Source organism: Castor canadensis, chromosome 4 (genome assembly GCF_047511655.1).
Source record: "Castor canadensis chromosome 4, mCasCan1.hap1v2, whole genome shotgun sequence".
Classification (NCBI taxonomy): domain Eukaryota; kingdom Metazoa; phylum Chordata; class Mammalia; order Rodentia; family Castoridae; genus Castor; species Castor canadensis.
In genome coordinates, this window is record NC_133389.1 from 171,115,945 (window position 1) to 171,404,302 (window position 288,358).

At 40.6% G+C, this 288,358-nt stretch overlaps 3 protein-coding genes across 3 annotated transcripts; 1 reads left to right on the plus strand and 2 right to left on the minus strand.

The window, feature by feature from the left end:
- Nucleotides 1-6,097: 6,097 nt before the first annotated feature.
- On the minus strand, nt 6,098-55,193 carry Wdfy1 (WD repeat and FYVE domain containing 1). Its single transcript, XM_020179393.2, has 12 exons — nt 54,992-55,193; nt 39,209-39,276; nt 34,485-34,558; nt 30,329-30,383; nt 27,324-27,474; nt 24,841-24,953; nt 22,846-22,972; nt 21,293-21,398; nt 14,309-14,410; nt 11,765-11,895; nt 10,753-10,861; nt 6,098-9,704 (listed from the first exon to the last, which is right to left on the minus strand). Exons 1-12 carry the CDS (start codon nt 55,126-55,128, stop codon nt 9,645-9,647), a joined length of 1,233 nt encoding a protein of 410 aa, XP_020034982.1. The 5' UTR covers nt 55,129-55,193; the 3' UTR covers nt 6,098-9,644.
- Nucleotides 55,194-69,386: 14,193 nt separating this feature from the next.
- On the plus strand, nt 69,387-76,566 carry Mrpl44 (mitochondrial ribosomal protein L44). Its single transcript, XM_020179394.2, has 4 exons — nt 69,387-69,565; nt 71,076-71,544; nt 73,846-74,024; nt 75,782-76,566. The coding sequence occupies exons 1-4, from the start codon at nt 69,387-69,389 to the stop codon at nt 76,023-76,025; spliced, it is 1,071 nt and encodes a 356-aa protein (XP_020034983.2). The 3' UTR covers nt 76,026-76,566.
- A 10,242-nt stretch (nt 76,567-86,808) lies between these two features.
- Nucleotides 86,809-142,036, minus strand: Serpine2 (serpin family E member 2). The gene is made up of 9 exons (XM_020179392.2): nt 141,838-142,036; nt 106,932-107,212; nt 104,070-104,297; nt 99,449-99,646; nt 95,157-95,355; nt 93,306-93,406; nt 90,833-90,919; nt 88,514-88,597; nt 86,809-87,562 (listed from the first exon to the last, which is right to left on the minus strand). The coding sequence occupies exons 2-9, from the start codon at nt 107,188-107,190 to the stop codon at nt 87,525-87,527; spliced, it is 1,194 nt and encodes a 397-aa protein (XP_020034981.1). The 5' UTR covers nt 107,191-107,212; nt 141,838-142,036; the 3' UTR covers nt 86,809-87,524.
- Between the last annotated feature and the right edge of the window lie 146,322 nt (nt 142,037-288,358).

Genomic DNA, 288,358 nt, shown 5'->3' on the forward strand with positions numbered 1-288,358 from the left:
CTGCTAGCCCTGTTTTGTATTTTTGACATAGGGTCTCATGAAATATTTGCCCAGCATGGCTTTGAACTGCCATCCTCCTGATCTCTGCCTCCGAGTTGCTAGGATTACAGGAGTGAGCCATCACACCCAGTTAAAAATGGTGTATTTAGAATGGCTCTTCCACACTGGGATTAAAGGATGTCTGCAGCCCCCTCTTCATTCAAGCCAGCAACAAAGTAATCCAGAGCAACTTCTCTCCCCACCTCCTGACCACCACCATATGCCCAGGGATGAAGATACCTGCTGGCACAGGCATTTCTGTGACAGTTACTAAGCACCTAGCATTTGCACATTTCATCAATGTCTTTCTATTAAGTATCTCCACATAACAGAAATCTAGCAAGACATAAAAATGTAATTTATCAGGCATTTCTAATTAATAGATCATCTGGCATCACAGTAAATCCAGATGTCAAAAACAAATAAAATGGTTCATCACAGCAAAAAGAAATTACAGGTCATTCACACACAATACTCAACACCAGCAGATAGTTAACTGTCTACAGTTCAAAATTCTGTACATACATAAAAGGTAAGACTATAGAAATCACCAACGTGACCTGGCTTCAACAGTCTTTAGCCACCATGTGTTTAAGCTATACCTGATAATAAATGGTAGAACAAAGATTGCTCACAATGAATAAATGGGCAAGTAAAATAGAGTGGATTGATGGGTGTACAGATACTAAATATCTGTTGAGATGGGAGAGGGGAAACTGAGAAGGCAATGACATCCATTTATCTATAATTAATTTTGTCTTAGAGTAATTAACACATTATAAGAAGCAAATAATGCCAGCTTACAAGCTTCTACTTGAGAAAGAACATCTCTAGAGTGTTGAAGAAGAAAGGATAAACAGATGTTGGAGGCAGCCAGGGCTATAATCAAAAACTTGAGCAAGTTTTTGTTGACTTTAAAAAAGGAATAAAGAGAAACACATGCAAATGGTGGATAAGCTCAGTATTTGTTAGTTCTGACTATGTTGAGTTCTTTTTCTAGCATGAATTTAGATCAGAGTTCCACATCTACTCTTCAATTCAGCAGTGATCATCACAGTTCTGAGCTACGTGACAGCTCTGATCTTTCAGTTGCTCAAGCCAAACCTTGGAGTCTTCTTTGATTCATTGATTTCTCCCACACTTCACATCCAGGACATCAGGAAATCATGCTGAATCAAAATATATCCAGCACATGCCTCCCTCTCATCCTTTCTGCCATTACTACCCTTGACTCACCCAGGTCATATCCCAGCATCTTCAGTGTCCTCCCTGCTTGAACCCTGACAGCCTATGTGCAGCAGATCTGCCAAAGTGACCAACAAATGTAAGTCAGATCTTGTCACTCCAATACTCAGGCCTTCAGATGGCTCCTGCTCTCTTAGAGAAGCCAACAAACGCAATGCTTTACCAGGCCCTACCTAATCCCTCTCCACTGAGCCTTCTCTGCTAAAACAGTCCCCTTCCTCAGACACTGCAGCCCCTCTGGTGTCTTGCTCTTCTGCATACACATCAAGCTCACAGAGGGCTGGGAGCTCTTGTTTCAGTTGTTTCTTCTGCCTGGAACCTCCTTTTTAATTTCTCTTTAGCTGTTTCCCTTACTCTCTCTAAATCCTTCGTCCTTGTGTCACTCAGATCATGCAGTTTAATTTGGCAAGTTGCCCTCCCACCACCCCCATCACCTGCACTGTCTCAGAAAACCTACTGTTTCTCTTTTCTCCATTGCATGTGGTACATTCTAGCAAGCTCAATAATTTACCTATTTTTTAGGTTCATTGTTTATTGTCTGTTTCCCTCTACTAGAATGCAAACTCCACAAAGGCATGGATCTTTGCTTTGTTTGTGGATGTTTTTTCAATAAATGAATTGTGTGGCTTCGACAAAAGCACAATACATAAGATACAATACACGTCATGCATAGTTGATAGTTATTTTGGAGCATGTACCTGGAAAACTGAAAATTTGTTAACTCAGAACTTTTCTGAATGCTTTAATCATGGTACAAAATTTGCACTGGATAATGGGAAAAACATTTAAAAAAATTCAGTACCCTTAAATTTGGCTAATGTAAAAAATCTGAATGTGATTATTTCACACTGGGTTAGTTCAAGACTAGATTCAATGTGGTCAAAAGAAAAACTTCAAAATCTTGGCATTGTAGAAGGATGGGCTTGATGGTCAGGAATGCTGAAGTCTAAAGGAAAAAATAATGAGACCCTTAACCTCTTCAGCTACAGGCTCCCATGTGCCCTTACAGAAAACAAATTTGTTTCTCAGGAAGCCCCTCATCTTCACTGTATCACGGTGTCCATGTCACTTCCTTTGCCTGGGAGACTGCTCTGTTTTCTGGTCCCCAGATAAGGTGTTCAGAGACCAGTGGCCCAGTGTTCAGATTACTATTGCAGTACAACAAAGCGCTCCAAAATGTGATTTAAAACATTTCGTGGGTCAGGAATTTGAGATTTTCTCACCCAGGCAGCACATGTTTGAGGCATTGCAACCACCTAAAAGCTCAACTTGGCTGGATGTCCACTGTGGTTCACTCACAAGGCTGGGAGGTGTCCACAATGGTACACCCACCAAGCTGGGAGGTGTCTATGGAAGTATACCCAAAAAGCTAGAAAGTGGTGCTGGAAGTCAGCTGGGTACACAACTCAGCTGTTGACAGGATGACTGGCTTCCTAGAGAACCAGGTGTAAACCACATGACATTTTCTGATTTAGTCTCAGACACTGCAATCACTTATAACCATATCCTATTTGTGAGTCACTAGGTACTTGGCCTAGATTCAAGGGAGGGGACATAGATCCCACACACAGTGTGAGGAAGGTCTGCAGATGTACAGAAGTATTTTTAAACCACCATAGTGCACACACACACACACACACAAATGTGAAATTGCACAGAATTCTTAAGTCTCATGACGATCAGAACCTAGGGAATGGAGTATGCTGTTTTAGAAGCACCTAGCCATGCTCCTCATGTACTTATCCTTTGTACTCTCCCCTACACTCACCTCTAACTGCTGGTGTCAACCTTTGGACAGTGTGTCCAAAGTTTGACAGGTGATACGGGGTGGATAGGAATGATGGTTGTGGGGCAAACAGCCACTCAAACTGTCTCACTACAGGCTCCAAGAAAATTCACATAATTTATTTTTTATTCAGGTATCACCTGAAATTTACACACATACATGTATGCATCATTATTTGTTGTCTCTGCCTGACACTGTGCTTAAGCTGTTATATGTGTAACCTAGATTAGAGGGAGGATAACAAGAATGGTGTGGCTGGAAAACAGTAAGCAAGAACTAGTAAGCAGATGTTAGGGTGGAGAGGATGAAAGACCATTTTAGAGCTTGAACTTCTCTGAAAATGGGATGAAAGTTGTGAGGGTTCTGTGAAAAGAACAGCTTGATTTGAGTCCTGGTCTAACAGCTGTGTCGAGAACAGGCTGACAGGTTCAGGGGCAGGAAGAGAGGGGAGGCTGATGGAATGATCCAGATGGTGGACTGGATACGTAGCAGCAGCTGAATGGTAACAAGTGGCTGTCGCTGGGATGTATTTCGAAGGCACAGCCAATAGGCTTGTGTGCAGGTTCTTTAAATCTGCAAGCTTGCCTATGTTTTCAGCACACATTTGCAACTTAAGATTCACTTGGTAGTTGAGCAGGACATGTGCATCAAAAGATACCAGAAGACAGAAGATGCCTTATCTGACATTAACATGCCAGAAACATCATGAAATGCTAATTAAAAGTACCCAGATCACCTGCCTAAGACATTGTTTTTTGAACAAGTCAATCCAGAAATGAACTCATTTCTGTTTGACCATGTGCCGTCTTTTCCCTTTCTTCTTTTTTCATGTCATGTGGGTTAATTCAACCAGTTTTCCTGACTTACAGAAATTGCTCTTTAATTCCTCTGACTCCAAAAGCTCCAGGGAAAGGGCACAACAGAGCTTTCTGCATACTCAGCCTAACGTGGCATCTTCAAAGAATGGGAAGAGCCGGTTGCTGGTGGCTCATGCCTGTAATCCTAGCTACTTGAGAGGCTGAAATTGAGAGGGTCACAGTTCGAGGCTGGACCTGGCAAATAGTTCACAGGACCCCATCTCCAAAATAACCAGAGCAAAATGGGCTGGAGGTATGGCACAAGTGGTGGAGCATCTGCTTTGTAAGTGTGAAGCCCAGAGTTCAAATCACAGTACTGCTAAATCAATAAATCAACGTGCAATTGCTCAGAATAATATTCCTTTTAATTCAGGGTATTTTTTGTGTGTGTGCATCTGGCACTGCAGTTTGAACTCAGGTCTTCAGGCTTGCTAGGCAGGCAGTCTACCACTTGAGCCACTATACCAGCCCTTTTTTGTGTTGGGCATTTTTGAGATAGGGTCTTATGAGCTATTTGCCCAGGATGGCCTGGAACCATGATCCTCCTGATCTCTGCCTCCCAAGTAGCTAGGACTGTAGGCATGAATCACTGGTGTCCAGCTATTTAAAGTTTTAATTAAAATAATAAATAATCTAAATTTACATAGGTTGAGCATCTCTAATCCAAAAATCCCAAATCTGAAATGATCTGAAAGCATCCTGCCAGCACTCAAAGTTTCAGATTTTGGAGCATTTCAAAGTTCAGGATTAGGGATACTCAACTGGAAAAGTCTATGCAAATATTGCAGAATTAAAAAAAAAAAAAACTCCAACATCTGGATTACTTCCAAGCATTTTGGATAAGAGTTACTCAACTTGCATAATCTAACTTCAACATGGGACTGGTGAAATAAAAGATGGTTTCTTTTATAATGCAAGAATGGAATACTGCAGGCCAAAGGTATGGCTCAAGTGGTAAAGTGACTGCCTGGCAGCACAAGGCCCTGAGTTCAAACACCAGTACCACAAAATCAAAATGAATACAGCTGTACACGTTAGATCATGCTGCAGTTAAAACACTTGCGACCACACCCACACCCACCTCAGTGGACTAAAACAGTGAAGATCTTCTTGCTCATGCTTAAGCCCACCTCAGGTCTGTGGTACTTGTGGGCCATGGCATGACTTGGTGTCACACTCCCCTTTCCACATGTTCCCATGATCACTGTGGAAGAGACGGTCATGGTAGAGAGCCTCTCAAGCCCACAGTGAAAAGCTTCTGCCCCTGTTGTGTTCACTAAGCAGATCAAAAGGCCTAGCCCAGCCTCAATAGGGTTGGGGACACCGGACTCGCCAATGTGTACAGCAGCCAAGTAGGCAGTTAAAACTACTGACATGCGTATGTAGTCACCTGCTTTTTATGGACAAATCATCCATAGTGTGTCAAACGGAAAAACAAGTATGCTCCGTCAAAGAGATTTGTAAGTGTGTGTTACACATGTATTTTAAAAACCTTGGAAAGATACACGGCATAAGTTTATGACGCTTCTCTGGGTGGTAGGATTAAAGTGTTTTGTTTTTTAAACTTTATTTAACATATTTCAGTAGTATCTTTGTTTTTCCTTTTTCTTTTTGTTAGAAAAAGTATTCTGATGCTGAAAGGAAAGAAGGCTGTATCTGATTCTGAGAGACATACAGTAACAGTAACCTGAGGGTTAGGTCAATTTCAGGGCTTCAGTTGACCTACTGGTTCCACCCATTCCTCACGGCTGAGCTGCTGAGGTGGAGCAGAGGGGCGTGGAGCGCAGGTCTCTCCACAGCTCAATGTGGTCAGAGAGCCTGGACATCCTGAGCTCCCCTGACTGGTCACTCAGGCACGCCTTGCAAAAGTACAGCACAGAGCACACCACCTGCCTCCGGCACACATCAGGACCTGCTGGCACAGTAGGCGCAGGGTGTGTTGGACAAGGCATGTGCTTTCAAGTCAGACAGACAGATGGACAGACAGACAGAATCTTCTGGGTTTTCTCATCTGTAAAATGTAAATGGGAGAAATACTTGCAGAAGTGTGGCCAGAACTGAGTAAGATAATGTAGCCGAAGCACCAGCAGAGGGTGCCAAATAAGTGACAGCCACTATTATTGTCCTATGTCTGGATCAAGCATAACAAAAACTAAATTAAGCAGCACAGTAACAAGCAAGGAATTTTTTATTGTACACATATTCTCCAAAAAACACAAAAACAGAACCCACAAATAGGAGCAATGAACAAAGTTTTCTAGCCTGTCTGGGATTCACGGGGCACCACATCTTTTAGAAACATAGCTAGTAGAAGAACAAAGTTTGTAATTAATTCACATGACCTTTTGTGTCCCCAGTCAAAAAAGACTATAGAGAAAAACACTTTGAAGTGTACTCTAATATAAATCCGCTACACAATTAAACTTCAACTTATTCAAAGAGATCTTGTATAGTAAACTGCAGAAAACAGATGAGGCATTCAATGGTCTGCTCACAATGAACAATTAAGCAATAGACACTTGAATAAATACAGCATGTATTACTTATTTGTTAAACCTCACATTTACAATGAGCAGATGGCTTATCATTAATCGTGACTGGCTTCTTACTTTTTAGGAGATATCAGATTCAGTAATGGAAATAGACAGTACTGAAAATTGATTTAAAAAAATGTTTCCTTAGATCTGAGTTGGTGGCATTATTACATAAATGGGTCAGTTTGAGCAGTTTATTTACTTAATTTTTGATGGTACGGAGCTTTGGAGTTCAACAGTTAAAAAATACAAATGCTAACAAACTGAATTGTTGAGGGGGAGAATAAAGTGGTATGCTTAGAGCAGTATGTTTTGTGTATATCATGTAGGTAGCAAGGCAGAATAGAAACAGACTTACAGTGCAATGCATATGATTTGTTTCTACCTGATGCTATGGGGGATTGCTAGCACTTGGACTCACAAGGGATAATTGAAAACACGACAATGGAGAATTGGCATTTCCTTATTACAGACATCCTAGGTCTAAAGAAAAGGATCTTCTCCACCATTCTGCACTTCTCAATCCCTATTTGTACAAATGAGCTGGAAGATTCAGGAACAGGAAGAACAGAAAACTATGACTGGAGAATGATCTCAAGTGACCGCTTAGAGAAACAGTCAAAATAAGGCAATAATCATAAGCCTATCTGTACCTTCCTTGTGTAGCTAGTCAGTAAAACTGAGAAAATAATTTTTGCCCACCTCTATAAAAAATATTTACCTCATTTTGCTACCTAATGTGGACAGGGCAAGATAAGCCTGACATGTACATTTTTACAAAGGAAAGTGCTCAGAGGCTCAGCTGAGGAGCAGCCCACATCAAAACAGTCTCCTTTCCTTTTCTAAGGCTCCCCACCCCAAAAATCTCCCTCATATATACATTTCCTCCTTGATTCATACTAATCCCCTACAAGGCCTAAACAACTTCAAATTTTCTCTGCAACACAGGGTTTCTCACCAAGAGTTTTTAAGATAGGAAAGTGTGAGGGATATGGAGTCTTCTCAGCAGCTGGGATTTCTGTACCATCTGCCACAGACATGGAGAAGTCACATTTTACAGAAGTTAAAGGAAACAAAACCTCAGCTCAGCATTCTTCCACAGAGCAAGGTGGAGCACATTCTATTTTCCTTTTAGAACTTAATAAATGCTCCAGGATAGCACCTCTGTATGGACTGAATCATTATGGAACTGAACTGACCAGAACAGGAGAAGCTCAACATTCAACACTGGTTCTAAAGTTAACATTACTCGGTTTTTCTTCCAAACTATGCTAACAATGTACATTTTGTGAACATCTTTTCAGGTGATGTAATGTAAAAATTATACAGAGCAACAAAACCATTCAGTCTTATTTCTGAACTGAAGTCAGCTTTTAAAGCAGATCATTTAAGAGCATGGTATGCTTGACCACCTTTCCTTTCCTTATTATCTGTTTCACATGGGCATTAAGACAAGTTTAATTTCCCGCCTTGAGCTTTTTCATCCCTGACAACCATGCTAATAAAAGCAGATTTAGTGTCTTAGTTTCACTGTATAGAATGACCATGTGTCTTACTGCAGTCATGCAGTGTTTTACATTAATATCTATTAGTAAGACTGACAAACACACTGTTGCTGTTTTTATATTTGTCCTTTAAAAAACTAGATCCTTCTCCACTCACTTCTACAGTTCTAAAGAAATGGATACACATTCCTCTGTCAAAACAAACACCAATATTTGACTTTTGAAGATAGGCTCCCCACTCCTATCTCTTCGTCACCTTCATATTCTGTGGTCAAAAGCTTTAAACATGCATTTTTAGGAGGGGCAATACTGGGCTTTGAACTCAGGGTCTTGCGCTTGCCAGGCAGGTGCTACCACTTGAGCGACAACCCCAGCCCTTTTTGCTTTAGGTATTTTTCAACAGGGTCTCAAATTTATGCCTAGGTCAGCCTGGACTGTGATCCTCCTATTTATGCTTCTGTCATAACTGAGGTGACAGATTCAAGCCACCACACTCAGCTTTTAGTGGTTGAGGTGGGGGTCTCATAAACTTTTTGCCCACACAGGCCTCAAACTGTAACCCTCCAGCTCTCTGCCTCCCAAGTAGTTAGGATTATAGGAACGTACCACCACACTTGTCTAAAAATGCATTTTAAACAACTTTTGCTAGTTGTTTTGAAAGGGACCTATAACCTAGGAATTACTGCAGAAGACTTGATTGGTAATCTCAGATCTGGGCCACCAGTTTCTTCCTATAAAATAATCAAAAACACTAGTCTAAAAGCCAACATCATTTAAAAGCTTTGGAATACTTTTCTGAGAGGCATATTAAACAGTATCTCAGGGCTCTCTTGGAACTACAAATAGAATGTCTGCTAGCAGGGCCAGACCATTCCACAAACAGATCATTTCCCCTCCCTTACACAGGTAGCTGGGTTTCCCACTAATCGTTACTGGCTATAATGAGAAGAGGTCGGGTAGCTTGTGCAACTCTCACGTTAACAGCACCATAGAAAAGCTTTGTCCCCAGCGCACATGTGGAGGAGAGAGAAGAATGTGGACTGTCTTGGTCAGATGAAATGGCACACTGGCTGGAAGAGAAACAACTGAAGCGAGCCTAGTGCTAACAGATTATGGCACTACCCAAAAAGAACAGTATCTTTAAGAAGTTTGTCAGTAAGAGTACAGAATATTCACACACCGCCAGTATGTAGGGAGATGCCTTGAACTCTGTTAGTTCTTACACCTCCCCTGAAGAAAGAGAGGACACCCCTTCTCCCATGACTCCTGCTCCCACAACAGAGACTCTTAGTGCCCCCAGAAGGCCCGCTAGTCTGAGAGGCCATGTGTTTGTAAAAAGTTCTAAGGATTAACTTATCTGTTCAATTTCTTGCCCTGGAAAATTCGCACCTGCTAGATTACTCTTTCCTCACCCATTAGCTACTGTCCACGAGGAAGTTTCGCTGAAGAAGTCCATCCCTCAGGGGACCACTACAGATGGACCTTTTCTACACTAGTCCCCACAGGTAAGGGCCACAGATGCCCTAAAACACACCTTTACTTTTTTCTTTTTAAAAATGTTGATTTGTTTTTAGGTGGCTACTGTCCATTCACACGACAGTGGCTGTCGAGATACACGGGAAGGATTTCATTTGGTGGAGGCTGTTGTTCACAAGGTGTAGACATCACAGCTCCTGGATCAGTGGGGAGAAAACCCAGTTGCCAGACTGCAGCCCACCACGGGCGTCATGTCCCATATCTACAAGGAAATAAGACACGGAAAAGACAGCACTGATCATGGGGTTGAACATCAGGAGTCAACACTGACAAACTTATTTCTGTTCACCTTGAGAAGGTGTCAATAATGAATTTTCTCATTCTCTTCTTTCATACAAAACCTCCTAAAGATTTACATAGAGATAAAAAATACAGTTTATTATGATATGAAAAAAGTCTAGTGCCATCACAACACCTGAAAATAACATCATAACAGTGTTCTACTACAAACTTAATTTTTAGCAATCTGAAGTATTTCGGCTTCACCACTCAAGAGGGGTATGAAATATAAAACATTTACAGTGGTTCAAGCCTATAATCCTAGCTACTCGGGAGATGGAAATGGGAGAATGGAGGTTCCGGGCCAGTCCTGGCAAAAAGACCACCAGATTCTATTGCAACCAATGACTGAGCACAGGGGGCCATGCCTGTTATCCCAGCTACTCAGGGAAGCTTAAGTAGGAGGATCTCAGTCCAGGCTGGTCCAAGCATAAACTGAGACCCTATCTCAAAATAACCAAACCAAAAAGGGCTGGCAGAGTGGCTCAAGTGGTAGAGCACCTGCCTAGCAAATGTGAAGCCCTGAGTTCAAACCCCAGTGCTACCAAAAAAAAAAACCACAAAAAAAACCCACATTTACTTTCAACTTGTGTTAGTGATGAGAGATTCAATGAGAAACTGTGTGTGTATTCCTTTCAATTCTTCTTTCTAGGATGTAAAGCAACGTTAAATAGGGAAGGAAGGCCTACAGACTGTGGTCAGCAAAGGCCTGAGCCAGCTGGAGGAAGAAGCCCTGGGCCCCTCTGCAGTGATGGCAGGCCTTCACCAGCTCACTCTGCCAGAACACGGTTACACTGCTGGGATTAACTCCCCTCAGGGTGTGGAAACTTGCAAGCACACAAAGGCAACAGGTTGCTTATAAAAGGGGAGGGCAAGCTTGCCAGTCAGAAAGTACTAAAAATGCCAAAACGCCATGCACAGCCTGACAGTGGCGCACTTTAAACTGAGATCTAACGATCAGAACAGCTCACCTTCACGACCCGGTCAGTCCCACAGGTCACCATCAGTCCCCGAGCAGTGTCCATGGACATGTGGGAAATGTTATGTTTTCCTTCATGAAAGGTTGCTAGAGAAGTCCGACTGACAAAGAGAAAGCAGATCATTGAGACTCACTTGTCTGTACCTGGAGCTAAGGAATAAAAAATATTTTAGCAACAGAGGTAGCATAAAAACAATAGTGTTAAAATTAGCTTCTTAAAATGTAGCTATGGTTTTGAAAAACAACTTTATAATTAAAGAATGACAGGAAGCAAGATCAAGTATAAGACTGTTTGTAATAGGTTTGATAACAGTTAAGAATGTAGCTCAGTGGTAGAGTGGTTTCCTGGTATGCAAGAGGCTCTGGGTGCAATGCCAGTACTTCCAAAAAAAGGGGAAAAAAAGGTCTTATAAGACACTCAAAATAACTGATTTTTACCTTTTTGCTGGAAAGGCTGATGCATAAAAACATGCCTAGAGCACAGAGGAGGAACTGCACTGAACAAGATCGTGTGACTGGACACAACGGAAAGCCACACCTCCTGAGTCTCTGCCTTCCACAGGGCGCTTTCTGTGGCACAGCACTAACTCTGCTTTCTGGACAGCAGCCTCACTCCATCACTAGCCCGATGGGTTCCAATGCAGTCCTCTGCCAAGGCTTGCCTCGTTTTCTAAAGGTAACTGTCCCTGTGGACTGCCCGAGTCAGGGCAGAAGGGGACACCATCCACATGTGGACTTGTCCCTGCACGGGGCCCTGTGGGCTGTGGGGCTCAGCAATGTCCAGTGAGCAGCTATCCTAGCCAGTGGGGCAGCTTGAGTTAAATAGTAGTGACCAAAAGTCATAAAGCTAGGACAGAGTCTTCTCTTTAGAAATGGCTTATGAAATTCTGAGGAGACAAACAACGGTGCAGAATTACATTTGAATCATTTTCCATTTCTGTATTTAAATACCCATCAGACAGAGGAAGCAGGAGGCAGTCAGACAAAGACAGGCAAGCACTCACTCTTCCTCTTTGATGGAGTCGTAACAGGAATCACAAACTCGAACCTGGAACTCGAAGCCCATGACAGGGTAACTGGAGCGTTTGCTGCTGCACTTCCCACAGACGGCCTGCCCGCATTTCCTACAGTGATGCTTCCGGGGAAACAGGAGAGGAAAACAGGAGTTAGCCTCTTTGTTAATACACAAGGCTTCCCTTTAAAAGTCAGGAAATGGGAGCAGGGAAGATATACCTTGAAAAATAATCACCTTAGCAATGTATCAATCAACACTTGAAAGACAGACAATTTCAGTAACTCAAGTTCTCCAAATAACCTTGTTTTAATGGTCAAATACTGCTTGTCATTCCTCCATTATCTGTCTTCATGTAAACAATTAGCACTGGTAAAAACAAGTTTGGCTGGGTGCAGTGGCTCACACCTAATCCTAGGTACTCAGCAGGCAGAGACTGGGAGGATTATAGATTGAGGCCAGCCTGGGCAAACAGTGAGAGCTCATCTTAACCAGTAAAAAGCAAGGTGTGGTGGCACTTGTCTGTCATCCCAGCTATGTGGGAAGCACAAGTAGGAGGATCACAGTCTAGACAGGCCTGGGCACTAAAGTGAACCTATTCAAAAAAAAACAAAGCAAGTGGTAAAGCCTGCCTGGGAGCACAAAGCCCTGACTTCAAACCCTAGTACCTCCAAAAAATGTTTTTTCTAAATCAAATTCATTTAACAGCCCAGTCACTGTAGATTTTTGGGAAGGAAAATCTTTCCCTTTCTTCATCAAAGAAAAGTTTTAAACGTGACATGGCTTCATTAGGAAACAAGTGTCCACAGTCATATGTTTTGCTATTTCTCTTAATCTCTCAGACTATGGTTCAGGACCATTCAAGAACATTCTAAAACCACTCAATTAGTATCACTGATCTGACATGTTCTTTTACTACTAAAAGTTTAGTGACCAGCACCTTTTCTCTCTCTAGTAGCTGCTATTGCAGAAGAATGAAGTGTTCATTCCTTCGTTTCCTTTAGAAGGAAACCCGTCATTTGCACTGCATTATTTACCACCAGACTTGCGTTGTGAGAACTGGGCTAAGGATAGAACTCAGCTGCCATTTCAGGACATTAGGATGTCTTGAGCACTGAAATAATTCCTGCCTTGGCTGCCAGTCTCATACTAGACCTTACCAAAAAGCAGCTTTGTGAGTGAAGTCAGAGAAGCTGATTAACACATACACACTGCAGACGAATCCTTCATAGGGGTGCAACCGTACAAATTCACATTCACCTCAGTGAGTGGCTACCTTTAAGGCTGCCATATAAATGTATTTTGTTGTAGAAATTTAGTATTACACGAGTACCTAATACAACAAATACTTTGAGATCTATAGACTACTTGGGGCATGTTTCTTTAATTTAAAATAAAAAATGGGACTTGAAACATTCACAATAAAAATGTTCTAGGGAAAGAAGGAGGGAGGGAAAGAAAGCTTTAATTGAAGTCCATCGGCTACAAGAAATATCCCAGATACATTTATACTAGAACAACTGATTGATTGATTGCAGTACAGGATTTGAACTCAGGGCCTTCATCTTGAGCCACTCCACCAGCACTTTTTTGTGATGGGTTTTTTGAGATAGAATCTCATGAACTATTTGCCAGGGCTGGCTTTGAACCATGATCTTCCTGATCTCTGCCTCCTAAGTAGCTAGGATTACAGGTGTGAGCCACCGGTGCCTGGCGTACAATTTATTAATTTTTTTTGGTGGTACTGCAGTTTGAACTCAGGGCCTCATGCTTGCTAGGCAGGTGTTCTACCACTTGAGCCACTCCACCAGCCCTAGAACAATTTTTTTATCCATTTATTCACATGTACATACATTGTTTGGGCCATTTCTCCCCCTACCTCCCACCCCCTTCCTCTCCTTGCTACCCCAGAACATATTCTGCCCTTACTAAGCAATAATAAGAAAGACAAAGCATTTTTGCTAGTTGAGATAAGTATAGCTATACAGAGAGATTCCTAGCATTACTTCCATGTGCAAATGTGTTACATCCCAAGTTGATTCATCTCTAACTGATCTTTACACTGCTTCCTGATCCCCTCCTGATCCCCTTTCTCATATTGACCTCTGTTGCTTCCTAGAACAATTTAGAAGAATCTAAAATTCATAGTCCCAGTGAGGGTTAAATTTGCTATCTGTTTTTAGATCTATAATTGTGTGCCCTAATTTATTCTAATTTTACACTTGGCTGGTATAACATATTGCTTTTGACAAATAATAATCCTAAACTGGAAGATCTTTCATCATTTTAACAACAGGTTTTCAGGGTTTTCCATGCATCTGTGTGTTTCAATGCAGGACAAGGAATGGAGCTGTTAGGCAATACATCTTACTGGCCCAGAAGAAGTTGTGCTCACTATTAATAACATCATCGTGAGATAAAAAGTATAGGAATAAACAGCATTTGTAAGGACAACATGTGATTTAAAAAGTGACAGTTTAATTGTACAAATAATGAGCCATGCAATCAGCGCAGCGACACCTCACTGGCTGCTCACCTGCCTCAGCCCCAGGGTCTTTGTGTCCCACATCTGCTTTATGTTCCAGAAGAAGGGCTGCTCGCACTTCTGACAGGAGTCACTTTCTAGCCACTGAGGAGCCTGGGAGAAGCAGAGTCAAAGCCAGAGTCAGCATGCCTCTATGTTTAAACTGGTTTAAACTGGTTTCAGAAATTAATACAGTACTAACTTCTTCTTAATTGCACGATGTCTTTAGCTGGCCAGCATAATCAGTACCATGTTTGTGTTTTCAGTAAGCATTCCAATTTTAGCAATGTTTACAGCGTTGCTCAATATGTAATCTATAGATAAGAGGGAGTAATTAAATTTTTATTATGAATTCTTATGGAGTGTCTTTACATATTTCTTTTTTAAGCTAAAGGTTCTGAAATCTATACTCAGTTGAGTGAAAACTATTTCTTACAGAATCTGGTGAACTACCACCTGGAAAGGCTTTTGGGGTCTCGGGTGACTCACAGGAGAGATAAGACAAGACAAGAGAGATTCTGGGTGGGCCCCATGCCAGACAGGTTCACTCTCCCTCCCTACCACCCTAACCTCAGGAGCAGTCCCTCCCTCCTGTGAGTATGCACAGCGCAGCCGTCCTGCAGCCTCTGCTGAGCAGCGAGTGCTAGTACTCCATTCCCTGCGCTAACCACTGAGTGCTTGCTATTAACTTCATAGAGCCACAGAAGCCACTGCTGTCACACACAAGTTCTCAAAGCGTTTTTGTTGAAACAGGACTCAAAGTCTCAAAATTACTTTATTAGGAACTTAGAAAGATATTTCTCTAAACCAAAAAATTATGAACTGTACTTGTTCTGAATAAGCCTTTTTCAAGCTGTCTAATTACTAAATGTTATTTGAGTGTTGTGCTGGTGGAGTGGCTCAAGTGGAAAAGCACCTGCCTAGCAAATGTGAGGCCCTGAGTTCAAACCCCAGTACTACAAAAGAAGAAAGAAAACCAAATGTAATATGAGTGTAAAAATAGTAGGTAATACTATTTTCTATAAATTAATCCGCAGGTCATGGAGTAAGAATTTTCTCTTGATCTTGAAAGTTAAATCTCAAAAAAAAAAAGAAAATACATTTGAGAACAAGGAAATGGTGGCAGAATCACAGTTTTTCTGAGTGACCCTTAGAAGACACGCAGTGACCATGGGCAGCTTTTCAGAGATTCTACAAGAGTGTGGGTGGCTCAAAGGAGGGGTGCCCCTAGTGCTTTGATCTTGTTTCCTACTGCACCAAAACTTTGGGCCACCCTAGTTTTTATTTTGGATGTGTTGCTAATAACATTTGGCACATGACAGCTATTACAAGTGTCTTCTGGGTGGTGGGAGAGGTAACACACTCACAAATAGACTGAAGCAGGCTGAAACAGAAGACAAGACTCGGTACTGGGGAACTGCTGGATATGAGATGAGAGGAAAGAAGGTGACAGAGAGATGTGTGCCTGAGTGAGGAAGACCCCCATCCTGACACAGAACCACCTCTGTTCGTGATCACTGGGGTTTGGGAATGCTGCCTGGAAACCATGTCTCTTCAGGGAGACATAATGTGCTGTGTTGCCAACAGCATGGGGACATTTGATTGCAGAGGAGGAACACAGGTCTGACTTCCCGGTCTTCTGCCCGGGCCAGGCCCAAGTGTAAGTCCTGTAAACCACAGTCAGGTCCAGTGACAATCAGCAGCAAAGGTCCTCCCTACAACCGTCTTCAAACAAATGCTAGTGGGGACCAGAACGTAGATGGGACGCCAGGATGGCTCTAATGAAAACATAATAAATGAAAGTTTGCTTCATTGTACACTTTCCACGTTTGACCACAGAGAACTAGTGTTCAATTTACTGCACAAATTTTAAGGATAAAGGGCTGGTGGAGTGGCTCAAGCACCTGCCTAGTAAGCTCGAGGCCCTAAATTCAAGCCCCCGTGCTGCAATACAAACAAAAACAAACAAAAAAACCCAAAATATTAAGGATAAAAACTTTCATTTGCAAACTTCCAATTATTTTTTGGTGCTCCAGAAATTGGCTTTCTTCCATATACAGTTAATATGCTGAATTTTCTATTTTCCTTGGCCACACGCTATCAATCAGGTATTACTTTACACTAAAAATCTTAAAAAAACAAACTTCAGTCACCTGGAATTCAGAAGTCTGGCCCTCAACTGAAACAGAAGAGGGATTAAACATTTCCAAATTTGGTTTAAAAGAAAGATACGGAAATATTTGAATGAAAGCCTACATTTTCTCTCCTTAGGCTCTTTATGATATGGTGAGTCAGTTTTGATCTACAGATTTTAAAAATCTGCTTCTTAGGTCACAGTGGATTGAAGTCTGTCCTAGAAGGGACTAAGGCAGGTAGAACTGGAGGCAAGAACATAGTTCCAGAAAAAACTGTCAGTTCTATGTGAAGGGATAACAGAATTAAAATCCACACTTGAAATTGTATCACTATGCAGCATAATGATTCGTGGTCAGGAAGGTGAAACTGCATCATTAAGAAACGTAAAACGTTATCAAATTAGAACTGAAGGATCACATTTCAATTACCTACAACATCACTTTCACATAAAAGGTTTCTGTCCCCAGCATTGTGAGTTAAGCAACAGATAGACGGATTTCCAAACATTTGAGTTTATTTTCAAGTGACCCAATTTCAAGCAAGGATACTTTTTAATATACAGATAAGTCATGTTTAGATTCTCAATTCCTTTCTGTTAGTCACTGTGGTTATAATAGCTGACTCATGACCAAATCTCTTGCATTCACATCCCAGCTCTGGGTCCTCAGGCACATCACTTAATTTTCCTGTGCCTCAGGTTCTTCATCAGTGAAATAGAACAGTAGCAATCTATACCTTGTAAGGCTGTGAGGATTACATGAGCTACTATTTTTGAAGTGTTTTGAAGAGTGTCTGGTATACAGTAAGTGCCACATAAGTCCAGGAAGTAGGCAAGAGTTTTGTTTTATTTTTGGTGGTACTGGGGTTTCAACTCAGGCCCTCAAGTTTTTTAGGCAGGTGCCCCACCACTTGAGCCACACCCCAATCCCTTTTGCTTTCGTTACTTTTCAGATGGCGTCTCCCCCTTTTGCCAGGGCCAGCTGTGGACTGTGATTCGCCTACCCACGATCTTCCAAGTAGCCGTCATGTGTGCCATCATGCCCAGCTCAATGACTGAGGTACAGTCTCACTAATTTTTTGCCTGGGCTGGCACTGAACCACAATACTCCCAATCTCCACCTCCCTAGTAGCTCCTGGTATTACAGGCATGCACCACCACACCTGGCCAAGAGTTTTATATGCTTTATCTTACTGGATTTTCATCACAACCTTGGGAAATACAGAGCAAGATTAACCTCACTTTATAAGCAAAGACACTGGCTCAGAGGCTGAAGTGACTGTCCATGCCAGTTAGGTGGAGAACCGGGGAATTCTGGAGTCTGACCTATGCACCTCTGCTTGTCCATCACATTCTATGCCGCCTCTGCAAATGGGCCTGGTTTGCTTTACCACATTGGGTTTCCAGGCATGGTTATGGGGAATGACAACCGATAGAACAGAACTCAGCTTTTGCCTCAGAGAGCAGAGTTCTGTCTGAGAGTATAAGAGAATATTTTGCTCAGTTGAAGAGTAGAGGGGCACAAGAGAAGAAAAAAATATGCTTAAAATATTTGAGATAAGAAGACAAATCAGTATCAGAAGTAGCAGGCTTTTAGAACAGATTTAATAATAAACACCATAATCTTATTTCTGATACTCAGAACTGGGTGGTGAGCAAGCTCTCAGGGACGGTCTGCTCTGTGATTACTGTCTAAGGGGCACGAGGGTTTTACTGTGCTGAGACGAGCAAAAGAGAGTATTAATGAAGCATTATGACAGCTTCACTGTCTTTTCCACATCTTGTTCCACCTCCCTAATCTGAGCAAAAATGACAGGACAAGAATAATTCCATTTTACTACTACTACCACTAATCACTTCATTCCTCTGCAGTGCACTAATGTTTAAAGATACGTTCTGTAATCTCCTCGTTAAAAACAGCTCTCTTTCCAACATGATTCATTCTACACAGTTATCATCACTCGTTCATTTATATTTTGTACCTTCTTCCATAAAGGAACCCCTCTAATTACAATCTGGCAGGGAAGCAAATTTGCTTCCAACCTGACAGTGAGATGGCTGACAGCCACAGTGGATTGGAAATGCTCCAGTCAGTACTCACTGGTGACTTAGAAGGAAATTCCAGGCAAGTATTGTGGAGCTGGAGAAATTGGAATGTATCTTTAATGCCCTTGGCTAAGGAGGTCCTAGGAACAATACAAACCCTATCTCAGGGTCAGAGCTTACAGATCATAGGCTGTTTACCTCTGTACCACATTTACTCAGCTAAGAAAAAAAAAAAAAAACAACTAAAAATAATGCCTCTTTTTCACACAATTTGCTTTCCCACCTCTTCCACAGATGACTAATAGGAAATGAACAGATGACTAAAAGGAAATGAGACTACGTTTTCTGACCCTAGATGTATAAATACAGTCCACAATTCTGTAACCTTGAAGGAAGGGTCCTGCTCCTACATTCTGAGTACTTTTTCAAAAGAATTTACTAAGAATTATAACAGTGGATTGACATCCAAGAGGTAAAAGAGCGCCAACAGACTCCTTCCCTTATTATCCAGGGAACATACCCTCTCCCAGAATAAGATAAAAACAACAGTTCAATAGCTCAGGAAACAAAACAGTGTATTGGCTCTTTGGTGCGTATAATTAGAAATGTAAAACACAGTTTGACTAGGTCTTTGCAAGGTATTAGGTATCATAATTCCATAATACTGAGCCAGTATTGAATATATTTGTTAACGAGTTCATCTATGCCTTACCAAGTCTTTTAGAATAAAAGAAAAGTTAATCAGCATACATGTAACCAGCATTTCCTGTTTGTTTTGCCTCACAAGGTTATTAGAAAACCTAGCGATCAGTTTATCTGTATTATGACTGGATTTCATTACGTATTGAGTAGTCTATATTCTTCACTAGATTATAAACTGCTGGTGGCAAGTATCTTTGTGAGTGGCCATGTTTGCCACTATTGCCTAATAGACTGAATCCCCTGATTACTTCTTATGGAATATGCTAAATCATGAAGGCCTATTCAGTGAGAATGACCCATAAACAATCGGTGGCAGCAGAGGATGGTGGGATAACACACCATATCCACTCAATGTGCACAGCATATTAAACTACACACTGACCACCTCATGTGACATCATGCAACATAACATGTATTGCAAATGCATTACCACTGACCTATTTATTGTGTACTTTCACCTAGGTTTCCAGACTGTATGGCCACCCTGTAGGTGCTTGACAACTATTCCTGAAGTTAAATTATGAATCACTAACATTCTTCATGCTCTAAAATCAAACTCTTATCACAGGCTGTAGAAGCTGGCAAAGATGAGAATGGAAACCCTTTCTGGAAACCATCTGATGACATCTACAAAAAGCCTTAAGAATGTACAGATCCTGGCACCAGAAGGTCTACTTTCAGATGTCTGCCTGATGTAAATAATTGAACAATCATACAATGGCAAGGCCAGGCATATTCACTACAGCGTCACTCAAAATAGAGAAATAAGACAGAGAAAATGCCCTTCTGAAGTAATGGAGGTGGCCTTAACAGTCATCTCACTGAGTAATTTCACTTTACGGAAGAGAGAACAGACATTCAGAGAAATTAAAGCACTTATCTAAGCAAGTCTCAGAACTAGTTAATGGCCAAGTTAAAAATCAGACTACCTAACTATTACCAAGAAGACAAACAACAACAAATGTTGGCAAGGATGTTGGAAAAGGGAACCCTCATAAACTACTGGTGGAAATGCAAATTAGCAACCCCCTATGGAAAGCAGTAGGGAGGCTCCTCAAAAAACTAAAATTAGAACTGCCACATGATCCAGCAATACTACTCCTAGGCATCTATCCAAAGGAATATAAGTCAGGTTACAATAAAGACACCTGCACACCCATATTTATTGCAGCATTATTCACAATAGCCAAGCTATGGAAACTGCCAGATGCCCAACAACTGATGAATGGATTAAGAAAATGTGATACACACACACACACACATACACATACACACATGATAGAATATTATTTAGCCATAAAGAAGAATGAAATTTCATCAATTTGCCACAGGTAAATGGATGGAACTACAGATTGCCATGTTAAGTGAAGTAAGCCAGATTCAGAAAGACATGTTTTCTCTGGTATGTGGAAGACAGATACAAATACAACCATTAACACACACACACACACACACACAATTTCCAAAAGTGAGATGGCTAGAGGACACTAAGAGAGGAGGAAAAGAATAAGAGAATGTTAGAGAGTGAATAATATTGAAATACATCACATTTATGTAGGAACAAGACATAATGAAATGCACTGAAAACAGCTGAATAAAACGAGGTAGGGGAAAGGGTAAGGAAGAGTAACAGAGGGGGTTAGGCTGATTAAAGGACAATATATTTATAGATAAAATACCAAGGCAAAGCCCCACTGAATGAGGAACAGACACTAATGAAGGACAGGTGTGTAAAACAAGTCACATTAAGGGGAGGGCACTAATGAAGGACAGGTGTGTAAAACAAGTCACATTAAGGGGAGGGCACTAGTGGGAAGGGGAGGTGAAAAGAAGGTGATTACAGTTGATGTACTTTCTATACATGTATGAATATGGAACACTGAAACCTGCTGAAGTCATTTTAAGGGGGAGTGTGGGAAGAGGGAAAATAATGGAGGGATGGAACAAACCAGGGTTCAATACATGTATATACGGAAATGTCACAGAGAAACCCCCTGTGTAACTATCACATACGAATAAAAAATGCTTAAAAATCAGAACACTATGTCAACATGGACTCAGAGGAACAGCAGGAGCAAGGCACCTGGCAGCCTGGCCTCACTCTTGCCTCTTACCTCCTCTCTGCTAACATCCATGTTCCACACTGCAATTCCACCATCCGATGAACAGGAGACAAGCTGCCTCGTGAGTTGAAGATAACACAGCGACTGCACCCTGTCACTGCAAATGGCACACAAGAGTCACATGTCTCAATGAGGAAACCACAGCAACTGTCTTCATTTAAGCTCAACTCTCCCCTCATTGGAATCACCAAGTAGCACATTATCACTGACTACTGGGTGTGGTAAAGTGAACTGTATCATAAACTTCACTGGGCATTCTAGAGGTCATTTTACAGAATCAGTTTCTATAAAATAAACACTACTTCTTTCAGATCTGTCCTTTAGAATTGCAAGTTGGGGGTGGATAAGGATCATCACCGCACCACTACCATGATTTCTCTTTCAGATACACAAAATTGACTTGTTCGGAAATAAAGAAAAACAGAACAAGTCCATATGAGCAAGCAGTCTGACACCAGACATCACTAGAAGCATGAGCACACACACACACACACATGTGCACATGCATGCATGGCACAGGGTACACACATGGGTAGAAGTCTGTCTCTTCCTGCAGTTTGTTGGTCCCCTCTACTGCATGCCAGGGAAACAATCTCCTGGCCTGTTAACTTTTGCACCTGATTCTTCCTTGGCTAAACTTCAACTTGACTGTGATTGCAATAAACTTGCAATAAACTTGGTCAGCTCCAGTCTGACCAAGCACAGGAAGCAAAGAGAAGGTGGTGAAGGGAGCACTCCTTTTGAAGACCTAAGTATTTCAGTGTCAGAGTACAGATGAGGACCACTGCCAGACCAACGCACCAAAGCATTACTTCTTAATGAGATACAATTCAGAATTGAAAAACTGTGATTAGGCAGCCAGTTCAGGAGTGGCTTAGTACTGTAAAGCATGCCATTAGGCATGGTCAAAGTCCTCACCGGCAGTCTCTAACCCATGCCTACCCTAAGTAGCTATTTCAACAGGGAGACTTCTTGAGAGGCAGAAGTGGCAAGTGCTCTTTGAACTAAGAAGGAAGAAAACACTGTAGTGTGTGTGTGTGTGTGTGGTAGTGGGGCTTGAACTCAGGACCTTCACCTTAAGCCACTCCACCAGTTCTTTTTTGTGATGGATATTTTTGAGATAGGGTCTTGCGAGCTATTTGCCAGGGCTGGCTTCGAACCACAGTCCTGATCTCTGCCTCCTGAGTAGCTAGGATTACAGACATGAGTCACCAGCACCTGGCATTTTTTTTTTATCAGACACTCAGACCTAACAGAGCAGGTAAAAGTGGACTCAGCCCTATTAAACTGCTGTCTTAAGAGACAGGGTTTGCTGGTGTGGCAGTGCATACCGTTAATCCCAGCACTCAAGAGGCTGAGGCAGGTGGATTAATTCAAGGCCAGCCTAGGCTATACTGTGAGATGCTGGCAAAAGAAAAAAGGAACAGGGTTTAGAGACGGTTGTGACAGAACACTAATGCTGGCTCCAGCTCCCAAGGCTCCCTGCACACTCAAGTTCTTTCCCTAACCCACAAACAGTCACGGTCACAGTCACGGTCACGCACTGATGGCCTTGCAGCAAGAGTGTGCGGCCTTTCCTGCCCCCGATATCCCACATGATGATGCTGTTGTCAGAAGCTCCTGAGAAGAGTAACCGCTGAATCGGGTCCCACCAGAGGCAGGCGATGCTCCCTGTAGATATGAGAGAGGGAGGTTATGCACAATCTGACAAACGAAGCTGAGCTGGGATCAGCTGAGCCTTTGAGCAAAAATCCATCCTTGTCACACAAAGGGTCATTCAACCACGTCCTCATGAGTCCGAAAGAGGACACAGCACATCCATTATCTAAAGTTGTACCATTAGGATTTTCGATTGTGCACCAAACAGAATTGAATACAAAGGTTTTTAAAGAAGTCATTACATATGCTTAACTCAGAAAACGCTTTTGCAGAAAAAAATCCCTGCCAGTATTTCATGAAAAAAATGAGTACAGTTTACTGTAGTCATTTTACAGAAAAGACAAATCTAGGTTACTCCACAGCTCTGGGACCTTGTACACATCTTATGGTAAGACCCATAAAATCTCTATGTTTATGAATATTAAGTGAAATGCCTCAGAAAAAGTCTGTGGGTATACCAAATAGTTATGCCAAAGAATTTAAGTTAAAAAAATCTAAGTTTTGTATTTCACTCTACATCAGCTTATCAAATCTGATACCCTTAGGGAGAGCTTGGTAGAACTGTATAGATTTCTCTCTCAACAAATCTCTTCACTGTTCATTGGTTGCTGCTTGTCTAGGAAACAAGCATTAATAAACTTAGTAAAACTGAACAAGTTATACGAACTGATAATAATTTCATGATACAGAATACTAATGAAGGTGTATTTACACACAGACAACAGAAACTAATTTATCACATCAACTTTCCCAAAAGAAAATACAAGTGAGGTGAGGCCCTGAGTTGAGACCTCAGTACCACCAAAAAGACAAAAAAGCAAGAACAAGGAAGTGCTCTGTGAGACTAGCTTAAGGGCCAGATGTGCGTGAATTCCCACACTGTGATCCCTCACACCAGCTAGAGGCTAGTGGATGGACGTCGTCTTCCCATAGGAAAAGGACTAGTCAGTCTCAGAACCCACTCTGTCCTCAGCCACCAAAGAATACTTCAGGGACCGCAGGTCACGAGAGAAGTGGTCATAAATGGAAAGTGGTTTCGTTAAGGGCCTCTGTTCTCCTGTAAAATCTATTCTAATTTGGTGTTATCTTTATTTTCCCTTACAAAGTCCCTGATCTGATACAGTCTATTTTACCTTCATGGACCAGATAGAAAGCACAGGATTCATTTACTTTGTTACACTTCAAACAGCAGCTGTTGTCAACAATAAATCCATTATTAATTCTTTCAACAAATCTCCAGTTCTTCCGTCTAAGCCAGATGGCCTAAAACTTCTCTTATTGGTGAATCATGCCAGAATCTGACTCTATGATCTATGTTAAAACTGTGCTGTATTATACGTTAGAGTTCAATTAAACCAACTTATTACACACACATCCATGGCAAGCCACCTGACACAGACACCAGAATGTGAAAGCTCCTCCACACAACACTGCTACCACACTGCTCTGTAGAAATGAGGACATTTTATACAGCAATTCATTTCCCCCAATCCTCCTAACACAGGGTATAAGGCTGAACGCCCCCAACAAATTTCTTCTAATTGTACTGACTTAACAGGTCTTGTCCTAGAAACTGACAAATTAAAATAGTAATAGTACAAGGAACAATTCTCCTACAGCTTTACTATTTACAAGAATTTTTTAAGTTCTTATGAAAACAAAAAGATAATGCAGAAAGTACTTTCCGTCTGAGCAATATAAAAGGAATTTCTGACAATATGAAACTAAACCCAACACCCTACTTTCACTTAGTTTTCTCTCTGAATCCCATCAAACTGAAATCTGAGATCATGAGTTGGCCATTCGTGAAACCATGGAGCTGAGAACTGAATCTCTGTGCCCAAATCAGGTGGCAAACACTGGGCGATCACAGTACCCACCTTCATGGCCTTTGAGGGTCGTGATAACCGAGCACGTGTTCTGCTCAAGCTTCAGCAGGGTTATCTGTCCAGAAAAATCTCCAACGAAAGCATACTGAGTATCAAAATCATATCTAAGAAGAAGCAGTTAAGGATATGTACAGAATCCATCTCAAAATCCTCCCATAAACACAAGTTATCAGCTTTAGTCAAAGTTATAATACAGAAGTTCTGCATTTTAAAGAGAATAAGCATGACTCTAAAACCATAACATGAAAAATACTCGAATGAAAATCATACAAAATGGAAACATAGAACAAAATTAATACAGGCATGGTGGCTTATACTTATAATCCCAGCTACTTAGGAGGTGGAGATAGGAAGGATTACAGTTTGAGGTCAGCCCAGGCAAAAAGTTAGTGAAACCTCATCTCAATGAATAAGCCAGGCTTGGTAATGCCTGCCTATAAACTCAGCTAAGGGAGATGGAGGAAGAGAATCACAGTCCAGGTCAGTCCAAGGCAAAAACAAAACACCCTGTATGAAAAATAACTAAAGCAAAAAGGGCTGGCCCATGGCTCAAGTGATGGAGCTCCTGCCTGGCAAGCACAAGGCCCTGAATTCAAACCTCAGTACTGTCCCCCACCCCAAATTAAGACAGCTCGAATTACAGGGAAAGCTCACATTCATTCATCTAGCAGGAATTCATTACGTTCCTGTTCCTAGGTCAAGTAATATCCCAGGAACTGGCAATAAAGAAGAGAAATGTATCTGGTACACCTGGTATAAAGGCCAGGCATTTGTAATCAGTTACAGTAACGCAACAATGAAAACACGGAACAAAGCGAAAGCCATTACGAGGAAGCTCTGGCCGTAACTGGCAGCACCCACAGGACACGAGCCCATCTTTTGGCCGAAATGATTCAGCTTCCAGTGAAGGGAATGATTTATTTTAACTCAGTGTGGAAACTCTAATGACCCAAAGGCAGTTTTTTTGTGGTAGTAAATGTCAAGTTAAAATATACTAACTGTTGGTAACAACCCATATCCTATTTGTGGCCACAGACATTTGCCTATACATAGTAGGGCAGCTTCTAATCAACACAGGTTGAAAGCTGCACCACAAGCCGGCCCATGGCTGTGATTCTTGCCACGTCCTGTAAATCTATCACAAGGCCTCGCACATGACAGAAATACTAACTTAGAACACAACAGGTGAGCATTTTCCCCTTGTTTGATCTCAAAAGCACACAGTAGTTTGCTTTTTCTTTTTTGAGGCAGGGTTTCACTATGTAGCCCAGACTGACCTCTAATTCATGATCCTCCCTCTCTGCCTGAGTACTGGGATTACAGGCAGGTGCCATCATGCCTGGCTGTACTTTAAATGCCTGTTTTACATATCTCATGCAATGCATTCATTTGTAGTAAACATTTTTAATTAAAATTTTCAATGGACAGAAAGAATTTTACTACGCAGACATTCAGTGTCTGAGGGTATCTGTATGTTGCTGACAGTCTTGATCTTGTCATGATTTTGATACATAGCAACCAGCAACCAGCAACCATAGTAGCCTTAAGCAAAGGTGAGCTTCATACGTAACAAATTCCATATGGTAGTGGGGAATATCTAAGGCAGTAATTATTAACATTTGGGGGAACCTGAGGCACCCTGAGAGTATAAAGATTATGGGCCTCCCCTTCCCTCCCCCCGCCAGAATTAAAAAGCACTAAGCAAACCTTTTGTATAAAACTTCATATAGCCTACTTATGAACCCCAAGGTTCCTATGGTCTACATCCTTAACACATGGCACAGTGTCTTGTAGGGCCTGCAAAGAACCAAGTACCAAGAGATGGTTTCCTCTTCTCTTTCTTCATACAGTAAAGTCTTAAATTTGTAATGTAGAGGAAAGAAGAGATGGGCCTGCATAAATGAAGGCTAGGGGTTTTTTTTTTTTCACAATTTTATGTTAAAAACATTACAGCAAAGAACAACAAATTTATTTCATCTTTTTTTGAGACAGGGATTCACCATGCAACACAGGCTCACCTCAAACTCACAATCCTCCCATCTCCAGAGTACTGGGATGGACATGGACCACCACACCTGGCTTTTAAGTATTATTGCTTGTTTGTTTATTTATTCTGGTGCTGGGGACTGAACAAGGGCCTTGAGTGCATTGAGCCAAACCCTAGTCCATTTGATTTTCTTTTTAGTTTTGTTTTTCTAATAGGGTCTTACGTTAACTTTTCCAAGACTAACCTCAGATAGTGATCCCAACCTCCACCTCCCAAGTGGCTGGGAATCCACAGGTGTGCGCCACTGCAATGGCAGCCTCAATTATTACTTTAATATGCTCATTTTATACCAAAGAAGAGTAGATACAGAAATTCTTGGATTTTAGGTGAAAAATGTAGGAACCATTCAGTTTTTTGATGATCCAATTCAAAGCTAAATACTGAGAAATCCAGGTCCTGGGAAGGAGAGGCAGAGTCAGAAGGATACTGTAAACACGAAGCCCAGGAAGTGAAGAAGTGCCGCCCCAGCATGCTCCCACTCCGTGTGCACATCCAGCTCACACACTTGTCATGACCGGTGCTGATCACCCACTCGGCAGCCAAGCTGAAGATGATGGCAGACACCCGGTTCTGATGAGCTGTGGGAAGAGAAAGGGGGAGCTGTGCTTTTCGGGGAGAACAGTCATCTTCAGAAACACCTCCTGGTGGGGGTGGAGTAAGAACTGAGGCCTGCCTTCTCCACCTGGACAAAGAGTCACCTCATGGATGTCACACCATCTGCCCCACTCCGATGCACCATCAGGCTCTTTCCCAGGCCCTGCCCTCTTTGGCCCCATGGGGAAGGCCATCAGAAGCCACAAGTCATTAAAGAACAATTTCAAGAGAGAGGAATTCAAATAACAGAGAACAGATTCTTTGTTTTTTCTTTTGCTATGCTCAAGAGAACATTTTTACTTTGTTCTAAAAACCTTAATTACTGATGAGTTCCATATGGAACAGCAAATTTTTATTTTTACTTCAGTGTTTTGACCCTTTGCAAAACACTGACATTGTAAATGTCAGAGCAACTGCAATTTTCTGAAATTAAGCCTAACTTCTGAAATATTTCCAAGTTCATTGTAACTCACACCAGTACAATGACCTGACTTCTATTCCATCTAGTAGAAGACTTTGCATACAGTAGGTGTCTAATAAATGCTCAGTCTGAAGAGTGAAGTGAGATGCTAGACAGAGAAAATGCTAGCTTTGCTCTTAGCTATACAAACTGCTATGGAAGAACTAAGGGACTCCCCCCAAATCCATGAGAAGGTCAAGTCCACCCACTGCTAGCAGCTTAGGCAAAAGTATTAAATGCTCTTCATGAAGGACCTTGAAACTTTAAAGGTGCTCTGATAGCTATTAATCTCAAGTTCAAGTAAACCAAGTCCCAGTTAATGACTCAATGACTTAATGTGGGGTACAGTGGGATTTTTCCCCTATTTTAATGAATATTTCTAATTTCCACAAAGGGTATGTGTTATGCCCATTTTCAGAGAAGAAAACAGAGAAGCAAACATGCCCAAAGCCTTACAGGTAATCGACTCAACTTGGCTTGTCTGAGTCCAAACACTTTTTCACTAGATTCACAGCGCCAAACTCAGGACAAACTACCAAGGTTTCCACTGTTTCTGGTGAAGACACTGGAGTGAACTGTCACTTATTTTTGCTCAAGAAAAGCTGTCTATTTTCTATAATTATATGCTTTCTGCTGTTGCAGTTTTTCAAAGTTCTTTCTTTTGTGAAATTATAGTGAAATAAGGTAATGCTTATTTCGCTTCCTTTTTCTGTTTCAAACTCTCTTGTTTGACAAAAATAAAAAGTCTAGCAATCTCTGCTTTGGTTTGCACACAGATTTAAAACGCCATTATTCAATGACATACAGCAGTCCAGAGCCACTAGAAAAACTATGCTGCTTTACAGCCCATAAGGAACTATAACAACCAAAATCTGATAAAATAGCATGAGACACGCAAGCATTTTGATAAAGAACTTACTAACAGATGAATACTGCTTTTTGGCAGAAGCATTGATGAGGTGCATAACAAGGGGTCTCCAAATTCCTAGGTGTGTATTTCATTAAAAGACTTACACATTCTTGTTTTTTGTTGTTGTTGTTGTTTTTTAGGTAAGCCTGCCATGACAGCTAAGAATTCAATGCTGTTTCTGTTGCTGAAGTAGCGCTATAGTGCTTTAGATTCTTCAGCAATACAAGCTTGCCACTTGTCACAAAAAATTTTCCACAACTACAAGGCCAAGCACAAGTGTATGGTCATTATTGGATCCTTTCCTCCTATTTTAAATTTGGAACAGGTGAAACAGTATCTAAGGAAAAGCAATTTGGTCTTATTAAAGTTCAAAAATCTCTTTCCTGTATCCTATTATTAGAGCAAAATTCAGCAAGATAAACATACACCTAAACCATCTAGATTCCAATTTCACCTTGATCCACAAGCATGAATACAAAATTTGAGGCTTTTATTCCTTCAGGGTAAGTTTCTAATCTTGGCTTCACAATTTCAACCTAAAGTTAACACTGGAAGCTTGCTTTTGTTAACTTTAGAAATTTCTAAATATGCAAGACAAAGAAAAATGGGGACTTTATGTAGAAGTCCCAAAGCGAAGGAGCCTGTGAATCAATTAGAAAACCACAACTCTCCAGAAATAAGAGCACAATCAAGAGCCCTCATGGAAGATGATCAATGGCTGACACTCAATGAAGAGTAAGTAGTTTTCAAATTGAGAACTTTTTTGACTACCAAACTGGCAAAGAAATTGTAAGGCAGCAACATTACAAAGACCTAATGAGCAGGCACTCTCACCCATATTCTTGGGATTGCAAAAATTTACACTAGTGCTGGGAAGCAGTTTGCAAAACAGATCTAGAGCTGTTTAAGGTTTGACTCAGTTATTCCACTCTCAGGAATTTGTCTTAAATAGAAGTAATCAGAATAATAGAACTAGAGTCAGCTAAACAGTCACAAATATACAAACATACACACACAACACATGCACTTAAAACACAGCTACAAATTGTACACACACTCAGACCTCTCTACGTATACATATCTACATACACACATACATGCAAACACATATACTGTATATAATAGTGTAATCAAAAATGGAAGCAGTACATGTGTCCAGTAATAGAAGGATGGTTAAGGTAAATCTCACACAGATACCTATTAAATGTTAACGAGCAGCAAAGGATGGTAAATACCTCTAATTGCCTCTCACATAACTGGAGTTAAAAAAAAAAACCTAAAAAGTAGCAAACATGCAGCTCAGAGTACAAACCCCAGTACTGCAAAATAATAAATAAATAAGTAAGATAATAAGCTAAGAAAAAGTTCACATGAAAACCTAGCTGGTCATAAGAGATGTTGCAGTCTTGTGTGTGCACAATGTCTACATGTACACGTGTGCAAGAGTGTAGGTATGTATCATAATTACCTGGGTAGGTCTTGATAAAGTTCATTTTATTAAAATCTTCAGAAACGTGAAATTCCTAAAAGTAAACATATACAATAAAAAAAAATTGTGGTTTTAAAAACAACTTTCAAAATGAAAAAAAATTCAACAACGGTTGTCACAAGACCTGGGACTTAAGACAAGCCATTTGGGGATATGAATCTTTCCTTTCATCAAACCTGCCTTTGGGCCATCATTTCTTGGAGGGGGAGGCAGATGGAGTTGAATAAAGAAATTGCTGCTATCAGCACAATTTTTTCCAGTTCTTCCTCCCTCTACTACAAATTTTTACTAATTTTACTCTTCCCACTGTACAAAAATCCCCTGAAAACAATACATCAGGAATGCCACGATCCATTACCAGCAGAGCTCATATCTATAGGAAAAATAAGGCACTAGGTATCTCAGCAACTTACTGGGGAAAATTAAACATATTTAACTATAAACATATCATCCAAAAAGTAAAATGTAGAAACTGTGTGTGGTCCTTTTATATTTGTATGTTTTCCGAGTTTTCTGCAGACCACGTATTTATAAGGAGGAAAAAAAAACCCCACATTTTTAAATGAAAAAATAAGCTTCAGCATAAAACTGAGATGAGAACACTCTAAAGAAAATGTATTGATTAAGAAATTGTAGGGTGGAGGTGTGGCTCCAGTGCTCCAGTAGTGCCAGGAGTTGAAGCTGAACATGGTGGCACGTGCTGGAGTCAAAGAGGTGAAGAGGAGGAGACAGGAGGATCAGGAGATCAAGACCAGTCTAGCCAAGGAGGTGAACAACCTCTGCAATGAAAACTACATTCTTGAAGAAAGAAACTGAAGGAAACACCAGAAGATGGAAAGACCCCTCATGTTCACTGATTGGCAGAACTAATATTGTGCAAATATCTATAATACCAACAGCAATCTACAGATTCAATTAAATGCCCATCAAAATCCTAATGTCATTCTTCACAGAAATAGAAAAATCAACCCTACAATTCATATGGAACAAAAAACCCTGAATAGCAAAAGCAATCTTGAGCAAAAGGAGCAACACTGAAGTCATCAAAATACCAGACTCCAGATTATACTACAGTCATAGTTACAAAAACAGAACGAAGACCAGTGAAATAAAATAGAAGACCAAGAAATAAAACCACATAGCTACAGCTGTCTGATCTTTAGCATAGGAGTCAAAGACATACACTGGAGAAAAGACGCCTCTTCCACAAATGGCATTGAAAAATCTGGCTATCTACATGCAGAAGACTGAAACTGGACCCTTCTCTCTCACCCTGTACAAAAAACAACTCTAAAAGGATCAAAGATCTTAATGTAAGACCCAAAACACTGACACTACGACAGGAAAAATAGGGAAACTGTGGAAGATATAGACCTAGGTAATTATTTTCTGAATAGGACTCCAACTGCACAGGGAACAGAGCAAGAATTGACAATCAGGACTGCATCAAATTAAAAAACTTCTGCACATCAAAAGAAATAGTTACCAAAATCAAGAGACAACCTACAAACTAGGAGAAAAATCTTTGCCAGCTATTCTACAGACAAGGGATCAATATGCAGAATATATAAAGAGCTCAAAAACTAAACAACAGAAGAACAAATAATCCAATTAAATAGTTCTTAGAAGAAGAAATACAAATGGCTAATAAATACATAAGCAATGTTCAACCTCCTTACCCATAAAAAAATGCAAATCAAAATTACACTAAGATTCAATCTCACCCCGGTTAGATTGGCCATGATCAAGAAAACAAACGAATGTTAGTGAGGATTCAGGGAAAAAGGAACCCTCATATACTGTTGGCGGGAATGTAAGTTAGTACAACCACTATGGAAATCAGTATGGAAGTTCCTCAAAAACTAAAAACAGATTTACCTTATGACCCCACCATAGCACTCTTGGGCATGTATCTGAAGGAGTATAAATCGATATACAAGAAAGACACCAGCATACCCATGTTTACTGCAGCTCTCTCTACAATATAATAGCCAAACTGTGGAGTCAGCCAAGGTGTCCAACAACCAATGAATGCACACACACATGCACACACACACACACACACACACCATGGAATATTACTTGGCCATAAAGAAAAATGACATTATATCATTTGCAGGAAAATGGATGGAACTGGAGCTCACCATGCTGAGCAAGATAAGCCCCAAGCTTAAAATGCCAAATATTGCATGTTCTCACTCATTTGTGGAGTGGAGCCCAGACCTAAAATGATGATGACAGTAATAATGAGACACGAATGTATACTGACGGACTGTTTGGGGGTGAGCAGTTGGGGGAGGGGAAAGGATTCTGAAAGGTGAAGAGGGTCAAAGTACACTGCGTATACTCAGATGAAGACAGCACAATGAAACCACCAAACTGATTGAATGGGGGGCGGGGAAGAGAAAGAAGGGGAAAGAGAATATAATGGAGGGGTGAACTTGCCCAAGTTACACTGTATGCATGTGTGGAATTATCACAATGAAATTCCCCTGTATTATTAATGTATGACAAATGAAAAATAAAAATTTAAGAAGTTTAAATCGACAATAAAAAGAAAAAAGAATTGTGTTCATCAAGGCAAACTGTTCAGTTCTTAAGGTCTAGGTAATATGAACACTATGAAGTGTTGACTAACCACAGTGACAAAAAAATGCACAAGGGAATACAGACTTCATGTTCTCCACTTTGCAAAGTACAAAAATATATCAGCACTGCATGCACTAATCTGTACTGAGTGGAAATGCAGAGGTCAACGCTAATAAATGCTAAAATGGATTTACATTGCTCCCTTCCACTAAAGAGCCATAAGAGTTTTTAGTGCTGTCCTGTAATGGTAAGATCTGTCCTTCAACCAAAAGGAACTGGAAGGGTCCCGGGAGAGACAAATGCATGACCATGACCACCACTGGAGAAAGTATGTGACACTTGTCCTTCAGGGCTTGTTTTGTATGTGTGCACACAACATCATCATATTCCCATAAAATCTTCAGAAGGAGAAAAAGGAGAGCTTTTGCCTTCACTGTTACACTGCTGCCCTTGCCACCTGCCACGGCTACGAGAACTGCTTGGGCAGGGAGCCTGCCTTTCCTGGCTCTTTCTTTTTGGCCCTCAAATACAATCAAGGCTTCTTTTTTTTTACTTAAAAAAAATACATAAACAACAATGGAACTCTTTTTAACTGTACTACAATGTTCCTGGTCCTCCTCGCAGCCAAAATGCCTCACACTGGTTACCCTCAGGCTTCCCCTCCCCATCACTCATCACTCCACTCCACTCCAGGCCTCTGCCACCTCTGCATAGAATGGGTTCTCCCTGAGGTCACTGGCTGCTTTCCAATAGCTGTCCTCACCTCAGCCTCTGTCTGCTCCCCATGTTACTCACTGCCCCTCCAGCTTCTATGACCGCTACTCTGGCTGGCCCTCCTCCCACTTTGCCATTCTGCCTTGGTCTCTTCTGTGGGTTTTCAGTCTTCTGACTTTCCCTTAAATATTGGTATTCCACGAGGAATGTGACCTTGACCCTCTGCTCCCCTCACTCTACCACTATCTATAGTTCAGGTCAGCTACAGTTATAGTTTCTATGGTGTTCACTTTATTAAGGAAATAAATAAATATGTGCATATGATTAATCCTACAAAAAACACCAAGCCATAATAGATTGAAAATTTCAATACCTGGTCCTCCACCAAAGGCGTTAAGTAATGCCTTACAGAGTTATATGAGTTATTGGCTGAATAGCTAGGCCCTAAACTTGTTCTCCCTCCCCTCCTGTCTTTTACACAGATGCAGACACACACCCAACAGAAACATAGTGACAGAGGCTCTCCACTATCATGGTTGGGAAATGGGGACTACTACAGGTCTCATGCTCACTGTATGAAGGCTGTGCCTTGTGGGAAGCCCAAACACCAAGGCACTAATCAGGATAACATTCTGAGATCTCTGGAATAGTTTGACATTAAGTACTAATTAAAAGCCATCTGCTTTTAAGCCTAACACCTATGCTGAGTTAAACACTTTCATGCCAATCAGACATCTAGTGTGTTAACTTTATTATAAACTGCCCAACATAAGTGAACATGGGGCATTAATATCAACGTAAAGATAATGAATACATTCTGGAAGGTTCTTACCATTACAGCTCCGTTGTCCTGGCCCACAAAGATCCGTCTGCTATCATGATGGTAAGCCATGGTAGAGCAAGGAGCTGCCAGAAGGGCAAAGACCACATTACAAACAAAACTAAGGATTTTAAGTCATTGTTCAAAGTACATTATTATTAAGAAGAGTTATACAATTTAGGTTTTTAAAAAAGGGAAAAATGATGAAAAATAATTAAGTAAATTGAAAATGTAATTAAAGTTTTGTTGCTTTAACTTAAAATCTTATTCTATAAATCTTCTCAACTATGTTTATAATTTGGAGTGAAGCAAGCCAGTATGAAGTCTCATGTAGCTGAAATTCCTACTGATGACCTGGAAAGGTTTGGGGACCAGTAATTACAGTGGGTGATCTGACACCCAACTGCTCAGTGGATCACCTGTCCTCTAATGCCCTTGCCTAGCAAAGTTCTAAGAGTAGCTGGAATCCATAGAAAAAGAGGTTCCCAGCACTCGAGTTTCTATCTCATGGCATATGTGAACGAGCAGGAAAGCTACTCTGGATTTACATTTTTCCCCAATGGTCAAAAAATGCTCCCTTTTGCAATGACACAAACCCAATTGCAGTAACTAGAGTTGTGCGGTGTAGACACTTTCTCTGTGCACAGCAGTTGTACACCTGGGATATCATCTGCCTCTTCCCATGCACACACCCCTCCTAGGACCAACCAATACCTCTTCTAGAAAGCATGGGCCACAGAGTGAGCTTTTCTCAGAAAGGAGACTCTCCAAATTGTCTCCTGCCAAAAATCAGAATGAAAGTGATTTACAAAACAGAACAGAAAGAAATATTTGGGTTCATTCTGGCCTAATGAATTCAACCAACAATGGAAGAACCACAGCAAGACAATGCATGCCAGGGTGAAAAAATAAAACAAATGAGCTTGACTTTCACTTTGAAATAAAACTTCTCATAGAAAAGTAAAAGAAAAAAAACTTCTAAATGAAGTCATGAAAAGTGTTTAACGTTTTCTCACTACAATGGACTGATATTCTCCACCAAAGAAAGTAAGTAAACTTTAGATGGTACCCAAAGGCAAACACAGATAAGTGCATGATTGGACCATAGAAACAGACTGTTTCAGATGCATTCACGAACTATGTAGGTGAAGGTAATACTGGAACTTCACATAAAACAGGATTAGCTTCAAGTTTGTGCACCCTTATCTACCAGATTGATGTGTGAGATTATAGAGAACAATCAGAACCATAACTACATCTATGTATATGCCTATGTATCTATATCTTTGTGATATATAGATACATACATACATATACAATCAAAATGTCTTTCAATTACCATGGATAAAATTCTCATTAACAAATTAAATGATTTCAAAGATTAATTGTCATCATTTTTGCTTGCAGTTCAGTTGATACTACATCTTTTTCACGGGGAGTGCACTGGGGTTTGAACTCAAAGCCTCACGGGAGCTAGGCAGGCGCCCTTACCCCTTGAGCCACTCCACTAGCCCTGGTACTAAATCTTGATGCATTAGTTTGAAGCCTCTTTTCAATTCTTTTGATGCCTGACCATATGAGAAGCTACATAAACATGTAAAATCCCTCTTTTGGTAAAAATTTTAACATGCTGAGTAATTTTAAGAGGCTAGATTTTTTTTTATGTTAAAAAAAATAAAAGCACTTCCTTAGTTTGTTTTATATATAATAATGTCCTGTTTTTGCTTTTTTTTTTTCATAGAAGGGAGTTTCTACTGAGATAAGCAATACGAATTTTAAAAAGAAGGGGAAGGGTTGAATACTCACATAGTTTTATGAGTATGAAAAATGCAGCATCTTTCAAATCAGTGGACTTTTAAAAAGGCATCATTATAGTTCAAAGTCATATGCTTAAAACTAAGACCAGAGAGCCAGATCTGGCTGAATGCATGTTTTGTTAATAAAGTCCTTGGGTTTTTTGGACCCAGGCCAGGCCATTTTATTCACGCACTGTGTATGATTGTTTCATGCTGCAGTGGCAGTGTTGGGTAGTTATCACAAACTGTTTGGCCCACAGAACCTAAATATTGACCGCCTGGCCCCTTGCATACAAAAATTGTGGACCACCTCATAACTTTGGTGGGCAGCATAGTTTTGGAGCTTTAAATGGGCATGGATTGGAATTCCAACAAAAAGCAATTGACTTTATCTTTCTGGACTCAGTGTCCTTGTCCACAAAATGGTAAAAATATCATCTGCCTTGCACAGCTGTAGTGATGACTTCACAAAATCATTTTACAAAAAAGGGCACAAGGCAGGTAATAATATAGAAACTAAGAATTAACATATTTCTTCAGATACAACAGACTCTGCACGTGATTTTTGTTATATGAGGCAACATTACAGAACACGATTGGACCACCTACAGCAGTACAGACAGGTTTAGCTTTCTGATCACTCAGGTCACAGGAAGTTTAAATTGATGGAGGGTCACTAAACATCCTAAATCAGGTAATTTTCAGATAATTTGTCGAACCAACAGGGTACTTTTCTTGTATTTTGAATTTAACTTTGAAGTTAAAATCACTGTAAAATACATGAGCTGTTATTTCTCATAATTCATTCACTGAATGATTTTCTGGTCACGTTCTTGTAGTCATGTCTGTAGATGTCAGTCCAGATGGAGGCAATAAAGAAGCATCCGGAAGCAACGAGCTGAACTGCAGACTGTCCTCCCCACCCCACTTGAGCTGTAACTGCCTTAGGAGGGACAGACAGCCAGGATGGGAACAGAGAGGGTCATGGCCACTGCCCAAGATCTAACGTCCAAGAGAGAGTGTGCTTCTCCTGCTGGGGTTGTGGTGTCCTGGGAGAAAATTCACCACAAAGTTGCATGAAATATTTGGAGGAGAGCTAGGGTTGCAGCTCAGTGCTCATTTGCCTAGCATGCAGAGGCCCTAGGTTCAAGTCCCAGCACTGAAAAGAAAAAAGGAAAGAAAGCTGGGGGGGAAATAAAATCCAGGCCAAAGAGTAATAACTAAATTTAAGTCTCTACCCTAGTCAGCAATAACTCAAAGGCTGAGGACTCAAGGACATTAAGTTTACAAAAACATGAGCTAGGGGGGAGGGGTCGGGGGAGGGGGAGGGGACAGCAGTAACATTAAGGCGACTTCCCACAATGATGACAAAACATTCTAGCCCTGGAATGAGTGCCTCTGGCAGTTGCTACTTCTATCTATCAGATCTCTCATGGGGTCACAGAGAAGGAAGGAGACATCAGGGCAACAGAAGCCCATTTTGTTGTTGTGGGTAGGGTGGCTTAGAGGCCCAGGGTATCCCACTCATCTATGCCCTATTTACCTTATCAAACAGGCTCCTAAACACCTTACTAAGCCATCAGTCACTTCATATTTCAAAGTCAAAATTCAGAGTGAAAAACCAAGGTTATGCATTGGCAGATGCATAAGATGTGGGTAATGAGAAGACCCTACTCCTTGACATAATAAGTTGTGATTGGGCTTTCAAGTAGTCTTCCAATGTGCTATGTCTTATATGGTTTTATCATTCATTTGATAATCACTATCTTTATACAGTATCCCAAAAAATCCTTTTCACTTTCACTATATGATTATAAAAGCAAAGAAGTTTTTCACCTTCCCAAGCTATTGGTAGAAAGAACACTGATGAACTACTAGCTTTTTGTGAAAGTTATTAGGGATCCAATTACTACATGCACAACAGAACATATGGACAAATGAGAATGTACTGAGAAGGGAGCTACTTGGAAGGATGACTCTAATTATACCTAATGTGCTGAATAATTGGCTGTTCCACGTTCATAACTGACTCCATAGCTTTGTAATCCCTCTTCAGAAAGCTGCAAACAGTGTCAACAGTATCTGGACAACTGTCAAGAACTCTTCTTTAGGAACTTCAAAAGGATCTTCAGTAACAAACCACCAAGCACATACCAAATCCTTTTTTCTCCTCTTAGAGGTCACTTGAATATAAAAACCCTCAACTGAGGAAAATCCCTCACTGAGGACAGTAGCCTCAAGGAAACCCACAGCTATGGCTGCCTTTCTGTAGCTGTTTGGGATAACAGGATTCAACACCCCATTTGGCCTTGGGTGACATTCAGGCATTCTCTGCTGAGCTTTGTTTTTAAGAAAGACTGAAGAAAGGGGAGAGAAGGATGGCATGGGTAAAATTGCTTAGATTTGCAGGAAGAGCTAGAATTTACATGTTCTTTTATGCCAGGACAGCCTAGGTTAAAGTCTCTATGTAGAAGCTTTATGTTCTAGATTTGCTTTTAAAACCTATCTGACAAGTAAGAAAGTTCTCCATTTACAAAATGTTGCACCTTGGACTCAATCTCTCTGTAATACTCAGAAAGTGGTGAAAAGGTCAGGAGAGAGGCTGGACATGGCCAAGGGAGGGTACAGAGGGCATTTACAATGGCAGGATGTCACCAACTACTGAGTGCAGTTACTTCTAACGTGTATTTGTCAAATTCAGACAAAAGAAAACCAGGGGGAACATGCCCTTTTCCTCTTTTTTTTTTTTCAATTTTGCTCAAGTCTGCTTCAGTTCAGCAGCTAGAGCCAACATCCTTTATTACAGCCTGTCAGAGACAACAGACAACAAGGAAACTCAATCTGAAATCCAGTAGCAATTTTTTTGTCAGACATTTTGAAATTTAAATCATCAAAGGTATCCAAAGCACTGTCCTTAAGCAGAACAGCTCCACAACTTACAAGCCATTGTGTGGTATATGCTGGGCCAGTACTGGCCACTGTCTCTTTTCAGCCATACTCGGATGGTTCTGTGGAGAAAAGAAAAAAATACTTAGTAATTTTTATCTTCTTTTGTGTTCCAGAAAAATATCATTTTTAATTTAAAAAAATTTCAGGACCTTTTCCTAACTGATCTTATAAAGCCAATCAACTGGACAAGCTGGACAAATGTATACATATACTCACATATATACATATGTACTATATTCACAGATTATATATAGTTAAAAATAATGTCACCACATATGGTTAGTTATGTACTAGCTAGAAGTGAAAAGTTTAAATAATTTTAGTGACTTGGAAATCTTCATACTGTAACACACAAATCAGATATATAATGATCTACTTTTCTTGGTAAAACAAGCAGTGTAAACTTCGTCACTTGATGAGCAGTAGACAGGAGGAAAGCAGCTCGTCTAAGTGGAAAGAGAATGCTTATGGAGAAGTGGGAGGCAACAAGGAAGAGAGGCATGTCCTGCAGTGTGGCTCATGCACCAACAGTTCTCAACTGGGAGGAAATCATCCCACACCATGTCTCTAAGCCCCTCTTTCATCAGAACACCCACAGGGCGATGAGGAAATCCTGTGAGTGTGCAGGAAAATACCAAATGAGCATAACAGCCAACATTTAATGTGTGGGATAATTGCAGAGGAAGAAAACTACAGGGACAGCACAGGCCAGCTCTTCCTCAGCTAGTTCCCCAGGAGACTGCTCCCCAGTACTTGCCCGCTAGGCCTCTGCAACCTTCTCACCTCCCAGGGTCAACTCTGTCAGGTTCCTATTTCTAGTAACACAGATGAAAAAAATGTTTACACCCATAAACTAAAATACATCAAAACAAAATGTTGATATATGTTTTGTTGTTTTGTGTTTTGAGTTCAAGGCAAGTAAAACTGGTCTGTAGGGATGAAAATTAGGAATTCGCTTCTGGGAAGAAGAGTACACATCGTAGAGATGTGAGGGAACTTTGGAAGGAAATGGCTAGGCCCATGGGTGTGTACATTTGTTCAAACTTGTCCAGCTATACCCAAGATCTTTACAGACTACTGTATGTTTAAAAGAAAACTGAAAGTAGAAGGTGACCGCCATTTATCCAAATAAATCAGATAACAGCGCCACAGTACGCATGGTGCTATTTTGTGTATGAACTGGATAAAAGCATTAGGGTCAATGCGATGTGACCAAGCCTCTAGATTCAACCAGAGGACCCCATTAACACCATGACTGGGGTGCATTCAGCAACAGCAAACTCTAGGAAGGTCTACAGTCAAATGACCCACTTCCTTTACAAATAACTTGGAAAAGTAACTTGGAAGGGATAAATAATAGAGATGGAGCACAAGCTTGTGATTCAAGAGACTTCAGAGACATCAAGCAATGACAATGCATAGACTGACTTGGATCCTGATTCAAACAAACCACAATGTGTGTGCTTGTCTTACTATGACACACTCAGAAACAGCAACACTGGACTAGATGTTTGACATATTGAACACTATTGTCCCTGTCTCTGCATATAGTGATGATGCTGTTTTGTTCTTCTAATACACGCTGACCCTACTGTGTCACCCTAGGCATGACCACCACAGTACAGGCCCTCATCATTCACACTCTGGTCGGCCTGCTCTCACATCATTTTCTGGACTCTTTCCCCACTCTGGTCCACTTGGGTTATGCCCTAAGCCCACCTCTCTCACTACTCCACCAAGAGCTCTTCTCTCCAGCTGGTTTTGTAGGCAGTGGCAGGATGGATGTCATTTCAGCATAACTCCATCTAAAAGCTTTCATGAAGTTTCTAATGATGATCCTTAGAGCTGCCCACTAATATGATCTTACCTTATGTTGACTACATATTTCTAGGTCACTTAAATCAGAATGCCGATGGATAAACTTCAGGATGGGATGAAGCCAAAAGCGGCATAATAAGTCAATGGCCCACTCTCAGGTGACCATTAAATTGCTCAAGGATTCCCCTGCACTTCCAAATCCACAGTAATGGTTGCCAAGACACTTGAAGATCAAGACTCACTTCACACAGTACCACTTCAAGCCACTCTGGCTTCATTTGTACCAGAATCACCAAAGGGTTAAACCTGAAAGCCGTCCATACGTTATGCTTTTTAAGTGTAAGGAAGAAGACAGTACTGACACATTCTAAAACTCTTCAATCCCAAAAGTCTTGGGTCATGAATGTATAGGTACCTCAAAGGACATAGTGGTAAATGTTCTTCCTTCTGCCTTTGGAAAGGACAATATTTAGCATCAGAAAAGGTCATCTCTTCCAACAAATCATTGAACCTTGAAAAATCACATTTCATACACCTAGCCCAAGGTCAAAAGAGAACCTATATAGATCCCAACATTTTGAAACACAGAATTACTCTCTTTGAAGGACAAACATCAACACACAATTCTGTCTGTACAATTTGGACCCAGGTTAGAACCCAACTAGTCAACCAATTGTCAAGATCTACAAGATTTCTTGAAGTATTTCGTTTGAAAACTATCATATTCAGACTGAAAGAAGGCCATCCTTATTTTGGGATCAGGCTCCACGTGAGGCACTCTACTTTGACAGTCTACACCTTTCCCTGTAGCTCTCTTCCATCCTTCCAAACCAGATCCTTCTCCTTCTTTAGACTCTGTTAAAATCTTCCACTTTCAAGATTAAATCAAAGCAATGTAATGTTTAACTCCTGATACTCTAGCACTCCCAAGAACCTATATATTAGACAGAGTTGCCTAATTCCTACAAGTTATATGGGTATTTATCCTATACTACGATTTGGGAATTTCTCAATGGCTTAACAAAGGGTTGTAAAAAACAATAGGCTGAATTTGGGCTACCAATAAAAAAATCAAGAAATTCCACACTACAAAATTTACTGTTCAGTAAACTGGAAGCAAAATTTATTGTCCAATAAGTTGAAAGCAACAAAATAATACAGTTTAGTAACACTCTACTAAATGTAAACCATTAAAAACTATGACATTAATAAACCATCTAATCATTACAGCATCCAGATCAGATGGTTTTATTTTTACATAAGCCACAATATTTTCTGCCACACAGATGTCTAAGTCATTTTATCTACTAAGATAAAATAAAACAGCTGAATATTTCCTTTAATATTTTGACTTTACTCCCACATACCTAAACTCATTCATGTTTTTCCTGCCACTTATTCTACCCATTTTTCCTTTTTTTTGTTTTTCTTTTGCAGTGGTGGGAATTAACCTAGGGCCTTGAGCAAGCTAGGCAAGTGTTTTACCACTGAGCTATAGCTCAAACCTTATTTTACTCACTTTTCTAGCACCTGAATCTTCTTTGACATTTCAAGACCTTGTCAATCTGAAAAGAAAACTTTCCATAAAACTGAACCCTTAGAAACACATGTCTTCCTTTTCCGTGTTCTATTTTCAAGTTGTTTTAAAACAATAGTCTGATGTTTTTCCAAAAGGTACTTGAAAAGGAAATGTGTTAATTCTGTAGTAAATGGTTACTACTCCGCAGAGGGCGCCATCATCAATCTCCTCTGTCCTTCTAGAAAGGGAAACAGGAGCATCGTAAAGCTGTGCTCCCTTTTCTTTCCATGTAAGACGCCAGCGTCATGAACAGTATGTACAGTGTACCAACACTTCCATCACCTCACTTCTCTGTCATTCAGCATTGCAGATGACTCGGGTACTCTCCGGATAAATGGAAGTCAAGGTTGGATCATATTTATTTTAAATATTTTGGACTTAAATGTTTTTACAATGTATTACTGTGCAGGGATAAGAAAAGGAACAACTCAAAACAGTAATGAAATGTCCTTTCTAGAGCTCTCATAACTTTTTATCAGTATTCTGAATTAGAAGTAACTCTTTGCCAAGCATTTTGCTCCAGGAGTCTTGTTCACTTCCATCTCCTGTGTGAAACAGATGTTTCTCCTCCCCTTACTATTTCTCCCTACTTCATCCTGTTATTCCCTAAAATAAATTCTTGCTAAACTTTAAAAAAAAAGAATTTTGCTCCATATAGTAAGAAGTATGCACTTGCCTGATAACAAGGACGATAAACTTTGATTCAGGAATTCCAAACTTGGCAATTGGTTCTGAAGAAATTTGATAGGAAAAAAAAGAACTACATATTTTAAGAGTTAATAGGTACACTAATCAAGTTAGTGTAAAACTGAGGAAAAAAAGTTTACATAATGAAATGGTTTAATGACATTAAGTCAACAGCTTATGTAGTCATTAAAACAGTTATAAAGACCTAGGGCCATGTGAAAATGTTTATGAAATGTTCAAGAGTTTTTAAGAACATAAAATTACATAACTAAATTGTGTAACCATGCTGTGTCTGGCTCTGCAGGCAGTGAGGAAGCTGATGAGAGAATGGGACCGGGATGTTGTTGGCTCCTTGCGAGGAGGCTGAGGTTGGAGAGGTGCAGGGTCCACCTGACCTTTCTAGCAAGCTAATAGTCACACGCCTTGTTAATGCGTCCCAGGGCCCTCCAGTGCCACTTACTTTGCCTGGTGTTCGAGTGTGGCTATCTAAAATTCTAAGTGTAGAAATGTTCTCCCTTCCTAAGAATGTATCTGTCAACGTCACTACTGAAAGCAAACAGGGCTGAGAAGTGTGCTCAGAGCCAAGGCTCAAGCTCTGCACTCAGAGGCGATTCCCAATGCAGTGGAACCACTTTTTTTATTTTTAACAAGGCCAACTCTGGAGGCTCCGATTGTACCTCGTTAAGGACTCTTGCTGTGTGGTCTGTGCTGGCCTTCCACGTGAACTCATGCCTGGGGCAGGCTGGGAGTCTGGAGCGTGATAAGCCCCCAGTGAGTCTGTCAGGGATCCAACACTTTGGGAGAGGTCGGTGCAGAGGGGCGGGAGCCTGGACACATTGGAGGTGCCCAGGCAGACTGGGCCTTGACAGGATCATTCCCACAGAAGCAGTGAGCAGAGGGACAAAGTGAGCAAAGTGGGGTAAAGAGCTCAGATATGGAACGGCTGGCAAAGAGAAGATCCTTCCTCCCAGAAGGCACAGGGGTACCCGGCCAGGAAAGCACAAGACAATAAGCTATGCTTCTCCATAGACACGGGGTCCTGCTAACTTCCATCGGCTCAAGGCAGCGAACGGCAGCACAATAGGGCTACTTTCTGCATTCTGGACCCACAGGAGGAGTTGTGAAAAGCTTGTGGTCAGTGAAGAACAAGATGCTCCTAGAAAGCATGACAGACCCTCGCCTCCATTTTATACTTAAGGGGGCAGACACAAGGAGAGAGACGACCCTAAACATTCAGACCAATACAAGCCCAGCACCACAGTGTCTGACTGACTCCATTTAGTACTTTTGTCCCTCTTATCAGAAGGTGGTAAAAATTCACATTGCAAAGCCTTACCAAAGTAAATAATTCAAAGCAAAAAATTCCACATTTTAGCCTCCAAAGCAACGGAAACGGGAAGCATTAAATTGTGGGTTTTTTTCCCCAAAATAAATCCAGAATGTGAAAAGATTATGTCTAACTTTAAAGCTGAAAGAAAACCTACCTTTTGTGCTAAATAGGAATGGTGACTCTAACACACTCACTCACTACTACAAGGTTTAGATTTAGTTGTGAGCTATACAGCACACAATACAATCTGTAATTGCTTGTGGCAGATAAGCTGTAACACATGTTCTCATTTCTTTGTCCCTTTCTGTGTCCATTCCCTCTGTGACGTGACTCTGCAGCTCTTCCATCCAGAGAGAGAGTCTATTTCTCTGACCCTTGACTGTGGGCTAGTTGAATGTAGCTGAAGTGATGGAGGGCCAGTTCTGAACAAAGAGAACATGCCTGTTCTCACTCCTTCTGGATCCTACCATGTCATATGGACACAAGGGGCAAGCCTGCTGGAGGAGGAGCGGTGGCATGGAAGACAGCCCCACATCCCAGCTGAACCATCCTCCACCAGCCTGTTGTGAGCTAACTACCCAAACGAGGAAAGACACAGAGCAGGTCACAAGCATGAGTAAGCCTGATTGAACCCAAAGGACTGCCCCAGTGACCCATAGGCTCGTGACAATGACAAATCCACGCTGCTTTGAGACACTCAGTTTTGCTGTGGCTTGTTAGATAGCAAGAGCTAACTCATATGGTGCTATACTTTCCAAATATATAATCTAGCTTTCAGAATAGTTAGGAATCTCATCTCGAAAGTAAAAAGATCTAGCTACTCAGGAGGCAGAGATCAGAAAGATTGCAGTTTGAAGCCAGCTGGGGTAAATATTTCCCTGAGACTCTATCTTGAAAATACCCAACACAAAAAAAGGCTGGCAGAGTGGCTCAAGTGGTATCGTGCATGCCTAGCAAGTGTGAGGCCCTAAGTTCAAAGAACTTAGTAAATGAATTGCTCCAATTTAATTTAACTTTTTTTTTTTTGGTGGAACTGGGGTTTGAACTCAGGGCTTCATGTTTACAAAGCAGGCACTCTACCACTTTCACCACGCCTCCAGTCCATTTTTCTCTGGTTATTTTGGAGATGGGGGTCTCCTGAACTATTTGCCTGGTCTGGCCTTGAACTGTCCTCCTGATCTGAGCCTCCCAAATAGCTAGGATTACAGAATTGAGCCCCTGGCACCCAGCTCAATTTAACTCTTCATTCAAATACAGGATCCCCATTTAGCACAGATCCTAATTTGAATCCCTAGAAACTGGAGAAGCACGAAAAGTATAAATGAAAGTTATTACTCTTAAATACCATATAACAATATGTCATCTTGTCTACTAAGGCTAATAATTCTATATATTCTTTTACCTTCCTATATTAGATGTATAAAAAGTAGACTTAATACCATAGTTCTGATTAAGAATGAAGTATTTGGACTAGAGATATGGCTTTAGTGATAGAACTGCTTTGCAAGCTTAAAGCCTTGAGTTCAAACTCCAGGCCCAACAGAAAAAAAAAAAAAAAAAAAAAACAACCAAGAACAAAGAATCTACTCCAGAGAAAATAGTCAAAATTAGTGGAGGAACTGCTCTTCATTTCTTCTAAATCTCATCAGAGGCTTCCTAAGAGGTTATTAAAAGCAAGGTTGAAAGATACTTTAGAGAATTGCCAAACCTATAAAGCCTCATCTGTATAAGATAAAGTAAGAACAGAGATAGACTTACTCAAAAGTATGGTTTTCTTCTGAAAAGCACTAATCTGTAATTCCATGAGGACATACATTTGGGTTCAAAACATATTACTCGGTATATATCACCTGGATAACCTTGAAAGTCACACCCCCACTTATAAGTAAATAGTCTCAAATAGCACAGTAGTTGTTCTGTAAAACCACAAGGCCAAGTTCTATCTCACCTGAACCATCAGCATTTCTAAAACTTACTCTTTTAAAATTTTTCTCAAATACTACCCTAATCACCTCAAAGCAACAGTATTAAGGCAATATACCCATCTTTAAGTTTTATAGTGATTTACAGATATTATTCAACTAGTGTATACCTTATACTACAAATTAAATCCAAAGTCCTGATTTCCTTTACGCTCTGGGGAAATAGTAATTCTTGGAAAAGATTACTTTCTGGCCACTGGTAGGTATGCTGATGATATTTCTTGTCCAAGTTAATCTCTAAATGTTGCTGTCACCTATAGCAAATGTTTTTTTCCTAGTCTAATAGTACCTCCAGGGGATACAGGGAAAAAATGTGTAGTTCTGTTACTCTAAATGGTTTTAGAGCATGAAGATGTTAGCCTGAAAGGAAGAGGGAATGATGTGGTCATTGGTGCCAATCTGTTTTTACCAAGCAAGTAGCAATTTCCTTCCAGGCAATACTCCATAACTCTGATCTCTTCATTCCTGCTGCAGAATGAAGTATGGCTCTTTTGGTAAGAGAGGGAAAACACTAGATTGTTCTGGAGTTGATTCTCTAAAACTAAAAGGCAGAGAAACCAGTCTCTTTTAGTAGAAGAGAATTAACTAGACTGAAATAAAAGTGCCCTCCCATCCAACAGACCAGGGAAGGAGTACCAGATAGCTCCACTGACCGTGAGGATGATGCCCCAGCTGTGGACTGTGCCACATGTAGATTTTTATCTAGGGAAGAAGGCCCCGGGGACCCCAGCATCTGTTCCACCCCCAGGTGAGTGCCATCTCCCCCAAAGCCAGTGACTGGCTTTCTCCCTGCAGTTGTGTTCTTTCTGACTCCAGAAACTGCTTCTGCTGTCATCTTCTACTGTTAACATCAAAATGATTTTTTGGCACCACCAAGAAGGCTAATGACTATCCTAAGCACTGATGAGCTGGAATAATCTAGTCAGACAGGAGTCAGCATAGGGCCCATCCCGCATTACCTGTCCTAAGGCAAAAAAAAAGAGTCTTTACCTCTACCCACAGCCCCACAGTCTCGAAATGTGAGGTTACACTAACCCCAAGGAAGCAATTTCAGGTTCTCAGGAACAGCATCCTGTTTTAAATTCAGTTCCATAATTATTTATCCCTAACAGGTTTCTTTACTTAATACTGGAGGCACTACCACAAGCTTACACTGTTGTAGGTGTGGGAAAACTTTAAAAGGTCATCATTTAGTTAGTAAAGACAAACATGTTAGCTGGGTACTGATAACAACATACTATGGTAAGAGCTATGGGAACAGTGAACAGGTGGGTTAATGTTAGGAAGCCGAGACGGTGATATGGTAGGGTGGAGATTTGGCAAAGATTGCCCCAAACTGGAGAAATTATTCCAACTGAGTCCCATCAGTAAGAAGAGGCTAGTCAAGCACACGAAATAGAGACTGTTCCAGGGGGAAGGTGAAGTGCAATAGTGAGGAGTCTTCTGGAACACCCAGATATGGCAGGAAATCTATACTGAGTAGTATTTTCTACAAACCACAACCTAGAACCCAAAAATGGTCTCATCAAGAATGACTTCACTCACAGAAACCCTGATTCCCCATGAGCCTTTTCAGTTGGATGCTATGGACGAAAAGCAGGCAAATCAAATATACAGAAGATGAGAAGAGAAAAAAAAGGCCCAGATGGATGACCTTTCTCCCAAAATTTCCCTGAGAACATCTACTATAGGCTCACCGTAATCTTACGACAACTGCTTTGAGTACAGTAGGTATATGGTCAAAGAACAAAAACAAATAGTTAAAAAGATGATTTCAAGAAAACTACCCCGCTAAATAAGTAGGTATGTGTTCACAGTATCTTAACAGCTCTTAGAAAGATTTAGTATCTTAACAGCTCTTAGAAAGATTTAGTATCTTAACAGCTCTTAGAAAGAAAGATTTGCTAAGGGTATGCTGTAGAGAAAGAGGACGGCTATCCAAACTCTGGAAACAACCTGCTTCCTACCAAAGAACTGGCAGGAAATAAAGCTAACCACAGAGGGGAAAAGGCCAACTGCACAGCAACAGCAGAGTCTCTATCAAATAACCAGTGACTAGTTATGGAAGATCTGCCTGCTGTGTGAGGATACAGGCCATGTGGACAGGTAAGAGGAGTAAATCCAAAGTAGCAGTAACTGGATCTCACTGAAAGCTGAAGGAAGCTCAGAAGGGCAAGGATGCAGGACTAGGAAGTGGAACCTGAAGTGGACCTAGAGGGCAACACAAGGCTTGAATGTGGGAGAGAGGAAGCGGGGCACAGGCACTAAGGAACCCAGGTGGCGAAATGTAGAAGACGTTAATGGACAGAGCACATGCTGGCTTTCCTGGATCTGAAAGAACCACAGAAAAACGAGAAGCACAGAAATAACGTTGGGTAGGGATGAGTGGTAAGACTCCCAAAGTCCCTTTACAGACACGATGAACTATGGAGTTAATAAAAAATAATGGTCATGAGCAGGTTTGAAAAGACATAAAAGTCATGTTGAAGGTATGAGCTCGGCAGCACAGACTCAAATAGGGCACACCTGGACTCAGGGAAGCCGCATAAAGGCTGCTGTAGTGATAAAGGTATAAAAAGACATTAAAAGATGATGAGGACAAGCCCTAGGGTTAAAATGGGCAGGCCCGAGACTGCTGTGCTTAGAAAGGCTTACTTGCAAAGTTGGGCCCTGGCTAATGTCTAGGACCCTGGATTTCTAGAGGGTCCCCTAACTCGGAAGAGTGGCTCACTGTGCTTAATGTTCATACAAAATATATGGTTTATGCTGAATGCCTGCCTTCCTTCAAGGAGTTGGAATTTTGGCACAATGCTAGGAAGAAGGTGTCCCATAATCAGCCCCAATAAAAACATGGCATACCGAGTGTCTGGTGAGCTTTCCTGATAAACTGCACTTCATGCACACCATCATAATTCAGTGCTGGAGGAATTCAGCACGTCCTGTGTGACTCCACAGGAAAAGGACTCTTGGAAGTTCTGCCAGGTTTCCTCTTGTCTTCACCCCATGTGCTGGATTTATTTTTTGTCCTTAGACTATAATACATCATAGCTGTGAGTATGAGTATATGGTGTGAGTCTTTCTGGTGAATCAATGAGACTGGTCTTGGGGAACTCCTAACACAGCAGGGAAGAATTTATAAGGGAAATAATATAACTGACATGAGTTGTAACTGACCAAATAAGGGAATAAAGAAAAGGCATGACTTAAAGACAGTTACAAGAATTTACATTTGTGACTCCCAAAATGGTATCGCCCTACTCAAGGAGGAAAATTTATTTTATTCATACACACTTATACACAGAACAAGCAGAAGAATTTTTAGCACCTGATGACATTAAAAGCAATTAAATGGAAATAAAATAACATCTAACACTTTATGCTGGGCACTGTTCTATGTGCTTTATAGCGATTTCATTAATTCATCAATTCCACACAAAAGCCTAAATGGTGGGCATTATTATCTCCAGTTTGCAGAGAAGATTGACGAAAAGAGGTTAAGCAGCTTGTCCAAGGTCACATGGCTGGGTTTCAAACCCAAGGCATCCTGGCTATGGAGTCTATGTTTTTAACTACGCTATAAAAAGAAAATGATTATAACAATGAAGGAATGCTGTAACAATTGAGGAATAAATGCACCTCCACCCAGGCTTCCTGTCTTCTCATTTCTTCAGTTTATTTTATAATACAAATTAAAGAATCTACTTTTAGGCACTGCTTGATTACGAAAATAGAGCAGTTAACACCCTGGTTTTCTGTATAAACTAACACTTCCTGCTATTCCAGGTTTCCTCCTAGGCAAAATAATTAAAAATGAAGTTGTTTATTTAGGATTGTTCCACAAGAGCAATTAGAAAATATGCAAATTTTTCCCCAAGTCATCTCACCATGCTCAGAAATGTCTAAAAGGAAACAAACATATTAAAATATCTTGTGTAATAAAAAGGAAGATGCTACAAAAACATTTTTGTAATTTTTATTTTTTTACCAGCCTATAAGCAGGCTCATCTTCAAACTCTACTTTGATTTTTTTTTTTGGCGGCACTGAGATTTGAACTCAGGGCCTGCACACTTGCTTGGCAGGTGCTCTTACCACTAGAACAACTCCACCAGCCTCTTCCGTGAAGGGTTTTTTTTCAAAGTATTCTCCCTACACCTCCCTCCCGCCCGCCCAAATTCTGAACCAAAGTTCTCCCGATCGCTGCCTTTAAGTAGCTAGGATTACAGGTGTGAGCCACCAGCGCCCGGTCAAACTCTATTTCTCAAAAATGAAGACACCAGGTTTATAGCCTTCACTTGATTGTAAGGCTTTATAATAGAGTTTTTACCCTTTTTTTTTCATTTTTATTAGCATATACTCATAGTACCAATTCCCAATAGCCTCACATTGTGAGTTTTTTAATTTTTAAAACTTCTGTCATTCTCCTGGCTAAGTTTTTGTGTAGCCCCAGCAAAGAAGATCAGAAAAATAATCTGTTCAGGGAATGTGCTCCTGCTGTCTCACAGGTTTCAGTTCTGTTCTGAAAGCAGTCTCATTTTCTGTTTCCCCTGACAGAAAGTAACTGCTGCAGTTCAAATTCTTAAACTACTGACCACTGAGTTTATTTTGTTGTTGATTTTTTTAAAATATCCTGAAAGAAAAGTACCTATTAATTCAAGAACTATAAAGAAACTTCTTGAATTTGTCATTCTTATACTTTGCTCAAATACCAAAGCTCAAATTTTTGGTAACAAAGTCCAGGCAGTTTAAACTAAAGTTTAGAAATACTAGTTTAGATTTAGCAGAAGAGTGAAGTTTAAATAAAATGGCTCATTACGGCAACAAAATAGAAATTAATTCATATGGAAGTTATGTCATTCTGGTAGCCATTCATCACACATTCACTTACGAAAGTGTCTAACCAGACCACTAAGCTCACTGTCTCAACTGCTAATTATCCGTCTGGGTGTGATGGAATTAAGCCTCAATATTCCCCATTGGCTTGATACTCTTTGGAGGGTTGACTGTATTTAGCTCTGTTGTATGTAGTCTGGTTTTACTGGGAGATAATGGTTGTCATGGTTTGGATCTTGAATGTCCCCCAAAAGCTTACATATTCTAGGCTTGTTCTCCAGCTGATGGTGCTATGGGGAAGTGGTGGAAATTTTAGGAGGTGGGGTCTGGTTGGAGAAAGTAAGCCCTTAAAGAGAATTCTGAGACCCTGGCCTCTTCTTCTGTCTCTCTTCCTGAAGAACAAGGGAAGAGCAATGTCCTCATCATGTGCTCCCCGCCATGATGTTCTACCTCACCACAAGGTGGCAACAGGGCCAAGCGACCATGAACTGAAACCTCTCAAACTGTGAGCCAAAATCAACCTTTCCTCCTTTTAAGTTATGTATCCCAGGAATTCTGGCACAGAGATAAAAAGCTGAGTAACTTGGTGGGTATATGAAAATAACTCTAGGCAAATACTTGTCTTTTGTCCCAGAAGGTGACAAAAAAAAAAAAGGAACAAAATATAAATAGCATTTCCTCCAGAGTGTCTGCTTAGGCCAGTACATGGCCAGTAATTCTCAAAGTGCGATCTTTAGACACCGACATCCCCTGGAACTTGACAAAAATTCCAACTCTCAGGCCCCACCCAATTTTCCCAACCAGAAGCCCGAGGGACGAGGCCCAATAATCAATCCATGGATTACCAAGACTTCCAGGTGGTTCCAATACATGTTCAAATTTGATTACCACCATTCTAGAGAGACCAGAAAAACAAGGACATTACGCCTAGACCAGGGTTTCCCAACCTAGGCACTCACTGACATTTGGGGCCAGGTACTTCTCTGGTGTGGAGACTGTCCCCAGTATGAAAGGGCAGTGAGTGGTGGCCCGGGGCCTACACCTGCTGCCAGGAGAATCTTCTCCCCAGTCTAATAGCCTGCAAGGTCTCCAGACACCGGAAATGTCCCCTAGAGGCTAAAAATCACCTCTGGTTGAGGACCACTGCTGTGCACTTTAGAAAAGTGGGCATAACTTCAGGAAGAGCCTTCTCTTTCACTTTTTCCTCAGAATATTCTCAGCTACTTCTCACTGCTTGTAGCTTTTATAAAAGGAATTAACTTCAGCTGGACCCTACTTTAAATGTTAAGCTACTGTTTAAGTACAAGTTGTATAAAAAAAGCAAGACACTTAAAAAAAAAAACCTGAAAACCAATAGAAAGGAAGAAAGGATCATTGAATAGAAGCAAAAAGTATAATCCTAGCAGTTCACACTTGAGCCAGTCACTGACTGATACTGCCTAGACTCAGTTTCTCCTAATGTGCAGAAAAACCAGGTGCATGGCAGAAAGAGCTAGAGCCTCAGATTCAGACAGAACTCAGCCCTGTTGCTTAATAGCTATGAGATCTTGAGCAATTACTTCAGCGCCTTTTTTGTGACTAAAAACCACCATGACCAACAACAAAACTCCACAGCCACATGCTTTCATTAAAATAAAATATGGTACCTACTAAAGTGGCTCTCCTACCTCCATGGAAGTTCCATGGTCCTGAAAGAGAAATGAGAAACCTGAGAGGCCATCCCACACCAGGTCCAGTCATGGACCAGGGCCCCAAAGTACAGTGGTACTGGAGTGAAAAGATGAGCTGATCCTGGAGTTCCCAGAACCTTTCAGAGTGGCTTAGTAATCACTTTTCATAAAACATTCATCAGTACTGCTCCTGCCCAGCAATCCTAAATATTCAGCAATTTACCCAACATGCATGAGTCATGAAACTACTTTACTGATTAAAGACTGCTAACTTTCATATAGTGTTGTCTAAGTTCATTACTCTGCTTTCCATCTTTATGGTTCATACTCCTCTCCCTCTACCTCCCTCCTTCTTCACACACCCATGCCCAGGTCCTACTAGTCATTCCACACCTTGTTTGAGGTCAGATACAAGTAAACGGCAGGGACAGGTGGCTGCTCTCAATAATCTCACTACCTAATTGAGGAAAAAGCCCTAAGTGAAATGCGGAGGTCAATGAGGAGTTGGGAGCTTCAGGTTTTCTCTTCCCATTCGCCACAGGCCCTCAAGGTTACGTACCTGGAAAGGCATAATGACAAAAGGCTGGGCTCTGTTCAGCTTTGAGAACATAATCTTCCATTCTCCACAAAGCCTTCCCACTTTTGGCCTATCACTACTTAAGGACCACTGAGTACCAAGGAAACATAGTTTCACTCAATACACATGTTTCCTTTACCTTCTCACCAGATAGCCATTCAAGTTTTGAAGTTGCTAACATTTTTGAACAAATAACCCTGCTCCAAGACCATGGCTGGGAAGTTCAGATTGCATTTCTGGCTTCCTCAGTATCTCTGTGACTTAGAGTTACTGGTTTCACCTCTGCACTCAAGAGCTGAGTTTCCTCTTGAAAACGAAACAATTGGACAGAATTAGTGTTTCCCAAGTGTGGTCCAATGCATACAGTACAAGAGAAGACTTTACATGCTTACTGATTAACAGGTCTTCATTTATTCTTTATTGTAAATGACACCAGTTTTTCTAATGCTGGAGATATAAATACAATTTCCTTTAAAGTAAATGCATCTGGCCTTTTAAATAATGAATCACTTTCACTTAAAAATTTAAAATTATTTACTTAATAAGAGTTCAGATGGTTCTAACAACGATGGTGAAAATAACTGATCTTGATGCCTGGCTTAGCTCAGAAAGGTGTAAACTTGAGAGTCAACTAAAAGGAAGAAGTGAAGGCTAGGACCTGCAGTAACCAGCCACCTGTCCTCTGGGCTTCCAGAGGAGGCGACTTGGAACTGACCCAGGAGGGCCAAGAAACTCTGAGCGCCTGGTGAAACCCCACAATGACAGAGGAGGCAAATGTGCCAGGATGGGACGGCGGTGGGACTGCGCCCAGACTGGAGGGAGTGAGGAACCTGGACAACAGGGGTGCAGTGGTGACTGGGGTCCTGAGCTGGAGGGGCACAGTGGGGATACTGGGCTGGAGAGCCAGGATGGGGACCAGGGTCTCAGCAGGTGGGACAGGGTTCCCATCTGGAAGGGCGTGGCAGGGGAGTCCCAGACTGGAGGACCGCGGTGGGGACCAGATCCCTGGACGGAGGGACGCTGTAGGACGGGGTCACCGGCTGGAGGGGTGCGGTGAGGGGGATGGTTTCAAGGAGGGACGGGAGTCCCAGGCTGAAGAGGCGCGTGGTGGGGACGAGGGCCAGGCTGGAGAGGTGGGACAGGGTTGGAGAGTGGAGGACCCGCGGGAAGGAACGGGGTCCCAGTGGACCGCAGAGGCTCGGCGGGGGCGTCTGGCCGCGCGTCCTGAGGTGACCCGACGCCGGGAGGCCGGGGCCGCGGACCCCACTGCCGATGGCCGTCGAGGGAGGGCCGCCCCTACCTGTCCTCGCTGGCGGTGATCACGCCGTCCTCCTTGGGGATGAGCAGCGCGGCGGTGACCGCATCCTGGTGGCCCTCGATCTTGCTTAGCAGCACCGGACGGCTGCTCTGCGGCCTGGAGTGGATCTCCGCCGCCATGTTCGCGCGGCCGCGGCCTCCCCTGCCCGCGGCCCATCAGCTGACGGCCAGGCTGGCTGGCGGGCGGGGACGCGCCGGTTTCCCGGGGCAACCAGGGAGCGTGGGTGCCGCGCCGCCGTAAGCTCGCGAGTGCTGCCGCCCCACGTCCCGTATTGCCTGGGGAAGCCGCGCAGCAAAAATTTTGTGACCCGGAGAGAAGCACACAGGGCGTCTGCTGAGAAGTGAGGACAATAATGAAGCCCCTGAGTTCAACCCCCGCCCCAGTACCGACAAAAAATTAAAAACAAAGAAAAAGTAAAGAAAGTCCGCCACCAATCCACCACGGATGGCGGATTGAGCTGTCGGCCTGGACCGAGCAATTGTCTCTCAAACCACAGCCTTCCTAAAGTAATACTACACTGCATTTCGTCTAAGAAGCCCCTGTTGGAAAGACACACCCATTTTCAGAAGTGCTAAGATACGAAAAAATATAGTGCACTATAGAGTCTTTGAACTGCAGATGACACACATTTGAGTGCGGACTGTATACCAGGGACGATCCCAGCTTCTTTTCATAGATTATCCCAAAGCTTATAACCATAAAAAAGGGAGAGGTGGTGCCTTTGTATTTCCATTTTAGAAATGAGAATCTGAACCTTAGAAAAGTTAATCGCTTGATGTCACACAGCTGTGACAAAGAGAAAAGCAATCTTTAAGCTCTAGGTACCATCAGCTGGCTTTGGTGTTCCTTCACGCCCCTTCCTCTGGAACACAGAAATCACACGGGACAACGCCGTACAAACCACAGCCATCAAACATCTTCCTATCCCCACTAATAATGAGTGATTCCTATTTGCCTCTATTAAGTATTGCTCCATTTGGATAAGACTTGTTAAGATACCCAATCTTATAATCACTCCCACTTCTGGTCAACATCCAGTACAGAAGGAGGCCCTCTTTCCTTAAACCCTCCCCAAATTGCCTAACACAAATGCACATCCTATACTAAGTCCTTTGTGACTTTCTTTTACCCTTGAGGCCCACAGCTCTCCATTATATGCCTTTCCTTCCAACAAGCAACCAACCTCACTTGTTAACCTGCGGGTGTGTTTCTGGCTGGTTTTAGCTGAGGGATATTGACAGCTTGTAAGTTAAGGAGTGATAATTGGTACCCAAGAAGTCAATGACTCCAGAAACCTCCCCTTTTAGCCCCCCAATTCTCCTATACACACTGTGTGATTCTGACACCTGAATTGCAGTGCTGTGTGCTTTCCCCATGACTATTGAACACTTGAAATGTGGCTAGATCCAACTGAGATGTGATTTAAATGCAAAATCCACACAGGATTTTAAAGATGCTATAAAACAAAAAAGGATATAAGATCCCTCATTAATAATTTTTATATTATTACATGTTGACATGATACTACTTTGGATATATTGAGTTAAATAAGATAGTATTAAAAGTAATATGACCTCTTTATTTTTTGATATAGCTGATAAAAACCTGAAACCCCAGGTACGGCTCACATGGTATTTCTTCTGGGAAGTGCTGCACTAATACTTTCTCATGATGATGTTAATAACAGACTCATTTATTTATTCATCTATTCAACAAATATATTGCACACCCACTATGTGCCATATATTGACAAGATAACTGAGTCATAGTTCTTGCAAAACTTGTACAACTCGTTCAGTCAACAAATATCAACAACAATTTCTTGAGTGCCTGCTATGAACCAGGTGCTATTCTAGGCAGGCATTCCACTACTTGAGCCACTCCACCAGCCCCCAGGTGCTATTCTAAATGCAGCAGCAGTCAAGAGATAAAAATTCCTCTACTTGTTAGCACTTATACTTCACTATAGGAACCAGATAATAAGTAAAATAAATAAGTTATATAGTGTATTAGAAGATATTAAATGCGAAGCATAAAACAAAGCAGGGAATTCAGGCATGGTGGCTCACACCTGTAATCCCAACTGCTTAGGAGGTAGAGGTAGGAAAATCATGGTCCAAGGTTGACCAGAGTAAAACCTTGAGACCTTAACTGGAAAAAAAAAAAACTAAGCAAAAACCACTTGATCATCTCAATAGAAGCAGAAAAAGCCTTTGATAAGATCCAACACCATTTCATGATAAAAGCTCTAAGAAAACTAGGAATAGAAGGAAAGTGCCTCAACATTATGAAAGCTATATATGACAAACCTACAGCCAGCATTATACATAACAGAGAAAAACTGAAACCATTCCCTCTAAAATCAGGAACCAGACAAGGATGCCCACTATCTCCACTCCTATTCAACATAGTACTGGAATTCCTAGCCAGAGCAATTAGGCAAGAAGAAGGAATAAAAGGAATACAAATAGGTAAAGAAACTGTCAAAATATCCCTATTTGCAGACGACATGATCCTATACCTTAAAGACCCAAAAAACTCTACTCAGAAGCTTCTAGACATCATCAATAGCTATAGCAAGGTAGCAGGATATAAAATCAACATAGAAAAATCATTAGCATTTCTATACACTAACAATGAGCAAACGGAAAAAGAATGTATGAAAACAATTCCATTTACAATAGCCTCAAAAAAAATCAAATACCTAGGTGTAAACCTAACAAAAGATGTGAAAGACCTCTACAAGGAAAACTATACACTTCTGAAGAAAGAGATTGAGGAAGACTATAGAAAGTGGAGAGATCTCCCATGCTCATGGATTGGTAGAATCAACATAGTAAAAATGTCTATACTCCCAAAAGTAATCTACATGTTTAATGCAATTCCCATCAAAATTCCAATGACATTCATCAAAGAGATTGAAAAATCTACTGTTAAATTTATATGGAAACACAAGAGGCCACGAATAGCCAAGGCAATACTCAGTCAAAAGAACAATGCAGGAGGTATCACAATACCTGACTTCAAACTATATTACAAAGCAATAATAATAAAAACAGCATGGTACTGGCACAAAAACAGACATGAAGACCAGTGGAACAGAATAGAGGATCCAGATATGAAGCCACACAACTATAAGCAACTTATCTTTGACAAAGGAGCTAAAAATATACGATGGAGAAATAGCAGCCTCTTCAACAAAAACTGCTGGGAAAACTGGTTAGCAGTCTGCAAAAAACTGAAACTAGATCCATGTATATCACCCTATACCAAGATTAACTCAAAATGGATCAAGGATCTTAATATCAGACCCCAAACTCTTAAGTTGATACAAGAAAGAGTAGGAAATACTCTGGAGTTAGTAGGTATAGGTAAGAACTTTCTCAATGAAACCCCAGCAGCACAGCAACTAAGAGATAGCATAGATAAATGGGACCTCATAAAACTAAAAAGCTTCTGTTCATCAAAAGAAATGGTCTCTAAACTGAAGAGAACACCCACAGAGTGGGAGAAAATATTTGCCAGCTATACATCAGACAAAGGACTGATAACCAGAATATACAGGGAACTTAAAAAACTAAATTCTCCCAAAACTAATGAACCAATAAAGAAATGGGCATGTGAACTAAACAGAACTTTCTCAAAAGAAGAAATTCAAATGGCCAGAAAACACATGAAAAAATGCTCACCATCTCTAGCAATAAAGGAAATGCAAATTAAAACCACACTAAGATTCCACCTCACCACTGTTAGAATAGCCATCATCAGCAACACCACCAACAACAGGTGTTGGCGAGGATGCGGGGAAAAAGGAACCCTCTTACACTGTTGGTGGAAATGTAGACTAGTACAACCACTCTGGAAAAAAATTTGGAGGCTACTTAAAAAGCTGGACATCGATCTACCATTTGATCCAGCAATACCACTCTTGGGAATATACCCAAAAGACTGTTACTCCAGAGGCACCTGCACATCCATGTTTATTGCGGCACTATTCACAATAGCCAAGTTATGGAAACAGCCAAGATGCCCCAGCACTGACGAATGGATTAAGAAAATGTGGTATCTATACACAATGGAATTTTATGCAGCCATGAAGAAGAACGAAATGTTATCATTCGCTGGTAAATGGATGGAATTGGAGAACATCATTCTGAGTGAGGTTAGCCTGGCTCAAAAGACCAAAAATCGTATGTTCTCCCTCATATGTGGACATTAGATCAAGGGCAAACACAACAAGGGGATTGGACTATGAGCACATGATAAAAGCGAGAGCACACAAGGGAGGGGTGAGGATAGGTAAGACACCTAAAAAACTAGCTAACATTTGTTGCCCTTAATGCAGAGAAACTAAAGCAGATACCTTAAAGCAACTGAGGCCAATAGGAAAAGGGGACCAGGAACTAGAGAAAAGGTTAGATTAAAAAGAATTAACCTAGAAGGTAACACCCACGCACAGGAAATCAATGTGAGTCAATGCCCTGTATAGCTATCCTTATCTCAACCAGCAAAACCCCTTGTTCCTTCCTATTATTGCTTATACTCTCTCTACAACAAAATTAGAGATAAGGGCAAAATAGTTTCTGCTGGGTATTGAGGGGGGGAGCGGGAGGGGGTGGAGTGGGTGGTAAGGGAGGGGGTGGGGGCAGGGGGGAGAAATAAAGCAAGCCTTGTATGCACATATGAATAATAAAAGAAAAATGAAAAAAAAAAAAAACTAAGCAAAAGGACTGATCAAGTAGTAAAGTACTTGCTTAGCAAGTGGAGGCTCTGAGTTCAAACCCCAGTATTACCAAAAAGAAAAGGAATATAGCAGGCCAGGGTGACAGGGAGGTAAGGGTTGTTGCAATTTTCAATAGGATGGATAGAGGGATAAACTGCACAGATCCACCTTCATGGAAGGATAATGGCCAGCAGTCTCCAGCCTTCAGCTCCTTCAGGGTTTGCCTCAGCTGCTGAGGGCGCCACATCTCATTCATGTCCTTCACAGGATAGCCTAACTGAACAAGATAGAAACATGCAGGACTGGCCCCCAGGACACAATACGGAGCAATGCTTGCTCTAGCATTTTCTCTGAATTGATGAAGTTTGGTCAGGATTATATGGCAGCTGATCTCTCCTGCCTAGTCTCATTACTTCCCTGCCTCTTCTCAGGTACTGATCTCTGATAATATCGTATCTCCATTTCTTCTTCTAGAGAAAACAACCTGTGACAAGTGTCCAGTGAAGGCGTCACTGAGATGTGACATCTGAGCCAAGAAGAAGAGGAGCAAGTAAGCCCTGAGGAATGTGAGCAAAGGGCTTTCCTGGAAAAAGAAGCTTCACGTGCAAAGGCCCTGAGGTGAGAACATGTCGGGGGTTTTATTGATACACCAGGGCAGCCAGTGAGGCTGGAAAGGGCTGAGTTGGAGGTGTGGAGGGAAATGAGAACAGACCCAATGAACCATGTCCAGCCCTGAGGCCATTGTAAGGGTTTGGGTTTTTCCTTTAAATGTCATGGGAGGCCATTGGAGTATTGTGAGCAAGAGGCTGGCTTAATCTACCTTTCTTTTTAAAAGGAAAGAGTTGGAAGCAAGGATGTCAGCCAGGAAAGTAATGAGATAGGCAGCAGAGGCATGCTAGTGGCTTTCTAACACACTAGTGATGAGAAGATATCGGATTCTAGACATATCTAAAAGACGGAGTCAGTGAGATTTGTTAGATACGGAACACAAAAGAAAAAGAGATGAAAATGACACCAAGATCTGTGGGCTGACAAACCTAAAAGTGGACTTCCCTTTTGCTGAGCTACGAAGATGTAGGGAGAGCAGGGTAGGAGAGAAGAAGGACAGTTATTGTGGAACAGGAAGCATGGGGTGCCTATTGGGTCTCCAAGAGAAAGTGTTGAGTAGATGGCTAGATACAGGAGTTTTGTATTCAGTTTTGAAGAGTGGTGTGGCCTGGACAGCAGACCTAACTTTGGAAGGTCAAAGCAGATGGGTGGAGTACTGGGCTGCCCAGCCAGCCCTGGTCAGGGTCAGTAGATACACACTGGTTGGAAGCAGAGTAGAGGAACAAAATTTATAATTGATCTTAAGGATGGTCAAAAGTAAGAAAGAGAGGGAGGTAATCTACAATCCACCAAGAGTTGCTCAAAAATTTTAATCATGTCCTGGACCTGTTAAAGTAAATTAAAACGGAAATCAGACCTCGGTAATTTCTGAGCAAATAAAGCCAGTTAGAACTCAGATATGACCTTAACCTTCTTGATTGCAAACATAAGTGAAATTCAACTTGAAGTACTTCTTGTAAATGCCTGAACTTAAGCTCAGCCAATCACAAATTGCCAACAAAATTTTAATTACATAACTAGAAACTTTCCAGTGGATTTATCATATAAGGCCATTTTATAACTAACCAATCGAGGATCTTCTTTGTAATCCTTCTGCATTTACCCTATAAAAGCTTGTTCTTTATGTTTATTCAATAGAGCCTCCCAAGCCACTTCGAGTTTGGGCTGCCTGGTTCATAAATTGTGGGTTGCTCAAATAAAGTCTTTACATTTTTATTATTCTTCAGTTTATGTCTTTAATAGGCTTTGTATCCCAAGTTGTCTTACAAACAGAGAAGTTGAATTATCACCCACAATAGTTTGATGAATACAAGGTTCAAAAATCTCACCCACAATTGCAGTGGACTGAACCAAAAGATGTAAAGTCCAGTGTACTAAAAGAGCAGGTGCATCTGTGTGATTTCTTCCAAAATGCATATACAATGTCTTTAATGTCTTTGCTGTAATATTTTTTGAAGGTAATTTAAGCAAATAAAATTCTACATTTATACTGTATCTTGAAAAAAAAGCAGTGTTTAAATACAAAATGATTTTTAAGAACATGAGGGCAATCTGGCTGCAACATCTGTCACCCCATTGATCACCAGGGGTGATTAGGCTGATCTGGCTGGCTAGGCGGGTGTCCCCTTCCTCCCTCACCACTCCATGTGCATCTCCGAAAGCTGCACACTCAGTCAAAGAGGGTGACCATCCTGGAGAGAAGAGGAGCATTCTTCAGTCAAGGGTGTACTAGTAGCTGCACTCCCCTGCTAGAACCTCCAAACAAACTCTCAAAGTGATTTTTTAAAATATGTATGTAGTTTTCACTGGCATGAGAGTGTGTGAAGCCCAGGAGGGAGTTTGTGTGTAAATAAAGAAGAGGTACCAGGACACATCAACATTTAGAGGTCTGGAAGAGAAGGAGAACTCAAAAGGAGATTGAGGAGGAGGCCCCATTAATTAGAGATGATGCTATTATGATTGACCCAAGTTTCTTACCTTGAACCTGATCGCTAAACATTTGTTCTGCCATCATTTTTTCTGACTCTAAATCCATATGTGTTATACTAGATTCTCTCAGGGGATATTTTATAGTTTTATCATAATAATGAGAATAATAATAATAGGTACCATTATAATTTCTTTTTAAAAAAATTCCTGCCTTCTAACATTTGGATGAATTAGGGTATGCTAACTAAATGGGTCAACTTTCTAATTTGGCCCTGACTGTCTACTCTTCACATCTCTGTTACTTAAGTATAATTACTCTGCTAGTCATTTGTCTGTTTGCTATCAGAGCCACCTCTCTTTACTCTTACCCAGCTCAGTCTACATCCTAGAGGGCTGACCTCTGCAAATTACATTCCCAGAAACCCTTGATAACTTGCTTCCTGACAAGTTTGTACCATAAGAGGGAGTGGTGGAAGACTGGAAGGCAGAAGGAAACACGAAACTAGGATATTGCTTTTCCTCTCTGTTTAGGGAATATATTTTCCCAGTGGCTGCAGTTCCCACTGGAGATATTATTTCCCTCTTTTGTCTCAGCCCTTGGCAGGCAGTCTCTGCTGGGTTCCTGAACCCATCCAGTTCACCTACACCTGTGCCCTGATGGAGCTCTTCCCTCATCTCTCCAGTCCTCCTGCTTTGCTAATCTCTAGGTTATCCCATGATCCCTTGTAGGCCTTTCAATTCTCCCAACATCTTTGTAACAAGTTTCCAGTATTAACTCCCTCTGTGGAACCATCTGATATGGTTCTATTTCTTGATGGGTCCCCAAAAGTAGAATTACTGCAATATGGATGCTTTATCAGTACCATCATGAGGGCTGTGTGGTAGAACTCACTGAAAATATGACATGTATTCACATCATAATGCAACAGTTAGCTGAGAATTGTTAAAAGTAGATATAAACAATATGACTCATATGCATGATAGTCCCTAAAAATAACTTATTCACCTGTAGAATCAAGCTTAATTTACTATTTTTGATGGCCATAATATGGCCATCAAAGTATTTCTTTCAGGAAGAAATACTCAAAAAAAAATTACCTGCATCCGAAGCAGTTGTTGTTATATACACTAATCAACATTGAGCAGCTCACCCGGGGATGTGGCTCAAGTGGTAAAGCACCTGCCTAGCAAGCACAAGACCCTGAGTTTAAACCCAAGTACTGTTAAAAAAAAAAAGAAAGAAAGAAAGAAAAGAAACATCTAGCTGTTCAAAACATGTTAAATCTGTAAATAGACTGAAGATAGAATATACAATGATTCTTTTTGAACAGCTTCATCTCCTTAGACCTTGCCAGGAGATCTGAAGACACGGTTTTACCCCAGAGAAGAACGAAGACAATGGTCTTGTCCAGAAGCTTTGCCAGTTCTTTTAAACGCTCCTCTTGGCTTTACCCAAGCCTTCCAAATAGGCCAGTGAAATAATCACATTGCAAGAAGCTGGAACCACTTCTACAGTGTTTATTTATTTTTAAAAAGCACAAAATGGTAAAAGAAAAAAGTTAAGAAGGTGAATATGGCTGATGTACTTTCTATACAAGAATGAATATAGAATTTTTGAACCTGTTGAGATCACCATAAGAAGGGCACTAAGGTAGAAAGGAAAAAAATAGAGGGGATGAACCATTTCAGGTTATAACACATATATACATGGAAATGTCATAATGAAACCCCCTGTCTAGGCATCTTAAACAAACAAAAATGTCTCTTTTCAAAAAAAGAACAGAAAGGTAAAACAGGTTCTGTCTGAGAGGTTGGCACCAGTGGGAGAGGGGAGGATATAAGGAAAGGGTGTAGGAGGGTATGGTGAAAATATTATATACATGTATGAAAATGGAGAAATGAGACCTGTTGAAACTATTTCAGGAATCGGGAGAGGGAGGATAAAGGAGAATGATGGAGGAGGTGAATTTAAGATTATAGCCAAAGGGGTCTGATAGCTCTACTTTCTCTCTCATCACCTGTTTTTACTTATTTTTTGTAACCCTTTAAAATATTTGTATTCCCACAATAGGGCTTCCGCTCTCACTTAGGTGCAAGCATTGCTCACTTTATGTAAACATTAAGAAAGTGGAGCCCCTGCACCTGCGATCCCCTGCCTCAACATTTCTTGAACTCATTTCTCAATGGTCTCTAATGACAGGAAAGAGAATCTGTAAAACTTTCGGGGTTACAACGTGGGAGCAAATTTCACTTTTTTAAGTGAAATTTACAAGTCAAAGGAGTTCAGGGTCTGTCACCCCAAAATACACTCTGGAATAATGATTATTTTAAATTAACAAAACATGGAGAGCAGCAGATTCTGGGAGTCACTTTCCTCTGATACCTCCTTTCTGCTTAAATTCTGGACCCCGGAGAAAGTAAATGATTGCCTCTGATTCCTTCCTTATGTTTCCATTAAATTCATACCTCAGGCAAAAAGACTGAAGTCTGTCAGCACACTTGGACAGAATTTTGTCACTCACTTTTGCTTTATTTTGGGCCATTCAATGTTCCAAAGAGAATCATCTACAATTCATTGTCTGCTTTCACGCTGTAACAGGGGCTTAAAAGCTGCTTTTGCTGAGCAGTGACTCCTTGCTTGGGTCCAGGAATTAACTAAAGGCAGGAAGCAGTTAGATGATTGTGATGCCTCTTTTCCATAGAAATGAGGAAGGAATAAATTGACAGTAGGGAAAATGTAATCCAGACTACAAAAGGGAAGAACTTGGTGTAGTCAGCCTGCATACTGGCCAGGTTACTCTGCTTGTTAATCAAACTGACATCTTCCCCTTCTTTCTCTACATGCTGGAGAGTTGAAGGTTGACTCCCTTTGCTCTTCAATTAAACCAGGCAGTCTGCTACCCCTTATCTCTCTCTGACCACCAGATCAGTAAACCTGTCAGCCAAGACATACAGCTTCAGAGGTGTAGCTCTGGACACCTGCAGAACCAAGGCCAGAGGCAATGGAGAACATGCATATGGTCATGTAGTCAAGCTGAGGCCCCAAACTCTCCTTTAGAAGGTGGACATTTTCTCTCAGAAGTGGGACAACAGAGCTTTGAAAAGTGACTCTCCCTGTCTTCCTCTTTGTCTGACAAATAATAAATCTTATTTCCTTTTCCTCATCACCCTGCTCTCGTTATTTGTAAGTTGTGCATTGGCATGGAGGTCAGGAGACCAGTTTTCTGTTAGCAATATCCAACACAGTTTGTCTCAGGTCATTGGATGTTTCTTCAAGTCCATTAACTTCCCTGAAAATAATTTACTCTTCTTCTAAAAATTGTGTGCATTCTCCTCTGTCTCTCTCTCTCTCTCTCTCACCTATGGAAAAGAGGTGTTCAAGCTTCTGAATCATGTTAGGTAGTGGGGGATTGCACTTTGTGATTTGGGTTTATGGACATAATAAATCTGTGTGTCATGTCTCCTGTTTAATCTTTCTATCAGTTCATTCCAGCGAGACTTCAAAGGGCAAGGGGAAGCCTGTCCTTTCACCTCTACAAAGTCCTAATAGTTCTTGCCTTGATGACTGCACATACTATGGAATATTGTTTTTCCTCTCTCTCCATCTCTTTCATGTTTAGCAAAATCTTCTGCATCTATCTAGTCCCAGCACTTTGGGCCTTTCTCTAAGTCTCAGGAATTCAGTATATTTGTTATGTTGTCATTTTCATCTGACCTCAAGAATGTATGTTAACGATCTATTACATGTAACAAATTACTACAGAACTTAGTGGCTTTAAGCAACAATTATTTATTACCTCACATAGTTCCTAAGAGTAAAACTAGTTGGGTGATTCTGCCCCAGGGCTTCTCATGAGGTTGCAATCAAGGTGTTGGTCTGACCAGGGGGACTGGAGAATCCACTTTCATCATGGCTCCCTCACATAGCTGTTGGCAGAAAGCCTGAGTTACTCATCAACCAAGCCTTTCCACTTGCTTTCTTAAACATCATAACAACATAGCAGTGGACTTTCTTGTGGAAATATGATCCAAAAAATACAAGATATCTGACCAAAATGGGCACTACAATCTGTGTTATTACCAAACCTCAGAAGTAATATGACATCTGTAGTCAACTGATGACTTAGAGCAACCCTAATACAGTGTAGGTGGGGGACTATAAATGGATGTTTATACCATGAGGTAGGAGCCATCCCTGTCCTACCACACCAAGGACATTTTTGCATCTATAAATGAAAATATACTCACATTGATGCATTTTATAAGAAAGTGTTTTCTGGAGGGAATTTCATTAAGTCAATTTAATCTCAGCAATTTTCTATATAGCACATACAGCTTATTTCTAATTGTTTGCATTGTCATTTTATATTGCTTTATGTAATGTATTTTCACAAAATTTGTTCTTATATTTATTTCGTAACAAGATTTTTTTCCTTGCTCAGGCTTACCAAGGCTTTTTGCTTATTGGTTTTTTTGTCATGAGTTTTCTTTCTTGGCTATTATATCTACTCTGTGAATCTTGCTAAAGCTAGATTTTTACACATGTAACTTTGGTGGAGAAGACTCAACTCCATAACATTATCAGATTCCCTAGGGTGTTTCTTTTTTTTTTTTTTTTCTAACAGTTTTGACTATAGTAAGTTTTTTTTAATGACAGTTATGTCTCTGCAATTTTTCTTATGAATTGGGTTAAAGACCACTATTTTGTGTTCATTGCTTGCATAATATATGAGATAGTTGTGAGTAACCTTAGATGGTTCAGAATTGCTTTATTTCCTGGGCAGAGCCTGTCACAGATCTCACTAACTACTCTCTTTGTCTTTCCATGCACAGTGTTCCAGCCACTCACACCATCACTACAGGATTATGCAAAACATATCTGGGGTGCAAAACCACAGACGGTTAAAATGCTCATCAGGATTAAAGTGAACCCTCATCTCTTTATCTTCTCTTCTTCCTAAATGTGATTTTGTTCATTTTCAGCTGACTTGACCCATTGAGAATCAGAAAGTTGTTGATACTTGTGCATTTTGATCAAATTAGGGCTAAAAGCAGGCTAAAGGAAAATAGGGTACTTATGGGCAAACCCCCCCCCCCGACATTTGCCCTTTTCACCCCCTTAAAGTGTTTTTGGGCCAAGGTTCTGGAACTGAGTAGTCTTCTTTCTGAGAATTTATTAAAATTTTAAAAACAAGTTTGCTATATTTGGCTCAGCAATATCCTCCAAAGGCCCATGTGTTAAAGGTTTGGTCCACAGCTTATGACATTATGGGGAGATAGTGAAACCTTCAAGAGGTGGAGCCTAGTCTTAAATCATTGGGGACAGGCCCTTGAAGGGGATTATGGGTCCTCAGCCTCTTCACTTTCTTTAATGTGCCAGCCTTGAGATGATTGGGCTTTGCTCCACTTTGCTCCTTGTCATTATGTGCAAGCCCAAAAGCAATGTGTTTGCCTGACCATGGACTGAAACCTCCAAAAATGTGCACCAAAATAACCCTTTCCTATTTTTCCATTACTGTAATGGAAAGCTGACTAACAGAGGTTAATTCCTGAGCCTTGTGCAGTGCTTAGTGGGGGAAATGGCTTGAGATCCTACGTTTTTCATTTGCAAATGATGGTCTCAATACAGAGACCACTAATTTTAACTATTATCAGCTTCAATAAACTTTAGATTACTTCTCCCAAAAGGACAGTTCCTTGTGCCTTCTTTGAGTTACTTAATCTGACTCATGTTCCATGAATTTCAGATACTTCAAGTACAGTGTAATATAAAGGCCAGTCCTAATACCCCTTTTGCTTAGAGAATTTGCTTCAGCCAGAAACCTATTGGCTGATTTTTGTGGTAAGTGTTGAACACCTTTTTGTTCTCTGCCACCATAATACGAACCCTTTTATAGCTGAGATGAGTCATTCACATTCTACATCTTGAAGAAACTCAAATTGAGTTGTACGATCCTAGAATTGAAGGTTCTGGAGCTAAGTAGTGATTCCTAAGTTTGTGTTTCAGGAAAATAAGTGTATGGGGTGGGGGTGGAGGTGGGGCTCTGCCAGGGGTAGGGGGAGGTACAAGGCCTGTTGGGAAGCCAATTAAAATAACCAGAAAAAAAAAAAAAAGGCAAGGAGACACAGCAAATACCTGCTGGAGAAATAATTTGAAAAAGGACTTGGTAACTACACAAAAGGTGTTTGTGGAGATAGGAACAATCAATGACACAGGAGTCCAATCTGGGTAACTGCAGGAGTACTGCTGCCTTTTAAATAGCACAGAAAAGGTGTGCCACCTTCAGGGTTTACATGTTCAACAGACAACTAAACATTGGGAATTTAGTCCCTTTGTTTAAAGTTTTTTTGGTGGTACTGGGCTTTGAATTCAGGACTGTGAACTTCCGAGGCAGGCACTCTATCACTTAAGTTAGTCCCTTTGTGACTTGATGTAAGATCTTCTAAAAATTATATTAAGCTTGGTAGAAAAGCAGCATGATGACATTTCTAAAGAGTGCAGATGAAGAAAAAAAAACACTCATAATTCCACTGTTAATGCTTTAATGGATTTTTTCCCCCGATGTTTAAAAAAAATGTCCTGTTGGATTGACTGTAAATAAAATTATAATTTTGAAAAGGCAACACATTTCTGAACCAAGGGCTTTTGAGAGTAAGGCTTTAGATGTGCGGGGTAAAATGCAGACCTTAGTAAATACTTGCTCAATAGTTGCTGGACTGATGTTCTGGAACTTTAAGACTATTAAATATACAAGCAAAAAATTTTTTTTTCATTTTGAAAATTTAAGTGTTTTCTTTAAACTGATAGTGAAACAAATTTGTTTTAATTTTATCAGAAAAGAAGTGACAAGACAGCAAGAAATAGGGTGAAGCACCTTCTTTCTGCAACTTCTGCACCCTAACACTCCCTTTAACACCCATGCGTTTGAAAGTAACGTCTAACAAGGAGACGGCAGCTCTTGCGCACGCGCACTAAGACTCACCCACAGCTACCCCGCCCTCTGGGAACTGTCCCCGCCCCCAGCCAATCCCCGCCTCGCAATGCTCTGGGAACTGTGTTCTCGCAACACCGGCCCGGCTGTTTTCCTTCCGTCCTCCATTGCTTTCTTCCTCGTCATGGCTTCCGGGCTGGTGAGACTGCTCCAGCTGGGGCCTCGCTGCCTTTTGGCTGCAGCCACCCCTGCGCTCGCCCCGCCGGTTCGGGGGGTGAAGAAGGGATTCCGCGCCGCCTTCCGCTTCCAGAAGGAGTTGGAGAGGTGGCGCCTGCTGCGCTGCCCGCCCCCGCCCGTGCGCCGGTAGGAATCTCCTTCGCGAGGGGTGCGAGGGGCGGTTGGGGTTACTCGGGGACACTCGGCTCCTTCCGCCTGGCTTCGGCTCCGCCGTGGACGCACGTCTGCCTTAAGCGTGGGAGGTTGCTGGAGAGACGTGGACACGCCAGGCAGGCGGAAAAAGGGTCGCGCCGGGCAGCGCCGGTCCTACCACCCACCCTTAAGAACTCTGCTTTGGAATTTTACAGCTGAGAATTATGTGCGAGAATCCGTGGGCACCGATATCGGAGAGGACGGGGCACACCACTGCATCGCGAGTTAGGCACGGTGTCTCCATCCACCTGTCCACTGGCCCGAGCAAAGGGAAAAAAAGCTTAGCTTTAGGTTTTTGTCCTCATTGAATCTTGTTACAATATGGCAGAAAGGAAACCTAAGATTTTATGACTCCAAATGAGATCGTGCTTTACATTTGGTCCTGCATCTTGCTTTTTTCTCTTTGATACGTCGAGGCAAAAGTACAAACGGATGCACTTCACTCTTAGGTTCAATTTGATGGCGTTTGAGCGCCACGTTGCTGCTGTTCGCAACCAATGAGACAGTGAATATTCCTCAAGTTACTTAGTTTTTGGGAACTCATAATGTGAAGGTTTGATAACCACTTCAGTATTGCCCTCCAAAAAATACTGGTCTAGGTTATACTTTACCCGTAGGAACATGCTTCTAATGCAGATTATGTTCTTTTCCTAGTAGGCAAAAAGTAAAATCTTAATTCACATTTCCTTGCATATTATAAAGCTCGGTATTTTCAGCCTTTCAAGGTGGAAGAAACTGGATTATGTGAATGTATTTGTTACATAGATTTTATGACTGAACCCAGAGCTTTATACTTTGCTACCCTTTTCTACTTAAAAGAGTTTTATTTTGGGCTTATCAGTTTTCTTTAGAAAAAGATGCTTTAGTTTATTCTCGGAAATGATTGTGAGCTGTGTGTCTGCCTCTGTGTGTGCGCGCGCCTCCTTTGTGCTAGACAAGTGCTCTGCAACTGAATTGCCTTTCCAAACCATGATTATGAACTTTTAACACACTCAGAGTACTGATACAAGATTATTTAATTGCTAATTTAAATGGATATTTCCAAAATTTAAATCAGTAAAATATAAAGTACTTAGTGTTTATGGCCTGAATCTGTAAAATTATAATTTATGTTCATATCTAGGTGACAAGCATAGTTCCATGGTTGGAGCAGAAATGAGTCTAAAAGTCAGAACAATGGCCTAATCTCTGACCTTGTACAACCACCTTAATGTGGCAGTTGGATCAAAGGGAAAAATTAATCCTACTATGTATGTAGACTATAACAAAGGACTTTCAGCATTTGTCTGAGTTTTTGTATTTAGACCATCAGTGTCTGGCATTAAAAGGAAACATTTGCTTTTCATTTACTGATACATAACTAATAAATTATAGCACAGTGAAAAATTTTTACACAGTAACACGTTGTTCGCTTTACTGTCTCTTCCTGTGTTTGTATTCTCAGTTCAGAGAAGCCTAACTGGGATTACCATGCTGAAATACAAGCTTTTGGACATCGATTACAGGAAACCTTTTCCTTAGATCTTCTCAAAACTGCATTTGTTAATAACTGCTATATTAAAAGTGAAGAAGCAAGACGTCAAAAACTTGGAATAGAGAAAGAAGCTGTTCTTCTGAATCTTAAAGATAATCAAGAACTGTATGAACAAGGACTGTCTTTTTCACAAACATGCCTCACACAATTTCTTGAAAATGAGTTCCCAGACTTGCCCACTGAAGGCATCAAAAATGTAGTTAACTTTCTTATTGGTGAGGAAGTTGTGTGTCATGTGGCTAGAAACTTGGCTGTGGAGCAGTTAACACTGAGTGCAGAATTTCCAGTCCCCCCACCTGTATTGCAGCGGACTTTCTTTGCAGTGATTGGAGCTCTGCTACAAAGCAGTGGATCAGAGAGGGCTGCACTTTTCATTAGGGTATGTGATTGTTAATTACACTTGTGGGACATGCTTCAGTGAGGTGACAGAAGGAAACATTTCTAGTTCATTTCATTGCTGTATCACCTTGGAAGTAAAGAGGTTTTTTTTTTTTTTTTTTTTTTCCGTATGGCCTTAGTTATTCCAGTTGTCTTTTATTAAGGACATCATTAGCAGTGAATGTGGCTTCTGAAGGGCTGCAAGTCATGTCATCTTTAGCTTTCCATCCTTAGGGCTGAGGGTGACACTGCTATAGTAGATAGTAGAGTTTTGGTGAATGAATGAGGTCAGAGGACACTATGCAAGGGCTTAGGGTGGCTAGGAAATTCATGTTTGTCCTCAGTCCCTGTGAAGTACTTTTAGCTCTTTGCTAGCCTAGCTAATTAAAATTCTTACGTCATTTGTACAACTTAAGTAGTTAAAATTGTTAACCTTATTAATATAACAAGATGGAGGTAGAAGGGGAAATTTAAAATATATAGCCTTAGTACACAAAATAAAACATCAACTTCAAGCTGGGCCTATTGGTGTGTGACTAGTCCCAGCATGTGCGAGGCTAAAGCTGGGGAATCTGAAGTTTGAGGTTACCCTGGGCTTAAAAAAAAAAAAAAGTCAATTTCATTACAACAATCTTCCAAGAACCAGAACTCTATATTCTATTTTGGCTTCATTACTAAAAATATCCCACCTAATATAAGTAGTAATAATGAAAGTTCATATGTTGTTGGTATAACTTGACTCACTGTCCTTTCAAAATTTATTAACTAGAGAAAGTTTTATCTTCTGCCATTGGGTAAAAACATGTTCCCTGTTCAATAATAGAGTCCACGCAATCACTGTAAGTCATTAAAAAACAGTCTTGATTTAAACATTTGAAGGTCAGATTCTTTAAACCAAACCAGCACCACTTGCTATTAGAATCATTCATTTAGTTAGATACCAAGTTTGATCATTTTGTTAGAGAAAGAGGCTTGTGTTTACCAATAAGCCAGACTTTGTTCATAGGTAAAGCCCTGTCTTCCTCCTTCCCCATGTAGGTCCTCTTAGTAGGTGGGATTTTTTTTTTTTTAATATTAATGAATCTGAACTAGAGTTCTGATACTTGGAAGATTGTTGTAATGAAATCCATGGTTTATTTCATCTACTAAGTATCTACAGTTTAAACTTCTCCCTTCCTGCTTTCATTCATCCATCCTGTTCTATTAATGTTTGTTAATAGGAGTTGATTCCAGTATACGAATTACTGTGGGAATTAATATTTTCTGTACAAAATTTTTTTATAGCAAAATAAATTCTGCTTTGAGTTTTCATAACTTTTCTTAGTCTTATAAACATGTATTGTCAAGTCATAAACAATTTTAAAAGGCAGTTTATGTAGAATTATTTTAAAGATTTTTAAAAAAATCATTGAGTATTGTTCTCTAGAGTCCTGAGTAGTTTTTTTTTTTTTAAAATGAGTTTCTGTCAGAAGTTATTACTGTTAATTCAACTCCTTACACATTTTTTTTCATATTGGGAGTTAATTCTAAATTCTAAGATGGGATTCTACCTTTTGTATTGTTTTGGTAGGTGTCATACTGCTTGAAATAGTTTTCTCAGACTTTAAAATTTTTACTTGAACTATGATATTTATAATAAAATTTACATTAAAAATGTCAGAACTAGGGATGTTGCTCAGTGGTAGAGCACTTATCTAGCATGCTTGGGGCCCTGGGTTTGATCCCTAGCACAGGACAGAGGGTTGGGGGGAGGACAAAACTGTATGGAAAAGAAAAAGAATACAAAATACTTACCCAAAATGCTTGGGACCATAAGTGTTTCAGAGTTTGGATTTTTCTCAAAGTTTGGAATGTTTTCATGGCTTTTCTGGTGGAGCTTCCCTGATCTGGAAATCCCAAATTTCAGCCTTAAGCATCATGTCTGTGCAAAGTTTCACATTTTGGAGTATTTCAGATTTTTAGGCTACAGATTCTCAACCTGAGTACATTTTTTCTTTTACTTCCCATTAAATTTTTCTGTTAGAAATGTACTTTCATTGTGTGATGGTGGCTCACACCTGTAATCCTAGCTCCTCAGGAGGCAGAGATCAGGAGGATCATGGTTCGAAGCTAGCCCAGGCAAATAGTTTTGGAAACCCTATCTCAAAAAAAAAAAAAAATCACAAAAAAGGGCTGATGGAGTGGCTCAAAGGTGTAGGCCTTGAGTTCAAACCCCACTACTGGAAAAAAAAAAAAAAAGAAATATACTTTCAATTCTGGTTCTAAAGTAATTTAAATGTATAAATTACTATTTTATATACAGGACTTCTTAATTACTCAAATGACTGGAAAAGAGCTCTTTGAGATGTGGCAGATAATAAATCCCATGGGACTACTTGTGGAAGAATTGAAGAAGAGAAATATTCCGGCTCCTGAATCTAGACTTACTAGACAGTCTGGCAGTACCACAGCTTTGCCTTTGTATTTTGTTGGCTTATTCTGGTTAGTAAAAATTTAGTCTTCACATCATAACTTTGATTTGAGGCCTTAAAAATAGAATTGTGACAGTTCTTTCTCAAAACTATGGTAAGCAGTGAATGATCTTTAAAAATCTTATCCCTGTGATCATCTGTGTTCTGCTTCCTTTCCTTTCTTCACAGGGGAAGGAAGGTAATCTGTTCTGATAGTAACTTTTGTTAGCCAAGTGTTTTCTATAGAATTTTGGAATATATGTTAATACAAATTTTTCTCTATAAAAATAAAAGTCATGACTTACATGTGTTAAAAAGTTAACCATAGTCTGCTCTTGGTAGCAGCCTCAACTGAACCTCAAAGTGGAAAAGAAAGGGCTCAGGTGTCCACCAAAATGTATGCATCAACCCATGTTGAGAGCTTTTTAGCTTCATTAGTAAGAACTTGACCTTCCCCAAATTTATTTCAGGGATTAAGATTAAAGTGTTTGGGGCTAAAGATGTAGCTCAGTGGTAGAATGCTTGCCTAGTATATGCAAGGCCCTGGGTTCTATGCCCAGCACCACAAAAACTCAGTTAAAATGTTAAATAAAACTTTGCATAACTAAGATAACTTGATTAAGATCTAGGTAAATACTTTTCTAATCTTTGTGTTATTAAGGACTTTCTGGATATAAGAACAATGGGAAACATCACAAAGGAGAAAGTGAAGAGTGTTACAGAATTTCATCTTCAGTTTCAAATAAAGTGCAAAGTAAAAAGATGATAAATCTTTTGGGATTGAAATTCATTCTTAGATGATTTTCATTAATGTGTATGTGCGTACTTGTTATAAAATTTGGCATGTGACTAACCGTTGTTTATTTCGACATAGTACATGTTTCTTTGGCAGTTCCTTGAATGCTGTTCTTTTACCTATGCAGTTTCACTTTTCTCTAATTTGGTCTGGTCCTCTTGGGTTTTATGAAACCTTATATTGAATCCAGGTGGTTAGATGGAGTTGCTATATATGCAGTCTTCAGAGAAATGCTTCTTTTAATTGAAAAATGGAAATTTCAGGTCAGGAAGTTTCTAGGAGGTGGTTAAGTATAATTGAGAAGTAGCAAAGCAGATGGGATGAGTTATTTAATGTACACATTCTTTGCAGGAACATTTTTTTGCTTTTAAAAGATAGCTAGTAAGAACAGTAATAGAAATATCAGTTCAGCACAGGAATTGGTTTTAGTTTTATCTATTTTTAATAGAGAACATAATAATAGCCAGTATTTGCTATACTTCCTTGCTATTTTTTGGGAATAAATTAGAGTGTATTTTAAATACATAAAGTATTTTCAAAATTTGCATCAATTTTGAAAATCTAAATTCTTAATTTAAAATACAGAACTGATACCTCCTTCTTTAGATGACAAACTCAAAAGGCACAACATGTTCAGTAAAATCTCTCCTCAAGTTATACTGCACATTTGGAGTGAATTGAAAATAATATACTCATAATTCCCAGGAGTATTTTTAATAGTTTCAAGTTTTCACAAGAAGATGTAAATTCCAATTCTTTCATCAACAATTAAAAAAATTAATATGTATGTTGTGGTTTTAACTTGAAAAGTACTGGACTAGTAAGTTTTTTGTATTTCTATGGATGTGTGACTTGCTTTGTCAGCTACTGTATAAAGTAAACTTGCAACAAGATGTGTTTACTGCTGTTTGTGGGCACGGTTATGAAGGTAGGAGTGGGAGTGGTGCCGTGTGAGGCACCATGTCATTTAAGACTGTTTGTCTTCTTTCTAGTGATAGGAAGTTGATTGCAGAAGGACCTGGAGAAACAGTATTGGTTGCAGAAGAAGAAGCTGCTCGAGGGGCACTTAGAAGACTCTATGGATTCACAGAGAATAGAAGGCCCTGGGACTATACCAAGCCAAAACGGAGCTTGAGAGCAGAAAAGACCAGCACTGCCGGCTATCCAACTGGAGATGAGCCAAACAAGAAGACAGGCTGTGTTACCAACATCAGACAAGTGTTTAGCAGGTCATGATTTTGTTTTTTTCCGTGATACTGGAGTTTGAACTCAGGGCTTTGGATTGCTAGGCAGGTGCTCTACCACTTGAGCCATACTCCCAGCCTTTTTTCCTTTGGTTATTTTTAGGATAAGGTCTTGTGTTTTTTGCCTGCATGGGCCTGGATATCTCAATCTCCTGCTTACTTTTCCTGGGTAGCTGGGATGACAGGTGTGAGCCACCATGCCTAGTTTTTTTTTTTGTTGTTGAGATACAGAGTCTCACGAACTTTTTGCCCAGGCTGGCCTCAAATGGCGATCCTTTTGATCTCTGCCTCCTGAGTTGCTGGGATTATAGGTGTGAGCCACCATGCCTAGCTGCCTTTTGTTTTTTCAAAAAAACCTTTTTTTTTTTAAAATTGTTTACCAAGTTTTGTCCGAAGTTCTTACTTTATTATGACATATAATTTGTACAGTTTGGTGTATTTTATTCTCCTTTAGCTTTGAGGTATTGTAATTCAAATATATGTCACGTGAACTTTATTGTAATATCAATAAAAAAAAAGTTACTCTCTCTCAATGTGACATTGCAGTTTAATATACCAGGAGTGGTAGGAAGTTGATGAGCTTTGCTTCTCTAATGGAATGTTTAGCTAAGATAGTGATGTTTTAGTATTTCTCAAAATGCAAGGTACCAGTCATAACTAACAGCTGTTTACATCAAATCTAGAGTCTAGGTTTAAATATTTTTGTACTTCTAAACATATATATATTATGAAGTACAAAAATATATTGGCAGTACAGGGAATTGAGCTCAGGGCTTCATTCTGCTAGGCAGGCACTGTACCACTTGAGCCACACAGGCAGTCTTTGTTTTAGTTGTTTTTGAATAGGGTCTCCATTTTGCCTGTGACCACTCTGACCATGATCCTCCTACCTACACCTCATGTAGCTGGTATTATAGGTATGCACCACCATGCCCAGCTCGAATACATTTCTTACTTAATTTCAATAAAATAAAAAAATGGCAGACAAGTAAATTTCATGATAGTAAGAAATTCTGTAACTGTCACAGTGTATCCCCAGTATACTAATAATATGCTAATAAAAATTTAAAAACTAAAAGAAATTGTCTTTTCTAAGAAAATGAAATTCCAAAGTAGCTTAAAATGTTGCTGCTAGAGAAACTAAAGCAGATACCTTAAAAGCAACTGAGGCCAATAGGAAAAGGGGACCAGGAACTAGAGAAAAGGTTAGATCAAAAAGAATTAACCTAGAAGGTAACACACACGCACAGGAAATCAATGTGAGTCAATGCCCTGTATAGCTATCCTTATCTCAACCAGCAAAAACCCTTGTTCCTTCCTATTATTGCTTATACTTTCTCTATAACAAAATTAGAAATAAGGGCAAAATAGTTTCTGCTGGGTATTGGTGGGGGGAGAGGGAGGGGGCGGAGTGGGTGGTAAGGGAGGGGGTGGGGGCAGGGGGGAGAAATGAACCAAGCCTTGTATGCACATATGAATAATAAAAGAAAAATGAAAAAAAAATGTTGCTGCTAATGGGAAAACAAAGTATGCATTTATCAACCCATTTTAACATAATAGTAGCTACTATGTGTCAAGCACTGCTCTAGGTATTAAAACACATTTAGTTCAGTAGAGTTTTTCTGCTTCTTTAATCCTTTGTGTTCAGTAATCCAACTGCAAATTCTCTTTTATTTATTTTTATTTTTTTGGGAACAGTAATGATTTTAGTTTAGGCTGCTTGTAGTCATTCCCAGAGGTTAACAAGAAAAGCAGGGCTAAAGTTGAGAACAGAAAAGAGGAAACAATGTTAAAGCCAATTGTACTTTTGCTATGAAATCTTTTTTTCTAAAGGAGGATGAAGGACCTTTAAAAATTCTCTCCTGTGAACACTGGTTGAATTTTTTTTTTTTGTCTAAACATGAAGCAGGTTGGAGGGCTGGAAGTAGACTCGGAGACAAGGCGAGGAACTCAAGGGAAAAAGAAAGGAAGAATGTCGGGGCTTTCCCTACTGTATCAGTCCGTGTCTTGGCAGGAAAGAGAAAGGCACACAGATAGGATGAGTTTAACAAAGGACTATTTAAGGGGACAATCCAGTCTAGGGATAACACATGAGGGAGCTGACTCTTCAGCCTAAAAAGTCAAGGGCAGAGGCCACTTGACAGGATTTGTAGCCTTGGGTACAGACAGCCAACCCAAATGACTGGGCCAGGATAGAGCTGGAGGGACAAAAATCCTTATCTGATTTCTGTTGCTCAACTAGCTCTTCCTGGAGTTCACTAGCCAAAGTCAATTTCAGGTCTAATAGAAGAGAACTCAGAGGCTGTCCATGAAAGTCTGCCTGGGGGACAGAGGCCAATGGAAAAGGCAGAAAGTGGATCTGAACAAGCAAATGGAAAAAACAGCCCATTACTCAAATGGATTGCTGACAAGCACAACTTTAAAGATGGGACATGAGAAGTCCAGTTTCTGAGCCCTGGTTCATAAAGTCTTATGTTCACCTCTGGTCTCCACAGCTTTGCCCCCTTGAAAATGAGTCTAAGAAAAAAAGTCAGAATTTAATCTTCTTTTTGAAGCTACAGAAAAACATCTATCATGATGGAGGTTTTCTAAGGTAGGAGATGCTGTATTTTAAAGCCTTGATTTATGTTTAGGGTAAGGAAGTTGCTGCCTGAGTGAGTGAGTGAGTGGTACAGCCCTGCCAATAGCCCAGTCATAGCTTAAATCACCTAAAAACAAACTAACTTTCCTGAGATTGGCTAGAAAGTGAAACTTGAGTCATGTAAGAGGATTTTTAGCTACCCTGCGTAAAAAAGGGACTGTTTGGGGAGGGGAAAACTTGAGAAGTATCTAATTAGCTGAACTGGTACGTTTAATAAAATCTAAGTTCACCATTTTTGTTGTGTTTGTTTTATTTTTTTAAGTTAACTCCAATAATTGAACACAAGGGTGAAGAACCAAACTCAGTAGTCAAAGCACCACTTGTCTTCCACAACAAGAAAGCGAAACTAATGAAAATTTCTGGGATGCATGACAGTAAGGGATCTTCTAACCACTTACTCCTCCAGCATATGTATGGACTAGTGTAGTTTTTTTTAGGTGAGTATTTTTTAAAAGTGTTTAGACAATTTAATTGTGAACTCAGTAATCCCCTTTTTCCCTAGTGCAAAAAACGTAATCCCAAATTTCTGTTGCTCAGGGCAGTTTACAGGACTTTAGGCTACAAGGTGGGAGAGGAGCTCTCCATGTGTTATCCTGAGTACTGTCTAGGTCATCTAGCTGAATTTCTACCTTCCCTAATCTTGTTTATCTTTGAGGACAGGATGCCCTAGGCCCAAAATTCCTAGAGTGGGTTTGCCCAAACTGGTTGGATCTAAAATGGCTTGTGAGTGACCACCAGACAACCTCTAACTTCATTATAAGGCCATCATGCTAAATGATGTCACCACCATTGACAATTGAAAATTGCCATGGCAGTGATTGAAAATAGCCATAAAAAGAGGGAAAAGAAGGTGGTGTATGGGTTCCCAGAAAATCTGCATCCATTTCTATTTGCTAGGCTTGAGCCACACCTCCAGCCCTTCCACTGCTCTTCTTGACTAAGTATAAGTTTCTTTCACTGCTCAGTTGGTACTAGGTCTTGTTTTTGATTCCACAGTTCCAAGAGGAGAAAAGGACCCAGTTTGAATGCAAAAGCTGGTAACACATTTTCCTTTGATTTTCAAGCTTCGAATCTCTGAATGCTTCGAGATTCACTTATGGAACAAATACTACATTTAATGTGAAAAGCTATTTTGCAAGTAAAGAAAGAGATTCATATCCCTTATAGTGTGATTTCAATACATTTTGAAGTAGAATTTTGACACTCAAATTATTAGATTTTTCTTTTTTTTTTTTTGCAGTACTGGGCCTCATGCTGCTAGGCAGGCATTTTTCCACTGGAGCCATTCCCCCAGCCTTTTTGTATTAGTTATTTTTAAGAGAGGGAGGATTTTTTTTTTTTTTTGTGATGGCACTGAGGTTTGAACTCAGGGCTTCACATTTGCTAGGCAGGTGCTCTTACCACTTGAGCCACTCAGCTAGCCTTTATTTTTTGAGATTGGGTTTCACATTTATGCCCCTTGAGTGTGGAGCACAGTCATCCCTGTCTTTGCTTCTGGGTAGCTAAGATTACAGGCATGAGCCACTATGCCCAGGCAGATTGTATTTTCTTGAAGTACCCACTAAAACATGAATGGGCTGGAATGTAGCAAAATTAACAAACTTCTGCAGTTCCATGTGAACAGCTTTGGAAATTTGGAACCAACTTCTGGGTAATTTTTATTTGTCCTATAAGAATAAGCACTGCTTTACGTTTAGAATGTGGGCAAGAGGACTATGGGGTACAAAGATGTCGTCAGATGGGGTGTGACCAGGCTCACTTAGTGACCATGTGCACTACTGCCTTTTTGACTCGTGAATGCCTTATTTATGTGGTGAAGACAATCATAAAGCCACAGGAAGTTGTTGAGATAAAGAAGCGCTTGGGTTGACACCATGGAAAAATATTAGTCATCTACTTTGAAATTCTGACCCCTTTCCCACCTTTTCCTATTCTCTAGTTCCCTAAGCCTAAAGAATAAATGTACCAAAAAGGTCTTTTAGCCAAAAATATATTGAACATCTACAGACTCAACTACATAAGCTATAGTCTCTTCAGTCCAGGGTATATTTTGTCATGTGAATATAAAATGGGGAATATTATTCCCAAAGTGTTTTATGTAGCTATTAGAGAGTGAACTAGAAACTAATTCTGAATAACAATAGAAGAAATTGGTGCTTTTGGCATTCAGCACAGTACTAACTTTGGCCACAAGATGGTACCCTAACCCCACAGCACCGTTTACGATGCGCCCTACCATTATGGGGAACCCTGCTTACACAGGAAAGAATATGTATTTACATAGCACATTATTACAGCAAAATGTGACATTTCCAGGCCCTGTACAGTGCTACTGTTCAATGACTATCTGCAGGAACTAGTTCATCTTCCCCCTCCCGAGGATGCTGTAAGGTAGGAATTTGATGTATGAACAATTCACTCTGATGCCAAGATAGGGATGTTTGAGCTCTTTTTATTCACTGGGAAGAAGGAAAATTGTGTGGATGCCAAAGATAAAACCTTTAAATGACATTTTTTGTTCCCTTCTTCCTGTTTTCTGTCATCTCTTTTTATAGAGAGTAAATGCACAGTATAGGCAAGGGAATCTGAATGTCCATCTTGACACTTCCCCAAACCAGATGAAGACAGACGTTCTTCCCCAGGGAGGCCAGCTTACAGCCTTCCCTAGCTGAGGGATGCCCGCATGACATGCACAGCTCCAAGACCTGCATTCTTTTTTTTTGTGTGTGTGATGGGTTTCTTTTTTCTTTTTTATTCATTTATTCACTTGTGCATACATTATTTGAGCCATTCCTTCCCCCTGCTCCCTGCCCCCTCCCTCTCACCCCACCCCCCCTTGCTTCCAGGCAGAACTTGTTCTGTCCTTATCTCTAATTTTGCTGACGAGAAGACATAAACAATAATAAGAAAGACAAAGCGTTTTTGCTAGTCGAGATAAGGATAGCTATACAGAGATTGGATTCCTAGTATTGCTTCCATATACAAATGTGGTACAACCCAAGTTGATTCATCTCTAACTGACCTTTTCACTAGTTCCTGATCCCCTTCTCATATTGACCTCTGTCACTTGAAGGTTTCTGTATTAGTTCCTCTGCAGTGGGGACATCAAACACTTTCATGTTTTGGGTTTCCTACCTATCCCCATTCCTCCTGTATGTGCTCTCCCCTTAGCATATAACCCAAGTCCAACAACATTGCTGTATTTCTCCTGATCTAAAGTCCACATATGAGGGAGAACATACAATTTTTGGTCTTCTGAGCCTGGCTAACCTCACTCAGAATGATGTTCTCCAGTTCCATCCATTTACCAGCAAATGATAACATTTCATTCTTCTTCATGGCTGAGTAAAACTCTATTGTGTATAAGTACCACATTTTCTTAATCCATTTGTCAGTAGTGGGGCATCTTGGCTGTTTCCATAAGTTGCCTATTGTGAATAGCACTGCAATAAACATGGGTGTGCAAGTGCCTCTGGAGTAGCCTGTATCCCATTACTTTGGGTATATCCCCAGGAGTGGGATTGCTGGACCATATCGAAGATCTATGTTTAGTTTTTTAAGAAGCTTCCAAATTTTTTTTCTGGAGTGGTTGCACTAGCTTGCATTCCCACCAGCAGTGTATGAGGGTTCCTTTTTCCCCACATCCTCGCCAACACCTGTTGTTAGTGGTGTTTTTGATGATGGCTATTCTAACAGGGGTGAGGTGAAATCTTAGTGTGGTTTTGATTTGTATTTCCTTTATGGCTGGAGATGCTGAGCATTTTTCAAGACCTATATTCTTAAACTCAACTTTTTTTTCCTTCCCCTTAGCTGATCTCTGTATCATGTCTCCAGATCTCAATTTGTAAAGACCCTCAACCACTGTCCTCTAGGACCCAGAGTTGTGGCTTTTGACATTGGTTCTTTCCATAGCTGCCAGGAATGATTGCTTGATTCAATACTGTCTTGCAAACTAAGAACAACTTTTTCCAGGAGAAAATTCATGCAGTCAAAAAAATCACAATCAGAGGCACGCATACTCCTGAAAAAGAATCTGTTTAACATTAGTGTCTGTGCTTCCCACTGGTCCTCAACTTGTTCATTTACCTGATTGCCACACAGTGTCCCTAGCATGCAAGACTCATGGCTTCAGAAAAATTTTCTGAGAGAAAGAAATGGAGAAAAAGAATACTAAAAATTCTCCCTTCCACTGAATAAGAACTCAGACACTTTTTAATCAGAGCTGTTTTTCATTAAAATTGCAAACTGAACTAATATGTTTATTCTGTTCTGATCCTCTTGCTCTGTCAGTCATAAGGTCATTGACAGCTAGAGGAGGATATTTCTGTCAGAGAAATGTTTGCCAGACTTTTTTTTTTATAGTAGGCTGGGGTTTCAACTCAGGGCTTCATGTTTGCAAAGCAGGCACTCTACCTTTTGAGCCACACCTCCAATCCATTTTTCTCTGGTTATTTTGGAGATAGAGTCAGTCTCTCGAACTGTTTGCCTGAGCTGGCCTCAAACTGTGATCCTCCTGATCGCAGCTTCCTAAGTAGCTTGGATATGGGTGTGAGCCATGGTGCCCAGCTTGCCAAACCCTTAGCTGATGCTTCCTCTACATAAATTGATATTAACACCTTCATACCAATGTAGCATGTCAGTAAGGACCAGTATACATTTAACAATATACCTACAGTTAATGAGACAAAAATAGTGAAAATGATGTTCACAGGGCTCCAGATGTCTGCCGGTTCCTGGACTCAGTTCCTGGCCCTTGAATAGTTTTCTTATCTAGGAAGGACAGACACAAAACTCTGCCCTGCTGCTTTTTACCTTAGGTAGCATGGATTATGAACATAAGATGGAGGAGCTTAGAGCACTAAGAAAAAATTTGTTTCCATTTTGCTACCTAATATTCAATGACTTAATTTGTAAAACACTGACATTGTACTTGGTATGATGAACAATGATTTCTCAGTTAGCAAATTTATCACTTAAATCCATCTGTATTTCCTTTAAGATTTGAGAAAGAGGCTAAAAGGTATGGTTTGGGAATCTCCAAAAAAATGGGACCTCAAAACTAGTGGTGGGACCTCAAAACTAGTGGTGGATTCCACTCAGCCTCAGAGTAAATTCCTGAGAAGTCAAGTCATTGTATTTCAAGATTCATAGGAGGCTAAGGACACAGATGACACTTGCTGCTTATCCAGGCCTCATCTCTCTCAGCTGTCACCACTCATCAGTCCTAGTAAGGGGCGTTTACTGCTCTGTTGGCTTAGAGTGAATTGCTGGTGTTCCTACTTCAGCTCCCTCAATATGAAGCTCGTGTGTCACTTATTGGCACAACAGACACTCCCTGTACCTTTCTGTAAAGTTCTCTTGTGATTGCAATTTTTTCCAGGTCATCTGTCATTATCTCCTTTTTAGGACAAAGTCTCAAAAGGCCAGTAAGACATAGAACTTTCAATATGTGTAGGTTAATGCCTGCTTTCTTTTTCCATCATGTCTCAGGCAGAACTGAAAGTACCCTTCTCATTAAATGTCAAAAGAGTGACTTCCCTGGTGGTTGGCTCAGTTTTTCATAGGTCTACCATTTTGTTACTGTAGAAAAATTGCAGCCTGTCTCCTGCTCAAACTCAGTGTGGAATCTAATCTGTGGTAAATTGTTTGCTCAAACATGTCTACAGAACAAAAATGGTCTATCACAGGCCTGTAATTTTCGTGGCAGTCTCCATAGCTTAAATTTATCACAGTTTTCCTCAAGGAAAGTTTTCAGAGATTTGACATTTTGAAGACAAGGCTGTAGACTCATTAACTTAAGTATATCAGAGGGTAAAAGTTGAGTTATATATTTAGAAATTGAGAGACCCCCCCCCAAGTCTAGAGATTATTAACAGGTACCTGAAATCAGCCAGGATTAGCCTGGGTAAAGATGAGTAAATTGGGATTATCAAGTGAAAACAGAATATGTCATCTGGGAACCTTGATATTATGATTTTTTAAGTTTGAAATTTTATGATTAATCACTGAGGTCTCAAGAAATAGGACTAGAGAGTTCAAAATTTAATATGTCCAGTAAAATGTGACTTAGTGTACTATTGGGGAGCAGTAGTTCCGTTAGAACACATACCAGGGTCAGTCTGGCTATGTAAGAAATGGGAACTTTCTGGTCCTTTCTGGAGTGAGCACTGAGGGTGTCAAGAGACCAGGGATCTCTGACCCTGCAGCTATGTGTGCATTTTCTCTCTTAGTGTCGTACCCTATTTGTCCTACTTCCATGACTTGTGAATGCATTTGTGGTAGTAAAATACTTTGCTGTGCTGAGATGGTCTCTTTCCCTCCTAAGATTAAATTGCTTGGGAAAAAGACATATATGTCTCTGCAGCCTCTGGTACTTGCTAGCTGGTAGCACTTGTAATGATTAATTTTAGGTGTCAACTTGACAGGAGTAAGGAGTGGATGGCTCTCTAGTTAGTAAAGCATTATTTGTGGGTATACCTGTGAGGGTGTTTCCAGAAGAGACTGGTGTTTGAATCAGTGAACTAAGGAAGACCTGCCTTCACTCAGTGTGGTGAGCATCATTCAGTCACTTGAGGGCATGACAGAACAAAAAGGCAAAGGAAAGGCAAATTCATTCCCTCTTCTGGAGCAGGGACACCCGTCTTGACATTGGACATCAGAATCTCAGGTCTTGGGCCTTTGGCCTCTGACTGTGAATTACATTATGGCTGATTCTCAGACTTTAGGACTTGACTGAGCTTGCCACCAGCTTCCCTGTTTCTCCAGCTTGCAGATGACATATTGAAGAACTTCTCAGCCTCCAAAATCATGTGGGCCAATTCCCATAACAAATCCCCTCTCCTATCTGTAACTATCCAATTGGTTCTGTTTCTTTGGAAACCCCTGAACAATAAAATACTTAAATAAATAATGCATGAAGTATATAATTCTCATTTTACTGCCAACACTACCACTACTTAAACTGTTAGAATAACATTGGATTGGAGCAGAATGCTAGCAACCCCAGCAGGGCTGGCTCCAGCAGACATCAACAACAATTAGCATGTTGGGTAGAATATATGTGGCCTGAGGGAAGCATTCAAGATTGTTTTTTTCTCTTTTTTTTTTGGCATTTACTCCCAAATAGGAAAAACAGTTCTCCCCTATCTCCCTTCTCTCTTGGTTTGCTGAAGTATATAATTAAATAGTTGCAAATAACAAATAAGAATTATAGTTACAAATAAGAATGACAAATAGATGGAATGATGAATGTGATTTTTCCTTCTTCTTCTTATCATATAATTATTTTACAGGGGGTACATTGTGACATTTGCAAAAGCGCTTGCAATATACCATAGGTGAATTCACCCCCTCCATTATTCTCCTTTATTCCCCCTTCCCCCATTCCTGGGATAGTATCAGATCTCATTTTTCCATTTTCATACATGAGTACATAATTTTACTTCATTCACCCTCCTCTTTATATCCTGTTCCTCCCACTGGTGTTAACCCCTAGACAGGATCTGTTTTACCTTCCTGTTCTCTGTTTTTTAAAAAATGAATGTGGATGTGATGTTTTAGTGTAAAGTTAAAGAGTGACAAGTAGCATTTGAGCTAAAAAAAAAAGCAATATATTTTTAAGTTTTGATAAGAAATGTTTTAAACTATTCTGATTCAGTTAAAACTACATACTTGTAGGAAATTAGCTTTGAAACACCAGGCAAATAGTAACATAATTGTGATGCTTGAATTCAACTTGGAAAATTATTCCAAAAAATGAAACAAAAATTGTCATTTCAAAAACCAAACACTCATTCACTGGGTCACTCTGATTTCCAAAATACGTCAGTCCCCAGTCACTTTTTTCTGTACTTGTACAAAATCCACATCTTTGCTGAAAATACTTGGCCACCACTCGAGTGCACAGTAGCTCACATTAGACCTGGGACTAGTTTAAGAGTTCCCCCTTTAAGTGATCTATAGACTGCTGAAGCAAGGAATAGTGTTTGGTTATCAGATTTAGAGGAAAAGGACAGAAAAACTTCAGAGGCTTTGAATTTCTTATTGTAGCGCTAAGTGAAACGGCTCATTAGAAGAGGAGTATTTTTTTAAAGGCTGTTTCTTTTGTTATTTTCAAATAGCAGAGAAATGGCAATTTTTAAATTTTTACTACTCATAACACTTTATTTTTACTTTGTACAAAATACAAAAATGCCAATCCAGAGAGTACAGACCAGTAGTGACAGGCACACTGCACAACAGCAAACCTTGTCTAGCAAGACATTTGTTTTTTCAATTGTATTTTAGTGAATACATGCATTATATAAACAACAACAAAAAACACACAGAGGCTGAAGATTTTGCTATTTCCACCCCCAAAATCATAATGTTTGCTATCAAGGCTTTGGATGGAGGTGGGAAAAAGAATTAAAAAGACAAATAATGTTTCCATAAAAACATAAAAACTACCATAAAAATGTCATTTTTTCCCCTTTTCTATCACATTGATTAAATTTCTCCTGGAAAGCCACACATATAAACAAAACAAAACAAAAATCCTGAACTGGACAAACAGCAGATACTCAAGAGGGTTGTTAACCTAGGTAACTGTTCAGTAGTTTAAAGAATCTTTTAGACATCTTTGAAGGCTTTCTATTCATTCCTCAATACAGTGATCCAGCCACCATGCCCTTTCTTCTAATGCCTCCCAGAACAGAAATGCTTGCATTATTGAGTCTGTTGCTAAGAACTAGTTTTGAAAAAGAAAGCAATGTACAAAAATATTTAACAGAACTATGAAAGATGTAAGAAAGGAGTGTTTTCTTCATAGCAAAGTCATCATCACTTTACATGGTTTCTTTTATATGTTCTTCAGGGTTTGTTTATCTGCCCCATGAATAAGACTGCACCTAGAGCATTAAAAAGAAATAATGCATGACTCTACAAAAGAACAATCTGTAAGATAAGATGAAAGGTGTTGTATTTAAGGGGAGGAAAGAAGCCATGTTTCACTTATTGCTGTGCAATTAGGACTTCCTGCAAGTATAAAAATGGCCCATAGCCCATATCCTCACTGTCCAATATGGTAGCCATTAGTCGCAGATGGCAATCGGAGTGCTTAAACGTGGCTAGTATGACTAAGAAGTTGAATTCTTAACTACATTCATTTTAACTAATTTAAAGTTAAGGCCACACACATACCTAAAAGATCCAGTATTGAACAGTTCAGTTCTGAAGTGTACTAATTTAGGACATTAGAGATGCAATTAGATAAAAGGATAAGGAACTATCTTCTTATTAAAATAGTAGTCAAACCCAAAATATATTAGTTCCTACTCTATGACTTTGTGGAGTCAACCTCTCCACAAAGAACTTTATACTTCATAATGTACTAACAGGAAGGAACCATCATTATCCTTTTTTTGCTGGAAGCCAGAGCCAAGTTTGAATCTAAGACTTGCGGAGCTACAATCTATCAAATTCACAATTTTCAGGTCATAGGACACAGTGGGCTTGCAAAGGCCGAACACATGTAAATCTTGCAAAATTTAATGCATTTATAAAAATATGGAAAAAAATCAATAGACGTCAAGTGTCCCAAAGGGATGCTGAACCTCTCTATATGTTAAAAACAACAACAAACCCCAAACCTAAAATCCTATCAGTATTTAAAGTACTTTGTACCACTCTGTGAACACAACCTTCATTATCCTGTCTTTAACGGGGCTGGTTCTATTGTTCAGTGTTTGCTGTTGACATGAGGGAAACAGGTGAAGGGCAATGCTGCTGGACGCAACTATGACTAGAATGTTCCTCTCTGAATACCAACATCCAGTACAGATTGGAAGAGAACCACTTACCTGTAGGATTATGTCGGATAAAAAACAGAAAGGGTCTGTCTACTATAAACCAGGGAGGTGATGACCGTGCAATTAGAATTGCAGCTATGGGAAGAAAAGGACAATGTGTTAGACATCCAGCATAAGACCAGCAAGGTAGTTAGCCTGAAGGTCGCTCAGACACTGGTGTTTCAGGACTTTAATCCCTGTCCCATAGGCTGGCTGTGCTACATGGCCTCACTGATCACCACTTATTAAACATCTACTCAGGCCTTTCACAGTTTCTGTCTATGTGTTCTACAAAAGCTCTACTTTCTCTAATAAATGTACTTATTCCTCCTAGACTTTTTATCATGATTAAATGACATAAAGCATGTTACAGCTCTTAGAACAGTGACTGCACTAATTGAACACCCAACGTGTGCTTACTGTTACCATTACCTATTTTTATTCATACCATCTGCTGTGCTGATGAAGCCCCCTGGCCATTTTTTTGTTGTTGTTATTTTGGTGGAGTGGAGGTGGGTTTTGAACTCAGGGCTTTGCACTTGCAAAGCAGGTACTCTACCACTTGAGCCATACCTCCAGCCCACCCTGGGCATTTTTAACCTATCCATATCCTTTCTGTACATGCAGGCCCAGCTCAAAATTCTCAGTTTGCAGGATCTGTGCCTTCTCATTTAGTCCATTGTTTAGGCTTCCTTTGCCATCAGGACCTGGGTGGTGACAAGGGCCCTGTATTTGGGTTAGCACTCTGCTGTTGTGGCCTTCAATTCCTAACACACACTGAACAAGGAACTCCACATTTTCATTTTACACAAAGCCCCACAAATTATGTGGAAGGATTGCCATACTAGTTGGCAAAACTGGTCAGTAACTTTGGCAAAATTTAGATGTCACTTATAAATACCTAGAAAAGACAAAAGGCATCTTGAAAATCCAAATCTCTTATTCTTGGTCTTCATTTTAAATACTATTTTAATTAATTAATTTTTGGTGCTGGGACCCACCCAACCTTTGGGTTTTTGAGACAGGGCCTCATTATCTATCCCAACCTGGCTGGAAACTTAGTATGTATTCCAGGTTGGTCTCAAAGTAACAATCCTGCATCAGCCTCCCAAATGATAGGATTACAGGTATGTACTACCATACCCAGTTTAAATGCTATTTTAAGAGAATAAAAAACCCCAAAGGAAATGAGGTGTCTATTATGATATAAATGACATCTTTTAATAAACAGAAATATTCAACTGACCTGTAAAGGCAGCTCTATTATTCACTTTATGAGCTCACAGATTTGACCTCATCTCTTCATCCAATCTCACATGGACAACTGAGAGGACAGGGGACTGACTTAGGGTTGTTCTACTTTCTCATGCATTTTATAAGCCATGAAGGAGAAAGCAGATGTGGATGTTCCACTGATCAAGAAAGGCTGCGCTGCAATCCTGCTGCAATCCAACAGATGCTTGCTAATTTTTCACTTTGTCCTGAGAGACCTGCCTGGCTATTCTCCTATAAGGATGCACTGCTATTTTATGTTTCAATCTGAAGATGGGTCTCTCCTGTCAATAAGAAGCCAGAATATGCTTATCTTCCTGAGCCCGGGGGGCCAAAAAGTTACTGTCTTCAGGCCAAGTCTGTAGGATCACATCCTGTTTTTATAAATAAAGGTTTATTGGAACAGACACACCCATTCACTTGTACTGCCTCCGGCTGCTTTCACACTATAATGACAGACTTGTGGTGGTGATCACAGTACGGTGCCCAAAGTACACACTCCCCAGCTCTTCACAGATGTTGATGACTCTTGTTAGCAATTCCTCTAGAAATGTCCCTCACTTGAATCTTTTTTATTTAGTGGTACTGGGAACTGAGGGCTAAGCAGGCACTCTACTATCTGAGCTATGCCTCCAGCCTTTCTTACTCTGGTTATTTTGGAGATAGGGTCTTGTTTTTTGCCTAGACCTGCCTGAACTGCAGTCCTATTGTAGGCTTCCTGTGGTAGCTGGGATGAGACGCATGCACTGCCACACTCAGCTTTTTTCAGCTAAGCTCAGGTCTCACAAACTTTTTTGCCCAGGCTGGTCTTGAACCATGATTCTCCCCATCTCAATCCCTCCGCCCCCCCCCACAAGTAGCTAGGATTATAGTATTAGCCACTGGCTTCTGGCTTAAATGATTTTTTTTTTTTAATGAAACACTTGATCTGCTCATACTCACTATTGCTTCCCAAGGACCAGCCCCCAGTGCCCAGCTAGAAAAAGGGTTCTTTAGAAGGAACTGGAATGTGTCTGCTTCCTTACTCGAACCAACCCTGCCATATGACCCAGCACCTACTTGTTGCTGCTGAAGCTTTGGTTCCATCTTCACTAACTTCGATTTTTGCTTTTTGCAAGATTTGAGAAACATGAAGATTTTCTGTCCCTGTTCCCAGAAAATAACACAAAGTCAGTCTTTGTTTGACATGCATGCCATCCATTTGATTGGGGAAATACCCTCAAAGCCATGGCAAATTTTGGTTCTTAAAAAGAATTGGGTTAGAAGTCAACTCCAACAGCCCTGAAGACTGAGGGCTCCAGGTGGCTATACTTGTGGTAAGTTTTAATCTCTGCTAAATGAACTCTGATACTCACTTCTCAGAGGCAGGCCTAGTCTTCAGCTGTAAGTGCCTCTAATCAATTCAACTCTAAATTTTATTTTTAAAATGAAAAGAACAGAACAGTAAAAAGGAAGCCCAGTTTTACAGAAGAAGCAAGACAACAATATTATTTTTCAGTTACAGACTATTAGGCCCAGAAACGATTTGAGATAGCATTTACAGATGGGGAAACTGAGGCCCAGAGTGTTAAGAAATCTGCCTTCAAGGTTAATCTGATTAAAGTACAATATATAAATGTCTGAAATACCAAGGCAAAACTCCCTTGAACTATCAACACATATTAAAAAAAAATAAAGGACAGAAAGAAAAACAGGTCCTTTGTAGGAGTGGGCACCAGGGGGAGGGGGGAAGATATAAGGAAAGGGTGAAGAAGGGTAAATATAGTGGATGTACTTTGTACTCATGTATGAAAATAGAATAATGAAACCTGCTGGAATTGTTCTAAGAAGGGGAATGAGGGAGAACAATAGAGGGGTGAATCTGAATAAGATATAGTGTAAGTACATAAGTAAATGTCACAATATATCCCCCTGTACAACTATTATATGCTAATAAAAAAAGATGTCTTCCCCAAATCATATGGCTAGTTTAGTAGCAGAAGTGGGTGCTGGCTTTCCACAACACCAGTCACTCATCTCACGGATTGGCATTTTAGTGACAAGGACAATGAAAGTGAGCAAAGTTTGGACTCCCAGGGAGGGCTGGGCGCAGAATTGCAGCTGTGCCTGGGGGCTTTTAGAACTCACTTTCCTTCTCTCCATAGCCCAAGCACCCAGCAGTGCGTATGGGGTGGAACTTTCCAGAAGCATGCCAACTGCAGTTACCATTAGCCTGATGGGACATGGGTCTGGATGCAGAGGGGAAAAGTGCTTTCTGTGTCATCTGGTTTTTGAGTCGTCTGCACCGATGCTCAGGGCTCCTAAGATTATTGTAACTAAGATGCATGTTTACAGGGCCACATCACTTGCAAGGTTAAAGAGCTTGTCTTGGGAGCATTTGAGATACCTTACCCTCTCTGTGAACACCTCCTATTTAACTGTTTAGACTACAGTGGATGACCCTGAAGGGGAAAGAGGAAGGCTTGGTTAAAATGAAGATTCTGATTTAGTAGGGCTAAATCAGACCTAAGGTTGTACATTTTCAACAGCTTCCAGGTCAGGTTTGCTTTCAGACTTGGGATCAGAGTGTGATCCACAAGGGAACACACTCATAGGGTATCAGAATATCCACAAAGCTGTGGTTCCAGCAAGGGGACTGGGCTTGTCCCAGTACAGGTACTTGGTGTTGACTATTTGGGGTTGGTAATGAACCAATTTCCTTTCAGTCAAGGGGAAAAGTAAAAACTAAATTGTACACCATGTACATGCCATGACTTTTCTTTGGAAGGAGGTTTCTGTGTTCTAAATTTAAAAGGCAAAGAACTGGCTATTCAAACAACCCTAGAAAAAGTTAAATAGACTCACAAATGAAGGGACATGATACCAGAGCTGTCTTAGATTCTCTGGAAAGAAAAGTTCTAATCATACTCATTTGAACATATGTTACTGCAGATCAATGGTCTTAAAATGCCAAAATATATGTTCAGTTTACATGCCTACAGTGGAGTAAACAAGTATTTGAGAACTAAAAAATCTTGACTCTTTTCAAGCCCAAGATAAAAACTTGCATTGGAAAAAAGAGACTAATATCTAGCTATAAGCCAAATTTTGGGATTGGAGATGTAGCTCAGTTGTAAAAAAGCTTGCCCAGCATGCCAGGGTTCCATTCCCCAGTGCCACACACACACACACACACACACACACACACACACACACACCACAAATAAATAAATAAAAAAGGAAAGAAAGAAAAGAAAGGGAGCAAGGGAGGGGGGAAAAGAAAGGGAAGGAAGGAGGAAGAAGGTCAAAATTTTAGGTGACAGAGGCAAATTTACACCTGAAATGCAGGGATGAATGACATATGCTGATTTCAATGATAAAGGATGCTGATTTAAATGATGAAGAAGGATAATAGCATCACTTGGTGACACACCAAATTAAAACTTGGAAATTTTACAGCAACACACTTCTAATTCTGATCTTTTCTCTTTGAACATATCAGAGACTCTAACATTTTCTTCAAGTTTCTGAGTAAGTTTCAAATTGGACATACTTGTTATTTTTGCAAAGTTTGCCTTTGATGAATCAAACATCTCAGTGATGCCAAGAACTTCCAGTGGCTCCTTCAGATCTGTTTGTGCTTCAGCTGTGAACCTACATTAAAGCAAAAAATAGGGAGAGAAAACCACAAGGCTATAAATGAGACAAAATGATATAATCAGTGTATATTTAAAAAGACTCTTTAAAAAGTAAGACCTGAACACCAATCTGAATTGTATCTTGACTTTTAATTCTAAAATTTAAATATGGGTAGAGAACAATTCTTCTCCTTACAAGAAGTATGGGTGTTCTCTCCTTCATGTGCAAAAGGCTCCCTACTTCTATACTTATGAAGAGCTACATAAGCCCTTTCTCTTACACTGATGTAAAGGTTCAGACTGTTAAACTAGCCCTGGTACTCTGTAGTATCTATAGTTCTTCCCCATATACAACTAAAGAACCGCCATGATTCTGGCAGTTGAGATGGTCAAGAGAGGAGATTCTTTCCTTGTAGTATGTGTGGGGATTCTGAATGCATTTCACTGTTAAAACATGAGCAAGCATTAGGAACAGGGGACATGGTATTATATTTAGGTATATATGAGTTTCTTGTATATTTGTGGCTAATTGGTCATATATGTACATTTAAATGTCAGTTATTAAGCCTACCATCAGAAGATGCTTCATTAGATTTTTTTTTGATGGTACTGGGGCTTGAACTCAGAACCTACACCTTGAGCCACTCCACCAGCCCTTTTTTTGTGATGGTTTTTTTGAGATAGGGTCTTGCTAAGTATTTGCCCAGGGCTGCCTTTGAACTGCAATCCTCCTGATCTCTGCCTCCTGAGTCTAGGGTTACAGGTGTGAGCCACGGGCGCCTGGCTTGCTTCATTAGATTTGATCTGAAGAGCAGCAAGAGAAGGTGAACAGATTCTCACCACAGATGGGTAGCAGTGGTGATCTGCCTGTTCTTCTCCCATGGAGGCCAGGATGTCACTATATGGTTCACTTACATTGAGCACTGCCTACTTGAAGGCTTATTTTTCCAAAAGAAAAATCTTGGGAGGTATACTAATACTTGTTGTAAATGTATTACTCTGATCACTTGACTCAGTGACTGGGGAATCAAAGGCTATTGGAATTTTACACTACCACCAGGGGTGAATAGTTGCGAGAAAGATAATGTTGAAAAATTCACAGAAAGTGAACCACATTCATTGCCTTCTCCACAGGCTTGGACAAAGTATTCTCTAACCTGTTAGAAATCAGGACACACACAGAATTTGGGATTACTTTTCCCTTGGCTTCAAGTCAGACAGCTCAAATTCCATGTATATTTTACTTTTAAGGTATAATAGAAGAACTGCCTTAAAAACCAACATAAAAATTCTGCCTTGGTAGTTCTGACATGTGTATTTCCCACCTAGTGTTTGGGTCATGGTCTTTAATAACTTCTAGATGAAGCTTAAATAACCAAAATAAAGTTCCTTACCAAACATACAGGTCTCCCTTATACTTCCTTGTATTTTTTTCATCTATACTATACAATGATATGCGTGTGTTTTCAGTTTTTTAATAGAATGAGATATATTAAATTGTCACAGGGTCATGAAGAAACTATAGTCATGATAGCAGACCAAAACTGCCTTCTTTCCTTCCTTATCATCATTATCCAACCATATAAGAAGCACAGAGGTGGAGAGAAAGCTTTCAGAAAAACATAGCCTTATATTCCTACCATGCACTTCCTACAAAGTAGAACAGGCCTCAAGGCATGGATATCTTAGCCTCACATTTCTGATACTGGACACAATGGCTCCTGACTGAACAATGCATTATATTCTCTTAGGGAAGGGGCACTTACTTGGGCAAGACCACCTGCACCCTCTTGGGCACCATGGTGCTCATCCAGCTGTCGATGGTCTTGGTGCTGATGTGAGGGATGATGGCAGACAGAGGGGTGGAGCTCTCGGTGGGCAGCGCAATTAGCATGCTGATGCTCTCCCCGTGGTAGGGCAGTTCAATAAAGTTGTACCATAAGTCATTGGGGGTGCGTGTAGACCCTAAATAAATCAGAGGCAGGTTCAGCACATGCCTGGTGACTTCTAGAAGGAGCACAAGCACTTGCTGGCTCACCAAGTGAGCTTCAGAGGGAAAAGAGCAATTCAGTGGGAGAACCTCCCTTTTCCACAGTTGGTTTCCTCAGAAGGACAAAGATAAGGACAGTGCTTTCTTTCTTCCCTGGTGCAGAATTTTCTTTCTTCAGTCTAGACAGAATGCCTTTGGGCATCATGAAACTCACTTTGATTCTGCTGAGCAGAATTTAACCATCATTAGGTACTCAGCATACAATGCTTTGCAAGAAGTTGACCTTTCTATGGATAAAAGAATGAATTTAAGCTGCCTTATAAGAATTTTTTTTAATTTACTACTTTTTAACACATAAATTGTATTGTGTATATCTAAGGTTTGATGCTATGGGATACATATAGGTAGCAAAACAACTACTATAATGAAGCAAATAAACATATCCATTATTTCATACAGTTACTCTTTTTTTGGGTGTTATTTCCAGGTGACAAGAAGAACTAAAATCCACTCTTCCAGCAGCAATCTCAAATCTCATTTAATTGCATTATTTATAGTCTTCATTTGGGATAATTCCTATGTGTTAGTGTGGAAAAGGAAGCAGATGAATGGCTTTTTTCTGCTAGACCCTTACCAGCTACTTTAATACATTTAGAATTGTCAGCACCCTATGGTATATGACCAGCCCTCTTTTACAGAAAGAGGCTGCAACTGGAAACAGCAAGGGTCTTGTCAAGGGGCCCGTGGCTGTGAATGTAGAGGGCCAGTAGTTGTCTTCTTCACTGTCCTGACTCCCTGCTCATGCTGCACCAGCTCTGGTAACCGCTATTAGGGATTTTAAGTTATTTTATGATAACTTTTGCATCCTAAAGAAAACTCAAGAATTATCTAAATTAGCATTTCTCAAAACAGTGTACAGAGCATATTCTACCTGCAAGACACTCTGCAGGCAAGGCAGATTCCATAGCCTAGAATCTTTAGGAGGCATTGGATGTTGGTATCTTCCTGCAGATCCCTTATCTATATCAGTATTGTAAAGCTCTAAGACATACCAAAACCAAGTGCTTAATTCTAGTTATCCCCACATTCTCAAGCTAATTTGATCTTATGACACTTTTTATTCCATGTGAAATATTCAAAATATTAGAAACTGCTATGGTTTGAATGTGTTCCCTTAAATTCCTGTGTTAGAAACTTATTTCCTAAATTCATATGTTGATGATATAGGAGGGGACCTTCCAGAGGACTGAACTGGGATCATGAGAGGGGAGCCCTTATAATGGCATCAATAAATAAAGGAGAGAAAGTCAATATGGCATCTCATGCCTGTGATTCCAGCTACTTGGGAGGTGGAGGAAAGAGGATTGCAAGTTCAGTACCAGTCTTGGCAAAGCATGAAATATAAACAAAGGGCTGAAGGTGTGGCTCAGGTGGTAGAGTGTTTACCTAGCATGTGCCAGGTCCTGGGTTCAATCACCAGTACGGGAAAAAAAAAAAAATAGAAGAGGGGGAGGAGGAGGAAAGACCTGAGCTGGTATGCTTGCTCAGAACATGATATGTGTGAGGCCAGGTTATGGTGAGAAGGCCCTCAATGGGTGAAAACTCTTGGATTGCTCAGCCTCTAGAACCATGAGTTAAATATATAACTTCTATCTTCTAAAATAAATTATTACCTAGTCTCAGATACTTTGTAACAGCCATGGAAAATGGATCAAGACAGCAACTGAGCAACACAACTGGGCACTGCCCAATTCCAGTGAATGAAAGCCATAATTAAGGGCACCAGCAAGCTGCCCAGCTCATGATAAGGGGGCCAGAGTGGCTATTAGCCAGTCCATGGAGAAAGGTTTTCCACAGAGCATGCCTGAGGAGCCTATGAAGCCTTTAAATTAAGCAATTAATGAGCTACAAAAATTAACCAGATGGATGGAAAGCCAGCATTTCTAGATTTATGGTGGATTTCTAAAATATTTTTTTAAACTTAAAGATGAACTCTGTGGCCTTGGTGAAGTGGTGAAGTTACTTCACCTTTCTGTGCCTCCCTGTACACACAGTGGAGACATCAGTGTGTTAAAGTGTGGCCCTCACAGGGTAGCTGTGATGATTAAATGACAATAAATAAATAAATAATTATATAAGGTACTTAGCAGGGCCTGGTCCATGGTTAGTCCTCTCCTCTTCCCCTAAATGATCAAGAAGGACAGCATAGTTAAGAGAGAAAAGAGAAAGCGAGTTTCTTTTTTTATTTTCACTGGATTTTGGTGACATCCTTTAACAATCACAGTATTTGAGTCAGGGAACTTCAACAGGCTAGATCTCCACAGAAGGGGTTTTGAGGGATGAGCAGAGGGAGAGAGGAAGAGAGAGAAGAACAGCAAAGGAGAGAGAGTGACCTTCATTATGTAGTGAGCACTTTCAGCCATGCAGTATGGCAAAATACTGAAGCCATTAGAACATCTGACACTACAGGAAGACATTAGTTTCTCCTCAAGCAAGAGTGCTGGTAGTGGGTGGCTGCTTGGTGTCCACTGGTCCCCATGCCCTGCAATGCCCTGGAGGGTGGTTCAGGAACCCAGGACAGCTGCCTCAGCTCAGGATGCACGTGAACTCACGCCAGCCTGGCTCCTGTCTTGGGACTCCCTAAGAATCAAAGTTAGGATTCTTTATCTTTACTTTTTAGCCTGCGTAATAAAATGGTCTCAGAAGAAACTGAAAAATCAATGAGAGAGTGAGAAAAATCACCTCCTAATGAGCTCTTTAATCCTTGCAGACAACACGAAGTCCCTACTCTGGCAGAGCTAATTTTTAGAAACTGTGAAATTTGGGAAGCAGTTAATAAATTATTGCTCCAGGGCCTCACGCAAGGACCTGGAGGCACTAACTACTTCAGAAGTGTTAAAGTGGACTGAGGCTGTGGATAATGAAAAAGTATGAGTTGGGGAAGTAACACATTCACTCCCCCGTTAACCCATCCTTGGCTGCATACGCCATTACTGATCAGTAAAACCATTCTGCATGTGGCCACTCACATCTGCTTGACTGATCTCTGCCTGGCTCAGCCTCTACCTCCAGAAGCTGGTGCCTGGTGGTTCAAGGAGCTGGGAGATGAGTGAACACCTCTCCTCTCTTTCCACCTAGGAACTCAGTACTGCTCTCACAGAAGACAAGGGCTGAGGCTACGGACGTGTGCTCTGGTATTACAGGACCTGGATTCAAAGCCTGCTTATACAGCACACTTGCTCAGTGATCTCAGCAACTCCTTAATTCAAAATCTTAGTTTCTTAATCTGTAAAATGTGATGATAAGAGGACTTACTTTATATGAGAATTCAATGAGATAATACAGAGTAGCTTCTGATGTAAGCAGCTTTCTCACTATGTAGCCCTGGCTGGCCTTGAACTCAAGATCCTCCTGCCTTAGTCTCCTGAGTGCTGGGATTATAAGTATGCACCACCATGCTTGGCTTCCTCTCTTCTTAAATGTTAAGTCACTGCTTGTAGTCCATTTGATTTTTAAAAATCCTGTCTCCCAGTACCTGGTCTTTTTTTCAGTGGGGCTTTGTGCTTGCAAAGCAGGCTGCTTGAGCTCACCTCCAGTCCATTTTGTTATTTTGGAGATGGCGTCTTGTGAACTATTTGCTGGCCTTGAACTGTGATCTTCCTGGTCTCAGCTTCCCAGTAACTAGGATTACAGGTGTGAGCCTCAGGCACCCTGCTTCACTTTTTGTTTGTTTTAAATAACAAGATTCGCTTTTTCTTTTCTTTCTTTTTCTGTGGTACTGGGGATTGAATCCAGGACCTTGCACTTGCTAGCAAGTGCTCTAACCCTTGAGCCTTGCCTCCAGCCTTTCTTTTTTGTTGTTGTTGTTTTAACTTTGTTGTCGAGATAACTTTGCCAGGGAACTAGCCTAGCTAGTGATCCTCCTGCTACTGCCTCCTGAGTAGCTGAGATTTCAGGTATGCACCACCACACCTGACTTAAGATCTGCTCTTGAATTAAGTCAAAGCATTCAAGAGCCTTTCTGCCACCATCACTTTCTAGAACAGGCCTCACCCAGCATGGACTTACCACTCCGGAACACAGAGAGCTGGGCCAGCATTGGCACTAGATAGGATTTCCCATCAGGTGCCATGAATGTCCGCTTCTTTGTGTTCTCAGGTTGAAACCGGGATTTCCACAAACCCTTAAAATACACAGCATTGACAAGGACCAGTCTGGTGAGCATGCCATCGATAAGATCTGGGGACAGCAGATTGTCGATCATGCCTGTTAAGTCAGAGAACAAACAAGGAAAAAAGACCTCAGGATTGGTGACTGAGTGGAGGGCAAACAGCAGCTGTTGATCAAGCAAAATGAAAAATCAAGTAGACTTTTAAAGGATTTAAAAAAAGTTTTTAAAGCATTCTTTCATATTTCTAACTTTTCTCAAGTTTAAAAATTACAAGTAAACTTGTAAACAAGTTAAAAATCAGAGAACTAGAAGAGTGTTGAAACCCTAATTAGGGGTTATCAAACTTTAGGTCAAGAAATTATTATTGGTTCTATAAACCCCGTGTTTCAGAAAATTGTACTCATCTCATAAGCTCTAGGTAATTAATAAGTATTTTCCATGTTTTTACTGACAACTGACATCTGTGACTCTTGTAGAGTTTTGTATTCCCATAAGACAAACAGTTTTTGGTTTGAAACACTGGCTTGATTAGCCTGGGTGATGTTATCAAAGGTAAGTGCTTACTTTCTCGTAACATTTCAAAAGTGTTGAGGGTTAGTTTGGAATCCCTGGTTCTTATAAGGCCTACATAAAAAAGAACTGAAATCTCCATTTATGGCTCAGGCATGGAGCTCGTTCCCACTATTACAGACATAAGAAGAAGCAGAGTCAGCCTAGAACAACTCCTAACTCTGAAGGAAAGTGCATCTCATGGGTTGTCAGGGGTGGTCACCTCATTCACATCAGGAGTGATGGAACTAACATAAATTTCTAGATGTTCCCCAGATCCTTCTCAAGAGCAAACTGTGGCTAAAGTTTAAGTTTCTCACTTAGGTTCTTTTTGCTTTGTCTTTGAAGAGTCGGGTGAATGCATATATGTGCATTTAAATAGGCAATTCTCATATCCAAAGCTATTAAATAGAATAAAATCACTAACTTTTGAAGAAGCCAGAGTGTCCAATTCAACAAAGTGTTAAGTCCTATTGATGACACTCAGAGGGTCCTTGAAATTGCATTTCCCTGATCCTGTGTGCAGTGTCTTCACTTGTCATTACTTCCACAAAGGGGCACTAGTGCTACCTAAGTTAAGACCTGGAAGGAAACTACAAGCTATACATAGCCATAATTTAATTCAGTACAAGGCTGGCCAGGAGGTCTATCCTGGGGGGAAGGAAGTGAGCACTTCATGCTCCTCCAGAAGCGTGAAGCTGCTTCCCAGTTGTGAATGCTGCTCCTTGCCTTTGTTGGGAACATTACGCAGTTCAGTACCTATTTCCGTTCAAGACATAGCTTATGGCCCTCTTCCTGTAAGCCTCTGACCCTTCTCCCTCCTTCCAAGGAGATGCCTCTTCCCTCACCGTCCACAAATCCAAGGCTTAGTACCAACATGATACCACAGAACTTCATTCTAGGCAACTTCAACATGCTTGTTTCCCACGACTGAACTGCGAGTTGCACTAGAGTAGACTCCACCATTCATTTTTCCCACTCCTAGTACTGTATTCAGCATACAGTCAGTGCTTAGTAAGCGTCTGAGAGTTATCCTCCTCCCTTTTAAATAATGCTTCCAACTGCCACTTTAACAGTGAATATTTAATAAGAGGGCATTAAGAAACAGAGAGAGGAAGGACAAACATTTTTAAAAGGTAAGAAATGCATAGCTTAGAGGTAAGAAGGCACATGGGGGAATGTGCTATCAGAAACTGCCAAATGTGTATTTACCACCACCCTACAATCCATCCACCCACCATCCATCCGTCCATCCATCCACCCACCCATCCATCCTTTTGGCTACCTACTTACCTACCCCGTGACAGGTATGCTCTTCAGTAAGAAAATTTAAAATAAGCCCTGTCCTCTAACAGGTATGGACTAGAGAGAGGTGGAGGCTGAAGTAAGTGATTTGGAGAAGCATAAAGCTACAACAACAAATACCTTGAAGTGAAAGTACTCAAGGCCGTGAGGGTAAACACAAGATGGATCTGATCTGCTTAGTAAGGTCTGGGGTGGATGGGGTCCTTGAGGAAGCACTACTTAAGCCAGAAGTTATAGAAATCACTCATGCTTCTTGAACGTTTCCTAGGGTGCCAGTCCCTCTGTTCAGTGCTTCACATGCACTGTTTATACCTTCAAAACAGCTTTCATGTTGTTATAATTATTCTGATAGTTATTACTATTATATCATCATTTTATAATGGAGCTGAGGCACAGAGAGGTGAAGTAACTTTACCCAGGTGACCGAGCTCATCAGCAAGTGGCAGAATAGAACTTCAAACAGAGAACCTGTGCCTTTAGCTACTCTTGTGTCAAGTAGAAATGAGCAGGAGCAAACACAGGGAAGCAGGAAGGCAAACATTCCAAACTGCTGGATGAATGTGTGGGCTGTGTGACAGGGACAGGTAGGTGAGTAAGGGGACTGAGAGGAGGCCATGTGGCCAGCACACAGGGTACATGGAGGAGAAGCTGAGGCTGCAGAGGAGCTAACAGGTCAGACACATCACTAGTGTGCCCCAATGCCTCTTCAGGTCAGCTCTCACTCTCTGCAGGGAAGGAGCTATCATCTCCATTCTCTCTTGTCTAACAATGTCTAGCAATTTTCCTCACATGGACCATTTGTTTGAAATTTGTGAGAACAATTTGGTTGAGCAGACAGTGGCCAGAGATGCTAAATGCCCTGTAATGTTCAAAACAGTCCCACACAATGAAGAAAAAAATGACTTCCAAATGCCCCACCAGATATCCACGTTAGCAAGAGCCTAATTATAAAAAGTTCACTCTTTCCTGCATGTAAACACACACACAATTTTTTTTCACAGACCTTTAATGTATGCTGAATTTCCCAGGAATGTGACAACCAGATTAGTGGAGCCTATACTTGGTTCAGTTCAGAAATTTACCAAGAGAATTACATCACAGCTCGTGGTGTGCGTGTCACCAGTATAACACACCTGTTCTGGTCTGCTTTTACTGCTGTTCGTTCACACCTATTCTATGAATCTGGCACTTTACTATGTATTCAGGTACAGTGGTACCCAAGGGTTTTAGCTACACATATAAATTACTTCTTTTGTTTTTTCTTGTATTATGGTTTGGCACTGTATTAATTGTGTATGTGTGCACCGGATAAATGATCTATGAATCTGACTTCAAGATAATGAAGAGTATTACAAATATTTGTTTAAAAGGAGGGAGTTGAGCCTGACAGTTGAAAAGCCCTGTTTGGAGCTCACTGCTGTCCTTCCCAGCATGGCCAGGTGCTCTGAAAACCATTTCGTGACATACTAATAGGACCCAACGCTGTCATTCCACAGGTAACAAAGGCAGCTGGAGTGGGTGACGACATAACACAGTCACACAGCCAGAGTCGGGACCAAGAACCTGTCCTGCAGGCATCTGCTGCCCACCACCCCTCCCAGGCCCAAGTCATTAAGCTCCAGCTGCCCAGAGCCACCCCAACACTCACACTGCTGCTCTCCCATTACTCCATAGTGCCGTAAGGGGCCCAGATTGTATAGCAATTGAGAAAGGATGCTACAGACTTACTAAGACCACCTGTTCTCCACTCTCCCTTTTTCCGTCTTGTCATTGGCTCTCCCAATGGTTCTCACACATTCACTTGCATTAAGTAGGGTGAGATTCTGCCTCAGTGTGTGGGGTCTAGGATTTTATACGCTAAACACACACATGGGTAATTCCCTGGGCAAGTGCACCAGGAATGCTGTGAGAGGCTGACCTTCCCCACTTTTCTCTTTTGGTTTCTTCTCCCTGTTGAGAGTCTCTCTTCTACAAAACCAGAATCTCACTTCTAGCCTTGGCATTCCTTTGTCTTCTCGGCCCATGCATCCTCCTGAACAGTTCCACAGAGACCTCCAGTTTACAAATCAGCAGGTTTAAAACACTGACATTGGGAGTGAGAACAGACACCTAATGAGAGAAGAGACACCTAAGCAAGCGGTCATTATGTGATGCAGAACGTGCTATAATGGCGGGCTTCATAAAAGGTGTAATCATAGGCCAAACATACCCAGCGAAGGGGTAGCTACAGTGTGGCAATGACAGAAACAAGAGGCCAGAGGTCAACCATTCCAAAGGGCGAGAGGATGTTCAAGGCCAAGGAAACAGAAGATACAAAAGCAGGAAGGAACGAACAAAAAACCACCAAAACAGACAGCAGCCTCTGGGCAAGGGCACTGGAAATGAGATACAGTAGGCAAAGGAGAGAGGTTGGCAGGGCTGTGTTCTGCTCTGCTGCCTACACTGCAGGGGGAACACCCCCCCCACCACAGGCAGTGAGTGGTGGCAGCATGAAACGGGAAGGCAGATAGACTGAGTCCTGGGACCACAGAGAAAGACAGAAAGGTGAGAATCTACTTGGGCCTGGGTGGTTCTCAACAGGGGGCCACTGGCCTTGACAATCTCGCCATCTCACTCCTTCATTCACAAACTAAGAACCCACAAGACGTACTTGTGGCCACTCACCCCTGGTTTCATTTTTCACCCATGCATTGATGGAGTCACAGGTGGAGATGGGGTCCTCAAAGTCCACACTCCGGACTTCACACTGAAACACATCTTTGTTCCTCGTAACAAAGGGCACTTCCATTTTAAAGCCATTCTTGACAAACACGGCATTGGCCACGGTCACAATGTCTTTGTTCTTCTTGGAGACGATGGCCTTGTTGATCTTCCTTAGCACTTTACCGACTCCTGAAAGAGAAATCAGAAAACTGCAATATCATGTAAGAATTTAAAGATGTTTTGCTTATTTTTAAACCTTTTCTTCTAGCAAATAAGAACAATATACACCGGATAAATCTGAGTACTTCAGTCTTCTGCCTTTGACATGGTCTTTTTCTTAAGAAAAGGAGGGATGGGGTTAAAATAAACACTGAAAAGTCCTTAAAAATTAATTGTGCTTCTGTACCAAAACAGACATATTTAGGGTGTTCTCAACACCTTCCCTTCTTCCCCTGGTAGCCATCTGGGCATCAGGTGAACGTGAATGCTGGCCTGCTCCTCCACTCTGTAGCCATGGGGGAATAAATCAAAGGGGACTTCCTCCTTCATTCTCTCTCCTAACAATTTTCCACTTCCTTTCCTGCTATGGATTTAACAATGTGATTTCTTTCTGCTATTTGGGAAAAAAATGAATAAAACAGGCATTAAGAAGACTATTAAAAATTGCCATGTGCCACCAGCCAGAACGATGTGATTTTTACTTAATATGGAACTCAAAAAGTAAAGAAATTAATTTCATGGCAATGTAAGCTTTATTTTACATGAGCCATTCATACATGCTCCATTTCATTTTGGAGCATGAAAGAGAGAAAACTATGTCGTAAAGATGAAATGTGTTTCTACAGAGAATAGAATTTCAGCTCCTTCCTAATCATTTGGGGTCCTTTCAAAATTGTTCTGTCCTGAAATATCCTGCCAGTCACCTTGATGGTGTCCTGAAGAGCTCACTTGTCACTCTCAACGTGCTTCTTCAGACCCTTTAAATAAGTACAGGGCCAGGGCTTCTTCCCACAATCCCCAGCAAGGACTTCACAACACGAACAGGCCTTTCTGAGCCCTCTCATTACTACCCCTCACACTGTTTTGTGGGCAGGCCCATTTTACAAGTAAGGGAACACACAACAGTGGGGTTCAGAGGCCAAAAGACACTTCTAAGGCCCCTTTAACCCTACTTCTACCACAAGCCACAAGCCCTGGGATCTTCTGCAGGGACAAGTACCCAAACAGTCCTGCCTCCTTCCTCAGTGAGTGCCACTACTTTAAAGTTCACAGAGGCTGAGCTCCAACAGTGCTCTCCATGATGAGTAAGTATACTATGCACACCAAAGTCACATTTTCTGGATGACTCCTAGCAATTCTGGAGGAAGAAAGGTGGGAGTGGGTTTGATGGACCAATAAGCCAATGTCATGAAAACTGCAGAAATAATGACTTCACATCAAAGAGGCTCAGTGGGAAAACAAAAAACAAACACCAGTTGCTATTTTAAAACTATACTGGCTGACAGAGTCTGGACTGCCTCAGGAAAGCATAAATTATAGCAGTGATTCACTATGGAGTTATTAATCACCAAGAGCTTCTGAACTTCTAAGCAAGGGGCAGGACAGTATGTTCCAAGAATTTACCCATTCCTCACTTCCAACAGGTGAACAAATTGCAAAGTCACACAAAGTTTATTGACATGCCAACAGAACAGGGAAGCCTGGCGTTTGATGCCCACAGCCATGGTTGAAGCCATGCTGAGAACACAGCAAAGAGGACATGGCCTGAAGCCTGGAACACCACTAACTCCTCCTCTGCTAATCTCACCCTCCCAGGACAGTCAAGTCTTAGCTAGTAGGGGTGGAAGAACACCGGAGAGAAACGCTCTCCCTCTCTAATGAAGTAAGTGATATGAGATGGGACTTGTTCAAAGTCACCATGCAAAGAAGATCTTAGAAGCCAGTCCTGTACCCGTGTGCTCTGAACTGTGGAAAAGTTAGGTAGAGGACAGCACCGATTAAGGAAACAGTCCCAGGAGGCACAGTGCATATGGTTAAATTCGTGGATTATCAACAGGTTTTTCTTTCAATAAAATTAAACCTTTCTCATTGCTTCTTGTGTTATTGTTTGGTTTTTATTGAAACAGAGACTTGCTATGTAGACCAGGCTGGCCTTGGACTTGTGATCTTCCTGTTTTGGCCTTCAAGTACTGAGATTAAAGGCATACACCACCATGCCCAGTGGCTAGGATTTAGTCTTAAAAAATTTTATTTAGCTTTTGATTTTAGATTTATAAGAGGCTTCAAAACAACAGATAGGGTTGTCCCATGTGCCCTTCTCCCAGTTATCTCCAATGATATGGTCACTGTAACAGGAAATTGCCATTAGTACAGTCCACAAAGCTCATTCTGATTTGGGTCACTTTTCATACATGATTGTGTGCATGTACACGCGTGTACGTGGAGCTCAACGCGACAAAACCACAACAACTCCATTACCGTAAGGTTGCTCATACTATCCTCCACGGTCACCTCTCAGCCTCCCCTGCCAACCTATTTTAAAAGGGTACAATACAATGCCTTTCAGCCACGTCTACTATTGAGGTGGGTGGGACAGGAAGCTTTCCCTTTAGAGGAGAGGCGCCCCACAGATCTGAGACCACAGTCCAGAACCTCAACATCTTCCCTTTAGGACAGACTAGCCAAAAAGGCCCAGAAGGGACTGCATATAGTCCTGGATGTGCTGCCTCTCTGGCTGTAAGCAAAGACCAAGCAATGAACATCCCCCACCCCAATGCGGAGCTCCCGGCAGAGGTCCCGCCAGTGGGTGTACGGCACACATACCATTCACACTGTATCTCATGGCTGTCGTGAGCTGCTTCTTCGTCCTGCCATCGGCCCCCAGCTGCAGCATCCCCAGGACAGATGCAATCCCATGGGGTGAGACAACGATGTTGTCATGAGGCCGCGACTTGATGATCTGATTGAAAACTTGGATCCCTATGTCGGAGCCTAGTTCCTCGAGAGACAGAGGGTTGAACTGGGAAAACACGGAGGGCAAAGTCACTGTGGCCAAGAGGAAGAAAGGAAAATGCCAAGTCATGGTTCCTTCCAGCAAAGACGGCCTGAAAAAAAAAAAAAACCCAGATAAAACTATTTTACCTTATTCTTACATGAACACAAAGGGAGGACTACTTTGTATTCAACTAGGTGTGATTTACTGTACTCCATGTAACTCAAAGCATGGTAATGTCCACAGCATAGATTAAATCACTCTTCAACACACAGGGCTTAGGCAGATGGGGTGGGAGAGAAGCAAACTTCCATCTGTTGGGTCCTCACTGTGTCAGGCTCCATACTAAAATCATGACTTAATTCTCCTAACTCCATCCATTCACTTAAACCAACATTTACCAAGGGGCTGTCATGTGCCAAGCCCTTTTCAAAATGTCAGGCATAAAACGTAAATCAGATGGCTAAGACTTCTGCCTCTGTGGAGTTTCCAGTCTAGCGGGGAGACAGAAAATGAAGCAGCAAGCAAGAAAAGTGACTTCAGGGCGGCATAAATGTCATGTTCATAAAGTAAAGAGGTGTGATGAATGAAGGTCACAGGCAGGGACACTAGAGAGGGCTGTCAGGGAGCTACCTTGGTGGTGGGGAACACTGGTGGCAAGAACTGAGTGGTGAAACAAAGCCAGCCCTACAGGGATATGGGAATGCCAGGCAGAGAGACATCAGGGCACAGGCCTGGGGAGGAGTATGCATGCTGTGTTGAGGCCAGTGTGGTTGGGAAGTAACACTGCATTCTGAGGGCCCCAAGAAACCGCTAGAGCGTTTTAAACAAGGGACTGAATCCGGGTTGCTGTGATTATAAGTACATGGACTTGATTCCTTTACCATAAGCACATTACTTTTTAAATTACAGGATTGTTAATTAAAATAAATTTCAGCAGCAACTTTATAGTTACAATAGGGGAGAACAATTGGTAAATGCAGACATCACAAGGATGGCACAGCTTCCCCTGAGAATTTCAATTACAGTGATTTGCTTTAAATAAGCTCCACTCCTTGATTACCACTTACAGGGCTTTCTTGGGCTCTGACAAATAAGAGGTAGGAAATTTACATGTATTTATGGAAAAGCAAATACTTCCATTAAGTAGGAACTTAACAGTATCAGCTGACAAAAACAAAAGCAGAATTTGTGATGCTGCTAATTTGGTCCCTTCCCTAAGAGGCCTGAGTCTCCTGTGGAGCCAATTTGTGCCTTTCATCACATGTGTTCACATGTGGGAGGTTAGAGTAGTTGCAGAAAGTAAAACAGAGGAAAGTGTTTTAAGAGACAGGTGACCTGGAGTGAGAGGACAACAGTGTGTGGGAGAAGAAAGGACCTGGGACAGTATTGGGTAAACTGTCTCCCTGCCTTCCCTTCTTATTTGCTGAACTTCCCACGCTAGGTCATGGTACATGCTCAACAAACACTACTGGGATTAAACCCCAGAGCCTATGAACACTGCTTTCTACTTCTATTAATTATTTTTCATTGCATAAAAAGAGTGTTTATTGAGTGGGGCTTAAGAAAACACTTGTGTTTAGTCCTGAGCCTCACTGTGAGCTCCAACCACTCTCCAAGGAAACTGCCAGCACTGGGTTGGGCAAGGACTGTTGGTACAGACAGAATTCCCCGCCTGGCTCCTTCAAGCACAGTGAGCCACTAAGGCCACCATTCAAGTGGGTGTTGCAATTTTCTTATATCTTGTGAAACGAGCACCTTTTAAAAAATTCCGAACGTTCAGTGTTTCTCCAGCGCTTAATTGTAAAACAATTGTGGAAACCCAGCCTGTCTAAATTCAAAACGTGTAAGTGACCTACATACGCTCCCACGTGGCCTTCACTATGGCCAGCACGGCCTGTTTTGACTTCGGCACCTCAGACTGGCTCTAATACCGTGACAATTCCCTGAGTTTCCTGGAGCCTACTGGACACTGGAGAGCTTCCAAATCCTGACTATGGAACCTTTACTCATCTGAAAATTAGAAGCTGTGTTCTTCCTCCCTCCCTCTCTCTTTCCTTCAGGCAATATATTTCCTCTTTAACAGTTATGTACCATAAAGTGATCATAACTACAAAACAATCTGTGCAATCTTTGTAGAAATGGTCAAATCCAGTGTCTAGTGCCAACTTCTCAGTCTCAGTTACTGACTTCTACATTGCAGTCTGTCCTGGTATCTACGCTCAGAATGCTAGATTCCCCAAAGAATTCCCCCTGATTTAGTGAATATTTGAATACGTAGTTGAATTTGCACATTTACAAGGCAGAAAGGACATGAAACTCGTTTTGCCACTAGTAACTTAAAGCTAATTAGCTCAAATACTGTATTATTATTGTTGTTATTATTATTATCGCAAAACAGAGAGGAAGGGACAGTGACAGAAACCTAACAGCGCCAATGTCTTGGAGTCAGCAATAATAGTCTCCCAAATAAACAGCAATCTTATTTAGCAGAATTTTGCTCGGTTATGAATTTCTGCTAAAAGAACAGTTTCATTATGATGTGGAGGCGAGCTGCCATGGGTGTTTTTCTTGGTTTCTTGGACTCGGGGAATGTTTTGGAAACATGTCTATGTACAGTTTCATAACAGCACGCTGGGGCAGATCAGGGTTGTGCGGAACTTGGAGTCCGAGTTATTTTTGATTGATGTCCTGGGCATAACGTCTGCTTGGCCAAAGCTCACTGGTCTAAACTCACCTGGCTTGTATACATGTCTAAGAATAAGCCTTTCCTTCTCTCTGAAGTTCAGTGCCCAGAAGAGTACATGTTGGTCCATAAGTTACTGCTGGCTTGTATAAATTCTTTTTTTAATTCATTTTTTCACATGTGCATACATTGTTTGGGTCATTTCTCCCTCTTGCCCCCTGCCCCCACCCTCTTCCCATCAGCTTGTATAAATTCTAATAGTAAAACATATTCATGTCCAAATAGACAATCTTTCACATGAAATAATGGCTGCAATTCTTGGGCTCTGAAATGCTTCATCTCTTAGAAGAAGCAAATTCCCATAATGGGACGAACATAGCAACTTCCTGTCTATATTCATAAGAGAAATTACACTTCAAACTTTGTATGAGAACGAATAAAACTTCTGCCCAAGCATATTGGGGAGCATTGATATGAAGGATCATAAATCTGCTGAAGTGTTTCCACTTCTTCAGTGTTTTCACAACACTTAAAAAATCGTGTATCGTTTAGGCCATCGTTGGGGGAGATCACAAACCTCCCAATAAAGCCACTGCCACAGGCATCTTCTTCCAAATGCTGGTTTCTCTTTATCCATGTAATGCCAGTTTCTCTTCCTCCAACCCTTTTCACTTTCTAGCATGAGGAAAGTTTTTGATGCAATTGGGTATGCTCTGAGCGTTCAGCATGATTTAGCATAGCAAATAATGGGTTGGTAGTTTTGCAAATGCTAGTTTCAAAATGCATGGCTATACTTAAACATGAACCACTTGCTGATAGCAGACGACATGCACCACACAGGCAACACTTGAATCCTCTGCTGATTTTCAACAGCTTGCTGCCTATGTTCATCTGGTTGTTTAGAACACTCTCTGGTGGACTACGGAGGGTCATTACTCTGTAAAATTTACCAACTCCCCTCTTAAAGGGTTGCGCTTTCTGCCAATAAGCCTTGGTCTTTCCTTTGCTTTTCTCCCTCACCCTCTGCCTAGTGATTGCCAGTGTTTCCCCCAATTTCTTCCATGGCCAGGGTTAAGCTTTTCCTGATTGTCCTACATGGGTTATTCACTTCCTTCTCTGACTTCCTATAGCATTTCTATCTGCACATCTCATTTGAGTTGTTCACATACGTTTTCTTTTCTCCCAACTAGACAGGAATCTCATAGAAAGTAGGACCACGGGGCATTGGCATCTCAGTGCCCACAGTGTCTAATTTACAGCCTTACTGCTGGTAGATGCCACGTCAGAGGCAGAACCCTGGGACTGACGCAGCTGCCAAGGATTTGCTTTGGAAAAGACTGTGACTGAATTGGCTGCCATTTCCTACTTGGCATCATGGCTGCCCTCAGCTCTCTGGGGAAGCCCAATATCATCAGAAAGAAGACTAAGAAGGTCATCCGGAACCAGTCAGAATGATATGCGAAAATTAAGCATCAAGAGTGGAAACCCAGGGATACTGACAGCAGGGTGTGCAGAAGATTCCCGGGACAGATCCTGATGCCCAACATCGGTTATGGGAGCAAAAAGAAAACAAAGCACATGCTGCCCGGCGGCTTCCTGAGGTCCCTGTCCGCATCAAGCAGCTGGAAGTGTTCCTGATGTGCACAGATCAGCCACAATGTTTCCTCTAAGAATCACAATGCCAGCACGGAAAGAGCAGCCCAACTGGCCATGAGAGTCACCAGGCTGTTCTAAAAATACTTTAGGCAACTAAAAGTCAGGAGATGTCACACTGAAGTCTGGATTTAGAATTATTCTCAGGAAAAATGAAAAAAGAGTGGAAGTTCTGGTACCACTGGGCCCTCACTCCCACAGCAAACTTTTGGCTGCATAGCCACTGCTATTCTAGGGACTAGACCCATGCTTTCCAATTGCCACTGCATCTTGCTGTTGTTCCTCCCACTTCCCCCACAGTGGCTGCCATCCATCACCAGCCATGGCAGCACACGCGTTTGTGACCAGACCTCTGAACTGAACCACTGTTAACCAACCATCATGGACTGGGGGGAGTCACAGAGATGGAGCTTACTTTCTAACACACACACACACACACACACTACACTTTATAACACGAGATGAAAAACAATAGGGTATCTATGTACTCTACTTATTAAGTTGTCTGAAAAGAGATTGATGTGAAAAGAACACCACAAAACTCTTCTGCCTTCATCACTTAGGCAGATAATTCTCACCTGCTGGGGGAGGGGGAAGTGCAGGAGTGTCTAATGAAGGGAAAGATCTCCATCCCCCCTCCCCGTCATGCTCTAAAAAAACTGCTTCAAGAGATATAGTTTATAAAATATATAATATAAAATATGTCTTTAAAAACTTTATACCATGGAAGATTTCAAATATATACAAAAATACAGTAAGCCCATGGTATTTAACACCTAGGTGAAACAATGATCAACTCATGGCTAATTTTATTTCTTATTATATCAAAGATTACTTTGAAGCAAGTTTTAGACATCATCTAACAGTATTAATTTCTTTTTCAAGTATACCCCAAGTCTAAGGACTTAAAATACAGATCCTCAATAACATTATCCCACTACAAAATCCTCCATAGGCTAAACATCCAGTCAGTATGTAAGTTGCTGATTGCCTTTCTTTTTCTTTTTGTGGTGCTAGCATCAAACCCGGGCTTGTGCTTGCTAGACAAGTGCTCCAAGTAGGTTACATACATGCCCAGCCCCGGCCCATTATCTTCTAGTGTGTTATATGTTATTTGCATCAGGATCTAAATAAAGCTCCATACATTACAACTGGTTGATAATACTTTTTTTTAATTAGACCATCCCTTGTTGCTTTATTTTAACTTTTCTCTTGGAACTTTTTTCTTGAAGAAACTCCTATAGTTGTTTCCCCACCTGGAGTTTGTTGATAGAACTGATGTGATGCTGTTTAACCAGTTCCTCTGTCTCCTGTACTTGCTGTAAATTGGTAGTTAGACCTGGAACAGGGGGTCTGCAAACCATGGCCAGAGGGCTAGATCTGATCACATTTTTTGTTTCACCTCTTCATCAGAGCTCTTACAGCAACTGGAACAGACAGGAGTAGCTAGTTGCAACACAGACTCTATGGTCTGAAAAACCAAAACCAAAACCAAAACCAAAAACATTTACTCTCTGTCTCATTACAGGAAATATTTGCCAATTCCTACTCCAGAGGTTGGTGAGATTCAAGTCAACTTTCTTTTTCGTGGCACTGGAGTTTGGTTTGAACTCAGGACCTCATGCTTGCTAGGCAGGCAGGCACTCTTAGCACTTGAGCCACTCCACCATCCTCAAATCAACTTTCTTTGCTGGCAAAAATATTTGTAGAGGTGTTATACAGAGCACTGGACTCAGGAGACAGTAGTGGGCTGTCTGTTTTTTGTGACGTTAGCAGTTACTCATGATCACTTCCCAAGCACAGATTTCATAAGTGGTTCTGAAATAGTGGGTGTGATTACAATTCTAACTTTCCTCATTCATTAGTTAGAATATTTCTATAAAAAGCAATTTTCCATAACCAACTATTTGGTTACCCTGAGGTTCAGTGTATTCAGCAGAGGCAGGATAAATGCTTGATTCATTCTGTGTCTAAGAGTTCTCAATTCAAAATGGATTGATTGCCTAATTTTTAGCTTACCAGAGGGTTTTGTTTTTGTATCACTATGAGCTCATGTTTTTCAACATATTTTAAGACTCTGGATCCACTGTCAATATTATTCTTATTGAAGTTCAGAGTAAGTCTCTCCAGGTTGATTCCTGACCCTTTCAATATGATCCTATGGTCTTCTTAGCTTCATTTCTGGTTTGACAAGTTATTCCGTGTTCATCTGCCTATATCTGTCCAGGGTAGAATCAGTAACTTCTCTAGGGAGCTCTGGTCCTTTTAGTTGGAAACACTATTTACAGCGAGCACCCTCATCTAATAAACCCTAAATAAAATATGGAAATACTGAGCAACAGTGATATAGAAAAGCCAAAACCATTTACAGCTCATCTCTCTGGCTGGACTAGAGCCAAATATTGAAATTCAAAATTTGAAAGACAGAGTGCTCACACATGAATTGGCTTGCCTCCCACAGTCATATAGGCCATGGGATTCCCACTGAATGATGACAAGATGGGGGAAGTGGCTGGCATTAAAAGCTGGGCTAGGAAAATACAATATAGTATCTAACCATAGGATAACATGCTTTATATTATGAAATCAGTGATTTTCCTGAATTTTCCCTCTCCTAAAAGTGGTAGCACAATAATGCAGGCACCCTGGAATGAACAACTGAGACACAGCACGACAAGCACATTGTACACCTTCTTTCCATGAAAGCTGCCATTTTCTCCGGCTCTGGCAAAGTATTGATATCCTTCTGGTCTCTCTGTTTCTAGAATCCTGGTTCTTAGAACCTAAGGCTCCTTATTAATTTGCCTCTGGACCAAAAATTTCTTCTAGAGGGGCTACAGTAGATAGGAAAAAACTGGCTATCAAACTGTATTAGACTGATGACATCTCTCAACAGGGCTTCACAAAGAAAAAATCCTAGAGGAAAGTTTTAGGTTGTCAAACTGAGATAGAATTCTAAGTGGTTTTGAATAGGGCCATGCTACCTAGCAGTCAGGACAAATGTTTCTAACCAAGATTTTGCCAACAGGCAATGGTCCAACTCTTAAGGATATTGGGCAAGAGGATCCTTTAGAGTTGACCCATGAAGTTGACCCTTTAGAGTCTGTCACTGTGTTTGCAAAGTGACAGACATTGTCAATGCATAAATAATTGGGGTTAAGCCTCAAATATGATCCTATGAGGACAGGAAGTCAAATCTGGCCACTGAAACCTGTCCACACAATAAATTCTGAAATGTGTCCTCTAAGATCTGTTTTCATTCTTCAAATACTACTACATTGTCTTAGGATAACCAAATCAGATGAACAAGCAAACTGAAGTGCATCTTGATATCCCAGGGATGTGCACAGAGTGTCGTCGAGGTGAGTCAGCATCTTTTCAGCTTAGGGAAGAGGAAGCAGGAAATGCTGGAGGACAACAGGAGCATGGTGGTTTTAAAATGTGCTCTTTCAGGTTACTGGAGACACACTTAGTATTCTTGGAATTTTCTCTTAAATTTTTATCTGACTTCCAAGTGTGTGTATATGCTCAATTTATGACACTAATTTGACCATAAAAGAACCTAAAACTGCTTAGGAAAAAAATTTCAAGCACTGAAATGTATGGCAACAATGTCTATAATGAAGAAAATACACTTATTTTCATTCTGATATCTCTTCTGGGGGGGAAGAGGGGAGGCTAGAAGGAAGAGAATTGGAAATTTGCTAGCTTTCTACATTTAAAATAGAAGATTAAGGAACACTTATTCTACTTCACTCTGTTTCAGAGAAAATTTGCCTAAGGTTCAAATCCTAGTTATTTATTTATTTATTTATTCAGTGGTGCTAGGGATTAAACCTAGGGCCTTGTGCATGCTAGGCAAGTGCTCTACCTCTCGAACTACACCCCTAGCTCCCTCCACCCCCTACCGTATTTCATGTATCGGGGTGGTGGCCGTGGGAATTAACTAGGCACAAACAAAAAGACAGGTAGTAAATACTGATGTATCAGGGTCAGGGCAGATTGCCTAATAAATATTGGTTCCCTTCCCCTTGTCTTCCTCAATGCTCAAGGCCTAAATAGTCTGATTTTATTTCAACAACTATTTAGAAAGTCTCAATGATCTGGCTAAGAAAATGTGTCAAACACAACATCTGATATAGCTCTGTTTGTATCTTTATAGTTTCCTTAGACTATTTAAGACACAGCTGTAGGGCTGAGGGTACATCAGTGGTAAAGCATTTGCTTAGCATGTGTGAGGCAATGACTTCAATTTCTAACACCGTAAAAAAAAAAAAACATAAAAAAAACTTTGAAACAAACTTGGTGTGTTTTTTTTTTATAGGACATATAAATAGAATAAGGTATACTGGTGTGTTTTAGTGTTTTTATAAGAGAATGCAGTGGTGGATAATGGTGGGGGTGAAGGTGTATGCCCCTCAAACAATGGAGAGTTCTAAGATATGTTTTCCAGCCTGCTGATGCAGGTCAGTAGATCTGTAATGCTTCAAATGGGTGATTTTCTAATCCAACAACCAAGAGCTGACTCAAGACATTACAGGGACATTGACTACCAGTTCTTAATCTTTAAAAACAAGAAAGCACATTTCTTTTTGCATATTAAAAAAAAAGTATCATGGAACTGGAGGCATGACTCAAGTGGTAGAGTACCTGCCTAGCAAGAATGAAGCCCTGAGTTCAAACTCCAGGACTGTCTCCCACAAAAGAAGTATTACAGATAGTGTATGACTAATCACAGTTTTAGTACTTTTGGAAATATATAATAGTAGTCACTAATTCACAAACGCTTTAAATGAAATGAAAATTGTTCTTAGCTGTAACAGAACTTAGATACATTTTTAAAAATCTTATTTTGAGATATTATCCATTGAGTCTATACTCAAAGCTGGACTATGAACATGACTGCTGGTCCTTTGGAATGACACTAATGTTGTCTATGAGTCTTGATTCATAGATAAGAAAGCAATATAACCTCTAGATTGTTGCTAAAAACAAAAAACGAATAGCAAATGTTAGAAGTGTAGCCTGATTAAAAAAAATAAATCTTTCCAAAAGGCAATCTTTGGTATGTAGAATTGACCTTAAAAATGTATCTACTTATTAAACAGCAATACCCCTTCTATCAATCAACTGTAAGATAATAAAAAAGATCTGGGTTCAAAAAATGTTATTTCTAGGAGCAAAATCCTTGTAATATTCTATGCAATAAATAATCACATGGCAATTTTAATTGCAACTTGAATCTCCAACAGAGGAGACTCCTTTGGGTAACCTTTACCATCTCTGTGTCCTTAACCTCTAACTTTTGTGTGTTTTTTTGCTAATATTTTACACCTATTATTTTTGGACAACTGCCATGGGAACTGGAGCCCACCATTCTTAGTGGGCTTTAAGTGCTCCCCATGAACTCTGCATTGGGACTTCACTTGACACCATCTTTTGTTCAGCTTTTTCCTTTTCTAATTCACATTCTTCCCATTCCCATACTGGTTTTGCCTGGAAGTACTTCCTTAACGAATCACTTGCACTTTAACCTTGCTGCTTCAGGGAGAACATGGCCTGTGCCACCCAACAATAAGGAACAGTGAATGACATCCACACAACATAATATCTCTCTGCTGTTAAAAGCTATCTTTGAAGAAAACTTGAAGATATACTAATATATTATAGACATTTTTTTTGAGTCTTGCTATGTAATCAAGGCTAGCCTTGAATTCTCTCTCTTTCTGCCTCAGTTTGGTGATGGGATGAGTATAACTTAATTGAAAAAAGTAAATTATTTATGATATAATTAACTATGCAAAAATTATACATAGGAACTGAAAAAAGACTAAGGATTCCAAGATACTATACAATTGTTTCTGATGGTGTTACTTTATTATTCTGTATTTGGTTCTACAGTTTTTAAAATTTTGGCATTGGAACACATCCTTTAAAACAGCATCCCTTTCTCTGTTTATAAAAACTTACACAGCAGAGCTCAGTTCTGGATCACCTGAGCAATGACAGGTGTACTGAAGTGGAGTGGGGAGGATCAGAGCACAACAGTGGCTGAGTCAGAGGATCATAAAAAACTGTAATAAAAAAAACGGTATTTAATGAAAAAGAAGAGTTGACAAATAGTATGGTGAGATCCCTTTATGTACGCTAAGATGGATGTTACATACCATTATAATCTATAGACCATTTCATACTTAGTTTTCTTTTTTTTTGGGGGGGGGTGGGTGGTACTGTGGTTTGAATTCAGGGCCATGAGTTTGCTAGACAGGCATTTTGCCACCTGAACCATAACCACAGCTCTTTCTGCTTTACTTATTTTTCAAATAGGTGAGTAAGGTCTTGTGTTTATACTGGATTGGACTAGACCATGAACGCCCTAGTTATACTCCTCACCTACCTGGGATGGCAGATACATGCTACCATGCCCAGTTTTTATTGGTTGAGATGGGATCTCTCCAATTTTTGTGCAAGCTAGCTTTGAACTGCAATCCTCCAGATCTATGCCACCCAGGTAGGTAGGATTACAGAACTCAGTCACCATGTTGGCCTCATGTTCAGTTTTTTCAGTAAGTGCTGGCTCTATTTTGATGAATGACTTGTGCAATTCATGTCTCTAAATATATATGTTAGATATTTAGGATTATGGCTAATTTTTTGTATTCACCTTGTTTAGCATAGTATCTAGAATATAGTAGGAACTCAAAACATGTTTATAAAATAAATTGTAGCTCAATAGAAATTAACAGTTTCACCACTATTTTAGGTGGCAGCAGAAACTGTTATTAAGGCCCCCCCCAATTCTTATTTGCTTAAAACTTCTAAAATACTCAGGACTAATAGCTGTCACTGGCTGAATGCCTACTGCTGTGGTCTGAATATTTGTGTCCTCCCAAAATTGCTACACTGAAATCCTAACCCCCAAGATGTTATCATTAGAAGTTGGGTCCTAGGGAGGTGATTAGATACGAGCGAGGAGCCTCATAAATGGTGTTAGTGCCCATAGAGACCTCAGGAAGCTAGCTAGTCCCTTCTGCCATATGAGGAAATAGCTAAAAGGAACCATTTGTAAACCAGAAAGCAGGCCCTCACCAGTCACTGAATCTGCTTGATCTTGGACTTCCTAGCCTGTAGACTGTGAGAGATAAATTGCAGTTGTTTATAAGCCACTCAGTCTATGGTATTTTGTTACAGCAGTTCAAACAGAGACATTTACAAAATGGTAGACACTGTGCTTGGAGCATTATACTCCATGGTAGTTTAATCCTCTACTTAACAAGCAGGCATTAGTGTTTCTATTTTACAGATGATAGAAACAGAAACCACCTTCCGCAGATGGTACAGACCATGCATGGTGAAGAGATGTGAAGCTGAGAGCAGGGGCTCTTCACTAATGTGCCATACTACTTCTAGTGATAGGGTTTAAAGGAAAAGGTGAAGAAACACTGCCTTCTACTACCTGGGCCTAAATCATCACACACTTGGAGCAAACAAGTGACCACAGCTTTCCAAGGCTCCAGAACTAAACATAATGGTTGTTAGTTTAGTGGATTTCATCAGGGGACATTTGGCAATGGCTGCAGACATCTTTGGTTGTCACACTTGGGTAGGAATGTTGGTGGGTGGAGGCCAGGGGTGCTGCAACATGTGGGTATAAACATCCCACAGCATAGAGGACGTTCCCACACGCCGAGGATAGCATTCCTGCTCTAACGCTCAAAAGACCACGAGTTCCCACTTTCCCTACAGGTCACCATGTGGTGAGGCCACTGACTTTCCTTCACTTAGAATAAAACTCTCAGGCTGAAGTCCTAGACTGTTCCTTTTCACAGCAAGGCTGTATTAATACTGATTTACACAGTGGTTCTCCCTGGAATTTTTAAGCTGAGGTTTCTCTCTGTGGGAGTGGAAGGAATCCAACCAATTACTTCTGTGAACTGTAGAAAGGAAGCTGGTGACCAGTAATTAAAGCTATGGCCTGATGGTCCATCTTAACAAATTTGTCATCCCATGCTCACCTGCGGGCTGTGGAGAAGTTCTGTGGCTGGAGGTGGGGACGCAGGCACTACACGGAACTTCCTTTTCATGGGGAAGGTGTCAGTACCCGTCTGAGTCACTGGGCAATTGTCCCCTCCCTCCCCCACAAACCTGAAATCCACCCCTGAAAGCAGCAGCTGACATCAGCTGCCCACAGCCTGCTCTCTCTCCACTGGCTACCTGTTTTTGTTACACCAAAGCAGCTCTGGTTCAGGAAACAGAACTGCCAAGTACAGTGAGAAAACCCAAAACACTCACACATATCTTGAATTATTCTCACAACCACCATACTAAGTCCCTGGGAATTTTCCGAACCAGTTATATCCAGTTATCTGCTTAGCTAAGCAAAACTGAGCTCAAACCCCTACTTTCCTCCCTTCACTCATAAAAGGGAACCTGTACAGCCAGCAAGAGGAAAGAAGACTCAGCAAAGCGGAGGCTGAATTAGGTCTCCAGGGTTGCCCTGTATCAAGTTACCCAAAAAAGGCCACCTGAGAGAGGTCCTGCCATCTGGTGGGGTGCCCTCTTTTTCTCAGAAGGAGGACCCAGTCATGGGAGACCTCTGAGACTTACGAAGAGATGCTTTTTTCTGAGCTGTGAGGGCCCTGTTTTGGCAGCCTTAACAGAGGACGTGGGCTTTAATCAGGCAGGAACTCAAAAACTCCATTCCTATTTCAGTCAGCTGGAGCGGCAGGCAAGGAAACCCACATCAACAGTACAGAGAGGGGCGAAGGCCTTGGGGGCTCGGATTCACAGCTAAAGCCTCTTGGCTCCTTCAAAGCTAGGCTGGTATTTCCAAGGTTGCTCAGTAAAGAAGGTTTGGTATTCAGTACAGCAATCTTCTCATCTGTTCCATGAATGCCAGTGCAGCACTAGTGAGCTGGGCATGGTGCTAGGGTCCTAGGAAGAGAATGGAGGCCCTGTGACTTGGTGACCACTTTCTCAGCTTTGAAAAATTTTATATTAACATGTAATAATTGTACACATGAATGAAGTATAGTTGCTTTTCCAACACATACACACAACATGCACTGATCAAGGTATCAGGGTATTTAGCATTTCCTTCTTAGTCTATAGCCTTGGTTCTCAACCTGGATGGCTTGGTCTCCCAGAGAATCTTGGCCATGTCTGAAGACATTTTTGGTTATCACAACTGGGTATAGGTGGGGAAGGAAGGCTAGGACATCTAGAGGAGAAGCCAGGGACACTGCTAAACATCCCACAGGGCCTCAGACAGCCCCCACCGCCAGGAATTATATGGTCCAGAACATCAGTACAGCTGAGGTCCAGTGAGATTACTCTAGAAGGAAAACAGACTTTAGCTAAATCATTATATTACTAAACTGATGTTAGCAGTCATGTTCACATATTTGCCTTACAAATGCTTGAACAGCAAGTAGTATGTACAGCAAAAGAAGCTGAGGCACACCTGGGAGGGAGTGGGGGGCAAGGATAATAGAAGGTGTGCTGAGAAAGGGGTCACAGGAGTAGACCTTAGAGATGAACTGCATATAACTAGACAAAGGAGAAGAGGAGTGGGGGCAGAGAAGTATTCCAGTAAGAAGGTCCCAAGTGCAAAATATCTGGTGTGAGGAAGCACCATGGATGATTCTGGAAATATTTTTATTTTCATGCCATCATTTTACAGTCATTTTAAAACAGAGTTGACCCAGTGGCCATTACCCTGATAGTCAGTTCACTGTGACACAGGCCAGAGCACAAACTGGAGACAAGCTGCAAGAACCTCTCAGACTTCTCTGTACCCTGGTCCCCTGCCTTCTTTCTCAACTTTCAGTCCTCAAGCATTATAAGAGGCGGGAATCACAATCCCAGACTTGCTTAGATTTTACATTAAAAACCTGAATGTCATAAAAAGCAAAAACTGATAAGCTGGGCCTCATCAAAATTAAAGACTTTTGATCTGTAAACAATCCTATGAAGAGGATGAGGGGACTAGCAGAAAATATTTGCATCTATCTGATAAAGGACTGGTATCTATCATACACAAAGAACTCTCAAGATCTAACTATTAAAAAAAGAGCAAGCAATCCAATTAGGAAATGGGCAAAAAATAGGGATATTCCATCAAAGAGGACATACAGATAGCAAATAAGCCCATGAAATAGTGTTCAACATTAACCATTAGGGAAATGCACATTAAAACTACAATAAGATACCACGATATGTCTATTACAATGGCTAAAATAAAAATCACCAGTTGCTGGTAAGGATTCAGAGAAACTATACAATTCACACAATGCTGGTGGGAATGCAAAATGGCACAACTACTCTGGAAAACATTTCAACTATTTTTTTACAAGACTATATACACACAACCACGTGGTCCACCAATCCAGAACATTCATTCCAGAGAAATGAAAATTCATGTTCACACACAAACCTGTACACCAACATTCATAGCAGTTTTATTTATAAGATCCCAAACTGGAAACAACCCAGAAGTTCTTCAATGGGTGAATATTTAAACAAACTGTGGTTACAGACATACCACAGACTACTTACTACTCAGCAATGAAAAGGAATGAATTATTGAACAGACTATTTATAGATGTAACAGCCTGGGTAGATATCGAGGAAATTATGCTCAGAGAAAAAGCCAATCCCCAAAGATTACATCCTACATCATTCTATTTACATAATATTCTTCTTCTTCTTCTTCTTTTTTTTTTGGTGGAACTGGGTGTGAACTCAGGGCTTCACACTTGCAAAGCAGGTGCTCTACCACAATCTCCAGTCTGTTAGTCCACTTTTGCTCTGCTTATTTTGGAGACAGGGCTCATGAACTATTTGCAGGGGTTGGCTTCAAACCTTGATCCTCCTAAGTAGGTAGGATCATAGGCTTGAGACACTGGTACCCTGTCCATTTATACAACATTCCTGAAATGCAAAATTACAGAGAGAGAGAACAGATCGGCGGTTGCCAGGGTTAGGAAGAATGGGAAGGGGAGGGATGGGTATGACTATAACAGAGTGGCACAAGGGGTCTTTTGATGAACTATTTTGTACCTGAACCGTGCTGGTGGTCACATAAATCCATACATGGGATAAAACCTCACAGTAGTAAATGCACACACATACAAATGAGTACTGATGAAATCCACTGGGTGGATGGATGGAAGAACTGCATCAACGTGAATTTCCTGGCATGGTGCTGTACTACAGTAGACGACCAGGTGAAAGGTATATGAATTTGCCTCATATTATTAACTTTTCACAACAGTGTATGAATCTACAACTACCTCAAAATAAAAACATTCTAGTTAGCAAACAAATGTCATGGCACCTAAAGATAAATCTTTTCATTTCACTATTTACTTTCTTTTTCCAATACTATAGCACAGTAAGTCTAGCTATTCTTTTAAAAGTTACCAAGTGTTATGCTTTTCCATAATTGTCCATTTTCATGTTTCATTTGTGACAATATCAATTCTCAGTCATGTTTTTCCTTGGTGGTATTGGAGTTTGAACTCAGGGCCTCAGGTTTGCTAGGCAAGCATTCTACCATTTGAGCCACACTCCCAGCCCTAATTTTTAGCCTTTAACAAAGAAATAAAAGCATCTAGGACATTGCACCTGGCCTCTGCAGGCTTCTGAGACAGGCCACTCAAGTTCAAACCCTCACTCCACTACCAACTATCAGCATGACTTTGGACAAGTGCTTCACTGTTCCTCAGTCCCTCCATCTGTAAAATGGGTATAATAGTAGTCTCTACTTTAGGAACTGTGAGGATTTAAAAGAGGTGATACATCTCAGGTCCTTAGGTGAAGTCTTGAGGCCACCATCAAAACTGGCTTCTGCCATTATTGCCACTTACTACCATTGCCAGTTCTATACTTCAGCACATCATAACATTTACTTCTTTGTATTACTTCAAAATGCAAAGAAATTCTGATTCCTAAAACTCAAAAGAAAGTTAAAGCTGCCTCCTTAACTATTGTGTGTGTGTGTGTGTGTGTGTGTGTGTGTGTATTTTCCCAATTGCAGGACATTTTCAATATTCCTTTGCTGAAGAAAGGACTCAAGGGTGTAGTATGTGACATTAACAGTTTCACATCTGGCCACAAGTCCTCACAGAAGGTGACCTGAGGTGTCTTGTCTCTCCCAGGGCAGCAGCATAGCCCCATACAGTCTCCATCAACAGCCTTGGTGACAGGGTCAGGAAATGACTTGGGAATGGGTGTAAGGCTCAGGCAATTTTCCTTGTGTTCGTTCCAAGGCTGGCAATCTCAGGAATAAAAAAGTGTTTTCCTACCAGCCTGAAGCTGAAATGGGGTGAGATTAGACTACAACAACCTTTAAAAAGTTTTGGAGTGGCCTGTCTTGGTGGTCAAGATATTCAATGGTGGGAGTCTGGATTTTAAGCTGACTCACAGCACTGTTATGTTTATTTAGATGGATGAGGTAACTTGAAGCAGGAAATGCTTGATGTTTGCCCAAAGAGACCACTTAGAAATCATGCGGAGCCTATTGCAATGAAAAGCCTATTAGGAGGTCCCTGGAAGAAAAGGTAACCTAAAAGAAAAGGCTTACAGTTTTGCCAGCAGATCCTAAGACACATTTTTTTTTAAATGGGTAGAAAGATACATAGCAGTTCCCTTGGCAGTTTTCATGGAAATTCTAGAATGTGAGGGAGAAAAGTATTCTTTACCCCTAAACTTGCCCAGGTCTGAATAAGTGATATCAACCATCCATCCAAGAATCTAAGCCAAAAGTCTGGGAATTATCCTCTCCCTCACCCAATTTGAACCATCGACAAGCTCTTTCATTTTGTCTCTCAGACACGTCTTCAATGGGAGTTCTCTCCATATCCTCTGTGCCCAGTCTAAGCCACCAACTTCTCTGGAAGAGAATATTGTCCTCATACCCAAGTCACTGCCTGTACTGCTCTGTAACTTGCTAAGAGGGAAAGTCGACCATGACCCTCTACACCATGACCTAAGACGAAGCCTCCAAAAGCTTCCCTAGGCTCTTTCTAGGAGCAGAACCCCTACCCACAGCTCACAAGTCCCTCCTGGCCAGGATAGGACTAAGCCTATCAGGATCATCCGCTTCAGGCCACCATGCTTAAATTTCCCTGAATGGAATCTTTGTCCTCTTTCCTTCTCTTTGTGACTATGAGTCTGTTCACCATTGTACCCAAGAATCCAGTATGGTGCATAGACACAAGGTGCTCAATACAGAACCAAGGCATTGATGAAGATGCCAGGCCTTCAAGAATCAACTTATCAACTTAATTCATGTGGTATATGTGAAGCTTCCATCTTACAAGTTGGTTAGAGTCTAAAATATGTAGGGCAGTCTTAAAAAATATTCTAAAGCAAGATATTGGGCTGGATAATTCTTTGTTATAGGGGCTGTGTATTATAGAATGTTTAGCAGTATCTCTGGTCTATATTCATGAGAAGCTTGTAGCATCATCCACTCAGTCATGACAGATAACCAAATGTCTTGTGACACTGACAAATATCTTTGGAGAAGAGAGGAAGGATTAACCCTGGCTGGAAGACATCATTATACAGATTAGAAATTGATGGCTAATATTCTCATTCTGTACACAAAATGCCTAATGAACCTATACCTTGTCTGCATCACAAGAGTAATAGTGGATTTTAATACAGTATTACCTAATCACCTTTTATAACATCATTTCAATAGCAACATTCATTCCAAATCCCCAGTCATGTTCATGAACAATCTTGAAGGGATGGGTTGGTCCATGTGGAGTGCCTCAACTAGCTTTTTGCATCACTCCAGGAGATGCTGGAAGGGAGATGGCACAAAGAATGGGGGTAAAGGTAGTGGGGAGTCAGAGAAGAGCTCAGGGAAGGATGAGTTTGTATCAATCTGTCCTTTTATCTGTGTGTGACACATAAAAACAGGCGAAATTGGATAATACCATAGTGTTTGAGGTCCTTGTCGAAAGTGTCACCCCACAGTTAACCATTTTCCTCCTTTCTATGGTGGGGCAAAACCCAGAAATGAAATGTAAAGAGCTGAGTCTCCAGTGATCTAACTCCCCTGACCACCTCTCTCTAACTAAAAAGCTATTGAGCTTATAACTCCTCTTCAGGAATGCAAAATGACTTCCTACTTTCACCTGCCACACTGCAACAATATTTTCAATTATTGGGTAAACTGCAAATGCTCCACAAGTCATTTAAATAAATCTCACATGTATGAAATAGTCAATTGTGTTCTCTGAGCAATTCCCAGCTGTAAAAATAGAGCCATATTGAAGGCATTTTTTTTCTGCAGCTAATTGAAAATACTGCACATATAACACATGATTTAAAGCACCCAGGAGGAATTTCAATTTGCATTCCCTATTTTCAATGTACAATCAAATGCTGTCTTAAAGTGCTCTACACATTTAATTCAATATTGCTTGCCTGAAGCCCCAACCACTCCTAAATTTTAACACTGTGAATTAATGACTGGAGGTTTTTAAAGCTCCAAGTGACTTTTAAAACAATGGCTTTAATAGGGCTGCTTTTCCTGAGAAAACAAATATTCCTAGACTTGACTGGTTCAAATCTCTCTCCAAAATGGCAGCAAAATGCCTGCCAGGAGGGAGTCACTGCGTATGAGAAAGTCCTTCACCAAAACTGAGATCTCTTAAGTGGGCAGAGCTGCCGCCCTAGGGTAGAAAGTCCACCTCAACATTCTTGACAGTTCACCAAGGTGGCTGGTCAAAGGAAGGTTAACAGCAGAGCCTGTAGGGATGAAGACAGGGGCAAAACAAGTGCCATGTACTAAAGGAGAGAGTGCATAGATTCCAACCTTTAAAAATTGTACAAAGAACCCAGGGGCTTTCTGATTTAACAAAACAGCTGTTGAAGTCCTAGGGCAAGAGAAAAGCATAGCGGTAGAAATTACAAAGATGAAGGGGAAGAAGGGCCGGACTTTTAAGAGTTCACAGACTGACAGAAGATAGAAGGCCTTAAAGGGCCATGAAAGAAGGCAGAGAGTGACATGTACTGTTAGAGCTTCAGGCAAATGAGGAAGGTGGCTGTTGGCCTTATATATGGTAACATTGATTGGTACTGTCTCACCATACAGCAAATTAGTACAAGGAGGTGAGTGCAGAAAGGACAGCCATAAGTTATCCTAATGGGAGGGATGAAGGACCACCAGTGCTGGCAACTGATGGCAAGTGCTAACCAAGTCGGCAAAGAATGAAAAGCGTTAAAATTTAAAGTAGGGGAACACAATGAAAACTAAATAGGAGTACTAGACACAACTTAGTTTTGTTCCTTAGACACCATACATACATGTTTGTTCCACAAAATAAGAAAGTAGTATTAAAAATAATGATAGGACAGACACTAGCAATTTCAGCAAGCTGTCTCCAGGGGCTATTCTCTTATGTTATCTATAGTTAGTACACAAGACATGTCTAACACTTGGGAATGAAGGGGCCTGGTATGTGTAACTGCTGATATGCTAAACCTCCTGTGCCTACTGACTAAGATACTCTCTGTATCCCTATGGAATTATTCCAGGTTTTCAGTTCTATGAGTTGAGCCATCAACTTGCTTTCACATGGTACTTACCAACCAGCCTTCTCATACCAGTTAAACTTCCATGAAGATTTTGTTAAGGTGGGGAAGGTTCTAACTAGCTAAAAGACTGTCATTATTCATCCATCTCTAGTGAGTTTGGTAACTGTTAGTCAGTCTCTCTGACTTGCAACAACCCTGGGTGTGCTGACAAACTCGAGTTTTTCTTCCATGCTTCATGCTGTGCACCCCAATGCCAGCTAAGTTGCTATCTTCTCTGATACTATGCAAATAAAAGGCAGCACCATTTGATCATTCATCTTAAGTTTTTTTCTTCTCCCCTTGGCACTAGATAGTATTTATTTATTATCTTTTCACCAGGGCAAATAGAAGGAACTGGCACTAGATAATATTTATTTATTATCTTTTCACCAGGGCAAATAGAAGGAACACTAGAGAATGTTTAACTTATGATATGAAACCTGAGAAAGAGGGGAAAGAAACAGCTCAGTGTAGCTAAATCAGCTTCTTAATCCTACTATGCCCAAGAGGGTTCACTTAAATAGTTCAGATACTAAAGAAATGTTCAGGGAAAATAAACAGACAATATCTTTTTTTAATCCTGCCTTTCTTTATATAAAAGACATTGCATTGAAAAATGGATTCTGCCAGTAAACATGAAGCCATTATTTTCCACTTGTTATTGTTGCTTAGAGGTAATTTCTGGCATCCACAGAAGTGACCTGTGATATCCGGATTGTCTCTTCTTTCTGTTTTCCATTCTAGTTCTTGTAATGAAGTCTCCTCTCCACAGTTCCATAAAAGAGACTCACCCAGATTTGGTCCATACAAAATCTCTAGCATAACTTTCTGGCATGGATTACAGCAAGTAAAAGAGTTAACCAGAAAAGAGTTGGAGTGGATAAGAAGTAAATAATCTCTGGCTTCCTTATTTTAACTTCTGGGAGAAAACTTACGTGAGCCACCTCATAAATAAACACATAAATAAAGATATATATATGTCCAAAGGCAAAAGATCTGGAAATACTCAGGAAAATAGCCAGGAAAGAGAAAGAGGGAGGGAGAAGATCGGAGAAAAGTTACCAAATTTCAGTTTAAGAAGGGTTCCTGTGGGACTGGGGATGACCATGTTTGACTAGCATGTGGGAGGGCCTGGGTTCAATCTCCAGAAAAAAAGAAAAAGAAGGGTTCTTGTGCTTTTACTTCTAATTCTTTGTTCTTTTGCTCTCTTCTTTCAGTACAAATTGTATAAAAAATAAATCACAATGGAATGTATATTAAAAAAAGATGACCACTCTATATTTACAAGTCTGCTTCCCTCTCTTTCTATAACCTCTGCCAAGCTATTGTTAATCCAAAAAAAAAGTCTTCAAAGCGTAGAAACCATCTGAAGTGATGGGAAGCACAAACCTGACTTCTGCTCTTAGCCTGTCTCAACTTCATTTGTTGCAGATGATGCTAACACCTTCTGAAGGCATCTCGAGAGCAATGGCAGGGATGCTTAGCTACTTCCTAGAAGAAACCAGAGTTTGCTTTAACACAATTGTGCAACAAGCCTGCTGTCTCATCCCAGGTCTTCCTGCATTGGATCAATCACATTTCTGCTTGGTGATTCAGTTTTCGCTTCTATAAACTCAGTGATAACCCTCTTTCTCCACTTTGTACCTCAGACAGCTTCTGTGAGCATCATATGGGTCCCTGTGCTGGGAGATGATGGTGTAAATCTGAGACCCCACGTAACTTTTCCTTATAGGATGGGCCATTTTCCCCTGCAACATCCAAAGCTAAGGCAGATAGAGGATTGCTAGAATTAAAACTCAAGGATGTAATGAAGGTTCACTTTCTCCCCATTATATAACCTTTGGTGTAACACACTGCACTAGGGAATCTTTAGGGGTGGAGGTGGGGGAACTGAGCTTTTTGTCATGAAGTTGCATTTTATAGGGAAACAACAAATCTCCAATTTCTCATAACCAATACAAAGATAATATCCAGCAGCAGTGGGGATGGTGAGTAGCTTCACTGGAGATTTGTAAAGCTCCCACTGTGTGCACGGCCTTATGAACATGTCATCTCACAAAAACAGATGTGGAGAGGCTGCATAGCCTGCCCACATCACACAGCCAGAAAGAGGAGAGAGCATGTGGGTGTGTCCACCTGCAGACTGGAACAGCCAGGCTTCTCCCAGAGAGGGGGTCACCCCCTCCTCCCCAATCCTCTGGGTCCCTTTCCTTGCCCTCAAGCAGAACACAAGGATGAGGGTGACACCATTCCCAAGCTTTTCTGTCCTTCTACTTCCAGATACAGAACTGAGTATCCAGTGTCCCAACACCCTTCACACTGCTCCAGTCAGGTGCTCTTCTTCAAGTACAAATGCTTTACTCCTCTGATGGATGCTGACCTTCAGGGTATGCGTGAATATGAGGCATTTCTCAGATAACCTATCTCAACCCTCCTCTTTTCACACTGAGAAGATCCTCACCACCCCTGCAAATTTGGGTCAACCAGACTAAACAAACTTTATAACTAAGACATGAAACCACGGGTATTATAAGCCAGTAATAGCACTTTTCTTTCCACTCCCACCTTCTATGAAGCAATTCACTTTGGGCTCTCCTCAGTCATCTTCTAGTGTCTGGCATAACTTTCAGAGTACCTAACCACATTCCCAGGCACAGTACCTCCTTATTGTCCAAGTTGCCTGTGACACAGCACCATTTAGATCTATGTGTAACACTGACTCTGAGGTCTACCAGTGCTATAGTAGCCGTTGATGGTCCATTGGACACTTGACCCCAGGGGTACAGCTATGTCATGATACCTACAGCAGATTACTGACTGTGTTACTTTTTTTAAAGTGACCTTTAATAATCTTTCCATATGACTGAACATAGACATTTCCACAACCAAACTATTTCCTCATCTTCCCAGCCCCAGAGCTGGACATTTCCCAACCTTGCCAGTGGGTGGGAGTGAGCTTAAGATAGAACTGTAGTTAGTGAAATAGGAGAAGTGACATATGCTATTCCTAGGCCTGGCCCATCAAAATCTCTTGTGGGCAATCCCCTGTCCTCTCTCTGCTGCCACCATTTTGATGCTGAACAGGACTGTGACCTTGACAAGTTCCTGTTAAATAAAGTGGAGCCACAGATGTTTGGAGGCTGGGCTTTACACAGACATACCCAATTTGGATTTATACACATGGCAAGCAACTTCCAATTGTGTTTGAATCACAGTACATGTTTGGGTTTATATGTTATAGAAACTAGCCTTACCTTAACTAATATGACATTCAATATTTGGCAACTGTAGCATTATGATTTCAGGAATAATCCTTAAATATGTACTCAATGCTTTTGGCTCTTTTCTAAAATTGCAACCCCCCTGTCGTCATGCAACCTTTGTATTCACAGTAAGTACTGATTAGCAGGGCCCCATGCTGACGTCCTTGCCTAGCTATTCTCAGCCAGTTACTCAGGAGTTTCATCCACCTTCCCCCTTTTTTGTAAACTCTGAAGAATGAACCTAGTGGGTCCTTTATAACATGAAAGATTTTGTAAGGATCCTATTAGATAGTCAATTCTTTTTCCTGAACAATGGTGGGGGCATTTTCATCTCACACTCAGGCAATCAGGTGTTTAAAGTGGGACACTCTTTCACAGAGAAAAATTCCACATTTCAGTGTCTTCAGATGACTTATCAAGACATAGCTTAGGCACAATCTGCTGCTTGTCTGCCTGGCCCTAAAGAGACAGGCCTTCGTGTAGGCTGTACACTCCTGTATCTTATAGTCATGTACACTGAAAGTAAGAGTTTCACCTGAGCAACCTTTCATTACCTTTTTAAAGTTGTTCATGAAAACTTTTCATCCTTTAATTAATTTCTCCTCTGTGGAGTTATCTGTCTGTATTTAGCCATAGAACCAAACAAACAGTTCTTAGCTGATATAAATCAATAAATACCAATTCTATGAAGTTTAGGGCAAAAAAGGATTTTTGTGGAGAGTCAATAAATACAAAAAATGTGAGGACTGTATTACTCACAAGGCGACGCAGGCATTCACATTTATCAATTATGTGCTTCACTTTGTGCATAAACTTACTTTGTGTACATCCTCCTGACATTTAAGTACTTCTCTGTGTGAAGGGCTTTGCATCAGTACCACTGAGATTCCCAGCTAGCTGCCTAAAACTTAGCCCTTGCTGTCCTCATGTCACACAGGAGGAAATCCTAGCACTCATCCATGTTCCTCAACCTCCTGGAGCCCCCAGGTTCTTCATTTAAGAGCCATCCTGGACCACACTCTTCTCCAGGCTGCTTGTAGGATGAAAGAAGCAACAGGCATTTACAAAGCACCTTTGCAGCCCTACAGTTCACCTGGGCATCAGTGACTGTGCTTATCTTCAGGATCACAGACCCTGTAGTGCTTTTGTAACCAAGCAGGAGGGACAGAACTTCTGTGTAGCCATCCCCAGTGGCATCAGACTGGCCACTGCCAGTCTGACCTGCCAAACGCCTCATTAGTGTCAGTCTGGTAGCTGACTGTTGTGGGGTGGGCTGGTAGGATCACACTGTCCCACTAGAGGGGTATTTATCGTCATAGTGCATTGTGATAATAAAAAGCAAACTCTAAGATAACGTTAAATCATCTACAGACAAAGCACTCTCTGGTTGCATTCCCCCCCACCCCCAACACACACACCCAGTCTGTAGTATACTATTGTTCCAGGCTATTCTGAATTGTTATAGCATCCTGGTTATGCTTCTACTACGTAAATGGAGGAGACCCTCAAAGTCTGGCCTATTCTGAAGACACATCTGTGTTCCTCCAGCCCATGTTACAGAGTAAGTGATCAAAAACTAGCTCTTAGAACCAATGTTACCCAAATGCAATAGGGATGTCACCTTTAAACCCTGGATGTCTGGTGGGGGGCACATACATCAAGAATAAACCTTACGGAATCGTTTTCACTCCCAAGGAAGACTCCTCTTCAAGAATATGGGAGTGAACACAGAGAAGAAACCATGGGTTCGTTATGCGGGTCTAGGGATTGGGTGATTACAGCCACCATGTAAGGGGGACTAATTAGGGGTAGGAAACAGGCGATGGTAGTTTGTTGCCAAACTGTACCTAGACAAGAGGTAACAGGTGATAGGGATCAGAGATGTCAGTTCCACCATAGCCCTGACCCTGCCAAGATACTTAAGTCATTGTATTTCCCATTTCCCTGCCCTTGAAACGGGACTAATGTGACCCACCTCTGCCGGGGTCAATATCCTCATCGTTTGTATTCTCCAGAGAGGGAACTAGTTGGCCTAAAACGGGTCCTGTCTGGGGGCTTGGTACCAGTGGGAGGAGGGAGGAGGGGGAAAAGAGTGTGGGAGGGTGAATATGGAGCAAATGCTGGGTACACATGTATGTAAATGGAAAAATGATACTTGCTGAAACAGTTCCAGGAATGGGGGTGGGGAGATAAAGGAGAATGGTGGAGGGGGTGAATTCAAGTATGATCTATTTTGATACATTGTAAGAACCTTTATAAATGCCACAGTGTACCCCAACCCAGCACAACAATTAAAAAAAAAATAGTTGGCCTAAGGCCACACAGTAACTAAGTGTGGAGCTGGGGTTTAAACCTAAATTTATTTGACTCCCAAATTCATCCTCGGTTCAGTAACATCCTGGCCTTTAATCTGCAGGGCCTTGTCTTGTGGCTCAGTCACTAGGCTTCACAGGTCTGAAGGCTATAGTCCTTCCCTGAGTATCGGAGTAGACCCTATAGCATCTACACATCTGGGTCTGAAGATTTCTAGAGGACTAACTTCTACTGTACAAGAGTTGTTAGGATTAACAAGGTCATATTAGTAGCTAAGACTGTAGGCGTGAGCCACTGGAGGCTGGCTCCTTCTTCACTTTGAAGCATCTTCTTGGCTTCACTGTGCCAGTTACAGTAAAAGGAGCCCAGAATGGTAAAAGACTTGGGGGCCCATAACAGGACAGACAAGACACACATAACTGGAACATAAGGCGGAGAGTAGGACAAAAGTATAATTCTGCTCAATGAAGTTTTAGGCTAATGAGTGACATATACCCATAGGAACAACTATGCTTTCACACTTTCAACTGTGCTGAATTAACTCACATTCATATGATCAGCTCTTGATTTTCACAGTTTGCCACCTTGCTGCACAAGCATAAGTTTAGTATGAATACTTTAGCATCTTCGTCCAATCCTCCAAATTCCTATTAACCACGATGTCATACAAAATTAGGATGGTTTTGGCAGATATGATCAGTCTTTTAGAAATTAATTTCAAAGAGAAAAAAAATTTCACATCTTTAGAAAGAAAACTCTTTATAATAAGCCATCACACAATATCTTCCTGGCATCACCCCTTCCGTTGTCAGAACAATAATTGAGATGTAGGATATGTTCAGAATGTTGTATAAAGTCCCAAATGGATATTTGCCAGTAAAATCCTACAACAATCATATCAACTCCTACAGAAAATACATTTCCTATCTGCAAATATTTGCTAAAGTTAATCCTACATTCTTAGAACTCTTTTGTATATTGAGGGAATCAAATCACAGTTAAATGACCCTGAGTCTTAAGTAAGTTCAGCATGTGCTTAAAATGTTTTTTTCTGGGTAACTGGACATCATCTGACACAGTAGAATGACTTTTTCACAGTCTGAAAAACAAGGATGAAAAGAGAAATCTCTGGATGCTACACTTGCAAAGACCTACATATTAAATCAAATAGCTTCTTTTTTCTACTGCACAGACATTTATTCATTCTTCACAACTAACCCTCTGGGGAAAAGCACCCAGCCTATAGAGCTAGCACATGTGCCCCTCAAAAGAACCCTCGCTAAGGGCAGTTTTTTCTCCCAAAAGCAAGGGTAGAGAAGGAAGGTCTTTCATGTGTCAGCCATCCTGTGCTGGTTGGTTAGTACACTAAGAGCCTGAATCCTACAGAAAGGATAGATGAGCAACAATCACCAGGGAGCATTGTCCATTGAGTGCCACAGGAAAGGGGTCTGGAAACAAAGCATGCACGTCACTTATCACCAGGTCAAACACACACTGGAAACAATAGTCTTGGAGCAGTCAAAAGCCCATCTGCACCATCATGACAAACATAACCCAGCACCACAACCATGGCCATGTGTTCTGTAAGTCAGCGCATTCCTGCCACTGTGCTAGGTACCTGAGATATACACTTTACTTCATCCTCACAACACAAAGCCCTGGGCACTTTCATGCACAGCTCACAGACAAAGAAAGTGGAGCTTGAAGAAGTTTAGAAATTTGGTTATGGCTTCCTGCTTGTAACCATCAGATTCGACATTCAAACCAAAGTGTGTCAGTCTCCACATTCTTAGTTACTGTACTCTGGAGAAGGAGTATTTAGAAGTGAGAAACTTTGAAATAAAGGTAACTATAAACTTTAGAAAAAGAAAAGTTAAATCCCAAAGAGAGTTCATTTAGGCACCTTTTAAAAATCGTATCACACTTGTTCATTGGTTTTGTGGAGTTTTATCCAGCTTAGTCTAAGTTATTCCTTTGGACTCTATGTAAGTATGCTCTACCCTCTCAACCCAAAGGTCAGTACTAATTTAAGACTCCAGTCTCAGAAATAAAATAGCAAGTATCTAAGAAACAAACTGGTGTGTGGGGGAACACATAAAAACATTACTTCAAACAACATAAAAATATTGGTCTCTGTTCACCTCATGTGTTTTGGGTGTTACTGAAGAAAATTATGCCATGCAATGAGAAGACAGTCTTTTGAAAGGAGGTGTGTGTTCTGAAGGATTTCTTTTGAGAATATGTAAATATTGCTGGGATACAAATCTTTGAAACCCGTGGTATCAGCTCATAGTTCATATATTTACAGACCTGGCACTGGCACACACAGGCTCTGGCATTAACACACAGAGGCTGTACGACTGTGGATCTTCAGCCCTTCTACACTCTTTTCCAACTGTGTGAGTGGAAAAGACATTAACTCCTACCCTCCAGGCAAGCATGGAGTTCAAGGAAACCACACAGAGCCTGTCAACTGAAAACTAATGACAGTTGGGTAATTTGCCTACCCAGCACACCCCCTGACAAGGACTCTCTCCCCTCCTGACCAGAGGGTTGAACATGTGACTCAGCCTCAGCCAATCATAGCTCCCATTCTTGTAACTACAGCCACTGCTACAAATAAAGGCACATAACCAGAACTGAGCCAAACAGAGTTCCTCCCTAGAATTTTTCCAAGTAGAACTATCAGAGAAACTGCTCTTTTCTCTTCATCATGACGTTATAGGAAGGTAAGCCTGGAGCTACTTGCAATCAAGGTCTCTGAGGAAAAGATGACAATAAGCAAAGAGAAGCAAAGAAAAGACACAAGGAGGGAAAGAGAGCCTTAAGGCCCCCAGGCTCTGGTTCTAGGCAAATTCAGAGCCAGAGCCTCCTCTGCCATGCTCGGAGGTCAGCAATGCAAGGCAATAGCGCTCCTCTTGTATTTTGCTTGTTATGTTGCTTTAGGTTTCTGCCCTTGTAAGCAAAAGATAATGCAGGTGTTAATAGCTTATATAATCTGAACAGGGATCAAATCTTCAATAAAAATAAATTCTTAAGTAGAAGCACCTATTTTCATTTACAGTTACCTTCTTCACTTTCTTCCTCTTTTTCAGGGTATTGGGGATTGAACCCAGGACCTCAGGCATGCTAGGCAAGTGCTCCATCTACTGAGCTACATCCCCAAACTTATCTTATTTATTTTTGAGTGGGGTTTGTATTTGACATTAAACTCTTTACATACTCACACCCATTTTCAAGATTTAGCTCATAAGAACTTAGGATAAAAACAAGTGGTTATTTTTTCTACAGCTATGCTTGTTGGCATCCCATAGAGGGGACGAGGTGGAAGGATGGAGAGAGAAGTCACTGATACTGTTTCTGGCATGCTCTTAAGAGAAATTCCCAGGCTGCCGAAGTTCCTACTTGGGGATAATCGTAGACCTATAAAACAAAGTGCATATACCAAGATTTGTAGCTACAACAAGAAAGTCTTTCTGCCTTTTCATAGGATTTGTACATTAAAATCTCCACAATATCTTTTGCCTAAGCATTAGCTGATAAAAACAGAAAGGCACAGTGGATTCCAATTTTCAAATTATCTTCTGAAATAAAAGGCAAGTCTGAGGTCAAACTAGCAAGAGTCTGGGTGTTCCTAATCTGATCTTGAACTAGGCTGTCTACCTCAACCTTGGGAGAAATTCAAGGATGAGATAGGGGACATGTTTGTCAAATCACACTAAGAACATTACAAATAGTCAGAGGACTGCTTAGGCTCAGTGGCCATCCCTAGGCATGAAAAGAATCCCAGGAGGGATGCTGACTCCTCTGGACCAAATTTTCATCCAGATCTAGAAATGTAACAGCAGAATACGAGCTGTATAAATAGACTCAGACTACCGGATGGAACGTGGTATTTCTCAAGAGTAATGAAACAGTACTAATCTTTTGAAGTTCTTAGACAAATTTGGAAATTACAGATAAGAAATAACCTAAAGATGTAGTTTATTGCATTTGACTTCATTAAGCACCTAAGGGTATTTAAAAAAAAATCTAATACTGATTTCCAGATCAGGCACACAATCTATTAATGAAGAAAGATGGTTTGGAAGAAACCAAAAGAGAAGACAGGAACTTTTATGGACGGAGAACAGGGTTACAAAGAACATCCCAGTACAGGGGACCCAAGTTTTAAACAATTTTATAAACACCTCCAAGTGGGAATACAAACTGAATCTTCACGTTGGCCCACAATGCTATTTTCTGAGTACAAACAATGAATGATTTCACAGGCTTAAAAATGAGAATTACCGGCAAGAATTTCATGGTATGTAAGCACAGAATAATGCATTTTAGAAAAAAATTCCTCTAGACTTGATATTTATGAGAACGCTGGATCAGAAAGGAAAACTAATATGTTAATAGGTTTAAAAAATATGTAAGACCCTTTTAATAAGACACTTTTGAGACCATTGTATAGACAAAGAAACTGAATTTAAGATGGTCTATACAGATTGTCAGTGACACAGACCAGACCCTTTCCCAGCCCAGGGCTCTTTCCACCAAACTTGGCAGAAAATAGCTAAAAAGCAAAACAAAACCCAAAGTACTTGCTATGACAAACAATAAAAATAAAAAGTCAGTAAGAGGTCATACATCACTATCACCAAAGAGGTTAATGGTAATAAACAAATACATTCTCCAACTTGTACAAACCATGAAAGACAGAGTGCAGCCCAGTCAATGGACCTCCAAGAAGACAGAATCAAGACGAAAAGGGTCATATGAGGACAATGCAAGTGAACACAGACAGAGAGGTACTTCTACCCTGCTTTTCGCCAAGTAATGTTCTACCATGCTTGGTTGCTCAGGCATTTAAAAAAGTGTGAAGATACATGTTAAATTCAAAAGTACCAAAACCAGAGGTGATGGTCTTGGGGGTAGAAATCTCCTTTAAGTCTGAAATGCAGACACTTGTCCATAAAATGTGCAGTAGACTTATGAAAAACATGAAGATGGTTTAGTTGACAAATCTGTTAAATGCCTTCAGACCGCACATCATTGCTGGTGCAAATAAAACTAAAACACCGAGTCTAGAGTCTAGGTAGAGCATGTTGCTATAATGCAACAACTGCCAACAAAGAGGTATGCACAGGGGAGGGGTACACATATGTGTACACTGCATATGTGCCATAGGGAGTTGGGAGTAGTGACAAATCTGAGACTGGAAAAAGGTGAAATTAGCCAGATGCTGAACACAAAAGGAGGAAGAAAGCTCACTATGCAAGAAATGAAATAAGGTTTCTGGAAGGGGACGAGGCAGGGAGGTGGGTCATTCCAATGGCCAATAGCCTGTTGAGTCCCTAGAAAGTTCTTTGGCTGGAGGTTGAGAGGAACTCAGGCTCTGGAGTAAGACTATCCAAAGTGACCTTGGGAATGTACTGCATGGCTCCAGGACTTGATGTTCCAAGGACTCCAAGGCAGCCTGTGCCTCCATATTTACAGTCTCCTCAATGCTGTCTGGTTGTGAGGTTGACCCTACTCCATCTCCTCCTGGGGGTGGAGGGTTGTGAGGAAGTGAGAAGATGGTGAGGTTCAATGGAAATGGATTTTAAACAGCAGAGGCTGTGGTCTGGACACAGGCGAGGTAACACGGGAATTCAGTACTAGTTCACCTTACACTAGTCAAAGCATTCTGAGAAACTGAGGTCCAACCTGACATAAAGACAACAGAGCTCACCTTGCAGTCTGAGACACTGTAACACAAAACATAGCCACTCCTTCAGAGTGCAGTTTATCCTCAAATCAAGATGGAAGGACAGAATTTATATCAGGAGGGACACAAGAAGATTCAGATTTCAGGAGACTGGAGGAAAGTCACACCAGCAATAATGTAGAAATCAAAAAGGATGTCACACTGCGTGCAGAGTACAATGCAGTAAACCGTGTAATTCCCAGGCTGCTGATGGCTGCTGTCTCAGCCTACAGTTGCTAGCTCGGAAACCAAGGGAGTCAGAAAGCTGCTGTCAACAAAGGCCACAGGGGAACCAGAAAGCCACCACTCTCCAGTGCAGACAGGCACTGGAAGTTTAGCACCAGCTGAGGACTGTCACATGGGAATGTGAACCTTATAGTCCAGGTCTTCTATTTTTAAGAAAAGCTGTAACTTCAAGAAACATCTTCAGAATTCTAAATTTTAACTCAATTTCTGCCTGCTTTGTTTGGGCCAACATGTTTATCAGCTGGAAGTGGCAGCATTTTGCCACTTCTAGACACTAAAGCAAGGCAGGGCCAGTGTGACCAGAACAGAGGCATATGGAATTTCACAACCCAGAGAAACAACAGGACTTGGTGTTTCTCTTGGTGCAGGTGGGGATGCAGGAGAAATCCAGCTCCTGCTTGCACATTTTAGGGAATGATAGAGCCACTGCCAAAACTAAAAAAATAAACCCAGGACAAACCTTGGGTAAATATGAAGTAGATATATACTGGGTAGTAAGCTCTAACATCAGGTTTGGACTTCTGGTGGGTTTTTGTTTTATTTTTGTGTAAAGGAAATGATTAATTCCACTAGACCGTAGGAAACTGGTTGGAACACAGGAGAATGCTCTTAGTTTGGATGCCAACCTGGGACTTACTTGATACTGGTGACAGGTGAAGCTATGGGAAAATGGTTCAATCAACACTACAAAGCACAGAAGATGGGTGGAGTCAGTGTCTTGGATAATCCTGGCAGGCAGCAGAGATGCCAGGGAGGCAGAAAGAAAACCAGAAGAGAAAAGCACAGAAAGGCATGAAAGTGCCCAAACACCACAGAGAGGTCAGTGGGCACCTAGGAGATGACTTGTCACTGGACGTCACTGGACATCACTGGATCTCCTACTGTGGGGATACTTGGGCCAACTAGCAGGAGCTGATAAAGAAAGCAGAGCCTGGGGAGATGTGCCGGTCACCACAGGCAAGGTAGGGATGCAGGAACATGGGAGATTTGGGCATTAAAATACATATATATGAGTCCATAGGGAGAGACTGAAGATAAAAGTAAAGAGAATAAGTTCTTGAGTAGGTGGAGGAGCTGGGATTCAGGACACAGCTGGCGACATTAGTCACTGCCAAAATGAGGCCTTCTCTCTCATCTCTGAGTTCCCAGTTCAATCTGAGTTTTCTTTTGTCATTCTACTGTATTCATTTTTTATCACAGATTTTATATTTGTTTGCTTCCTTGTTTTGTTTTTTTCTGCCACAAGAATGACAGTCCCAGGAGAGCAAAAAACCTGCTATAGTTACCATATATGAAGGCCTAGCAAAGTACTTAAGACACAGCAAATTCCTAAGATTTAGTGTATGACTGGGTAACTATGGAAAAGTTTATGGGTGAGGAGGAGATAGGGTAGAATATGGAGCAATTATGGTGAACTGTTTTCTCAGGAGAGTGGACCATGAGGTCTGCCAAACCCAAAGGACGGAAGGCACTGGGGATCTTTTGTGTTGGTGACTACCACTGGAGTACCAGTGTGCAGCCTAGGCAGAAGTAGCTTCCGGTTGGGAAATGCTAAGATACTGGAGTTTCTGATTTCAGAAGGTGACTATCTGAGGATAAGGATCAGATATGGTTAGAGGACTAAGGAGGTGAGGTGGGTGGTGCCACAAGATTTGAGATGGTCCAGGAAGTAGGACTCTCAAGCTCATCCACATGGACTTTGGGACTGCGGGGGGGGGGGGGGGGGGAAGGAAAACTATGCGCAGAAGTCTCTCATGCACTAAAAGAAGGACTGGCTGGAAGAGGACAGTAACACATAGAGCTGTGGCTGGGGACCTGGTCATGTCACCAGCTCATTGCCAACTCTTCCACCTCAGTCTCTAACTAGTGTTCAATCATGCGTGTGTGGAACTGAAAATTAACATCCTTTTGAGACTTGGTTATTTTTGTCCTTTCAAAATCACACTAATCTGTGAAGTTCACAGGAGGTAGACATTTTCCGCATAGACTTATTTCTTGAATTAAAGATGGATAACATCTTCATGACCTTCAGTAATTGCCTTACACTGTACAATATTTTCAAATATTATTTTAATAAAGATTCAAAACTTGAGGCTTGAAAGAAACCTTTGATTATTATTTAGGCTAGCACCACCTCCAGCTGCATAGCTGAAAAAAATTTGCCAACAGCACATAAGTACTGATTTACAGCTTCAGATCCTGTTGAAATTACGTTCCATTTTAGATATACAAATTAATAATGCTGACATTTCTTCCAGTTATCTGTGCTCAACATCAGATAGAAAATCTCCAAAGTACAAAATTATCAGATAAATTGTTCCAGAATAGTTCAGCGAAGTAAACTGCTTCCTGGCTTGAAAGAGGAAAACAAACCTTCAAACATCTTTTTATGTTGACGCTAAATATAAAAACGTTCTCTGCAAAGTAGTCAAAGCAAGATACAGCTGAATTGGAGATTTCTCGAGAGACACACAAGATTATGTGTTGTTCATTAAAACACTAAAATCTTCAATAGCATCTTCCATAATACCTGAAGGTGGAGTGCTGTCTTATGTAAGAGAAGCCTCCCCTCCCCGTTCAGCTTGTGGGCAAATTAAATACCTAATTGAGCCCAGAATTTCTGAGTACTTTCACCTTATTTGTACTAATCGGCCTCGCAATTCCCATTTTTACAGATGATGACAATGGCAAAGACCTTCTCCAGAGATAGGGTTAAACCGTTTGCAAAGGTCAATTGATAAAATTCTCCTTCAAATCACTGGTCCCCTCCACCCAGCTCAGGCAGAGGTGACAAGTAAGAGTGGGTTTGCCGTTCCCTGCCCGGAGGCAAAGTACTGGATAGGGGACGCCCGCGAGTAGCTAAATAGCTCAGGTTCAGGGTCAAGGGCTCCAGCCCGGCTGCGTGGACAGGAGCCTCGCGGGGCTTGGGGACGTCTCCGCGGGCTTGGGGACTCCTGGATGCAGGCGCACCTGGACGCCCCACCGGCCGGCCGGCCGGCCGCTCCTTGCCCTGCCGGGATCCTGCTCGGGGTTGCCAGCGAGCGGGACGCGGGAGCCCGGCGCGCACCCAGCCTTGGCCGAGGAAGGGCAGCCCAGGGAGGCTGAGAAAGTTCCCTCCGCCTCGACGTCGGAGCCCCGGCTGGGCTCGTCCCGCAGCCGCCTCGGGCCGGGCGCAAGGTCGCAGCGCGCGGGGACAGTCCCTCAGCTCCCCTCCCGTGTCCGGGGTCGCGCACGCCCGTACTCACCGCCCCTCGCTCGGATCCCCAGGTGGCTGTCGCAGCGGGTGGCGCGGCCGGAACTGGGGGTCGGTGGGGCAGGGGATCGGGGGAGAGGGAGGTCGACGACAGTGGCGGCCGAGGTAGAGAAGGAGAGAGGCGGCGGTGGCGCCTGCAGATTCCGCGCAGCCAGTGCAGCCACAGCGCGAGCGGGGCGGCCGCGGCGCGGGGGCTTTATCGCCGCCGCCGCGCCGGCCCCCGCCCCTTCCTGCCGCCCCCGCCCCCGGCCCGCCCCGCCCCGCGTTCCCGCCGCCGCCTTTGTGTGCCAGCCGGCCGCAGCGTCTCTGCGCGGGGACTGCCGCCCCCCACCAACTCCCGGCCCGCGGCCTCCCGGATTCCGCTCCCAGGGGGTCCCCGTCGTGGGGCTGCGCCGGGGAGACGCGCCGACCCCGAGGTGCGGCGCCAGGGGGACCGAAATGCACGTGGGTCGCCTCGGGGTGTATGAGAAGCGGCGGGGGTGTGGGGACACAAGCGCCAGGGGCGCGTCCTTAGGATGCAGGGCAGGGCGTCTTCACTGTCCCCTGGGAGAGACGGGCGCGCCCCAGGACACTGTCCATTCCTTCAGGTGATGCGGTCCCGGTGCCAGGACACGGCGGGAAAGGGGCAGATCGTCCCTCCAGGTGCCTTGCATGGTGTCGTGGTGTCCTAGAGACGACTTTTCGCTGTGTAAGGGACAGAGGAGCTTGGTGGGTTTCCTTAGGCAAATGGCAGACAAGGGGATCCGGAAAACTACTCCCAGCTGCCGTGACAGCATGAGGTACCCCCAGAGTTCTGCGAAAATCCAGCCCTCTCACCCTCGCCCTACAGCGGACGGGATCCTATGAGCAAGAGATAGGTGCAGACCCAATGCCAGCAACAGATGACTGCCTGGCTCCAGGCCCCATCACCTGGATCTCCTTCCTTCAGTCTTCCTTTGCTCCTTAGGTTTCTGGCCAACTTTAATGTCAATTTATGTTGCTTTTTGTACAAAATCCTCTTTGCGGGCCTGTGGCCTCAACTGTGAACTGTCGGGTAGACAACTTGGAAGGTGGCCTTGCTAGACAGCGTGTGTGTGTGTGTGTGTGTGTGTGTGTGTGTGTGTGTGTGTGTGCGCGCGCGCTGGCAGAGGGGTACTTTGTAAAATGTAAAATCTGGGCCAATCCAAGGGCATAAGTCGTTCTTATAGGGAAACAAGTTATGGGAGGTTTAGCCCCCAAATAAGGAAACAGTCCACAAAAAAGAAAAGCTGTTTAATTGCTCCATAGTCATGCTCAATATTCATGGCCAGCTGCAGGACAGTATTTAAATCCTTTGTCCTTGTTGCCCACTCTCCCCTAAATGCTTTCCCCTGAGGATCTCCTGGCTGTTTCCTGGTCCTTTAGGTCACAAGTCAAATGTCATCACCTTGGGGAAGACTTCCTTGATCATTTCACCTAAAATCACTTCCTTCCTTCTCTAGCCTATCAGTTTCTTCATAACCCTTGTCATTTGATTTTTTTTTTTTTTTGCAGTACTAGGGTTTGATCCCAGGGCCTACACCTTGAGCCACTCCACCAGCTCTTTTTTGTGATAGGTTTTTTTTGTTGTTTTTTTTTTTTGAGATAGGGTCTCTCGAACTCTTTCCCCAGGCTGGCTTTGAACCGAAATCCTCTTGATCTCTGCCTCTTGAGTAGTTAGGATTACAGGCATGAGCTACCAGTGCTTGGCATGATTTGATTTTTTTTTTTTAAACTTGGCTTCTTGCTAGTTTTCTTCTACTCTGCCTCATTAGATATGCTTCTAGAGAGCAGGGGAAAAAAGAAAGCCAATTCAACATGAAACTCATTGTATCCCTAATGCCTAGAGCCCTACTACACATACAGCAATTGTTCAGTAAGCATGTTGGCAGGGGTGAACAAATGCCAAATGACTATTAGACATGGTAATGACACTATTGTGGCTTGGTCTGTCATGGAGGGTAGGCTGGAGCCCGGGAAAATTCAGATGAAGAGGTGGAGAGCCAGAGGAGAAAGCCCAAAGGTGGGAATGAGCTCCCTGGGTGAGATGGAGAAACTGTAGTAGCCTCTTCCAGATGGGAGAGCATCATTTAAGAACCTATGGCAGGGACAAATTAGAACCTGGAAATGTGGGTGCAGCCAAATCAGGAGAGCTTGCTGGATCCCTGCATCCATGTCTATGTCAATCACTTTTTTGAAGTTGAAAATTTTAATCAAGGTAGTTGTGGAATTGCATGCAGTTGAAAGAAATAATGCACAGAGATCCCTGATACACTTGGTCCTGTTTTCCTCAGTGGTGACTTTTTTGCAAAACTGGAAATCACTCTCAGGATGTTAACATTGATACATTGGTTCATATATTCAATGCTTTGGTTAATTATTTGCAATTCTAAATTTTTTAGTAAAGTCACTCTGAAGTTAAGGTTTTCAGAGGACTTCATAAGCATCATTTTAAAAGTTTTCAGTCTTTTGTAACAAAGCAGTTTTTTTCAGGGAAAGAAAAACACCCTTATTTTCCCAGTTAGAGTATAAATAAGGCCTAGACTCTTCATCTAGACCATCAGTCTGTTTATATTTTAATGACTGATGGTCACTTCCCTGTTCTCCCTAGTACTGTCGAAGGAACGTTTTGAGCAATACTGTATGTGACTTGTCAATTCTGAAATCAGACAGGATACAGGGTTAACTAATATGCTAAAATAAGCCCAGCCACAAATGTTCCTTTCTCTTTCCTTGGACATTGAAGGGGACAAATGATAAGCATCTCCCCAAGGAACAGATTCAAGACAAAGCCCCATTCTGCCAGTAAGATATGCTAGGAATACCAACAATGCCTCCTTCTTAGTGGGTGGCTGATGTTGGCAGGCCTTCCTGATGCCCACAGAGAGGACAGAAGCAAAAGCCCAGACTACACATTCCGTGACATTTATGCCACAAGGCACTTTGACACCTGTCATTGGAGCATGTGTTCTTGCCTCAGTTGTGTCCCCATGAGCAGCAGGTTTCTCTCTTAGTATTTGACTCTTTGCAATGAATTTCAGATATGTACTTTTAGTCAACATTTCTGTCCTGTCCCTACCTTAATTTTGTTTGAGAAATCCAAATCACTTAACACTCTTACCTGGTCTTTCTTTCCACTTCACATTCACAGCAGAATTTCATTTTGTCCTTCAGTTGTGTAGCTTGCCTTAATCTGCAGCTAGAGCTTCAAATTGTTTATTCCTTAAAAAAAAATTTAAAAAGTGACCTGGCATTTAGCCAGCTCTAACCAGGCTCTGAGTTTGGCTTTGTGTCCATAGGCTGCAGTCAGGAGAAATGCAAGAAATGCCCAAACAGAATAAAACAAATGATCTATTTAGTCTCATTTCCTCTCTTGGAAGATGTCCAGTGTTGAGTGCCTTGGAATAAATGTAAATCACCCTACCCCACCTCCACTGCTCCCCATGTACCCAAACAGAGTGACCTTGTGTTTAAGTAGACACTGTCCTTAGCTGCAAACTGGGTGATGGTGTTTTGTCTGGAAGACTGACGGATATTCTGATAATAAGATGGTACCAGCTTCTGTCTTATCTAACCTCTATTTAAAAGATATTTCACCACAAGACTACTTATGACACAACATTATAGATGCAAATGCTGTTTCGTAAGATTGTTTCAGCCAGAGGAGAGGAGACTGGTTATAACCGTTCACCTAGATGGTTACTTTCTGGGACTGTTGTGCTGCTGTTTGTCCTTGTTATTGTGTTGGGTTATTTTTCAGCTCATAAAAGACATTTGTCTTTTTATTTCTCTTTGAGGTTGACTTTCAAATAGATCCAATTTCCTTCTTCTGTAACTTCTGAAACTGATTCAACCAGAGCATCAATTTGTCTACTTTTCACCAACAGCTTCAGAGAAAAGACATTACTAAGTGCTGGGCTGAGTATTCTTTTCTACTTCTATTCGCCCAAATGGGGCACAATGCCCAGGTTTTGAGAATCATTGTGCTATTGATTCCTTCAAACAACCTAGCAGCTCTCCTCCTTTTACACCACACACTGATGCTGCTGGTTTACATCTTTGAGTCTCTAATCTGTCTTCTCACCCCCACCCCCCCCACACCCTCCCTCCATCTTTCCTACTTCTTCACAAGTTGCCAATAACTTCCATTGCCAACCCTAGTTGGCATCATTCTTTATCACCTTTCATCCTTTGGCAGCATTAAACTCTTGTGTTCTGCCCATTTTGGGAACTTCTCCACCTAACTCCTCCAATTCCTCAGCTTGCTTTTATCTTTCCCTCATTAGATCTTTTCTTTCCAGAGGTGGGCTCTATGCAATTGGCTGACCTCAGCTCTCTTCTCTACTGTCTCCCAGTAGAATGGATATTGAATGATTTGTGGCTAGCAGCATTGATTCTCCTCTCCTTTTTCTAGTGTAACCACTTCTGTTTCGTGTACCATCTTGTTGGGAGTGGAAGTTTCCAGAGAAATGCCCTCAAGGACACACTCAGAGATGTTTTTTACTGAGCTCCTTGGTGCTTCTCAATCTAATGAAGTTGACAATCAAAATTAACCATCACAAAATTTTTAAAAAAAATTAACCATCACAATGAAAAAATAGCTGTAGAGTAACTTCATAGGGTTAGGTAAGGATTGAATCGTTAATCATGAAAAGGGCTTAGCTAAGTGACGTATAGTAAGTGATAAATAAAATGACTGCAATGAATGCTCTCTACAATCTAACACCAACATACCTTTCTACCTTATCTTCTCATTTTCTCTGATATGTTCTTAAAAGTTACCAGTCATCCTTCACAATGTTACTATCTCAGCAAGTAACAATCTTTCTGTATTGCAGAGTAAAATAGGCTACTTATCTCATATCGTCATATCCTGCTGTGGATGTAAGCAGTTGGTGAAGGTTTTAATCTTAAAGCAGTGGGCCCTGTTATTTTTATGTTTTCATACAGTGCCTTGCAAAAGAAGACAACAATAAATATTTACTGAATGAATGAAAAATACAATTAATTTGACCATTCCAAAATGGGACAACCACTAAGAGACAAAGCTAGCTCTGGCACCTGGGTAGTTTACACACTTGCTCCTTTTTTATGTCCTAAGTCTTCCACTTCTTCCAGCTCTGTAGAGCAATGAATAATGGGAAGAACTCAGAAGACTGAACAGTTGGAGCTATTAGGTTCCTTTCCCATTTCTGTCCCTTCATTGTGACCTTGGGCAAGCCATTTGACTTCTCTGGACTGCAGTTTCCTTATTTCTAAAAGAAGGGTAATCGCATACCTTTTAGAGAGTTGTTGAAAGGAAGAAATATGGAGAGTTAGGTAAAGCTTATTGTGAACTCCAAAGTCTTTCACAGGTGCTGTTACCATTTGTAATACGGAAATGCACACGTGGCCTTATCTATCCAGCTTGATTCCTTGCTAGTTCTGACCTATACCAACTGCTGTGGTCTGAATGTTTGTGTCTCCTTAAAATTTGCATGCTGAACCCTAATCATCTAATCACTAATGGATGGGATTAGGATGTGGAACCTTTGAGAAGTGATTAGGTCATCAGAACCCTTCATAAATGAAATTACTGCTCTTATAAAAAGAGGCCTGGCAGAGCATTGTGAATTTAATGTTAGCCTAGGCTACAGTCTCAAAAAATAGTAAGCATAAGAGAGACCCTCACCCATTTTACCATGTGAAGATACAGAGAAAGTGGCCACATCTGAATCAGGAAATGCACACTTGCCAGACACTGAGTCTACTGGTACCTTGATTTTGGAATTCCCAGCCTTCAGAACCATGAAAAAAAATTTCTGTTCATAGTGAGATACTCAGTCTAAGGTATTTTGTTATAGTAGCCCAAACTAACCCTTCTAGTGTACTTCCTATAGTGTGGTTCATTGAGAGCAACAAATAATACTATTTATTATAGTTTTCCTCAGACCTTATTGATAGGTGTCGGGAATGAAAAGTGAAGACAAGTGTCCTGAGATTTCCAGTTCTTTATAGAAGAAAAGGATTTTTTTCCTTAGGTTCCTAACTTCATGTCAGAGAGGTGTGCTGGTTTATCTCCAAATGCTTGATCAAACCCCCATAGCATCAAAACTGGCTCAGATTGCACAGGGAAGTCAACCTAACCCCCAACACATCTTCTGAGTTAAGAAACAAAATTGTTATTAGAATAAGCTAATTTTAAAGAGTCACGGGCTGCTTAGGCAGCTCTAGCTGGCTAGAGGGCAGAAGCTGATTGGTGCTGCATCTTGTATCACTGTGAACGGTGGTTCTGGCTCAGGCCATCTGAGTTTTTGTTTTGACAAGGACCTTGGGTCTCACCTTCATCATCTGCTCCCCCTTTTCACCTCTTCTTGCACACCATTTTGAATTTAATGAGGATCACAATGCTCCCATGTTCATGAAGCCCCGAGGAAAAGCTGGCTGTTATTGAAGAATAGAAATCAATTATTAAGCTATACCAGACACAGAGAGCCATGGCCACTTTTTAAGTAATTATTCCATAAAAGGCCACTAGAGGCCCCTTTTAGCCTTTCCAGCCCATACTTTGTAGATGTCTACCCTAAAGAGTCTAGGGATAAGCAATTAAATAGCTGGAAGGAATGTGAGCTATTAACTAAGTGTAACTGTTAACACTTATACTTGATACCAGTGTCATCTTTAGCATTGAACATATTTCCCAAGATTTGTAGGCTAAGGAAGGCACCTAACAGATCACTCAGCCCAGTGTTTTTTAAAGGTTAGTCCAAGGTTAGCCCACAAAATCATCTTTGAGATTCTTGTTAAAAACAAAACTGGGGCCAGGCACGGTGGCTCACACCATAATCCTAGCTACTTGGGAGGCTGAGATGGAAAGGATCATGGTTTGAGGCTAGCCAGGGTAAAAAATCTATAAGACCCCATCTCATAGAAAAAGCTGGCTGTGTTGGCATGTACCTGTCAGCCCAGCTACAATGGGAAGCATAAAATTGGATTGTGGTCTAGGCTGGCCCAGGCATAAGACAAGATTCTATCTCAAAAATAACCAGAGCAAAAAGGGCTGGAGGCATGATTCAAGTGGTAGCAAGAAGTTTAAACTCCAGTACCATCAAAACAACAACGAAAAACACACCTGGCAAACCATCCCCAGACTTCCTCATTTGGCATCACTCTGAATCTGAATTTTTTAACAAGGCTATAGTCACTTATAGTCACTAATTTAAACACTGATAAAGTCCAAGTCCCTGCTTCTAAAGATATAGTCAGCAGTATCAACACCCAGGAGCTTGTTGGTTATATAGAATCTCAAGTCCTACCAGACCTGCTTCAGAACCTGCTTTTTAACAAGATGCCAAAAGACTGATCTAACTTGCTTACATAATAAACAAAGTAGCTGGAGTCTAAGAACCAACTGACTTCCTAGGTAAACCAGGAGACATGTGGATAACTAGATGAGAGTTCGTGCATAGTGTCAGATTGACCAGTGCTCAATCAAAGTTCTCCCCTTTGCCAATCCGAAATCTTAGGAAATTCCCTGACCATCTCGAAGTTTCACATTATTTGTTACTAACAGAGTAGTAATGCTACCCATAGTCTCATTGAGAAGTTGAAGTGAAAATATCTAAGAAGCATCCAGAAAGTGCTCAGTCAGCAGCTATTATGATCATTATTCTCAGATTTCCTAACTCTGTGCTGCCTCCTAAGTACTCCACATTACACTCAAGAAATGAGAAATTGTGCTTTAGATGAATCTGGTCTTTTTGAGACTATTATATCTAATTTAGGTTCTATAGTTTGAAAGAATGAGGACAAGGGAGAGGGCCTCCAGAGGAAGTAAACAGAATGTGTTTAGAAAGTTGAGATTCCTGCTTTCCCTGTCTTTGCTTGGCTTGTCCAAGATGTCCTGTAGAACCAACCAACTTCTGGGAGAGTCCAGGTGGATGAGATTCCTGCCCTCAGCAGCCTTCTGGTGCTGTTTCTCTCCTTACCACGTGGGCTTCCCCTCTTCTGGCCCCTAGTGTTCTCATGCAAGTTTCTGCATCCTCAAAAAAATGTCTCCTGGGAAGCCCTGCAAATATCAAGTCTTCTTTCCACCCATCAAAAGTCACCTGCCCTATGCCTGCTGCATTCTAGAAGACTGACCAGCTAAGGTGAGAAACCAGTTTTAACACTGGCTTTCCTTTCTTTCAAAAATGTTGTATTTTAGTGACTTCTTATATTAAATTCTAAAGAATGAGTAATGTGTCATTCAGTGTACAGATGTTTTTGAAAGGAGTGACTGGGATCCTTTTAGCACTCCTCAAATCATCTTCCATTAAATTACCTCTCTCTCTCCCTTTCCTCATCTTCCCCTCCCTTTCCCTCTGTTCTTCCCTCTTTTACTTTCTCCCTCACTCTCATTTTAAAAACCATTTGGTCTTCTAAGGTTAAGAACATAGACTTTGGAGTCTGACTTTCTGGATTCCAATCCCAGCCCTGTCATTCACTCACTCTAAATTTTGAACAAGTTGTTTAAGCCACACTTCCCATCTCCATGCCTTGGTTACCTTACCTATAAAAAGGGGTTGAAAACAGTAGTTACTTTATCAGGTTGCTGTGAAGTTTATATGTATTAATTTTCCAGTGTTTGAAAGGTGCCTAGCAGTGTATGAGTTATTGCCACTATGAACCAGGCACCAAGCTGAGTGCTGTTGGTCCAGAAATGAACAACTCAATTCCTGTATATGGAGATTTGAGCAAAGGGAGGTGGAAGAAGGTGCAAGGAATGAGAGTGGTACACAGGTATGGGTCTAAATTCTTAAACTCTTGGAAGTGTGGCAGACTTGGCTTTAAGCTTCCTAGTAACAAGGGTCCAGGATAAATTGTTTAGTTAAGTGTAAACCTTGTGGCTCTTCAGGGAGATGGCTCTATTCTATGCCAACAGTGGTAGATCAAGTTTATGTTATAGTGTTATAACATCCTTTGCTGTGCATTCAAGGCATCACACCAAAGCACAATCACAAAATGCTATAACAAAGTCAGTGAAAGAGGGTAGTAGTTATCACTTTTTTCAGGTACTCAAGCATCTCAGCTCTTCAATATTGCTGCATAGTCCAGGATAAATTTTATAGTAGAGGATCAAACATTATTTTAGCTGCACTTTAAAAGATAAACTTTCTATTTTGAAATAATGTTAGGTTTACAAAAAAGTTGCAAGGAGAATATGTCACAACTTAGAAATTACCTCTGACACCTTATTGCTAACCAAACTCCAGAATTTATTTGGACATTACCAATTTTCCCCTTAATGTCCTCTTTCCATTATAGAGTCCCATCAAAGATACCTATTGTAGTCAGTCATCGTGTCTGTAGTCTTCTGTGGTCTGTGATAGATTCTCATCTTTTCTTGTTCCTCCTGATCTTGACAGTTATGAGGAGTCAAGTGTTTTGTAGAGTACCTTTCAACTTGTGTCTGTCTCATTTCCCTCATAATTAGAGTGGGCTGTGGAACTTGGGGAAGAAGGCCACAGAGGTGACTCTCTAACCTCTTCTTATCACATCATTCCAGGCCAACATGATATCAATCTGACTCATCACCAGCCAAGTTCACTTTGGTCATTTGGTTAAGGTATCATTTGCCATGTTTCTCCACTGTATAGTTACTATTTTCTCCCTTTCTATTCTCTATTCCTTGGATACACATCACTAAGTCCAACTCACACTTAAGGAAGGTAAACTCCACCTTCTGGAAGTGGGAATATCTATGTACATTAAATGGAATTCTTCCATAGGGAAGATTTGTCTTTTTCTCTCCTATTTATTTAATTCAATTATACATTTATATCAATATGGACTCACGTGTGTTTGCTTCACACTGTTCATTTTGTTGTTCAAAATTTCCAGCTTTGACCATTGGGAGCTCCTCCTGTGTTCCATTGACATGCCCTCATCTTCTTGTCTTCTGACCACTTTCTTGCTTTTTGGAACAATAAGATGGTCCAAGCTCATATTTTCCTTGTCTATGGCCAACCAAGAAGCCCTGGTTCTTTTTATTGGAGAGAATTTTTTATAAACCATGACCTGGTCCCTATGGGTGCTTGTTTCTTTTGAGGCACAGAATACTTTTGAATGTCACGTTTTTGTTGCACACATTATGTCGAATGAAATGACCCACTTGGTTCCTTTTTACCCTATGGCTCTGGTATCCTAATCTGGTTCACTCATGGGAAAAAATTTTCATGTGTTGCAGTATACACATCTTAGTGATATTTTAAGTTTCAAGTTTTTTTTTGTTTTGTTTAGTTTTGTCTTTTTATGACAAGGTTTCATTATGTAGTCCAGGCTGTCCTTGAACTTGCTACATAGCCCAGGCAAGCCTCAAACTTGCAATCCTCCTGCTTCTGCTGACCCAGTTCTGGAGTTCAGGCATGTCCTTCCACCCTCGGTGCCTCCTGCTTCCTCTTCATAGAAAAATGCCTTGCACCTCACGAAAGCGTTACAACCATCTCAAGACAGTGTTCTGAGTCCTATTACCTATCAAAGCTTTTGTCTGTATATTAAATTATATACTCAGATAAAAATCTTGCAGTATCCTGAGGACAGCTTATGATATTCTGTAGCACACCAGTCACCAAGCAATCTAGAGCAGATATGGTTGTTATCTGTAAATACCATCCACTTTTTCTGCTAGCAGAATCTGGATTTTGTTCAGGTATCTATCTCTCTGCTACTTTTTAAGGAGAAAATCCTGGTTAATCTTGGGCAATCATGATAATTCTATTCACTTTGCAAATGTTTGCTTTAGAGGTGGGAATGTTACTTAGTTCTCACCAGTGACTTGTGGGGAAGCCTATGACTAGGAGGGCTTCAGAGAAAATTGTCCTAATGACAGAAAAAGATTCAAAAGGACAGCACTTCTTCCACTTGATGCTCAGAGCAGCAGCAGCCATCTTGTGACCATGAGAGAAATGAAGGTAACATGCTAAGAATTAAAGACACAAAATACAAGAAGAACCTGTGTCTTTGATGATGTCATTGAGATGGTGAGCTAACCACCCCAGGAGGCTCCCTATCCAAATCCACTTTATTAGATAAATAATAAATATTTGTTCTTGCCCTAGAAATTCTGAGTTATTTCTTTTTCTTTCAGCTAAGAACATCGTAACATATAATACTTAAGAACATTTTAAATGAGTAGTTAATTTTTCTTGGATCTCAGAATTCACTCATTTTAAATGAATATTTATTAAAATATGGTAGCAAGAGAGAGAAACATTGATTAAATAATCACATGCATATGCAGTAACAAACTCTGATCAGCAAGAATATGGGAAAATGTAAGGAACTCCAGAATGAATGAAGGATGCAGTGTAGCCCAGGAGGGGTGACATTAAGGTAAGCCTTCACTTAGCAAGCATTAAGAACTGAGGAAGGTGCTTGAGGCTTGGGGAGTGGTACGTCCTGAGCTCCAGCAAGAAGTGGCAGGGTGCCAAGGAGAAAGGTAAAGAAGGCTGTGGGGCAGGAGGAGAGAGAGACTGGGGGAAGGAGTGGCTCACCAGTAGCAAAGAGGCTGCACAGTTCAGGTGACATTGGATAGGTTTTGGAGACCATAGTAGAGATTTTCCCCTCTGTTCTAAAAGAAAAAAAGGAATACAATAAAGGGCTGCCATCTGTGGACAACGGGCCACTGCATCCTCCTCGTTAATTCTGGGTGTTTTAGGGCTTGTCTTATCAAAGGATTGCATTCGAATGCAGAACGCTATCAACGAAATGCAATTAAAGGTAGTTCTTATCATTATGCATGCCTTTTAATGAATCTCCTTGGTAGAGCATGGTAGAACTCACCCAGTATCCTTGTGCTCCTCTACATTTTCCAGCCTTCTTTGCAGTTTGGTTGAAGACTTGGGACTGGGTTTTTGTGGTAATGATGTAAGTCATTTCCTACTCTGGTTCTTAAAACATTCTGTGTGATCCTTCCATCCTCAGTGACCTTGGAGGTTATCTTTTTTAGCATAGCTACAAGATGTAAGAGGGCAGATAACAACAGACTTTGGGTGAATAAAAAAAAAAAACTCCTTTTTCTTTTATAACACTATAGTCTTATTTCAAATTAAAGATCCAAATCAAACATTTTATTCTGGTAATGATTATTTGTAATGTCATTTTTCAAAACATGAGATCCAGTGGAACTGATATTAAATGAATTTATGTCAAGGTAAGAAATAAACAGCCACCCCTCAAACCAAAAAACAAACCAAAACAAACCTAAAAACCTAAAGCACCATTCAACAAATGACACATGATTTTCCTTTCTAGTCATTCTGTTACTGTCTGAAATGGAAAGATAGTAGGTGCAATTTGAAACAGCTTGCATACACTTCACAGAGGTGCAACTTTCCACTAAATTCTCGGGGAATTTATGCAACTCTCCTTCCCACATGGTATAATGGCAAAGAAATGATAGATGTTTGAAATTTTTAGAGAAGCATCGTGGAATATTTCAGAAATAGTGATGTAAGTCAAATCTTGGGTGACATCATGTTAAGTGAAGCAAGCCAGGCTCAGAAAGACAAAGGCTGCATGTTTTCTCTCATATGTGGGAGACAGACAAATACAAATATAGCAATATTATGAAAAACAAGTCTTGCTACGAGAGGTCACTAATGGGAGAGGGAAGATAAAAGGAGTAAGTTAAGAAGGTGAATATGGTTGATGTACTTTCTATACAAAAATGAATATAGAGTCTTTAAACTTGCTGAAATCACCATAAGAAGGGGACTAAGATAGAAAGGAGAACAATAGAGGGGATGAGCCAATTCAAGTTATAATACATATATACATGGAAGTATCATAAGGAAACTCCCTGTATAGCTATCTTAAACAAACAAAAATGCCTCTTTTCAAAAACAGAACAGGAAAGTAAAACATGTCCAATCTGGGGATTCGTACCAGTGGGAGGGGAGAGGATACAAAGAAAGGGTGTAGGAAGGTGAATATGGTGCAAATACTGTGTACACATATATGAAAATGGAAAAATGAGACCTGTTGAAACTATTCCAGGAATGGGGGGAGGGGAGATAAAGGAGAATGATGGAGGGGGTGAATTCAACTATGATATATTGTAAGAACTTTTCTAAATGTCACAATGTACTCCCAGTACAACAATAATATAACAATAACAAAAAAATACAAAATTTAAAAAGTCCTTTCTTGTTTTTTCCTAGCTTCTTACTGTTGCCTGCAGTCTTGGTGCTGCTTGACTTGTGACTTCATGACAATTTTTGCTTCTATCTTCACAAGCCTGTTCTCTGTGTATGTCTCTATCTTCAGATGTACTTCTTGTAAGGATTTGAGGCCCATCCTAAGCCAGTAGGACCTCATCTTAACTGATTACATCTTCAAGGACCCTATGTTCAAATAAGATCATGTTTTGAGGTTCCAGGTGAACATTCATTTCAACTCACTACAATGACTAATACAGGATATAATTAATAACATACAGCAGCACTTCTAAAAACCCACCCTGTCTCTCTTCCCTGATGCCAGAGCAGTTCTGGGATTCTTACTGCCTTTTACTCTTTCCCGGCTTTCTGCCTGGATGGTCCTTGTTTTATCCTTACGTCACCTTCTCCTCCTGCCTTTGATTTCCACTCTTCCTGTCTGTGTACCATCTCTCCATACATCCATCCGGATTCAGGATCGCAACAGTCATGCACTGGACTGGAAAAAACAGAACATCCTCACAGGGGAGCACAGGGGAGGAGATTAAATAGCAGAAGCAAAGTATTGTAGTGTGTACATGGAAGTGGAAGGCAGAACTCCTAAGCTGAGAGGCTACCTATCAAATTTGCATTTTCATTTGCATTCTGGCTATAACAGAAGTTTTATTGTGAGGGTAGGTAAGAGCATGGGTTGAGAGGCCACTGGGAAGCTATCCTAGCAGTGGTGCTGGGAGCATGGACCAACATGATTTAGAAAAAAGATCGAGACATAATCCAGCACTACTTGCATATAGGAAGGGTCAGTGAGGGAGCTCAAAGCTATGGGCCTTCTGTTTAGAAAAATGTACATTCAAAAACTCTTACATGAATCCAGGTGACACATGGTTGCAGAGTTCCCTAAACCCATATTCAGCCTTGAGGTTCACAGTCCTGGCTCTAGACGAATCATCCCAGAGCTGTGGGTATACTGCAGTTCTTATTCAAGTCTTCTGATAGCTTCTAGGACAGCAGCCAGGCTAAGGTTATTTTTTGCCAGGGTTGCTTGGAGTGGTTTAACATCACCTCAAATGAGGGAAGCTATCAGCTTTAATAGTCCAGTGACTGAAAGGAACAGAGCCCCTCCTATGTGGAGGAGGTCCAAGGGGACAACCATATAAAGGGCCTTCCTACCAAGCACAGTCATTTGCCTCTCTGTGTCCTGACTGCCATGTGAACTGCTGTGCTTCACCATGTCCTCTCCACCAGGATGGACTGAAACCTCTGAAACCACTCAGGATCTAAGAGGCAACATGCCATTTCTGTCTGTCTAAGCCTGGCTTAGCATGATGATCTCCAGTTCCATCTGTTGTCCTGCAAATGGAAGATTTTGTTCTTTATGGATAAATATTACTTTGTTGTGATTCTATGCTACATTCTCTTTATCCACTCTACTGTTGATGTGCTTCCAGGCTGATTCCATTATCTTGGCTCTTGTGAATAACCATTGATTGTGGAAAAATAAATACTAGTAACCATGTGTTTACCAAGAATACTAAGGTGGTAGGATTCAGGAAGTATCTGAGAATCTCTAAGGGTATAGAGGGTCTAGATTCCCCTAGGAATCTCTAGGGGTTTGAAGTGGAGAATTACAACATCCATTTAATAAGACATAATATTTTTAGTTTTGATTTATATGAAACAACAGAATAAATTTATGTTCTCAAAAAAAAAAAAACCCAAAACAAAAACAGGACCTTCATGTTTTCCAAAAGCAATAAAGATGGAGCCTTTTCTTTCCTTTTTTTTTTTTTTTTGATACTGTGAGTGAACTCAGAGCCTTGCACTTGCTAGGCAGGTGCTCTACAACTTGAGCCATGCCCCAGCCCAAGATGCTTTTTTAAAGTTGGAAAATCCAGTGGCTATCCAGGGGAAACCAGACAAAGATACATGGGGAGGCAGGTTTGCAATAACAGATGCAAACAAGAGGAAGGGAGGAGTAGCAGTCCTATATTGCCAGCCCTCACTTGTGTGAAGTCAGGCAGGCTTCTGTACCCTGGTGACCTGTGCTACAGATGAGTGCCACCATGGATCTGAATACTCGTTACTGCCTGCCCCACACCACATAGGGACAGTTGATAAAATATGGTGCTCTGCTTCCTGTATTCTGATGTGTTCAAGGTTGGCCCTTCGGTATCCAGGAACTGAAAACCCCACAGACTGGTAAAGAGGTAGAGTAAGTGGAATCAGGTAGAATTGGGGCCTCAGAAAATGGAGACCCACCAGGAACCTGGATGGATAGTGACCAGGCACATAGATTGTTGGTTGGGAGTGGGACTGTACTCATGTAGAGAGTACATAGGGATTCAGGAACTTTGGTGACTTTTTATCTAGTCTCAGGACAAGACATGGTATGTGGTCCTAGGCCTTGGGGATGGCTGTTGCCATGCTTGCCTCTCGTTGGCGCATAATCTCTGCCAGAATGACCCAGCAGGTAACAGCAGGTCTCCTATCTTTACAATGGAGAGATGGGTTCCTGCTGAGATTTGTGTCTTTTACCTTCTCCAGAAGCTTTAGGAAGCTTTCCACTAGACTATGGACCCTTGCTCCATCACCAGCATTGAGTATCATTATTCATTAATCATATTGAATACAGTGATTTTTATCCTGGACCCTGGAGTCAGACCACATGGTCTGACTTCTGCTCAGTTGCTTTCTATAAGTGTAATCTTGAATAAATTTGTTACCCTTTGAGCTCTAGTTTCTTCATCTGTAGCTAAAGCTAGGTTAGGTGGGAATTAAATGAGATCATACATGTAAAACACTTGACATAATGTCCAGCACATGTAAATTTTACTGGATATCATTATTACATATGTAATTGGCTGATTTGGTTGGGGACTGGTCTTACACCTGAGGCTATTCCCCAGTCTTTCCCTGCCTCCCTCTTATTGTGGCTTCTGCCTCCCCTCAATCTGTGATACTGAGAGTTTAACATGTTTCCAGGTTGAGATGCCTTAATGTACTTTAGGGAAACTAGGCCATTGGCATTTGTATGAAAGGACAGTCACATGAATTTATCTTTATGAGAGAGAAGGGAGCAACCCCCAAGGCAGTTCGGTGTGATTCTTCCTCTTTTTATCATGTTCACTGTGAATGGAGAACACATAAACCCTGACCCTTCTGGGAACACAGTGAGGTGACATTTCTTTCAGAAAAGCTTGTTAAAGGCTGAGTACACAGGACTGATGGAAGAGGTTGTTTAGTCATTCTCCTTGATACATTGCAGGATTGGGAACAAGTTTAAGGACTGTGAGCATGTGAGGAGGTGTTTATAGGAATGCTAGTGACATGTTATTCTTCAATAACAGCATATGACTAAATTAAATAAATTATAAAATCAGAGAGTCAGTTTAGATACTAACAAAAGAGTACAGAGATCATCCAGTTAGAACTAGCTTTGAAGGTACAAAAATTGGAATTGTTCTAGGTATCACTGAAGGTTCATTTAAGATGTAGAATGTGGTGATATAACATAGGCAAACACTTATCCTGGCCTGGCTAGCTTTTCTGGCTTCGTGGGGGAAATAATAGTTATCATGGCATATTTCCATGTTGCTTTTTTTTTTTTGAGCTTTGCCTTTAATTATGAAAACCAACTTATATCTTTCTAAGAAGTTCCTTTTTTGCCTAAGTTCTGATAAGCAAAGAACCTCCAAAGATACTCTGATAAATACTTTGTCCTTTATAAGATTACCAAGACTACAAAAGAATTCCCACATGTTCTTTAAGGCGTTAATAAAACATTGACTGTTGGCATGGAGATAGTTTCAATGTTTGGGGGAGTCATCAGATGATGACAGTGCATATAATTTCCTAATCTAACTTATCTCAAGGGTGCATGTACGTTAACTCTTGAGCATGTGTGTGGTCATCAGTATTATGTTAAAGCATGACTTCTTAAAAAACAAGCTGTAGACTATCTTATGGCAATAGAATTTGGATGAGATGAAAGTAGTTCTTTTGGCCATGACTCAGAGGAATATACCCTAACTTCAAAACAATTTATGTGCAAAATATCTGAAGTCAAACAAATATCCTCAGAAGGAGAACATTTCCTAAATGGATGCAGCCAATATGTAGATTTTATTACAGCTCTGCCAGAAACCAGTGACTTACAAGTGCTGTTGCTTACACATAAACCTTTCGCAGACTATGATAAATGCTTCTTCAGTGCAGTAGACACTGCTTTCAGAAAAGCCTTTAGGCAGTGGACTCTGACCAGGAGCCATGAAGGTGGTTGAAAAAAACCTTTGCTTTGGATTATGAACAGATTTCAGATGAAATTATTATAGTCAGGTAAGGGTTAAACATATTTCTACATTTGCAATAGGAAGTCTTTGAATATTTTTTATGTTTTGATCAGTTATCTTGGTAGATCAGACCATAAGAAAAAAGAAATATCACAAGGAAGCCCAGAATTGCTGTTAGAAATGTTTGTTGACAAATATCAGTCTCTACCAAAAGGAAGCAAAATTTATTCATAGGTAAGCATTTCCTACTTCTGCTCTGTGTCCAGTTTTGATTTCTCTGTCTTACACTGATATATCAGGTAGCTAGTGCTGTGTAACAAATTGCTCTAAATCTAGTAGTTTAACATAGTTAACACCCATTAGCTCATGAGACTTTTGGTTAACTGGGTGTATCTTGACTAGGCTGCTCACACATCTGTGACGATTAGAAGGCCAGCTGGTGGCTGGCTCTGCTGTTCCTAGCTGTGCTCTCACATGTGTGGGTTGGTTGGCTGAGGCTGGCCTAGAATATTCTTAGCTGGAAAACACAGGTTCATCTCTACTCATTTTCCAACAGGCAGTATGTACCTGTTCACCTAACCATGTCAAGATTCTGAGAAAGAAAGAGAAGGAAGAGGAAGTAGGCAACACCTCTTGAGAACTGAGCTTAGAACTGGCACACTATCTAGATCTTTCAGCTTGTTGTGAGGGGTTATAAAGTCACATTCCAAAAATGTGGATGTAGACAGGCATAAAAAAATGGAGGGTGTTATTAACGTCCCACACTTAGGAATATTGCAATTCTGCTAAGCTGTTTATGTTATGTTGTGTAGTGGTGGTGGTGGTGGTGGTGTGTGTAATGACAAATGAGAAGGGGGTGGGGAGAGGGATGACAAACTAATAAGGAGATAAGTGGAGAGAGAGATTTCATGTGGGTTTAATGTCAGAAAGAATTCTGGTCAAAAAGGAGGCTTTCTACATTTTTTAATAGTATAGAAAAGAAATGAGAATGAGAGGAAATAGGGTTCATAGATGCGTTCTTCTAGTTCAGGAATTTTATTCCCTTTTATATTCTATGAGAAATGCAGGCAAAGAATGAAATTCCATTAGGTTGCTTTTTGACTATCGAGCCATGCATTTTTAAACTCAGCTGTGTGAGATGGAGCCATGTGGGGTCCCGGAACTTATCTGGATTAAGCATTTAGACTTCTAAAGGAAGTCAGTTAAAATTAAAAAAAGCTCTACCAAACTGGAAGAAAAGTAGAACATTGGTTTCCTCCCCCTCTCAGGAGAACAATCAATCATATTTAGATGTTTTAATACTTCCTGAGCACCACCGGGTGCAGCATGTCAAAATTTTGAGCAAATGTGGTGTTCTTTGAAGACTTAGTGAATTTAGCTCTTTGAACCATGCATGGAAATATAAAGAAATAATATATTGACTAGCTCCTTTGTGTACAATGCTGCAAGTTTGTTTGACATTTGACAGATAGCTCCTCTGAGGCCATACTTTTTTTTTTCACTCATTTCTATCTTCATTGTGTCAGTGCCTAAAATCTAAAATATCTGAAATCTGGAATAACTATGGAATGAATGGGAAGTGACCTGGAAGTCAAAGTTCAAGGGCTGGGCTGGAAAGTCAGCCCAGTCTGTACTGAAATCCTTGTTCAAATATGTGAACTTGGGGACAATTTATTACCTGACTAAACTTATTTTTTTTAACTGTTATTTTTGACAGTTCTGGGGTTTGAACTCAGGGCCTCATGCTTGTTAGGCAAGTACTGTACTACTTGAGCCATATCCTCAGTCATGACTAAACTTATTTTTTATCTTAAAATGGGGATTATAATTCTTTAGCACAAGATTACTAGAAGGATTCAAGATAATATGTAATGAATATCAAGCACATGTTTATTTTAGACTCCTCGAAAGAAGCAAAATTTTGAATTAGTGTCAAGATACTGCAGAATTCCCAGATCTGGTCAAAAATTTTGTGTGAAGAACAGTGTCAGGAAGCCATTGAGTCATCAGAGATCGCTTCTTCTCTTATTGCATAGGGGAGAGAACAGAAGATAAAGTGATCAATATAACTGTGATGCTAACAGTGCCATTGGGACTATTTAAAAACAAATCAGTCATCAGTTACATTTTTATTTTCCATATCCTTATTCTGTATCTCAAGGTACTTACAATTTAGTTGAGGAGGAAAGACAACAGAAATCATAAAAATGCAGGAATTATGTTCTCAGCTGTTAAATGTGGAGCTTTAAGGTCAAATAAATAAATAAGTCAAATAAATAAAGTGAAGTCAAGGCTGAAATGGATCTTGAAGGCTAAACATGTTATCAGTGTATAAAGATGGCAAAAGCAACGCTCTGAAAGATGTCTGGAGATGGATGTAGTTAGTAAAGAAGAATTATTGAGATGGGGGTTTGCTGATCAAGTTGGAAGAAGGTAGATGATAGAGGTAGAGACCCTTAATGGGGCAGAAACCTTGAGTATCACCAACAGTTTCTGAACCAGTAAGAGCAATCATGAAGATTAGTGCCGGATAGGATCTCCAGAGACCTGATGCAGAGCCTGGAATCAGGTGCCGGTCAGCAGGGGGTCTGGCACATAGTGATGGAAGCTGACCTAATGTGGTGGTGTTGGAGGAAACAGGGGAAAGTCACAAGGATTTGTCACTACAGGGGTTGGAGAGCTATAGGTTTGGGGCCTCATTTTGTCCAGAAGATACAGCACTGTTTTGTCTCAAACGCCTGCTAAAAGTTGCCCTGTTGGGTATTGGCTGGGTGAGCTGAGATTGTCATTCTTTACTGTCAACTTCTCAGAAACCAGAGTATCACCTAATAGTTGATTATAAGCAATGTCTCATCCTTCAAGTGTTTAAGAAGTAGAATGGAAGCAGTATACCTTCTCTGGAAGCTTGTACAACAGCTACAATTTCCTTTGCACCTGAACTCTATAATACAGCAGAGGAAAGTTTCTCTCCCTCTTGGACAAGGGCCAAGTAGAAAAGTGGAGTGTGGGATGGAATCGGGTGGGTCATCCCCTCAATTACTAATGTTCATTTTTGCCTTCCCCAGACTGTCAATTACAGATAAACAGGCCCACACAACATCGGAGGGAAAACTCAAGGTCGAGCAAGTCTTCCGATTCAAATAGCAGTGGGCTTGCGATGCTGTAATTTTCTGACAACTAAAGGATAAGAATTTAAATGTTTTTTTCTGTGACTTCTAAATAAGTGACATCCGTGCCTCTAAGCTGGTACTCAGCATGGAACAAAGGAGGGAAAAGACTGAACTGAAGAACTCTGAGTTGAGTTAAGACGTTTTCTTATTGAGAGGGTCTGTCATGATGGTTGAAAAGGAAGGTGAGCAGGAGTACGGCAATCTCCCCGCCCTTAACACTGAGGGACACATGCCAAGATCTCCAGTGACACTGCAAACTTCAGATAGTACCAAGCTTTATGTCTTTTCCTACACAGACTTATGTATTACAAAGTTTATAAATTAGAAACAGAAAGAGGTTCATAGTAGTTAATAATGACTTAGAACAATTACAATAACATTCTTTAATGAAAGTTATGAAAATATGGTATTTTTTTTCTTAAAAGCATTAAGCTGGGTGGAGCTCACTTGCTAGCATGAGCAAGGCTCTGGGGTTCAATTCCCAGCATTATAAACAAAGAAAGCATGAAGACAAATATTAGTATTTTTGGATTACAGTTGACAATGGATAACTGAAACTGTGGAAAGCATAACCAAGAATAAAGGGGAACTACTCCTCTGGAAATTTGCAGCTACAATTTTCTTTGTACCTAAACTCTATAAAATTGCAGAGAAAAATTTCTCTCCCTATCCATGGGCAATGGCCAAATAGAAAAGTATACTACTAAAGGTCAGTGATGCTAACATTTTAAACATGGAAATTTACCCAGAAATTTTTGATTTTCTATAGGAATCAACAATTTAAAGTAAATTATAAGTCATTCAAATTTATTTATTCAGCAAGCAATTCCTAAGGGCCTATCATTGGACAAACTACTCTGTCCTAGGCATGGGGAATAATGCATCAGCAAATGGCATAAGTCTCTGCTCATAAAAAGTTGAGAGAAGATGTAGAAGGGCCTATAAAATATACTACATCAGGTGTCAAAAAGCAAGAAGAAGAAACCTGGAAACAAAATAGAGAAAAGTGAGTGATGGTCACTTCTTATAGATCTGGTGCTAAGAGCAGGCCTCTCTAGTAAGGTGATGTTTAAGGGAAATGAGGGACTGAATCATGTGGACATCTAGTAAAAGAGTATCTCATGAGGAGGACCCAGGACACAAGGATATAGGGTTACCAGATAAAATATTAGGACTTGAGTTCAAGTCAAATTTCATATAAAAACTAGTATTTTTTCTTATAACTATACCCTAAATATTGTATGGGGCATACTTAGACTTAAAAAATAAACAATTTATCTAAACCTCAACTTGAACTGGGTATGCAGCATTGGAAAAATAAAAATTTATAAAATGAATAAACAAGAAATATTTTATTGATTTGGCATCCCATGGTGAGTTTTGAAGAGTGTGCTTAGTGTGTTCAGTTCAAGGAACAGTGATAAGGCCAGCAAACAAGCAAGGGAAAGGTGGATAGGAGGTGATGTCCTAATGGTAGCAGGCACCTGGGTTACAGAGGGTCTGGTGGTACACTGTGGTGACATTGGCTGTTCCCTAGAGTATGATGGAAAACCAGTGGGGGGCTTTGAGCAGAGAAGAGTCAAGATTCATTCATTCAATTGTTTAATGAATTTCATTCAGTGGTCATGCATTCAAGTAAAATTTTAAGTACCTATTGGGTTTACTGGGCTAAGACAATGTTAAGATACTGTTTCTGCTCACTCACAACTTTGGGGAGATAGCACTTAACAAAGCAGTAAGCAGTAAGAGAAATGTTTGAGTTAGCAGGGGTTACTTAGTTCATAGTACTATAGGTGGATGAACAACTTGGACCAGAGAAGTCTATGAAGCGTTTTGGAGGAGGCTGAACTTGCTGATCCAGGAAGGACAGATGGAAAGGATCATCTTTTCTTTCTATTTTTAAGCATATAGATGTCTTCTTCAAATGTGAATGGATTCTTTGTAGCCTCTCCATCCAGTGTCTCCTGGGGACAGTGCTTTCCTGCTCTACCATGTCTAGACAGTGCATCCTGGACTATTTGCAGTATGAGCAGTAATGCCCCCAAGAAAGAGTCAGAAGGTCAGAACCCTCTGGACAGAGCCAAAATAGATCTTCCCACCCTACCACAAACACAGCCCTTGCCTGGAGTAGGAATGTGGACCTCAGTAAATGTGTATTTGGTGAGACAAACATTGCTTATCCATTTTCCATCTGGATTCCTGCCTCTGAGAAGTTAGCACCCAACAAAAATTTTTGGCAAACCACAGAAACTGATAAATGTTTGTGGAATAAGTATCCAACATATGCATCAATTTGCATAAAGTACTGTGAAGGTTTTTCTGATAGAGTAATCAGCTTCATAAATTATCTTTAATTTAACTCATTATTATTTCAAGCTGTCTGAGAAAGTAAGAAGAGACTGTGTCCATGGCTCCTTTGAAGTGTTCAGAAAATGTGACTTAGTAGAAAGACTATGCCATAGTCTGGAGCCAGGGGACCAGAGTTTAGGATCACCTGGGTCTAAGACCTAGAACACTTCTAGGAAATAGTTTGTGCATGTTCTTTAAGGAAAAACCTGATTATGACTTGGGACTGGTGTGTGTTCAAATCACTCCATGAAGGCTAAATTGCTATAAAGTCTGCTGACATTCTCAGAGGAAGGGGCAGAAACAACTTTCCAGGGACTTCCTGTATTAATTTCCTAGGGATGTTGTAAAAATTACTACCTGGTGGCTTAAAGTAACAGACATCTATTTTCTCATAGTACTGGAGGCCAAACGTCCATTATAAAGGTGTCAGCAGGTCTGGGACCCCCTTCCTTCTGACTTTCAGTTGCTCTCGGAAATCCTTGGCTTTTGGCCACATTACTCCAAACTTTGCCTTTCTGGTCACATTGTTCCTCTTCTTCTCAAAGCTCCCACTGCCTTACTCTCACTTCTCATTCGGTTTAAGGTCCACCCAGATGATCTTAAAGGAATCCTTAATTACACCTACAAAAACCCTTTCTCCTACTAATTTCCTATTTATCGGCACCAGAGATTAGAGAATGTACATATTTTGTGGGGGATATCATGCAACTCACTATGACCCCACAAACATAAGATAGTCAGGGAACCAAGAAAAGAGGAAATTTTGTGAATAAAGTCAAACTATTTGAGAAGATTGCTGGAATTGTGTGATATGTACAAACATATGGTACAGAAAATACTGTCATTTTCCTGTCTCTATTTCCCCAGTACTCGGCAATCTCAAATCCACCAATGACTTTTGTTTGTACCTTTCACTCTCTGCCCAAGGGCTTACTCTGATTGGTGGATTGCATTTTCCCCAACTGCAGGTGAGGCAGACTGAAAATATCAAGGAGTTAATACTCTGGGGAAAAGATGTCCACATAATGGATAGAAGTTGGGGGTAAGTACCCCAGTTTCTTACTCTGGTAGTACAACAGAGGAAAACAATTTCTACTCACTCCTCAGAGGACTTGGGTGGAACCAATCCCTAATTGGCCACAGTTGCAACTTTCTCATTAATGGCCTTAGATTGGCTTCTTTCCTTTCTTCACCTCCCCTACAGACATCACTGCAAACATCTCCCCAATAAACTTCTTGTGCTGAAATAGTTGGCTCAGTGTCTGCTGTAGAGGGGAACTCAAAAGAAGATGCACTTAAGTATATGCGCTTCCATTTATTGAGTGTTTATTACATCAAGCATTATGCTAAGAACTTTATCGTATCTAATGTATTCATTAGCAATAGCCATTTGAGCCCTGCATTATTATCATTGTTTCATAGACACTGAGACACTGAAGGAGAAGCTCAGGGGATGGAAGTGTCTTGTGAAAAATTCACAGATTAGTTGTAAATGGAAGACTGAGGTTTGCACTAGTTCTATGGCACTCCAAAATCCAGGAGCTTAAATTTTCTGTGATAGCATCTTCCCGTGTTAAGGTTCTTTTCCTAACTTCCCCCAGGAAATAGGCTCTGAGCAGAGATTGGTATATAGAAAGTGCATTGTGGAGTGTTGCCAATATCAATATTTATGGGGAAGTGATGAAAGCAGTTGGTCAGAGGGAGATATTGTCACATAAACTTCATCCTATTTCACTGGGAGCTCAGCAACTAGAATCACTCGTTATAGTTATTCTGGCTTGAAGCAAAGGGGCTGGTTCTTTATAGTCTCTTATCATTAGTGACTGGATATGTTTTGCCAATGAGAAGAAAGCACAACATTGTATGTGGTGGCTGGGTTTAACACAGGACATTTTCTGGAGGGCTGCTCAGTTTTAAGTCTTCAGCAATTAGGTGAACAGATGTCTTAAGGGAGGCTCTGGGTGGCTCACCAAAACATGAACTATAGTCTACCCCTTATACTGCTTGGTTTTTTTCCCTCTTGTAATAAGCTATGTGAACAACTCTCTCAGAATTCTGGTTGATCTCCTTCACTGAGAAAACTTAAAAGAGGTTAGTGGAATGAATTACAGTCTCCATCATTTCAGCTAGTCTTGAAGCTGCAGCTCATCTACTCATTCTAGATTTCTCTCTCTCTCAGCTATCACTTCTGCTAGTTTAGTGGTTTACTTAATTCTATCATCTAGACTAAATCCTAAGGGTTCTGAACACTGGTCAATATCCTCTTCTAAAGCTGACTGCTGTATTTATCCATTTACTATCAAAATTGTGCAAGGGATTACCAAAGGATAGATGCTGTAGCGGGTCACCTGGATATCAAACACATTCTTCCCTTTTCTCTATGGATAAAGGAGCCTTAAATTCTCTTAATGATCACAGTCAATTACTTCTTCCAGGATGGAGACAAATTGCTTTGCTTTAGGTCTCTTGGCAAAAGAGCTTGAAATGACTGGGCTTAAGCCCTTGGTACAAGTGTTTTCATTCTGGGAATCAGGATCTCTTTTTTCTTTCTTGGCAGTACTGGGGTTTGCACTCAGTGCCTCAAGCTTGCTAGGAAAGCAGGCTCTCTACCCCTTAAGCCCCTCTCCAGCACCAGAATCAGGATCTTTATAGGAACTGAAGCTCTGGGAACCGACAATATCTCCCTGGGCTTGATGGTGGTAGGCGCTACTTCCATCCGGTGGTTCTAGATGTATTCATTCTATATTCTGGAGACCCAACTCCAGAATAATGGTATATAATGGTAACTGATTTAGAATATACACTAAATCCTGGGGCAGGAGGCTTCCTTGCAGAGTAACATCTCCAGGTTGGAACCTTAATTGCACCTTCCCAAGCCCATTCCATCGCTGTAGAGAATTAGCAGTTTCTGGATGATGCAGTAAGCTATGAGACCAGTAGGTCACATAATCAGGTCATCAAGGCCACACTGTTTTGTTGTAAAGTGGGTTTTTACCTGGTGTGATATTATATGGGACCCATGCCAATAGACTAGAGGCTCTGTAAGCCCTTGGATAGTACTGCTGGCTGAAGCCCCATGGGAAGGGGGCTATATACTCCAAAATGTGTCTGTATGTCTATTGGAATGAATCATTGTCCTTTTCATGGCAAAGAGACTCCAGCGTAGCCACCTTGCTACTATGTGGCTAGCTTCCTCAAAGGAAGATGTCATATCAGGATAACAAAGTCTTCAGTTGATCCAATAAGGAGCTTTGGAGTAAGAATGGTCCTTCAGTGTTCTCTTGATTTAAGGCAAGAGTGTTGGACCTTTATTCCCACTCTACAACAACCAGTCACTGGATGCTGGCTGTCCCCAGTAAGGCACAACACTCTGGGAGAGAAAGTGATAGCTTCCTTTAACTGATATAGATTCTACAAAACCAACTCAGTGGAAAGTCTTCAGCCCTCAACTGTTCCAGAATCTGGGGAAGGATCTAGTGGAACAATGTCCAGTAGCACTCATTTATCTTCCATGAATTGGACTTTGTTTGCTAGTTCTTCCCCTCCCTAGAGCAAAGGATTATCCCTGCCTTGTCCTCACTCAGGGAAGTTAGCACATTGCTAGTGGTTTTAGTAGAAACTATTCCAATAGTGATGGGAGGGAGGAGGAATTCAGATAGGTAATAAGTAACTCTGAAATAAGGAAGCTGAGATAGCAAATGAATCTAAACTTCCTGCAATAAACTTTAGAAGAAGAGGGATTATGTGGAATTTAAAGGGAGAATGATGTAGAGCACTCTTCTTTCCCTGGTGAGTGAACTTCCAAAATAGGTGGCTAAGGTTATGAGGGAAATTTGGAAGAATTTTTTTCTGTGTAAAGCTAATCAGTCCCCAGGGAAACTGAATCTGTAGCTCCAGCTTCATTAGTACATTCCAGTTGAACCAACTGGCTAGAGAGCAACCAGGCTTTTGGCAAGCATTAGCAGTCCAATTCTAGATTACTGCAGGGGTCAAGTTATTTACTGAGCCAGACAGAGAGGGTGGCTCTATGTTCATGTCATCTACAAAATGTTATATCACGGCACATGAGGTCTGACACTAGAGAATTTAAGTGGGAATTGGCTAAAACTTTGAGAGAAAGCATTCCTACTTAAGCCCCAAAGATACAATAAAAATTAAATAAAGATGAGCATCGGAGCTCTGGGGTATGTTAATGAGACAGATTTGAAGGCCAGTGGATGCAGATGTGGTCAAGACTCTCCATGTCATCAAATCAGTAGGGCAGAGCAACTTTACTTTCAGAGCATGGTTTTTCATTATACATCTGTTAGATGCATAAAAATATGGAGAACTGAGTTCACTGTGTTATAAATATCATGAATGAGGGCAGGTGGAATTCTCATCAGCTTATGAACTATTTGAATAATTTCCCAAGTCCTGTACTTTATTATTTTTTTCTCTACTTGGAAGATCTGTCCTCAATTAATGTGGGAAGGAGACAAGATTCCTAGAGCAGGGCTTGTAGTGAAACCTAAAAAACCACAGCTTCTTTCTTTATGCTGTGTATGGAAGATGGATGAGAGCGGGAGTCCCATTCTACATAATGGGAGGTGCTCCCTTCCTATGATATAAGAAACATTGTATGAGCTGAATGAGGAGTTGACCAGGAAAAGTGGAGGTCAGGCAGATGGTTTTTCTTTGGATTCCATAAGCATATATGTTATCATAAAATAGTCTAGCCTGTCCTCATGCTCAACAGCATTGAAGGCACCTCTGGTTGCCCAGAGCTGCTTCATATAACCTCTGCAAATGCTTATTTTCATCCTTTAGTTCTCTGAGTCTAAATTCCCTTTCTGTCAAAAGGTGGGAATAATATTTCATATGTAATGGCTGTTTCTAAAGTGGGTTATGATGGTTAATCTTGATTTTCAATTTGACTGAATTGAGATGCCTGGGAAATTAGTAAGACGCACATCTGAGTATGACTGTGAGGATGTCTCTGAAGAGAATTTACACATGGGAAAGAAACTGAGGGGGAAAGACCTACACTGAATTTAGGTAGCACTATCCAATGGGCTGGGGGCCTCGTTGGAATAAAATTGGAAAAAAGAGGAGGCCAGCTGTGAGTGCAAACTCCACTCTTCCTGAGCAAGTGCATCTGTGGCTGCTGCCATTACCCTTGGTCATCAGATTCCAGCTTCTTTTGTCTTTCAATGCATACTCACACCAGCAACTCTCCAGGGAACTTCTAGACTTTCAGTCTCAGACTGGGCTGCATCATTGGTCCCTCTTATTCTGAGGCTTCCAGTTCTTGGACTGAGCAGCTATTGGGTTCTGTGGCTCTCTGGTGTTTAGACAGCCATTGTTGGACTATTTAGCCTCCAATCATATAATCCAATCTAACAAATCCTCTTTTATAAATAAAGAAACATGTATACGTTTTATTGGTTCTGTTCCTCTAGAGAATCCTGACAGACACATGGATACTTCCTGTTATGTCTCTCTCAATTCCTTGTTTCCTTTATAGTGCATATCTTAATTTGTAATTATTTATTGGTTCAATTGTCTTGCTCTCTTGAATGTTAACTCTGCAAGGACAGGGATTAAGTTTGCATTATTTCATAGTCAAATGTCTGTGCCTGGCACCTGATAATCATTCATTAAATTTATGTGGACTAAATTTGACTTATAAAGGTTCATAAAGCTAGCACAATGCTTCATTTTAAAGTCAAGGTAGAGAGCTTGGTCCTTCCTCTGCCATTAACCAGCACTGTGACTTGACAAGACTTCAGTCTCTATGGGTCTCATCCGGAAAATGGAAAGTTAGTTTAATTTTGGAGTTATGTGAGTAGAACTGACTGTGTACATCATAGAGTTTTGTATGTTCATCCTCACTATGGCCTCATACTGACAGTTTCGCTTTATAACTGGTTTATGTACCTTAGTTTTCATAGAGAAGTTGTTTTGACCTGAGGCATATCTATGACCCAAACTGAACAAGCTTTTATTGGAAAAATATGTCCACATAATTAAATTCCAGTAGTCATGATTTCCAAAACTGCTTTATAGAGAAAATACAGTCAATAAGTATAGAAACCCCAATACAAATTAAATTAAACATCTGGGTCCATTCAAAATGGTTACAAATGATACTGGAAATTCAAAGCTTTTGTGGTCTGACAAAAATATTTCAAATGCTTGAAGAAACAGCAGTGTTTACTGTGGTATCAACTTGTTCCTTTATGCTTAGAACAGAGGTATTGAAAAGTTAAGAAATTCCCTTGGCAGGCTCACTGGTGAGGACAAAGGTATCAGATTTTCACTATATTTGTTCTTTAAGCTGAGGCATGGAGGAAGACCACAGAAAAGTGGTCATCAAAGTTCATGGAAATGCATAAACCAAATACGAGTTGCCCATGGAGCATAGGGTCAGTGCCATTTTCATAAGTGTAAATAGAACAAAGTCATGTCTAGTTCTCTGGATGTCTGTAGTATCAGCAAATCTTTTCTGGTATTAAGAGATTTGCTGGTACCTAAATATTTCATCACCATTCACTCCCTTCACTTCCTAAGTGGTGATTTCCAGAAGGAAAAAGCAAGAAACAAGCTGATTTATTTAAATCCAAGCATATATATTTGTTAGTAACATTACTTAAGATTTTTCTAAGTAAATTGAAATCAAGCATTTAGTTGGCACAGTAGCATAAATACTGCTCAACAGTACAGAACTGCTAAAGTGGAGAGGAAAGTGATGGGCTAGAAATGGGCTTAGTACAAGGACACAAAGACCTAATTATCTAAGAAGGGCCAGTTCAGAAATGAGAGCCACACAAAGGACCAAGCTACTGCATAAAGTCTGTGTTTGCATGACTACAAACACTCTAGTGCCTTTCTGCATAGCACATTATGACAGGGACTTCATCAGCAGTTAGCCCCACATCTAGAGGGATATTAAATGTGCCTTTGTGTTTTAAGAGTTATTAGAAACCTGTAAACAACAAGGCGTGTCCTAGAAGGGGCAAACAAAATCTGTATTTCTTCAAAATTGGTTAGATGGCTCTTTCAGCCAAGGTACAGTGGTAAAAAATAAATTTATTGAGACCTCAGCTTCAAGCCCTAATAAGAACAAAGAAAAAATGTTCCTACTGGTGAGTAAACACACTTGAAATCCTGGTTCATTTCTAACCTCACTCTTAGAACCTAGCAGGATGAAGAGGTCATTTGTCCCCCCCATCCCACCCCTCCTTGTGTCTTCTCATTCCTCTCCTAATGTCTAACACCATAGCCCTTTATGAGAGTTTCCCTAGGGCACTACGTGATTTGCCTGGCCCTTTCTCATTTTTGGTCAAGAAGAATCTATTTTCTCTCAGCCCAGAATCTTCTAACTGTGTGAGTCTTAAAGATTCACTCCTCTTACATACATTATTATATATGTGAAAGAAAATACATATACATACTAGGTAATGTGTGTGTGTGTGTGTGTATACACATATATATAGGATATTTGTTAAGGACAGGATAAGTTATTTCTTTACGAATTGAGGATGTCACAGACAACATTATGCATAGTTGCCTTTGTCCCCCCAGACCCTAACCACACCCTGTATACCTTTTATCTTCCTCAACTCCATGACTGAAATCAGTGAATAAAAATTTGAGGCCTTGGTGGTTTGAATTAAAATTCAAAAAGCTAGCTGGCACTGGGGACATGATTCAAGTGGTAGAGCATGTGCCTAGCAAGTGCCAGACTCTGAATTCAAACCCAGTACTGAAAAAAAAAAGCTCACCAGGCATAGTGGCTCACCCTTGTAATCCCAGCTACTTAGGAGGTAGAGGCAGGAGAATCATGCATTCCACTGACCCAAGGAAAGTGAGTAAGACCCCATCTTTAAAAAAAAAAATCAAAATCAAAATAAAAGCACTGGGAGTGTGGCTCAAGTGGTAGAGCACTTGCTTGATTCGATCCCTAGTACTGCCATAAATAAATAAATTTAAAAGGCCCATAGTAAACTGTTCCTAGCTTCATGAGGAGACTGCTCTTTCTTTAGAGCAAGTTTGTGGAGGGCAGAGAGTGGGGAACATGTACTGAAATGGGTACTGGGAAGATGGGAGGAATCACAGATGTTATATAAGGTCCCCTCTCAACTCCAGCTCATCATATTCCCAATTTCTGCCGTCCCCTCAAAAAAAAAAGTCTGTGCCTGGTAGGTTAAGTAGGCCTTCCTCTGTTCTCTGCCTAACCAAGGGCCAAGAAATCTTAGGTCACCTCTTTCATTTGTTATTTTTTTTCGTTCATGTTTTTGTTCTCAGTAATTTGTAGACATTATGCTAATTGCTGGATGGGCACTGGAAAATAAACAGACCCTGTCTTCATGGGGGCTCTCATCTAGGGCCAACAGTGAAAAGCAAATAAGTATGTAATCAACTGGGATTAGCTCTGTTTGGGAAGCAAATGAGGCTCTGTGACAGAGAATAACAGATGAGTGACCTCTCATAATAGAAAGGGCAGGAGAGCTTCCCTGTGGATGGGACAGTGAAGGACAGAGGAGGCCAGCTACATGTGGACAGGGAGCTAGGTGTTCTAGGCAGAGAATCCAGCAGGTCTGAAAAACATGACTGGGAACCAAATCAGAATTTAAAGAAAAACATTAAATGAGGGATCGTTGATTTTACCAGTCTTCAGCAAAGGTTTTCAGGCAGTAAGAACTCAGTCCTAAAATGTTCCACAGTTACATCAGTTGACTAGTAGGATAGCATGTTAAAAAGTTTTTCTTTAACTTTATCTTATGTTACTGCAAACTGGAGGGAAAAAAAAAGGTTAAAGGAAAGGAAATCTTAGGCTGTGACTATAGCTCAATAGTAAAGTACTTGCCTAGCATGCCCAAGACCCTGGGTTTGACCCCCAGCACTGGAAAAAAAAAAAAAAGAAAAGAAATACTTGAGGTCTAGGTAAACAAAATTTTCTGAGAAATAAGTAAATAATGTTTTCCTGTGTCTGATTTTTTTTATTTCTAGTAATTTTTTGAGTCTTTCATCAGGAGACACATCAAAGAAGGGTAGTAGCTGGGTGAGAAGGTCTTGTGAGTCCCAACTGTTAGGAGTCCTCCCCATAACCTTGTGTAGGAAAGAGGGGGCTGAATGAGCTCAGACACTGCCTTCAGAAAGTTAGTGTCTGACATTGCTCTCTGTTGGGTGTCCCTGCCAGCTTTTCTTCTTTCAGAAAACTGTACTCCCCCCACCCCCGACCCCCTGCCATGTTGTTAGGACAAGGGCCCTGTTTACCCTGACGCTGGATGGCTGGTGACCCCAAACTGGCCAAAGTATCCCATTACTCTGATCAACATGATTGGTTCAGCTATGAGCACATGACTCTTAGGAAGAGACCCACAAAAGCAGTTCTGTGAGATTTGAGATGTGAAAGCTGAAGAATCTCTTCTTGTAGGATTAGAAGCTAGAAGAACAAGGTGGGCTTGGGTGACAGAGAGAACCAGAGATTAAAACCCAGAAAGGTAAGGGGAGGGGAGAGGGTGAAAAGAGGAGGAGGGAAGAGAAGAGCAGGAGAAGGGAAGAGGACAGGAGAGGAGAGGGGAGGGGAAAAGAGGAGGAGGGAAGAGAAGAAAAGATAAATACCCTGTCTCTCTGCAGAGAGAGAGAGAGAGAGAGAGAGAGAGAGAAAGAGAAAGACTGAGAATGAATCACAAATGGGCCCCAGATCTTACCACACCAAAACAAGATGTACATCTTATACTTCCCATCCAACACGTTACCTTTTTTGGCCTAAGTGCAAGTTTAACTTGGGTTTTCATCTCTTGTAACCAATAGATTTGGATTAATCTTCGAAACATTTTTTTCTTTTCCATCAAACCTTTCTAGAAAAATTAGATCTTAATTCTTCATGTGGTGAGCATTCCATCTACCACCAAATATTGGCCATTTCTCCTGGAGGAGAGCCTGGCAATTTTTGTAGAGAAACTCAAATATGTAGCAGAAGACTTTCAATTCTCAGATTCATATTATCACCCAGAAAAAGAGTCAAAGCACATAATTTGCATCTGTGGTAAGTTCAAATTGTGCTAAGAATGAGTTGCTTAATGGGAATTAATTAATTTTCTTTTTGAGTGGACCTTACTACAATTTCATTACCTAATTGGAGACGTTATTTTCAGACAACTGTTCCTCCAAACCAATTTTACTTATGTTGATAATCAAATAGAAATATATCTCTCTGTGTGTGTACATATAGATATCTATCTATATCTATATGTACATATATATTTGCTTCGGTTTCAAAAGAGTAGTCCTACACTAGAGAGGTCAGTGGCCTATATTTGTGACTTATACAAACTGCTCCCATTTCTTTCTGAACCATCAAAAGAAAATGGGATTGTTGCCAGGCCACTTAAGTTAATCCTGAAGATGAGTCATTAGAATTAAACCCTAGGAAGCAACGACTCACGAGGAGAGGAGATGCGCCTGTGACCTCCTTTCCTGTCCTCCTTCACTGCCTACCACGTAGATAAATTGGAAACCCTGGGGCTCTTAACCTTCGATATACTTCTGTCAAGGTTAAGGGACTGAATAAAAATCCTTTAGTTGCTCTCAGTTTCCTTACCCAGGTGACACTGTCCAAGGGTTCTGGTGATAATTCCACAAAAAGCCTTGGACAGTTGAAGCAGCCAATAGCAGACCTTAACACTTAATGACTGAAATGCCACTCAGGAAAATGCAGTGAGTCTCTGAGAAGATCATAAATGTTCTACCTTGGAACCCTAACTGTGTGTTTGCAAAGTCAAGTAGACCTGGGAAGCCCTGAAATTTGCTTTTATAGAATGTATTCTTTTTTTTTTTAAACTTCTTCTTAAGTCATTTAGTGAAAATAACAAAATCTGAAACTATAGAGCTCTGGGGGAAAATCAGAAACTATTTGAGGTGGAAGAAAATTTAACCATTTGGCAGATGAAAATAAAAATAACTCAGCAGTTCTGAGATGTGCTCAAGGTCTCATGAAAATCTGATAATTGTTTGGGATGGCTTAGTCACCAAGATGATGATCCATTATTCAGTATTTGTCATATATTCTGCCTGCAACTTGTGTTAACCTTTCTCAAAGTATGTGCCTTGAAATGCTAATATATAGATATTTTGTGAAAAAAGAGATTCTTAAATGAGTGTGGCAAATAGTATGTACTATGTAGTTCTTCACAGAGCTAACTAAGATATCTTACATTAAAAATAATATTTACCTATATTTACTAGACAGTTTGCCCAAAATATTTGATCAAAGAAGGCTTACTCTGTGGGACACCCACCTGCATGAGTAGGCTCGGAAGACTTTATGGGAGCCCTGCAATGCTCTTGGGGCATCATTTAATCATCATTCAAAATGTTCCAGAGGGACACAAAGAGGGTCATTTTTCATTTGACAGTATAACTACTATTGAGGGTTTGCTATGGTTAGGTTAGACTTATAGAATTTGTTGGCCAAATCTAAATGGGAAAGACTTAGATGTCTGTTTGTTGTTTGCTTTACCACATAAACAAGCTCCTAGGTAGATTTTAATCCTTGTTCTGAAATTTAATTGATCAGCTTAGCTTTTATTTAAAATACTAAATTAAAAATTAAATATTTTACTGAGAGAAAATTCTAGGAATACTGTTTTTATTATTTTTACAGCAGAATGCCAAAATGACATAATTTAGGAAATAGCAGAGTGCCATAACTCAAATGAAATTTAACATGTGGTTTTGGAATCAAACAACTGACAATTAACTGTCTGAGTAAGCTTGAAATACAAATCAATGAGTCAGGATGATAAAGCCAGCTCTTAACTGGTCTGCCTAGCAGACAAGGAGCTATTAGTAACCCTAACTGGACATATTAGCCAATACTACAGAATATTTTTCAATGAAATTGGTACAGTTCTTCAGTGACCACCAATTCAAATGAGTTCAGGGACCAAGAGTAGTATAAATAGGAAAAAAAATGTGATAGAGAGTGGTAGAGACCATTTTGAATTGGAGAGCACCTACCCACAAAAACAATAAGAACAATTTATTTTATAAGAACAATTTATACTATTAAACAAAGTTTATTTGTGGGCTGAATTAGTTACATGGGCTAACAGTGGGGGGCACCTGTTTTAGCTTTGGAAGCAGAGGCAAGAGTTAATAAATCAGCTAGAATGATCCTAGAAAACAGTGGCACTGTGCTGTCTAGGAAGATCAGGAAACAGAGTAATTGGCTTATCAGCATGTTTTATGATTCATGATGACAATCCATGATCTTTATCTTACAAGCAATATGCAGATTTATCATTCACATGAAATTAGAAGGAAAGGAAATATATTTATCATCCTAACAGGACTGATCATTGTCAGTTGTTCTGATATCTCAAAAGACTCTAGAGCTACCCAGTGATGCTTTTCTGGGGCATCATTTTGATCAACACTCAAAATGTGGCAGAGAAATTCAAAGAGGATCATTTTAAATTTGATAGTACAAGTTTGTTATGGCTAGGTCAGTCTTCTAGAATCTGTTGGTCAAATCAAAATCCTGCAACTTAAAACAAGAGAAAAATAACTAAAAAGTGATGATGGGTTGGTTGAAATTCAGTAATCACATGGAGGATTAGAAGGAGCTGGCTTATTTAGTTTACAAGAATAGTGAGGAAACCGCTACAGAAAACATGTTGTAAGAAGAGAAAAAGTTGTTACTGAAAGGTAATATATTTTTGGAAGAGGTTTTAAATTAGGATGAATTTCTGTCATCTGGAACAGTGAATGTGCATGTCCTTCTAAACACAGAGAGAGCCATGGTCCATGCATTCCTATTTGAAGACATTCCTAAACTTTTTTCCTGTAAGAATTTCAGAACATAGGGAAAAATCCATTTGTGGCTTCTCTAAGGGCAATGATGTCTTGTCTCTGACCTCAATTCCTGTTAATGTACTATACCTATACTCAATAACACAGAAAATAAATGTGTTCCCTGAAGAACAATAATACTGGCTAGCATTATAGAACCCTTGGTGGATATGAGCAAGGGGGCTTTACCTACAATGGCATTAATTCTTATACAACTCCTGTATCATTACAGATAAGGTGCCTGAGCCTCAGTGAGGGTGGTACTCTCTGACAGAGCTATAAGTGACAGAGTCAAGATTTAAAGCCCATATTCTTTTTGAGATACTCTGTAACTAGATATGAATTTGTAGAAATGGAAATGCCTGAGGAACAAGTAGGTTTGGAGGAGAAATGGCTGGAATCCATACAATTATTGTTTCGTGTTTGGAAAGATGTAAGTTGAGAAAAGCTTTGAAGAAAGAATAAAACAGGCCTTTTGAGAGAAGAGGAAACATTGAAGATTAGAAGGACTCAATACCATCCATACATCTGTGCTTTAGAATAAATACTGATCAATATTTGTGGCTAAGACTGGAGTCTGGGGAGAACTTGGGTTAAGAGTGTGTGCTGGGTGAATACTATCCTCAAAAAAAAAAATAAGCCCAAGTCCTCACTCCTGGAGCCTCAAAATATGATTTTACTTTTGGATAAAGGTCTTTGTAGATGTAATGAAGGTAAGGACTCCAGAAGAGATCATCCTGGGTTTAAGTGTACCCTTAAACCCAGTGATGGTATCATTTTAAGAGACAGAGAAAGAGACAAGAAAGGAAAAGAGAAAGGCACAGAGAGGGAAGAAATGTGAAGGCAGAGGGGATATTGGTGTGACACATTCATAAGCCAAGAAACACCAAAGATTGCCAACGGATTCTCCCTTAAAGCCTGCAGAAAGAGCCAATCTTAGTGGTGCCTTGATTTCAGACTTTTGGCTTCAGAACTGTGAAAGAACAAATTTATCTCATTTTAAACCACCAAGTAAATGGTAATCTGTTATAGTAGTCCTAGGCAACTAATGCCAAGTGTCTGTCAAGTTCATTTTTGTGAATCTGCTTCTTAAAGCTCTCAGGTTTCTCCCAGGAGTCCATGATGCATCTGGAGAGAGATGGTTTGATCAGGGAAAAAGGAGCTGGACATTCTGGTTTGGCTGATAGAGATAGGTCTCTTAATACTGACTCTTAGGTAGTAGTTTTTATGTACTTGCTGTGAAACAGTTGAAACCAGCACTAAAAAACCAGACATTTAGTTTGAATTCCTTATTTCCTCATCTTGACTCTTAATTCATTCTTGCTCTGACCTTAAATAATTTACTTACTATGAGTTTCCCTGTCAGTGAACCAGGACTGTAACATCAGTGGCTTTATTCAGTCATAGACCACAGAGACTGAGTAGTCTGCATTTAAGAAATGTGAGATGTACTCAGCCTAAGGAGCAGATGTTCCAGCTACTTACAGTTCACCTGTGCCAGAGTTGTTGCAGATTTGTCTAGAGTTTGCAATGATCTAAGTAAAGGGTTAATGATCTAGCATCAAAATATTCTAGCACAAACTCGTGATGCAATGTCTCTGTGGATACCATCAGTGAGCCTGCTATGGAAACAAACTGCAATGCTCTTAGAAGGTGCTCTGAGATACATGTTTCATGTTGCCACAGCTTCAAAACACACATCATGGATCTATAATGCGAGCTGAACCACGATTTCCCTGTGGATATGTCTCTCTAGCCTGAGTTGCACTAACAGGTTCCTGAGGGTAAGAGGTACTAAAATGCAAGGCAATGGTATGAATGAACAACTCTGAAAATGAAACATAATCACCACAGTAGAGATTCTGGGCTGTGTACTGTCCCAAATCATCTGCCATCACCACATCAGTTTATCTCCTGTTTCACTCTGTTCTTACAGAGTTTAAATAAGGTGCTATCCCTGCAGCATTTCTTCTGTTCCACCTTGGGAAAACATCTGCTGTTTGTTAAGCTTTCTGCTACTGAAGGAACAGTGCTGTTCTCCCTTTATTAATTAAAACATCCCTGTTTTCTTGTTTATGCAACTCTTTCAGCAAGTATTTATGGATGTCTTCTTTCAGATGTTAGAGAGACAGCAGTGATTAAAACAGACGAAGTTTCTCCTAGTGGAGTGTATTACAAAACACAAATAGGAGGTAAATGTATAATTGTCCAGGTAGTGATATGGTTTAGGAAGAAAGCCCATGCAGGGGAGTTGTGCATAGAATGTTGGTCAAGGTATAAGTCAACTCAGGCTGCAATAATAAATACCACAGACTGGGTGGCTGATAAAATGGGAAATTTATTTTCTCATGTGCTTTGGAGGCTGGGAAGTCCAAGATCAGGGTGCTGACCAATTTGGTTCCTAGTAAGGGCTCTCTTCCTGGTTTACAGATGGCTATCTTTTTGTTTCATGTTCTCACAGGAGAGAGCGGGAGACAGAGAGAGGAGGGAGGGAGAGGAATGGAAGAAGAGAGGGAGGAAGTGAAGGAGAGAGAGAGAGAAATGCTCTGTGTCTCTTCTTATGAGGACATTAATCCTGCCCAATCAGGGCTTCACCCTTAGAACCTCATTTAATCTTAATCATTTTCTTACTTCAAACACACTCATATGAGGGGATTGGACTTTAACATATGAATTTTAGGAGGCACAATTTATTCCATAGTCGTGGGATGATAGCATTTGTTATTTTATGTACAATGGTCAGGTCAGTTCCCTGACATTTGATCTGAGAAGTGAGGGAAAGAACCCTTTGGATACCTGGAGAACATTTTCCACACATATAAAAGAACATAGGGAAAGTCTCCAAGAGAAAAACGTGCTTGAGAACCAGCCAGGGGATCTGTGAGTCTGGAATGCATTGATCCATGGAGGGAGAGCAAGAGGTTGGACTCAAGAGAGGCTTTGGAATTGGAGCAGATTTTTTTATGCCCCCTTGTAGGTTATTGTGAGACCTTAAGTGAAGGAGCAATGTGGTCTAAACTAAGTTTTAGAAGAGCCTCCTTGCTTCTGTGTTGGGGAACAAGAGCAAAAGGTGGTAGAGGTGGTGATGTGTATTTCCCTCTTCCTGTTATAGTGAGTCTTCAAAGATGGCTCCAACCATTTGTCCTCAACCTGTACAGGTGCACCTATTCTCACATCAAGAGATATAGCTTATTCCTTCCTTTCTTCTTGAATCTGGGCTATTTTATGATGGGTACTAACCACTAGGGAAAGTGACATTCTTGAATGTCTGGGCCCAGGCTGAGGGAAGATAAACCATATCTGCTTCTTTAAACCTATGTATCACGCATGAAGGAGCTCAAGGTTTGTGGAGATACCACACAGATGAGAACAATGGGGCTCTGGTACAGTCCTAACTAAGCTCCCAGACAGAAGTTGGCACTACCTATGGGCAATGTGAGTTGCCATCTTGGACTTTTAGTCCAGCCAAGTCCTTGGATGCTTGTAGCCCTACCCAATATCATATGGAATGGAAAATCCATCCAGCTGAGCCAGTCAATCCATAGTATCAGAAGAAAATTAAATAACTATTGTTTTAGCCACAAGTTTTAGGGTGATTTTTAATGCATCAATAGATAACTGAAATACCCCCTCTCTTATTCTCCTTCCTTCCCTTTCTCCTTCTCTCCTTCCTTCCTTCCTTCTTTCCTCTTTCCCTCCTTTCTTCTCTTCCTCTCTCCTTTCCTTCCTTCCCTTTGACTCCATTTCCCTTCCCTTCCTTCTTTCTTTTTTTTCTTTCTCATATACCATCACCAAATGATTATATATTTATTCCACATAGATTAGACCTGCATAGAAGGAACAGAGGCTACATTCTAATGACTAAGAAAATATTTTTAAAAAGAAAAGAGAATAATGAGTGAAAGAAATGTCAAGAGAAGGGGAGATAGAGATGTAGAGGAGATAAATATATAGAGAGAGACAGATAAAGAAATAGTCTCATGTATCACATAGTGGGAAGGATAAAGATTTGCAGAAAATATAAACATTTAAGTAATGTACTTCTAAAAATTCTTGATCTGAGATAGTTATTCCAGGACCCACCCTGGGATTATACATTTGATGACTCTTTTGATGCACAGGGAGGGCACTGGAAAGTTCCATCCTTCTGTGGAGCACAGAAATTGAGGACATCCATTGTTATTTCAAAATCTTTACTTCAGTTTGCCAAAGAACCATTACCTATATATTAGTTTTCTGTTAACATGTATTAAATCGTCACAAATCTTAGGCCTTTAAACAACATACCTTTCTTAGCTTATAGGTCAAGAGGCTAGGCATGATGGAGAAGGCTTTCCACCCAGGGTCTCAAAGGCTGAAGTTGAAGTTCCAGTCAAGTGCTGTTCTTATCTGGGAAGAATCAACTTTAAATCTCAATCAGGATATTGGCAGAGTTTAGTCCCTGAAAGGGACTGTAAATTGTAGGATAGAAGTCTCATTCCTTTCAGACTTTTGGCCAGGGGCTTCACTCCATCTCTACAGACTTCCTGTCAGTTAGCTTTCTCCATCTTCAAACAAGAAAGGTACATCAAATCTTTCTCCATCTCCAAATTTCTGGGATGAGCTGGAGAAAACCGTCTGCTGTAAAATGGATCATGATATTATGTTGGATTCACTTGGATAATCTTACCTTAAGGTGTCTGGAGTACAATCCATTCTGTTGGGAATTATACAGGTGGTGGATACTGGGGTCATGGGATGGGATGTTAGGGACCATCTTAGAATTGTAGTAGGCAGTACCACAACTTGAAAAATATAAAAGTTTTGAGAGTTGGCCAGAGATCAGAGCCTAAGGCTATTTGGGTCAGTTGGTTTTTTGACTGAAGGAGGAAAGCAAAGGGTTTTGTTTTATTCTGCTTTTTATCAGTGAGTACATGGGAGTGTGGGATGAGAGTAGAAGACCAAGTTAGCTGTGCATCTCCCACTATCATGAATTGTCTTTAAGCCCCTGTGGAGAGAGAGAGCCCCTAGATGTGAAGCAGAAAGCAGCTGAGTTTAGGGAAGACCTTGCAAGACACCAGTTCTCTAAGTACCCCTTGAAGGCTTTAGCATGGAGGACCTCCACTGCCCTCCGAGGCCTCTTAACACCCTTGCATATCTATTTCAGCTTTGTCCTCCAGTGAGGAGCTACACTACTAGAGGAGGAACAAGTGTGGCCTGCACTCCATACCCTTAGAGAAATGGAGTGATTGAACAAGAATTCCTGATTTCTGCATTGGGGAAAAAAGTTTGAGTGACTTCTTAAATTTTTTTTTTGAAAATGAATTTTTTTTACTTTTTAAAAGAAATATCAATATTTTATAATCATAGCTAAGAATGAGTACCATGAAATTAATGTCTATTTACCTTACTTCTGATCATATTTTTATCATTTCTTTTCCCAAAAGATGCAATGATGGGTTCATAAGCTTATTTTGCTTTGCTGGTGGTAACATGCACACCAAGAAACATTTTTCTATGTCAGGTTCATCCTATTTTTTAAAGTCTTCTTGATTATGTTGCTCAGAGTTATAGATTGCTGCCTCCTTGGCACCGGGGACTTTTGGGAAGAATTCAATTACTTCATTTTATAGGATGTCCAGACATCAACAGAGGATAATTAACCCAGTGTTGTGTGTTTCAAGTAATATATTTCACATAAAAGTAGACAAGAATGATTTTTATATTAGTAATGTCTAAGCGTCCAAGATTTAATTGTGTGTAGTGCTTCTAGATTGTTCTTTCCAAGAATGATTTCATGCATGACCTTTCTTTATTGTGAGAAGTGCTGAGATTTATCTCACCGATAAATAAATGGTGATTTTTGAGTGGGAGACTTAGAATGGGAAGTGTAACCTTGCTCATCCTCAGGAAAATGCATATTGTAAAGAACATTGAATTTCTCTGTTTCTCAAAACTGTCAAGCTTACTTCTACCTCCTAGTCTTCGCACACACTATTTCCTTTGGCTGAAATGTTCCTCCACATCTCCAAAGGACTTGATGATTTTCATCCTTGGTGGATTCTCAAATGCTGTTTCCTCAAAGAAGCTGCTCTTGACCTTCATCTCTCAAGTGGTTCCCCATAGTGATGCCCTATGTCATGTAGCTCTATGTCATGTAGCCCTATGTCATTTTCTTTATTAATGTTATAACTACCTGAAATTATTATATTATAACTTTCTTTCATCACTTGATAACCTTTATAATATTTTTAAATAGCTGACTTAGGATCAGAGCTGAAGACAAAATGTTACACAGTCCTAACTACTCAAAATAGCCATAAAAAACAATGGCCAGGCTCTCCTGCTCTGGGCTCCAACTAGCAGCTTTGCAGGGCATGAAGTAAATAAACCAGAGTAACACACCCAAATGAGAAATGTGTTTTCTCCAAAATCCAAGGAGGCACTCTAGGCACTGTGTTTCTACTTTGGATGTTAGAAGAAGCAGATTCAATAACTTTATCTGTAAATAAAAATGCCTCATACCATTGGACCTCTAGAAATTTCACTGAGGTAGAAGGGCCCTGAATTTTTGTTGGATTTGTTTCCAACCCTCTGACATGCAAACGTCTCATCAGTAAGTCTAGAGTTGTTACTTCTTGTTCACTAAGTTCAATCAGCATAACGCTTTCAATGTAATAGACCAGTGTGGTATCTTGTAGAGGGAAAGTTGATCAAGAGCCATTGTAAACTACATTGTGACATAGAGTTGGAGATTTTGTATACTCCTGAGGTAGGATGCTGACGATATATTCCTATCTATGACAGATAAAATCATCTTCTTCCAGATTTCATTGTGAGGGATGGAGGGAAGGCATTTGCTATGTCAATAGTGCATGCAACAGACCAAGAGATGTGTTAATTTACTCACGTAATGAAACCACTTCTGGCACAGGACGTGACTACATTGCTGCCTGGGTAAACTTCTGATAACCCACTGTCATTCTTCAGGGTCCAGTTGTCCTCTACAGACCACAGGGGAGAGCCGAATTTTGATGTGGCGGGAGTCACCACTCCTACATCTTTATGTTCCTGATGTGGAATGATTTGTGTAATTCCTCAAGACATGCAGTTTTGCTCTTGTTTACTATTTTCCTTAGTAGAGATACTTGTAGTGGCTTCCACATGGCCTTTTTCAACATAATAGTCCTCAATCCACAGGCCAGGAAACCAATGTGGAGAGTCTGCCAGCTGCTGAGTTTGTCTGTTCTAATTATGCGTTCTGGAACTGGGAAAATAATCACTGGATGGGACTTTGGGTGCTCACTGTGAGATAGACCTGAGTGAGATAAAGCTCCACTAATCACCTGATCTCCACAAGCCTCTACACTAACTAGTAGACCACAGTAACACTTTGGGTCACTTGGAATCAATGTCAATTCAGAGCCAGTGTCTAGAAATCACAAAAGTTCTGATTACTTCCTTCTTCTTAATGCAGTTATTCTGGAAAAGGCAATGAGTCCCTGTGGGAGGGACAGGAGGAAGAGTAATAGTTGACATTTTTGACAGTGTATTGGGGTCTTTTTTCAAGAAAACTTGACCTTCCTTTCATTAGGGGATTCAGGATCTGTAAACTGACTCAATTTCAGGAAACGATTGAGGAACCAGACTCTGTTCTCTTTTGATGACACTGGCGTTTGAACTCAGGACCTCAGGATTACTAGGCAGATGCACTACCACTTGAGCCACTTGACCAGTCCTTTTTTGTGATGGTGTTTTTTGAACTATTTGCCCAGGGCTGTCTTCAAAGCAAGATCTGCCTGATTTCTGCCTCTTGAGTAGGTAGGATTACCGACATGTGAGCCACTGGTATCCAGCAGACTGCTCTTTATTGGTTCCAATAATACTTCTACAGACCGTTAAGAGTTAAGAGGGTGCCCTATCTGTTTCACTTCTAGGAACATCAAGTTCAACTTATCAATACCATAAGCCTGCAGAGGTCAGTTTATTCTCATTGATTCCTTGATTCTGGTGTGCTTAGTGATCATGCCCACCTTGCCTTTGGCAACTGAGTGTCATGTATTGTCCCCTGCTATCTGGGATTCACTTAATCCCACTACATTGAGGGCTCCCAATTCAGTGACTGACGTTCTCACTGGAAGGTCTAGCCTACAGAGAAGAACATCCATAGAGTTCTTCAAGGATGCCAGCCTGAGCTACACAGGGGACTCTGTCTCAAAAAAAAAAAAAATCAACTTCAGGGCACATAAATTATGCTTTCAGGTAATTTATTAGTAACTTCAGCATTTGGATCCTGACCTCATTCTTTTTCTTGTGTGTTTTTCACAGTGACATTAGAAGCAGCCAGTCAATCTCATTCTACTTATTAACTTGCAAAAATGCTCATGTATACATACATGGTTACGCAGATCCTTGTTTCTTGTAAGTGGTTGATTGGGAGTGTCTAATGGTGAGCTTTGCATATTTTTGCTGCCACATCCTGTCGTGGACTATCAGTGCTTTCTTTACTAATGGAAATAGAGTTGTGAGCGTGTTTAATCTTAGTAGTGCTAACTCCAGAAACCCTCAAATACATCCAGATATCTCATCCTTAAAGCTTTGTTCCTTTGGAACCACTCTCAGTACTAAAACCTGTCCTAGTCAGTGTTGTGCACAGAATCGGAATCGATAGGTATCTTATATACCCAAATATGAGAATTGGATCACCCAGTTATGGAGGTTGACAAGCCCAAGACCTGAAGTTGGCAAGCTGGAGACCCAGGAGAGCACACGGCGTAGTTCCAATCTGAAAGCCAACAGACTAGAGACCCAGGAAGAAGCAATGTTTTATTTTTAGTCCAAAGCCAGAAGAAAACATTGTCACAGTGGTGGTTCCTTCCCACTCAACATTTTTATTCAACTTAGACCTGTAACTGAATGAGTAAGACCATCCCTATCTGGGAGGGCAATCTGCTTTACTCAGTTTATCAATTCCAGTGTTAACCTCAACCTGAAACACTATCACAGATGCAGTAGGAGTGATGTGTGACCAATTACCTGTGCACCCTGTAGCCCAGGCAGGGTGGCACATAACCATCGTAGTGAGATAGGCAAGATTTGAACATCAACTCAAATTTGCTGATGCTCTGGTATGCACACCTTCATCTTTCTGTTAGTATGGGTAAAACCTATGGATTTGATGGATATCACTCCCATGTTACTAATAAATTCACTTTGAGTTAATTAAAAAGGAGATTATCCTGAGTGGACTGACCTAATCAGAGGAATCCTTAAAGACAAATAAGGAGTGAGAGAGATGTGCTATGGTTGCCCTGAAAAACAACAGTCTGCCATGTTGTGAATTGCTACTGGGGACACATGGCAAGGAACTTCTTTGGTGTCTTTGGGGGCTCAGAATATCCGCCATAGTTTAGCCAACAAGGAAATGGCCAAATTACAACCACCAGGGAATGAATTCTGTAAAAGCCAGGAAGCGTGGAAGATGATTGTAGGCCTCAGGTGAGATGGGCAGCACCACCAACACCCCGAAGCCCTTTTGGCCCCATGACTCTCCTGGCCCACGGAAATTGTGAGACAGTGAGATTGTTATTGCCACCTGCTAAATTTGTGAGAGTTTGTTAGGCAGCAATAGAAAATTAATACAATTATTACTCTTAGAAAATTGTGAAAAAGAAGGGTATGAAGGGGTGGGTTATATTAAAAATTAAAATTCACTTTAAAATGTTGATAAACAAAACAGAGTCATTTGTTTTTGCACCAAAATGTAATGTATAAAAATCTCCAGAGGGCTAGATGCGTGGCTCAGGCCGTAGAGTGCCTGCCTAGCAAGCATGAAGCCCTGAGTTCAAACCCCAGTACTGCCGCCCCCAACCACCAGAATAAGTAGTCCTATAACTAACTGAGGAAAAGTATAAAAATTTATTATAAAAATCCCTTTTACCAACTGTAATTATGTTAAGTGGAAAAGCAAGAAAAAACAATAAAATTTCTTTGAGAAAAAGCTATAAAAGTATTTAAATATTACATATGTACATAGGTAATTGAGGATTCATTTACAAAAAACAGAAAATATAAACTATCCATAGTCATACCACTGACATTCAACCAGTTACCATTTTGTTGAATATCTTTTCAGACTTTTCTCAAGGCAGCTGTAGATACTTAGTGTAACTTTTAAATAAAAACTGTAATAACACATTATGTCATATTTTAACTTCCTTTTTATTCAATCATATATGATAGACATATTTCTGTGGAAGCAATTATTATTCTAAAATATGACTGGCTGTCTATTACTTCTCTTTATGCAAGTAATTTTAAAAATTGTATTTGTTTTTTCATTGTCTTTTGTTGTAATATTCAAAGTTGTAAAGAACAATCTGGTAACTAATGTGCACCCTTTAAAAGTTACTTTAAGGATGTTTTTAATGATAATTTTATGATTTATAATTAACATGAAATTATAAACATGAGTAGGAAATGACCTTTAAGATGACAGAAAATTTAATAAGAAAGCTATTCTAATTTTTGTTGTTCAAATTTATGAGAAAAACCAAAAAAAATTGGCAGTACCAGGCTTAGAACTCAGGGACTCACACTTGCCATGACCACTGAGCCATGCCCCTAGCTCTTTTGGCTTTAATTAATTAATTAATTTTGGTGGTACTGCAGGTTGAACTCAAGACCTCATGCTTGCTAGGCAGGCACTCTTCTACTTGAGCCAAACTCCTAGCCTTTCTTATTTTAGTTATTTTGGGGATAAAGTCTCCTTTTTTGCCTGGGCTGGCCTAGACAATGATGGTCCTATTTATGCTTTCTACATAGCTGGGATGACCATGCCCAGCCATTGGTTGAGATGGGATCTCATGATCTTTTTGTCTGGACTGGCCTTGAAACACCATCCTCCTGATCTCTACTTTCTGAGTAGTTAGGGTTGCAGGCTTGAGCTGCTGCACCTGGCCTGGTTTTTAGATAGTATCTTGGGCTTTTGCCTGGCCCTATCTCAGACCTCTAACCTCCTACCTCTACAGATATGTGCCACCACCTCCACCCCCAAAATTTTAAAGAATTAAATGTGTGTACTGGAGAAGTCAAATATTCTAGAAGGGTTTCTGGAAAAGCCACTCTATGAAAACAGGTGTGGCTTTATTGTCTAATTTTGGATAAAAGAGTGGAGATCCATCTTTTTATTTTGGAAATCTTAACATTAGCATGTGAAAATTATTTTGGAGGGCTGTCATCTCCCACAATACAGGATGTAGTTCTCTTGAATCTTTCCTTTAAGTTTTAGAAGAACTCTCCTTACTGTAAGATTGAATGCATGTCCATTGGGCATCTGGTCCTTGGATGAAGTTTGGCTTAACCTGCTACTCTGTAGACTTCAATTGTGACCCTCCGTTGGACCTAGAAATCCCAAGTTCAAGCTTTCCCGGGGTTCTTCAGAGAAGATCATCTTCCTCCACCATATCCTTCCCCTCCCTCTCCCCACCCAATCTTGACCACACATTCACATGGATCATTCACAACTCCTTCATGAGCTTTATATTTTTACTAATAATCTGTTGAAATCTTACATGTTCTGATGGTTCCCCTTTCTCTTCTGTGAGTTCATGTTTTTTAATTATTATTATTATTTCCTTGACTTAAAAGTGACCAAAGCATAGGAAGAAGAGGAGAGAGATGTATCTGTCTAATACATTTACCTTAACTAGAAATTACCTACCAATATAAAATGTGCTTAATGATTGATTCTAGTCTGTGAAACCTGTGTACTTAGCAAGTTGATGTCACTGAACCTCAATTTCTTCATCTGTAATATGGGTGCCGGAAAACATGCCCTGTCTACTTAGACTGGGATCAAATGAAATTCCCATATTCATGCAAAAAGGCTTTGCAAAGCAAACACAAAAGCTATGTGTAAGTAGGTTTTCTTTTATTCCCCACAGCCCCCTTCCATTTGCGGTCTTGTAGTTCATCTCGTCATCAGGCTTATAAAGCAAGTTTCTCAAAAACTATAGATCATTCTCTTCTAAGTCTAGTTCATGCAGAACAATACATAATAGGATTTTTTTAAATAGCCAAGAAAATTTGTGCAAAATGGGTTACTTTTGAAATCACTTTTATTGCTCTATTTTCTATTATTTGAAAATATTATAAGTCTTAAACAAAATATTATAATAAGCAATACCATGCCAGGATCTTTTTTTCCGAATAAGAAAACTCTTCAGTTGATAAAAGGAGAGTAAATGCCCTTGTGAAACCTCTAATCAACGTGCTAATTGAAAAAACAGTTCTTCGTTGTTGTCAGATTGCAAGAATCATTGTAGCTCACCCGTCAGCCTGAGAAGGAGGGAATGTGAGATGGCTCAAGCAACCTGGGTTCTGCTCTTCTTATTAGACATGCCTTTCCTATAATGCCTTCCCTTAGGCGTTCTAGCTTGCCTAAAGGCAAATGCAAAATGATCAATATGATTGAGCTTTTATTTTCTCATTTGCTGCCGTGACTCAGTGCCTCTCATTTTTTGATGATTAATAACTAGCAAAGGCATCTTGCCCATGGACTTGCACAGGATTTCCTGTCCAGTCATCAAGCCATTAATCTGGAAACATCAGCAAGGGGCATTAATCATTACTGTGAAAGTGCAGTGTTGTTACTAGGTAAGGGATTAGAGGGAGTGCAGAGCGTGTCCACTGCTGGAAAACAAAGAATTCAGGACCTATTTCTAGGCTCCTGAATTATGCTACTTGAAAGTCTCTTGTGTAATGCCTATTAATTTAGGAATAGCAAAGTTAAGACCATTATTTGCTCTGTGGGTCGCTTCTACTCCCCCTTTGTGAGGATGGGGACCCTGAGAACAGGGTTTTCTTAGACTGTTAGTGATGACTGTAGATCGTACACTTGAGGGCCATAAGTTGTTTATAGAACCTGACCCTATGCCTCCCCAGAAGGTCACAATTCTTGGTGAGTTTTTGATTTTGATATTTTTATTGAATATTTTAAGCTATTAAAAATTAATAGGTTTTCCTAACTATATTTTTCACTTGTATTCATTAATAGGGAAGAAGAGCCAGAAAACAAGAATTTATGAAGGTTGGCATGCAGACTTATGTCTTTATTCCAACAACATTACATATTTTCTAGGCTAATGTTCCCTAAAATGGCTGGATTATAAGACTTTTTTTCTTTTTTTGGCAGTTCTGGGGTTTGAACTCAGGGCTTTACACTTGCTAGGCATGTGCTCTACAGCTTCAGTTATGCCTTCAGACCATTGTACTTGGTTATTTTGGAGATAAGGTCTCACTTTGGCTCAAGCCAGTCTGGGCCACAGTCCTCCTGTTTTAGGCTGGGATGACAGGTGCATGCCACCAGGCCCAGTTTTTCTCCATTGAGATGGGGTCTTGAAAACTTTTTTTGCCCAGGATGGCCTGGAATTGTGATCCTCTGGATCTCAGCCTTCTAAGGAGCTAGAATTATAAGTGTGAGCCACAGATGCCTGGCTTTCTAGGAATCTTTTAAGATGTGCATTAGTTTGCCACCTCAAAACTCAGTTACCAACTGCATTCATCTGTTACTGCTTACAAACCTGAGGGCTTACTCTGTGGTTTTGTTGGCTGAGTAGTTCTGCTAAGCAGCTCAGCTTGGCTGATCTTGGCCACACTCACCTGTGTATCTGCAGTGAACCTTCAGGTAGATTTGGATGGTCTCACTCATATGTCTGATGGTTGGCTGACTATCAGCTAGGTGTCTGGTATCTATAATAACCATGGGTTTGTTTGCATGGTGGCAGCAAACAAAAAGACAAATGGAAACAAGCAAGGGTCCTTGAGGTTTAGGCTCAGAAGTGGCCCAGTGTTACTTCTGCCACACTCTAGTGGTCAGAGCAAGTCACGAGACCAACTTAGATTCAAGGGTAGGAAGTAGACTGCTCATCTTTTTGGGGGGAGAGTAGCTGTGGACTTCTCATCTTGATGATAGTTGCTGCAATGAAGCATTACCAGTCCTACGCATACAGAAGAATAGAGAATCTGGCCATGTTTACAAAACATCCCCTTCAGGGTCTATGCTCAAAATACAGATTCCTAGGTTCTGCCTCTGATTTCCATGTCCCTCTTATGACCACACAATCTTGTCACTCCTATTCAATACCTCCCCATCCAGTGTTCTCAGAAAACCCAGGGAACTTGTAGTCAATTCCACCTCACTCACTTCCACTTTCTCCTTCTTCTGTGAGATTGAGGAAGGAGTTAGAGACTGCTCATAAGTCCACTTTCTGCAAAATTAAGTGAACTAGGCCGAACATTGTAGTTGTTTGGAAGCAGAGGGCAGCTCCAGGGATAGATTGAAGCTCCATGGAATTTGTGTGCCAATGTCACTGACTGTTGGTAAAATTTAACCCTCAAAATAGGGTACTGTGAACCCCATAACAAAACATCACTAAATTAGTTCCTTCAACAAACATTTGTTATCTATCATGTACCAGATATTGTAAACATAAAGATGTTAGATACATTTGTGTGTAAACATTGGTTTTACTGGGAAAAAGACTTACTGCCAGGAGTGACTTGGAATTAATTAAATAAAGCAAATAATATATTTTGTGACATATACTTTTGATGTAAATGTTGCCAAAGGTGTTTATCTTAAAAATTCAGGTGTCTTTTCGAATATAGGCATATAAAAGAAAGAGAATGTAATGTCCACATTCAACAAGAGCAACGTGAATTTTTGAATACTTGAAATTTCTTCTTTTTCTTATTTTGGAAATATCTTTGTTGTGTGAAATTCAGTAAAATAAAGGGTGGGATAGATCTGAGAATAACCTGAATTTACAAAGTGACTCAGGTTGGAGAGAAACTTTTATTTCTTGCCATGGAAGTTAGTAAAGATTAGGCCATTTGAATGCTTTTTTTTTTTTTTTTTGCAGTACTAGAGCTTGAACTCAGGGCCTTCACCTTGAGTCACGTCACTATCCCTTTTTGTGATGGGTATTTTCAGGATAGCATCTTGTAAATTATTTGCCCAGGCTGACTTTGAGCCGTGATCCTCCTGATCTCTGCCTCCCGAGTAGGTAGGATTACAGGTGTGAGCCATGGGCGCCCAGCTTGAGTGAATGCTCCTTCTTAAGCATGAGAGCAATGACCTTCTTGTGTATCTCCAGGTCTATAATAAAGTGGTTCTTGTAACCATTCATTCAGTAAACTTTTTATTGAGTGCCTATTCATTACTAAGCATTTGGAATAGATCAGTGAACAGAACAGCGATCCCTGCTTTTTTGGAGCTTAATCCCAACTTCATAAAATTCAAAGGATTCCCTAATGTTATGAGTTTTCTGTTTTGGTGGTTCAGTTAGCTTATGCTATTGTAACTACATACCATAGGCTAGATGGCTTCAACAATAGATATTTACTCCTTACAGTCCTTTTTAAAGAATATTTTTATTCACATATTTTAATTGTCACTGTGACATTTCCATAATGCACTTTGATCACATCCACCCCATCATTACTCTGTTTTATCCCTTCTCCCCTCATTCCCTCCTCTTAAAAACTTTCTTACAAATTTTTATGGGTTTCATTATGACCTTTTTTATACATGCACACAAAATTCTTTGATCACATTCTGCTCTCACCCTCTGTTTTTCTCCTCCAACCTTCTGCTGGTTGCTGCCCACCTCCCAAATAGTCTCCCTTTTGTTCATGTCCTCTTTTTTTATGAGATCCAGTTTTTGCTTATGACAGAAAACATGCAGAATTTGTTTTTCTGAGTCTGGTTTATTTCATTTAACATGATGATCTCCAGTTCCATCCACTTTTCTTGCAAATGACATAATTTCGTTCTTATTTATAGTTGAATAATACTCCATGGTGTATATACACCACATTTTCTTTACTCATTCATCTGTTGATGGGTACCTAGGCTGATTCCGTAAGTTCGCTGTTGTGAATAGCGCTACAATAAACATGGGTGTTCAGGTGCCTCTATTCTGTGCTGTCTATATGACCTGTGCATATGCTCAAAGGCCCTCACAGTTCTTCCAGTTGGCAGGTCCAACGTCAAAATTCTGTTCCTGGGAAGGGCTTTCTCTTGGGCCTGGAAATGGCTGCCTTCTTGCTGCTTACTCCATGCAGAAAGGAAGTGTGTCTCCCTGCTTTCTTTTTGAGACAGGTTCTTGCTATGCTACCCTAGCTGGCCATGAACTCTCAGTCCTCCTGTTTAAGCCTCCCAAATGGTGGGATGACATTCACTACCATACCTGGACCTTTCTCTTCTTAAAAGAGCACTAATCCCATTATGAGGACTCTACCCTCATGATCTAAAGATCTCCCAAAGGCCCTACCTTCTAACACCATCACACTGGGGGCTAGGACCTCAACTTATGAATTTGGAGGGTCAACATTTGTCCATAACAGTGACAGTACCTTATGCCTAAAGGAAAAAGTAAACATACAAATTAGAGGGAAGGTGAGGCAAATACCATATTTTAAGAGTAGTCGTTTTACAAAATTTCCTCCAGAAGGTTTTAATTTCTGAAAATATCAATAGCATGCTACTCCCCTGAAAAATAATCCATTTAACATAAGAAAATGGAAAATAAAGATGGGACATGCTTTCCAAGGAGACTGGGGACCTGATAGTGTCCGGGGAGAAGCATGGGAACTTTGGTATTCCTTGTTCCCAGAAAGGCCAACTCTGGAGGCTTAGAATTGGGCGGTCATGCAAGGCAGCTGGAGGGCCCACAGGAAGCTGAGGGTGTGGCTGGCCAGCACTGAAGGAAAATTCCAGAGCTGAGAGACTGCTTTGGGGACGCCACAGTGTCTTCAGCCTGGGCTTCATTATGCAAACAATAACAACAAACCTCACAAAACATCCGAAAAATCACCCCTAAGTGGGACTATTCCAAAATAAAATAAAACAAATAACATATAAGTAGTTTATTTTGTTCAAAAGAAGAAGGATGATGTTAGCCCTCAGGCCTTGTGAGTAAAGGAGCTGTCAGAAAAAGAGAAGATATTGCACAGGAAGCAGGAAGGACTCCATGAACCCCAGGGAACTACCACTTGAGGGAAATCCAAGCTTGGATGAAGCCCAGGCTGTGGAGGATGATCTGGGAGTTTCTGCGCTCACATGGCCGCCAGGAACCTGAGCAGAGGCTCTGAGATGAATCTGAGAAGTTTGGACTTAGTGTGTGGTTTTGGCCAGAGTAAGGTCCAAGTGAGGTTAGGAGCACACAGTCTTCTGGACAGCCACACCATTCATCTCTTACACACAACCTTTGCAGCCACCTTCTCACAGAGCAAGCCACAGTTCCTTTCCACATCCATAAATACTTAATTGGATGATCAGGCTATTTACATATAGATCATAACATATATCACAAGGGTAAGTTTCATTTCTATAGTGTAATATCTACTTCTATGTACAAGGTTCATACATTGAGAAAAACTTGTGATACTAGAACTGACCCAGGTAATTGACCAGAAGAAGGGCCACAAACTTGGAAACCATCTCAAGGGAGTACATTTGGCCACTTTTTTTTTTAATTGTTGTCCTGGGGGTACATTGTGACATTTACCAAAGTTTATATATCATAGTTGAATTCACTCCCTCCATCACTGGTCAATCTTAAAGGCAGAAAAATTAGACATCAGGTATCAGGATTTGGGAGTAACCCTCTGGTGTTCCTCAGATCACTGCCACTTATTAGTTGTATGGCTTCTCTTGTCTCAGTTTCCCTTGGTGGATATTGATCAGATATTCCTTGTAGAGTTGTTTAAGGCTTAAGTGAATTAATACATGCAAAGAGCTCAGAGTGGTGTAGACCCCTCAGAGTGGTGTATTTTATTAATAAAATAGTAGCTGTTACTCTCTGCTTTGAATAATTTTGAAAATGATTGTAGCAGCTTGTCACCTATTTAAATAAAGATAGGCAAATAAAGACCCATGAGGAAATCAGGTAAAGGTGAAGTCAGTAAGGACTAATGAGGTCTGTAGGAATAACAGAGTGTTAATCCAGATCCTGTGGATCACAGAAGCCCCTTCTTGTTGTTATTGCCACGTCTTCTGATTCATCAAAATGAGTTTGATCTTGGGATTTTTTTTTTTTAGGGAAACTTCCCTGTTTTTTAAAAATAGAAACAGTCTTAAAATTTCTGAAGAATCCCTCACAGATCCAACAAAATGTTCCTGTGTCCTGTGTCTTGCCCATAAACTAGAAGTTGCCACAGCTGATGACCATGGTCAGATGTGGTCCCAGATGTTTGAGCAAGAGGGATGTTTGAAAGAAGCATGTGGAACAGCACTGAGCAGGTCTCATTGCCAGGAAAGCTTTGGTGTTGTTTAATGTCACAGCCAAGCCCAATGTGAATCATGGCTCTTCCTGGTTCTTTTGAATGTTAACCTCTTTATCTGGTCATCAGGCATATGGCCCTTCCCTGTCACCACAGATTAAAAATGAAACTCAAAGGGCTGCAGTTGGTGTTCAGCTTCTCTCTAAAGAGGGTTGAGTTTCACCAGGCCTCTCTGCTCGCTGCTCCTCATTGTTAACTAAAGCATAACTCCTCAAATTCCTATTGGCGGCTGCTCTCTCTTCTGCTTGGCACCCTGAGTTGGGTACAAAGAGGATATGGACACACATTTGGCCCACAAAAAACCTCTATAAAAAGGAATGAAAAAGTAGATGCAAATCAGCTATTTTAGATCCAACTTGTTAGATAGTCAACTTGTCCGTAAACTCTCCCACTGGAGTTTTGGCTTTTTTGGTAAATTTCTGAAAACATAGCCTTTGTTCCAGTACTTACTGATGACACTGGGTCTTAGCTTTTTTTTTTTTTTGTGGCACTGGGGCCCTACACTTGCGAGGTAAGCACTCTACTACTTGAGCCAGCCCATTTGGTTTGGTTTAGTTTATTTTTCATATTGCACTTTTATCTGGGAGCCAAACTGGGGACCTCTGTCTTCCTACCTCTGTTTCCCACAGAGCCTAGCTAGGAATCTAGATGTGTGCCCTCATTCCTGATACGTCTTAACTTCTGACGCTTTGCAGATGGCATGGCATAAGAAAATTATCACTCTAAATTAGAGAAGCATAGCTGTATAAATGTATATAGCAAAAAAAAATCTTACCTTTGAGAACTGCAGGATGCTGTCTAGCCTGAATGGGCAGTAACCACTCAGACATGGCCCCTTCTTTTCAGTATTGCCAGATCTTCTGTTGTTAGTTGTTTTCTGACTGGGAGCCAGCTTTTCTTAGCTGTGAGAACCTATTCAACTTATTACTGTAGCTTGTAGTGAAATGAATCAATATTAAAGCCATAGAGATTCCACAGCAAGTCAGGGGCTTGTCTAATAATCTCAGACTCACTCTCTCCATTTTCTGATTTGTTCTTAAAACCATTTATACCTGCTGGTCCAGAAAAATGTTATGTGTCTGCCTTTCTTGTATTCTTCTTCTGAAAAACATGACTTGGGAAGGTCAATCTGTAGTGTGTTTCTGCCCATTGCCAGGGACTCTGTCATCCTAACAACAACCTGGCCCAGACCTCTAGTCTTTTTTGGAACAGAAGGAAACCATAGAGAAACTCAGCAATGAAGCATGAAGCAGACTGAGATGAGGCTGCCTAAAAGTGAGTTCTATAGTGAAGAGTGCATTGGCCCAATCAGATCTTTTATCTAGAGGGACAGTGGATGAATAATTCACCAGGGAGCAAGAGGCATGCTTGTTCTAGGGGGCACAATGGTCCACTTGGAAGATAATAAGTGCTCAATTGGTTGGAGTGAAGTAAGCCATGATTTCTTAGGGTACAATGTTTGATTTACGTATCATTCATACATCAATATGCTTTTTTGTTTTGGGGTTTTTTGAGACAGGGTTTTGCATGTAGCCTAGGCTGGCCTCAAACTCTCAGTTTTCCTGCCTCAGACTCCCTGGTGATGGGATTACAAGGGTGCACCTCCAAACCTAACTAATAGCATGAATATAAATGAATATCTATTGATCACTTAGGCACTGTGGAGATCACATCCTAGTTCATTCTCAAAAAGAATTTGATTTGACTTTGTTGATTTGGGCAGTGAGATATAAAGTTAAATTCCAATTTAGGAATCAAATAATAGAAAATGAGCTGTGATTTCTTAGCTTTCCCAGGACCATCCTTCTTTTGGTGTTTTTAAATATCAGTGCATTTTTTCTCATATTACAAAAATTCTTTGAGACTTCCTTGACTACTCCATTTAAAATTATACTTTGCCTTTCTCTTCTTCCACCTCTGCTGAGCTCCTTTATTTTTTTTTATTTTTGTTGTACTGGAGGTACACAGATGTCGTATATTTCTTTCATCACACTTAACACCTCCTAACACTGCATGTTGCTTATTTCTGTGCTATATTCATTGGTTATTGGCTGACTGTCTCTGCAAAACTGTGACCTGCACATCGACAGATTTTTGTCTGTCTTGCTTACTGTGGACTCCATGTACTTAACAGAACATGGAATGTGTCATGTGCCCCATAAAGATTTGGTGGAGGTTAAGTGAATGAAGACTGAAAACTCATGGATGAAACTATTTTCCCGATCCATTACTTCCTGCCTTCTTAACAGCAATATTTTGGATAGAGGGTAAATTCTTGTGTTATTGTATTGACGCATTTGATTTTGCTGAGTTTTATGCTGTGCTTTAAGCCACCTGAACAAGATAGGGCTTTTTCTCTCATTCTGGGCTCAAAGAAGTACGTTCAGAAAGATGGCTTTGAGCAGATATCAATGGAGCCCAACTCCTCCACGTTTTTCCGGGTTGGAAGACAGCCCTCCCTCCTCGGAGGAACAGTTATGTATCAGGCATTATCTGGCATTGCTTTAGAGATTTAAGAGAAAAAAAATTAATTAGGAAGCTTCCTGCACAGTGAGTTAGAAAAATGAAACAGAAAATGACTTAATGAGATCAGGGTAACAATAACAACATTTTTATCATTAAAGATTAAACAGCCCTTTCCTAAGTTTCCCTTGGAGGAGGTTCTTTGCACAAAGGTGGTCCCAGCTTGAGTCAGGACTGAGACTCATTCTCCATGGAAACCCTCCTCCAGGGGCCTAACAGCAACAAATAACTCAGAGGCTTGAGAGCAAACACACCCTGGGCTGGGAAAACAAACAAACTTTTACTTATGCAGAATCTGAGGATTTAGGTTTCCTCTCAACATTTCTAGCATAGGATTTTGCTCTCAATACTTATGCATGGCTCCTGACCAAATTAAAGAATTCATCTGCTGATTTTTCTATGGCCAGAACTATCTTACTGTGATTCTTAGTCTCTTCTTTCATCTTCACTTCCTCCCCTGTTTCCCAATGTTGCCCTTATTTTTTTTAGCAATTTAGCCTCAGATGTTTGGTCCCTACTTCTAAGAGCCTGTTTTCTTACTGACTTCCTATTGGCCTTCCTTTGGTGGCAGGTGGTCCTTTAGAGTGGACCACTGAAATAAGTGTTTTTCTTCTTGGGCAGTAGGCACAGAGGGTGTAACATTAGACACATCGGGTAGATTGCATGACTTTAAGAAGCTCTTGGCTGGAAATATAAAAGCATAAAGCAATTCTCAGAACCCCAGTGGCTGATATCATTCATTGATTGAAGTTTTAAGGTATGTCTTCCATATCCTAACAAACATATTTTATGCCTCTGTTTGTCAGATGCTAGAGGTTAATAAACATAGGACTTCCTGTCCTTTTTAGAATGCTTCTTCTTTTCTTCACTTAGTCAGTTTCTATTCATACTTCATGGTTCAGCCCAGCTATCACCTCCTCAGAATCTTTCTTTCCTCTATAGTTTTATGCACTCATAGAATCTTTTTGCCCTTAATTGTAGGTAATGCAGTCAATGCTTTTTTATACAAAATAATTTGACTGTTGGGTTTCTCCACTAAATGGTAAGGTGAATGTTCATTTGGCTCACCGTTGAGCATTTAATACTAGCAGACACTAAGCAAATAACTGTGTAATATATGTCAAGTAGTGCCATAGTTTGAATTTGTCCACCAAGGAGTATGTGTTGGCAACTTCACCCCCAATGCCACAGCGTTAAGAGGTGGAACTTTTGAGAGGTGACTAGGCCACCAGAGCTCTGCTGTCATGAATAGATTGATGCCAGGTGTAAACAGGCTTGAGGTTATGAGTTCCAGCTCTTGCTTGCTCTCAAGTTCTCTTGCTCTTCTACTTTCTATGGATGATGCATGAAGTCTCTAACTAAATCAAATCCCCCTTGATCTTGGACCTCCTAGCTTCTAGAATGGTAAGACATAAATGTCTTTTCTTTATAAATTGCCCAGTCTTTGGTTTACCATTACAGTTACTCAAAACTGACTAAGCCAAACAGCAAAACAAGTCAGAAGATGATTACAACATTTAGTGTGATAGTAACATGAACAGTGATGTTTATTTAATGAAAATTGGGTTGTGGGATGGATTAAAATCAAGGAAAACTTGACAATTGACATGGATCTGAGCCCTAGATGGTAAGGAGGTGGCCCAACACAAACAAAGGTATGGGAGCCTGCTGTGACAACACTGCAGGTTGGAGTAACATTGTAAACCATCTTGGAAGTGGGAGGGAATAGGCTGACGAGTTTGTTTGAGGCAAAGAGCTCAGTGAGTCTGAGGTATAGGAAGTAACCCGTTGAGATTAGCCATGTAGACATAAAGGCCTTACATGCTATGCTAAAAAGCTTTGACCTTATCCTGCAGGTGATGGGGAAAGGTCAAAGCATTTTACATAGGGTGGAGGGAATGAATAGACATACTCCATGCTCTGGCAGGCTTATAGGTCCTCATTTGCAACACGGTCTACTAGAGGAAGGTCAGTGTGTCATTCATCTTTCCATTACTATAATGAAATACCTGAATAATCAACTTACATAGAGAAAAAGTCTATTTCGCCCCACAGTTTTGCAGACTCTAGCCCATGATTGTTTGTCCCTTTGCTTTGGGTCTGTGGTAAGGAAGCACATTATGGAGGGTGCACATATTAGCACAGAACTGTTCACTGCAGGGCTGGAAAGCAAAGAAATAAAGAGGAGGAACTAGGATCCCAAAACCCTCCTAAGGACATGCCTCCCAACAGGCATTAGTTTTAAAAAGTTCCACCACCTCCCAATATCACCACCCTGGGGCAAAGTCTTTAATACAACTTTGTGGAGTCATTCAGGATCCAAACTTTAGCAGTCAAAATATTCCTAGTACTTGCTGGTTCTGGAAACAAATTTCCAGGAGAAGTGGGAGTCCCAGAAAAGATAGAGCTATTACCTTCAGCACTCTGCAGAGGTGAAGGGAAGATACATGGATAACACTAATAAAGCAAAGATTTATTTCTACTTAAAAAGCCAGGATTTTATAAAATAAGTTTTCATTTTTCTGGGGAGAAAACAAAAACAGGAGTATTCTGAGTGTTTGGACGGCATGTTGGAGACAGGCTCCCAGAAAGCTGTCACCACTCCTGCTTTCTTCTTCAGAGTGAGGGTTAGTGATTATACTGAATTTCATGTGCGTGACAATGGCACCAGCCACTTTTTAGTATTTACCCAATGCCTAGTGTTTTAGGAACTGCACACAAAATAGATTCTAAGAAAATAATGCATGAGAGAAAGGAAATGCATTCTATTTTACCATGGAACTAATTTGTGACTCATCATCATGATTAATTAGGACTCCCTTGAAGTTTCTCCTTTTGGGATTCTGGATGCTTGTCTCTCATTCTCTTGAAGCAGTTCTTCCCTTTGTACATGCTGACTTTTGATTTTAACATTGCCAAGATGCCTCTTTCCTTGTTGCTCAGGATTATCTCAGCTCCTTCCTCTTCTAAGCAGAGATTGCTGCCCAGGAACCTTAACCCTGTATTGACTCATCCGCCTCTCCAATTTCTCCTCAGCTCCTGTGCCAGCTCTGTGGGAAGAAATCCCAAACACTGCAAATCCTTGCTCCAAACTCACTTAGTTCTTAACATTCCCAAATGCCTTACCAGTCCCAGCTGAATGACAGGTGACACCTCTCAGGAGCAAAGCTAAGAATATGCTCCTGGTGTCTGAGTAGAAAGCTAGTTCTTTGCAGAAGACCCCCATGCAGCCCCTGGCAGGGTGTGGCCAATTTGAGGTGAGATTGTGAAGTGAATGGCCTTTGATTTTTTCCTCCAGAAGGTGTGCTCAAATTTTATTCCTTGTCCATTTGAGTTTTATTTCTTATCAATCGCAATAACCTGGCCTTGGAAAAAATGGCCTTAAAATAAGAAGGCCTGGGTTCAATTCCCAACTATACTCCATGCTGCATAGACACTGGGAAACTTCCTGGGCTTTATTTTTCTCATTCATAAGAACAGGATCCTGACACCTCCCGGCCAAGTTGTTACAAGAACCAAATTGTATGGTACAAGTGCTTTGCAAACAAGAGAGTGCTAAGTAAATGTGAGGAATATTGTTAAGGGTGCATCTAAAGCTTGGAACCTGCTGAGCTGCATCCACAGCACATCACTGTTTATTCTAAGTTACTGCTGGGATGCTTTGCCTGGACATAATCTCTTTAGATCCTATGTGTACATCCTTATTCTCCTGAAATGGTCCTACATATTTTTCTTCTAGGTTCATATTTTCTCCTTTTGTTTTTAGTATTACACTTAATATTCAGATAAACTGTGGATCTTATTAAATTAGTAAAAGAAAGAAAGTAGCTATAGTATACTTAGGTGTGATATGATAAACTTATGTATATACTGTGTAAACTTATGAACATTAATGGACTAGTAGAAGAAAGTGTACTGTGGTAGACTGTGTGAAAGTTATAAGGCCACAGGTTCACATCTTGTTTTTCCCTCCCTCTTGTTCTGTGATCTGGGTCAGCGTTTCCAAAGGCGTTATGTAGAAATAGAGAGATCAAAGTGTGGGAAACCATGGGTTAAGCAAAATTAATGAATTTCTTTCTTTTTTCTCAAAGCATTTTATTAACATACATTAGCTGTTCAGGGGGAGTCATTGTGACATTTCTGAATATGCTTACATTGTACATCGATTAGGTTCTCCTCCCTTATCTGTCCCTCATCCATGTCCCCCCTAATTAAAACAATTGCAAATGGTTTCATTGTTCTATTTCATATAAATATATATGTTTCATATAAGTTCAGATCTGTTTCAGATAAGTATATATTAACTCTCTTTTATCTCCTCCACAGGATTAATGTGCACTGGGAATATTCCAGGAGAGGATGTCTGTCTCTCTTCAAATATGCTAAAATATAGAAGAAGCATCTGGGTGACTGATGTTTATGGGGTTACACCTTGGGAATATCTGCCTTCGGCAAATTTTGAGAAATGGGTACTGATATTTGGCCCCAGAGTATTTGCAGGGATTGAATGAAGTAATATGTGAAATTGTAAGCAAGGCCTACTTACATGGAAGTAAGTAGTTGGACACAGAAGACTCAAAGGACAATATTGCAGAGGCTCTTGTCTGAGCGGTGTTTAATGGTGTTGCCCAGGAAGTGTTTGGGGTTGAAAAACAGGAAGTGCAGTCTTAGAGGAACTCCAAGCAAGAAGTGATTCTCCCTCAATCCCCAAATGGTGCTTATAAACACTTCCCATCACCCAGCAACCTGGTAAGGCCCCCCTCCTCACTCTCTCTGATCATACAAACAAGGGGACCTTGAAAGACAAAAGAAACATGGAACTGAATAAAGAATTCAGATGGAACCCATACTGGTTCCACACTCGTTATGTTTAATACCAACTGTTGGTTTAAAAAGGAGCTAAAAACCAAAATAAGGTCCATTGTCTAAGCTTCATAGTTTCTTATATAAACTATATTTAAGTTATTGGAATTTATTCTTATTAATTGTATGGGCTCAGTCAGTCTCAGTCTTCATCAGTGGTTTTTATCTTCATCATAGATTCCAAATTAAAGAACCTCTCAGATGTGCTTACAAATAGATACGTAGTGTGAGCAAGCCTGACTTGCCCAGTCAGAGTCTGGGACAAGAATATGTTAGGCATGCCTTTGACAGCAGTCACTAGATGCTCAATGGATTATCTTGTTCCTTTGTTTCACATTCACTGATTCTACAATATTCCTTGAGGACCTGCTCTCTGACCGGCCTTGTGAAAAGTCCAGGGAACTCAAGATGAATAAGGCAGACAAGGACTTCACTCTCATGGTCCTGTGCTCTAATGACAGACAACACTTGTGTATTACATTTGGAAGGAACGATGGAGGGAAAATCCTCAGACCATCCTAGTGGCTTATGTCACTTAGCATTTTAGCTTCTTAAAGGCATAGCATTCATACTCTGGCCCAAAAGAGTGAGCAGTATAGGATTTCCAGGCAGTGCCCAATCGGTGAACAACTGCCCTGTGTCAGGCAACTGAAGAAGGTATCTGGAAAGGTAGAATTTTTCTGGAGCTCTCAGCTCTCTTGCAGATATGTGCCCCTTTTTCTAGTAAGTAACCTGGGTACTGCATATGATGCAATTTACTTTACCTTCTCTTGATCAGGGTCTTTCCTCTCTAGAAAACAAGGCCTCTCTGCTGGGGCCTCAAGGTAGAAGCTTGGATCAGATCTACAAAAAGTGATTGATTGGCCCCAGGCAAATGAGAAGTTGAACTTTAAGTCAAATTCCCACCAAGAATGCTCCTGACACACAACCTTCCCCTTCTGTTTTCTCCCTGCCCCCTGTTAAACACAAGAGGATATTTGAATTGAGATGGCTCTAAATAATCTGTGGATTGCTACTGTGTGAATAAACAGCCTAATTTCCCATTCTGTGCTAAAGTCCTTCCTTTGTTGCCAAGTTATCTTGATTGCACTAAAAATGGATTCAGATTTTTCATCAACTGTAATTCTGATTTGGAAGAAGGCTGTTAAAAATGGATGAGGGCTGATACTGCCAACAGTCATCTAGAAGTTCAATATCACACAAAAAAAATTGTTTTCACTTTCTTGGATGGGAGGGCAAAGCACATGTACAAAAAAAAGAATGGTTGCAATAAAAGGTACCTTGACAAATGGTGGACAATTCTCATATACTTGATCTTCATAGGATTCAGTGACAAGCACCAAGAGATTTAATGTGATCATGAAAAGAACAAAGCCTGGGAAAATAATAACAAGACATAGTCCACAGGGATGTCTGTCAGCCAGAAAAGTTTCCCTACAGTATTCTGATACTATTTGCTACCTCATTATTAGTTTTCTTTTTAGAAATGTGTGAAATATTCTGTATGAATAAATGGCTTCAAAATATTCTTGTCTAGTCTAGATGGTTTTTCCTAGTTTTTCAATCATTCATTCGTTCACTAGGTCAGAGAGTGCATATTACATCCAGGGCACTGGGATTTCAGGGTTTGATTAAAACATCACTTTAATACAAGGTAGAATATAAATCATGCAGAAAAAAGTGGTTGGGATGATGGTGAGAGAGAGCGAGCAGTTAGGGCTTCCCATTCATTTCTCCACCCATGGTCTCAGCCAGTATAGAGCTTAAGAACATGGCTTTGCATTAGACTGGTGGGTTCAGCACTTGCCTGTATTCTTGATTGGGTCACTGTTATTTGCTTTTAAATGTTCTCCAAAATCTCGTTGTTGAAGGCTTGGTCCCCAAAGCAGCCATGTTCAGAAGTGGAACCTTTGGGAGGTGATTGGATTTTGATAACTCTGACATCATCAGTGGATTAAACTGTTGATAGATTCATAACTTAATGGGCTTGAGGAGGAGAGTTTTTGTTATAAAAATTCTGTCTCTGTCTTTCTCTCCTTGCTAGCTACCATGAGGTAAGAAGCTCTACTCTACCACATGCTCCCTGCCATAATATTCTGCATTGCTATAGGCACAAAAACAAAGGAGCCAAATGACCATGGACTGAAAACTGTGAAACTATAGAAGGAAAATAAATCTTTCCATCTTTAAGTTAATTTTCTCAGGTACTTTGTCACAGCAACATAAAGGTGAGAAACATAGTTACTTTGGTGGAATATTTACCCTCTTTCAGCCTTTTCCTTATGTGAAATGTGAATAATAAAACCATCTCCTCCTAATGCTGAGAACTGAATAAGGTAGAAGCTATAAAGCACCTAGCAGACGGAGTAGCACAGAGCAAAGGCTAAATAAATTATGGCTTCTACTACAAATTCTCCTTCCTTTTGACATCCCTTTTTGATTCAATGTCACTCTAGTTTGGGTATGAGTGTTGAACTTCGGGAGTTTCCCCTCTTCCTTCTCTTTTGCTCTGTGCAGTCAGAACCAAGTTGTGTTGTGTCTGGGTTGTTCCTGCACACTGTCTCTGCATCCTCTCATGTACTTTCACATTGTCACTTGAATTTCAACCCTTGTTTAACATTTATAGCCAATTAACATCAGGCAGGATGTACTCTGCACCTGTTTTCTTTTACTTACCCATAGTGACACCTATATGAGGTTTGTGTGTTGTTTTCATGTCCTTTGACAGAAGGGAAACTGTCTTATTCAGTTCAATCTGTTATACTAAAGTTTCAGTCAGGCTGTGGTCCAGAAGGTTATAATGGAGCTGAAAGATTCCTATCACCTAATATTTTTACTGTACCTTTTCTTTACTATATTTAAATATGTTTACATATACAAAACTCATTGTGCTACAATTGCCTACAATATTCAGTACAATAACTTGCTGGTCAGATTTGTAGCCTGGGAGCAACAGAATATGTCATATTGTATAGGTGCGTGGTAATTTACACCTTTTATGTTTGTGAAGTACACTCTATGATGTTTGTGCAATGACAAAATCTCCTAACGTATCTCCCAAATGTATATCTATTAAATGGCAGAATAGAAATTTATTTCTCAGAGTTTTAGAGGCTGAAAGTCTGAGCTCAGACTGCCAGCATGGTCAGGCTCTGGTGAGGGGCCTCTTACAGGTTGACTTTTTCTTGTATCCTTACATGGCAAAGAGCAGAAAGAGGAGTTAGTGCTTTGGCCTTTTCTTATAAGGGCACTAATCTCATTGACAAGGACTCCACCCTTGCACCTGATAACCTCTCAAGGTTTTCTCTGTAAATACTATCACACAGAGGCTTAGGATTTCATCCTCTCTGTCCCAGCCCCACAGGAAAAAATGGCAGTATCTTTGCTCACGGGGCAAGCTGTACTCCAGCCCCCAGATACCTGTTCAAATCTTTTGCAAGAATTAGATGTGTCTATGGCTGCCCATTGAAACACATATATACGATAGAACATACTTGAAATTTTACACTGGGCATGATGACACATGACTGTGATTTCAGCACTGGGGAGGCTGAGGCAAGAGGATCACATCGGAAACCAGCCTGGGTTGTATAGCGAGTTCCAGCCCAGGTTTCCCTGGGCTACATAGGGAAACCCTGTCTCAAAAAAACCAAAATAAAATAAAATCATAAATTCAAATGAAGACACTCAAGCTTGACTTTATGTTCCACCATTTCTCTGCTGTGTGAGCTTGAGAAAGCCACCTGTTACCAGTTTCTTCAACTTTAAAATAAGGATAGTAATAGCATTAATACTGTTCAGAGGGTTATTATAAAAATTCAACAAGGCAAAAATACATAATGTTCTAAGAAAATGCTTGATATATTATAAGCGTTTAATGTGGGCCTGTGTTGGAGAAAAAAAATTTTTTTTCTGTTTCGTGTCTTAGCACTAACCTAGCATGGTGACTTGAGCACAGTAGGCACTCAAAATACAGTTTGATTGCTATAATAGTGTTACTATCCTTCTGAATAAATTAAGGGGATTATGCTGCAGTTGGTAGCAAGAGAACCTTAGAACATCAACAGAAAAATTACAAAAGTCTAATCAGTAAAGTCATTTAAAATAAATGTGTTATCTTTTCCAGGCTAGCTTAGTGTCTTATTTTTCAGAAATTGATTATCTTATGATAATAAGTAAGTAAGTACAGTGTTAACTAGTCAGAGATCATAAGATTTGATCTACTCGAGGATTTGTTTAGAGGAATGGAAATCAGCCCTCTGATTACACATAAAGCTGTTAGGCAGGCAGTGCCACCTAGAATGGGGGAGAAGGTAAAAGTGAGCAGACATTTTCATGGAAATTCCTAAGTGGTTTGATTATACTTTGTGCCCTGTTGAAACAACTATCTCATCCATCCTTGAACAGGTGAGGAACTGCCCAGTGGGCACCAGTGGTTAGCCTCGCTATGCTAAGTGTAGTCACGGACCACGAACAGCAGCAGTTCCATGGAGCCTTGTGATGGATGCAAAATCTGCACCCACCACAGACTAAACAAGAGCCTGGATTTTTATTTATTTATTTATTTATTTTATTCATATGTACATACAATGTTTGCGTCATTTCTCTCCCCTTCCCCCCGCCCCCTCCCTTAACCCCCCCCACCTCCTCGCTTCCAGGCAGAAACTATTTTGCCCTTATCTCTAATTTTGTTGAAGAGAGAGTATAAGCCATAATAGGAAGGACCAAGGGGTTTTGCTAGTTGAGATAAGGATAGCTATACAGGGAGTTGACTCACATTGCTTTCCTGTACATGTGTGTTACCTTCTAAATTAATTCCTCCTAAACTAACATTTTCTCTAGTAAGATCCTGGATTTTAATAAGAATTCCAGTAATTAGTGAAAAGCAATGTTCAAGAGCCTAAAGGGGCAGTAAGAGTAGAAGGAATATTTCAGTGATATTACATGTTGTCAGTATCCTAGTTGCACAGAGGAGATAGAATTCTGATTTTTAAGATGAGAGAGAAGAGGTTCTGTGTCTATAACCTCTTTTGAGGATAAACCACTACCATTTATAAGCAACTCACTGCAAAGAGGTGCCTCTTAAAAAAACATACACTCTACTACAAACTATAATGAATGACCAGGTTAGAAAGGACAGGTCTGTATATTTCCAAAGAAGCTCGATGACTAGGGATCGGCAGCAGGCTAATATACCAGTCTGGCCACATTGTCCATGAGGCATGGTTAAGATGCCCAACCACAACAACTGCAGAAGTAATGGGGTAACTCAATCAAGGCTCATGTATAAAAATATTGCCCATTTGAAGTTATTGAGTCACTATTGTAAAAGACTTGTTTTGGACTCTCAAGACTTTTGGAAATTACAGGGTTTTAGGCAACTGTCATTTGCCTGTGAAATACATAATGTTTGACTAATAGAGGAAGCTATGATAATACATCCTTCTAATGCAATGGGGCTAGTCTGCCTGGAGATTGAAGAATTGTTTCTGCTTAGAGTTCTTGTTAGATTGAAGATAAAATACAAGGCACCCAGATAAATTAGAATTTCAGATTAAGGAATAATGTTTTAGTGTGAGTATTTCTATGCAGTATTTAGGAACTGAATTTTATGTGGCAATCTGACTTCCAACCTATGAGGCTAGATACTGGGGAATTATCTAAACTCTTAACTGAAAATTGTATCCAAAAGATGTCATCCTCTTATCCCCATCCTCACTCTTTTCCTTAGGACTTGTACCTCTGGCAGGAGGACTGCACAGCTTACATTTCTGAACCAACCTTAGAGATCTTTGATCCTGTTTTTCTGGGTTTCACTAAGATTAAGTGACTTACCCAGGGCAACATTGCTAATTATTTCTGGATCTACTTTCTCTTTTATGAGTCATCTTGAATAATGTAACTCTGAACCTCAAGGTACTAAAATTGATGTAGAAAATTTTCTTATAAACAGTCCAAAAGTAATGGGGATGTGGTGGGGGAATGAAAACCAAAACAAAATCAGCAAAGTAATAAAACTAGGCATTGACTATGGACATAAATGTCTTAAAATACTTCAAATATGACCTAAAGTTGTTCTAAGAATTGAAGCATATGAATTTTTTTCTGTTGAATTGAGTCTATGAAATACAATTGGTATTTTTTGACTATTTTAAGATGTTGTATTAATCAAATTAATCCAAATGTGTCATTGACTTACTGTACAAAAGACACAAGAGATTTATAATTAGAAAAATGCTATTGAACCATAAAATCTGAGTTGCAGAAAACTAAGTAAGTCCTGGTATCTTGTGAAATGTATAAGAGAAAGAAAAATTATAGGTAAAAGTGATACCGAAGATTCCAGAAAGTAATTTACAAAACTAAATTTTAATATAGACAAATCAACTTTAAGGAAAGAAAATAACAGGGGTTGTCTACGGAAACTCAAAATTTCTAAGCTTTCCTTTGACTAATAAATGGTGACAGAAAATTCAAAACTAAGTAACATCTGGAGAATAACAAAGATGCAGAAACAACAACAAATATAGTGGGGACTTTAAAAGAGAAGTAAAAGCAAAATCGTTTTACTGGATCAGATGAAGAACTTCTGGAGCTTAGGGATTCCATTCTTGTGTCTTTTGTCTGCTATAATTGTAAATGAAGAGGAAAATAAAATATTGATAGATATTTCAAAGTGATCAGCAAACCTTTTTTTTTCTTTTGTGGTAACAGGAGTGGAACGAATATATTTCTTTCTAAATATCAAGAAAATTGGATCTGTGAACACCAAAAGCAATATCATATTTGTGTTTTGGGTGTCATTTTGGTACTTTCCAGTCAGGGTTTCCTTTTGTGCTCTTTTTAACACTATTTTGGGTATGATGGATGGCAATGAACTTGATAGAACCAAAACCAAAACCAAAACCTCATTATTAAATAGAATCCTTCTAGGAAACCTCACATTTATAAATGTTCTCTAATACAGATGTTTCTGGAACTGGTCACATAGAAGAAGTCCTCCAAATAGGCAATGGTGTGCCCTGAGGATAAGTCTTGTTCTGTGATCATACCAGGATGGTAGTTTTGGGTTGTGAAGATGAAGTCAGGGGAGATGGTGTACATATCAGCTAATAAGTATCATAATCTGGGTGTGGTAGTGTACACCTGTCATCCAAGCACTCAGGGGCCTGACAAAGGAGGATCTTGAATTAAAGGCCAGCCTGAACTATGAGTGAGACTCTGTCCAAAAATAAAGGAATGTATCAAGGATATCCTACTGTTCATATTGGAACATAGGGCCACAGTATTCCTGCAATTTTATGTCTCTGAATTTGAAAATACTAAAATCCTAACAAAATATTCTAAAGGCAGTAAGGCCATGACAAAATAACTTCGTTGTAAGAATACAGCTGTACATTTTTAGGGGTTAAATTCAAGACAGTCACTGAATGTCTTCCTAATTGCCTTGAAAGAGGGCTACTCCGTGGAAGTAAATTTAGACTGAGCATATGAGAAAGACCCAGGGTCAAGGTTTTTAATGATTGATTTGTAGGAGATACTCCTAAGAGACTAGAGAAAAGCATCAGAACCTATTCAACTTCACAAAGTAAAAAAGAGAAAATAAGTCTGGTTCTTGACTCTACTGATGTTAAACAATGCTTGAAATGTGCACTCCATTGAAAAAACAACTCTGAAGCATTACAATAGGCTCTTACCACCAGAATAAGTTTAAATAGAACAAATCTTCCTTTGAAAACTGCCTTGCCAGCAAGAGTCACTTGAAAACGAGAGGTTAATGCATGTGGGAGACTGTGTAGATGACATTATCTCCCTAATAATCAACTTTAAAAATAAGTAAGGAAACTTTCCAAAACCTAGCTATAAATTCCATTAAAATGCAGTATTGAATGTAGTACTTCACTAGAAAATAGTTTGGTTTTCTATATATATATATGCTAGCATGGACACCAATTCTTGCCCCAAATTACAAAACTAGTAGACAACAATCTATTATCTACTATTGATGTAACAGGGTACAAATGAAAACAAGAGTGGATTTGAGCTTGGCTGTATCTAAGTTCTCAAAATGAGCTATAAAAAGGAGGAAACCTAGTTGAAGTTAATCAAATATTTTGAGAAAAAATGCCCTGAAATTGACATTGGTATGTTGAATGTATGTGCATACGTTAGTGTATGTGTTGGTAGTAGAGAAAGGCCAAGGGCAAGTGGAGTACAGAAGAACAGCCTCATTCATCATTATCTAAATAATTATCTAAAATAATTCCAAATCAAATAGAAGAAACATGTTTGCACATAAGCACATAGCCTTGAAGGTCTAGCAAGATAGAATATAGTTTTTGAAAAGTAATTATGTAAATGAAAATTACATAAACCTCCAGATGAGCTTTTGGATTTCTCTCTTTATCTAATTTCTTCCCTGAAAACAGCACAGAGCCCAGGAAAGCTCCCAAGATTCTCAGTAAGGTTCATTAAATCTGATTTCTTTTCAAAAGCCATCAGGCCTGAGATGTAGGCCTTTAACCATTAACTTTACACAGTCCATATAACTTCCTTTGTAATTGCAAAATACGTTGTCTGTCGGTACTAAAGAAACTCAGTGAGAGCCCACAGTACTTAGACTGGATATCTGGTTAGGTGCTAAGGGACATTTGTTTGGGGCAGAATTCACAATCCCAGGAAAATCTTCCCCTGAATTCTGGCAATTTCTCTTTTTAATCATCAATTTTCTTCTTTTGTCAGTCTGTGACTAAACTTGTGGTCAAACATTTTAAATCCCAGACAAACATCTCTGTCACTACCCAGCACCTGTAGCATTGCAATACAATGTGAATTCAAGAGATAGAAGGTGGACTTAAGCAACGTGAGGGCAGAAGACTGCATCTCTGCCTAGGGCACAGTCCATGGGAAATATGCCCTTTGTCAGTTCTTTGCAATATTGTATCTGAACCAAACTTTCTCTTATTGTTGTGTGTAACTGGGAGGACCCTTCCTTAGGGATGAATCACATCCTGCTTTGGTAACATGATAGGATGCTCTTAAAAGAGCACATAGCCCATTGCTGGGTTTGGCCAGAAATTCATTTGCTCTCTTTTGGAATTTGCCCTTTCATTTTGGGCTCCAGGAAGTTAGTAGAGGTGGAATAGGAGCTCTAGAGTGAGTGATCATGGACATGAGAGGGAATGGGTGACTCAAGGTCTCCATGAAGGATAGGATACAATTCTGGAGAGCCAATGGGAGCCCAAGTGAGAGGAAAGAAACATTGGCCACAGTGGAATGAGCTGCAGTGGAGCAAGGACACAGAAGTGGTTGAGGTGAAAGGAACTGTCCATAAACAGAGAGGGCCCTGTACGGAGTAAACAGAGGTAGTATTTAAATGTATATTTAGACTTTACAAATGATAATAGGGACCCAGCCTAAGATTGTGCTCTAAGCAGATGGATTTTTGTCACTGCTAAAATTGGTAGTGTCAGAGCAAGGGAAGGGAGCAGTTGCACTTGATTAGATACAGCACAGCAGGGATCTGATGGACCAACAGAGACAAACAGAATTCCAAGGGCCTCTGGAAGCAAAGTGGAAATGATGCTCAGCAGAACACCTGAATGCTCCAATGTCAAGTGCCTAAAGCAGTCCTAGACACATGCTTCTAGGTCCAGCCATGACACTGAGGCTGTTGATCACATCCTGGGTATACAGGACAAGCCAAGGAACCCTAAGCACAAACTGTGACTCGTATGGAATTCATTCAACCAGATAGTGAAATGTATTATGAAGTTGTAAAGGTAATAAGGACATTATGAAGGAAATGACAAATAAACAAAATATAAAGTCCAGAAATACTCTGAAGGATATATCAAAAATTAGAGAGGCAGTATATGGAAGTACTTAAAGGGTTTGGGCTCTGGAGCTAGCTGAATTGGGCTGATTTCTGACTTTCCACTTAGTAATTGTGCAGTCTTGCACAAGTCACTGAATGCCTCTGTCTGTCTCCTCCTCAGTAAAATGAAGACAATAAAAACAACTCTTGGATCAGGATGAAGTGGGTTAATACAAGAAAAGCACTTACCATGGTTCCTGTCATGTAGTTACCATCCAATAAAGAATATTATTCTGAAATAATCTTTCCACTATTATTGCATGGAAAAATGACTTTCAAATAAAGGAACATGATTTATTTGATAAAGAATGATGTGGCAACTGGTCAAACACTTGGGTATAAACATTTAATCTCTTCTTTATATTCTATCCTAAAATAAATTGCAGCTACATTAAGAGCGATAATTCTAGGAGAACATGTAGGTTAATATATAAATAATTTGTCATAGAGATAACACAAGAGGGAAAGGGAAATGGATAAACTTAATTAGGTGGCAACAGAAAATTTCTGGCTTCAAAGCAAAATAAAAACAAAAATCAACTCACCCTAGACAAATTTAGAATGCAAATGACAAGCTATGAAAAATATTTGCAACATCTAAGGCATACTAAAGGTCATATGCTCAATGTGTAAAGAGTATACTATACTTTTTATAAATTAACAAGCAAATCTCATGTATCAATAAATAAAAATGTAACCTCTTCATCAGAAGAATCAGCTTAGGATGTTATGAATAAGTGATTCATAAGGAAAATATATAAAGAGACAAAGACATAAGACTATTAATCTAATAAAAGGGGTATGATTTAAAGTAAGATAACATTTTTCACTTGACAATAATTTTTAAATGGTCAAGGCCAATATTGGTAAGGATACAGAAATATAGGCCCTCTCCCCTATAATTGGTAGAAGGATAAATTGGCTCAACCTCTTCATAGAACAAATTTTTAATACATACATATTATGTACTAAAACCATCTCCAAGCTTTTATACTTGTTATATTTAATTTTGAAAGTATTCTTAAATATTAAAAGAAAATAAATTGAAGTATAATGATATTTACTGGAGCATTTTTAAAAAATACTGAAAAGTTGGGCCACTTTACCATCACGTAGATGGTAGATAAAGGAAAGAACATTTTTCCTTGAGAATGAGCCTCTCAGATCTTTAACTGTGGTTGACTGAGGTCCCTAGCTTTTGCATCTAAAATGCCTTTCCTGCTTATGGAATTTGGAATTTTCCAAAACTCATCATTTATGCAATCTTCATAGTCTCTCCTCATCTGTAGGGGGATACACTGTAAGACCTCCAATAGAGATCTGGAAATTGTCAGCATCATTGCATTTTGAGGCTATCATTATTTTGGTTGTTCTGGTATGTGTTTAGTTTGGTCTTTGGTCTTATTTTGTGTTTTTGCAGTGCTAGATATGAAATCCAGGTCCTTCTGCATGTAAAGCATGTGCTCTACCACTGAGCTATGTCCCTACCCTCCCATTATTAAGTAAAATAAGGGTTATTTGAACCCAAGTACTGTGATACTATGACAGCTGGTCTGATAATCAAGACAGCTTCTAAGTGATTAATAGGCAGGTAGTGTATAGTGTGGATATGGTGGATGAGAGGATGATTCATGTTCCAAATAGGATGGAATCAGATGGCATGAGATGTCATCATGCTACTCAGAGCAGTGCATAATCTAAAACTTATGAGCCGTTTCTTTTTGGAGTATTCCATTTAATATTTTTGTACTGTGATTGACTGAAGGTAATTGACACTGTGATCTGGAAAGGAAGTCTGGGGATAAGAGGGGATTTCTGAATTATTAAATAGGCATTTAAGTGATGTGTCATGAGAATTATGTATAATGACATAAAGAGATAGTCTAACTGTATATAGGTTAGCAAATGAAATTTATTGTATGATATCGTTAATAGAAAAGTACATCTATAGATGTATATATAGAGACGCAGTACTGATGCTGCTCTCTTAGCTGTGAAATTGAGTTATTTTTATTTTCTTCTTTTCACTTACCTAAATTTAATTTTCCCTAAAAAGCGTATATTGCTATGTAAAGAGAAAAGAAAATAGCTAAGAACATTTAAAATATAATTGTATTTCCTTGCATTATTTGACTTGATTTTTAGTTTACATTTTCTCATGATCAAATGTGTTTTTATTCTTCTGTAAGTTAACGATTATATGTGAAAATGAGATATTTTAAAGGAATACAGCAATTCATTTCTAAATTAAAAAAAAAAGTCTAATTCTTATAAGTATGAATGTCGACCCTCAAATAGTCATTCTTGAAGACTTCCCTACATTGTTAGATTAGGTAGATGGTATTATAGGTGAAAATTTTCTTTAAAAGTTTTCATAATGTTGGAAGTTTTTTCTGTTAACAAACAACATAGCATCTAACATGTATGACTATACATTCATCACACCTGATTTTTCCTGTTTAACCTAAGGGATTTGAGCAGAAGCACAAACAGTCCTTCCTGTCTAAGCCAACACTCTTACCTCTGACTTTCTCTTCTAGAGTCCAGTCTTTTCCTGTCTGAGGCCTTGAGCAATTTTGCATTTGCTTCTGAACTCATGGCTGTCTCTCTCCTACAGTATTTATTCCAGCTCAGCTTTAAAACCTATCTGCTTTCTCCTGCCCACCCTAACTCATGCCCTATGGTACTTCTCAGAGGCAATTTTCTTGCTATTCTACTCTTAATAGTGGCGAATAGATTTTCCATTTTCCTATTTTGCTTTCTGTCAAAATGGTTTTCTAAATATCTTTTCTTAGCTCTTTATAGCCCATCTGAATTGTGCCTCCTGATGTGTTTCTCTTCAACCTTTTGAAGACAAATTCCACCTGGCCTTGAATGTCTCACTTACAGTCCTTTAAGCTATTAAAAATACTTAATGATTCTACAGTCCCCAATGGACACAAACAACTCTGAAGTGTAGCCTTGTCTCAGGTTGCTCTTGACAATCTCATTGCCTAGCAGAGAAGAGAGTTGGGTATTTGTTTTGTTTTCCCCCCATGACACCTCTTTTACTATATCCAGATCTTAGAGAATAGGAATCTCTCTCTGGCTTTCCATGAACCCTTGTTTAACACACTTGGATCTTTCCTTACTCTGATTCTATCAAACATAACTTTCTATATTCCATTCTCTAGACAACAAATCATGGACCATCATGTCTCAAGCAGATAAGCCCAAGGTTTTGTGTTTATCAGTATCACATAAAGAAGACTGTCAAAAGACAGATCTCCCTACCCCACTGCTATGGCTGGATATTGTGTCTCTATCATTCCAAATTCATCTGTTGAAATATTAATTCACAAGGTGATAATATCAGGAGTGAAGGGCTTTTGGAAAGTGATTTGGTTATAAAAGTGGAGCCCTCACTAATGGCTTTACAAGAACAATTCCAGACAGCTGCCTTGTTCCCTCCACAATGTGAGGACCCAGATAGAGGGCATCAACTATGAACCAGAAGGTTACTGTCATCAGACACTGAGTCTGCTTGTGCATTGATCTTACATTTCTCAACCTCCTAACTGTGAGACATGAATTTCCATTGTTTATAAGCCTCACAGTTTATGGTCAAGTGACACGTGATGGTGGGGCTACATTCTGAGAACTGTGTCATTAGGTGATTTCCTCATTATGTGAACATCATAGAGTATAATTATACAGACTATGATATCTATACTGCCAAGCAATACCATGTTACAGGACCACTGCTATATAAATGGTCTATCATTGACCAAAGCTTTGTTACATGGTGCATTTTTTTACAGCAGCCCAGATGGACTAACGTACTTACCTGTGAAGATTCTAATCCAGTAAGCCTAGGAAATGCCAGACAGGAAGGATTCAGCAGTCCTCACATTTCACTTCAAAACAGCTTGGAGAGTTTTAGAAAATACACATCCCAGATACCACTCTAGCTCCCCTGCAGGTATTGGTAACAGGGCTGGCAGAGATCACTGTCTCCCTTGCTCAATCTCAAAAATGCATCAGAGTAATCTAGTGTGGCTATTAGACTGAACAGCTTCTGGTGGGAAGGAAACCACTTACATAGATTATTGATCTGTACCATGTGATGGTCTTGCAAATCAGATGTTAATATATGGATGACTAAGAAAGTTTTAATAAAGTGTAATATTCCCTCTCATAACAGAAATATGGAAAGATTAGAAACTGACCAAAGGTAGGGAAGACCCTTGTAGTAGGCTGGATAATAATCCTCAAATTGGAATCCCTAGAACCTTTCATGGCAAAAGAATTTTGCAGTTGTAAAGATCTCAAAATGGGAAGATTATTCTGCATTATCTGGGTGGGCCTAGTGAAATCACACAAGTCATAATAAGTAAGAGAGGGAGGAAAGAGAGAGCCAGAGAAGGGTATGTGGTGACAAAAACAGAGGTCAGAGAGGTGCGACTGCTATAAGAGGACCATGAGCCAAGGAATGCAGGTAACTTTTAGAAGCAGGAAAAATAAGAAACTAGTTCTACCCAGAGCGTCCGTAAGAAATGAAACCTTAACAACACCTTGATTTTAGTCAAGTAAAACCCATTATAGACTTTTTATCCCCCAGCACTGGAAGCTAGTAAACTTGTGTTATTTAAGACATGAAGTTGTGGTCACTTGTTATAGCAAAAATAGGAAAGTAATACACTCTTCCAGGAATGATTCATGGAGGGGGTTAATTTTAGGAAAAGGGGAGCATCAGTTTAGTATTGTTGTCTAACAAATGACTACACACTTAGCAAATTATTACAACATCTTGCAACTTAACACAATTATCTCGCAGTCCAGTGGTTCAGAAGTCAAGGCTGACTTGACTAAGTTCTTTGCATAGGGTTCTGCAAAGCTTACGTAAATGTGCTGGCCAGGCTTTTACCTGGCGTTTCTGGGAAAGAATCAATTCCAAGCTCATTTAAGTGGTTGCCCATATCCTGTTCCTTTGGGTTGTAGAATTGAGGTTCCCATTTCCTTACTGGTCTGAGCCAGAGGCTCCATTCAGCTCCTCCAATATGCCTATGTTGTGAGCGCCTATTGGTTCAATTGAGTACAGAAAGACGGTACCCAGGAGACTCTTATTTCAGAGAACAGGGTTTTTATTCAAGCAAATTCACACGGCACTTTCCTATGAATCCTAATGCCTGTCTCTACTACCCTAGCCAGCCGGGAGTTACTCAAACCTTCCCCCAAGCCTCGCTCACCATGCCACGTCTTCTTAGCTGATGAGGGGGTGTGTAGCTGCGCCCCAGGGGATCCTCACAGCTGCCTTCAGTGCAGGTCCAGTTCACGGTTCACCAGGGACACCCAGTGGTCCTCGGGAGAAGGGGCACGCTCACAAGCGGTGGCTGCCTCTGTGTCAGGGTCTTGGGGGACTCCTGACAGCATGGTCTCCGATGTCAAGAAGGCAAGCAAGGCTTTGGGTTCTGGCCTGAGTTTATATACCCTGTGGTGACATCACCACTTCTGTTATCCACACTGTCACCTTAGGGTTGGCTTATTAGCGTATCAGCTTGTCACACTCCAGCTGGCTTCTAAGCCTAACACACACTAGCTAATGCTTCTTTATTTCAACAATTTTTCTTGCTTTAACACAATACAATCCTTCAATACAACAACAATCTTCTATGTGTTCACCACAGCCTACAATCAATCAGGACTCCTCATATCGCCAAGCCAGTGATGGTGTATCAAATCCGTGTTAAGCTTCAAATCTCTGACATCCTCTTCTGAGACCATCTGGAGGAACGCATGCTTGTAGAGAACTCATGTGTCTCATTCAGGCCCTCTGGATGGTCCTCTTTTGCCATTTAGTATAACAATCACTGAGTGATGTCTCGCGAGTTCCAGGTTCCACCACAGAAGAGGGTATTACAAAGGCAAAAGCCTTAGAATTCTGCCACAGAAGCTTGAAGTGTAACCTGGTCTACATGAAAAGCGGCCAAATTCCCAGCCTAGGCAGACCAGGCCCAGTTGCATGTGCTGGAAGCCACAAAGTCCCATGTGGACTGGGGCTGATTCTTCACGAGTGGTGGATAAACAAATACAGTGATTTTGGGTTAGAGTTGAGGTAGATGATTAAATCAAAATGGAAAATAAAATTATTCAGTGATGTTAATCATTAGGATTTTCTCTTTTGTATGCTGTTGATTTTTAGATGACTAAATTTCACTTCCATTCACTCAATCTTGCCGAGATGTATGCAATACATATAATAGGTGCTTAAGTCAAGTCCTGTTTCTTAACTTTCCTTCCTCCTTACTCTTTCATCCTTTTCTACTCCCTTATCAGACAAGAGGGATGCGGGTTTTGGCACAAATCAAATATAACTAAAATCCCATTGTAGGTAAGATGGCCATGCAAATTGAAGTATTATCAAGAAAACAGAAGAAGACCACAGAACATGTGAAATCTTTCCCAAGTGAGTTCTTTATTTTCTGTAAGCTATGGAGTCCTACTCATTTGGCCAACCTGACTCATTTTAGTTTCTAAAAAAGTTGAACTTTAAGAATCCCATCCATTTTCGTTTGGCTTAGAAGCCCTCTGACAGCCAGCTATTTCTCCAATAACTCTCCCAAAAGTAATTCTTATTCTGTTTTTAATCTGTAAGGTTTTATGACTTTCTGCCTCAAAGGGATCAGTAGGCCGAGTTCACAGACGACTCTTCATATCTCATTTCATCTAGCAATTCTGCCGCCCACCCTGAGCTTTTGCAAGAATTTAATGCTATTTCTGTCATATCTGGTTCATGCCAAAGAATCTCTGGTCTCACCACTCAGGGGGGATCAGCTACATGGTTAAAAGAGCTCAACACTTACTTCTACATTCTTCACTTCCTGTTATTTCCTATCATGTTTTACATTTTTCAAACTTCGTGAGGTTATCTAATTTGGAGACCTCTCATTCCCCACACTGTGGGATCTTGATTTCTCTGTCTTAATGTCAAATTGATTGATGATTGAATTTTTAATAATCCCTGTTTACTTCCCATTTTCTCCATGAAAATCTGTTATGAATGAGGATGGTTACATCATGTCTCATCAGTACACTTCCAGTCTACATTTTAAAAAGTATTCTAGAAATTTCTACTTATGAACATGTAAAACAAGCTGTTAGGTTTTTAATTCCCATATATGAGCATGTAATATAAGCCCAGGGATGTTCCTGTGGAAGTTTCATGAGGTCACATATGAGGCTCTTTTGTCTGATGCCCTTTGCTTTAAGCTGATGGTGCTAAGTTTTACACACATACTTTTCTCAGTCACTTAGGGCAGGTGACTACACACAGTAGTCAGGCCCATGAGGCTGATGGTGAAACCTGATAGTATTTGAAGAATCTTGGCATGGCTGCATTCTCTCTGCTCCTCAAGCATGCCTCCTTTCATAGAGTTTCCAAGGGAACAAGAAAAACAAAAACCCACTTAACATTTTATTACAAATTGTCTTAGGGCCTGAATTCTCCACAATGAAGCAATCTGTAAAAGCTGAGAAGCTTGTCACTTTCCATCCTAGTCCTGAATGCCCCTGAATGCAGAAAGAAGGAAAAAGAGGGAGAGTAAGACAGCACAATCTGGTCAAGGACTCAGGCTCAGCTTCTACCAACCCAGCCAGCTACAAGAAGAAAGGAAGTGGAGGTACATGACTTTCTGATACATCTCCTTCTACTCTCCTACTTTTTCATCATTGGCCTTTTTCCATCCTTAAACCACATCAAATTCTTTTCTTTCTCTTTGGCCTTTGCTTTAGTTAGTAATGCTCTTTTGCAAGATGGTCATTTCCTCCTCAGTATTCAAGTCAGAACTCCGAGGTCACCACCTCGGAAAGTTCTTCCTTGCTCATCCTAGTTAAATCATTCCTCTGGGCCATCTCCACATAGAAGCCTATTTCATATTCCAGATGGCACTTTGGGACAAAATGTGTGTGTTCATTGCCTTCTTCCTCTTTGTAGAAAGCCTGGGTGCTGTCTTATTCTTTGTTTATCCCTAGCACCTAAAACAGTGCTTGGGTCATGGCAGGACTCAGAAAGTCCATGTTGACCAGTTGCCTAGGACCCATTCACCAGTAAGCACAGGCCAATCAGTGCCTTGAACAGTCAGATCAGCATTACTTCTGCTAGTGGAGGAATATGGGGAAGAAGGTTGAATGCTTACTGTATTTACTGCATTGCAAATCACCCCAAAATGTAATGGCTTAAGACAATCAGTTTCTGTGACGAAGAATTTGGCACAAGCTTAGCAGGATTGTTCTTGCTCTGGGTCTCTCCTAAGGTTGCAGTCAAGTTGTTGGTTGTACAGATTAGTGGACCTAGAGGACCTGCTTCCAAGAAGGCTGGTGAACCTTCCCATAGAGCTATGTGAGTGTCCTAACAACGTGGGAGCTGGCTTCCTTCAGAACCTGTGTGTGTGTGTGTGTGTGTGTGTGTGTGTGTGAGTTTGTTAGAGAGAGAGAGAGAGAAACCATAAATGCTGGTATAATATGGGAAGCAGCTATCCAAAAGTGTGAATACCAGAGAAGAGGATCATTGGGAACCTTCTTGGAGACTATCTACCACAGCTTTCCTCGTTCCTACATTGCTTAGATTGTTTTCTGTCTGCAAAACTGACTTGCTGTGATAGATTTGTTTGGAGGAGACTAAGGGAAGAGAGGATTGGGAATTTTAGCCCTGACTAGTGGTTTGAGGGTGGAGTGAACCTGTATGTAGGATGTAGAGAAAAAAAAAATTCCAGTTGGACAGGCAAAAAAAGTACCCAGAGAAAGTGGTAGATGATGGTGAGAGTGTTATTGGCAATTGTTTTCAGGAGGTTGTAGTTTTTGTGCTCCAAATGGAAGAATCCAAGCAGAGCATGTGGATAGGGTGAGGTAGAATAGCTTTATTGAGGGAAGGGAGTCACCTGTTCTGCCAGGTGAAGAAAGGGAAGATGGCCTGGGGTCTCTTGGTAGGTCGTTTTTTATACTATCTTGAACTTGGAGGTGGGGAGACATTAAGTCACCACCTGACTCCTCTCACCCATAGGCTAGAGGGAGGAGCCCTTAAGCCAAGAGGGGGAGCAGTCCCAGACTATCCTAACCTAGTCTGCCTCAAACTCCCCCTGAGGGACAATATTCCAAAAATTCTTTTTCTGAGGCTGCTGAAGGAGGGTGGTCCGTATTCAGTAGCTGCTTCAAACTGACAAGGGATTGTAGACTATTATTGCCCCTTTCTTATTGCTGTCCCTGGGGAACTGAACAGTGACATTTGTTGTCTAAATCTTCATCTAGCCCAATCAAGATTGTTCATGGGTATCTTGTCCTCCAGAAGTTGACAGTCCTGTTGTGGCCCCTAGAAGCCTTAATTCTGGAAGAGATAAATCCAGTTAGCAGGTCAAAAAGCCATAACCTAAGTGCAAACACTGGCAGGAAAACCATAAGGGACCCTGTTAGGTGCATTAGCCAGGGGAACTTATACTAAGTCTCAAATAATATTTTCCAAAAACCTAAGGATTGTTGACAGATTTGGGAAGTTTCTTTGGCTGTCAGAATATCAGGTTTATTTTTATTTTTTTTTATTTATCTTTTTTTTTCTTTTTCCTTTATTATTCATATGTGCATACAAGGCTTGGTTCATTTCTCGCCCCTGCCCCCACCCCCTCCCTTACCACCCACTCCGCCCCCGCCCTCTTCTCCATTAAGTATAATGCTGGCTGTAGGTTTGTCATATATAGCTTTTATAATGTTGAGGTACTTTCCTTCTATTCCTAGTTTTCTTAGAGCTTTTATCATGAAATGATGTTGGATCTTATCAAAGGCTTTTTCTGCATCTATTGAGATGATCAAGTGGTTTTTGTCTTTGCTTCTGTTAATGTGGTTTATTACGTTTATTGATTTTCGTATGTTGAACCACCCCTGCATCCCTGGGATGAAGCCTACTTGGTCGTGGTGAATGATCTTTTTGATGTGTTGCTGAATTCGGTTTGCCATTATTTTGTTGAGGATTTTTGCGTCAATGTTCATTAAGGAGATTGGCCTATAGTTCTCCTTTTTGGAGGTGTCTTTGCCTGGTTTGGGATAAGTGTAATACTGGCTTCATAAAATGTGTTTGGCAGTTTTCCTTCCCTTTCTATTTCATGGAACAGTTTAAGGAGGGTTGGTATCAGTTCTTCTTTAAAGGTCTGATAGAATTCAGCAGAGAATCCATCTGGTCGTGGACTTTTCTTTTTGGGGAGACTCTTGATCGCTGCTTCAATTTCATTTTGTGTTATAGATCTATTCAGGTGATTAATTTCCTCTTGGTTCAGTTTTGGATGGTCATATGTATCTAGAAATCTGTCCATTTGTTTAAGATTTTCAAATTTATTTGAATATAGGTTCTCAAGGTAGTCTCTGATGATTTCCTGGACTTCCATGGTGTTTGTTGTTATCTCCCCTTTTGCATTCCTAATTCTACTAATTTGGGTTTTTTCTCTCCTCATTTTAGTCAGGTTTGCCAGGGGTCTGTCTATCTTGTTTATTTTTTCAAAGAACCAACTTTTTGTTTCATTAATTCTTTGTATGGTTTTTTTGGTTTCTATTTCGTTGATTTCAGCTCTTATTTTTATTATTTCTCTCCTTCTATTTGTTTTGGGATTTGCTTGTTCTTGTTTTTCTAAGAGTTTGAGATGTATCATTAGGTCATTGATTTGGGATCTTTCAATCTTTTTAATATATGCACTCATGGCTATAAACTTTCCTCTCAAGACTGCCTTAGCTGTGTCCCATAGGTTCCGGTAGGTTGTGTTTTCATTTTCATTGACTTCCAGGAACTTTTTAATTTCCTCTTTTATTGCATCGATGATCCATTCTTCATTAAGTAATGAGTTATTTAGTTTCCAGCTGTTTGCATGTTTTTTGTCTTTACTTTTGTTGTTGAGTTCTACTTTTACTGCATTGTGGTCAGATAGTATGCACGGTATTATTTCTATTTTCTTATATTTGCTGAGGCTTGCTTTGTGCCCTAGGATATGATCTATTTTGGAGAAGGTTCCATGGGCTGCTGAGAAGAATGTATATTGTGTAGAGGTTGGATGAAATGTTCTGTAGACATCTACTAGGTCCACTTGATCTATTGCGTATTTTAGATCTTGGATTTCTTTATTGAGTTTTTGTTTGGATGACCTATCTATTGATGATAATGGAGTGTTAAAGTCTCCCACAACCACTGTGTTGGCGTTTATATATGCTTTTAGGTCTTTCAGGGTATGTTTGATGAAATTGGGTGCATTGACATTTGGTGCCTACAGATTGATGATTATTATTTCCTTTTGGTCTATTTCCCCTTTTATTAGTATGGAATGTCCTTCTTTATCTTGTTTGATCAATGTAGGTTTGAAGTCTACTTTGTCAGAGATAAGTATTGCTACTCCTGCTTGTTTTTGGGGGCCATTGGCTTGGTAAATCTTCTTCCAGCCTTTCATCCTAAACATATGTCATCCTGACATATTTCTGTCAGTGAGATGAGTCTCCTGTAAGCAACAAATTGTTGGATCTTCTTTTTTAATCCATTTTGTCAAACGGTGTCTTTTGATGGGTGAATTAAGTCCATTAACATTAAGCATTAGTACTGATAGGTATGTGGTGATTCCTGCCATTTAGTTGTCTTAGTTGTTTGAAGGTTTGATTGTGTGTACCTAACTTGATGTTACTCTCTACTGTCTTGCTTTTTCTTATCCTGTGGTTTGGTGCTACCTGCCTTTTCATGGTTAAGTTGGGTGTCACTTTCTGTGTGCAGGATCCCTTGCAGAATCTTTTGTAATGGTGGCTTTGTGGTCACATATTGTTTTAGTTTCTGCTTATCATGGAAGACTTTTATTGCTCCATCTATTTTGAATGATAGCTTTGCTGGGTAGAGTATCCTGGGGTTGAAGTTATTTTCATTCAGTGCCCGGAAGATTTCACCCCACACTCTTCTTGCTTTTAATGTTTCTGTTGAGAAGTCTGCTGTGATTTTGATGGGTTTACCTTTGTATGTTACTTGTTTTTTCTCTCTTACAGCCTTCAATATTCTTTCCTTAGTTTCTGAACTTGTTGTTTTAATGATGATATGTCGTGGAGTAGTTCTATTTTGATCTGGTCTGTTTGGTGTCCTGGAGGCCTCTTGCATCTGTATGGGAATATCTTTCTCTAGATTTTGGAAATTTTCCATTATTATTTTGTTGAATATATTACACATTCCCTTTGCTTGCACCTCTTCTCCTTCTTCGATGCCCATGATTCTCAAGTTTTATTTGTCCATTTGGGTAAGGTTATGGTCAATATGATCTCAGTGGTTTTAATCAGAGGTAGGGGCATGAGACTTGGGGTAGTTAATGGATGGTTATAATTTGATAAATCCTCTAGGGGCTGGCCAAAGCTAGGTGTCAATCTCAAGAGGAGAAAAAGAGAATGCCCAAAAGAAGTGTCCCAAGGTTCTTCAGTAAGCAGAGCAGTGGCACTTGGGAGATGGGGCTAAGAGAGGTACAAGTATAGCTAAGTAGTCTGTATTAGAGTTTATACCTATCATTTAAGTAGAAGTCTTTTGGGTCCTCTGGAAGATGAGCTTTAAATCTTCTATTGGCTCACTGGAGTAAGTATCCCTAGGCCATGCTTGGTTGGAGGTAGATTCCTCTGTTACACACTTTACCCTAGAAAGGTGAATCCAGGGAGGATCTAAGATGGCAACTAGAATGCAGAAGCAGACAACGTGAGCTCTGTAAGTCAAAAATTTTGCTGAAATCTTATTATTTTCAAGTAAATGGATGGAACTGGAGAACATCATTCTGAGCAGGGTTAGCCAGGCTCAGAAGATGAAGAATTGTATGCTCTCTCTCATATGCAGACTTGAGATGTAGGGCAAATAGAGCAATGTTGTTGGACATGGGTCACATGCTAAGGAGAGAGCACATATGGGAGGAATGAGGATAGGTAGGAAACTCAAAACATGAGTGTCTGATGTCCCTACTCCAGAGGAGCTAATACAGAAACCTTAAAGCGACAGAAGTCAATATGGGAAGAGGATCAGGAACTAGTGAAAAGATCAGGTAGAGGTGAATCAACTTGGTTTGTAACACACTGGTACATGGAAGCAATGCTAGGAATCTCTCTGTAGCTATCCTTAACTCAACTAGCAAAAACGCTTTGTCTCTCTTGTTATTGTTTATGTCTTCTTTTCAACAAAATTAGAGAAAAGGGCAGAACAGGTTCTGCCTGGAAGCAAGGGGGTGGGGGGAGAAACAAGGGGCCAGGGGTTGGGGGAGAAATGGCCCAAACAATGTATGCACATGTGAATAAGTGAATAAAAAATTTTTTTAAAAAAAGAAAGGTGAATCCAACTATCTATTCCCCCACTTTGACAGCCATGAGTGTGGCCAAGATCACTGGATAAGGGTCCTTCCATTTGGGCTGGAGATGATTAGCTGAGGATCCTTCCTTCCAGTTCTTAACACCTATTCTCCTGGTTCTATTTGGAGTTTCCCCCCCTTTAATTGGGGCAGGTAAGACCTTTTTCCCAGCTTTTGGATTGCTTGTTTAAATGTCCCTAGGTCTGTTATATACTTTAAAAGGCTGTTGGTCTCGGGGTTGGTCACTAAGTTGTTGGAGAGAAATAGACTCCCATAGAGCATTTCAAAAGGGCTAAGGTGAATCTTGGCCCTTGGAGCATTTCTAATCTTAGTGAGTCTCTAGGCAAAAGCAGGGTCCATTTTCCAGAGGTCTCCTGGCAAAGATTTGCCAAGGTTTGATTGATTGTTTGATTGTTCTTTTCTACCTTACTGAAGGACTGAGGTCTCCAAGCTAAATGTATATGGTATTTAATTCCTAAGGCCTGGGGGACTCTCTGGGTCTCCCTGTGAAATAAAAGCTGGTCCATTATCACTTCAGAGCACTTGGGGTAGGCCAAACCTAGGAATAATTTTTTTTTAGAAGGGTCTTTGCCACTTCAGAGGCTCTTTCCATGCAGGTGGGAATTGCTTCTATCCACCCCGTGAAGGTATCTATAAAGACTAGTAACTGTTTATAACCTTGGCAGGGTAGCATGTGAGTGAAATCACCTGCCAATCCTATCCTGGGTAAGAGCCTTGCCTCTGGATTGGCTCAAGCAGTGGGGGAAGCTTAGGACCAGGGTTATTATAGAAGCATAGGGAGCAGCCCCATCAGATCTGTTTTACTTTAGACCTTATTCTGATCCCCACAAATAGCCTGCTTATTAGCTCCTGGGTTGCATCTCGGCCCAAGTGGAAAGTGTCATGTATAGACTTTATTACTTTCCATTGGGTTGCTTGGGGGCAAGACTAGTTTACCATCCACAAACCACCAAACTCTCTCTTTATGTTCTCTCCTCCATGTAGCCTCTTTTTCCTCATCAGGAGTATATTTAGGATATACAGGCTCCTGTGGGGGAAAGAGAGCCAGGATGGAGGCTGGCAGGGCATCTAGAGTCTGTAGAGCTGCTTGTTTAGCCTTTTGGTTTGCTTGATTGTTTCCCTGTGTCATCAGTTATATCGTTGATATCACTGGCAGTGGATCACTGTCACTTCCTTTGGTAGGTGGGTAGCCTCTAATAATTGGAGAATTTCCATTCCTTGTTTTACTAGGGATTCCCGCCTGGAGAGGAATCCTCTTTCCTTCTATATAGCTACATGAGCATGTAATACTGGAAGGCATATTGGAATCAGTATAGACATTGAGCCTTTTTCCTTTTCCCAGAGTTACAGGCCTAATTAAAATTATTAGTTCAGCCTTTTGGGCAGAAGTCCCAGATAGCAAGGGCTGTGCCTCTGTGACTTCCTTGTGATTCACCACTGCATACCCTGCCTTTCTTTCTCCATTTAGTACAAAACTACTTCCATCAGTAAACCATTTGGCCTAAGGTTTGAGGAGTGGCTGATCTGTCAGGTCTGCCCTGCTGGAATTGGTCTGTATAATCACCTGCTCACAAGTGTGATCAGTCATTAGCCAGAAGGCAGCAAAGATGCAGGATTTAAGACATTACAGGTCTTTATGGTCACTTCTGGGGATTCCAAACAAATGGCTTGGTATTTAGTCAGCTTTTCCCCACACATCCACAAGTGACTTTTTAATTCTAGAGTGGCTCTAATCTGGTGAGAAGTTAGAATTTCTAGTTGTTGGCCTAGGGTTATCTTCATTGCTTCCTCCACTAACAGGGCAGTAGCAAGGGTCACCCTTAGACATCCTGGCCAACCTAAGGCTGTTCCATCTAGTTTCTTTGAGAGATAGTCTACTGGAAGAGTTTCTATTCCTAATTTTTGAGTTAAGACTCCCACAGCAATTCCTTTTCTTTCTGACACATATAGTACAAAGGGTTTTGCTGAATTGGGAATCCCTAAAGCTAATCCCTAAAGGCCTCAATGAGGGCCTTTTTTTTTTCTTTTAGCATTTTATAGGCATGGTTTTTTTCTCCAGTCCATTTTAAAGGCTCATTATCTTGTCCCTTTGTGGCTTCAGACAGAGGCTTTGCTATGACTCCAAAGTTGGGTATCCAGATCCAGCAGAACCCTGCCATTCCCAAAAATGAACATAGTTGGTATTTAGTTAGTGGTACCCTAGAGTACAGATGGCCTCTATTCTTTCTGTGGACAATCTCTGGGCCCCAGGGGTAAGGATGTAACCTAGGTAGCAGACTTGGGCCTTGTTTTTTTTTGAGATTCTGTATCCCCTATCAGCTAAGAAATTAAAAACCAAAAACAGTGTTGGCATTGGAAATATCCTAGGTTGGATTATAGATCAGGAGGTTATCTACATATTGAAGAAGTCCCCCTTCTTTAATCTGAAGATCTCTTAAATCCTTTCCCAATGCCCTGGCAAACAGGTGAGGGCTATCTTGAAATTTCCAGGGCAGTACTTTCCACATGTTCTGTTGTCTTTTCCTCATAAAGGGGCCTTCCCATTCAAAAGCAAAGAGGTATTGGGAGTCTTGGTGTAAGCGGATGGTAAAGAAGGCATTCTTTAAGTTCAAGACTGTGAACTATTTACTGTCTTCAGGTATTTGGGATAGGATAGTATATGGATCAGCCACTAGAAGGTGAATGGGAACCACAGCCTCATTTACCAATCACAGATCTTGTACCATCTTATATTCTGTGTTGTTTTTATTATAGGTAAGATAGGAGTGTTATGGGAGATTGGCAAGGTTTTAACAGTCCATGTTCTAGAAATGTTTAAATAATTGATTGTAGTCTCTTTTTAGCCTCTTGTTTAAGAGGATATTGCTACAACTGGGAGAGTGGTTGGGGTCTTTGAGTTGTATCCTCACAGGGATAGCTGTTTTTGCCCTTCCAGTTATCCCATTGTAAGCAGAGGGGCTTAATTGTTGGTTCACTTCTAAAGGAATTTTATGGACCCTTTTGGGTCCTTTTAGAAGCACTAGGAGTCTTAGCCAATGGCCCATTACCAGAACCCCACCCAATTTTTTCATCATGTCCCAGCCCAAGAGTGGGGCAGGGCAACTAGGGACTATAAAAAATTTATGCATAGGGAGATTCCAAGATGGTGGCTAGAGGGAGGAGCAGAAAGCATGCTTCCTAAAGTAAAATCTTGGAAAGATGCTGGAGGTACACCTTATAGGAAAAAACACTGAGAAGAGGCAAAACTTTGACTCCTCCACACCCCCAGCCCAAGCATAGCATCCCCACTTGATGTTAAATGGAGAAACCAGGAGGGCTTCCACACTACCACCAGATGCCAGCACCCATCTGCTTGGGAAGACGCAGACCACAAGTTGAGCTAAGTGGCATGCAGTACTCTCACAGGCAACCCTGGGCCATATCAGCATAGCCCCCTGGACAGACTGACCCCCACCTAGGGAAAAAGAGAAACTGAATAATAAGCAATAACAAAAAAGACATGTAGCAAAGAGGGCAGGGCACCCTGAGCGCCAAAGAAGGGGGAGGGGAAATCCCTCACGGAACTGTAAAAAACAAGCCGGCCAGAGAAGGCAGGAGTGGCAGCACATGCCCAGCAATCAGGAATAGGAAAGCTTGTAAAAGCAGAGGTGGGAGGAAAACTCCACAGGAGAGGGGGGAAGGCCCACTCCCATGTGAACTGTAAATAAACACGCCAGCCTGAGAAAGTGGGTGCAGTGTCACCTCCCCCCACCCAGTATGCTTGGAAAGGGGAAAGCTTGTAGCAATGGCGGTCACGCCCAGGAGAACTCTAAAGTAAACATAGAGTACAGGGCTAGTTGAGTGTTAAGCTCACTCTTGAGATCTGCATAAATAAAGCCTCCAGCAACAGCAGGCTAACAGCAGTGGGCAGGTGAGCAGCAGCCTCAGATAGCCATTCACAGAACTGTGTCCAGACTCCTTTTTTTTCTCTCTTTCTTTGATGAGACAACAACTGAATTACACCTGCATGCTGAAAAACTTACTGAAACTGTATTGCATTTGAACTTGGGACACTTTGTCATGGTTTTTTTGTTTGTTTGTTTGTTTGTTTTTTTTGTTTTTTCTCCCCTTTGATAAGACAATGACAGAACTACTTCTGAGAAACCATCTCCAGGACTGGAGGATGACAGACTAAAACCAAAATTTTAAGACTGAAACTTTATTGAATTTGAACTTGGAGATTTTTTTATTTCAGTCCTCTCTCTGTCTCTCTAATGCCTGTTTAGCTTACTGTTGATTAGTACACTATCTCTCCCTGTTTATATCTTTGAAACTTTTTGTTTGTTTCTTTGTTTTGTTTTTTTACTTGTTTGTTTATTGTTTTTCCCTTTTTCTTTAACTTCTTTGCTTTCCCTCTCCTCTCAACCTTCCATCCTAAATATCACCATTGCTAATATTACAAGCTAGAAAATCATTAATTGCACATAAACAGGGACAATAACAACACCAAGGGCAATGATGGGAAGAGAGAAAAAACAGGGAAATCAGCTTCCCCACAGCAAAAACTTAGTACAGGAACCAGAGGGAAATGAAGAAAACAGATACTAAGATCCAGACTCCAACAAAATGAAGATAAACTATGAGAAGGAACCCAATGAAGCTCACAAGAATAATCTAAAAGAAGAAATCCTACAGGTAATCAATGAGAATTTTATAGAGATGATACTGGATATGGTCAACCAAAATGTACAGGAGACACTCAAGAAATTCCAAGACAATAAAAATAGAAAATTTGAGAAAGCACAAGAAGAAATAAAAGAAACCATAGAAGCAGAGTATAAACACCAAAGTGAAACAAAGAACACGATTAAAAAGAGATAAATGAATGCAGGATGAAAACAGACAACATTAAGAGGAAATGACTTAGGATATGGAAAACCTCAGAAAAAAGAATGAAACAGAATTGCAAAACAAAATGGAAGGCCAATCCAGCAGAATAGAACAAACAGAAGACAGAATCTCAGAACTTGAAGATGAAATGGTAATTAAAGGAAAAACCAAAGAACTATTAGTTAAACAATTCAAGACCTGTGAAAAGAAAATGCAAGAACTCACCGACTCCATCAAAAGACCAAACCTGAGAATCATGGGCATTGAAGAAGGAGAAGAGGTGCAAGCAAAGGAATGCATAATATATTCAACAAAGTAATAACAGAAATTTTCCCAAATATAGAGAAATCTATTCCCATACAGATGCAAGAGGCCTCCAGAACACCAAACAGACCAGATCAAAACAGAACTACCCCACAACATATCATCATTAAAACAACAAGTTCAGAAACTAAGGAAAGAATATTGAAGGCTGTAAGAGAGAAAAAACAAGTAACATACAAAGGTAAACCCATCAAAATCACAGCAGACTTCTCAACAGAAACATTAAAAGCAAGAAGAGCGTGGGGTGAGATCTTCTGGGCACTGAATGAAAATAACTTCAACCCTAGGATACTCTACCCAGCAAAGCTATCATTCAAAATAGATGGAGCAATAAAAGTCTTCCACGATAATCAGAAACTAAAACAATATGTGACCACAAAGCCACCACTACAAAAGATTCTTCAAGGGATTCTGCACACAGAAAGTGAAACCCAACATAACCATGAAAGGGCAGGCAGCACCAAACTATACATAGGAAAAGAAAAAGCAAGAAAGTTTAGAGTAACCTCAACTTAGGTACACACAATCAAACCTTCAAACAACTAAGACAACTAAATGACAGGAATCACCACATACCTATCAGTACTAACGCTTAATGTTAATGGACTTAATTCACCCATCAAAAGGCACTGTATGACGAACTGGATTAAAAAGGAAGATCCAACAATTTGTTGCTTACAGGAGACTCATCTCACCGACAGAAATAAACATATGCTTAGGATGAAAGGCTGGAAGGAGATTTACCAAGCCAATGGCCTCCAAAAACAGGCAGGAGTAGCAATACTTATCTCTGACAAAGTAGACTTCAAACCTACATTGGTCAAATGAGATAAAAAAGGACATTCTATACTAATAAAAGGGGAAATAGACCAAAAGGAAATAACAATTATCAACCTATATGCACCCAATGTCAATGCACCCAATTTCATCAAACATACCTTTAAGGACCTAAAAGCATACATTAACTCCAATACAGTGGTTGTGGGAGACTTTAACACCCCATTATCTTCAGTAGATAGGTCATCCAAACAAATAATCAATAAAGAAATCCTAGATCTAAAATATACCATAGATCAAATGGGCCTAGTTGATGTCTACAAAACATTTCATCCAACTTCTACACAATATACATTCTTCTAAACAGCCTTTGGAACCTTACCCAAAATAGATCATATCCTAGGGCACAAAGCAATCCTCAGCATCTATAAGAAAATAAAATTATGCCATGCATTCTATCTGATCACAATGCAATAAAATTAGAACTCAACAATAAAAGTAAAGACAAAAAACATGCAAACAGCTGGAAATTGAGTAACTCATTGCTTAATGAATAATGGGTCATTGATGAAATAAAAGAGGAAATTAAAAAGTTCCTGGAATTAATCACCTGAATAGACCTATAACACAAAATGAAATTGAAGCAGCAATCAAGAGTCTCCCCAAAAAGAAAAGTCCAGGACCTGATGGATTCTCTGCTGAATTCTATCAGACCTTTAAAGAAGAACTGACACCAACCCTCCTTAAACTGTTCCATGAAATAGAAAGGGAAGGAAAACTGCCAAACACATTTTATGAAGCCAGTATTACACTTATCCCAAAACCAGGCAAAGACACCTCCAAAAAGGAGAACTATAGACCAATCTCCTTAATGAACATTGATGCAAAAATCCTCAAGAAAATAATGGCAAACCGAATTCAGCAACACATCAAAAAGATTATTCACCATGACCAGGTAGGCTTCATCCCAGGGATGCAGGGGTGGTTCAACATACGAAAATCAATAAACGTAATAAACCACATTAACAGAAGCAAAGACAAAAACCACTTGATCATCTCAATAGATGCAGAAAAAGCCTTTCATAAGATCCAACATCATTTCATGATAAAAGCTCTAAGAAAACTAGGAATAGAAGGAAAGTGCCTCAACATTATAAAAGCTATATATGACAAACCTACAGCCAGCATTATACTTAATGGAGAAAAATTAAAACCATTCCCTCTAAAATCAGGAACCAGACAAGGATGCCCACTATCTCCACTCCTATTCAACATAGTACTGGAATTCCTAGCCAGAGCAATTAGGCAAGAAGAAGGAATAAAAGGAATACAAATAGGTAAAGAAACTGTCAAAATATCCCTATTTGCAGACGACATGATCCTATACCTTAAAGACCCAAAAAACTCTACTCAGAAGCTTCTAGACATCATCAATAGCTACAGCAAGATAGCAGGATATAAAATCAACATAGAAAAATCATTAGCATTTCTATACACTAACAATGAGCAAACGGAAAAAGAATGTATGAAAACAATTCCATTTACAATAGCCTCAAACAAAATCAAATACCTAGGTGTAAACCTAACAAAAGATGTGAAAGACCTCTACAAGGAAAACTATACACTTCTGAAGAAAGAGATTGAGGAAAACTATAGAAAGTGGAGAGATCTCCCATGCTCATGGATTGGTAGAATCAACATAGTAAAAATGTTGATACTCCCCAAAGTAATCTACATGTTTAATGCAATTCCCATCAAAATTCCAATGACATTCATTAAAGAGATTGAAAAATCTACTGTTAAATTTATATGGAAACACAAGAGGCCACGAATAGCCAAGGCAATACTCAGTCAAAAGAACAATGCAGGAGGTATCACAATACCTGACTTCAAACTATATTACAAAGCAATAACAATAAAAACAGCATGGTACTGGCACAAAAACAGACATGAAGACCAGTGGAACAGAATAGAGGATCCAGATATGAAGCCACACAACTATGAGCAACTTATCTTTGACAAAGGAGCTAAAAATATACGATGGAGAAATAGCAGCCTCTTCAACAAAAACTGCTGGGAAAACTGGTTAGCAGTCTGCAAAAAACTGAAACTAGATCCATGTATATCACCCTATACCAAGATTAACTCAAAATGGATCAAGGATCTTAATATCAGACCCCAAACTCTTAAGTTGATACAAGAAAGAATAGGAAATTAACTCTGGAGTTAGTAGGTATAGGTAAGAACTTTCTCAATGGAACCCCAGCAGCACAGCAACTAAGAGATAGCATAGATAAATGGGACCTCATAAAACTAAAAAGCTTCTGGTCATCAAAAGAAATGGTCTCTAAACTGAAGAGAACACCCACAGAGTGGGAGAAAATATTTGCCAGCTATACATCAGACAAAGGACTGATAACCAGAATATACAGGGAACTTAAAAAACTAAATTCTCCCAAAACTAATGAACCAATAAAGAAATGGGCACGTGAACTAAACAGAACTTTCTCAAAAGAAGAAATTCAAATGGCCAGAAAACACATGAAAAAATGCTCACCATCTCTAGCAATAAAGGAAATGCAAATTAAAACCACACTAAGATTCCACCTCACCCCTGTTAGAATAGCCATCATCAGCAACACCACCAACAACAGGTGTTGGCGAGGATGCGGGGAAAAAGGAACCCTCTTACACTGTTGGTGGGAATGTAGACTAGTACAACCACTCTGGAAAAAAATTTGGAGGCTACTTAAAAAGCTGGACATCGATCTACCATTTGATCCAGCAATACCACTCTTGGGAATATACCCAAAAGACTGTTACTCCAGAGGCACCTGCACATCCATGTTTATTGCGGCACTATTCACAATAGCCAAGTTATGGAAACAGCCAAGATGCCCCACCACTGACGAATGGATTAAGAAAATGTGGTATCTATACACAATGGAATTCTATGCAGCCATGAAGAAGAACGAAATGTTATCTTTCGCTGGTAAATGGATGGAACTGGAGAACATAATTCTGAGTGAGGTTAGCCTGGCCCAAAAGACCAAAAATCGTATGTTCTCCCTCATATGTGGACATTAGATCAAGGGCAAACACAACAAGGGGATTGGACTATGAGCACATGATAAAAGCGAGAGCACACAAGGGAGGGGTGAGGATAGGTAAGACACCTAAAAAACTAGCTAGCATTTGTTGCCCTTAATGCAGAGAAACTAAAGCAGATACCTTAAAGCAACTGAGGCCAATAGGAAAAGGGGAACAGGTACTAGAGAAAAGGTTAGATCAAAAAGAATTAACCTAGAAGGTAACACCCATGCACAGGAAATCAATGTGAGTCAATGCTCTGTATAGCTATCCTTATCTCAACCAGCAAAACCCCTTGTTCCTTCCTATTATTGCTTATACTCTCTCTACAACAAAATTAGAGATAAGGGCAAAATAGTTTCTGCTGGGTATTGAGGGGGGGGAACGGGAGGGGGTGGAGTGGGTGGTAAGGGAGGGGGTGGGGGCAGGGGGGAGAAATGAACCAAGCCTTGTATGCACATATGAATAATAAAAGAAAAATGAAAAAAAAAAATTAAAAAAAAAAAAAAAGTTCCTGGAAGTCAATGAAAATGAAAACCCAACCTACCAGAACCTATGGGACACAGCAAAGGCAGTCCTGAGAGGAAAGTTTATAGCCATGAGTGCACATATTAAAAACACTGAAAGATCCCAAATCAATGACCTAATGATATATCTCAAAGTCCTAGAAAAAATCCTAGAAGAACAAGAAAATCCCAAAACAAATAGAAGGAGAGAAATAATAAAAATAAGAGCTGAAATCAATGAACTAGAAACCAAAAAAACCATACCAAGAATTAATGAAATAAAAAGTCAGTTCTTTGAAAAAATAAACAAGATAGACAGACCCCTTGCAAACCTGACTAAAATGAGGAGAGAAAAAACTCAAATTAGTAGAATCAGGAATGCAAAAGGGGAGATAACAACAAACACCATGGAAGTCCAGGAAATCATCAGAGACTACTTTGAGAACTTATATTCAAATAAATTTGAAAATCTTAAACAAATGGACAGATTTCTAGATACATATGATCATCCAAAACTGAACCAACAGGAAATTAATCACCTGAATAGATCTATAACACAAAATGAAATTGAAGCAGCAATCAAGAGTCTCCCCAAAAAGAAAAGTCCAGGACCTGATGGATTCTCTGCTGAATTCTATCAGACCTTTAAAGAAGAACTGACACCAACCCTCCTTAAACTGTTCCATGAAATAGAAAGGGAAGGAAAACTGCCAAACACATTTTATGAAGCCAGTATTACACTTATCCCAAAACCAGGCAAAGACACCTGCAAAAAGGAGAACTATAGGCCAATCTCCTTAATGAACATTGACACAAAAATCCTCAAGAAAATAATGGCAAACCGAATTCAACAACACATCAAAAAGATCATTCACCATGACCAAGTAGGCTTCATCCCAGGGATGCAGGGGTGGTTCAACATATGAAAATCAATAAACGTAATAAACCACATTAACAGAAGCAAGACAAAAACCACTTGATCATCTCAATAGATGCAGAAAAAGCCTTTGATAAGATCCAACATCATTTCATGATAAAAGCTCTAAGAAAACTAGGAATAGAAGGAAAGTGCCTCAACATTATAAAAGCTATATATGACAAACCTACAGCCAGCATTATACTTAATGGAGAAAACTGAAACCATTCCCTCTAAAAGCAGGAACCAGACAAGGATGCCCACTATCTCCACTCCTATTCAACATAGTACTGGAATTCCTAGCCAGAGCAATTAGGCAAGAAGAAGGAATAAAAGGAATACAAATAGGTAAAGAAACTGTCAAAATATCCCTATTTGCAGATGATATGATCCTATATCTTAAAGACCCCAAAAACTCTACTCAAAAGCTCCTAGTCACCATCAATAGCTATAGCAAGGTAGCAGGATATAAAATCAACATAGAAAAATCATTAGCATTTCTATATACTAATAATGAACAAACTGAGAAATAATATATGCAAACAATTCCATTTATAATAGCCTCAAAAAAATGAAATACCTAGCTGTAAACCTAACAAAAGATATGAACAACCTCTATAAGGAAAACTATACACTTCTGAAGAAAGAGATTGAGGAAGACTATAGAAAGTTGAGAGATCTCCCATGCTCATGGATTGGTAGAATCAACATAGTAAAAATATCTTTACTCCCAAAAGCAATCTACATGTTTAATGCAATTCCCATCAAAATTCCAATGACATTCATTAAAGAGATTGAAAAATCTACCGTTAAATTTATATGGAAACACAAGAGGCCAGAAATAGGCAAGGCAATACTCAGTCAAAAGAACAATGCTGGAGGTATCACGATACCTGACCTCAAACTATATTACAAAGCAATAACAATAAAAACAGCATGGTACTGGCACAAAAACAGACATGAAGACCAGTGGAACAGAATAGAGGACCCAGATATGAAGCCACACAGCTATAACCAACTTGTCTTTTTCAAAAGGCGGTAAAAATATACGATGGATAAAAGATAGCCTCTTCAACAAAAACTGCTGGGAAAACTGGTAGCAGTCTGCAAAAAACTGAAACTAGATCCATGTATACCACCCTATACCAATATTAACTCAAAATGGATCGAGGATCTTAATATCAGACCACAAACTGTACAGTTGGTACAGGAAAGAGTAGGAAATACTCTGGAATTAATAGGTAGAGGCAAGAACTTTCTCAATGGAACCCCAGCAGCACAGTAACTAAGAGATAGCATAGATAAATGGGACTTCATGAAACTAAAAAGCCTCTGCTCAACAAAAGAAATGGTCTCTAAACTGAAGAGAACACCCACAGAGTGGAGAAAGTATTTGCCAGCTACATATCAGACAAAGGACTGATAACCAGAATATATAGGGAACTTAAAAAACTAAATTCCTCCAAAATTAATGAACAACTAAAGAAATGGGCAAGTGAACTAAACAGAACTTTCTCAAAAGAAGAAATTCAAATGGCCAAAAAACACATGAGAAAGTGCTCACTATCTCTAGCAATAAAGGAAATGCAAATTAAAACCACACTAAGATTCCACCTCAACCCTATTAGAATAGCCATCATCAGCAACACCACCAACAGGTGTTGGTGAGGATGCGGGGAAAAAGGAACCCTCTTACACTGCTGGTGGGAATGTAAACTAGTACAACCATTCTGGAAAAATATTTGGAGGCTACTTAAAAAACTAGACATTGATCTACCATTTGATCCAGCAATACCACTCTTGGGGATATACCCAAAAGACTGTGACACAGGTTACTGCAGAGGCACCTGCACACCCATGTTTATTGTGGCACTACTCACAATAGCCAAGTTATGGAAACAGCCAAGATGCCCCACTACTGACGAATGGATTAAGAAATGTGGTATTTATACACAATGGAATTTTATGCAGCCATGAAGAAGAACGAAATGTTAGCATTCGCTGGTAAATGGATGGATTCGGAGAACATCATTCTGAGTGAGGTTAGCCTGACCCAAAAGACCAAAAATCATATGTTCTCCCTCATATGCGGACATTAGATCAAGAGCAAACACAACAAGGGGGTTTGGTCACATGATAAAGCGAGAGCACACAAGGGAGCTATGAGGATAGATAAAACACCTAAAAAACTAGCTAGCATTTGTTGCCCTCAACACAGAGAAACTAAAGCAGATACCTTAAAAGCAACTGAGGCCAACAGGAGAAGGGGACCAGGAACTAGAGAAAAGGTGAGATCAAAAAGAATTAACCTAGAAGGTAACACACATGCACAGGAAATCAATGTGAGTCAACTCCCTGTATTGCTATCCTTATCTCAACCAGGAAAAACCCTTGGTCCTTCCTATTATTGCTTATATTCTCTCTTCAATAAAACTAGAGATAAGGGCAAAATAGTTTCTGCCGGGTAGCAAGGGGTAAGGAGAGTAAGGGCGGGAGTGGGGGGGATAAGGGTGAGGGCAGGGGTAAGGGGGGAGAAATGACCCAAACATTGTATGCACATATGAATAAAATAAAAATTAAAATAAAAAAGAAGAAACATCAAAAAAATTTATGCATAAAAAAAATGTGTTTCAATATGGCAAGGGAGGGGAGGAGTCAAGTTTTTCTTTTTCTTTTCTTTTTCTATCAACTCTACTACAATTGCAGTCTGAGAGGAAAGCTCTCCTGCAAAAGCAGGGAGAACAGAATAAGCATCCCTTGAGTCAATAAAGAATAGAATTTGTTTACCCAAGACTTCCAACGCCAACCGAGTTTCCTCTTAAGTGATGACAAGCTTATGTGGGGGCTCTTGAGAATACCCTGGGTCTCGTCAGTCATGTACAGCCTCATCTGGTACACCCAGAGTCTTGGCTGGCCAGGCCCCTCTGTGAGAATGGGAACTGTCTATCCTTCAGTGCCATTTGTAATCTTCTGTTTTGGAGCATTCAGGACAGGGTCCCCGGGGGAGTCTCTGGGCAACTCCTGACCATGTGCCCCAGCTTCTTGCATTTGAAGCAGGGTAGCTTTTTGGCCTTTTTGTCTGAGGATATCTTTTGAATATAGGGGGCATCCCCAATTGCAGCACCATAAATTTGGCTTGCCTTCTTTCCTTACTCTGTTCCCTCCTTTCCTCTTCCAGGTTGTGATTGTTAAAGGCCTGAAAGAATATCTACCAACTGAGTTTTGTTGGTTAGGGGTACAAGATTTAGCTTTTGAAGCTTTCATCTAATGTCTGAGGCTGAATGATTGACAAAATGGTGATTTATGAGGGTATCCCTTTCAATATAATCAGGATCAAGGTAGTATATTTTCTAAAGGCCTCCTCTAGTCTATCATAAAAGGCTATAGGGTTTTCCTCTCACTTTTGGATGATTCCTTTGACCTTATTGTAATTTACAGGCTTTGTGGCTCCTGATTTCATTTCAGGATGGATGGCCTCCAACATGTAGGCCCTCCTCTACATTCCTCCCAGGGTATTATAATCCCAGTGAGGCTCAGTCACTGGGACAGTGACATCCGTTGGATGTCAGCCTATGGGATTGGTAGCAAAGGCCTCATCTGCCTCCCTACAGAAAGTAGTGAGAATTTTTTCTCATTTTGTAGGAGTGCAACAATTGGCCAGGAGGAACTGAACATCCCTCCAAGAGAGATCAAATACTAACGCGAGGATCCAAAACACAATCACAGATTTATCTGGATCTTCAGTATACCTCCCAATTTTTCCCTACACTGTTGGATATCATTTATGGTGAAAGGCACATGACCACACATTGATTCCTTGGGCCCCAACATCTTGTAAGGGGAGCACTGTTTAAGGAATCTCTGAGTAGGGTTTCCCATTTTGAGTGTGTGGCGGGCTCATTGGCACTGAGGGTGCCTAGGGAGGAGGAGTTGGGGAGGAGTTTGGGGTAGAGGTGATGTCCTCGGCTCAGTGTTAGGAGCACAAGGGAGAGGTAATGGGGGTTCCCTTCATGAGATATGTGATGCTCCTCATAGCAGAGGATCATCAAGGATATCTATGTCACTTCCCTTAAATTTTTGTTGGGGTCTGGCAAGCCCCTTACAGAGGGCTGTGTTTTATATAAGGTCATAAAGGCCTGCACATATAGTATCTCTAACCATCTCTTTTGTTTTTTATAATATTGATCTAACTGAAAGATGGTATCATAACCAAGACTCCCATTTTCACACCACCTTTTAGTTCCCAGTTGATATTGGGGCCAAACCTCATTACAGTAACGAATGAAATGTTCCTTTTTCAGGTTAACAGAGTCAAAGCATTTCCAAAATTTAAGGATACAGCCAAATGGGAATCCAGTGGAACAGAGTTGGCTAACCCCATGTCAGCCTGTGGAGAGAGAAAGGGAAATGGGAAGGAGGAAATTTACCCTTTAGGCGAGAAAAAAATGAGAACTTCTAGATCCTTGGAGCGTACCCTCCATCTCTAGGAAGCCTCAACACAGTTCCCTTCGACTTGTTTCCATCTATCACACATCTGTGGAGTAAGTGAGTAGCAGGGTACCATTTTTTGAGTCAACCATTCCCCTAAGGGTTATTCTCTCCACCCCTACCTGAGGGTTCCTGAGTGCTAACCTAATTATTATCCTAGTGAGGAGAAACCGAAGATCAGAGAAGTACCCCAGATAATAGAAATGCACTAGGGTGGAATTTGAACCCATGGCTCTGTTTCTGTTAGGCAGGTGTTCCATTGCAAGAGTTTCACTGTCAGCCCCTATTAGTTTCCCTAAATAAAGGAATTTAGGGACCACCTCTAGAACCTAGGATTTAATCTTATTAATCCCATCTGTAAAGGGTGCCAACCATTTGTAGGTAGGCCCCTGGTATGTGCCTCTGGAGCAAGGAGATCTGACTTCTGGCTGAGTGTTTCCTCAAATCCCTGTAAGGTGAGCATAGGCAAGAATTGGGATGGGGTGGCTAGGGCAGATGGGCATGGCATGTAAGTGGGTAAGAGAGTGGATCAGAGAAGGTAGACAGAAGGTTGCAGATAGAAGGCGGTTGGTTAGGCATGGGACCTTGGCCACCAGAGTTGGCACCCTTCCTTCTGGAGCTTCCCTGGCTTCCCAATCAGTGCCTTTGCATTTCCTCTCTCAGCCAGCTCAGGCACTGGGAGCTTTTAAACTGGAGGCTGCTGGACAGAGGCTGCGGGCCTGTGCCGTGCCCTGAGCACACACACGTGTGTACGCAGGTACTGCGCCCCTTTTGCATGCTACAGCCACAGATGTTAACTATTGCAGCACATGTGCTGCCACCACTGCGGCCTTGCAGTCACCGTCGCTGCCTTTACCACTGCGCATCTGTGCTCTGTGGCTGGCTAGACGGGGCTTCCAGTCCACGTTGAGAAGCAGGGCTGGGGCTTGTGCCACGTGTAGGCTTGAGAGGAGGGGTCGGAGGATTGCACCCAGAGGCCACAGGCCTAGAGGCTCTGCTGAATGATGCCAGGCGCCCCAGGGGGTCCTGTGTGAGCAGCTGGGCCTCGGGTACTCTGAGCTGGAACCTCCATCCTCTGAAGGTGGGACTTCCATCCCAAAAGATTGGACTTCCAGTTCTCAGGAGGAATGACCTCTGGAGGTGGGACTTCCCTCCATCGCGGGGTGGGTGGGGGGCAGCAAGAAAAACGTGTGTTTGCACACTGAACCACGCTGTGGCCCCCCACACGGTTGCCTTGACCTGTCCACTGGGAAACTGAACGTGTGCATCATAAACCGCAGGACGTTGTTGGCTCAACTGGCAAACCATGCCGTGCAGCATGAACCCCAGGTGTGGTTGCCTTGAGTGGCTGGCTGGGAAGCTGTGCGGCCCCAAAGGGTGTCCTGGGAGTCCTTGTGTGCCCGCCAGTCCCCAGGCGCCAGCAGTGTTCGGGGTGCTGGGCTTGGGATGGGGAAGCAAGGCTCCGTTCCCTTTACCATTATTGTGTTGCCTGACAGGTGTAAGGACTGTCAATGTTTGCCCCCCACCCCCAACGCAAGCCTCCCAACCCGCAGGTAGCAGTCTATTTGCTCCCTGTCCATGGGCTCTGTCCCCCTTTTTTTTTTTTTTTTTTAAATGAGCATTCGTGCTTTCCCAGGGCAGGCTTTTTTTTTTTTAAGCCTGCTGTGGGATGGGCTGACTGAGGTGTTTTAAAACCTCATTTGTTGTTTTAAAACTGCCGGTTAGGGGGAGAAAGAAGAGAAGAAAGGAAAGATTGGTTTGAAGGGTGGAGAAATTCAGCCCGAATGGCAGGAGCATTTCTAATTGTCCTCAGCCACGTTGGTGGTTAGAGACTTTGGAGCAAGAGCAACCACAATACAGCAAAGGAAAGGATGGGGGGAGGGGATTAAGGGTTAGGGAAGGTAAGGTTGGGGAAGGGGCAGCTGGTTTTTAATGTGGTCCATCCCTTGGGGCAGGACCAGGGAACTCAGACAAGAATCCTGTGCCTTGGGATACTCGTTGGAGCTCGTTAGTCCTGGCAGCAAATGTTGCATCCTGTCAATCAGGGTGCAGTTCATCTGTGTCGGGACTCGCTGGGACGCAATGTGAGGGTCCCATACCACCCAAGCTGTAAGTGGTGTTTGGAAGCATCAGATGGTGAAGTGTGGGTTCAGAGAACAGAGAGAGATGGATTGAGATAAAGAGGATTAGCAAAGATAGCATATTGGGAACTCACCTGTCACTTTCTCCTGACTGGCTCACCACAAATGTTATTGGCAACTGTTGTTCTTAGAAGATCTTAGTTTTTGTGCTCCAGATGGAAGCATCCAAGCAGAGCACATGTTGGGGTGAGGTAGAATAGCTTTATTGGTTCTGCCAGGTGAGGAAAGGTAAGAAAGAGGGCTGGAGTCTCTTGGTAGGTTGTTTTTATACCAGCTTGAACTTGGAGGTGGGGAGACATACCACCTAGCTCCTCTCTCCTGTGGGCTAAGTGGAGGAGCTCTTGAGCCAAGAGGGGGAGCAGTCCCAGACTATCCTAACCTAGTCTGCCTCAAGAGTCTTAGAAAAATGACAGATGAGAGATGGAGGAGGCTACAGAATGCACAAAAGGATAGGACAAGGAGACAAAGCATAGTGATGGGAACCACAAGAATACTGTTTGAAGATTAAGACAGAAAGACTCTGAAACAGAGTATCCAGCCCAGACTTAAGATACCAAAACAGGATTCTGATCCCAGAGAGAATTTCATCAAAAAACTTTTATGGGTTCTTTAATATCCCCTCCCTCACCATCTCTTGCCATTCTGTTAACCCTCAAAAACAATCCAAAGACCACTATTTAATGTATATTTCCTGAGTCACAAAAGATTGTCTTCCTCTTATTTTATTGAGAAATTCGATGTCAGTTTTCTTCTTTATTGGCTCCCTTCACACATCTATGAAAATATATGACATTAAATGAAAGACTAAAACCTTCCTTTGGATTCTAAAACTGCTAGGAACTGCCCAACATCTTTGCTCCCTTGAACATCCAAACTCCACATACAAGTTCAAATCCAGCATTTCTACTTCTTTATATGCCACTTAAATTCTGCTTAATTTCCCTCTACTCTGGTACAACTCTCTGTGAGAGCACCAACATCATCCCTATTTTAGGCTCCAAAAGTGGTTTTTAAGTCCTTATCATATAGGACCTCTCCATTCATCAACAAGGACACCCTGACGACAACCTCTTTATTGAGCTTTCTTCTCCCCTGGCTTTCATAATACCACTGCATCCTGACTCTCCTTTCTGTGCTCTTCTGAAAGCCTCCTTCAATGCTCTGCCTTTGGGTCACTGCCTTTTTGACTCTGTTAGCTTCCTCTGAGTGATCCAGTGCCTTCTCATGATTTGAACTATGACTCACATACTTACGATGGTTACCTTGATCATCCAGGCCACACATGACACTGAAGCTTCAGATGCTTTAGTCGATTCTCTAACTGATTCTTCCCTTGAATCTCCCCAGACACAGTGCCCTCCTTTGTCCACAACACAACACATTCCTCCTGAAATCTGCTTCTCATATTTGCTGTCACATTGATTAACAGCACAGTCTATCCAGGCACATGCCAGACACTTGGCAAGTTGTCATCATGATGTTCCCTTTCCATCCTTCCATTCTATCAAACATCAAGCCTGCTGGCTTCACTTGTTGGTATTTAGTGATCCCACCCCCCCACTCCTGTCTCCATTATCCTTCCCTAGTTCTATTTGTTATAATTGATGAATGAATCTGTGTTGACACATCTTAATTAGTCAAGGTCCATAGTTTACATTAGGGTTCATTCTTGTTGTCGTACATTCTGAGTTTGGACAAATGCATAATGACATGTATCTATCATGACAGTACAGCTTCACAGAGTAGTTTCACTACCCCAAAAATCCTCTGTGCTTTTCCGATTGCTCTCTCTCTTCCCTCTTCCCTCAGTCCCTGGCAACCACTTTTTTTTTTTTTAAGTGTCTCCACAGTTTTACCTTTTCCAGAATGTCAGGCAGTCACATTCAATCTCTCCATTTCTTTTTTTAAACTTCTGAAGTTTTTCTTTCACATAGCTGCCAGAGTGTGCTATCTATAACCACACATTTGACTGTGATGGACTGAAGTCCTTTGGTGGTTTACCCACTGTCTTCAATCTGAAATGGAACTTGTGTCACATTGCATACAAGGTAGTTTGGGAGTTGGTGTCTACCTTCCTTCCCTTTTAATTTTCATTTCTTGCATATCCAGTAACCCTGAATAGAATGAACATAGCATGCTCCTTTCTTTCTCATTGCTATTGACAATACTAAACCTTCTTCATGGAACACACATACATTTTGCCCAACGTATAGAACACCTTTATCTGTTCTGCAGATCCAGGGATCCTTGCCCAGATCTTCCTTTTATATCATTCTCATGAACCTCTGACATTGCACTTACTTCTGTCTCCCCAGAGCTTCTGAGCTCCTTAAGGGCAAAGGTTTGACCTTTTGTCACTGTGTCCCCAACACCTAGTCCCTTACTTGGCATATCAGAGGTCTCATTAATATTTCTGTTGATTAATAAAATGAACTGCCTGAGAGGCTTTTTCCTACTTTCTACTGTGGCATTAGGATGGAAAGTATCCTCCATGATACCTTAGATGAATCATTCAAAAGTGAATGTTTTCAGGTACTCAATTCCAGATGAACACCACAGACTGCAAGTTCTCATGGGTATGCTAATGAGTACAGCAAGAAAGAAGCACTATGCCTGGGAGGTAGTGTCTCCAGGCAGTGACATGCATGTGAATTCTATGATGCATGGGAGTCAGTAGAGCTAAAAATCTATCACAATCTAGAAGTGAAGGCATACTGGAGAATGTTTCACTTCACACAGTCTTTTCCTGCAGAAAATTGTGATCATGTGATCACATTCTGTTCAGCAGGATTCCAGTGGAAATTGGGTGTTAAATTTATGTAAAGTGTCCTTAAATGGAGCATGTGCTCTTCCCTTTTCCTCTTTTCTGCTGGTCAGAATATGGACATGCTGACTGTATGTGAATATGAACCAGCCATCTTTGATACTAAGCATCTTGGATACTGCATCCTGGTGAATGCAGGAGACTCAGGGAAAAGCAAAGAAACAGAAAAAAAAATAAGGGTCATTGATACCATGTGGCTCCACTCTGATCTTGGGCCACCGATTTCAGTTTTAAAAGAAGAAAATATGGTTCCAATATATATACGTACGTATTGAATCTAATCCTAAGAAAAATAGGCAATTTATATGTTCGTCCAGGGAATTTTGAATTTCTCAGTGTCTTAGAACCCAACCATATTCCTGGACTTGAAGGTGTAATATTTTTTTTTACCCATTCAAGATTTTATTCACCCAAGACTTGTGGCAGAGAACACTGTACTGAGTGATCTTAGAAACATGCAGTTTCAGAATGCCAGAAAAACACTGGCATTCTGAATAAAGACATTGATGAAGACTACCTTGATGGCTTCCAATGGAGTCACAGAGTCCTAATGTGAGCCAATGCTGTCTCCTTCCAGAAGTGCCTGTAGGCTTAATTCAATTTGGTGTGGAGTAAACCTTCAGACAAAGCTGACCAATGAAGGGATGGAATGGTGATTGTGGATTTGATAGAGCAATTTTTGGATGATGGTTTTCCTGGAAAAATAAGGAGCCCAGAAGGCACTGTAAACCATAAAGATCAATCTTCTGAATCCATTTCAACAACTGGAGGAAGATGAGTTTGAATTAGCACACGCTTCCTAAAAGTTGCAAATGCATCAAACATCCATACTTTACTAATAATCACTTCAGTCAGACCAAAAATTAATAGTGGTCAGCTTCAAAGGAATTGAGTTTGCAAAAAGGGAATGGCAGGGAGAAAGAGACCATAGTATTAACTGGGGAGAATATAGGCTTCAATGCGACTTCGTGAGTCAGAGTCTACCAAGGCTCAATGTCTGCAGAGCTGGGGTGAAAGGAGTGTAGGAAGTGAAGGGGAAATACTCAGTCCACTCTCCCGCTTGACTCTGGGCTCCAGTAGGGTTGGTATGCAGTGAAAATCACTTCACTGCTGCTCTTGACATATTTTTGGTGCCTGGAATTGCCAGAGCTGCCATGTCAGGACTTGTCTGGAATCTATAAACCATGGTTAACTCTGGGTTGTCTAGGCCCATGATCTGATGGTGGCAGTCATTTAGTGAGTGCTCTTGATGAGGAAACTGAAGCTTGGCGAAGCTAGGGAATTCATGCTTGTCAAAGATGGTCAAGTATTCTGACCTTACTTGCTTACATTCAGGTTAGTATAGGCCAGCCAAGGGTCTTTCCATCCAGCTTCCTCTAACCCTTCCCATGAGCTAGTGGAAGAAGATGGGGATGAAAAGTGCCACCTTCCAGCTTTTTTTTTTTTTTAAGGATTTTTCAGTAGTTTCCAAATCTTGCTGCTTAGGAAAAATTTTAAAACATAGATTTCAGGCCCCGAGTCTTGGTGACATCTATTTTTGATGACTTTGGTGAAGCTAGAGGGAATTGATGGGAATAGCATCAGAAATCTCAGGTGCAAAGGCCGCCAGTTTGCACAAATTCATTGGCATCCAAACAAAACAAAACAACAAAACAAACATGCACCATCCCTATGTTAAACCAGTGAACTGGGTTGAGAGAAACACCCTGCCATGTTTAGTGACTGTGAAATTTTAATTATTTCAACAGACCCAGAAACCACATGGAAGCCAAGCAACTCTTCAAAGTTTATTTTCCTTGGAAATAGGGAAGCAATTCTGCAGACTTATGCAAACAGAAAAGTAGGTAAATCTTCCTTCATTTTTGCTTTACTCTGACTGGAGCCTAGGACTCTGTCCCACAGATGCTTCAAATGTTTCAAATACTGCCTTCTGCATCCCTGGAAATCTTAGACTTTATAGCCAATGCATCCTTCCACTTCTCCCTACCTTTTGCATTCCCTCTCTCTACTTTTTCACTCCAGCCCACCTCACCTTCAAATACCCTCATGTTCACTTAGACCAAAACAGCAGTCACTTATAAAACAGCTAATGAATAGATGTCCTTGGAGGTGTTGGTGACTCAATGCATTCCCTGGAGAGTGCCACACTTCTTAAGAGACCTCCCACTGTGTTTCCTTGTTGGATTGGTTGTCTATCTTAGTAAGAGGCCATATGCTAAGAAACTCAATATTTCCCTTGGGAGAAATCAAGAATTCATGAAATGACTAAGACATAGGAAGTATGGTATTTTTGAAGTGTGGCTACTGGAGACCAAAGATAAAAGTGTAGATGGAACCATCTCTGAACACCACTGACAGCTCACAGAGAAGAAATAACTCTAATGATTGCATTTGTTGAGAGGCGTTGAGAAATTAAAATTAAGTTAAAATTTAAAATTACCTTCAAAAACTGAGGACAATTAGATACTTGGTGCCCTCCAGAGCCTTCTTCCTGAGCCTTTTCAGTAATCAGCAAAATTGAATTGACTACCAATGGCAAAGGACCCTACAGGTATTCCCAAGATATACTATTTAGTGCTCCACTTATAGAAAAAGTATGTTTATACTCCAGTGGTTCAGTTGTTTCTCACAACTATTCTTTGTACATGATATACCACATGAAATGAAGACCAGACTTTCAGGGTGGTATATTATCCCTGTGACATTCTTGCTCTCTGAAAGTAAATCACAGGGAACCAAAAGTTCACTCTCACTGTTGGGCAAGTCTACTTTGTGAATATTAGGCAATGATAAAATGCTCTTTCAATTATCACCTCACTGGTCTCTCCAAGCCTTATATGTCTACAGCCTTTTCTTTATTGCTGTGATCTTCACCTCATCTGGATGGCTCAAAGTTCTTCTGGCAACTCATTTTCTTATGATTCAACTTTCATAGCCAACATGTACTTACTATGAAGCTTACTCTTTGAAAGGATGGTCCCACTATGCAGATTTTTATTTTTAATAACCAAAAATTCCCATAAATCACAAGATACTAGGATTTTTTTCCCCCATAGCCACACTTAGATTGAGCCTTCTGCATTTGTAATAGAGATGTTATTTTAGGAGCACATTGAACATGAGCCCAAAGTGCCAAACCTACAAGTTGAAGTTCAATCTCTTGATCAGAAGAGAGATTAGTCTGTTCTTATAATTCCTTGGTGTTGCCAACTAGCAACACAAATTTTGAAAAAATAGCATGCAAATTTATCATTAGGTCAGGCTATAGTCTGCAGTGAGAGTTTTTGGGGGCCTGACAGCCATTGTAGAGTCGTGGGATGGATGCCTGGCAGTGCTGTTGTGAAAAGAAGCCAGGACAAGAGATGTTTTTCTTCACACGTCATTTTTTACCAGATGACTCTTTAATCAAACTTCCCCCCTTTATATCAAGACCTATCCTTCTCAAAACATGTTTACAAATAGCACCCCTTCCCCTTCTACTTCCATGAGTAGGCATGAATAGGATGCCTATAAAGTGATGACCTCCACCCACTTTCCAGTCCTCAAAACCTCTCTACCACTGTCTGCTGGGAGGCCATCAGGACAAATCTTCCCACTGATTATCATTAGGAAGCTAGGACCTATTCAGGTCCCCCTTCATCTTCCACATTCTCACCCACATATAGCTCTGTGCATCCATTTCCCAGTCCTGACCTGAAGCAAAACCTTCCTATACATCCCAGTGGAACTCCAGTTTAGTCATAAAGAAAATCTCTCAAATGCTTCTCCTGGAAAATCCTCTCACCTTCTTACCCCATCTCAATTCTGGATCCACCTAAGGGCACAGCTTTTTGTGTAGCTCTCTTGAATGCGGACCATTGTATCTCCCACTGTTCTCATGGGATATCCCAAGGGCCTAGAGTTGGGAAATATCCTCTTTGTTCTTTGTGGTTCCGCTTCCAAACTAGTCTTATCATCTTCCCTCTTCTGAAGATCCTTGGATCAGACTAAACCATTTACTATCCCTCCTTATTACAGTCTCTATAGACCCCAGGGCCACTCACCTTTGCTCCTAGGAGACTTCAGCTCCTGGATCAATACCACATCCTCTAACGCCACTTTTATTGTGATCCTTGAGGATTTCATTACCCATAGAAATGGTCCTTCTAATCTCTAGCCTTGATATTCACTGCTGCAATGACTACATCTTTTTGGTTGGGATTACTGGGGTTTGACCACAGAGCCTCCTCATGTGTGCTAGGCAGGCACTCTACCACTTGAGCAACAGGTGCTCTATCATTTGAGCCTCTCCACCAGTAATGACTGTGTCTTGATCCTGCTTTATCTGCACATCCCATAGTCTTGCTGGTCACATACTGCTCTCTCCCACACACTTCAGATACTTTCTTTAATGACCACACTCTCCCAACTTTTGCACTCATTCCTCTTGGTATCTCAGCTTCAACAATTCTTCAGTCTTACTGGGACAATGTTATTTTCCTATTGCTAATATAACAAATTGCACATATTTTGTGCCTTAAAACATATCACATAGGTTCTTTTACACTCCTGGAGGACAGAAGTCTAAAATCAGATTCACTAAACCAGTTTCAAAACATCATCAGGACTGGTTCTTTCCCAAGTCTCTGGGAGGAAAATCCATTTCCTTACCTTTTTCATTTTCTAGTGGTCATCTCCACTTTCTGCTTTTGTCATCATATTGCTTTCTTTCTGACTCTAACCCTCCTACATCCTTTATATAGATATTATGACTACATCAGGCCTATTCAGATAATGCAAGATAATCCCATCACCTCATAATCTAAAATCACATCTGCAAAGTCCCTTTTTGCCATGTAAGGTAACATAGACATCTTTCAGGGATTTTAACATGAATATCTTTGGGTGAGAGTCATCATTTAGCCTATAATGATAATTCACAATCCCCTGGTCTTCCCAGATTTTTTTCATCTTCCAGCCTCTTCATTACCTCCTTACCCTGCTTAGATTCCATGGTGAGCATTTCAACCAATCCGTTCTATATAGCCTGGACTCCTTTTGTGCCTCTCTTCTTTTGTTATTTCTGTAAACCCCAATTTGGTTAAATGCAATTCTGACTTTTGAAAGCCTGCACCAAGAAGTTGGATGTTTTGAGGAAAACACAGATCTATGCTAATGGCTTTACTTTAAGTTCTTAACCACTGTCTTCAAACAACCCAAGCAAGCCCACTATATTTCACTTGTTTGTGCACTTACTCATGTTCCTAGAGGTTATTTTCCTTTTAGTTCTCCCATTTGGGGATAATATCCTTGCTTCCTTTTACTGAAGGATGGAAGCAGTCAGGAAACTCTGTCAATAGTACGTAACCAACTGACCTCTGTCTGTGCACACAGATGACACTTGTCCTTCCTCCAAGACTATGAAGAAATGACTTTGTTCTGCAGAAGACTAAACCCAGACTTCTACTGTTCCCTGGGCCTCATCCTTTCTCTCAAGGATGATGCAAGAGGAACTTCTCTCCCTCTAGCATGCACTTCTATTTCTCGTGCTACTCCATTGTTCCCATCCGGAGGCAATGTTACTTAAGACTCAAATAGCACTAATGTGACCACAGTTTCTTTGTCTCACCATTTCTCTATTCCCACTCTAGCCATTCAAAGATTTTTCTATGCTGACTCTCTATTGCTGTCCTTCAGGCTACTACTAGCACATATGGTGCATGTGCATTTTAAAATGTTTCGTGTTTGGTATTTATTGCTGTGTAACAAAGTAACATAAATTTGATAGCTCAAAATTATCTCACAGTCTCTTTAGACCTGAAGTTCAGGCACAGCATGGGTGAATTCTTTACAGAGGGTGACTCTGGAATGACATCAAGGAGTTAGCCAGCATTTTGATCTCATCTGGGCTAAGGGTCTTCTTTCAGGCTCACTGGTGGTTGGCAGAATTCAGTTCCTTGTGGTCATAGGCCTCAGGTCCTTCTTTTATTTCTGGTTTGGAGATCTCTCTCAGCTGCTAGAAGCTATCCATAGTTCCTTCTCTGTGGTCCCATAAACAGTTCTATCTCTCACATAAGATCTTTTCTTAGGGTCCTGTCACTCTCACTCTATACCTAATCTTACTTTCTCATTGTTCATCCCCACCTGACATGTGGAAATTCATTTTTCTTTCTTGTATCCTACACTCATCCCTGCTACTTGGCCTAGATATTAACCTTCGTGAGGCTAGAGAGTTATTTACTTTGCTCATTGGTATGTCTCTAATAATTTAAGAGAATAGGTGCCCAATAAGTGTATTTATTGTTTCATAAAGAAGTAAAGTTAAATCTTATCATTACTTTTTGAAATTGATGCAGGAAATGAAATAATAATTTATAAAAGACCAAGTGTTACATTAGACATTGGTTTAAATTTTCAGATGATTCTAACAAAAACACTAGCTGGAAACAATTTATCCAATAAAGATTGTTTAAATCATGAAAAATTTAATATTGACAATCAGCATCTACATTCTTTTTCTTATCAAAAAAGTAAAGAGATTTTAAAAACTTCCAACAAACCACAAAGTATGGGTTTTTAGTGAGTCATTACTGGTCTGTTATAGCCATTAAACCAAGATTACTTATAGCACAAAAACTATTTTCAGTCTGGTATTTAATACAGAACTAGAGCAATTATTAAACTAATTGTTCCATAGAGTAGCAGATTCCCTGTGGAAAACACATTTTCACTTATCAAGAAATGACATTCTGTTGAGGATGTGAACATCATGTCCCAAATAACAACTCTGCTTCTAAAGACAATTTGGAGGGAGCCCCTTTTTTCATGTTGACAACCTCCAGGTTTGAATTACTCATCAAAAGATTGATCACGATTTGCCAAACGCAGACTCAGAGCATGACATCGTGAATTTTTAATCACTCATTCTATAATTTGCAATCTCTTAGATTCACATATGTGCCTTGGAAGTAAATTTATGATCTACATAAACAAGAAACTCATTTTTTATAATTTGAATATGGCCTTCATGTCAAAGATTATAACATCAATTTTTGAAAGGCACTTTGGAATCAAATTAAATCTTTAAAATTCTTGACTCTAGCTTGATGAAGTTGCTTAAAGTGTCTTGCCTTTTAAAAGTTCTGTAATAAATAATTTAAAGTGTTGCAAATCCTTTGATTTATAAATCTTACTTCTAGAATTCATCCTAAGAAAACAGTGCTGTACTTGGAACTTAATGGAAAGTGTTCAAGCATTTGAAGCAGATAGGCCTGGATTCTGACCCTGGCTTCCGCACCAATGCCATATGTAGATGTATAAACCTCTTTGCCTCTGTTTTCTTACCTGTAAAAATTAGAATAACATTTAGGAATTTAGGAATTTATGGAATAAATTTAGGAATTTTATGAAACTTAGAAATATTAGAAATATAGTCCCCCTAGACTGTTCTAGCCCACACAAAGTATTTCGAAATAGTAGTTCTGGAAGGCCTTAGAAACAGGGCTCTCAAACCATGGCATATAATGACAAAAAGTTTGAAGCAAACTAAATATCCAGCAATAGTAGGGTTTGAACTATATTTCAGTAAATCCATACAATTAAGTTTTTGCAGCCACATAAGGTGTTGCAGGAGAATGTTTAAAGACCTGGAAAAGTTATTTTTGACAAAATGTTACTTGGAATTCTAAGTTCTAGCTAGGGATGAAAACAGGCACTCAAGCAACAACTGGTACATAAGTGTGCAGAGCTGCATTACAGCCTTGAAGAAGAAACACCCAAATGCTCACTAGCTGAATGGGTAAATAAAATGCAGTACAGTTATGCAGCAGAATATTATCCAGGCATAAAAAAGAGTAAGATGCTGATACAAGTACAACGTGGATGAACCTTGAAAACATGAAGTGAAAGAAGCCAGACACAAAAGTATCACGTTTGTGAAATAGCCAGAAGAGAGAAATCCATAGAGACAGAAAGCAGATCCATGAGTCCCTTGGTCTGGGTGAGTGACTGAGCATCTGCTCAGTGGGTATGGGGTCTACTTTTGGAGTGATGATAAAGTTCTACAACTGGACAGGAGTGATGATTGTATAGGATTGTCAAGGTGCTTCATGACACTAATTGGATTCTCTGTTCCTGTCTCTTTTGCAGTAATGGGGATCGAACCCAGGCCCTTGTGTGTGCTAGACAAGCATTCTGCCTCTTGAGCTTTGCCCCCAGTCCTTTTGTTTTGATTTTGATTTTGAGATAGGGGCTCAGTTCAGACTGACCTTGAACTTTTGGTCCTCTTGCATCCACCTTATGAGTAGTCAGGATTGCAAGCATGCACCATCGTGCCTGGCTTGAATTGTAGATTTTAAAATGGTTACAATGGCAAATTTCATGTTGCGTATATGTTACCACAACAAAAAATGTCACTTGATGAAAAACAGCTTACAAAATTGTGTTTTATAATGAAATTTCTTCTATGTCTATTTACATACACACATAGAAATTTATGCACCAAAATATTAGTGATGGTTATTTCTGAGTATGATCTGTCTCATAGATTTTTTTAACCACTTATACTTTCATAATTTTTCAATAAACATGTATACTTTTATATAATAAGAGATGAAGTTTAAAAATAAAGAATCAAGGCTGGCGGCATGGCTCAAGTGATAGAGCACCTGCCTTGCAAGTGTGAAGTCATAAGTTCAAACCCCAGTACCATCCTAAAAATTTATAAAAGAAAAAAAGAATCAAGAAAACATAAGTGCTATATAAGTGTGATAGATGAAAATGGACCAAAGACTGACTTGCACTGTATTTTTATATGATAAATATACTGAGGTAAAATTTTCTCATAATTGCATCCTTCATGTTCACAGTTCTGAGTTGTGCTTTTCTGGGTAGAGCCTTATCTACCTTGAGCACCAGAATTAACATGGTATCAAGTCCTATCCTTAACATTTAATTTGCAAATCAGTGTAGTGAGGTACACACCTAGAGAGTAAGTAGCAATAATCACACATACATCAGAGCACACCAGGAGAACTGTAACATTTACCATCATACATGTACAACTATAAATGTGCCATTTTAAAGAAACCTCTTATTTTTGCTCAAATGGAGACCTCCAATAATAGTCAAGGTAGATAAGATTTGGCCACTCTGCTTGTAACTGTCTTTATCTATTTCAATAATCCCACAAGGGACATCTCATCGTTCTTATTTTGTGTGAAGTAAAATTTCGACTCAGGATGAAGTAGATTGTGGACCCAGAATTCGAATCAGGGTTAGTAGTGGTCTGAGGCTCATGCCCCCTTCCTGCAGTGACTAACTTTTGTCTTACCATTTGATTGATGGGGAAACAGAGGCTCAGAAATGTAACCTGACTGGGCCAAAGTCACAAAGAAATGTGGGATGGACTTAGGATTTGATTCAGGATTTTTTAACCTAGTGAATTTCTACAAATCTCAATTGCCTCCCTGGATTTATGAATGAGCTCAATGATGCTGACTATCTAGATACTGTTCACTTTAAGAAGGGTACCAAAGATGCCAGAGTATAATAGAACCTTAGAGAATTGGTGGAAAGCTATGGGTACTTTAGAATAAGAGGATCTTATAGGATGAAAGAAGAATGGTTCAATTAAGAATAAAGTTCTGACACAAAGTTGTAAAATGTTCCAAGATCAACCAGATGCAAATACTTTATTTTAAATTGTTTTGATGTAGGGATGACACTGAAATGTGATCTGCATTAAATATTGAGCTGCCATGCAGAATGAATGAGACCTCCTCAAGACAGAAGGAGACAAATTTAGTATAAGCCTGGCAGGCAGAGCCACCTGCCAGCTTGACGCACCATCCCGAGCCAGTGTTCAGTGGACCTAACCTGTGTGTGAGCCTATTTGAATATTCAATCCATATCCCACTTGCCTCTATGGGAAGTCTGAAGGTGAAGCCTGTCCTGATCATGGTCTCCAATCTCCTTTGAAGGAATGGGTTCAGTGTGGAGCTTTTCAACCTAAAGAGAACATAAAAATCATTTCTCTTTTGCAACCATGCTAACAGGTAGATTATTCACTCAAATAAACCTACCCTGAGTTCTATTTTGCATACTTTTTGGTGGTACTAGTGTTTGAAGTCAGGGCCTTGCACTTGCTATGGTCTACCACCTGAGCCATACCCCCAGCCCTTTTTGCTTTAGTTTGTTTTTTAAAATAGGATCTCATGCTTTTTGCCAGGGACCAGCCTCAGAACATGATCCTCCTACTTCCACCTTCTGAGTAACTAGGATTACAGGTGTGCATCATCACACCTTGCCTCCTCTTTTATACCTTTAAATACTTTCCAACCAGGTGATTTGTGATATCCTCATTGTCTCACTACAAACATTAACGCTACAATCTTCTTTCTTTCCCCAAACCATGACTGCATAGCCCCTTCTTTAAATACCTATCCTGCTTGCTGGTCTCTGATAAATCCTGCTACATTCAAACTTGGTGACCTGAACTCTTGATTCTCTTATGTCTCACTTTATGCTTCTGCCAGCCCATGCTTCCTAGTCTTATCTCACTTTTATGGCCTTTTCTTTTGGTTCAGCCTCCCCTCCTGTCCCTCTCTCCTGCCTTTGCATTTTTGTTCTCAGGTCATCTGTTTTGCTGCCAGTGACCTGTCTCTGATACCAGCCTCTCCCTCAGTCTCTCACTCCTCAATCTGTCATGGTCACTTTCTTTATGGAGCCCTCCTATGTGCCCACGAGTACTGCCACAATATCTCAGTACTTCAGCTGCACTACGATTCTCTTTCCCTACCTGTCCAATGAGAGGCCAGAAGCGGATTATTCACTAAGAGGGCTACGCACTGAGATGGACGGCCTGAATGCCCTTCCAAGCATAGACACTGTGTCACATGATGGTATGTGTATTTGTGTTTATGTGCATTTCACAGAAGGGTCATGCCAGGGACTCTCAACTTTCCGGACATGTCACCAAGCATCTTAGTTACATTTTCATGGTATTTCCTAGCCTGAAAGGAATAACTAATATTTTTAATAGTTGAATTTAAACAACTCAATAAGTACTTAGGAGCTAACAACTTAGTAGACATTTGAAAAGCAGCTTCATGTTTTTGAAAGAAATGTGTTTTCATTTCATTTCTAAGAAACCACATTTGCTCACTAATCAACAGGACGTATGTGCCTATTGGGCACTGCACAAATTCTCAGACCTTAGAATCACATTGAGCGCTGCCACTTTCATTTCCCCTTCCACCTTTATTTTGTGTCTAGTTGATTTTTAAGATAGTAACCATTAAACTCAGCTTCGCCAAAAATTTATTATGAAAAGGAATATCACATAATATAAATTATCTTGAGGTAGATGTTTGTGTACTATCAGACAAGATGCTGTGTGTGTCTCAAACTTTTAAAATGTTCCACAGGCCCCCTGTCAATGTGGTCTGGCAACCTGGGGTGCACTGGGGCACAGTTTGAGGATCACTGGAAAGTGGTTAATGATCTTCTGGCCTTTAAAGTCTGATAGACAATAAACCCAATCAAGATAATGTTGAAATAAAATTATGGTGACTACATAGCGTAGTCTACTTTTTATGTTACCAAAAAGGACATCACACTAACAGAAAATCACATCATCTGAAATCATTACCACATCTTGCTATTCTTTTTTAATATTTTAATTAGCGTACATTAATATTGTGATAATTTCATAAATGTGTACGGGGGGAGCGGGATGGAGGGAGGTGGCCCAAACAATGTAGATGTGTGTAAGTAAATGTAAAAATGATAGAATAAAAGAAAGAAGAAATAAAATAAAATAGCTAAGCATTGACAAAAAAAAAGAAAAAAGAAAAAGCTCATTCCCTCTATTATATTTCCTTAACCCCTCTCTCTCCTTCCTCTAATTTCAAGCTGTGGTTGGTGGGTTTTATCATGCTATCTTCATATCTACACACATGCACACACACATATATGTATTCATATATGTATATACAGACATGCATATATATGGCATATGTCAATACTCTTGACCCTCCCCCCCAGTATCCTACCCTTTTCTCCTTCCCTTCCCTCTGATCCCCCGGACAGTCCCTGTTTTACACACAAGTGCCATTATCAGAACCATTATTGTAATAATCACCATCACCATTTTAGTCTAGATTCTACATATGAGCAAAAAACATGCAATATTTGGCTTTTTGAGCTTGACTTATCTCACTCAACATGATGACCTCCAGTTCCATCCATTTTCCCACAAATGACATAATTTCATTATTCTTTATCACTGAATAATACTCTGTAGTGTATTTATACACTACATGTATTTATACATGTTCTTTATCCACACATCACATCTTGTGCACCTAGGCTGATTCCACAGCTTGGCTATTGTGAATAAAGTGATTCTAAAAACTTGTGTGAGTAGGTATCTCTCTTGTATGTGGATGTATACTCTTTTGGGTAAATGTCTAAGTGTGGTATGATGGAGTCACAAGGTAGGTCTATTTTTAGTGTTTTGATGAGATGCCTACTGATTTCCATAGCTGTTGCACTAGTTTACATTCCCACCAACAAAGTATAAGAGTTCCTTTTCCCCTGCATCCTCGCCAGCATTTGTTGTGCTTTATTTTCTTGATAGCCATTCTGCCTGGGGAAAAATGGAACTCAGTATTATTTTGATTTGCATTTCCTTTATAGCTAAGAATGTTGAACATTTATTCATGTATTCGTTAGACATTTGTACTTAAGTGAACTGTTCAATTCGTTTGCCCATCTATTAATTAGATTTTTTTTGTGCTGTTTAGTTTTTTGAGCTCTTTGTGTAGTCTGAATATTAACCCTTTATCTGTGGAATAGCTGGTGAAAATCTTCTCCCATTCTGTGGATGTCTCTGAATTCTGATAATTTCCTTAGATACACAGAAACTTTTGAATTTAATGCAATCCCATTTGTCTATTTTTGCTTTATTTCTTGGACAATGGAGTTCTGTTCAGAAAATAATTGCCTGTGCCTATATCTTCCAGTGTTTTTCTTATGTTTTCTGGTAGTAGTTTCAGGGTTTCAGACCATATATCGATATCTTTGGTCCACTTTGAATTTATTTTTTGTACAGGGCGAGAGATAAAGGCCTAGTTTTAGCACATAGACCAGTTTTCTCAGCACCATTCACTGAAAATGCTCTTTTCTCAATTTTTTTTGACTGCTTTGTAAAAATAAAACAAAACAAAAATCAGGTGGCTCTAAATGTGTGGTTTATTTCTGGGTCTTCTATACTGTTCCATTGGTCTTCATGTCTGGTTTTGTGCCAGTTTGCTGTTGTTACTGTGGCTCAGGAGTAAAATTTGAAGTACAATATTGTGAAACCTCCAGCACTGCACTTTTCACTCAGGGTTGCTTTTGCTATTCAGTGTCTTTGATGTTTTCATAAATTTTAGGACTGTTTATTCTGTTTCTGTGAAGAATGACATTGGGATTTGATGAGGATTGTATTGAATCTGTAGATTGCTTTTGGTAGTATATATATTGTTAGAAAAGAGGACACGGAGAAGAAAAGGAGACCTCTACAGACCAAACCACACTTTATTTCTCAGTGGTGAGGGGCGTCCTGCACTCTCAACAGGCTGAGATGCAAGCTGTGCCAGGGGCTAGGGGTGAGGAACTTTTATGGAATAGGCAGCCAGGGAGCAATAAAGGGAAGTGTCTTTGTGATTCAGACAGTTGCACCTTGCAAGCAGTCAGGAAGTGATAAGGGAAAGTGTCCTTGTGGTCTCAGACAGCTGTGCCTTTAATTATGTCAGAGATTACTTAGGCAGCATGGGGGTCTCCGCTTGGGACTTCTGGGACCCTGGAGAGTTAAACCTTTATTTCAGACCCTGAGGGGGTATAAAGAAAGGGGGTGCAGTGGCCTCATCTGGCTACTTCCTGCTGAGAAGGGGCAGCATGGTGAGTCTGAGGGAATAGCAGTAAGGTCCTGAACTGGTCTTGCATTGTGGCTTTTTCTTGAAGAAACCAGTTATAGATCTTGTTGGGGTAAGATCAGCAAACAGGTGTAGGGTTGTTTATCTTAAGTGTTAGCCCGAGTGTTGGCAAAGGTGAATACATGAGGAACTGGAATTTTATTTTTTGTACCTGTTAAGATATAAACTTAGAGAGGGCATTTATTATGCAAGGCCTGAATAGGAGTAAGAGGAGGAGCATGAAAAGGGGCCTGGCCAAAGGTAATGCCCAAGGAGCCCAGCTCCATATGTTGTTCAGAAGGACCATGAATTGGCTAGCTCTTGTCTCCTTTTTGTAATGTGCTCTTGTAACTCCTGGGCCATGTTTCTGACCACCCCAGATTTGTTAGTAAAAAAGCAACATTCTTCATTTAGGAAAAGGCATTTTCCACCTTTTTCAGTGGTTAACAGGTCCAGTGCACATCTATTTTGGAGTACCATGGAGGCAAGTGGATCTACCTCATCCTGTAGGGCCACTATTGACTGTGAGACCCATTTGAGGTCATTGTTAAACTCTGTTGACAACTTTTGGTAGGTATAGATTGACAAGGAGATGCCTCCAATGCCTGTACCTATTCCAGCTATGATCTCCATGGCTACTAGCAAGGGAATAATTTGGATAGCTCTCTTTGATCACATGTAGGCTATTAAAGGAACAGGGGGAGGTTGGTTGTTAGGGATAACGTTGACTTGCAGAGTCAGGAAGGCTAGAGTGCAGACCCCTTTCCACTCAGGAGGCAGCCAAGTGTAAGCTGTGATTCTGCAAACAAAAAGGTTACAGAATGAGGTGAATATTGGAGGGAAAATAACAAAGCAGTCACTGGAGTTGTTTTATTACAAAGCTCTTTAGGAATTTTCCCTACTGATCTTGCCCCCTGTGGGCTTTGGAAGCAGTGGGAGGCTGGATGGGTGTCATCCCAACCACATTGGCAGTGGGGGTAGCCAATACATGTGAGAAGATTGGAGAAAGACATAACCAACAGTCTTAAGCTAAAGAGGGGTTCATATCATTTAGGAGATGATAGGTGGAATCAAGTAGTTTGTATATCCGGAGGTCCAAGTCATAAGTCCTATTGCATTGAGGAGGGTTTTTAAGCCCATTGTTTGGGTTAGACTCCCAGGAGACAGGGCTTGTCATCCTAGAGCAAATTGGATCTGCATATCCCCAATAGTTATTAGCTGTTAAGTTTCCAAATGAATATTTTCTTCTGTTTCTATAACAGGAAAAGACTTCATCTGTTTTATAACATCTTTGTGGCATATGGGGATAGGCAAAGGTGCAGGGACACAGTGGCAGTGGCAGGCCTACAGGGGCTGGAGTTAGATTATCAAGAGATGCAATTGTAGCTGGAGGAGAGGGGATGGTAGGAAGAGGGACAGAGGTCAGAACTATGGTTGGATAACATATACAACAAAAGTCCCAGCATGGCCCCGTTATGTTAAGTTTGTCCCTCATGGAGGCAGAAAGTGGGTCCTTGTTTGATACATAGATCAAGTTGATTTTGAAAATTCCAGGAAGGGAGGTGATACATGCAGCATTTACAGGGAGGGTAGGAATCCACTGTTACAGGGTAGAGTAAGGTACAGATTATAAGAATAAGTGGAGCATAAGAAACAGGACACACAGGATAAGGTATCCACCACTTAAGGCCAATTGCTGGGGCCATGTCCACTCAGGAGGTAGCCCACAAACCAACACTCAAGATAAAGGGAACAAGAATGTAAACAGCCCACAAAAAGAGGGGGAGAGGAAACATAAGTTACATGTCTGATGTGGACAGATCAGGAAGCTGTTGGGGGGAATCCTGGGGCTTCTTCCTTTTCTTGGATAGGAGTTAGGTGGGATATCCTGTGGTAAGGAATAAGTGAAGCAAGAGAATTATAAGCATTGTGGTGGGTGATAAGCAAATAGTTGGAGGTGGGTCATTTATGGGTTCAGGATTTCTTCTTTTTCTTGGTTAGGAGATAGGCAGGATGTCCTCAGAGAAGTGGGTCCTGTAAGGGTGGAATGAAAAGAAGGAGTTTGGAGTTTGAGCCTGAATATATGGACCCAAGAAAGATGTCCCTGGAGTTTGGCTGCTGTGGGGGTAGTCAGAATGCCCTTAAAAGGTCCTGCCCATTTTGAAGAGAGGGATGCAGAGGGCACCATGTGTGGAGAGGAGACATATACTTGATCCCCCCACCTGAATGGGGGAATTATTGATGGGATGGGGAGCTTGGAGGAGGGAGTCTGCATACTTCCAGAGGGTATTTTGAAGATAGGTGAGAAAAGGAAGGTGGAGGGGGCAAGGAAGGGAGGATGGTGACAATCTTGGAAGACCTGAAGGTAGGAAAGGATGCCCATATAGGAGCTCAAAGAGGCTAATGTTGAGGGTTTTTTCTTTTTTTTTGGCGGTGGGGGGGTGCGGGGGGCAAGGTCTGGAGTTTGAGCAGGGCCAAAGGAAAGAGCTTAATCCAGTCTTGGTGGATCTCAAGACACAGTTTAGTGATGGTATGTTTTAGGGTCTGGTTGGTACACTCAACCTTGCCTGAGGATTGTGGGTGGTAAGGAATGTGGAATTTCCATGTAATTTGGAGGTATTTGGCTACCTCCTGGGGAATGGAGGAGGTGAATTCTGGGCCATTGTCACACTGAATGGAGGTTGGGAGACCAAAGTGGGGAATAATTTCCTGGATCAGGATGATGGCAATGGTGGAGGATTGGTTATTTGAGGTTGGAAAAGCTTCCGTCCATCCTGAGAAGGTGTCCACCGGAACTAGGAGATATTGGTGTCATTTGATGGGTGTCATATGATTAAAGTCGATCTGCCAATCCATCACTGGGAGAGAGCCTCAGAACTGATGGGTCGGGAAGATTGGAGGTCTGAGGTTAGAGTTGGGATGGCTTTTCTTGCACATGCCTTGGGCTAGGTGTAAGGAAGTTAATTAGAGATTGTAGATTAGAGTGAAACAATTTGTTTAGATACCCTAGGGTGAAGAGGATGGTCTGTTGAGGGAGTACTAGGCCGTTATCTAAGTACCACCAGCCTTGATGTTTTTGGGTCATTTTGGAGAGGAGAGCTTGTCCCTCTTCTGGAGTGTATGGGGTTTGGGGGTGGTCCTTTGTTAGGAATAGGTTTTGGGAGGGTAAAGGTTTGAGAGCTGCCTGTTTTGCTATTCTGTCAGCAGTACTATTGCCTTGAGAAAGGTACTGTCCATCCCTTTGGTGTTCCCTGCAGTGGACTATTGCTGCCTCAGAGGGTAGCATGGCTACATCAAGGAGTTTCTGTATAAGGTCTCTGTTTATGATGGGGTTTCTGCTCCTGGTTAAGAATCCCTTTTCTCTCCAAATAAGGATGTTGGAATGGGCGATGTTGTATGCATATTTTGAATCTGTATAAATAAGGGCTCGTGTAATGGTGATGAGTTCTGCCTGGTGGGAGGAGGTTTGGGGAGGTAAATGTAAGGCCTCAATAACTTTGTGGGAAGGGAGACTAGGGTCCTTATTTTGGGCAAGAATGATGGCATATCCTGCTTGATGGGGAGGACAAGAGCTGCCATCTATGAACCAATCAAGGTCATCTGGTATGGGGGTGTCTATGATATGGGGTAAGGGGTTGAGAGTGAGGTCTAGGGTCTCAGAGCATGAGTGAATGGGGCCTTCTTGTTGTGGAATAGAAGGAAGGAGAGTGGCTGGATTTAGGGCTGGGCATTGCAGGAAAGAAACTTGTGGATAGTCAGGATGGAGGTAGAGTTAGAAAAGCTCAGTGGCTAAGGAAGTCTTTGAGGGAGTGGGAGGAAAATACTGTGAGAGGATTATGAAGTATTAACTTATTAGCCTCCAGGATTAGAGTTGCGATAACAGCTAGAACATGGAAGACGGCGAAGCCATCCCCTGAACATCTAGGAACCCTTTGGGGGTTTTGTACTAAGGTTAGCCACCAGGGAGAAGTTAGGAATCCATATCCAGAAGTAGTTAAAAAGACCTAGGAGGGATAAGAGTTCTGTCTTGGTGGACTCTAAGGGAATTTGCAATAAGTTTTGTATCCTCTTTGGGGGGGATGGTGTGGCTGCTGGGAGAGAGAGACCAAGGTAGGTGACAGAAGACAAGACTAATTGGGCCTTCTGTTTTGATACCCTATATCCCCACCCAGCAAGAGCATTGAGGAGAGAGATGATGTGTGTTAGGCAACACAGGAGACGGTCATCCATGTACTGGGTGAGACTACTGGGGTGTAAATCTAAAGACTGGTGGCCATGTTGTAGAGTCTGGCCAAAATGGTGGGGGCTGTCCCAGAATCCCTGGGGCAGAACAGTTCATGTCAGCTGTTGGGAGAGAAGGGAGTCAGGATCTGGCTAGGGGAAGGCGAACAAAGGTTGGGATGTAGGGTGTAAGGGGATAGTAAAGAAGGCATCCTTGAGGTCTAATACTGTGAAGAACCAGGTAGTTGCAGGAATAGTAGAAAGAAGGGTATAGGGATTGGGAACCATGGGATAGGTGGGTAAGACAGCCTCATTAATATTTCTGAGATCTTGTACCAATCGGTAGTCACTGTTGGGTTTCTTGACTCCCAGGACAAGGGTATTATGAGGTGAGAAGATAGGAATAAGTAATTGGGCTTGAAGGAGTCTGGAAATTACGGATTTAAGTCCATGAGGATAGAGGGATATAGTGGATATTGAGTTATTGTGACAAAGATTGTGGGGTCCTTAAGAGTTATGAGGAGAGGTTTGTGGTGTGATGAGGTACTTGTGGGTGTTGGGTGTCCCAGATGCAGGAATCAATTTGAGGAAGTTCAGGAATAAGAGAAGAGGGGAAATCTGGAGGATTTAAGAGGGGAGGGACCGCTAGGATTTGTTGGAGGAGAAAAATGTTAGTTGAGTTAAATGGAGGGATATGAAGAGAGGCTCTTAGTAAAGTGTCTCATCCTAAAAGAGGGATCTGATATTGAGGCATTATGAAAAAAGAATGGATGAGAGTACCTGGCCAAAAGAACAGAGGACTTTTGGTGTCTGCAGGGGAAAGCTATTGGTCCCTGAGATTCCCATTACAGGTGTGTCGCTTATTCTGAGGGTTCTGACCAAGAGGCAAGGAGGAAGGGAGTAACTCCAGTGTCAGCCACAAAGGTTGTCTGTTGGCCTGCCACTGTCCCCATTACCCTGGGCTCCTTGGACTCCACAATGTTTGCTGGAGGGGCTAAGGGGCCCGGGCCTCCTCATTCTAACAATTGATGATATGGGGTTTCTAGGGCAGTAGGGAGCATCGAAGGCTAGGGGTTCTGACCCTGGGGGCAATCCATTTTCCAGTGTCCCCATTGGCCACAGGAAGGACACAACTTGGAGGGGTTTGGGCAGTCCTCGGCCCAGTGTCCCAGGTTGCCACCAGGAAGTAGTTTCCGGGAGGAGCGCTGGTGGAGTGACAGACAGGGATAGGGCTTGAGGCCCTTTTTTGTGAGTGCACATGAGGCTGTTGATCTGAGGCCATAAGTTGGTAATTAACTTTAAGGTGTTTTTCCTTTTCTTTTTTATGTTCCTCATCTCTATTATTGAACACTTGAAATGCCACATTTAGAAGTTCCTATTGAAGGGTCTCTGGTCCCCATTCTAATTGCCTTAGCTTTTTTCAAATGTCTGGGGCTGACTGCCTTTAAATTGAACATGGAGAAAAAGAGTGCCAGCCATGGAATTAAGGTCTACATTGGTATATTTAGTCATGGCATCTGTGAGAAGCATTAGGAAGAGAGCTGAATTCTCCTTTGGTCCCTGGGTGACCACTCTTATTTTGTCACAGTTAACCTGGGTGTGGGCATTATTTTTCATCCCCTCAAGGAGACAAGGGATCGTATGGTTAATACAAATTGTGCCAGCATCCCCAGGTTGGTATGTCCAATCTGGTATAGCAGAGGGAATAGCGTTGTGAGCTACCAGATAGAAGCCAGGATTTTGTCCATGTACCTGATAAGCATGCTCCCAGGCAGATTGACAAACACGGTTGCACTCATCCCAGAATAGGGTGGAAGTGAGAATGTTACATAGGTCAGGCCAGGCTAAGTGATAGGCCTGAGTTATGTGGAGAAACTTCTTGCGGAATTGGTGGGATTTTCAGAGAAACATCCCAGGCAATTTTCTATCTGAGACATGTCACTCAAAGAAAAGGGAACATGAACCTTAATAGGGTCCTCAGCCCTTGCCACCTTGCAGAGAGGGAAAGCATGGGACAGGGGTGAAGACTAGGCTTGATTGGCTGGGAGGGGATCAGGGAAGGAGAAGGGGAAGGAGGCAAAGGGGGGTACAGTCGGGATGCCTGGTATGGGGGGGGTTCATCTGCAGGGTCATGTGTGTCTGAATTAGAAGGAGGATTATTAGAGGAGGTCTAGGGTGAGGGAACATGAATGGGGGTCGTTTTTGATCAGGGAGAAACAGGGTCGGAGAGAAGGAGTGGATAGGTAGGCCAGTTGAAGCAGAGAGAAGGGCAAGAACAGAGGAGAAAGAAGGCCTGTGGGTAGAGGACCTCCAACCAATTGCCATTTCATTGAAGAAATGAGTTCATGTCCTGCAGAATGGTGGCATCGAAAGTGCCATATTCAGGCCAATGATTACTACTGTCCACTTGGTATTGAGGCCAAATTTGGACACAAAGGCATGTGAGTTTTTTGGGTTTGAGGTCCGGTGTTAAACCAAGGGCCCTAAGGTTTTTTAGAAGGCAAAAAAGAGGACTCTCTGTAGGGATAGATTGAGTAGACCCCATGTTGAGAAGGAGAGCAGGAAGAGGAGGGGGCCTGTGGATTCGGCAAGAGGGTGTCCCCTGTTGCCTCATTCTGGCCGGACAAGGAGTCCTTGGAGAGGTCAAGTGAGTGTCCTTGGCTTCGAGCTACCCAAGCAGGTCCCCGGGATCTGGAGGGAAAGAGTTCCTGAAAAGAGGCATTGCTCTTAGGGTACCTCCAAGAGCAAAGAGAAATCCTTACCTTGTGTCTCCCATAATTAGTGGCCGGAGTTGGGCACAGAGAAACAAATGGCAAAGGTCTCTGGCCTGAAGGTCTCAGCTGTCCCATTTGGGAGAGAAAGAGACAGACAGACAGACAATAACAGTGGGTTACTTGGTCAATCCACTATGGCCTCCTTTAGGAGGGCTTCCCTGCTCACATGACAGTAAGGCAGCAAGAGACATAAAACTTCTGGGTTGCTTACTGGCTGCTTTTTAGTCTTAGTGATCTGGGGTGCAGGGGTGTGGGGGTGGGGTGCGGGGGTGTGGGGGTTGGTGACTGAGATCCACTGTGTAGTGTTGAGGGATAAAGCAACAAGAGCAAGAGCGAGAGCCAGGGAAGAAGATGAGAGAGACAGAGCGCGCGGGGAGAGCACTGGAGGAGGGAGGGAAGGAGGGCCCAGGCTAATGAACCAGGAGCCCTCCTCCTGGGTTTCAGCACCAAATGTTAGAAAAGAGGACCCAGAGAAGCACAGGAGACCGAGACCTCTGCAGACCAAACCACACTTTATTTTGCAGTGGTAAGGGGCATCCTGCACTCTCGAAGGCTGAGATGCAAGCCGCGTGGGGGGCTAGGGGTGAGGAGCTTTTATGGAATAGGCAGCCAGGGAGGGATAAAGGGAAGTGTCTTTTTTATTTCAGACAGCTGTGCCTTGCAAGCAGTCAGGAAGTGATAAGGGAAAGTGTCCTTGTGGTCTCAGGCAGCTGCGCCTCTTGTTATGTCAGAGATTACTTAGGCAGCATGGGGGTCTCCACTTGGGACTTCGGGGACCCTGGAGAGTTAACCCTTTATAGATTTTCACAATAGTAATTCTGCTAATCCAGGAACATGGTAGGCCTTTTCATTTTTGGTCCCTTTTTCAATTTCTTTCTTCAAGAATTTATTGTTTTCATTGTCACCTCCCTAAGTTTATTCCTGTGTATTTTTTGAGGCCATTATGAATAGAATTGTTTTTCTTATTTCGTGTCTAGCCCATTCATTGCTGGTATATAAAAGAGCTATGGGTTTTGCATGTTAATTTTTATATCCTGCTACATTGCAAAAAATGTTTATCAGATGCAGAAGTTTTTTGGTAGAATCCTTAGAGTCATTTAGCTACAGAATTCTGTCATCTGCAAATAGGGATAATTTGACTTCTTCCTTCCCTATTTGAATTCCTTTTATTTCTTTATCTTATCTTACTACTCTGACTAGGAATCCCAATTCTATACTGAATAAGAGTGGGAAGAGTGGATACCCTTGTCTTGTTCCTGACTTCAGAGGCAATGATTTCAGTTTTTCCCCATTTAGTGTAATGTTAGCTATAGATTTGTCATATGTAGCCTTTATTATATTGAGGTGCATTCTATTTCTTGTTTCTTCAGAATTTTAAAAATAAAACGGTGTTGAATTTTGTCAGAAGCTTTTTCTGCATCAATTGAAATGATCATTTGATGTTGTCATTGATTCTATTTATATGCTGTATTACATTTATTGATTTACATTTATTGAACCATCCTTGCAATCCTGGAAAGAAAACAACTTGATTATAGTGTGTGATCTTTTCAATGTGTTGTTGAATTCGGTTTCCAGGAATTTGATGGAGAATTTTTGAATCTATGTTCATTAAAGAAATTGACCTCTTGTGTGTGTGTGTGTGTGTGTGTGTGTGTCCTTGTCCAGTTTTGGCATTGGGATAATACTGGCTTCATAGAATTAATTTGGTAGTATTCCTTCACTTTCCATTTCATGGACTAGTTTGAGGAGCATTCATGTTAGTTCTTCTTTAAGGGTCTAGTAGATTTTGGCAGTACATACATTGAGTGTTGGGTTCTTCTTTGTTGGGAGGCTCTTTATTACTGTTTCTTTTTTTCTCCTTTTATCATTTTTACATTTACTTACATGTGTATATTGTTTGTGCCACCTTCCCTCTCTCCCTGCTTCCAGGCAGAACCTGTTCAGCCCTCTTGTTCTCTGATTTTGTTGAAGAGAAAACAGGAGATAAAAAGAAAGACATGTCATTTTTGCTAGTTTGAGGTAAAGATAGCTATACAGAGAGATTCTTAGCATTGCTTCCATGCACTTGTTTATGGCAACCCACATTGGTTCACCTCTACCAGACCTCCTCGCTACTTCCTGGTCCCCTTCCCATAGTGGCCTCTGGTAATTTAAAATTACTTTATTTGCTCCTCTACAGTGAGCACATCAACCACATTCAGGTTTTAGGTTTCCTTTACTTTCCTTATTTCTCCCAAGTGTGTTCTCCTCTTAGTGGGTGACCCATGTCCAATAATATTATTGCATTTGTTTTGGGTCTATAATTCACATATGAAGAAGAACATGCAATTTTTGACCTTCTGAGGCTGGATAACTTCACTTAACATGATGTTCTCTAGTTCCATCCATTTACTTGTGAATGACAAAATTTCATTCTACTTTGTGGCTGAGTAAAATTCCATTGTGTGTAAACACCACATTTTCTTGATCCATTCATCAGTTGTGGGGCATCTTGGCTGTTTCCATAACTTGGCTATTGTGAATAGTGCTGCAATAAACATGGGTGTGTAGGAGCTTTTGTAATAACTTGAGTTGTATTCCTTTGGGTATATTCTTAGGAGTGATATTGCTGGATCATATGGCAGATCTATGTTTAGTTTTTTAAGAAGCCTCCATATTGTTTTCCAAAGTGGTTCTAGTTTACATTCCCACCAGCAGTGTACAAGGGTTCCTTTTTCCCCACATCCTTGCCAACATTTTTTGTTGGTGGTTTTTTGATAATGGCCATTCTTACAGAGTTGAGGTAGAATCTTAGTGTGGTTTTGATTTGCATTTCCTTTATGGCCAGGGATGGTGAGCATTTTTTCATGTGTTTTCTGTCCATTTGGATTTCTTCCTTTGAAAAAGTTCTGTTTAGTTCAGTTGCCCACTTCTTTATTGGTTCATTGATTTTTGGGGAGTATGGTTTTTTAAGCTCCCTGTGTATTCTGATTATCAGTCCTTTGTCTGGTGTGTAGCCAGCGAATATTTTCTCCCACTCTGTGGATGTTCTCTTCAGTTTAGAGATAATTTCTTTTGCTGTGTGGATGCTTTTTAATTTCACATAGCCCCATTTGTCCATTCTTTCTCTTAGTTGCTGGGCTGCTGGAGTTCTACTGAAGAAATCCTTGCCTATACCTTAACAGCAAGGTTTCGGGTCTGATATTAAGATCCTTAATCCATTTTGAGTTGATATTAGCACACGGTGACAGGCATGAATCTAGTTTCAGTTTTTTGCAGGCAGATAGCCACTTTTCCCAGCAACATTTGTTGAAGAGGCTGTTTTTTTCTCCCTCATATGTTTTTGGTGGCTTTGTCAAAAATAAGGTGGATGTAGCTCTGTGGATTCATATCCGGATCCTCTATTCTGTTCCACTTGTCTTTATATCTGTTTTTGTGCCAGTACCATGCTGTTTTTGTTGCATTTTTAGCATATTTGTGAATGAATGTTTTTCTATGAGTTTGAGATGTAGCATTAGGTCATTGATTTGAGATCTTTCTGTCCTTTTAATATATGCACTCATGGCTATAAACTTTCCTCTTAGGACTACCTTTGCTGTATCCCATAGGTTCTAGTAGGTGTGTTTTCATTTTCATTAGCTTCCAGGAACCTTTTGGTTACTCTCTTATTTCTACTATGACCCACTATCATTGAGCAATGTGTTATTCAGCCTCCAATTATTTGTGTGTTTTTGCTGTTGTTTTTGCTGTTGAGTTCTAGTTTTAATGCATTGTGATCAGATAGAATGCAGGGGGATATTTCTATTTTCTTATGTTTGCTGAGACTTGCTGTGTGCCCTAAGATTGATCTATTTTGGAGAAAGTTCAATGGGCTTCTGAGAAGAATATATATTGTGTTTTGTTGAATGAAATATTTTATAGACATTAGTTAGATCCATTTGATTTATGGTTTCATTTAGTTCTAGGATTTCTTTGTTGATTTTTTGTTTGGATTACCTACCTATTGGTGATAGAGAGGTATTAGTCTCCCACTACCACTATATTGGAGTCTATATGTGCTTTTAAATCCTTTAAAGTATGTTTGATGAAATTGGGTGCACTGACATTGGGTGCATATAGGAAAGGAAACTGTTAATTCCTTTTGATGTATTGTACCTGTTTTTAGTATGAAGTGTCCTTTTTTTATCTCATTTGACCAATATAAGTTTGAAGTATACTTTGTCTGATATAAATACTGCTACTCTCTCCTGTTTTCAGGGGCCATTGGCTTGGTAAATATTCTTCCAGCCTTTCACCCTAAACCTGTGTTTATTTCTTTCAATAAGATGGGTCTCTTGTAAATGACAGATTGTTGGATCTTCCTTTTTAATCCAGTTTGCCAAACGGTGGCTTTTGAAGGGGGAGTTGAGTTCATTAACATTCACTGTTAATGTTGATAGGCATGTGCTGATTCCTGCCATTGGCTGTTTTTGTTGCTTAAGGGTTTGATTGTGTGCAGTTGAATCAATGATTACTTGTCTTTTCTTCTTCTGTGGTTTGATACTTCCCGTCCTCTCGTGGTTTTGTTTGTTGTCATCTTCTGTGTGTAGAATTGCTTATAGACTATTCTGTAGTGGCGGTTTGGTGGTTATATACTTAGTTTCTGTTTATCATAGAAGACTTTTATTGCTCCATCAAGTTTGAATGATAGTTTTGCTGGGTAGAGTATTCTAGGGCTGAAGTTATTTTCATTCAGTGCCCAAAATACCTCACTCCATGCTCTTCTTGCTTTTAAGGTTTCTGTTGAGAAGTCTGCTGTTATTTTGATGGGTTTACCTTTATAAGTTATTTGGTTTTTCTCTCTTACTGCCTTCAATATTCTTTCTCTGTTCTCTGTTCTTGTTGTTTTGTTGATAATATGCTATGGGGAGGTTCTATTTTGATCAAGTCTGTTTGGTATCCTGGAGGCTTCCTGTACTTGAAGATTTGGGAAATTTTCTGTTATTATTTTATTGGATATGTTACATATCCCTTTAGCTTGCTCCTCTTCTCCTTCTTCAGTGCCCATGATTCTCAGGTTTGGTCTTTTGATGGAGTCGCTGAGTTCTTGCATATTCCTTTCATAGCTCCTGAATTGTTTGACTAAGATTTCTTCTGGTTTTTTTCTTTAATTTCTATTTTATCTTTGAGCTCTGAAATTCTGTCTTCTACTTGTTATAGTCTGCTGGAGTGGCCTTCCACTGTGTTTTTTGTTTGACCAAAAGGACTTTTTATTTCAAGGACATATGTTTGATTCTTTCTTCTGAGGTTTTCCATATCTTTGTTCAACTCCTCTTTTTATAATTTATGTTGTCTTCTTTAATTCATGTGCTTCTTTGTATAGTGTCCTTTTTTCACTTTGATGTTTGTTGAAGTCCTCTTTGAGTTTCTTTCTTTATTTTTGGGTCATGTCATGTTCTTTATTTTTGGTGTTCTGAAATTTCTTAAATGTATCTTGTATATTCTGATTAATCATGTCTAATATTTTCTCCATGAATTTCTCACAGATTTCTTCTTTGAGGGTTTTTTTGGTGGGCATCACTGGGTTCCTTAGTGACATTTATCATTGTTTTGTTGAGGTCAGGAACTGGATATCCATTTTCTTCATTTCCCACTGAATCCTGTATTGAATTATTTTTTTGAGGACCGTGGTTTCCATCCCTTCTTCTTCTTCCCATTGTTTCACTTGGTACTGTGCAACCATGTTTTTAGTAGGCTAGTTGGTAGATTTGATTTCTTTCCCTGATTTAATTTTTGTGTTGTAGATGACTTGGTTGTTAGCTAGGTTGATGTGCTCTGTCTGTCCCTGGTCTGGAGGTGTAATTTAACAATAATAAATTCACAAGTTCAATGCCAGACCAGCTATTTACATACTATAAGAAAACCCCTTGATGATACTATCTGTAAGCAGTCAGAATTGGGGGGGTGGCTTAATGGTTATTAGGCTAGTTATAGATTTTGGGGAGTTGGTAAAGGTGGCATTAAAAGGAGGACAGGAAAAGGTGTGGGTAGGTTAAGAAGAATGGGGGCTTCTGGGTTTTTGTGGCCCTTGTTGTGTTTGAGTGTATTTCTGTTGTTGTAGTTGAAGGTGTTTGTGTCAGGGATTGCAGGGGGCTGGGGTTGTATACAGTTGGTACAGTAGGCTAGTCATCAGGTGGTGAGTGTTTAGCAGGGAGTGGTAGTATGGTGACAGGTTGGGGGAGGATAGGAAGAAAAGGTGAAAATGGGAAAGAGTGGATGAAAAGGGGCAGAAAGAATATTTGGGATGGAGAACAATGGATTGTAGTATAGGAGAAGGAAGGAAAGTCAAGAGGGTAAGAATAGGGTTAAGAGAATAGTGATGATGGAGTTAATAATACAGGAATAAAAAAGAAAAAGAGAAAAAAGAAACAATAAAAAAATTCCAGGTTCAGGAACCACAAAAAATTCAGTCTGTTGGTGAAAGTTCTAGAATTATTCCTTAGGTGTCTAATCCTGGTATTGCCATTCAAGCAGAAGCTCTGATGTGGTCTTACAAAACAGGTGACTGGTTTGTGAGTGGTACTTGATCCTCTGTCCACAAGATTAGTTGGAATCATGAGATGAAGTAAGACTGCCAGCTCATGCAGGGTGGTCAGAGCTGTTGTTTTCAGCAGGCAGCAGCTATGTTGTCCTTCAGCTGCATCTCTGTTTGGTCAGCTCCTCCCCCAGCAAGGTGAGGCAATTCAGTTTTGAATCCTGCCCTCTGTCCCAGAGATCAGATCCAGGATCCACCTCCTGCCCTGACTTGGGAGATTGGCCTGTCATCTCAACCCCACTTCAGCCTTTGTGCTTTTGCTGATCTCTGCTGAGTGCTGGTAGCTCCTCTGGGAGGTTGGTTTGTCATTCCGCTCCCTCTCTCAGCTGTTATGCCTCTCCCGATCTCTGCTGGATGCTGGCAGCTCCTCTGGGTGATTAGCTTGTCACCCTGCCTCCATTGTCAGCCTTTGTTGCTTTATGTGGGGATCATTGAGAGTTTGGCACTGAGAGTTCAACTCCGTGTTCCACCTCTGAGCATTCAGCACTGAGAGTTTGGCTCCTTGCCCCACCCCATTCTCTGGGACAGGTTCAGTGTTCCACCCCCACTTCCATTGTCAGTGTTAGATTGCAGTTTGCTTTTTATATTTTTCAGTTTTGCTGGGGCTGGGATATCAATTTTCCCAGGGGCTGCCCTTGATTATTTTCTCTGGGGGGAAGTGGGTAAGAGAGCCATGCATGGTGCATGATGATTCCCTGTTCCTTCTGCAGTTTCACATAGGCAGCTTTGGAGCCAGCTGGCAGGCAGAAATGGCCCCACCGTTTGCAGTTGAGTTCAGTGTAGGGAGGCTTTCCATGGGCTGGGGTCCAGGATGTCGCAAAGTTTGATTCTGTTTGATGCTCATGTTCTGCTTGTTAGGAGAAGACAGGAAAAAAAAGAGAGAAGAGGCCAGGGGCTTTTTTCCCTGAGGTCAGAGGCCGAACATGCCTTGCTGATTGTGCCAGGAGGGATTTTCATGTCTGTTAGGTGCAGTTAAAGGCTGATTTAAGGCTCAGTCTTCGAATTTTCTCTCCACCTAATGTGATGGTAGTTATTGTTTTGGCCAGGAGCAATCAGAATTACCCAAGTGTGGCTCCAACATTTCAAGGAGGTTTCTTGTGTCATGGAGCTTAGGAAATCTGATTCCCTGCCTTAGCCACAATTTTGGGTCCTCTCCTTCATTACTGTTTCAATCGCATTCCTTGTTATAGATCTGTCTCAGTGATTTGTATTTTTTTGGTTCAAAATGATTTAGAAATTTATTCATTTTTATCTAGATTTTTCAGTTTATTGGAACATAGGTTTTCAAAGTATTCCTTAATGAAACTGGATTTCATTGGCATTTGTTGTGATAGCCCCTTTTTTTATTTTTAATTTCACTAATTTGGGTTTGTTTCTTCCTTCTTTTGGTCAGTTTGTCTAAGGGTTTATCAATCTTATTTGTCTTTTCAAAGAGTCAATTTTTTGTTTTATTCTTTTTTTTTTTTTTGAGATCTCTCTGCTTATTTTCAATATAGGCCCTCATACCTATAAACTTTCCTCTTAGCACTGCCTTTGATGTATTCCAAAGGTTCTGGTAAGTTGTGTTTTCATTTTTATTGGATTCCAGAAATGTTTTTATTTCACCCCTTATTTTTCTTCAGTGGTCATTCATCAGTGCGTTGTTCAGAATTCATGTGTTTGAATATTTCTGTACCTTTTTTTGTTGTCAATTTCTAGTTTTATTCCATTATGATGTAATAGAATATAGGGGGTTATTTCAATTTGCTTGTATTTGTTTATATTTGCTTTATGTCCTAAAATATGATCTATTTTGGAGGAGGTTCCATGGACTGATGAGAATAGTGTATATTATACAATTGCTGGATGAAATATTCTGTAGATGTCTGTGAAGCTCATTTGGTTTATAGTGTCAATTAATCCTTAAGTTTCTTTGTTAAATTTTTTGTCTACATGACCTACTGGTGAGAATGGGGTATTGAAGTCTCCCACTATTATTGTGTTGTGGTCGTGGTCAGTCTGTGTTTGTAAGTTCAGAAGTGTGAGTTTAATAAAATTGGGTGTGCCAGCTCTTGCTGTGTTTATGTTAACAATTGTTATCTCCTCTTGATGGATTGTTCCATTTTTTAATATTAAGTGACCTTCTTTGTCTGTTCTGACTAATTTTTGTTTGAAGTCTGTTTTATCAGATATAAGTACAGCTACTCCTGCCTGTTTTCAGTGCCCATTTGCTTAGATCTTTTTCTATTCTTTCACCCTAAGCCAATATTTGTCTATGTCAGTGAGATGCATTTTTATAGGCAACAAATGGTAAGGTCTTGCTTTTTAATCCAACTCTCAGTCTATGTCTTTTTATTGGAAATTGAGACCATTAAGATTCAGTGTTAATATTGAAAGGTATGTAGTGTTTCCAGTCATTTTGTTAAGCTTCCTCTTTAATCCTTATTTGTTAATCTACTCACTTATTGGGATTTATTCTTTCTTATATATTCCTGGCTGCGTTTATTTTCCTTTATTTGTAGATGATTCCTTTAATTATTTTCTGCAGTGTTGGCTTAATGGTCATAAATTCCTTCAGCTTTTGTTTACCATGGATTTTAAAAATTTCTCCTTTAATTATGAAGGATAGTTATGTTGGATATATTAATCTAGGTTGACATTTATTTTCTTTCATAGCTTGGAATATTTTACCCATTCCTTCTTTGCTTTTTAGAGTTTCTGCTGAAAATCTGTTATTCTGATGAGTTTGCTTTGTTTTTGACCTGTTGCTTCTCTCTTGCAGCTTTCAATATTCTTTCTTTGTTCTGTATATTTAGAATTTTAGCTATAGCACATGTAGTGGAGTTTCTTTTCTGATCTGCACTTGGATGACCCTCTCTTTCTCAAGACTGGGAACGTTTTCTGCTATCATTTTATTGAATATGTTTTTTATGCCTTTAGCTTGTATCTATTCTCCTTCCTCTGTACCCATCATTTGTAGATTTGATCTTTTGATGAGGGCTTGCATATTCTGTTTGTATTTTTTTAGTATTTTTTCCTTGTCTTTGTCTATTGATCTAATTCTTATACTTTATCATTGATCTCTGATACTCTATCTTCAACTTGTTCCATTCTGTTTGTAAGGCTTTCAATTGAATTTTTATTTGTTTTATTGAGTTTTTGAGTTTCAGGATTTCAATTTGATTTTTTTAAGGATTTCGGTGTCTTTATTGAATTCCTCCTTCATATACTGCATTGTCTTTCTTATTCCATTCAACTGTTTCTTTGAATTCTCTTTGGGCTCATTCAGCTGTTTGAATTCAGTCAGGTGCTTACACAGCTATCTTTAATTTAATTGATCATTCTTATTACTATTCATTGTTTGAAATTTCATCTGCTTCCCTATCATTCAAGCCCTTTATTGTGGAATTGACTGTTGGAGGAGACATTACTTTGATTTTTTCCATGCTACTTATGTTTCTACATTGAAATTTATGCATCTGAACCCTATTTGTTGGTTCATAGTTTTACTCACCTGCAGTGCTTCAGCTAAAGTAGTCTCAATGATCAGATAGTATAGTGTAGTGGCCAGGTTAATATGCTATTTCTCACTACTGGACTGGGGGCATGGCTCAGTAGCCAAGCACTCACCCAGCACTCAGGACACCAAGCCTGATCCCTGGCACTGCTCAGGTCAAGGTAAACAAGCTGGAATCTCTTATAGAAGGGTCAGTGTTGACTTCTGGGATGCTTTCCCTATGGAGGCTTCTCTTCCTGGTATACTGGGAGTCCCTGTTGGATGCAGGGAGCTTTACAGCTTGTAAAGCTCTTATATTCCCTCTTACTTTACATACCCCCTGGTTTGTGTCACCAGGGACAGCAAGCATCTAAGCCTCAGGGTTGTCCCCTAATGTGTCAGGGAGTAGGGCTAGCAAACAGAGCACTGAGTTCTGCATTGGCTGGGAGGAGCTGAGGGATGTAGTCTCTCTGCCTACTGGTCTCAATGCTTATAGACTTGGTCCAGCAGTCCAGGATGTAGGAGGAGGATGTAGAAATTTCATGATTCAGAGGGTCTACACTTCAACCCTCAGTTATCACTTTTAGAAAACACACACCAAGATGCTGTTCCAAGGCCAGGTCTCAGTTCTTTCAGGCCATACTCAGCAACTCACTTCCCCAGGTTAGAGAGGAGGCTGTGGGATTCATGTGATTCAGAATATTTGGGTTCAGGACTCTGACCCAACCAACAGTCAACAATACAGCCAGGAGGCAGATCCTAGTGAAATACTAAACCAGCCACAGGCTTGGTGCTTTGTTTTGGCCCTAGCCTCAGTTGATGGGATTCACTCCCAGCTAAGGCGGTTGAGACCTCCAGCTCCCACAGCACCCTATGCTGGCACAGTTCCTGCAGTTTGAATTTCTTTGTGGGGCCATGTCAAACCCTCTCCCTCTCCTTAACCATCTTTCCTGGCCATCTCCCACCCAGACTCTGTGGATGGGTATCTCAAGACTCTCTGAGCCATTAGTATTCCTTGTTTGCAGGCCCCCAGAGTATCTCAGACTCAAGACAACAGCTCCCTTCTCAAGATAGCACCTTGCTCTTGCCCTCTACAATACAGGGAGTGACAGAATGTCTTTTTTCATCAATTCTAGCTTTCTACATGGGACTAGTCAGTGACTCACAAATTCCTGCTCTGAGTGTAAGGCTTGTGGGAGGTGTGGGCTTATTTTGCAGCTACAAGTGGCTGCCCATCACCAAGGCAGTCTGTCTTACCTTGCAATGCTGTCCTTATTGCACCTCCCCAGAAAACTGAGGATGGGCTTGGAATAGTTTGGTGCTTTTCTTTTGCCTCAGTTTCTCTGTGGGTTTCTACCATCTTCCTCCCTCTTTCATGGTTCCTGATGCTCTTCCTTCCTTTCTTTCTTCAGGATACAGTCTCTCCAGTGTTACCCAACTCTTCTTATTCAGAATCAAAATGGTGGATGCTTCTAATCTGCCATTTTGCCCCACCTCTATTTTCAGTTGATATATGACTTACATATAGCAAAATGCACACATCTCCAATGTTCAGTTTGATGAAATTTTGCATACACAATGTTCATGTGACCATCAGCATCAAATAAAAAAAAATAGACCCACCTCTAAGCTTTCCTCAACTTGTTTCCCGGTGAATCCCTTGTCCCTGGCACTTCACTCCACCTGAGTGCACTAACCACAGTGTTGACCTCTGTCCCTGCACGGAAGTCTTGAGCTTCATCTGAATGGACTTACACAGCACATATGCCTTTGTGTCTCTTCTTTCTGAGCATAATGACTATGAAGAGCTTCCTTATTTTGGGATGCATCAGTTGTTTGATCTTTCCTCTTGCTGAATTGTATTCCATTGTGTGAACATGTCACATTATCCTTTTTTTAAAGAAAGTATTTTTAAAATGGGAAAAATATCTTTTTATTTTCCTTATAGTTGTACTATATACAGATGCCTCCTTACATTATTTAGTATTTTGTTTGTAAGCTTTAGAAAATTGTATACTATTTTATAAGAATTGAATTCTACAGCTTCCTTTTTTTCACTCAGCATCATGTTTCTGAGTCATACATGTTTAAGATTGCCTGTTGTTCATTCATTTTTATATGTATATTTCCACTTATGAAAAAGTCACAGTTTGTCTATTCTCCTTTGGATGGACATGCACAAGTCATTTGTATCCTAAATATGCAGACTTTTCTTTCCTTCATTGGGTATTTTTGGCTTTGCCTATAAGTTATAAAGAAAACATTTGCTATAATTTTATCCAAAGGATTTCCTCCAAAATACTTAATCAATAAGGAAAAAATAGTAACTTTATGATGAATAAGTGGATAAACAGCAACTTGATCAACTGATTGAAATTAAATTAGCATTAAGAAAGAGTGACATTATATACATTTTGATATGAAAAAAAAAATTATTTCTTTTGTATTCTTGCCAGCAATGATTAAACTACATCTGAATAGAACAATACAAACAAATCCATGTTGAAACATTCTTTAAAGTGTTTGGGCAGTACTCTTCAACAGAGAGTAAGGAGACATGGAATCTGAGTTCAAAAAGGCATTGAACCCTGGAGCAGGGAAAAGTCATTGATGAGTAAAATCTGCATGTCTGTTAACTATTTTCTACTATTGTTAAGTTCCTTGGTTTCTGGGGCTGTAATATAGCTATGCAATATGTTAACATCAGAGGAAGCTAGGTAGGTATATGTGGGAATTTTCTTACTTTGCCCCTTTTCACTAAGTCTAAAATTATTTCAAAATGCAAAATTAAAAAGAATAGCAAAAAACAAACCTCGGCCAACACCACAACCCAGAGTTCCCCTGTAGTTTGAAATTTGATTACTACTTTTTGGGTTTTGTTTTCTTGGTGGTGCTGAGCTTTTAACTCAGGGCTTCACACTGGGTAGGCAAGCACTCTACCATGTGAGCCACAACTCCAGCCTTTTTTACTCAGATTATCTTGGAGATAGAATCTTGCTTTTTGCCCAGACTGGACTGAACCTCAGTCCTATTTTACATTTCCCACTATTGCTGGAATGACAGGGACACGCCACCAAGCTGGCTTTTTTTCCATTGAGATAGGGTCTTGCAAAATTTTTTTCCTGGCCCGGGTTGTCCTGTAACTGTGATTCTTCCTAGCTCAACCTCCAATGTATGTACCACTGTGCCCAGCTATTGGTTGAGATCAGGGGTGAGGGGGGTGTTTGTCTTATAAACTTTTTTGCCTGGGCTAGCCTTGAACCCCATCCTCCCAATCTCAGCTTCCCCAGTAGCTAAGATTACAGGTGTGAGTCACTTGTGCCTGGCTTTTATTACTACATATTTTTCATTTTCATAGGTGTATTTGGCTATTTTATTAAAGCTGTCTACTGACTTCTTAGATTAACTTTATCTGTTATTATTATTTTCAATTGACATAGAGTAATTATATATTTCCATAATTATTCAGAACTTTTGTCCTTTAGGCAATTTTCCAAAGTGGTTGTCTTATTGGAAGTTACTTTAGGACAAATCTGCAACACTAAGAAGGTCTAGTATAGCTGTCACACAGTATGTTCAAAGTGGCTGCTCTCATGGGCTGCTGTTGACTTGTCCCCAAATAGGCTCTGACCTCCCAACTAATACCACCAAACCTAAGGAAATCTCATACTAGAGCTTTCAACAAAAGGAGACATACACAGAGCCAAGTGAGGAACCCACCATCTGAAAGGGTATCCTAGCACCCCATGACAACCAGTTGGAGAAATTTTTTCAAGTGCAAGAGAGAGATACTAACAAATGGAATGCTGCTCTCTGAAATTAAGAAGTCCATTTGGGAGGCAGAGGCAGGAGGTTCACAAGTTAGAGGCCAGCATGGGCTACACAGCAAAACTCTGCCTCAAAAAAAAAAAAAAGAAGAAATCTATATGCCTTCAAAATGCTTCTGCTTTTTTTTTTTTTTTTATCTAATAGAACAGTCTTGCTGTTAGGCTTTATAAAATTATCAAACTAATCTCCAAGGGCTTGTTAACAGAAAGTATTAAGAAGAACTAACCCAACCCACTGCTACTGAATTTCTCCTAAGAAACAGGCCCTTGTTTGTACTAAGTGCGCTGATGTGGTTGATCTTGCTCCTTCCTCACAAGAAGACATTGAGCCACTGCTGTCTTCCTCAGTCCTGTTTTATGGATGAAGCAGAGGTGATTTGCTCAAAGCCCTACAGCTACCATTAGCAACACTGGGCTGGCAACACTGTTTTGACTCCAGAGCTTTGTTCTTAGCTGCACACCATGGTGCAGCTGGGCCATTGCCTGCCCAGCTGCAACAGCCTGTGGGTCCAGTTGATATTTTGAACACAGGGATTAGAGATGAGTGAGCCCAGGCTCAGGGGACATTTGGTCTTTGGAGTAATAAATAGGTCTATGTTTCACTGTTATTACAAAATCTTACTTGCATCTAAACATTTTCATTTAGGAACACACTGCAGCACACAGAAGGGATGTAACTCACAGTTATTAAGGCCTTATCTCTAGATACTTGGTTAGGAGATTACACAGGCATTCCTTTTTTTTAAAGCATGACACTAACCCTGTGAGGTTGAACAAATAGAAAAAAAATCCACTGCTTGAGAAAACTGATGTTCACAGAGATGACTTGAGGCCTGTGCTTTAGAGATCAGATCTAAGTCTCAGGCTCTAGTTTCGCTGTATGAGTCTTTTCCATAAGCCCTCAAGGCCAGGAGGATTTAGAAAACAGGACTATAATTTTACAACACTCATCTAACCCTTTAAGAAATGTTGAGTTATTAATATTAGGAACCATCTTTTATTTAGTCCTTTAAAAAAATCTGTATTTACATAATTAGAATCATTAGGATCTGGTTAGGTCTGGACTCAGTAAAGGAAGATGACAGCTCCAAGGCAAATCTTTGTCCAACGATACTGTTTCTTTACTAATTGCTAAGATGGTATAGGAATTCTCTAAAGCCCAGTGTTTACTTCTGACTTGCTGAGAAATATTTTAAGGGTATCTCTGAATATACTGCTACAACCAACAATAACTATGAAAAGTGGGCAGAGTTTGGAAGTTTCCAGGCATTAGTGGGAAGTTACTTTGCAGCTCAACATTTCTTGAAGGAATTTATAGATGTACTGAAAGAGATTCACTCTTTTCAGGTGCCTGAACCTGCAGTGTTTAAGTTCTTGGAGCCATGGGGTAGAAACTGTTACGTGTCGGTGTCGAGGGTCCTTGCCATCACAGGCCAGGGATCTGGCTCGTGAGGCAGATGAATGCTGAGCCAAAGCCGGTGTGCAAAGTGGGATTTACTAGAGAGAAAGGAAAGGCTACAGCTAGAGAAGTGCAGCGGAGCCCCGAAGCTGGTAGCTCGCTGCACAGGTGAAGGCTGGGGTTTTTATGGACGTTTAAATTTGGGATTAGGTGGGTTTTTCTCATTGGCTGTGGATTCGCAGGCTTTCTCAGGTGAACTGGTCTGTTTGCCCCTTATGGGGGAAGGGAAATAATGTTGCTCATCAGCCCTGTGGCAGATCCATCCGACCCTGTATCTTTAGGATGCAGAAATGCAGTTTACAACTCCCTCTCAGGATGCAGGAATGCAGGCTGCTAACTCCTCAGGATGCAGGAATGATCTTGCTCTCCAGTGGGGGATGGGATACTCATCTGCCTCAGGTCTCCAGACCCAACAAAACCAGGGAAACAGTAAAACCACTCTGTAGAAAGAAGAAAAGAAGAATGAAATAGATGTGCTGTTTCCATCAGTCAGGTTCAGTCAGGAAACACAGAAAACATATCAGCTATTTTAACAGATTTAGTATCAGAAATGATTGAAAGTATTGGAGGGCTGTAGAGACAAAAAGAGAACACTGAAGTTATTCAGAGATAGAACTTCAGGAACTAGCTAACGTTCTTAGGGCTAGGAGAACATGGGGAAGAAGGTATCAGAACCAGGAAGTTTACAAAATGGATGCGCAGAGCTGAGACTCAGACCTCTGAAAAAGAGGTATTGTGTGGCTGGGGTTGGTTCTGGGAACTCACAGGTAGTTTCCTGTGACTGAGCTTGAGGGAGAAAGTGCTGGCCAGCCTTAGCTGCTATCACGGCAGGGTCAGTTTTTCAGCACTGTGATAAAATGCCTGAGAAAAAAATGCTAAAAAGGATGAAAGATCTACTTCAGCTCACAGTTTCTGAGGATTGCATGGTTGACTGGACCCATTTTTGTGGGCCTGAGGTGAGGCAGAACATGATGGTAGAGAGGGTGTAGTGGAGCAAAGCTGCTCACCTCATAAGAGAGACAGACATTAAGGGACCAGGGAAAGACATGCCCTCAGTGACCTATTTTATCCAATCAGGTCCCCATTCAGCTATGAACTCATCAATGGTTTGAGTTATTGCCCTCGATATCCAATCACTTCTCAAAGGTCCCACCTCTGAAGCCTGCTGTCCTAGGGAGCAAGCATTCAGCACATGGGATTTGGGAAGCACATTTCATACCTAAACCATAGCAGTCACCATGAGATGGGTTTTGAGAATGCAAAGCAAAGCTTTGGAATACATCACTAAAAAACTGTAATATCACTACTAGAACCAGTTGCTGGTGCTAGGTGACCTGGTCAGGAACAACAAACCAAATGGAAGGAACGAGTTCCTTCTCCTTCCTTCAGAAGCACTATTGATACTTGAAGCCAGATTATTCTTGGTGTGGGGACTGTCCTGTGTACTACAGAATGTTCATTGCTACGTATATCCTGGAGGGAGAAATCTCTTCCCCCCCCCCCCCCGCCCCATAACAACCACTGGGTTAAATTCGTGCTCTATGTTCTGTGAGGAATCTGTTCTCTTACTAATTCCCCCTTTTCCTCTAAAGTGGTTTTGATTTAGGTTTTATTACTTGCAACCCAGGGAGTCTTAGAAGTTATCCTAACATCCTAGACACTGTGCTAATCATTTATAGGTGTCATGAAAATGCTCTCAACAATCCTATAAGACAGGTACAAGTATTTTTGTCCTCATTTCACAGAAGAGGAAACTTATCACAACTCACTGAGTGAAGTGGATGCTTCATGACTTTGAGGCTGTACTGCCATATGTCACTATTCATCAGTGTGGCAGACAGCCACACTCTTGCCCCAGACCCTTTACCTATATTAGGTTGAACCATGTGAAATTGTCATTTTTTATACGTCAAAAATACTGGCGTTTCATCTGATGAATATTTCCTGTCCTTTTTCAGGAATGTCGTCTACCTCCCAATGCTCCTGCCCATTTTTCGGGTTGATTCCCATTCTGACCTGGACTCCTTCAGCTCGTGAAGATGCATGCCATACAAATCATCATTGGTTAGATGACTTAGACAACAGAAATGTACTTTTTCATAGTTCTGGAAGCCGGAAGTCCCAGAGCAGGGTGTCAGTAGGGTTGCTATCTTCTACGACCTCTCTCCTTGGCTTGTAGATGGCTGTCTTCTCCATGTATCCCCACATGGTTCTTCGTCTTTGCTCATCTTTGTCTTAATCCCCTCTTCTAATAAGGACACCAGGGACATTGGATTAGGGATCACTTTACCTATGACCTCATTTTAACTTAATCCTTCCTTTAAAGACTTTATCTCCAAATGCAATCACATTCTCAGGTCCTGAAGTTAGGACTTCAACATATAAATTTGGGGTGGGAACAGTTTAGCAGAGGATGGGAGACTCCATCCTTGTAGAAGCACCAATTACCTTCTATTCACAAGATTCATTTGTTTCTCAATTCCATTTGTCTAATTTGGCTCTGAAATGTTTTACTTCACATGAATGTTTATATCTCTTATTCCTTTAAGACGTCCCTAGGCTTACTGAAAACACTCCTTCTCCCAAACCTAGCACAGTGGTAGCTACGGATCCCTAAGGTATTATATGAATTAGTCATCACTTTAATAAGGATGCTGTATTAAACAGGAACACTGATTTTAAATTATCCTCAGATTTCTTTCATCTCTAAGTTTCCCTGGTTCACTGCTCTTTAAAACTGATCTTTATGCAGTGAAAACACTTTGAGGTCTCTTGAAAGCCTTTATTATTATCTTAATTTTCCTCATGATGAGCAAATGCTGATGCTATCAAGAACTGAGCTTTTAAAAACACTCAAAACTGATTTGCCCTGCTGGAGGCCCTCGAGATTCAGTTCTAACTACTGATGAAGTAAACACAGGCTCCAAGACTAAGGGAAGAGAAAGAAAAATATCAAGACCTACACAAAATATGCAAAAGTCTGCAGCCCCAACCCACAGAGTAGTTAAAAATAGAGCTCCAGCATGACCACTTCTCAGCCCAGCAGAGAGGCCAAGAGTGGCTGATGGATGTCACTGCTTGGAAAAGAACCCAAGTTTATGAAATAGAAGTAAATATATTCATTCTGAGGAGTTCATTTTTAGATCCACATTGGCTTTTGGCTCTGGTCCACAGCATTTCTAGACATAGAAGGATTAAGAGTACTGTGTGCAGAACAGTCATTGTTTTTTTTCTAGAATGTGCACAAATTTCCCATCTATAATATTTTTATTTGACTGGAGAATGTGGTGAACAGCCCCCATATCATTTCCCTGATAAATAGCCTCTGTTCAGCAAATATTTATTAGGTGCCTGTTCTGTACTGGTTTGATATGCCTCTACCACACTGCACTGCAGCGAGCTACTTTGTGTTGAGGTGGAGCCAGAGATGTAGGGAGGCAGTAGAGATGGAGATGAAAGTGTAGTTTTACCCACCAGGCTCCCACACCTGCTGGCTACAGAACCAGCTTTAGGCAACTTTGCCTGTGCTTGATTGTAACACATGGGTAATAATTTTACTTGTCCTATGGTTTTTGTGATAATTAATTCATACAAGGTATAAATTACTTACTGTAGTTCTTCAGCTCATTATAAGAGTTAAGAAGTAATTAGCAGCTAATGCTATTACTGTCCTTCAATAATATTTTGAAACAGATTTCCTTATTTCAGTCTGTGACCTTGCTTTTTTCTTATTAAGGTCATTACTATCACAAACCACCACTTTGAAGAAAGTTGTTGCTCTAGAATGAAGTAAAAGGGGTTTTGAGGGCTTTTTTTTTTTTTGGTACTGGGATTTGAACTCAGGGCCTACACCTTGAGCTACTTCACCAGCCTTTTTTTGTGATGGGTTTTTTTCAAGATTGGGTCTTTTGAACTGTTTTCCCAGGCTGACTTCAAACTGTGATCCTACTGATGGGTACTTTCTGAGTAGCTAAGATTACAGGTGTGAGTCACTGGTGCCCAGGATAAAAGAGGTTTTTGACATTGAAATTCAAAAGCTGAGTTGGAATAACCTTCCATCTTCTGAGACTAGGAACCTTTCCTTCAATGTGAGAAAAGATGAAAAAAACATTCTAAGAGTTAAGACAGGAGGGCCTTTGTGCTTTGGAATATAGGAGGGGGCAATCCAGGGCATATAGTTGGAGAAATGAACTGGAAATAGATTTAGGGACACTTAAGAGCAGCTACTATGTGTCTTAGTCACTTTGAGTTGTCATAACAAAATACCTTAGACGGGGTGGCTAAACAACAAATATTTATTTCTTATAGTTCTGGAATCTGAGGAGTCCAAGGTAAAGGTGCTGGTACATTGTGTCTGGTGAGCGCCTTCCTCCTGGTGCATTGATACTGTCTTCTTCCTGTGCCCTCACATAGCAGAAAGCAGAAATCAAACTCTTTGGGGTCTCTTTTATAAGGACACCAATCACATCTGTGAGGGCTTCACCCTATGACCTAGTCATCTCCCAAAGACCCAGCTCCAAATATCACATTGATCACATTGTGGATTAGGCTTCAACATAGTTTTGAGGGGACACAAATATTGAATCCCCAGCACCATGTGGCAAAAGAGGATGGAAGTAGACAAGGTCTTGGTCAGTCTCTTGGAGCTTCCTGTGGCCCATTGCAGGAGGGGTGGGTTCGAGAGAGAATAATAAGTGTTTGGTCAAGGATTAGTTTTAAAGACACAGAAAGTCTGACTCTGAGGGGCTGTTCAGACAAGATTGCAAGGTGTAATGTGCCAGGGTTCTAAATACTTGATAACTGAATAAAAACCAATGAGGACTTCCTTTCTGCCCACCAACCTAATGCCTTTTGTGCATTAGGATGCATGGTAGAAGTAGGGGTAATGGATTGGGACTACTTGAAACAGTTATCACTATTGAATGTTATGAGATCAGAGGCTCTTACTTTCTATCCACAGAGTGTAGCACAGGTCCTCATGTAGAGGAGATGCCTAGTAACATTTGTAATATATTAATGAGAATCACTGAAGTGGATGCTAGAGCTATACAGATCAGAAGGCATGGTCCTCACTCATTAGAATTTGAGTCTTATGGACACACACACAACACACAGGTACAGACCCAGACAAAACAAATGTGCCCCAACATGGTAAAGACATAACAAGGGTACAATGACAGCACAGTGGAAAGAGCCCCAAGGCCTGATTGCAAAACTTTGGAGAGGAGGAAATGTTGGTATTCACTAATGCCAGGGCACTGCCTGGAGAAGGAATAACATGTGCAAATGCAAAGGCATGAGATGGCAGGCTGCAGAGGAGTGACTGAAAATAGTCAGATCTGAAGCCAGCTGACATTTTTGTTTTCTGTGATTGATGAAGGACGGAAATTCCCTAGAGGCTTTCCAAAGCAAGTTCTCGACTGTATAGAGCATGAAGCCTTCTCTAAATGTACCAATCTTTCAAGCATGATCTTTTCCAAAGCATGAGATTTTTCTTAATGAACGTCTTTGGAGGCAAAAAGGAGAAAGAGTCTTGG

Excerpts from the sequence above, each read along its gene's own strand:
- Mrpl44 (XM_020179394.2), top strand. The coding sequence starts at position 69,387 with ATGGCTTCCGGGCTGGTGAGACTGCTCCAGCTGGGGCCTCGCTGCCTT. Across the intron at positions 69,566-71,075 it reads CCGCCCCCGCCCGTGCGCCG|TTCAGAGAAGCCTAACTGGG; the intron begins GTAGGAATCTCC and ends TTGTATTCTCAG. Across the intron at positions 74,025-75,781 it reads TATTTTGTTGGCTTATTCTG|TGATAGGAAGTTGATTGCAG; the intron begins GTTAGTAAAAAT and ends TCTTCTTTCTAG.
- Wdfy1 (XM_020179393.2), bottom strand. The coding sequence starts at position 55,128 with ATGGCGGCGGAGATCCACTCCAGGCCGCAGAGCAGCCGTCCGGTGCTG. Across the intron at positions 39,277-54,991 it reads ATCACCGCCAGCGAGGACAG|AACCATCCGAGTATGGCTGA; the intron begins GTAGGGGCGGCC and ends TTTTCTCCACAG. Across the intron at positions 21,399-22,845 it reads CTCTTGCTGCAAGGCCATCA|TGACAGGGTGCAGTCGCTGT; the intron begins GTGCGTGACCGT and ends TGCCATTTGCAG.
- Serpine2 (XM_020179392.2), bottom strand. The coding sequence starts at position 107,190 with ATGACTTGGCATTTTCCTTTCTTCCTCTTGGCCACAGTGACTTTGCCC. Across the intron at positions 95,356-99,448 it reads GCTCTCTGTGTTCCGGAGTG|GGTCTACACGCACCCCCAAT; the intron begins GTAAGTCCATGC and ends TGATTTATTTAG. Across the intron at positions 90,920-93,305 it reads AAACTTTGCAAAAATAACAA|GGACAGAAAATCTTCATGTT; the intron begins GTATGTCCAATT and ends TTCTGGGAACAG.